Source organism: Rhinatrema bivittatum, chromosome 17 (genome assembly GCF_901001135.1).
Source record: "Rhinatrema bivittatum chromosome 17, aRhiBiv1.1, whole genome shotgun sequence".
Classification (NCBI taxonomy): domain Eukaryota; kingdom Metazoa; phylum Chordata; class Amphibia; order Gymnophiona; family Rhinatrematidae; genus Rhinatrema; species Rhinatrema bivittatum.
In genome coordinates this window covers 14,412,326-14,700,683 of record NC_042631.1, presented here as the reverse complement: position 1 = coordinate 14,700,683, position 288,358 = coordinate 14,412,326, and the positions used below count along the sequence as shown (strand labels likewise).

The 288,358-nt window shown below is 43.2% G+C and overlaps 3 protein-coding genes and 2 long non-coding RNA genes across 9 annotated transcripts; 2 read left to right on the top strand and 3 right to left on the bottom strand.

The window, feature by feature from the left end:
* The first annotated feature begins 59,158 nt into the window (after positions 1–59,158).
* Positions 59,159–183,558, top strand: MPPED2 (metallophosphoesterase domain containing 2). 5 transcript variants are annotated; one of them, XM_029582972.1, is made up of 7 exons: positions 59,159–59,442; positions 64,920–65,155; positions 91,184–91,365; positions 113,295–113,520; positions 165,107–165,222; positions 167,936–168,049; positions 181,939–183,558. In XM_029582972.1, exons 2-7 carry the CDS (start codon positions 65,028–65,030, stop codon positions 182,067–182,069), a joined length of 897 nt encoding a protein of 298 aa, XP_029438832.1. In that variant the 5' UTR covers positions 59,159–59,442; positions 64,920–65,027; the 3' UTR covers positions 182,070–183,558. The 5 variants fall into 5 exon arrangements, with proteins under 5 accessions (XP_029438832.1, XP_029438836.1, XP_029438835.1 ...); XM_029582976.1 differs by lacking the exon at positions 181,939–183,558 and adding an exon at positions 170,087–171,314 and having other exon boundaries at positions 59,174–59,442; XM_029582975.1 differs by lacking the exon at positions 59,159–59,442 and adding an exon at positions 59,842–60,114.
* Positions 183,559–208,985: 25,427 nt separating this feature from the next.
* Positions 208,986–218,890, bottom strand: ARL14EP (ADP ribosylation factor like GTPase 14 effector protein). Its single transcript, XM_029582978.1, has 3 exons — positions 218,762–218,890; positions 214,020–214,150; positions 208,986–209,410 (listed from the first exon to the last, which is right to left on the bottom strand). Exons 1-3 carry the CDS (start codon positions 218,831–218,833, stop codon positions 209,182–209,184), a joined length of 432 nt encoding a protein of 143 aa, XP_029438838.1. The 5' UTR covers positions 218,834–218,890; the 3' UTR covers positions 208,986–209,181.
* A 28,598-nt stretch (positions 218,891–247,488) lies between these two features.
* On the bottom strand, positions 247,489–250,613 carry FSHB (follicle stimulating hormone subunit beta). Its single transcript, XM_029583039.1, has 2 exons — positions 250,455–250,613; positions 247,489–247,719 (listed from the first exon to the last, which is right to left on the bottom strand). The coding sequence occupies exons 1-2, from the start codon at positions 250,611–250,613 to the stop codon at positions 247,489–247,491; spliced, it is 390 nt and encodes a 129-aa protein (XP_029438899.1).
* Positions 250,614–265,154: 14,541 nt separating this feature from the next.
* Positions 265,155–281,888, top strand: LOC115079354. Its single transcript, XR_003853263.1, has 2 exons — positions 265,155–265,267; positions 281,504–281,888. It is a non-coding gene; the product is annotated as an uncharacterized LOC115079354 (long non-coding RNA).
* Positions 279,931–285,174, bottom strand: LOC115079356. Its single transcript, XR_003853265.1, has 3 exons — positions 285,039–285,174; positions 280,980–281,127; positions 279,931–280,432 (listed from the first exon to the last, which is right to left on the bottom strand). It is a non-coding gene; the product is annotated as an uncharacterized LOC115079356 (long non-coding RNA).
* Between the last annotated feature and the right edge of the window lie 3,184 nt (positions 285,175–288,358).

Sequence of the window (288,358 nt, the reverse complement as noted above, 5' to 3'; positions counted from 1 at the left end):
CAGTAGTACAGCTGCATATTAGGTACTTTTTGGTAAGGAAAATCCTCCCTGAACACTTCTGCTGGTACTTGCAACTCTGGATGCGGCTCCAGGAATCCAGTGGATTAGAACAAAGACCAATATACCTCTAACTTTCCCTAAACAGCACTCCAGGATGGCTTTTCACCAGTCTTGGCAATTCTCCTTCCTATGACTCCAGCTAGGACACTCCATTCTTTACATAGACTGAAGCAATCTCTGTGGGCAGGAGATTCGTCTCTCTTGCTTGAGATCACTTCCGGTTCTTCGATAAGTCCTAGCGATCCTCTTGCAACCCAAGACCAGATCTCCTGACCACCCTGACCGTGGGTCCCAGCCCAGGAGACTGCAGTCCTCTCCCCTGAAGACGCCCTCCCCACCCTCTCTACCAGAGAAGTTTGAAGATGACAAAGAAGGACTCTGCAGTAAAGGGAGCGTCAGACACCGTCACTACTCCTGCTCTCTCTGACCTCGCACCCAGGACCTATTAGTAAGGGACAGATTTGCAACCCTCTTGCACCACCACAACACAGCAACCAGATTATTCTTGGTTGTATAGTCTGCTGCTCATTTCAGCCACTTGGACAGCACCTGAATGTAAACCGATGTGATATCTCAGATCGAACGTCGGTATATAAAAAAAATAAATAAATTGTGTCATGTAACACCTTCCATATAATTTTGCAAGCAGTGTAACTGGCGTCCATTAGTAGACCACCACCAAGTGATGTCACGGTGTCTATGCATGCTCTAAAGGACGACATTGGTATTGCTGTCTTACACCCTGAATGCTTCTGTGGTAAGACCCTTAAGAATAAATTATTATTATTATTTGAGCAATAGCTTTAAGTATAGCTGAATATGCACTAAACATTGCTAAATTTCAATCTGTGATTTCTGTCAAAAATGCAAGCATTCAAGACTTGATTTTGTAGTGTGACGGACTACAAATCCCAGAATTTGTTACTTAGAAAAATACCTGATTAAATGTGACTGAAATGTCCGGTCATCATGAACGGTTACACTTTTATAAGTTTAAGCGATTTAAAGGTGAATCGTGATCTGTCCTCGGTAGAATTCTGGAGATGCCATTATCACACAGGTGTCAGTAACCAGCAGGAGAAAACTCACATTTTTTTAGAGCACATGAAATGAAAAGGCACATTTTATAGTAAATATGCAAATGTTGGGCCACTTCTTAAAAGGGCCATGTTTCCTGGCATGTCCAGCTTTTGCAACTGCCTAAATAATTCGGCCCTAACCGCAGGTAATGGGGTAATGAATATCTTCTGAAATTCCCTTCAAACTAAACACGAACTGTAACCCCCTCCCCCCCCCCCCAAAAAAAAACCCCAAAAACTTCAGTCACTGCTGATGTGGAATATTTCTATTCCTTACAAAAGTAAAGTCAATGTCGTTTAGATTTTGTTTCAGTAACAGAGAATGATCTCAATATGGATTAACAGCAAACATTCCCATTAAATTATTATATTAGGAAATGTCTCATAGAAGAATTGTTGGGAAGGGAAAGTCAAATTCTTGAGTGAAACACTTTGAACCCTAGGTTTATGTACGCACAGGCCTAGGGAGGCAAAAAAAAATTTTTTTTGGGGGGGGGGGGGGATGCAAATTCCCTCCCCTCCCCCACTGACCTGCAATCCTGCCTCGCCCGTGCTGGCACCACTCCCGCTTCCCCTAACCCCTGCTCCCAGCTGCAATGGGAAGGAAGAGCAGGGGTGAAGCCTCCCCTCACCCCTCTTTGGGCTTCCGTGCAGGGGGGGGGTGGGGGCCTGCCAGCTCACGCTTAAGCCCCTGCACTTACCTCCCTGTGAGGACTGAGCCGGGGGGGGGGGGGGGGAGGGGAAGCAGCACTAAATCAGTGCCTGGGGGTGGCAGAAGGCTAAATCCAGCCCTGGTAATCTCTGCCCTGTGAGGGGTAGAGGGAGGGGAGAAGGAAAGGAGGAAGTGCTTTTCTCTTGGTTAATAATAACAGAGAAGAAGCTCCTGCTCAGGTTTTTAAACTATGCCCATTGTTTGCTGTTCTTTTGTGCATTATTCTTTGTAGTCTCCCTGTTTTATCAGAAGACCATCTTCAAAGTGCCCTAATCGTATGACTGAACTGCTGAGGCATCTAAAAGCCTGAAGGACATCACAGAGAAGGGTGTATGACTCTTTTTTTTTTTTTTATAGTCTAATGAACTGCATGGCTTTTTTTTTTTTTTTTTTAGCAGCTTAATATATCTACCATGAGGCAACATGAAACATAAGAGGGGTCTGCGTAAGTGAACTACATTTTCTTTACAAGAAAAAAAAAAAACCTCTCTTTGAAGTCTGGTGACCTACTGAAAAAAAAGCTCTATCCCTTTACATCCAGGACACACTTCCAGCCAGGGAGGATGATCAAATGCTTTCAGACTCCTGCGCTCAGCTCTGGTCCTTCTGGACTGTAGTCCTAAACCATGGGCTTACAATTTCACTGGTGCATAACTAGTGGTGGCTGCAAAAATTTAAGATCATTCTTGTTTCCATCAGCATAGGCATGATTCTGTATCTATTGCTCATCACGGGGGAGGGATTGTAGCTTCAGTCTGATATAATGGGACATCTTGAGTACGTCAAGCTCGCCACCACTTTAATCCTACTGTGCAGTCACTGCGCAAAACATAGAAAACTATGCCCCGGCATACTTTCTATGAAGTTTAATGAATGCTGTCATTTCTAGAACTTTTAACTTAATATCTCTCTTCATTTCTGCTTCTTTTTTTTTTTTGGGATGTTATTGTTCTGATAGTGCTTTGCAATGTGTTGATGTTGGCGCTGTTTCTTGCAATGAGATCACTTTACTTATTGCATAAAATGCCTGTTCTTTTGTTTTTTAAAGATATGGTTCTTTCCAACTACTTCTTAGAGAATCTAAAGGGACACTTTCAATTCCATTTCAGCAGATAAATAAAGAATAGACTTTGACGGTAACTTGATTATTGGCAGATGGCAGGACCGCAGGACTTTATTGCATATTTATTTCAGATTAAGAAACTACAAAGCTCTCAATAGTCTGGAACATAGGCCATGAAGGAAACTGGAGTATGCGGCCATCATAACGAATCTGTTATTTGCTGCCAGGTTACTCCAGGTTTCTTCCTTTTCTCCATAGCTGCTGGAGAACAAGTTCAAGGCAGCGCTGGCCCTGACCCGATACCTTCTTCTTTTTTTAAGAAAATCACTACTGAACCCAAGAACATAAGAACATAAGAAAATGCCATACTGGGTCAGACCAAGGGTCCATCAAGCCCAGCATCCTGTTTCCAACAGTGGCCAATCCAGGCCATAAGAACCTGGCAAGTACCCAAAAACTAAGTCTATTCCATGTTACCATTGCTAATGGCAGTGGCTATTCTCTAAGTGAACTTAATAGCAGGTAATGGACTTCTCCTCCAAGAACTTATCCAATCCTTTTTTAAACACAGCTATACTAACTGCACTAACCACATTCTCTGGCAACAAATTCCAGAGTTTAATTGTGCGTTGAGTAAAAAAGAACTTTCTCCGATTAGTTTTAAATGTGCCCCATGCTAACTTCATGGAGTGCCCCCTAGTCTTTCTACTATCCGAAAGAGTAACTAACCGATTCACATCTACCCGTTCTAGACCTCTCATGATTTTAAACACCTCTATCATATCCCCCCTCAGTCGTCTCTTCTCCAAGCTGAAAAGTCCTAACCTCTTTAGTCTTTCCTCATAGGGGAGTTGTTCCATTCCCCTTATTATTTTGGAGGCCCTTCTCTGTACCTTCTCCATCGCAATTATATCTTTTTTGAGATGCGGCGACCAGAATTGTACACAGTATTCAAGGTGCGGTCTCACCATGGAGCGATACAGAGGCATTATGACAGTTTCCGTTTTATTCACCATTCCTTTTCTAATAATTCCCAACATTCTGTTTGCTTTTTTGACTGCCGCAGAACTTGTTAACTTAAGTCTTCTCTGTGCCTCTCCACGTCATCCTCTCCCCAGTCCCTGTGAATACTGTTGCTATCTGCAATTCGATTGTATCATTATGGTAATAAAACTGAAATTAATTCACTGCTCCAGTTATCAACTCAGTTTTACATAGCAGAACCACCGGTAGGTTTGAGTAGTTCTCCTGCCTATGGAGAAAATTCCCCTGAATGAAACTGGGCAGCTGCTTCTTGCATCATTTATCATTGCGTACAAAATGGCAGCAGAACCTGAAAGCAGTGTTGGGAATTCAAACATATATAAAAGCTAAATTTATGAAGAATAAAACTCAGTTTTATTTTCCATGGACTCCTGTCAACGGGAGGAGGAGGTACAGGGGTAGATGAGGAGAGGGCATTTCAAATATTGCAAATAATGCTGACCTTCTTGTTTGGGATTTTTAAAGGTGTCTTTAGATTTGTATTCTGACTTCCATGATATTTAACATGTTAGTATAAACTTTCCCATAATTTGCTAGAGCAAAATTATTTGCCAACTGATAAGAGCATGGTCAACAATCCCTCAACACCTATGTTATAAAATAGGCATTTTGCTGACATGGAATTCATTTGACTTGGTTATGATTTTAATATACTAGCTACAGTTTGGTTCACAAGTTGTTAATGCATTTGGAATCTTCATTACTCAGATTAATCTTCCTATCTCTTGCCTGATGATGACACTTAACGAGTTTACAGACACCATACTGTATACCAGTCTATTAATCAATACCAACATTTCTATTTGCCAAATCAAGTAAGGCCAGTTTCTTTAGTGATGCTAATAATTTGCATCTAACATCTGTCAAGATCATTTTTGATGGAACATAATGTAGTACACACCACTAATGAATCCATCAAGTAGGAGAGGATGTCATGGGCACCATTATTCTTAATTTTGCGTCCATATTCCAAATCAAGTACTCTGACAGTAGATGCAGAAACAGGAAACTTCATGGCTTTTTAAGACTGAGCATCATCACTTTTTGGCTTTAAGTTCCTCCTTAGTGTATATGTTCATGCATACCTTGTGGCCATTTGCCTGTTCAGAAACTTTTTTTTTCTCCTCGCGCCATGTTGCCTGATGTTAGTAAGTCAAAAGTCAATTCTGGGTTTACCAATTAGGGTATGAACTTACCGTCCCAGTTTCTCTAAGAAAACCAGAAGCTGGTTCAGCCTGGTCCTCTGGAGCTGGAGTCATTTATAAACCTGCAAATGTGATGAGAACAGGGTCAAGAAACCTTGGAGATGGAAGGGTCATCGGTTCCCAAAATACATTTTCCAGAAAATGTAATTGCTTCTCAAAGATGCCACTGTCTCCTTTAGGTACAGCTCAACAAACATGAAAAATTTGCTGACTGATTAAAGACTCAAAGAATATAATACCCTTACCTTGGTTCCTTCAGAATGACTACATTTGTATATATTTTAGACTTACTCAAGCAATTTACTTAAAATGAACCATTTATTTAATAGATACATTAATATGCAATCTTTATAGTGTCTTTCAAAGCAAGATGTGGAAGAACTATTGAGTTCTATCAATTACAACATTATTATTAGATTATTCTTGGTAAAAATGATGTTAATGTTAATTTACACTCAAAGACTGCTTTCCTTGGATCCAAATTCAGCCCAACAAAATAATACAATAAGAAAATGTATCATAATAATCAAAATCAAGTACATCAGTAAAATACAATAATGCATAATCTAAAAATACATCAATAGAATACAGATACATCAATAAAATATAATACATAAGCTAAAAATATATCAATAGATTACAGATATCACAATAAAATACAATAATACATCAAGGAGCATAAGTCAGACCAGCCCCATTCTTGCACAGGCAAGTGGCGTAATAAATGCAAAGTCACATGGAGTTTCAGCTGGGGCTTGAACTTGTCAGAAAGCAGAATGTGCTTGTGAAAAAGAGAATTTCTACAGTAGTACAAAAGGAACTTGTGTGGTCTTGAAAGCTTGAGCACTGTAACATTTTTTTTATTGTGACGACAATGGGAATCGGATAAAAACAAGCCCTTTATTAAAATGCCCGACTCTGGCCGAGTTTCGCTCCCTTGCACAGAGCTGCCTCAGGGGCAACTAGAAATGGACATATAAATAATTAATACACATATATATAAAAAAATTATGAATTACATGAATATGAAACTAAATATAGACATACATCCATTCAAAATATGTCATAAAATTATCATGTTATAAAAACATAAAAACAAAATAACTACATATATATGTGTATAGACTTATGGATACAATAACTTAAAAGACAACATATATGTATGGCGAACATAAAATTAGTATGAACTGAATATAAAATACAGTGTGTTAAAGATGAAAAAATGAATAAATGAAAAAATGCAAAGAATTAAGAGGCGGTGACTTTGTGTCATATGTAATATGGAGATATGTAAATCTCATGGAGTCAGTATTGGTTCCAAACCAAATTATTAAGGCAATTTGTGAAATCTGAATAATTTAATCACAGTGTATCTAATGCTTACTTCATTCAACCAGGACTTGAAATGGTCAATGTAGAAGATATCGCATTGATTGTCCTAAGCAAACAAAAACAAGCGAGTCAACTAAATAAATAAAAAAATCAAAAAATCAAAAATGTGAAAAGAACAAAAAAAGTAACAAAATAATACAAATGTGAAAAAGGAATTAAGAAACTTAAACCTATTGTCAGATAAACAAGAAAAAAATCAAAATGAAAAATAAAAAAACAAAAAAACAAAAAGCAAAAATGAAAATAAAAAACTAGTGAATGAAAACCAAATAATGAATAATTATTGGTGTATCTGGAAGAGTCTACCTACAGTGTAGATGATTTCACACCAAAACAAATAGACTTTCTCTTATCCACATAGCGATGCTATGTGATACCAGCAATGAAGTCAAAAGCGTTCAGTGTATATCAACTGTAATAAACAAAAGAATATATGATAATGTTATTTGTACACGTGGCCAGTCCAGATCACAAATACATGCCAGGATCCTAATCAGTAGCTAGATCCCATGCTGCTAACACCCATTGATAATAAGTGGCTTTCCTCAAGTCTACTTGGTTAATAATAGTTTATGGACTGCTCTTGTCCAAACTTTTTTAAACCCAGCTATGATAACTGCCTTTACCACTTCCTCTGGCAACAAATTCCAGAGCTTAATTGTATGTTGAGTGAAAAATAATTTTCTCTGATTTGTTTTAAATGTGCTACTTACTAAGTTCATGGAGTGCCCCCTAGTTTTTGAATTTTTTGAAAGAGTAAATAACCGATTCAGATTTACCCATTCTATTCCACTCATTATTATATACACATCTATCATACCCCCCCCCCCCCCCCCAAGTCATCTCTTCTCCAAGCTGAGACGCCCTGACCTCCTTAGCCTTTCCTCATAGGTAAAGAGCTGTTCCATCCCTTTTCTCTATTTATTTATTTATTTATTTATTTATTTATTTATTTATTTTTAGAACTTTTCTATACCGATGTTCATGAATAACATATCACATCGGTTTACATCGAACCAAGGTTAAAGTATCACATCGAACAAGGATAACATCAAACACTCTATGTTGTGATGTATGATTAATGATCAACAACGTTCCTGATTTTTATAATGGTTCAAACATAATTAACTGTGATCAAAGTTCAAACTGTTTGGACCAAAGGGCATAGTGTCAGATTTGAAATGAAGGGGCTATTCATGCCACTGATTTTGGACTCCAGAAGGTGACTATCTCTGGAAATTTGACTTTTATTGAATAGCAAATGTTGTAAATATATCTATGTGCGAGCTATGTAATGTGGATAAAAAAAAAAATACAGCTTAAAAAATAAAGTTCAAGGCATGCAAAGCAGCCATAGAGAAGAAGTTCCATTGACACCATATGGCTGGTGCATGAATTGGTACAGAAAGGGGATTTTAAAACCACATATTTACATCTTGACTCTGGACCCAAAGCCACAAAGATATTTTCTCTTGCCCAGGGCAAGAATGTCTCTGGAAGACGTCTTCCTGCACCCACACAGCTCTTATTTTAGTCTATGGGAACAATTCTGACACTTATTTTATTTTCCTTTAGTGATAAAAATAGGAAACTTAAATGAAACAAACTTTTTATTCAATTGCATTCTGTGAGACAGAAAAGTGGCAAAGCAATTGGCTGCACCTTTTCAGTGAAAAGTCACTTTTACAGAGACAGTGCCACCCTCCCTGGTGATAATAGCATTCGTCTTTTTGAAAGTTCATGGCCAGAGCCTTCATCCTGCATGATGACCGTCCTGACACTGCCACCTCTTACATAGATTCCTTCCTTCTAATCTAACCTCATCCTCGCATCCTCTCTCGCTGTAAACATGCAACACTTCTCTTGCACTCATGCCCAGTAATCACACTCCCATGCAGCGATACCTGCAAGAGATTGGAACGACACACGATAATTATCCAAAAAAATAACATAAAAAAATAATCCTGCATTTCCTGGGGGGTGCTTGGTGCCCTTCTGATCCGTCTTGCATGGACCGCCTTCCTCTCTTCTGGGGTCTCTGATCCCTTGTCCAGCTGGTCTCACCGTCAGAGTTCCAGTAGGTCATAGGGGACCTGAAAATGACAAATGAGAAATCATGCACCACAGGGAAAACAGAACCTAAGTCTGTAAGACATTCTCCACCACAAACAGTTCTGCCTTCAGTCTGGCTGTCTATTCCATTACGGGGTAAACCCCGGGGTGAACATTCTGGACTGGAGGCCTCAGGCACTGTGGAGAGGAATTTCATGGCTTTTCTACACTGAAAAAAAAAAAAAGAAATAAAGAACGCAAGGTGTTTCAACATAGACTGAGAATGGCAAGCTGAAATCCACATGTTTGCAGCCAAATCAGGAGCAAAACTGACTCTGCACACATGCATGAACCAGAAAATCAAGCCTCACTCGCAGAAGGGAAGCACATGTGCAAAAAGTCAGAGATATGACGAGCAGACATGCTCTGTGTAAAATTTGAATGTAGCATTTGTCTTTGGTTATTTTTATTTTGAGGAGTGGGGCAGGGGAAAGAGGGGGCAGGGACTGTGGAATAAATGCCTACCTTTTATGAATGCAATTGCTTATGCTTTCTACCTTCCTAAACCATTGGTAGGAGTTTATTTTCCTCCTGTATATGTATTGCTGCTGTCGTATCTCCTATTGCTTCCTATGGAGCTGGCCTGCAGATGCCTTTGAGGCTGTGAGTGAACCTAAGTGCAGACAAACATGTTGCTCTTCATACAGCTGTTGCACTACGAACGTGCCTCGTGCACTTCATCTGTCCAGTTACAGATGTTGCTGATGTTGTCAGAACAACCTTGCGCATGCAAAACAGATTGATGAGTCTCCTGTGATTTGTGATTAAGCTGCTGGAAAGGGTGGCCACTTCTAAAATCCCATGGAAAAAGGGTTTATTCGGGCTTGTGGAGATGCAGTGGGCCTCTCAGCAGCATTTTTCTAACTCGGGATACAATTATTTCTATATGCCTGTGGTGGTAAACATAATTAATATAAGGTTTTCTACTTCCTCAGTGGGGCTGACATGATTCCTTATTTATTCTTGAGATCATTCCTTGGGTCTCCTTCAGAGCCAATAACAGTGCAACCTTTTAAATAAGGCTCCTACCTCCCCGATATTTACAAATGAGAAAGACTCTAAGATGGGAAAGTGAATCATTAAATCAGTTTCCAGTTCCATGCAGAAAACGATTTTCTTCTGCTACAAACCGAAGCAATGCGATACCAGAATGGAGAGATTGCCTGTGTGCGCTCATCTGGCAGATCGGCGGAGGGATATGTTCCTCCAGCCTAAGGTTATCAGGTGCCACGTCACACAGGTAGATCCTGGGTCATTTCCTTTCCGGTGCTTATAGTGGAAAATGCATTCCTGCTGAGAAAAGAACTACATGGTGTGAGATAAAATGTATCTGTGCAAGTTCTAAAATCTGTAAACCAGAATGATTATAGTCCTGCAATATGAGGTGCCAGAAATATTCCGGCTACACAGACCTTTATTATCTGATGTTCAGGCAGATGCTTTGAGCTCTCGGTCTTACTTGTCAGATTGCTGAAGAGGTATCCTGCACCAATTTCTGCAATGAAATATACAAATGATTATAATTAATTAGGCTGTTCAAACAGGCTCTACAGTTAAATACTCCTTAATGAAGTTCATTTTGGACCCTCTTCATGTTTAATTTAGGGGATTAATCAATATATTAGCAGGAAACACAAACCAATTTCTTTAGCATTCAGAGAGAAAACAAAGGGATTGCTTTTTTGTTTTGAGCCATGAAAGTGGCAAAATCCAAGGATATTGCTAATGCCTTAATAATACCTGATTGTAGATGCAATCAGCGTGATAAAATATATTTCTCCAGCAATTAGTAGGAGGTCACTTTCTACTTTGCCCATTCTTTTCCCTCCAGTTATAGCTTTGCACAAAGATTTTTCTCAGTAAAAGATTTTTTTTTTTAGGTTCATTAGGAAAGAAACGCAGTGCAAAATACCAAGCAAGTATTGTTTGTTAGGGGAAGTTTGGTAGGTTTTGCAGAAGCGTGTAATGGGAGATGGATACGATCTAGTTCAGGGTTGAATTTTCAAAGCCTTTTATTTGCATAAAACCACATATTATTTTACAAGTATGTGCATCGGATAACCCGCACAAGTTATGCTCTCCGAAGAGGAGGTGAGTTAACCTACGTGTGTGCCACATTTTCAAAGCGAATGTATTCGTACAAGTTGCACGCAGGCCTTGGTCCTGTCCGCAGACACTTATCAAAGAGGATTTTGTACGTTATTAATCACTACTGACCGCAATAGACATTTGCACAAGGTAAAAGCTGCTGATCAAGGCTTCCATTTTTCACGGTAAATTTACTACGATTGCCGAAGCTTAAGTTTGGTGCCTGCCATATTTGAACTGAAAGGAGTCGCTTACTCTGGGCTCCAGAGATCTGCCTTTTCGTGCGTCCTCTAACCAATCATAACTAATGTTTGTTTATAATTTCTCAGAGCCACACGGAGATGAATCTCCATTAGGTAGAGCAGTTTCTTTGGCATAAATAATAGCGTGATTTCATCAGAGTCCCTGACCTTGCAAGTCACACTGCAGGGAAAGCCTTTACCTTTTTAAATAAATGAACCCTGCTAGACAAGGAGCTAAGGAGAGCAGCAAAAAAAAAAAATTCATGGCACATAATTGCAGCAGAAGAGTTGAAGGCAATTTATCTGTGTATCTTGACAAATAAATGCTCGCCTCTATGCAGATACTTGTGCTCCAAGGTCAGTGGGCAATATATAAAAAAGAAAGCATTATTCTGGAGTGTGATAGATTGGCTTACCATCCAGTCACTGAACTTTTATCTATTGAAAATAGAAACAAGAAAATAAAGGCCAATGTATCATGTTATGGCCAAGAAACAGGAGCACGCAACCCAATTACTCGCTTTTATTCTAGCCACAATAGTCAGCCTAATTGTAAATAAAATCCCAGGCAGCAATTAGCAATGAAATTAATCAGGGAAAACAGTGTAAAGGTTGCTCTGCCATCAACGGCGTAGTTGGAAAGGGAAAAAAAAATGTCATTTCTGGAATTGGAAGAAGAGGAGGAAAAAAAGCACAGTAATCGATGAAAAGATTACACTGGAATCAAAGGGGCTTGGCAGTTCGAGTCCTGATTCTATGGCTCCTGATTCTGAAAATGGGTCGAGAGGATGGCTGAGGATATGGCACTGCAAAAAAATGCCTTCCCCACTGCATAAACTGCACTGACAGCACTTTCCCTGCGTTACCTGCTTCCAATAGGATTTAAGGACTGGGACGACCAATCAATGATTCAGTGCCTCAAGGAGGATGCAGCTCTTTGGCACAACCAGACTTAGCTGGGTTAAGTCATCCGGCTAACTCTGAATATCAGAGTCAGATAACTTATTCAGCTAATGTAACTCCTCCCACAGTACGCCCCCCCCCCCCCCCCCCCCCCCCCAAAACACTGCTAACTTATCTGGCTAACTTTTAGCCCTATAATGAGGTAGCTGGCTCAAATTTAGCAGGATCAGTGCCCAAATATTCATTTACTTGGATAACTAGTGAGCTATCCAGCTAAATATGGGCCTCCTTATGCTCTAACACGTGGATGATCAAGCTAGGATACAGAGGAGCCTATTTACTAGAGTTCAGCATGTTTGCTGCATGGAAAATTACTTCCCCTGTGATAAAAGGATCTGTCATCCTCCCAGAGCCTTTCAGCCACACCGCTTTTACACTGTACCTCCAAATGGACTTAATAATGAAATTGATTGGTTGGGGTTTTTTTTTTAAACCTATTTTCTGATTGGACATGCTTTCACCGGCTTCAATTGTGCTTGGTTTTCTTTTTTATTTCAGATTAGCTCTACCTTGGTTCCCGCCACTTTGTGTCAAAGCATGATCAAACCTTGACTGAAGTAGGCTAACATATGGCATGAGGTTTTTGGGAGGTTTTTAAATGTTTTTTTCCTATATTCTTTCTTTCTTTAAAAAATTATTTTATATCACATATTCCAAAGATCAAAGTGGTTTGACTCTTGTTTCTTTATCTTCACAGAATAAACCTTGCAATAGCCCCTGAAGCAGGCGTCCTCACCAAAATGCCCTGGGCGCCGGGCTTGGGTGACGGATTTTTGCACGGATTTTCATCTGCCTGTTTGATCAGGCTTGAGTTTTGGCTTTTTGGATTGTGGGTCAGCCTATTTATTACAACTCTGGGACTTTATACATCGGAGGTGTTTCACTCAGATAAGTTTTCTTCGTTTTTTGGACTTTGTTGTTTTCTGTATAAATAAGATTTGAGAAAGTCTTTGCCATTCCTGCACACATGTTCGTGGTTTATAATTGTAAATATGGTGCTGTTCATGTGAGCTAAGCCAAGTTAATAGTGAGCTATTTTTGTGACTCACAGTACTCCAAATCAGGCCTGGTGTGACCAGGTGTACAAACCATGCAATTGCATGGGGCGGCACACCTGGTAGGGAGGAGGCTGTGATGGAAGGGGACCCAGAAAAGGGATCAGCGAAAGGCCTATGTAGTTGCTGATGGACTCCATCCCATTGGCGGTGGAAGAATAGTGGCCCATGCAGTCACCAGAGGCAGAAGCAGAAGAAAACAGGGAACTTATTCTGCGACTCCTCCTCTTGTGCTGGCCAGCCCCGTGGTACTCAATACTCGCAGTGCTACTACTTCCTGTATCGTCATCTCGCGTTGCATGAGATGAACATACAGGAATTGCTAGCACTGCCAATATTGAGTACCGCGGGTCAGCCTGCATATGTGGAGGAGCAGCAGGAAGGACGCTTACAGCTCTGCAATGTGATGAATCCTCCTCTCTTCCAAGGAACGAGGCATCAGGTGGCAACAGAGATCAGTGGACCCTGATTGCATAGAGACTGTGTGTGAATGAAGCCTGCCTGGGGGAGGGGAATGGTTGTGTATGTGTTTGAAAATGGGAACCCGCCTGGGGGGATGGGTTGGGTGTTAGGGTGAGAAGGAGCCTGTGTGAGTGTGTGTTTGCCAGAAAGAGATGGAGCCTATCTCGGGAGGGGGTGTGTGCAATAGAGAGAGGGAGTCTATGTGAGGGTACATATGTGTGTGTGAGAGAGAGGGAGCCTGAGTAAGGGGGTGTGTTTGAGAGAAGGACAGAGGGAGCCTGTGAGGGGTAGGGTGATCAACTGTGATAGAGCAAGCATGTGTGTCAGTGCATCCATTCAGAGAGAGGGAGTGTGTGATGAGAGAATAAACGTGTGTGTGTGTATTTATTTATTTATTTAACACTTTTAATATACCGACATTCGTGAAGCACATCAGGCCGGTTTACAAACAACTTGGAAAGTGTGTATATGAGAGAGAGGAGTGTGTGTATGAGTGAATAACGTGTGTATATGAGAGAGAGGGAGTGTGTGTATGAGAGAATAAGCGTGTGTGTATATGAGAGGGAGGGAGTGTGTGTATGAGAGATTAAGCATGTGTGTATATGAGAGAGGGAGTGTGTATGAGACAATAAACGTGTGTGTATATGAGAGAGAGGGAATGTTTGTATGAGAGAATAAACGTGTGTGTATATGAGAGAGAGGGAGTGTGTGTATATGAGAGGGAGTGTGTGTATGAGAGAATAAACGTGTGTGTATATGAGAGAGAAGGGAGTGTGTGTATATGAGAGGGAGTGTGTGTATGAGAGAATAAACGTGTGTGTGTATGAGAGAGAAGGTTTGTACATCCCCCTCACCTCCCTCCACTCCCCAATAATCTATGACAATGTCAGAGTGACTGAAAATCAAAAGTTCCCAGGTATAGAGAGTTGGAGGTTTTTAAATCCTTAACTATTGGGTCTTATTTTGATTAGCTTGCTGTTTTTAAATATGTGATTGGTGGTTGGGAAATGTTATAAAAAGTTTTTAAGTTTAAATGAGCTTTTAAATATGGCACTCTCTCTCTGCTTCGGACGATCGTTACCACAGGGACTACTTGTTTCATGCAGTATTAACAAAATATAACATCAGTCATTCAAGTTATAAACCTTTTTACTTCAAGTAAATTTGGAACCTTACAAGATACAAAGGATTTTTCCAGATTTACAAAACACTTAAGTCTGTTACCAAAATATAGAATTAGCAAAAGCTTTCTTAAATAAGCGCATTGTATTTTTCAGCTTTTTGGCAGCAGAATGTTCTGTAATGTAAATATCGTTTATGCTATCCAAAATGCTAAAATTGTAAAATTATTTGAACAGTACCACAATGATACAAAAAAATGAGGGGGTTTATGGGCTCTGGCATGTTAGATGAAGTAAGGAGAGGCAGACGGGTAAACAGAGAGAGCGCTGAACAGTTTGGAGGAGTGGCAGGAAGGCGCCTGGGCCTCATCGGTCCCATCTCTTACAGTATCAGGATGGGGGAGTATTGAGCTGATCTCGGAGGTCTTCTGTAGCGGATCGGGGGGGGGGGGGGGGCTGCTGCAAGAGGCAAGGTAGCAGGCCATCACCGAACGCTGTGCGCTCGTAGGCCGGGCAGTCGCTGCAGGCCTCTGCCTGTTCCCCTCCGCCGCTGGCCCCCATTGACTTTTTTTTTGAACGGATCACCCACTCTTCTGCATTTGCCATCCGCAGCAGCCTTCCAAGTGGGAGGGGCTCGTGGTCTCTTGTAAGTCGCAGCCCCCAGTATTAACTGCTCATTCTATCTGAATAGTAGACGCTCATAAACATCACGGAAGAAACCTTCCATAAGACCATAAGAAATTGCCATACTGGGTCAGACCAAGGGTCCATCAAGCCCAGCATCCTGTTTCCAACAGTGGCCAATCCAGGCCACAAGAACCTGGCAAGTACCCAAACATTAAATAGATCCCATGCTACTGATCCCAGTAATAGCAGTGGCTATTCCTTAAATCAGTTTGATTAATAGCAATTAATGGACTTCTCCTCCAGGAACTTATCCAAACCTTTTTTGAACCCAGCTACACTAACTGCACTAACCACATCCTCCGGCAACAAATTCCAGAGTCTAATTGTGCGTTGAGTAAAAAAGAACTTTCTCCGATTAGTTTTAAATGTGCCCCATGCTAACTTCATGGAGTGTCCCCTAGTCCTTCTACTATCCGAAAGAGTAAATAACCGATTCACATCTACCCGTTCTAGACCTCTCATGATTTTAAACACCTCCATCATATCCCCCCTCAGCCGTCTCTCTCCCTGAATTGGCTGACGTGTGTGTATATATGTGTGTGTATATATATATATTAAAGAGAACATGCGCCCTGGCTCACTTAATAGTTTTGATAAACTTCTACTGACAAGCAGCTTGATTAATGATGGTTAAAAGAACTGAATCAAGAGTAGGAAAGACAGGGAGAGAAAGCAGACTTGCAGCGCTGATAGAAAATAATGTCTATCCAGAATTATGTGATGGGACCTCCTTTTTTTTTTTTTTTTTTTTTGCCGTGCCAAGTAATTACTCGCGTAGCCTGTCGTAATAATTCCTATTACAGCCCAAACGGAAAAGTCAGTAACTCACAGCCTTGGGACAAGGTGAAGGCAAGGCCAGCAGTGTATGGATCAATATTTCATTTACTCACTCGGGTTCGCCTCTATCCCTGTATCAAATTCTTTCTACAGAAAGCTGTGAAAGAAAATGAGGTTTTTTTGCTGGAAAAAACCACCAAGGCTGGGGCCCTTATTCCCTTTGGGGAGGGAGGAGGGGTGTAGAGAGTACGCAGGGCGAGCAGCAACCTTCTCAGCAAAACGAAATGACTCAAGGTCACTCGTTCCTCGCCCCCCCCCCCCCCCCCCGGGATCTATCGTGCCATTAGGCCGATCGGAGCCGGGCACATCCATCAGCCACGGAAGCTTCCGATATCGCATCTCCAAAAGAAGCCGCCGTTTTGCACTTCTTGGACAAGCGAGGCAATTGTTAAAGATGCTTTCCCTCTCTCTCTCGCTAACAGCAAGATTGTGTTTCAGAGTTGCACTGTAACTTTCCTGGGCTGCAAAGTATTTCCAGTATGAGCTGCTTTTTTTTTTTTTGCCACTTTCTTCACTGTTTGCCCGGCCACGAGAAGAGTCAACCACGGTCATCAAGCTTTTCCAAATTGCGAATGAATGATCCTCTCGGGTGTTTTCCTGGGCATTCCTAAGGCCTTTCCTATTTTAAATGGAGGAGCTGGGTTACCCGCTGGATGCGTGCGTTTTCGGTTTTCTGCATGTGCAAACTGCCCACATTTACCTTTTCGTGACCTGGGGGTGGGGGGTTCCCCTTTTCCTGCCTTAGGCCCCCAAAAGAGTGACCCTTCCAGGGAGGAGGAGGAGTCTGACACCAGCCAGCCTTTTATGAAATATGATTTTTAGAGCGCGTTGCTTTATCTAGCATTGTTCATCAGAGCTCTCTGGCCTTCTTTAGCTGAAGCCTGCATGAAATATTAACTGGTGGGTTTTCAGTGGACGTGAGGTGATACATGGACAATACAGCTCTTTTCAAGATTAAAGTCCAGCTTTAGTTTAAGGATCCTGCAGCCTAGATTGCATAAATATCATCTTTCTTCTTGTCTCTTTTGGTCTTGTTCTAGGTCTCCATGCCTCAAAAATGCAACAAATATTAAACTGGAAAAAGGGAATTGTAATAATTTAGACTGGGCTTCTGGCTGAAATAACCAGCCACGCAAACTGAATCACAGTCAGAGGCCTGCACGCAGCCTTTTAGTGGCGTTCATGCTTCACCGGGATACTGGGAATTAAAAACCGCAGATAAACTAGACTTTTTCCTTTTGCTAATACATTTTGTTCATGGTCCACAACATTTTTAAATGTATGACTTTATTTGTTCCAGGCACTGATGGTAAAAAGTTAACACAAGTAACAGAAAATTTGTGCCCAGCATTCCACAAACAGTTCACAATTCATTTTGCCTTTTCTACCTGTTTAATCTTTAAAACATTTTAAACTAAAATTCGATGGCCTAAACATCTTTTACTGGCTATTTCCCACATATTGTTTTGGCCAGGGTGAGAAGCTGAATGCTCATTGGACTACATATGACCTCGAGTTTCTTTGCATGGCTCCCCTGGGAATGTTACTGTGGCTCCTCGCACACTGCAGCTCTGAAAGCCAGCCACCAGGAGGCACTGCAGAGCTGCACCTTGATCTCTCTCTCCCCGTGGCTTGCCCACGCCCAGCTGGAGTCCTACGGTGCAGGAGCCGATTCCACCCTGCCTCAAAACTAAATATTCCCTCAGGGTACCCAACGGCATGCATGGCACCCCGAGGTGTGACTGCAACCGTCACGTTGGACTTCATTTGACGTAGAGCCAGCCGACTAGATAGTCACTGCTTTAAAAAAAAATTACCTCACTCAGAATCTTAGCCCTCTGATAATGTTATGAATTAATCATTTATGCATTTTCAATATTATTTTTATTTGGATTTGTAATTAAGTGCAAGACAGGGTCACATAGAATTGCAAGAACAAAACCCCTAAAGGACCCCACAAGAACCTAAAACAGAGCTAAATTATTAATGTTGTGCACTGCAATAACGTCCGAGCCCTGGTGACCAATTATCACAGGTTTCAGTTTGACTGCGTGCTTAGTGGATGGTTCTTTTTTTTAAATTTCTTTTTAGTATCTAAATTGTATTAGAAATGAACAGCAACCTGTCCTAAATCCTTTTCTCCAGGAGTCGCATATCTATTCAATTCAGTTAAGCAATGGCAGATTCCACTATGTAAAATTGGCCTGTGCATTAATTATGAAGCCCAGCCAGCTCAGATTAAGCTTTCCAAGTCAGTAAAAGCAGAGGAAGGAACTTCTGTGTCCACTGGTGGAGCTGCACACGTCCCTTTCAGTTTTCGAAGGGCCCAACGCCCTAAGAAGGTTGAACGCTTGCTGCTTGGCTATTCATATGGAGGGCTGCTGTGCCAGGTTTCCTTCCTCTGCAGGAAATGATACCTGCAAAGTGTCCCTCAGCTTTTCCTGCTGCCCTCGGCCCCTCTTTCTGATCCTCGGCCAAGGAGGGTGCCAATCCAAACAGCGCGTCCCTAGGCGCCTCCTTTTGGAAGCTGAAGAACTGCCCAAGTCAGGAAAAGTACAAACCTGTTGGGACTTATCTCGGTCCAGCTGCAGGCCAGAGCAGAGCCCTTTGTTCTTGGGCGGGACAGGAGATGGACAGCTCTCTCCTCATCTGGATGCGCCGGACTAGTGAGGCACATGCCCCCGCAGTGCTACCCATGCACGTCCCGGTTTTGGAGACTGTTTTGCCCCAGTACCTTTTACAAATGGGTAATATCACACAAAGAGGAAAGCAACCCTGTTAGCAATTTGTGGGGTGGGTTTTTGTGTTAACATTCCCTGCAGTCACTGTCCTCCGTTCTCTCATATCCCCTCATGGGCTCTCTGTTATTGCAGTAGAGCTGCTGCAAGAAAGGCTTATTAGTGGGCACGGAGGAATTATTCATTACTTAATGATGTTTTTCATGTATATTTAATTTATTTAATTTTTTTTTTAGGGATATCTAGTCCCATTACTTTAGTTACTTTCATTGTACCCCAGAATAATTGCACCACAAAGTAATGACTGCTACCCGGGAGAAATTGGATACTATAATACTCGTTTGTTTACAGAACGAGCGAGCAAGCTTACCAGGGCCCTGCAATCTTCACTTATGTTTAAATACGGAAACATTTACCAAACTGAACAGTTTAAGGAAAAAAAAAATAAAAACAAAACATATTTTACCTATTATTAAGTAGAATCCACCTTTTTTTCCCTATTTACCTTGCTAGAAAACTCAAGTTTACACCCTTGGCCTTGAGCAAGAGTTATACGGTGATTTTTTAATCTTCAAGCTAAACTCACAGCAAGGACAACAAGATAACTTCCAAAAGATTCACGAAGGCTGGAACCTGCTTGCAGCTTTTGCTAACGAGTTGTGCAAGCACAAAACGTCAGTGGGGGAAACGCTGCTCTCTGCCCAACTGTACCACAAGATATCGTGAACCTGTAAAATAAGCAGCACAGACTTAGGTCATTTATTGGAATGCCCTGTATCAGATGCATCTTTCTTTCTATCTGAATGTTTCTGAGACATAGTATAAGATGATATAGTGAGGTATAAGAGATCATGGCCTATGCACTATAAGACATATCAACACCATAAGCTCCCACCGTAATATACTGTGTGCTATAACGATATCATGGCATATGCACTATAAAACATATCAGCACTGTGAACCCCCATGGCTACAGGCTGTGTATTATAATAGTATCGCAGCCTATGTAAGATAAGACATATCAGCACTGTGAGCTCTAATAGTAACAGGGACGGTAACTTTCAAACTGGCGTGCACTTTGGCACACAAGTGTCAGTGCACGCCCAGATACACAACCATTTTATAACACGCACGCGCACACACACGCACACTAGTTATAAAATAGCCTGGCTGCTCGCACGTGTGCCCAATTTTAAGTGGGTACACACCTAGGCAAACAAATCTACTGCATAAGTCAGCGTATTTTATAACAGATGCGTGTCCACACCATGTCCAGTTTCACCAGTTCACCCAGTTAAGAGCTGAGGTCCTCCAACCCCACCCCCACCCCCCCTCTGGTTTATTAGCCTGCACAACCCACAGTTACTCCAGACCCTGTAAACCTGCAGAAATTGCTCATTTATTTTATTCTTTAAGTTACACCTCCTCCAAAGCAGAAGCAAAGTTACACAGCAGTGGAGCTGGGGAGCATGCTAACACGCGTAAGTATTTATGCGCACGTCTTTTGGCCATGCCCACGTCACACTCAGGCCCCCACGCCCCTGTTTGAAACTGAATGAGATGTGTGCACAGCGGGAGGATATGCATGCATCTGGATGGCTTTTCAAATTCGGTGGGTGGGCAGGTGCTCTCCCGATTTTGGCACGCGCTGGGCTTTTAAAGTTCACCTTATTCAGTGTGGAGCAACAGTATGACAGCCTATGCACCATAAAGCATCAGCTCTGCAGGCCTCCACTGTAACATGTTGTGTAGTATAACAATATCACAGCCTGTGCACTATGACATATCAGCACTGTGAGCTGACACTAACATACTGTATAGTATAACAATATCACAGCCTATGCACTATGACATATCAGCACTGTGAGCTGACACTAACATACGGGCCAATACAGTAAAAATCGCGGGAGAGTGGGCGAGTGCACTGTACTGTATCGACCTGATACTGTATAGTATAACAATATTACGGATTATGCACTATAGAACTCAGCATTGCAAGCCTTCACTGTAACATACTGTATAGTATAACAATATTACGGACTATGCACTATGACATATCAGCACCGTGAGCCGACACTAACATACTGTATAGTATAACAATATTACGGCCTATGCACTACAGAACACAGCATTGCAAGCCTTCACTGTAACATACTGTATAGTATAACAATATTACGGACTATGCACTATGACATATCAGCACCGTGAGCCGACACTAACATACTGTATAGTATAACAATATTACGGATTATGCACTATAGAACTCAGCATTGCAAGCCTTCACTGTAACATATTGTATAGTATAACAATATTACAGACTATGCACTATGACATATCAGCACCGTGAGCCGACACTAACATACTGTATAGTATAACAATATTACCACCTATGCACTACAGAACACAGCATTGCAAGCCTTCACTGTAACATACTGTATAGTATAACAATATCACAGCCTATGCACTATGACATATCAGCACCGTGAGCCGACACTAACATACTGTATAGTATAACAATATTACGGCCTATGCACTATAGAACACAGCATTGCAAGCCTTCGCTGTAGCATACTGTATAGTATAACAATATTACGGACTATGCACTATGACATATCAGAACCGTGAGCCGACACTAACATACTGTATAGTATAACAATATTACGGCCTATGCACTACAGAACACAGCATTGCAAGCCTTCACTGTAACATACTGTATAGTATAACAATATCACAGCCTATGCACTATGACATATCAGCACCGTGAGCTGACACTAACATACTGTATAGTATAACAATATTACGGACTATGCACTATAGAACTCAGCATTGCAAGCCTTCACTGTAACATACTGTATAGTATAACAATATTACGGCCTATGCACTATAGAACATAGCATTGCAAGCCTTCATTGTAACATACTGTATAGTATAACAATATCATAGCCTGTACATTATAAGCTACATCCGCATTGAAAGCCTCCCCTGTAATATATTATATAATATAATATCGCAGCCTATACAATATAAGATATATCAGCACTGCAGCCTCCCCTGCAACAGACTGTATAGTATAACGGTATCACAGCCTATGCACAAAAGATATAACAGCACTGCATCCCTCCATTGTAACATACTATATAGTATAATGATATCAAGGTGTAATGAGCTTCCAAGAATGTATTTACTTTATAAAAGTGAATCAAGTGCAACCAGTCTTAGGCAGAATTAGATTCATAGAGAGGGTGCAGATGCAAACTACGTGGGAGCTGGCAATGTGCCAAGTTTGCACACATTTTCATTGGAAACTACCTGCCTTGTTCCCCGTTGGAAAGTCACAGTTGTAAAATGCTTGTGCCAAATGCGCTCACAGACATTGCAGCTGCCATTCATCTGGCTGGCTGGGTGGGGGAAAAATAGTGCATGTAGAGGGCTATCTCACCTGACTTAACCACACCTACAGGAGCTGAAAGTACCAGTGCCGTTGACCCTATGCTTGCTTCGTACCCCATCTGAGGAGGAAAATTTACTGTCTGGCTATTTTACCTGGAGAAGTGCCTTTAAGTGAATTATCATATTCTAGAGGAAGATAATGACAGAAACAAGTTAGAAACAGACATGCAAGTAAGCTGAAATCCACCTGCTTAACGTCTTACGCTCACTGTGTGACACATCACATAGAAAAGGGAAGACAGTACAGGCTGCTTTGCGGAGAAGCTCTCTTTAGTCTACAGCATTTCAGTGTTCGGAAGCAAACCTTTTCTGCAGACGATCAATACCAGGCCTGCCTGCAACTGAAGGGCTAAACAGTGGCACTTGCTATGAGCATAGGTCAGGGCCTCTAGAAACGTTTGGGAAAAATGAGATCTATGCTATGTCCGCCAGCTGAAACCCGGGAGGAACCCAGAATGTTGCAGGCTCTCCCCTTTCACTACAGGGACATTTACATTTGGACATGAAAGCAATGTAAAGTATACTATCACTACTACTAATCATTTCTATAGCACTGCTAGATTTATTTATTTAAAATACTTATAGTTTGCATTAGGGGTGGTAACGGGGGGAGGAGATAGAAGGTGGTGTAACGGACTATCATCCATAAATCAAAATAAGCAGCAACCTATAAAACATAAAATAAATAAGTCTAACAATACAAACAATATACCAAATCACTAACAACATAAAACAACACACATGATAAGCCGCAATAACTCTGAACCCAAAGGAAATTCATCTAATTAAATAAGATGGTACAACTCATGATCCAAGCAACAATATTTCACACTGTACAATATTTGTACTGAAAAGAAACTGTACACAGATCTTAGTGTACACCGCTAACCAGAGAACTGATATAACTGATAACATAACCTTCCTTGTATAAAAGTAAAACTGGAATAAACCAAAGAGATTCAGCTAGTCATTAATGGCAAGAGTAAACACATGAGCCTTTAGCTGTTTGCTAAATTTAACCAAAGTATCTACCAATTTCAAATCTAAGCCTTCCACATGGCAATGATTATCCCAACATATGGTTTGGGAAGCAGTAAGATTGATAGAAAATTGAGTGGCTAACATCAGGGCAAAACTGGGCAAAGTTATCAGAATTGAAGGCCAGTTCATTAATAATATGAAACAATTTCCGAGGCTGGGAAGCAGCAGCTTGAATATGAGAGGAGCAGTAGATCTTCTTGGCATTACTGGATGCAGTCTTACAGACTTCTGGATTAGGCTTAGCTTAAGGGTGCCCGCTGATTTTGTTTATTTCCAACCGCACTCCACACAGCTGAGTTCCTGTTTGGTCAAAGTAATGACCAGAGAAAGCCAGGGAATTTGGTGGCTCCTTAGAGAGACAACAGTCTTAGCCAAGATGTCCAAAGCCGAGTGAATGGCTGTCTCATTGGAATCGCCCCAAGCTCGGGAAGTCGGACTTCACAGTGCTTGCTGTAAAAATACCCATGGAGAACAGTCTCTATTCCAGAAAGCTTACAATCTAGTGCAAACAAGATATTTTCTAGGCACGTTTGGATTTCTAGTTCTATATACAGTATATATGTGCAACCACCTTAATTCCTTTATAGCACTCGCTTTATCTTACTTGATTGTTCCTGTTTCCTTATTGATTCCTATGGAGCTTGGCTGCTGAAATGCTTTCAAACATATTTATATGAGACAGCGTTGTGACTGAAACATGGACAAACATTTTGGGCTTTTTACTGAGCTGTCATCATGGCAGGAGTATGCACGTTCGTTTGTTACCGACTCGTGTCCATATCTGTATGATGACCATATTATGCAGACAATTTTTTTTATAAAAGGCTAAAGCACTGCTTTACTTACGGACGTCCCTTAGAAAATGATCCTCTTACTGTCCAGAACCTTCGTCTGCTAGATTAACTTATGTATATTATGGAAGATGGCTGCTGTTTATGGGAAAGAGCGAGAGAGCTCAATAGGTGCGCTGTGGAACATGGCCACCTCAGTCCAAATGAAAGCATTGGGAACACCAAAGGATCTCTCAGGAAACTCCTGAGAGAAGCTGTGTACAATGTCTTTGCTTGTACTGAGTACAGTTTCTTTGTAGTAAAGGAGCTTGATTAATGGTTATCATACAGGTATGCACATGAGTTGATAAGAAATGACCTATGAGACATGATGGCACATCCCCACATAGCAATCAGCCAATCTCGTGGCCTCTTCAGTCCGATTTACCATCCTCCTTAACTGTGCAATAATTTCTAAAATCAATGGTATAGATGTTGCCCATTGTAACATTGTACAGACCAGCTCAAAGACAGCCAGAGAGATTCTTTATCAATGAACTTCCTTATTGGTCTTTTGCAAAGTGGCTGCAATACTGAACTGTCACAGTGTTTGGATAAAGGGCATTAGACAGATGTAAATGACTAAGTTTAAATTAGGTAACTTCATGCATGCAGATGATTAAATGGAATTATGTAGCATGGGGGTTCCCAAGCCTATCCTGGAGGGACTCACCTGCCAGTCGGGTTTTCAGGATATCGTCAATGAATATGCATGAGATGAAATTTGCATGCTATGGAGGCAATGCATGCACATCTCTTGCAGGCATATTCATTCTAGATATCCTGAAAACCCGACTGGCCATGGGTGTTCCCCCCCCCCCCCCTCCCCCCCCGGGCAGCTCTGGGAACTGCTGATGCAGCCATTTTTCCTACAAATCAAATCTAGATTAGTCCAGTATAGATTTAAGAGAATTATCACAGTTGTAACACTTAAGTGCCTCACTTGCACCTCAGGTAATTACAAGGTTTAAGGTTTATGAATCAAATTATAAGGGTTGGCAATGAATGAAACAGCAATATAGTGTTACCGTTGGAACATTTGCTGATGCCAAATGTCAGTCCCTTAATAAAATGTCAACATGCTTCTCATTCTGTGCGGATTTGGGGCTGCAGACGCTAATGCTCGGCTTCCATCTTACAGCTTTCTCCACATTTCCAATACTGAAACCAGGAAGTGACTTACAGTCAACCAGGGCTATGCTCAAAATCATCCCTTAATTTTTCAAAATGATTTCTCAGCATGTTTCCGCACTGATGTGGATTTGTTCTGTACTCTGGATTTCGGATAACTTTGTTAGCATCACCAAAGACTAAGCATAGAGGTTACCATGTAGGTGCAACTCTAAGACCCCACTTATTCTAAATGTATTTTTTATTTTTACAATTACTTTCAGTATAGTGATTTTTCTGGTGACAAATTGGCAAAATCCTTAATGCTATTCCATAACTTCTCAAAATTACATTTTTCCAAAGACTGGGTATTGTCTATAAAATAAAAAAAACAAAACCTGTAACCAAATTGTTTCGGGTTACATGAAATTCCTACTTAATCCATTTTCTTCTTCTTCTTTTTGAAGGGAAGAAGACTTATGAGATCACCGTGTGTGTGTGTGTGTGTGTGTGTTTGTGTGTGTGTGTGTGCGCGTGTGTGCGCCCAATTAAAAGGAAGTGTAGGACCAGGTCTGGGGATCCTTCTATTTTACAGTCCTTCACCATCCTATGATATATTGTGAGAACCCTTGATTTATACTGTGGGACCAATGAATGATATGTTATTTTATGTATAAAAAGGGGCTGATGATTAAACTCCAGCAGTGGAATGCTTTAATATGCTATGCTGTGGTTGAGAGCCCTTCACCAGTTAACATTCCTCCATTTGAATAACAAAATGTTGGGTATCCATATTCATTGAGATTGTGTTTGTGTGGTACATGTGGATTATTTTGGCTATAATTATATTGACAGTTTTCACTTTTATTTTCCCTTCTGTCTAATCTATTGCCTACTCACGGGAAAAAATTGGATTTTCATTCCTTCTGATCAACTTTACAAGGAGAAATTAGGATACAATACTATGAAGGTTGGCTATAAAGCAGAGTATATCCCCGTATAGAACACTGGGCATTTTTCCACCTAAACATTACTGTTTGCATCATCCTTCACACTGCTTTTTACAACCACTGGTGATACTGAGTTTTATGCATACGCAAGTCAGGAAACCGGAGTCACCCTGCACCCCTGATTCCCTCCCTCATATTTTCCCTTAACTTTAGTATTTAACTCAAAGCCAACACACAGCAAGCTTTTCCACACTAGTGTCCTGCCAATGAAGGCTCATTAATTCAGCAGAATGTGTGTCGGTTCAAATAACACAAAAATTGCTTTCTTTTGCTCTAGCTGTCTTTTTTAGTAGGGGAAAAAATTCCCAAATGGCAGAGTACAGTAACTCAAAAGTTGACATAAGAGAAATATCAGTGTTTTTACATTCATGTATATTGGAAGCCTTGCCTAAAAAAAAAAACAAAACAGGAAACGAAAGAAAGAAATCCATTGAGCTTTATTGAGAAAGGCCAATTTCCTATTTTGTGCCTATGGAAAAAAAATCTTTATTGAATAAGGCCCATTGTCTGTAATGGCACACTTTTGTGCAAGAAGCCAACAAGTCCCTTTAAAACGAAGCAGATGTTAATGCAGAAAAATGAACCAAGAAGAGACCTACCAGCTTCTGGGCGAGCATCTTATAGACTGCAAGCTAGCATTCAGGGAAGCAGCCGCAGTGCCTTTTCCGGGTGGTAGAAAGATGAAGATCCGCATGTGCCTATGCAGATGTTTTCACTAATTCGATAAGGAAGAAAGATTAAAGTCATGACATTATTTGGTTAAAGAGATGGACATGAAAAGCATAATGGAAGATGTGCCCTGCTGAAGCAGGTTAACAACGGGATCTGGCTCTGGCACCTGCTGTTTTCTCATCTTGAGTTCTGTAGCTTGTGAGAAAATCTGCCCCAATCTTCATGGAGGCTGATATTCACCTGGCGAGCTCCTATTCTAGGCACCTAATTTAAGTGGAATTTAGCATCCTACGTTTTCATTGACAATTTACCTTCATTTAGGGGGACAGGTGCCTATTTTCGGTTAAACAGGTGCCGGCAGCACCGTGGGAAATAACTACACCTTTTTCTGTGGCTCTATGGAGGCGATAGTGTGCGCGGTGCTCCCCCACTGCAGCGAGCGAAACTGCACCGCCGTGATGCTGCCAGCTGCCCACTATCTCCCCCGACCCCTTTTTTTTCACAACACATTTTTCTGCTATAAATATAGCAGAATGATGAATCTAGGGGCTAGGTGGCTAAATCCTTGGGTTGAAAATTCACCTAAATTTAGAGGCCTAAAACTTAGCACTGCTATTCATTTCCCCAAATTTAGGCTCTTAAATTAGGTGCCTAATAGTTCTGAGTTCCTAACTATTTTTTCTCTCCCTACTCTATCCATGTAGCCAATGACTTTTTAGCCGCATAAACTTAGAAATCTAGAGAAACTAGGCACCTAAATATAGAAACTCAACCCTACTAAGTTTTAAAATTGAGGAGTAATTCTCAGAGTTAGGCTCCTTAAACACTTTCAGGGTAATTTTAAAAGGAACGCGTGTGTGTGCCCATAAACACGCGTGTTAGCGCACGAGCAGAGAGACGCTATCATTTTAAATTGTGCTCGCAAGTATGTGCATATCATTTAAAGTACACATCCCATGCGTTCTTCAGCTGGGGCTTTAGTGGCTTTTACACGCATCGCAGGTGGATTTTAAAATATGCTCGCGCAAGGGAAAAAACCAGTTTTTCCAGTTAGTCCACCAGTTTTCCTAGTTCATATCGAGGTCTTCAAACCCTTCTGGTTCTTCATCCTGCAAGCCCCTCGCTTGACCCTGAATACTCATTCTGTGCTGAAAGTTCAGAAACCTGAGTTCTCCAGATTTGCTCCTCATCAGGAGCAAAAGTGAAGTTAACGAGGATAACACACCAACGAGCACCATGCTCGGCTTTTATAAATTGAGGACTCCTGCACATGTCTTGGCCCCATCCCAGAACGCCCATGCCCCACCCCTTCTCCGGAACCACCTTCTTGACATGCACGTGGGTATGTACACGCTTATTCCGCGCTTCTTAAGATGTGCGTTGCTCGTGCGAGGCACGCATATACACATGAGCAACGCTTTTAACATCAACCCGTTTGAAGGTTGACCTCATGCTTTCCTTGAGAACGTCTGAATCCTTACAGATTGGGGAAGTAAGATAGTTCCTGAATTGAGAATAACTGTATGGCACAGCTTTAAAAACATGTTGAACCCCCTTTTAAAGAGACAGTACTGCACTTTCATGAAATCATGCATTCAGGGTAATGGGAAAGGGAGAGAAACGCACCAAAGAGAACTGATGAACCGAGCTACCAAAGAGATTTTCTACAAACCTCTAACTCTGCTTTATGGTACTCTTTCTCTGATCATCACAGAAAAGCATCCTAGCCCAGACAAAGAAAAAAAATGAAGGCTTTAGAGGGGTACACACCGGTAGAAACTGGATGAACTCTGTTGTAATTTCAGTTGATGTTTATGAAGGCGATATTGTACATTGGTGAGGAACTGGGATAACTTCTTGTATTTTTGTTCACTTGTATTACTGAGGACAATGTTCTCAACATTGGCACACCTTACCTATGAGTGCACAGAATAATAAGATGCATGGTTGGGTTTGTCAGCAGCCAAGAAGAATGAGCTTGGGTCCCTAAAGTAGTAACTGTATAACGGGGACCAGACTAGAAATTAAGGAGCAATTATGCCGGATTTCTAGGGGAACAGCACATTTCCAGGAGTGAGGGTTTTAACAAATAGGAACCTATAGACAGAATTTATGTATTATCTACTTATAGACATTTGATATTCTGCTTTTTACCAAGAAAGGCCTCAAGGCAGATAACAACAAATTTAAAAACAGAGAATACCATCTGAATTTCCTATGCAGTTACAATCGAATCCACATTTGGCATAGCAGTAAGAATCCAATGGTGTGTAACAGATGGCCTTCAAGATAGGTGGTTCAGGTGGTTGGGTCGGGAATCGGTGGACTTGAGGCTTCTGCCGGCAAGATCTGAGTGAAGAGCCATGCGTGCTTCAGCTTTTTTTCTGAAAGTGAGGTACCAGGACCCAAGGCGTAACGGTAGAGGTGTCTTGTTCCAAATACTTGTTGCGTAGCAGCTGGAGGCTCGGAGTCTAGTACAGGACAATTTGATAGAGGGGAGGAAAGAAGGGCCAGTTGGGAGTATCGGAATTCTCTTGTGGGGCATAAGAGAAAAGAAGTTGGAAAAGTAACGCTGGTGCCTGTTTATTCACAGACTTTAAGACATGGGAAAAAGCCCGGATAAATTGGGCCCACAGAAAACAAAAGTTAGAACTGAAAAGCCAAGACGCAGGGTCATTTTAAAACAATGTTTGTAGGGATACAGTTTGTGGGCAATTTTTATCCCAGACTTTAGTCCAGATTTTCAAAGCAGACTTGTGTCTGTAGGCCGAGATTGAGATCTTGCAGTAGAACGAGGGGTTATCACCCGGCCATCAGCCACCACCGAGCAGAGGATTAAGGTTAAATTTCCCATTTAAAAAGCAGCAAAAACCAGATACCCAGGGAAGTTCCTTCAGTTCGGTGAATAGCTGACGTTCCCCCTTCCCCAAATGTTTATAGTGTCTTAATTTAGAATGGTAGCCTGTTTCTTGGCTTTCACTTCTAGCGCTGCGTTCTGAACCCAGTCCTTCTGTTCCTCTCATTTGCAGCATATGGGCTCATTCTAAAAGATTGTGGGGTTCTGGTCACTGATTTACGATTCATTCTGTAGGTTTCTTTCCATCAAAAGCACAAACACATGTACATTTTCTTCCTGGGGACTCGCTGCAGCAGTGCTGGCATAATTTGCATCCCCAATGTTTAAGAGGTGAATTACAGTTTGGGAACGTGATCTGCTCTTGATGCTGGGGAAGGGGGGTGTAATGGTGCATTCTGATGAGAAGAAACAGATTGGGGCTGACACTGATTAGCTGAACGATTCTTTAAATGAGAAATATTGAGAGACTGATTTTTTTTGTGTAAATCTGCTACTTAAAAAAAAACAACAAAAAACTAATAACAGCATAGGCTTAAGAGAGAGAGAGAAGAGCATTTGTTTGCAAAATCCTGCTGCTTTCTCTGCATCTAAGCTGATCTGCAAGAAAACACAGCTTCACATCATCTGCATTCCATGCCAGAGTCATGGCCCTAGAACCGATAATTGCCTCTGACAGGATTTAATTACCTTCTCCAGGACCTTTTCTCTGTTTGATTGGAGACCACCCGCCCCCCCCTGCCTCCGATCAAATCAGACAGTAATAACAGACTGAAGCCCAGCAGCCAATCGTGAGGCAAGTCTGAATGCTGACCTTGGTGAGTAGAAGCTGATTGGTGGTGTCAGCCTTGTCAATGGTGTCAGTGAACCATCAGATGAGGAAGAAAGAGCTCAACAGGAGGGGGGGGGGGGTGCAGAGAGAGAGGGAGAGCTCTACAGAGGTAGTGGAGAGAGCGAGGGAGAGGGGCGAAAGGCTCAGCAGAGATGGGGGAGAGAGAAACAGCTCAACAGAAATAGGGAGGGAGGGCTCAACAGAGGAAGTGGAGAGAGAATGAAGAAGAAAAGGCCCAACAGAGCTGGGGAGAAAGAAAATCGGGGTGAGAGAGCTCAAGCGAGTTGGGGAGGGGGAGTAGAGTGAGAGCTCTTCAGAGTGGTGGGGGGAGAGAGAGAAAAAGAGAAAATGCTTTATAGAGATAGGGAGAAAGAGCTCAAGAAAAATGTGGGAGAAAGAGAGAGAGAGAAAGATGGGGTCAGGGATAGAGAGAGCAAGAGGCTTTGAAAGCACTGAATCCAATTATATACTACATTAACTCATGTAAGTCTTAAGTTACATTTTAAAGGAGTTACTTAAATTAGCACATACATCAAAAGTATGTGCATGTTTTCAATTTCATGAGCACATTTACCTGCTCAAAAAAGGAGTACCCTAACTGCATTCTGGGGTGGGGAGCCATGTAGGTTGCTATTTTATAAGAGATTTATGAGAATTTGTTAGGCAGCTTATTCGTGAAATGTTACACCTGCTAATTAGCGCAATGAATAGCAGACTTATCTGTTGTCTGCTGTTTTGGGGTGGGAGGTCTGGATGAATTGGGGGAAATTCAAGATGAAGTAGTAGGAGGATCTCAAGGTGAACTGGAGATTGCGAGGATACTTTGCAGTGCTCACCTCTCTCCAGCAGGGGCCCTCAGTGGGCCATGTTCCTGCTGCTGTCCTCCAAGCCCTGTGTCTTGGAGGTCCTTCTGGCGGCCATGTTCCCAGCATAAAAAGCTGCCCCTCCTCGCGGACTGGGGCTCAGCATGGAGTGAACCCTTTGTTGCGATCCTTGTTCTGAATCCAAGTCCTAGTTCTCACCTTGATCTTGTTACGTGTGTTTGGCCCCCTGTCTGGTCTCTGCTTGTTTACCGTTAGTCCATTTGACCTTTGTATTGTGGTCTTCTGTTCCATGTGCTTGCCTTGTCTGCTTTGGTTGTTTCTGTTGTGTTTGGCCCTGCAATTTCCGGCCCAAGTTTTGTGGCCTTCTGGTTATGTGTCTGTGGCCTCTTGGTGCCTGTTTGTTTGTTCTTTGTCTGTCTTGTTTAGTGGGCTCCCTGTCTCAGCTCCAGTTCAGCCCCGTTTGCTTTTGTGGGTGCTTTTCAGTTCCCAAGCGTGCACACCTTCTGCTGAGTCCTGCCAGCCACCAGAACCTGAGGGCTCATGCCGAGGGGGAGGTGGCCAGTCCAGGCAAAAGATCCTAGGTGTCAGGCCAGTCCTGATCTGCAATAGCCAGCCCTGCTTCTGCTCTGGGGGTTAGCAAACACCGGCTGTTGCCATCACAGAAAAGGCCTGAACTGGCGGAGGTACCAGCAATCTGATGATTTCAATTAGGAGTGCTTTTTTTTTTTTTTTTAATATATACCGACCTCTGTGTGCAAATCAGGGTTTTACGTGCATAAATTATATATTTCCATGCATAAAATATATGTACATACGTTTATAAATCATTAAAGCACACTTTTCAATGCATTGCCAAAATCCACACACATATACTTGGGGCAAATATACACGTATTGTATAATTTGCCCTGACCAGATGATACTCTATAGTAGATCTCCACATGCCCATATATAGGGCCGCATGGAGTTGATGAAAGTTATCCTCTAAATGTTTATGTTTTGAAATTTTCTTTGCAGGTAAAAACAATCCCAACTTGTAACCAATTAGTGGGTCACAGATTGCAAAGTTTAAAAAATATAAACATATGAAGAACGTCATGAGATAGTGTGGTATGTGATTAGATTCAGTGGTTTTAAAGTTATAACTCCGCTCCCCAGGTTTGTTGACTTCTTTTATGAGTTTATACTGTGAGCACGGTGGATTGGCTTCTCTTTTATAATTTAATTTAAACTTCAATTTTTGCCAAGTGTAGGGGACACTGCTGTGTAAAGATCAGGAATGGCAGAGCAATGTTATTGTTAGAGAAAAACGAGAGGTGAGCAAGGGGTTTGAGGGATCCAGGACCCACTCGTAGGAAGCATCAGCGGTATTGCAGAAGGCGGCTGATTGTACCTGGGCACACTTGTCTTTAGTGGAAATGTAGGCGAGAAATGTGTGCTTGTAGCCTCAAAGCAAGAGGAAAACCCAAATAAATCCACCTAAGAAATATACAGAAGAACAATAGCCGTGGATTCTAAAATAAAAATTCGAGTGACAGTATCTATGCAAATAAATTCTCTGTTTTTTTTCAAACACTTGCAGTGTTTTTCAAACTTAAGCAACAAGCTTCACGTTACTGAAGCACTGCTTAGATATAATCATTGTCCCCAAATACCTTTTTATGTGTGAAAACTTGTGAAAAGTTCCCTTTTGTTTTGAGCAGACACAAGTCACTTTTTTAAGATTTGGAACAACACAGCACGACTGTGTGCTATATAATGGCACAAAACGTGCAGTTAAAAAGATGGAGAAAACTTATCTCAAATAGCCCAGCCGGGGCGTCTCCTCTTTCTTTCTTCTTGTGGCCACCTCCACCTTCTTTCCTGACCCAGCTGTGTTTAGGTGTGCCTGCTTCTGGGGGCTCTCCAAAACATAAATCTGCATCATATTTTAACCTCGCCATAAAAACCATAAAGACAAGAAGAATAAAACATGTCTAAACCAGAAAATTCTATAGGGTTGATTATGCTCCTAAGGAAATAGAAATTTGAAGTTGTTCAGACATCTAATTGTAGCCTGTCTACAGCACATCAGGTCTCTGTTATTTTGGTGTCTGGGCATTCATGAGCAGTCCATTATCTACTGGCCAGCAAAGCTCCAATGACTGTCCCAGGAATGAACATACAATGACCAAATACACTGACTTTTATTTAGATAGAGCTGCATCCCATAATAAATAGGTTCTGATGTTTTGTTTTGTTTTTTGCTAGCCGCAAGAATGCTAATTATTACTCACATACTTCAGTTTATTCTGGTATACAGTCTTAATAAAAAAATGGACCAGAAAAACACAATCCAGATCACCATTAGGTGGGATTAGGCAGATCACAATCCAGTAAAATCAGGGTATAAATAATTCCCCAATAAATACGAGGGAATTATTTATATCTCTTGTATTGCTTTTATTTTCCATTAGATCATGGATTATGATCCCTTGCTTGGCAGGAAATTCATGCATTATGGGTGGGGTTTTGGCTCACATGGGATGGTGATGAGTGGATGGACAGACTAGATGGGTCATACGGTCTTTTTCTGCTGTCATGTTTCATATTCCTACGAGATGCAGACTTGCAGCTCTCCAGAGTTATTATACTGGAAATTTGGCAGAATAACTCTTGAATTTATGGTCAGTAGATAACTAGGTTGACATATCTCTTTGATTCTGAGGCATGAGGTCTCTCCTTCAGTGAAAAAGATCCTGATTGTAAATCTGCCCCTGTATGGTAGGGCCGCTACAAATAGGCAAAGTAGGCAAGTGCCTATGGGAAGTTGCCCTGCCCATATGAGTCTCAGCTGTGATGCCTTGCTGGTGTGGCTGCTGTTCTTCCTCAACTCTTTCTAAACATTGCATCTGAAAGCTGTGGGGGAGGGAGGGCATCCAGCTGTTCACATGCTGTAAGGGCACTCAGGGATATAAATCTGCCCCTGATTCCATATCAACTGCCAATCGGGAAATAGTGTATCATTTTTTATTACAATAATAAACTCTATTCCTAAGATGCATGAAAATAATTTTTTTTTTTTACTTTTTATTTAGAAAACAAGCATAGCACAAATCAGGAAAAGACATTGCATAAATCATGAAAGATACAAGCATTTAAAAGACTTTCAATATCTTTTCAAATGCATCGATTCATTCCTGCTTATTTATTTGACCAAAAGCTCTACAGGTCAGATGTTCAAATTTTGTTTAATAATTTAATTGTACAACATAACAAGCAAATTAAAAGATTGCCTTCTTTTAGGATATAATCAAAATGTATCACTCACATTCTGTTATATTTCTTTAACTTGTTTTTCGGCACAAAGATAGGTTTTTCCACCAGTGCTGTTGCAAATATATTAGGGCAAATACTGCTCTTTCAGGTCTCAGATTCCTGATCGGTGGCTGGTGTCTTACATATGAAACCACAGAAGGGCTTAAGCAAAAGCAGGCTCAGCCTGATTCATGGTCCCACCCCCGAGGAGCTGGATTGGTTCAGGAAAGAGTCCTGGGGATGATGGCTTTATTATGACCTTCTAAAAATACTATGCGCCTTTACTAGCTCCTAAATTAGTGGACATCTTCAATGAAGTGTTAGAGGGGAGCCATTGCCATGCAACTATTTTGGTAATTCCTAAAGAGAGGAGAGACCCAATAGTATGTTCTTCTTACAACCCTATTTCCTTAGCAATAGCAAGCAATGATATTAAGATTTTAGAAAGGTGCTTGCAAATAGACTTAAATATGCCCCAACTAACATCCTAATCAAACAAGTTTTTTACTGGCAGACAAGGGATTGATAACATACAGAAGATTATTAATGTTGTCTATGTAACTAAAAAACAACCCTTAGACACAATTCTCATGGCCCTAGATATGGAAAAGTTATTCACTGGAATTATCTGATCTACATATTAACTAGGTTTGGGTTTCAAGATCACCTGATTAAATGTATTATCCTCACCCGGAGGCACAGGTTTCAGTTAATAGTTACATTTCCTTTTCTTTGGGACGAGGTACCAGGCAGGGCTCTCTGCTTTCTCCACTTATTTTTTCACTAGCTCTTGAGCCTTCAGCAGCCACAATTTGGGCAATTCAGGATATAAAGGGGTTTGGTACAAAATCGGTAACGATCATAAAATGGCATTACTTGCAGATGACATCTTACTGTATGTTCCTGATCATATTTGTTACTGGTCATTATGGCTACGATTGAGAGTTTGGGCAAATTTTTGGGTTATTAAAAATTTTAATGCATCTAAGACAGAAATCCTAGAAGTGAATATTAGGAAAGAGGTTAAGGATGATTTAATCATGCATTACCCCTTTAAATGGTTGTGGGACTGCAGTATTTGGGAGTTAATGTTTCCAGCAATTTGGAATGCTTGTGTTCTCTTAACTTTGCATCTCTCTTGAAGAAGTTAAAAGAAGTCTTAGCAGTATAGTTCCCTTACTCTATCTCTTGGCTAGGTTCAGTTGCCTTTGTTAAAATGAACATTCAGCCAAGGGTGCTGTTCTTTTCGGAAATGCTCCCCATTAAAATTTTGGATACATTTTTTACTACTTTCAACTCGGTGATATCTAAATTTATATGGCAAGTGAAAAAGATGAGAATATCTTGGAAAGTGTGTTTAATGCCTAAGGATTCTGGGGGCTTTACTATACCAAAAACACAATTACTTGGCAAGCCTGCTCAGAGGAGAAACACTGAGTCAAATTGGAGAAAGAGTGGGCAGCAGATCAGGGGTGGAAAGTATCTCTTTGGGTTTTATTTAAGAGTTTTTCAAACAGTTTGTGAAAGCAGTAAACACCCCTTAACTGGTCCTATTTGAGACCCTTGGAGTAAGGTGCTTATTGGTAATCAGATTTCATCAATTCCCTCCCCAATGTCTCCTGGCTGGGATAATCCCTCAGCAGTTTAATACTCAAATCTTTTATGAGTGGAGGAAGTTAGTTAGACAGAGTCAGCCAGATTTTTAAGAATGGGGACATTCTTTGCATTCATCAGCTACAAAGGAAAGGAAAACTGATAAACTCCCTGTGTTCCAGTACCCGCAACTTAAAGGCTTCCCTTAGAAAGTCCTGCAGTAGGAAGGTGACAGGTTTACAACAGTTAACCTATCAAAGAAAAGGTCTTATTTCTAAACTATGTAGCCTCCTTCTATAACAAGAAGAAGATGCAATTAAAACAATAAAGAGGAATTGGGAGGGTATTTTGGGGAGGGAAACAATGGATTTGAGTTGGGGGAAAATGTTTTGCCAAATTAAAAAGGGAAATTCCATATGTGACACTACAGAGGAAAATGGGTACAAAATTCTGCATAAGTGGAATTATACCCCAGATAATTTTAAAAGATGGCTCTTATGAGTTATGACAACTGTTGGTGTGACTATGGAGAAAGGGGTGCTTTTTTCCATATTTGGTGGACATGCCCTAAAATACAAGTATATTGGTCTGTGATCCTTTCTTGGATAGATCATTTTACCAGAATTCAATTGCCTTTTGACCCTTTGCTTATACTTTTTGATGAGCCACAGGGAGCATTTGTTAGTCGCTTGTCACTGGAGATCGTCTTCCACCCCTTGTCTGGTGGAATGGCCGTGACTGCTTTGGCAAGTACATACAATGGTGTTCATTACCTTTCAGTTGTGGGATTTATATCCTAATGTACTCAAGATATGGGAACCTTTCCATTCCAAAATAACACATATTTTATTTTCAGTGCTTTAATTGGGCTTTATATATAAAGGATGCCAAAAAGAGGAACACAGGGAAGAATATCTGGTGAAACTGAAGAAAATTGAAAGGTGATAAAAATCAGTGGGTGGAGAGTGATGAAGAAATGGCCAAAATATTAAAAAAATATTTCAGTTCACTAAAGAAGACCCTGGAGAAGGACCATCGATAGTTGACAAGACTGTGGATAGGCGTGGAGTAGATGAAACTCCATTTACGGAAGAGAATGTATGGGAGAAGCTAGGAAAACTGAAAGTGGACAAGGCCATGGGGCCAGAAGAGATACATCCCAGGATACTGAAGGAGTTCACAGAAGTGCTGGTGGCTCCACTGAAGGACCTGTTCAATAGATCCCTGGAAATGGGAGTGGTGCCACAAGGTTGGAGAAGAGCAGTGGTGGTCCCGCTTCACTAGAGTGAGAGGAGGCTGGAAACTACAGGCTGGTTAACCTCATCTCAGTGGTGGGAAAATTAATGGAGAATCTGTTGAAGGAAAGATTAGTGAACTATCTGGTGGGTTGCTTGACCTGAGGAAGCATGGATTCACCAGCGGAAGGTCCTGTCAGATAAATCTAATTGATTGTTTTGATTGAGTGACTAGAGAATTGGATCAGGGAAGAGTGCTTGATGTGATTTTCTTGAATTTTAGTAAAACTTTTGATACGGGCCCAACTAGAAAACTCATGAACAAAATGAGAAGCCTGGGAGTGGGTGCCAAGGTAGCGTGGATTGCTAACTGGTTGACTGACAGGAGACAGCATGTAATGATAAATGGAACCTATTCTGAAGAAAGAATGTGTAAAGTAGTGTGCCACAGGGATCAGTTTTGGGACCAATTTTGTTCAATATCTTTGTGAATGACCTGGCGGAAGGGATAGAAGGTAAAGTTTGTCTATTTGTGGATGGTACTAAGATCTTCAACAGAGTGGACATGTCTGAAGGAGTGGAGAGAATGAAAAGTGGTTTAAAAAACTTGGTCCAAGATTTGGCAGTTGGGATTCAATGCAAAGAAGTGCAGAGTCCTGCATCTGGGGTGTGGCAATCCAAAAGAGCTGTATGTGATGGGTGGTGAAAGACTAATGAGCACGGACTGTGAAAGAGACCTAGGTGTGATAGTGCCTGATGATCTGAAGATGGCAAAACAATCTAACAAGGCAATAGCTAAAGCCAGAGGAATGCAGGGCTGCATAGAGAGAGGAATAATTTGGATGTTCAGTCTCTAAGTCTCACAAAATCCTCCTGCAATTTCTCACAATCCGCTTGTGATTTCATTACTCAAAATAATTTTGTGTCATTTGCAAATTTGATCACCTCACTCGCCATTCCCTTTTCCAGATCAATTATAAATATATTAACAAGCACCAGTGCCAGTACACCTCCCTGAGGCACTCCACTGTTTACCCTTCTCCACTGAGAACTATGACCCTTTAGTCCAAGTCTGTTTCCTGTCTTTTAACCAGTTTGCAATCCACAGGAGAACATTGCTTCCTATCCCATGACTTTTTAGTTTTCTTAGAAGCCTCTCATGGGTAACATTGTCAGAAGCCTTCTGAAAAGCCAAGTACACTACATCCACTGGCTCACCTTTATCCATGTTTATTAACCCCTTCAAAAAAAATGTAGGCGATTTGTGAGGTGAAACTTCCCTTGGGTAAATCCATGCTAGATGTATCCCGTTAAACTATGTCTATCCATATGTCTGGGGATTTTGGTCTTTAGATAATTTCCATGATCTGTTCCAGCACTTAAGTCAAGCTCACCGGTCTATAGTTTCCTAGATCACCCCTGGAGCCTTTTTTAAATATCAGGGTTACAATCTTCTTAAATTTTGCAGAAAATATCAAATTTACTGTATGTAAAATATGCTCATAATTTTGCAGGCATTTTTTCTGTGGGTTTGTTTTATCCAGTCCTTTAACTGGGGCCAGTTCAATACATTCAACTCATTAGTGATGCAGATTTACACACCAGAAACAGCAAAATCGACTTATTCTCCTACAACACAAGACCCTTCATAAGGAGATGTGTGCCAGATGTTCAAAGCTTGGCCTGAGTGAGTTCAGACACATCTGCTGAACTCTTCTGTTTTAGCTATTACCTTGGGCTGTCTATTTTCCGTGTTATATGACATGAATTACAATATAGTCAACGCAAAGCAATGTCCAAGCTGAAAGTATAAAGAAGTTACACAGTTGGAGCTGGACACCAGTTATCAAGTGCAGATTTATGTGTCATGGAAAATTAGAACCAAATGGAAATGTTCACATGTTGCAATACTCACTCCCTGCTCGTCTACTTATTTTATTCTTGAATGGCTCAATACATCTCTAAAACGTCTGCTCATTCTATTCACTTTCTCAGTAACAGCAAAATGGTCCACTTCCACACAACGAGTACTTGAAAATGGACGGGAAGGATGCATCCTCTTTTGGTGCCGGTTGGCAAGCTCCTGGCTTTTAAAGTTGAATAGAGGACTGGCTGGCATTGCCTGTCCCTGGTTCCTGGGATCAGCAGCTGCTCAACCTGCCAGTCTTTCATGATGGACAATCGAAAGCGTGCAGGCACACTCAAATGTGCCTGGGCCATGAGTATTTGCCAGCTTTGATGCTATCTCTGGATTAGAAGAGCAATGTCTGAGAAGCAGAGGTAACAAGGCTTGGGATGAAGAGGGTATTTCATCTGAATCAGCTCATCCAGCTCTCAGTCCTGCCTCCAGCAGACAAGGGCTTACTAAAATAGTCATCCCAATGGATACTTTTTGGCACACTTGATGGTTGCCTCAGAGGTGAGGGGTCAAATGGGTAAAGCAAATCCCCTTTCACCCTTGAAGCTGGCACCCCAAAAACAACGTTGTTGCACTGGCAAAGAAGCTTGCATTACCACTGCTTACACTATGAACTTTGATCTCCAGTACTGTTCATCTGTTACCCTTTGCTAGCAAGGAAGCCACTTCAAAATTACATAAACAAGCAGAAAATGAATGCGTAAGAAATGTTTTGTGCATATAATTGCTAATTCTCATGAAATCTAGCTGATTTAATGGATGTTGAATTAGGATCGTTATCTTGTTATTCTCAACCCAGCGCACTTTAATTATGAATATGCCGTACTGTGATGTAAGCTACTGGGTAAATTCATGGGGCAAACTGTAAGTGCATTTCACATGGAGGCCGATGTGCCAAAATCGTGGTTCATGTTTGAAACAGCATGAATGTGTGTTACAAATAGGGATGTGCTGTCACTTTAAAATGGAATAGGAAATCATCGGCATTTTGTCTTTTGAATAATTTTTGAAACAAAAGAAAACTAAACAAAATGTTGGGGTTTTTTTTTTTATTTTGATTCCAGCCACTATTTGAGAAAATTGAGCTCCTGCTTTAAAAATAGCCCCCCCCCCCCAACCCTGGGTTTTCTCCCATGTTCCCTCCCGCTACCGGCTGGTAGGCATCCCCTGAACCTCGTCTTGCCTCTGGTCACCCCTGCCCCCCTGCTGCTGTTTTTCAGAACGGTCGCTCTTAAGCTGGCAGCATTTTGTTGTAGGGCAGATTAAATAAGCAACACAAAATGGAAAAAAAAAAAAAAAGAGGAAAAAAGGTTTCCAATTCTCCCGTTAATTGTGTTGGTTGTGATCATTGGTGCAAAATCTATGCAAAGCAGATAGAACGCTGCAAGTATTCAAATCAATTCACCGCCTATAAATAAAGAGTAAAATCAAAAAATGCGTTAAAACATGCAAGTGTTAACCCAGGCCTATTAATGCAAGAAACGTACCTGGGGGGGGGCTTTGCAATTATGTCAGCATTACTTTCAAACTGATTAGTGTCATTAACACGTGCCGTTAGTGTGAGATAACTAACGCGTGTTAATGACCAACGTTAACGCTCTTCAGGGGCTGATGCAATAAAGTGCACCCAGACTAGTACGCAGGTTTACAGGTGTTTGGACGCGCTAGACTAGCACCCAATGCAATGAGATTAGCACGTCCAAAATGCGTGCCCGAACAAATACGTAATCAATAGTGTTCATCGCATGTAAATTCCATGTAGATGAGGCTATTAGCTATTACCCCTCCGATGCAGAAAATCACTGGGTGCCCAATGCAAACTTTTTAACGCGGCAAATTTAACTGCAGCCCGGAGCTGGCATTAAGTCATTCCACGAGTCAAGGGCTCACGAGAAACGAAAAAATGCGGCACTCTCTGGTTCCTCCTAGTTAGTATCATTGCAACACTTATATTTACTGCTGGTGGTGTTTAAAAATAAAAGGCATAAGGGCTTGACTAAAAAAAATAAATAAATTTCTGGATGCACAATGTACACACACACACAGTAACAAGGGGTGCTTAACTCTGGGCGTCCAGCAACCTCAGGGAAATTGGCCAGAAGCGGGATAAAAATGGACGCTCGCGTTGAGCACCGGTTGAAATTGTGGGTGCCCGATGCTCTTGAGTGCTAGGGATGCACAGTTCTTCCCGAGCGAGTCCTTTTTTTTTTTTTATGCAGCCCCTCATTTACATACTGCATCGGGCGGCCTGGAGGCTGCACGCACGTTAGGAAAACGCCCGTTTTCACGCGCGTCTCGTTGCATATACCCCTTGGTTTGGTAGGATCTGAGTAAGTCGCTTGACCTGCCAGGCTGAAGTGATTCCCAGAAAGCTGATGACTTCATTCTATGCTCATTTCCCCAAATTCACCTTTTTACTTCATCAGCTCAAAGAGCTGTGCATGCGAAGCACTAGTAGTGAGAGGATAAGCAACGTCAGGTGCCTACGTCTCTCTTTTCCTGTCTGTTGCATTCATGTCTTTCTGTCCAGCCTCCCCTTCTATATTCTCCCCCAGCTTCTTTTCTCCACAGGTGATAAGAAATGTTTCGAGGACACCTTGTTGACAACCCTGTTAGCGGCTGAACGTGACCACTGGGGTGTTGCAAAGCGGCCTCTCTCCATCGGTGCCCAACTATTTACTCCAGTGTCAGCCTGAAAGCAAAACTGAAATCAACATGACCCATCTGCAGCCTCACAGGTATTCTACTACTGGATAAATAGATGACCTTGCAACCATAGAATCAGCTGTTTAAAATGTTGGAAATAAAGCAATAACAGTTAAGTGCCTGCCAGGGGCTGTCCTTGGGCGAGGAGAAGGAGGAGGAGGGGATAGGGGGATGGTGTTGGCACCAACCTGGATCCCTGTCCTGAGCCCTGCGCTTTGGGACCCTGCCTTAGAATGGTTACCCCATGCCAATGGCATCACTTCCTTAAGCTGTACCTTGACTCTTCCCCCTTCCCCTGTCTCTCCCCCTCCTCCATCCCCCATCTGAAGAAGAGCTGCCTGCTGCAGTGCACTGGAGCCCAGGGGGCGAGAGGTTTCTCCCTCTGCCACCCAGAAAGTAGGAGAGTGGGACTGGTGGGCCGGGTCCGGTGCTTCTAACCCGCTCCCTGCTGCCACTGGTTCTTCTCCCTCCCCCCCCCCCCCCCCGCGCAGTCAGCTGATCTGACCAGCATGGGAGGGAGAAGAGCTGGGCGGCAGCAAGAGCGGGTTAGATGCGTTGGCTCCACCAGCTCTACTTTCCTGCTGGTCAGGCCATGGGCAGGGGGTAGAGGTGAAGGAGATGCCCCACAGGAAGCAGAGGAATGTCCCAGGGAATAGGTAAGTGTACGGGACAGGGAAAAGGGGGGAGGGATTGTTGGGACAGAGATGAAGGCTGGAGACCAAGGGATGAGAACGGTCAGGGCTGTCCTGGGGATGGGGGAAACCACAAATCGTGGCTAATCCTAGCATCACTTCTGGTGGCCCGGGAAGTTTTGGGGGAGGGGCACGAAAACTCCTGGACTTCATTGTGGGGGGGCCCTGCTTTGCCTGACTTGCCCTGGGCCCCACAACTCCCTAGGCTCAGCCTTGCTGCCTGCTCTTTATTTATATGCCGTGGTATCTGAGAATCTAAGCGGTTTACATAAATGCATTCATAAAATGCAAGGCCACACTTCACCGATACAACAAAATAATCAAAATGAAGCTCCTATTCAGACCCATATAATATTGTCCAGCCACAACGACGAAAAAAATGCCTTTTTTTTTACTTTCACTGCCTCAAAGAAAGTGTCTTTTGAAATAAATATGTCTCTTTAAATGGGAAAGTAACAGAGAAACAACACCGGACACCTTAGTTTTGAGAGATCTTTTTTTCAGCTGTAAAAATAAACATTAAAAACATAGGCAGGTCATGCCTGGTTTGTGTTGGGAAGCTTGACTGCATCTGCCAGGGTTCTTGAGATGCCTGAATGGGAAACACATGAACACAAAACCTCTCTCAGTGAATCCCCTTGCAAAAATCTTCAGTGACTGCTAAAGTTTCCTCCCTACAAAGCTGCCCGAGGGAAGGATATGCAGGTTAAAAGGAGCCATATTCTCTCTGCGATTCATTTAACAGTGCCCTGTACTGCAGGGGTGGTTTTATAATGAGGCAGGGAGAGGCAGCTGCTTCAGATGGCAAGATTTTGAGGCAGCAAAATTTCCCCCGAAACCTTCCTGCCACAGCCACCTCACCCTTTTATTCGGGCAAACTCTGGCGGCAGGAAAACCTACAGTGCTGGTGGCATGGAGCAGAGACATGTTGATGGGGGTTTCCATTCCCCACTAGCAAAAGCAAGGTCCCGCGGTGGCACGGAATTGTGACGTGCTGGCAGGGTTCCCACTCCCCACCTGCAAAAGCACGAGCCAATGGCCAAAGAAGAGTCACTGAGGGGCCACCAGCATTTTCCTCATGGCCAGTGGCAGAAGAGGCCTTACTGAGCAGCCAGAGAAAAAGTCCAAAATGTGTGTGTGAAAAAGACTTGCCTTGAGAGAGTGAGTTGCCTGTGTGTGAGAGAGACTTTGTGTGTATGAGAGGGTGTGTATGAGAGGGAGGGTGGGAGTGTCTGTATGAAAGGGTGTGTGGGGATGAGTGTGTGTATGAGAGGGTGGTGGGAGTGTGTGAATGAGACGGTGGTGGGTATGTGTATATGTATGTGTATATATGAGAGGGTGCGCGTGTGTGTGTATGTATGTGTATATATGAGAGGGTGTGTGTGCATTTGTATAAATGAGAGGGTGTGTGTGTATGTGCATGTGTGAGAGTACCTGTATATATGTGTGTGTGTGAGAGAGGTTAACGTTTCTGCACCCTTTTCCAATCTACGACAATCTCAGGACTGGAAATCTAAAGTTCCCAGGGATGGAGAGTGGGAGATTATTTTTTATCTTGTTAGTTTTAATTATTGGATGTGATGTATCTGCTGTTTTGAAATATTTTATTAGTGTTTGGTAATATTTTAAACATTTTTATATGTGTTTTTAGTTGGCTGAATTTATCAGCAGGTTTGACATTCTTTTTATTGGTATGTTTAATGTTTTATATTTCTTGATTGTGTTTGCATTGCTTACAAAGTTTGGCTTCTTGTGATTTCCAGTTCAGTTTTTGTTTGCACGCTTCAATTTATATTTTATGATCTCTTTATTCTGTATTTGGTGAGCGTCTATTTGTGTTCTGCTTGTGTGTCTGAGGCTTTAGGTATCTGCTAGCATGTTGTTTCTGTGCAGGGATTTACAATAACCTGGCTTTAATCTGTTTTCTTAATAGGAGGTGCATTGGTGTTTAGGGCCTGATGTAATATTTGCAGTGTGGCTTTTGCATAGGTTGCGTGCTGGCAGTTATGATATGGAAGGCTTACTATACTGGAATTGTAGTTCAGTTTATTCCTGGCTTTCTGTGGGCCAGGTCCACCCCCAGTGCACTTTACCAAAGGCCTAATACCATATGGGATCCAGTAAACCGCCTTGATTGCTATGAGAAAGGTCATTTATTAAGTCTATTAAACTATTACTATTGAAAGTGTGGGGGTTTTTTTGCAGTTCATGCCTATGTAATAACTATGTTGTAAGTGATATTTTTACTGCAGAAGATTGTACTTTGAATGTCTATTTTCCATATGCAATCTGCCTTTTTAGGCTGGGGAAGTTAATACATCTTAAAATGGAAAAGAATGCGTAAGTTGTAATTATGTGGGGAGGGAAGGGAAGGGGGGAATGAAAGGCTGTAAGCTTTGTCTGGGGCATCTAATACCCTCGCATCAGCCCTAAGAGACACAGACTCCCACCATTCACCTACCTCTCACACCCCCCAGGGGGCAGATTCTGGAGGGTGGGAGGCAGGCAGTAGGGAATGGAGGAGCCCTATTTCTACAGCCAGGAGGTCACCCCATTAAACATTTCTCTGGCGCCCCCTAGTGTGGGCATCGAAGACCGAGAACAAAAAAGTAACGGGCCCAAAAACTGAGTGGTTAGAGCAGTGGGCTGCAAACAAGGGAAGCCAGGGTTCAAATGTTATTGCCACTCCTTGAGATCTTGGGCAAGTCACTTGCCTTCCCCTCGCCCTGGCCCTCGGAGATTTCACCTGCACCGGGCCATGGGGGAGGGGGGCATTTCATCCTTCGCCTCAGGCTGCAGATTTCCTTGAGCTGCCCCTGCTGTGCTGCTACGTCTAACATGGCACATAACTTCTCGCAGTACTTCTGATCCCGCCGTGCTGCACTCCTTCTATGCAGTTAAAAATAACTGTGGCAAAAGTCATTACAGGACGGCTTCTTGAACATGCGCTTCCTATCTACAGATTGCTGAATCTTTGTTGTTCCGCTCCGCAACAGCAGCCGGCAGAACCGGCACCGTCTGCCTGCGTTAGGTGTGTAGCACTGGGGAGAAATCCCATCTCTGGCTCCCTCTGTTCCTTAGGTACAAAAGGCTATATAGACAGATCTAAAGGGAGCCAGTTCTGGATGCTTCTCCCCACATTGGGCGCCATAATGAGCACCGGCAAAGAACTGATTGCCTTTGAGACTTTGCACGAACCTTTACTCTGGTGCCACGTGGGAGTGAGTCTCAGACTTTTCCAGAATGATTTCTCTACTTCTGCTGGACTCCCTGTTTCTAAAGATACACACATGCAGTCTCCTTCTGCTCTGTTGCATAGTACATGTTCTAATTTTGACTTTTTCCATTGCCATTGACTTCAGCTATGGTCAGAGTCTGCTTTGGACAGAACAAAATGTTCGTACTAGACACATGGTCAGGTGTGGATGGTCCCCAGACTCAGTGTCAGTAGCAAGAGTTTTTCATTTGTATGTCAGGCATTCGGACTGAGCAATTTAGAAGACCCGAGGTCACAGTCTCCTTTCAGGGGGCTTCAGAAGAGAAGCATTTGCACTATTGCAGGATACAGAATTATCTCATACAGTCAATCCTGTTGGTATTTACTAAGCACCAGTACTATTTGTGCTCTGTTTCTCACATGCTAATAGTATTTCTCTTTCATTAGTTTTCAAGCACTCTATGGAGACACTAATTTAGCAGTTCCTCACAGTTCACTGCTTCAGTTTTCATATTTCTGTTTACACTAGACATTTTCATAATCAGTTTGCATGTGCCTCACAGAGACCTTATATGCTAATCCCGACCTCAGGGTTAGATTATGGCTAATGCTCGCAGAACCATGCAACATGAGAGAAAGGGGGTGCGAGGATCCTGCTTCTGGCAAACTTGTATCCGCCTTCTCTGCTCCTCAACCCAATCAGGATTTAAGCTATGAACTCAGCCAAAGAGTAAAGGTAAGTAATCATGTCAGAGTAATAGCAAGCACGAGCAACCAAATGTACTGTTCTAGTTTTCTCCATACCATGATGAAACATTGATAACATTCTGCCAGTTTGTTCTCCCACTTTACCTACTAGGCATGTGGATTGTGTTTAACCTGTTCGGCTATTTAACAATAATACATGTAGAAGTGCCTTTCTTTCAGGACACTGCCAACCTGTAATTACAGGGCTAAATCTACTTGATCTAGGATTGCCGACTGGCTCCAGATTTTCAGGACAGGTTGACCCAGTCCTGGTTTTACTCCCCTGCACGCAGGTACTTACAGTCTTGATTTTCTGGGGGAATGCAATAGGGAAATCGGAATAAGTCCCAGCATGCAGTGGGGTAAAACCAGGACTGGATCAACCTTCTCTGAAAATCTGGAGCCAGTTTGCAACCCTAACTGGATCACCCTAGCTTGCAGGACCTCCGTAGGCTGTGAATTATGATTTCATACTTCACCAATCAGGATGTTGCCTGTTGTAAAGGACCAATTGAGTGAGGAGATTCTGCTCACCAGGAATTTTGTGCCGGGAGAGCAGCATTTATACTGTTGAGGAAATGCTTATAGTATCAGAGTGGGGCTTGAGAATTGAGGGTTTTAATTGATTAGACATTGATTAGCTTGCATTCATTTTATAACAGGGCTATTTTATTGATCTTATTGTAATTGTTGTTTATTGGAAAGCTGTGTTTAAGCTTTGCCGTAAACTTTTCCTGTGCCTGGTTGTAATGAAAAAACTTTCTTGAAAAGAAAAATTGAGCATGGTGAATGGTGGTGATGCGCATGGAGAATAGGTAGCATGAGAGCAAGAGACCAGATCTGTGGAGAATGAGGAAAAAAAAAATCTCTTTGCCATTCCCAGCCGGTGAAGAGAGGGAAAAGCCCTGCCAGCCAGGGACAGCGAGAGAGAGGATTTTCCTTCTGTTGTTTGGGAGTTGAGAAAGCCTGAGCAACAAAGTGCTGGGGTGAGAATCTGCGCTAGTCACTCAATCTCTTTCTAGACATTAAGAAATTGCGCGCTGGTTTTCAGTGCACATTTTCAATGCCCAGATTTTTTTTTTTTAACTACCTGATGCAGTAAGCTAATGAAATCCAAATGAATTGAGAGTTTAAAAAAGTATGTTTAGAATAAAATGTGCATTTGGCACAGGTCAAACACACATTTTAACTCAGGAAGAAGGGGGCAGGGAGGCATCCCTGACAGGCCATAGGTGATGGTAGCTGCTGCCACTTAGATAAAAACTGATTTATCCAGCCAGATAGCCTAATACGCACTGACTTATCTGGCTAGCTGGCAGCTCTTACCCTCTGCAACTTACCCGAATAAGTGCTGACTTATCTGGCTAAGTGCTGGCAGCCACTACTTAAGCCAGAGAAGTACAGACTTATCTCTGTAAGTCATGGCAGCTGCTGCCACTTGCCTGCATAAGGCAGTATTTATCCGCAAACATTTTCAAAACTTTTTAAAAACATTTTTTGCCCTGTTTTAGGGATTTTAAGGGCCAGTGCAGTAGCGCTGGAAGTTTAACCCCAGCTCTGACCCAGAGTTAAGCTTCCAGCACTAAAAAATGATTTACTGGCCAGATGCAGTCTCTCTGCATTGGGAGGTGCTGCTTAATGCCCTCATTTGCATGAGATTTCCTTGCAAGGGTGCTAAGCAGTACTCCTGCTTAGAAATGCGCATTTTCTGCTGGCAAAGCTCCTTGCTGCCAATTTCTAAAAAGGCTCCAGGGGTGTCCCTAGTAATTGCAGACTGGTGAGCCTGACGTTGGTGCTGGTGGAAGGTATTGCTAAAAAAAGCAATTATTAAACATAAGGATAAACCTGGTTTAACGGGGAAGAGCCTGGACAGATTTAGCAAAGGGAGGTTGTGCCTTACTAATGTCCTAGAATTATTTGAAGGTGTGAACAAGCATGTGGACAAAACTTAGCCAGTCGACATAGTATATTTAGACTTATGTGCAACTCCTTGGAGAACTAAAAAAAAAGTCATGGGATAGGAGGCAAGATCTTACTGTGGATGAAAGATGAGAGCAGAACTGTGTGGTCAGTTTTCCCAAAGAAAGAGGGAAACAGTGGAAAACCTGAGGGATCTGTACAGGGACCAGTGTTTAACTTATTCATTAATGATCTGGAATAAGTGTCAGTGAGGTGGTCAAATTTGCAGAATCCTCAAAAACATTCAAACTATTTTAAACAAAAGCAGGCTGTGAGGATCTGTAGAAGGAAGAGGATCATACTTGAGGAGTGGGCATCTAAATGACAGATGAGATTTAATGTGGACAAGTGCAAAGTGATGCACATAGAGAAAAATAATCCTAATAGGTTTACAGTGCTTTCAGTATTATTTATTTATTTTAAAACATTTCTGGGCCACCTGTAATGGTTTGAGACAGATCAGCCCTTAAATGACATCAACTAATGCCAATTCAGACATGTCTTCAGCGTTTTTTTAAACAAGTTTAAGGCACGCCATCAGTCGCAGTGGCACAGGTGACATTTTCCTCAGAATAGAGGCCACTATGGAAAATGGTGGCTCTCGTGTTTCACGGAGGCGTCCTCTTTGAGATGATCTTAAAGCTCTAGAGGGGTTATACGTGTGTAACCTGCAATCATCATCCAGGAAAAGGGATCTCGGAGTCATTGTGGAAAACACATTGCAATGCTCAGATCAGCGTGTCTTGGTGGTCAAAAAAGCAAACAGAACGCTAGAAATGATCCCAGAAGAAATGGAAAATTAAAATGGAGCACATCATATTGTCTCATAGGTTATGGTGCGACCGCTCCTTGAATACTGCGTTCAGCTCTGGTTGCCCCTCCTAGCAAACCAGAAAAGGTACAGAAAGGCAACAAAAATGATAAAAGGGCATGGACCGGCTCCCTTATTATGAAAGGCTTAGCAGGCTGGAGAAAAAGACGACTGAAAGGGGATATGATAGAAGTTTTTTAAACCATGAGTGGGGTGGAGCAGATAAATAGTAAATGGTTATTTACTCTTTCTGACAGCTCAAGAACTAGGGGGGCACGCCATGATCAAATGGATAGTAGATATAAAAGAAATGGGAGGAAATATTATTTTCCTGCAACGCACAATTAAGCTATGGAATTTGTTGCCGGAGATCGAGGTCAAGGCATCTAGCAATAGTTGAGTTTTAAAAAAAAGGGTCTGGACAAATTCCTGGAAGAAAAATCCATAAACAATGATTAGCCAGGTAGACCTGGTAAAGCCACTGCTTATCCCCTGGGAGTGGGCAACAAGAAATGGCTTTGCTCCTTGTGGGTCTGCCGAGTTGGAGACAAGACGCTGGGTTCGAGGAGTACCTCTTAGTCATGTGATGAGTTCCATCCGGCATCTCTCATGCTCTCCTTTCCCATGGTGTGCAATTGACTATAACCTAATATACAACCAAATACAATTTTTATGTATTTCTTCAATTGCAGCGCTCTGTCCCCAAACATTTAGCAATCACAGGGCGATGACATAATTTGCTCAGTGTCGCACAGTGAATGGAAGCAGGGTCTCCTGGTCTTATAGCGACCGCGCTGTCCTGCTTGGCTCACACCTGCAAAGGTTCTAGAATAGCAAGGTACAAAGCAATGCCCACAATGCCACGTGATGTGTTGTTCTTCCGTTACGGAGCCACAAATGGGTTGGTTTTTTTTTTCATTGTAATATACAGCAAATGGTACAGTCTAATGGTTACTGAAGAATTTCTGTGACTGTCAAGGGCTAATACTTACATATGAAAAAACAGCCTCACATTAGCAGATGTCAAGTATGCGGTATTCAGTGGGATGGGACTGTAGAGACTAAGAAACAAAGGACAAATTACACAGCCTGCAGGAACAATGCAAACCAAGGGTATAAAATACTTCTGTTCCTAGCCCTGAATTGGAGCACCTGTGAATGTGACAACCAGAGTTAATAGTCCATGGTCGGAGCCCAACAGATTATAGTAATATTGGCAGAAAGAAAGGACATAATAATGCTTTCCTCACATCTCAGTTGTCAGAGTCTATGTCCTCCATGCTCTGAGCAGGGCCGGTCATGTTTGCTTTTTTAAGGGAAATATTTTGCACTGCAGTGGTTCCTCCAGGAAACAGAAAACATTTGGGGGCTACATTTTTCAAAGCTTGTTACCTGAGTTAAAGTCTCCCATGCGCATGGCAGTCTTATGGTGGAAAGCAGATTTTCACTCACCTGAAAGTGTTCTTTGTACTTTCATAATGTGTACAAACTTGGCTGCATAAAACAGAGGCATTCGGGGCAGGGAGAAATAATTCGATTTACACCTTTTAACTTACATTTTGAAAAGATGCCTGCAGAATCAGCATGCACTGACATTTCCTCCCCAATTTGCATGGAATGGAAATATACATATAGATATACAGAGATATATATAAACAGCCACATACATTAAATTTAGGAAGCTATCTAGTCTGAACACGGCTTTATTATGTGCAATGTATTAAAAAGTACACATTTCATTGTGACTTATTGAATGTATCCCATAATGTTTAGTTTTAAGCTGCTAGGGAACATACCCAGAGAATTTATTTTAGGGGTTGGGAAACCTACATTCAGGATTGCAAAATGGCCGGCTTTTCAGGATATCCCTAATGAATATGCCGGAGAGAGATTTGCATGCACAGTGCCCCAGTTGTGTGTATATCCGTGCTGAATTAAACTTTCCAAAATGTAGGAAGGTGATAGAAATGTGGCTTTTTGGTCAAGGTTTTGTTTAAGATTGTGAACTTGCAGTGCAGATTTATGCTGTCCTGGTTAGCCGGCTTATGTTTTCTTGTCTTCATTGGTTTTATTATACGTGTGATTGTAATCTGTTGATTTTTTTTCAATTATGTGTGGTATTTTTATTGTAACACTGCTTGGAGAACGTTTACAGGTGAGATATTAGATTTTAATTATTAATAATAATAATAATAATAATAAATCTATCTTGTGCATGTTCATTTGGGGTTTGCAGCCCTTGAGGACCAGAGGCTCTCCCCGCTGAGACTTATGCTTGTAATCAGCTCTCACTAACCAAGAGGCCTGTTCTGCAATTTAACTGCTGCAGAGTCAGATTTCCACTTTTGTTTTCATTTTACAGTTTATTTGACACTGTCGTCACATTCTGTGGTACTTGGACTGCATTTTATATCTTTCAAGACAAAATCAAATCCATGGACAGTTGTGCTTTTTGTTTTCGCTGTTGAAGACTTTATGATACCTGAGGCAAGCTGAATACTTCAAGTCAGTGGGGAAAGGAATGGCGCAGAACTATTGCAGAACTCGCAGTAAATAAAGTACCGTCTGGGAAATGACATTCCGTCCGTGGACGCCTCCTTTGATCTGCTGGTGTGGGACAGGACTGCAGCCTACAGGAAAACTGAAGTAAAGATTACCGAATGCAGCACTGGGATCTAAGCAACCTGGGAATAATTTAATATTCTACAGCAAGACCTCCTTTCTAGAAAAGTCCTTTCTAGAAAAGTATAGCCATGGAAGAAGGGCGCATGGAAGAAACAGAACCTGCCTAAAGACTTAAATGCTGATCCAGTCAAGCCACTTACAAGATATGGACTGAGAGTTCATTTCCCTTCTGTTTTATAAGTTTTGTATCCCAGTCAGACAGGAGGTCACAGAATTTCTATGATTCTAATTGGGAAGCAGAAGTTAATGGGTGTGTGTGGGTGTGTGAATGGGTGTGTGTTTGTGTGTGTGTGTCACCAAAGCATTGCTTTCTCTTTGGTTTCTCTGGTAGATGAGGTGACAGGTGGTAGGAGCGTAGTGCTGCATCTGACCCTCCGCCAGTGGGTGGTAGGAAGCGTAGTGCTGCATCTGACCCTCCGCCAGTGGGGTGGTAGGAAGCGTAGTGCTGCATCTGACCCTCCGCCAGTGGGTGGTAGGAGCGTAGTGCTGCATCTGACCCTCCGCCAGTGGGTGGTAGGAAGCGTAGTGCTGCATCTGACCCTCCGCCAGTGGGTGGTAGGAAGCGTAGTGCTGCATCTGACCCTCCGCCAGTGGGTGGTAGGAAGCGTAGTGCTGCATCTGACCCTCCGCCAGTGGGTGGTAGGAAGCGTAGTGCTGCATCTGACCCTCCGCCAGTGGGTGGTAGGAAGCGTAGTGCTGCATCTGACCCTCCGCCAGTGGGTGGTAGGAAGCGTAGTGCTGCATCTGACCCTCCGCCAGTGGGTGGTAGGAAGCGTAGTGCTGCATCTGACCCTCCGCCAGTGGGTGGTAGGAAGCGTAGTGCTGCATCTGACCCTCCGCCAGTGGGTGGTAGGAAGCGTAGTGCTGCATCTGACCCTCCGCCAGTGGGTGGTGTCTTTCTGCTGCCAGTTCTGTCCTGGGAGAATGCTGGGGAAACCAGGCCTGTAGGACCAGGAAGATGTCTTGAGATGCAAGGTCTGAAGGAAGAGGGACGTTACTACCGTCTTCCTGAGAGAGCCTTCTCCAGGGTTTCTTTGAGGGGGGGAGGTCCCACAGAGCTGCTGCTTAAAGGAAAGCCTCAGCCCAGAGCTATCTGAAGGGTATTAGGAGCAGTTCCAGTTTGCAGGTTCCACTGGGGCAGCGCCAAAGGGGAAGGGTTCCTTGTGAGGATTCTGTTGGGCTCTGCCTGGGCAACTTTGCAGCTTATTTCCTACTCAGGAGGTGGTTACACTTCCCTCTGCCAGGATTTCCTGTCTGTATGTTAATTAATGCCCTTAAACAGTCCTGTGCTCTGCAAAACTTGGAGATGTGCATAGGAACAAAGGATTTGCAGGACAGAGTCAAATACCCTCCCCCCCCTGAGCTGGCCTAAACATCTTGCTGTCAGCGTGAGAGAAAAAGCCAGTGGCTGAATGTCTCCAAGTGCCTGACAACACGCCCACACCGTCACCTGCAGTAGTACATCATGGGGCTCAGAGCTGCACCATGCTTTACCAAGAACAGAAGCCACGTCACGGGGGATACATGCTGAGCATTTGGAACAATATAGATCCACCAACTCGCCCAATAGTAAATCAACATGGAACCCGTCTGGTGTAGGTGAAACCACAATAGTGAGCATCTCAGCACATACAGTGCATGCATCAGTCAGTGATCCTACAGTTATGCCTGTAAGTTATAAACTGTGCAGCGGGAGCCGCACGCCTTGAGGATATGTGCGTATGTTTCAGTTCACGCACATTTTTTTTAATGTAGGGATCTGCATAGCCCATACACTTGTATTATAGGTGCATATATTTTACACATTAAATAATTATAATATGTGTGTAATAGCCCTCAGTTTATGCGCAGAGGCAGGTATAAAGTTGGCTGATGTAGGCACAAAAAGGTGAATTTTAAAAGCCCTGTGGTGCGGCAAAGCTGGGAAATATGTGCGTGTCTCAGGCCGGTGCGCGCCCTGAGGATTTTAAGAAGTGCATATGTCCCGGTACTCGCAGAAACCAACATGCTTAAAAAGGGGCAGGGTGTGACTGGGATCTGGGCGGAGCATGGTGGCACATGGGCATTCTGGGAAGGTTATTTGAAACGTGCATGTAAGCATTTACACGCGCGTCCCCTATCGTGTAACTTTACTTCTGCTACAGTTGTCATGTGAGTTTTAAAATAAAAAAATGAGGACTAAGCAGCAGGGTTTGAAGGGTTGGGGGTAAAAGGGAGGAAGGTTATTTAGGGGGATTAGGAAGTGGCGAGCCTTTACCTGGGAAAAACTGGGAATGGACTGGGGAAACTGGTAATTGCGTTGGCATGCGTATCAAAATCCCTCAGCATTTGCACGCAAAAGCGGCATCCATATAAAATTGCATGGACATGTACGCAGGTAGAGCCAATTTTATATCAAACGCATATATATGCGGGTATACTATAAAATGGCTGCGCCCATTTGCGTCCGCATGGCTGTTTAAAAGTTACCGTCGTAAATTGTAAATCCTTTGGGGATAGGGAAATACCTGAATGTAATCCACTTTGAAGTGTTGGAAAGCAGAATATAAATCAAATGGATAAATAAATGCCTCACTTTTTTGAAAGTATTTATGGTTATTTTATTTTGTTTTTGCTTTGTTGTATTGTCTAGAATTTCCTGTCTGTATGTACCTCGCCTTGAACTGTGGACTGAGCAAGTCACATTTTTTAAACAAATAAAAAAAAAATACTTCCAAGTACCAGTTTGCTGAGAACTCCACCAGTTCACCCACACCCTCCACCGTTTGCTCCAGATACCCCCACCCAAAAACTGCAGACAAAGAAGAAGTCAGATTTAATATCCAGGTGCCAAAGCTTGCACCCATGTTTGTTGATGCATACATGTATTCCAGTTACAAAATACATAAATATGTGCGCACTTCCAAACCCCATGCCAGGACGCCCTGGAAACCCCCTCTTTGTGCACGCCCATGTTTCTGCATGGCAGTGTATTCGCGCCCTTCTGAACATAAGAACATAAGAACATGCCATACTGGGTCAGACCAAGGGTCCATCAAGCCCAGCATCCTGTTTCCAACAGTGGCCAATCCAAGTCACAAGTACCTGGCAAGTACCCAAAAGCTAAGTCTATTCCATGTAACCATTGCTAATGGCAGTGGCTATTCTCTAAGTGAACTTAATAGCAGGTAATGGACTTCTCCTCCAAGAACTTAGCCAATCCTTTTTTAAACACAGCTATACTAACTGCACGAACCACATCCGCTGGCAACAAATTCCAGAGTTTAATTGTGCGTTGAGTAAAAAAGAACTTTCTCCGATTAGTTTTAAATGTGCCCCATGCTAACTTCATGGAGTGCCCCCTAGTCTTTCTACTATCCGAAAGAGTAAATAACCAATTCACATCTACCCGTTCTAGACCTCTCAAAATTCAGTTACCATGCACAGAGGCCTCCTAAACACAATTTTACTTGCAAAATCCCAGGGTACATCTGAAAATGTCCCCTTAAAGTCCTTTGTTAGGCCCCTTTGGCCGAAACAAGTCAGAGGTCAACTCCTCAGGGTTCTCAAGACTTTTGAAGGAGTTTGCCATGTGCACCTGAGGAAGGGAAATGTTAATCCAGAAACCTAGTCAAGAAATGGCCAATAGAATGGCAAAATGTTTTCCTATTAAAACCTATGGATCTAGAGCAAAATGGAAGAAAAATAAAACAAAATAGAAAATAAAGCAGACATTCATCAACCTGTGAATCCAACAGAATTTCAGCTTGCCCAGCGTCAGTGGCTTCCACCTGTAAACCTGGAATTCCTGTGCATTGTGACCAAAAAGCTCTTCCATGATCTATGTCACTTTCATTCTGCCCCAGGGGCGGAACTAACCCTAGAGGAGTGTGGGGCCTGGGGCAAGTGTGTGTGTGTGTGTGTGTTTGTACACACTATACCTGCTGGTCCCCCACAGATGTCCCTGCCCCTGGACCCCAACCGCTCCCACCTCACTGGCAACCCTGAGGAAAAGGGGTGTGGTTAGACTTGGGGGCGGGGCTATCATGGCCTCTCAAAATTCTGATTGCTCCTCCTCTCCTCGAGGTCGACCCCGCCCAGGGGTGTAAGTGGCGAGACCAAACTTAAACCAATTTATAACTTGTTTTACAATCAGAGGGAGTATATATATATATTTTTTTTTTAGGAAAGATGCGTCATACAGATTGCTCTGCAATTCTTTTCTTGCTTGTTAGTTTCCTTTCCAGTCTTCAGGAGACATTCAGTCTTCTCTTGCTCCCTTTTGGTGTCTTTTAAAGCAGGATTTTGCTTTTTGCTGGGGACTGGAAGTAGGGAATGGGAAAGCAAACGGAGTCCAGGCTTGCAGGCTGCTGAGTTTCCTCAGTTACTCCCGCAATGCATAGGAAGAGACTTTGCAGTGAGGCCCCGGGGCGGACATCACCTGTAAAGCAGGGGAGGTAGCCCCACCGGGTCCCAGCCTGCGGCAGCAGGAGTTCGCACTCCATATCTTACCTAACGGGGACAGGAGGGGGGAACACGTGTAAGAAAGAAAGAAATGTGAGAAGCCGGAGCAACACTGCTCCACACCTCACATCTTAGGCACTGCTTCCACAACAGCCTGAAGGGAAGGGAGCCTGGTGAGCACATGGGACCTGGGGATGCCACCCTCAGGGAGCACTGCCAGAAGGCCAGATCACCTCATTAGTCCTTATTCTGCGGGAAGGGAGTGTCCACTAGGGGGCGTGCAGGCCCAGTTATTTTTTTGATTTGTTTTTTTTTTTCTTTTTTAGTTTGTTTAATGTTTTTTTTTTTTGTTCACTGCATTACCTGAAACAAAAAATAATAAAAAACATTTATTTAAAAAAACAACCCCAAAACAATAAAAAAATGAAATAGGCTCCCAACCCTTCTCCTGCCCCTGAGCCCTGCTGGACCTTCCTCCCGGCTGAGCCCCCACCTATTTATTTTATATTTAGCTCCCACCTTTTCAGTGCTAGGTCAAGGGGAATTACATTCAGCTACTGTAGAGACATTTCCCCCTCGGAAGTGACTTGCCCAAGGTCACAAGAAGCATCCATGGGCCCTGAATCCTGGCTTCCCTGGTTCTCAGCCCTGCTGCCCTAATGGCTTAGGTTATTCCTCTGCTCCATTTACCCTTTCCGTGGAGGGAATGACCCAGAAAGCGCAGGAGCGATGTCCATTGTCCCCTCTGATTCTTTAAAAAAAAAAAAAAAAAATGGTGCTGGCTGCCTGGAGGATGGCACCAAAGTGATGGGCATGGCTCCTGCCCTGAGGCTGGGGGGGGGGGGGGGGGGTCCGGCCCGGCCCCCTGAGGCTTCCTTGAGAGGCAGAGAAAATGTCAGATACTTTTGTCCGAACCGTTTTTGGTTCGTCCCATTCGGCCTCATTTTTCCCATTCTGAACGCATTGTGTTTTAAATAAACGCACATGCCTAGTATCCGCCTAACTACAGAGGTCACTATTCAGCAGGGAAGACAATTTATCCGGCTGGGCGCATTGTCGGGGATATGCGGCAGAGGGCCGACGATTAAATGCTCTGCTGGACAAAGCCCGATGTAGCTGGGCAGGCTTGGCTGAATAAGAGTTAGCTGGATAATTTATCCCCAGCCTGAAATGCCCCAAACTTATCCGGCTAACTTTACTCCAGGTACATAGCTAGCTGGATAAGTCAGCCAGGTAACTTCCATTCAGTTTCTGTCTCTCTGTCTCTCTTTCCGTGCCCTTTGCCTGCACACTTGATTCCCACTGCTGACTCCACTGGCTGCTGCTCTCACTGTGTCTGTCTGTCTGCCTGCCTCTATCACCCAGTGTCTCTGCAGGCTTGATCCCAGTGGCCACCATTCTCTCCGTGGCTCGGTGTATGTGTCTATTTGTGTCTGTCTGTCTCGCTGTTTGTGTCTGTCTGTCTCTGATTTATTATATGCTTTGCTGCACTCTTGACTCTTTGCTGCTGACTCCAGTGGCCACCACTTCTCACTGTATCTCTCTCTCTGTGTCTCTGTCTTTGTCATGCCCGCTGTGGGTCTGTCTAAGTCGTTACCTTTGCCTGCTTGATCCCACTGCTAACTCAAGTGGTCGCTGCTCTCTCTCTCTCTCTGTCTGTCTCTCTTTCTCTGCATCTGTCTGTCTGTCTCTATGTTCCATGCCCTATGCTCTCCTGATCCTGCTGCTGTCTGTCTCTCTCCCCGTGTCCTGCCTTTTGCATGTTTGATCCTGCTGTCTGTCTGTCTCCCTCCCTCTGTCTGTCTGTGTCGTGCCCTTTGCCTGCTTGATCCCACTGCTAACTCAAGTGGTCGCTGCTCTCTCTCTCTGTCTCTGCATCTGTCTGTCTGTCTCTATGTTCCATGCCCTGTGCTCTCCTGATCCTGCTGCTGTCTGTCTCTCTCCCCGTGTCGTGCCTTTTGCATGTTTGATCCTGCTGTCTGTCTGTCTCCCTCCCTCTGTCTGTCTGGGTCGTGCCCTTTGCCTGCTTGATCCCACTGCTAACTCAAGTGGTCGCTGCTCTCTCTCTCTCTGTCTCTGCATCTGTCTGTCTGTCTGTCTCTATGTTCCATGCCCTGTGCTCTCCTGATCCTGCTGCTGTCTGTCTCTCTCCCCGTGTCGTGCCTTTTGCATGTTTGATCCTGCTGTCTGTCTGTCTCCCTCCCTCCCTCTGTCTGTCTGTGTCGTGCCCTTTGCCTGCTTGATCCCACTGCTAACTCAAGTGGTCGCTGCTCTCTCTGTCTCTGCATCTGTCTGTCTGTCTGTCTCTATGTTCCATGCCCTGTCTGTCTCTCTCTCGGTGTCGTGCCTTTTGCATGTTTGATCCTGCTGTCTGTCTGTCTCCCTCCCTCTGTCTGTCTGTGTCGTGCCCTTTGCACGTTTGATCCCGCTGCTGACCCCAGTGGCCGCCGCTCTCACTGCAGGCTGAGCTCGCTCAGATCGAGGCTGCTCTCCCCGTCCTCTCCTCCTCCTCCTCCTCGCTCCGTCGCTCGCGGCCGCCCGGGACCCGAGGGGTCGGAGGTTCTGCCCTGCCTGCACCGGAGCGGCGGCGGCGGCGGCGGCTGTCAGCCCCTCCCCCCCATGGATCGGCGGTGAGGAGCAGCCGGGACCGGAGCCAGGTAACGGCGGGCGGCGTCCGGGGTGAGCGGGGCAGGACCGGGCAGCGGGAGGACCGGTGGGGGGTGGAGGGGGAGGCTTCGGTGCCAGGCGGCCGCTCTCTCCCCCTCCCCCTCCCCCTCCTCCAACCCCACTCTCCCGGGGAGGGAGGGAGGCAGCGATCGGGGGCTCGGAGGGGGAGGGGGAGGGGGGGCAGGTCCGGGTCGGGGGTGCGGAGGTCGGAGCAGGCCGGGGCGCTTTGTGCTACCTGCGGAGGGGGAAATGCACGGTCCGGCCCTGCTCGCCCGGAGGGGGAGGCGGGGGAGAGGACAATGGGAGGGGAGGGGAGCCGGGCTGGCAGAGCCCGCGGGCATTGCGTTAAGCGATGCCAGCAGTGTCAGACGCAGGGAGCCCGCAGGGGTGGCAGCCGCAGCGGGCGAGCCAAGCGGTGCCATCCGTACCCCGGATCCCAAACTTGGGCAACCAGCAAGGCCACGGAGGGGCAGGAGGGCGCCCGCGGTCCTGGGGTGGAAGAGACGGGCGCTGCTGCCTTAGCTTTGCTGAAGTGACTCTGGGCATTGGGCTTTTCCTGAGGCTCTGACAGCTGGTCCCGGGGGGGGGGGAGGTCTCCTCGGAGAGGGTCCCTGCGCCGGGGAGCTTCCAAGCTGTGCCGGATTCTGGATTCGGGGGGCTGAGTAAGTGGATGGAGGGGATGCCCCCCCTTATATTTTTTTTCAGGCTTGTACTGTGGCAGCCCTAGAGGCACAGCCTTGCTGAGGGCAGCTGGGAGCTCTTGGCCACAAAGCGGGCAACACTGGAGGGTACGGCCCGGGCTTTCTTAGTGCCAAGCCCCGACTCCGAATAAATGAGAACTGAACCCCTGGTGGACCTTGCACGGGTGGGGAGCTCTAGGTCGGTTTGATTCAGCTCTGGAGAGAGCGCACACCTACCTTTTTATCCTCTCAGCCTTTCCAGTTTTGCTAAATGTTTGCTAATAATCCTTGTGAATCCGCGAAGCTCCCTCGGTCTCGCTGCTCCTTTATGGAGGCCGCGATGCCTCATTCGGAGCCTGAGGACCGGGTCTGCCGGAGTTTGGATCAAGTCTCTAGGGCACGGGCGGCTGCTGCCATCCCCACCTCAGTAAGAATGACAAAGAAAGAAACGCAGGGTTTCCAGAAGGCTAGGACCAGGACCCTTCTCCTGCGCGCTTGAATCACCTTAGTACATCCCGCGCGGAATTGCGCACTTCTAACAGGATGCGGGTGCTGGGGTCTGGAAGGAGGGCATTGCTTATCTTGCTGACTGTAAAGGCCAGGGCGGTAGATTTTATGTCAAGCCAGGCCTTGCTGGGTTATTGGGGAGAGGAATCTCGCTGCTTTTAGTGCTGTACTCAGAAACATTAAAACTATTTCTACCTGTATCATTGCCATAATTAGTTCAAATAAGGCTCTGGTTAGACGGCATGGGATGTGGCTGCCTCTGTAATTCCAGATGCAGTGCCAATGTCAAAAAGTCGAATAAGGGTTCATGGATTGAGAGATTTCCACCCCCTCCCGCTTTTACATTTCGGGGAAGAAGGCAGACAGGGGTGCTGTGGCCTTCCCTTGTTTGCATGGATTTCTTCCCTCAGTGGGTGAATGGTGTCCGAGTCCCATGCATGGATCACAGCCCCCCTCACACCTCTGAGCCTGCTCAAGACACACAGGGGGCATATGGGTCAGCTGAGGCTGCTTATGGGACGGCTGCATGCAAGAGGACCAGCGCCAGGCCAGGGGACGCAGCAGTTCCCCTTCCAGAACTTTCTGCCTCTGCCTGGCAAGTTTATTTTAATCAGGCTGTAGCTTTATGCAACCCCTGGGGCTAATCAGTTGGGGGGGGGGAAACCCGCAGGCTCTCCTCAGCAGGAAGGGCAGGGAGAAGGTGGTGTGAAGTGCAAGCAGGGAAGGAGCCAGGAATTTGGGGGAGAACATTAACACCTTATCGAGCTTGTTTCCATTTATGTGAAGGGTTGCAGTTTACTGTCAACAGATTTTATTTTTTTAAGCAACATTTCAGCCACAATGCTGAATGTTTGCATGGATGTGACTGTGCCGCCCCGGAGTATCTCATGGAAATGGGCATTTTCTTTTCCCTGGGGCCGATGCAATACGGCGCGCTGAGCCGAGCGCACTCTTAACGTGCGGTTGGACGCGGGTAGCGTAGGCGCTAATCAATCCCCCGATGCAATAAGGGGACTGGCGCATATTAAACGCGCATCCAACGCGGCGTGAATGTAACAGTGCAGGATATTAGGCGTTCACTCCCGATGCAAAAAGAAAAATGTGCGTCACGAAAACCGACGCCGGGTTTATCAGCGTCGGTTTTCGTGACCGGCGTATGGCAGTCACGAAAACCGTTTGGGTTTGCGTTAGCGCGTCCTTGCTAACGCGACCCCCTAATTTTAATATTGCACGGCACCGCCCCCTTTGGGGCGCCATGCGCGCGTTAAGAGAGCGGGCGCTGACTGTTCAGCGCCCGCTTTCTGCGCGACTTTATTGCATGGGCCCCAGAATGGGATGACTTTCAGGATCCGAGGTTTCTGAATAAATCCCAGGCCTAAAACAGAGAACCTGTGAACTACAAGCAGGCAAAGGCACCACTGGCAGTAGGGTGTTTGGTTCAGTAGAAATGAGCTGGAGGTGGCACCTTGGTACTGGGGTATTACCTACAACCTGGATTTGTTCTCCCTGGAAGTGATGGCATTTGGCAGTTATTAATTTTAAAGACTTCTTGTGAGTGGATGTGGTTAAGGCAGTTAGTGTAGCTGGGTTTAAAAAAGGATTGGATAAGTTCCTGGAAGAGAAGTCCATTACCTGCCATTAATCAATAATCAATAGGGAAATAGCCACTGCTTGTTGCCGGCATTAATAACATGGGATCTATTTAATGTTGGGGACTTGTGACTTGGATTGGCCGCTGTTGGAGGCAGGATGCTGGGCTTGATGGTCCCTCGGTCTGACCCAGTATGGCAGTTCCTATGTGTGAGAGTGGGGGGCTAAGGTCCCAGTTATGCAATGACTACCAAATCTGGCATTAATCCCAGTGGGAATCAATCCCCAGCCGGCAGGAGGCGGTTGCGAGGATGCAGTGGGGCTGCCCGGGGGTCTCCTCTAGCAGCACCGGTGGTGGCAGTGACTGGGAAGGAGCTGTGGGTGCAGATCGCCTCCCAGCAGAGGACTGGAGGGGGTGGAAGGGAGCAGCCGCGCCGGGGGGAAGGAGCTGTGGGTGCAGATCGCATCCCAGCAGAGGACTGGAGGGGGTGGAAGGGAGCAGCCGCGCCGGGGGGAAGGAGCTGTGGGAGCAGATCGCATCCCAGCAGAGGACTGGAGGGGGTGGAAGGGAGCAGCCGCGCCGGGGGGAAGGTGCTGTGGGTGCAGATCGCATCCCAGCAGAGGACTGGAGGGGGGTGGAAGGGAGCAGCCGCGCCGGGGGGAAGGAGCTGTGGGTGCAGATCGCCTCCCAGCAGAGGACTGGAGGGGGTGGAAGGGAGCAGCCGCGCCGGGGGGAAGGAGCTGTGGGTGCAGATCGCCTCCCAGCAGAGGACTGGAGGGGGTGGAAGGGAGCAGCCGCGCCGGGGGGAAGGAGCTGTGGGTGCAGATCGCCTCCCAGCAGAGGACTGGAGGGGGTGGAAGGGAGCAGCCGCGCCGGGGGGAAGGAGCTGTGGGTGCAGATCGCCTCCCAGCAGAGGACTGGAGGGGGTGGAAGGGAGCAGCCGCGCCGGGGGGAAGGAGCTGTGGGTGCAGATCGCCTCCCAGCAGAGGACTGGAGGGGGTGGAAGGGAGCAGCCGCGCCGGGGGGAAGGAGCTGTGGGTGCAGATCGCCTCCCAGCAGAGGACTGGAGGGGGGTGGAAGGGAGCAGCCCGCGCCGGGGGGGAAGGAGCTGTGGGTGCAGATCGCCTCGCAGCAGAGGACTGGAGGGGGTGGAAGGGAGCAGCCGCGCCGGGGGGAAGGTGCTGTGGGTGCAGATCGCCTCGCAGCAGAGGACTGGAGGGGGTGGAAGGGAGCAGCCGCGCCGGGGGGAAGGAGCTGTGGGTGCAGATCGCCTCCCAGCAGAGGACTGGAGGGGGTGGAAGGGAGCAGCCGCGCCGGGGGGAAGGAGCTGTGGGTGCAGATCGCCTCCCAGCAGAGGACTGGAGGGGGTGGAAGGGAGCAGCCGCGCCGGGGGGAAGGTGCTGGTCAGCCGGGGAACTGCAGGAGCTCGCGCTCTCCATTCCACTTACTTTGCAAACTGCAGCGCCTTTGGAGAGGTTTCAGTGGTGCTTTTCCTTTTTGAGCTGCAAAATGTCGTTGGGACCGGCAGATCGGTGACTTTTGCTGGCAGTGGTGGTGCCCAGTGGAGGGACAGGTACAGGAGGCTGGTGCTTTCCTAAGGAGAGCCGGCCAGGGGTAAATGCATGCCCGGCACTCTCGGCTCAGTGCATGCACCCGGGAGGGTGGTTTGCAGGGCAGGAAGACTTGACGGCAGCTTGCAAAACCCCTCTCGCCTCCCCTGGAGGGGGTGGAGAGCAGCCGATGTAGCCCGGCAGGCGGGGGGTGCAGGCTGAAATGGGCTCCGCTTTTGGCATCCCGAGCCCCGGGGGAAGTTGCTCTCTGGAGTCTCGTTTGGCCGATTCGGAGCAGCCGGAGCGCCGCTTCGCTTCGCTTCCAGGTGAAATCGGATCCGGGAGTCGGTAAGAGAGCCCCGGGGGGAGCTAAGCAGCTTCGTCCTGGCTTCCACTTCGCAGGGAGCTCCGGGTTTCCTGGGGCAGAAATCACTCCCGACTTTATGGGGTTTTGGTTTTTTTTTTTTTTATTAAAAGGACTGAGCTGCCTTTTCTTGAAACCTGGTTTGTCAGTGGAGGTCGGCAAACCGGTTTGAAAGCAGTGGGCACAGCCCTGCCCCCTCCTGTAGCCGCCCCCAGCCCAGGTCACTGGCTTTCTGCTTTGAGATGCAAAGCGTCTCTAGAAATGATCCCAGGGCTTTCCGGGGTCTCCAGCTCAGACTTTGATATTGGGAGAAGGCATGCGGTGTTTGGGGTGAGTGGGACGCGGGAATGATTCAATCCAAGCTCCCTCACATTGCAAAGCCGCCCAGCCCCTGACATCGGACTCACAAGTCCTGCCAACCTGTGAGCTGCAGTGTAATTGACTTTGTAAAACCAAGTTTTCCAATTATTGCCCACCCCAGCAAAAGCCTTTGACCCTTGTGCAACCAGTGATGGAGGTGAATGACAGACGAGTTGCTCTTTTCTCTCCTAATATCTGTAATTAGCCTGGGATGTGTGTTTAAAATTAAAGACGGCTTACAAACCTGGCTTTATCCCCACTGGCTCTCCGGCAGATTGTGTTCTCCCCTTATTGACTTATCTGGGATAGCGCGGAGAGGATGAGAGAGGCACGGCGGGGGCTTCCCCAGAAACGAGCCGAACCCACTAAATCTGTCTTCCTTTTTTTTTTTTCCTTCCCCCCTTCCTTCTCGCAGAAGTCCGGCGGGCCGATGCCCGGATCGAGCAGCTGACGGGAACACGATGCCCGCCCGGGTGCCCTGCCCTGGAAAGCTGTAGATCGCTCCTGCCCAGAAGGAGGAAGGATGGCTCATGGACTTCCCGCACAAGGCAAAGTTTCCGTAGCCGTGGATGAGTACAGCTCCAACCCCACCCAAGCTTTCACCCACTACAACATCAACCAGAGCCGCTTCCAGCCTCCGCATGTGCACATGTAAGTGACTCTCGCTGGGAGAGAGGGCGTTTCATTCACATCGACCATTCCTTCTGTGGCAACGGGAAGGTACAATTGGAAAATCAACTTTGCCCAAAAAAAAACCCAAACCAGATAAAGCTGCAATTTAGTTCTGTAAATTAGCCTTACCCCTGGAAAGGGCTTGTGAGGTTGTTGGGTGCTTGGACAAAGTGTGCGGTAATATTGTCCAGCTCTCCTGCCTGGGAGGTAGGTATTAGAGCTCCTATCACAGGCCCCCGCTATTTGCCTGCCTTGTTCTAAGCACAGAGATTATGGAGAAGATTGTTTGGTAAGACGGAGATCTACCTTCATATCCCCTTAATCAAAAGCCAGGTGCAGAGCTGCATCCCCGAGCACCCACAGGCTCTGGCGGGGGCTTTCCTTCTCCAGGAGCTGTCAGTCAGCAGCAGTCCTAGACTGCAGCTCATGTGCCAAGCAGAGCATCGGGCGCTCTCACTGGCACAGGATTTCCTGGAAGAGGTTTTGTATTTACCTTCCCAGCAGGGGATGGGGGGGACGGTGTGGGAGGGGGGAGGGGGGTGTGAGAGGAGGGCATCCCTCTCTGCTACTGAATCTCTTCTTAGGGCAGCATCCCGACAGCTGCAGTGGTTTCCTCCCCTTTACTTCCTTGCTGCACTGTTTGCATTGGTAGCTTTTTTTTTTTTTTTTTTTGCATGCATCTTTTTTTTAACAAAAGGGGTTCCAGAAAAGTAAGGGTAGGTAGTGTTTTGTTTTCTTTAATTAATGGAACTTTTACAAGGTAGACTGCTGCAAGGGGGTTGGAGACTGGATAAAGACAGGAAACGCTTCCCCTGGTAATCTCTGTAGGAAGCTTTGCACCATCTGTTCTTTCTTTCTGTTCTTTCTTTCCTGGAGCTCCATTAACCCAGTTTAAGATTTCAGGAGTGCAGATGCTAAGGACGCTCTCCTTCTCTTTTTACCATTTCCAGTCCTCGGATGAGGCACAAAACATGAAATCTTCTCCCCTCCATTCTGATAAGGAAATAACTTTTAATAAGAAGGGGGGGGGGGTGGATGAAACCGGTTCCCTGGCGAGGCTTTGCCCCTTCCATCCGGTGGCGGCAGGACTGCATTTGTAGTTTTGTTTGTAGGCGAAGGAAGCGATTCTACTCTTCCAACGCTGCGGTCAGTGGAATATTCCTGGTCCTTTAGGTGGCCACGGGGAGAGGCGGGGGAAGGCTTTGGTTAACTGGAGACTCCGAGCCGTATCTTCTGGCACTTGAGGGTTGGCACTGCTGCTCTCACGGGCAGGAACACCCCTGGATGAATCTACTTTGCTCCTGAATTCTAAGCACGTGAGACCTGAGATTTAAATCCCGCTGTCGATAACTGACTGTGAGGGGTCTGACTCTCTGCTCAGTGCAGGACCAGTGGTGATTCTAGGCAAGAAGAGGGGATGGGGAAGGTAAAACAGCACAGGAAGGATTTTATTGTGTTTAATTTTCCAAGGTATCCCCATGGTTTTCTTTGTACTGGACAGTGTAATTTATACGATGGGGAATAAGAGCGAATCGTATACAGGACAGACCTCCCCAGCTCTGGGAGGTGACATTTCACGGATTCACGGATATGCAGATGGGGAGCCAGACAAAAGCATTTTAATCCATGAGGCAAATCACGTTGGAAACGTCCGGAGGATTTTTATTTATTTATTTTTTTTTTCACCTGGCATTATCCTCCCTGCGTCTCTGGGCTTCCAGCATCCGAGCCTTCATTCATAATCTCCCAGGGACCTTCTTTTGCCCATTCTGTATCCCCCTCCCACCTTACCTTGATCCTGTCCTTGTGGTGATGCTTCTCGGCCCTTACCCCCCCAGGGGTCCCTCTGGAGCCCTGCAGCCATGGGCCCTAAATCCAGCCACTGAGCATCACCATTGCACGGTAACAACAATGGCCGCCCGCACCCCCCAGGCGGTTTCTCCCCCACGGCGCTGCCACCCAGCCGCAGGGCTGGCCCCAGAAACGTCAGAAGGATATTAAAAAAATTGTACAGGTCCGCGTCTTCCCATCTCTGTCTTTCCCCCCCCCCCCCTTCCCCCAAGCTTCTTGGCTTTCCTTTGTCACCCCCCCCATTAGAGAATTAACGCCTGTTTTATGGATTCTGACATTGACGGAAGCTCTGTAAACTGATTCTTTAATCTCTGGATCTGTGTTATGCAATCGGAATAAATCTACTAATGAGCTGCGGATCCTTTGGCGATTTTAGTATCGCACGTGGATAATCCAAGGCAGAGACTTTGCGTCCCCGACTTCATCTGGCTGAAAAGTTAGCCAGAAGAGTTGGGGATGGCCCAGGAAGCTTAGCAAGATAGAGGCCAGCATTCAGCATTATCTGGTGAAGTTAGCCGGAAGCCCCCCGGCTGAATGAATATTGGACTCTGTTTCCATCTGGCCTTATTCCACAGTAGGTTCAGTGACATAACTGAGCATCTTTTAGTTAGAAGAAGCTCTTTCCCTGTTATGGTTTTTTTTTTTTTTTTAAGATTGTAAATGCAGTCTTTAGCGTTTTTCTGTGAACGCCATAGCACAGAAGTACAATATTAAGGGTTCTCTGCAAAGCAGGCGATTTCCCTACTCTGGAAGAAAACTGTTGGTAAAGTAGGTCCTGGCAGAAGGGGCTGTTCTTCATTGCTTGCAGCTAGGGGTGGGGCGGGGGGAGAAGATTGAGAATTGTATGGATCTCGTAGACTTATCTGTGGCTTGGTATGCACAGGAAAGAAATGAGTATCAGGCCTTTGTAACACTTTCTTTAATCAAAAGTTAACACAGAAAATCAGAAATGGAAAGGCTCCTTCCTGATGCCTGTTGCTGCCGCCTGCAGTTAAGGTGCTTCGTGAGGGCGTTCAGCTGAGTATTTCATGCTGCCGCTGGGTTTCATGTGCTGCAGCCACTCACCAGAATTCTCCTGAGTTAAACTTTGTGGCTTTAATGTTGGTGCTCTGGGATGCAGCTTTGCACCTGACTTTTGATTATGAGGATATGAAGGTAGGTCTCTGTATTACCAAGCAATCTTCTTGATAATCTCTGTGCTTTTTATTTTTTGTATGAACGTGCAGTAGGAAAAGGAGAGAGCATTCATTTCAGTCGTAAACTCTAGCTCTTCCATCCATCATGTTTAAAGGCTGCAACTTTTGAAGCTCATGAAAAGATTTCAAGATTATACTTCCAGCATCCACTTTTTAGGCCAGGAACAGTGCTCTCTCTACCAGCAGTTTACAGTTTGAAAGTTGAAAAGATGGTGAGGATAAGGGAGGTGCTGGTGCTGAGACGTGCTACACTGGAATTTTTTTCACTTGTGTTTGCTGTGTTCCTGGACTAGAGTTTCTCCTTTCATGGCTGCGATAAGGCCTGGCTAATGAATTAGACTAGGCCTCGACACCGAGATGCTGGTCACTTATCTGGGGACACTCTTCCTCCTCCCCCACCCCCCCCCCCCCCCCGCAGTCCCTTCCTCAGCCCCCGCCTGCTCTAACCTTTCAAGGCATTTTGCCAGGCTTCTCTTCCTTGCTGTATTTTGACATCAGAGTAAAATTAGTGAAAGTAGATGCCGCATTTATATCAAAATTTGATGATGGCATCCTGGCAACAAAAGTAGGATTAGTCTGCATTTGTTACTAATTATTTCTTGCTGGGAGTTCCATTCCATAAGGAAGAGAAGGAGTTTTCTGGATTCTGCTGTACGGCACAGTTGTAGCCAGCGACTCTGATCTTTTCCCAGACTTCGGGGCTTGCTCCCCTGTTTGTTTGTTTTTTCCTCTTGCAGTGCTGCTTCGGCCTGCTCACGGTCCTGTACAGGATCCCAGAGGAAATGAGGAAGACTCAGTAGGAGCAGGAAGTGCCAGGGACCACATAAAGTCAGTATATACATCCCTAAGTACTGCATTTTATCTCTGTGCTTAAGAAGAAATTTTTTGGAATGTTGCTTGGAGCTGCTTTATTATTCGGCTATAAAACTTTCATTCAAACAGAAGAGAACGAGGACTCTCAGAGAACCTTTCATGTAATGCAGAGTTCCTGTAGCCATGCTGTACCGGGTACTTGTGAACCGGACTGGCGTTGCTCGTGGTTTCACTGTAACTGGTCCATTTATTGGACCAGTTTAAAGAAGGCTGTACATTAGTCTTGCAGACCACATCCATCCTTTTTTTTTTTTGGATGTGATTTAGTCCAGGGGTAAAAAAAAAGAAATCAAAGGGTGTCCTGAGGTGCAAGGCGTTTGTAGCTTATTTCACCGAAAAAGCACAAAAGATGCGGTTCTGTACTGATGAAGTTAGTGTTTCAGTGGATGCGACTGCTCGGGTCGAGGAAGTGGCCCATAATGGTATGAAGGCGCTGAGTCTGTTCCCAAAGCAGAGAGCTCAGCTTATGCTATTGGGGAAACCGTTAACAAACTTCTCCCCACTGACAGATGTGAAATAAGTTGAAGTCCTCTACTCTGAATCAACTCCACGCTATTATCAACAATTCATTAAGGGAAGGAGCTTTATATCATGTTTTGAAAACAACCCTTTCTTCAAAAGAGCACTTCTAATAAAAATGACCAATGCCAGTAGGGTCTGGGGTTGAATGTCAGCTGATTGAGAGAGTGGTTTTTGGCCAGTTAAAGGGTTTTGTTCTAGAATGGGACCTTTTGGATAATAGTCAGGCTTTAGGGAACTTTGCAGACACTGTTGCTTTTTTTCGTGGGAGGGTTGATGGATTTTGAACCCATGGCCGTAGGACTTACAGACCACGAGCTCCTCACAGGGCCACAGAAGCTGCTGGCTTCTTTTTTTTTGGTAAGTCCTAGCTTTTATAGCTTGCGTTCCTGGGCATTTTAGCCACGCCTCTGCAGCCTCCTGATTGGGCCAGCACTGGGTGTGCCCCAAATTGACATCAGTATTTAAGGCATACCCAGGAGGCCCACAGTGCTGCTTCACAGCTTTCTCGGCCTGTGCTCTGTGGAAGTGCCAGCTTTCCAGCTTGTGGGCCTGGCCTGCTTTGGGTTCTGTTGTGGGGCCCTGCCCAGTATTCCTGCCTGGGTAACTGTGCGTCACCGTTCCTGTCTTATAAATGTGCTCCTGCAATAACCGTCTGGTTCCAGTGTTCCTGTAGTGCTATCTTGCTCCAGGTTCATACCCTGAAGCCTAGGCTCTGGGCTCCTTTTTCACCCGCTAGCCCCTGGGGGGGGGCCTCACCTCTTCAGGTACGCACCTTCCTCTCTGGGGTAGCCCTGGATTGCTGAGCACAGGCATCCAGGACACCTTGATGCATGGCTTGTGTTGTACATTGTATCATCTTCTGTACTGCACTACTTGATATCTCGCCTGCTTTGTTAGTGAGGAGGCTGGCGCTTCAGGCATTGGGTGGAACGGCACTTGTCTGGCTTCAGTCGAATGGTGCGCCCAGCAAGTGGTTTGGGATTATTTGGTTCCCTGTGGAGTTCCCCAGGGATCTGTTTTGTCCTCTTTGCTTTTTAATTTTTAGCTGAGAACTTTGGCAGATCTGATTGGTCAAGGAGGAGTCAGATTCTATATGTTCTCCTCTGACGGTGCAGTTGTATCTAGCCCTGGGGCAGGATGTGGATCAGAGAGTTAAGAACATTCATGATTGTTTGGAAAGGATAAGATGGGTAGGCTTGAGAACAAACTTATCTTAAATGTAAATAAAATTGAAGTGTTGCTGATAGGAAATTTGCTTTCCTATATAGTTCACCTCTAATGAACAGTCTGAAGTCCTCCTCGCTTTACTATGAACCGTCAGGTTTCCGCTGTGGCTAAGATAGCATTGTTTCATCTTTGGATGATCTGTCAACTCATTGCCTTCCTACCCAATCACCATCTGGTGATTCGGATGTAGACATGCTTTATGAGCAGGGTGGATTACTGTATCAGCTTGTGTTTGGGCCTTCCGAAAAAACAACTAGAAATTTAAAACTCTGCCGTCAGACTGTTGATGAGTTGTAGATATTATGGCTACATCCACCTTGTGCTGAAATAGCTGCACTGACTCCCTGTGGAGTTCAGGATTATTTTTAAATCCGTTTGGATAACGTTTAATGCCTTTACATATAACAGGGGTCCTAGCTGTCTGTGGGATGGCTTGCTTAGACATGTACCTATCCATTCTCTAAGATCTGCCCACGAGGCTTGTCTGGTTGTCCTTGCCTTGATAGATAGTCTGGTAGGAACTAGAAAAAGAGCCCTCTGCTAGGTTGTGCCTGCTATTTGGATCCTGCAGACAAAAGCGGTAACTTTCACGCGTGCGCACATGGACGCACCGATTTTATAACATGTGTGCGTTGATGCGCGCATGTTATAAAATCAGCTCGCTGTGCGTACATGCTTGCACGATTGTATATCAATGCATGCATGTGCACGCGAATCCCATCTCGAGCGCTTAAGGGGGGAGATTTTAGTAGGTAAGCATGGCGACGCAATAGGCCTATTTCCCAGTTCCCTCCCAGTTCGCCCCAGTAAAGGAGCAGACTTCCTAAACCCCCTACCTAACTAGTCTCCCTTTTACCCTACAAGCCCCGACCCCTAAAACCCTGCTGTCTATCCTTTTTTTAAAAAATTTAACTACTTACACGCAGTCCATAGAGACAGGTTACGCGGTTGTGGGATCCCGGCGCGCGCCAATGGGTGTAACTGACTTCATGGGTGCAGTCCACAGCCCCGCCCCTTTTCTGCCAAATCTTTTTTAGCCGCGTACTGGGAGATACGCGCGTGGCTGCGAGCCTTTCAAAATCCGCACGGCCCGCTCGTGACCGAGACACGCGCATATCTCGCGGTTTTGCTGCACACCAACCTTTTAAAATCTACCTCAAAGGCTCTTCAGATACAGGGTGATTCTTGGGTTTTCCTTCAGGACTTGAAGACATGGTTACCTAGGTCTTTGATGGAGGGCATTTGTTGGCTTCTTGAGGGGTTTTGAGTAGTTATCCAAATTTCTCTGTTGCTGTCTGGCTGGGGGCGTGAGTGCGTGTCTTTGAGTAATTGGGTGTGTAATGGTCCACATGATGTATGCAGCCAAAATTGTTGGTTCGGTTCATTACATTATTTTTGATCAGCTTTTTTTTTTTTTTTTCCCAGATTCGGGAGGGAGGGGGTGGTGGTGGTATTTTTGTGTTATATTTGCAAGTGGTGTGAGCTGTTTTTTGAAATTAATGAAAACAAAAATGTATGTATGCATTTATTTATTTATTAGCACTTAATCACTTTCCAGATAAAATATCGCACAGAATTTGAGGGTTTTTTCATGGCCTTTATCAATTTGTTTCAGATTTAACAAAACAAACTAAAAATGGCCTGTTTTGGTTTGGGGAAACACATTCATTTAAATCAGCTACACATCCCAAATGGTTCACGTACAGGATCTTGAGGGCTTGATAGAAGGAAATAGGGTGGGGGATTTAGAGAATGGCTTGGATGTTTATTTTTTATTTTACATGTGTGTTTGGTTTTGTGTATGATTTTAATTATCTGTTGATTTTATTGGTGTTAATTATAATTTGTGTTTATAATTACTACACAAGTTACAATTATAACATCAAGTACTTATTGTTGGAGAGGTGTAATAAAATTATTATTATTTAGGAACCAGAGGAAAATTTTCCTTGATGATAACTTTTTTTTTTTTTGATTTATGATGCTTTGTTTTTGTGTAAATGTTTTTGTCTGGTTTTCTCTCTCCTTGTATTTTGTTTTGGGTTTTTTTGTGTGTTTAATTTGCTCATTTTTTTCACTTTGTACCTTTGTGCTCCCCTTCTTTCTTCTACTCTAGCCTCTGCCCATTCCTGTCCCCAGCCTCTCTCCAACCTCACCAGGATTTTCCCCCAAGCCTCTGGCTATGGTACTGGTGTCTTTTGCTGGCCCAGGCCGGGGCAATCTTTCACCCTGGGCCTGGTGGTAGTGGCAACAACTTTTGCCAGGCCAGTGGCAGCAGCTCTCTCGGTCCCCAGGCCCAGGCAGGTAACATCTTTTGCGGGGCCTGAGCAGGCAGCAAACGTAACTTCAGACTCTGGGCCCAGACCGGCGGCAGCTCCTGTTGGATTCTGAGCAGCATTAAGCACCAGGTCCTAACTTTAGGGAAGTTTTTATTGTATTTTCCCTGAGCATTTATCAGGGTTTTTATAACCAACAAAAACAGAAGAAATTCACTGGGGGGAAAAATGAGAATTTGTTTTGCATTGATTTTTTTTTCTGTTTGATAAATTATCAGGGGAAATACAATAAAAACTGAAAGCAAAGGTCCCTCCCCAAATTTTAGCTCCCAGGTGACCTGGTGCTTGGGAGTTTTCCAGCCCTGTTGGTTACATTTGAAGACAGGACCTCAGTGGTCTAGAGGGCATCAACTTTCGATGATTTTGACGTTGGTCCCATGAAAGGAACAAGAGGAGGTTATGAGGAATCCAGGGTTTCATGAAACCTGGAGGATTATAAAACTCTGTCCGGTCTGGGTGGGTTTCACTGATGTGGAAAACGTTTTACTGGAGGACCTCCTGCATTTCAGCCTTCGTTTGTTGTACCCTTCCAAGATGTCCCAAATTGTTTAAAATCTCTTGGCTGTGCTAACAATCCGTTCATACCATAATTACTGTAAATAGTTTATTATCCGGAGAGTCTGCACCTTTAGTCTGCTCTTTTGTGAGAAAGCTGTTAAGGCAATCCACAGTGTTCTGTGGCCTTTCGAGTACAGATTCCTTCAGCTACCTGCCGTCTAGGAGATGTTTACTTTATCACACGTAGAATTCAAATTAGGCTCGTGACCATTAGCAGGCGTTAGTCAAGCTCAGAGACCCTGCAGAAAAGATTGCCGTTCATGTCATAGGAGAAACAGATAATGCAGTTTTGTCAGCCAGTACAAAGGGCAGCTCCTACACATCCATCCTCATGAAATACAAGCTGAAACCTGGTCTCCTGTTCCTCCGGGAATCTGTCGCACAAAACAGCCAAACCAAAGCTTTGAAAGAATCAGAGGAAAGCATGCAAATCCATGGCCCAAAGATGCACGCAGAAGCGATGGTGGATGCAGAGTTGAAAATGAAATCTGGGTCTTGGAATGGAAAGTTTTTTAAGTGCAGCTTTCTGAGTGGTCTCTACAGACAAAGAATTCATGCAGGGCAAAGGAGGTTTGCCAAATTTGGAAAATACCAAGATGGCTCTCGGTGGCTTGTTACGGAGCTCTTCAGGGCCTGATCTCAGAAATAGTCGCGTTATTCACACACTTAAAAGCCAGTAAAGCGATTTCCGAATCGATGGAGATCCTGACTGCCTTCACGCAGCCTGTTTAAGATACACGTGGCAGGACTGTGTTTCCTTTCCTTGTCACCGAACCGTGTGCATCCCCTATCGTAAAACCTTAGATGATGTGTTTTGCATTCATTATTTTCACTCTTGCATTTTTGAAAGCTTCGATGGAACAATGGTTTGAAATTGCATTGACAAGTCTGGGGTAAAGGCTGACAGTGACAAGAATGCCAAGTTTGCAAACATCTTCGTCTTCTGAAAGTGCACAGACGCACCTTTGAGATTTCTGGCAGGCTGCAAGTCGCCTGTTTATTGTTTTAGGTACAATTTCTGACCCTTTTCCAGGCAGGCGTCCTCGTAGCTGATTGGCTGGAGGTTTGGTGGTAGGATTGGTGACGCTGATGTTCGGACACAGGGTCGGGTTTACTGGATTTTGGGAAGCCCGCAGGAGCTGAATGCCATCCAGCACAAGATCAAACAGAAACGGAGACCGGAATCTTGTGATAGATCAACAATAAAGATTTAGCGCCCGCGTGCATAAGCGGCTGAGAAAATCTGGGTGACTTCTTTGAAAAGTCATCTAAAGAAGGGTTCTGGGTGTTGCCTCAAAGCCCATGTACTGGAACTCATTCATTGGTCAAATAAAAGGGTCTCGACCACAAAGATTCCCATTCTCTCTTAGACCAATGTGACTGCTAGTATTCTGATTGCTGGAAACCCCTCTGGGGTGGTCATAGTGGTAGGTGTAGTATGGATTTGTGGAGTCTGGTATGATTCTTGTATTTTTTTTTTGGCGTCTTGTGTATTCTCTTTACAGTAGAAGGTGGGCTGGTTTTGAAAAATGCCTTTTGCATTCCTGCCAAAACCAACCCAGAAAAAGCGTCACGCGGGTTGGTAAGCCGGAAGACTTGCCTGCACATCCAGAACAATGCAGTCAACTAAGGCAGTGTGATGCCAGTGACCCCCCACCCCCCTGAGCCACTAATTACCTTCTCAGCATGCCCCCTCACCAAAAGGAGGGTAGGACAGCATTCTCTGTTTACAGAGTGGCCCCGGCTTTGAGAGGAGATTTTCTTTTCCACTTGTCTCCAGTTTGCGTCCTCTTCAGAGAGCAGACACTGCCTCCAGTTTTCCGGAAGCAGTCTTGGCCTCCTTCAATTTCTAGAAAATTATTTATTGGCAATGATGATGTTTGTGCGATGGCCAACACTGTCACAGTATTGTATGTGCTGATATTGTGCTTCCAGTCTGGAATGATGCTGCTGGGTTTGAAACTAGGGCAGCCCAAGAAAGTTACTGCTGTCAGACGTGAGCTGTAAATGAAGACACATCTGGAAGAGTTTGGCGTCTGTAGAGACTCTGCTGTTTCTTTCTTTCTTTTTCTTTTACATTAATATTTATGGAGCGCTCCTCTCTAGTAAAGGTGATTTACATAGAAAATAACCTCTTATAAGGTAAACGAACAAAGATCTCACCTGGTACAGCACAGATCTTATTTTAAAATATATATATATCAATGAATGCCACATCATGCTTACAGATAAGCAACATGGGATGAATATACAGCCTGGGATCGCCTGGTATCCGGCTGCCTTGGGCAGGTCACTTCACCCTCCACTGCCTCAGGCACAGACTTAGATTGTGAAGCCACCGAGGACAGGGCAGTACCTGAATGTAAGCCACTTCGAGGTAGCTGAAAAGCAGAATATGAATCTAATCTAATACACAATGTTACCCTCCTCAGCCCACTCTAATGGTTCCCGCCACCTAGCAAAACTTCAGATTCTAGACATATAGGAGGGACATTTTCAAACTTCCCGAATCACTGCCAAGCCCGTGGGTACTTTCCCTTTCAAATTTACCTAAGGAAAAAAAAGTTCCTGCAGAGATTAGCACCTGCTTTTTCACATGGATACTTTTTTTGGACCAGAACCAATGTGCCAGGGGCTTTGCCCACGACCTAACCCTGCTCCAAAAGCGCCTTTGCTTCAGTGAGGGTAAAACGTGCTTCCTTCTGTCTGCATGCAGGGTTAGGAGAGTGTTCAGGGAGGTGATTTACAAGCAGAAAGCTGTTCAGGACTGGAAACCCCTTTGAAAACGTGTTCTCTAAGAAGTTACGGCAGGTGCTAACCTGCAAGTAATTCATTTACGAGAGCTTCATAATGACAAGGTTTAACGCACCATCCCTCTTACGGCTTAATTTGCGCTCGCCAAAGGTTTGAAGCTAAGAGGTACTCGCTTTTCTCTGATTTATTGCTTTACGGGCTGGCTCGATATGTTTCTAAGGTTCTTCTAAGGTGGTTCATGTGCAGAAAGGAGCTCATTTAAATTTCCCTACCAGTCCACGTGATCTTCTTTAGAAGTGCACATTTGTTGTAAAGCCCATCCTCCTCACCCCATTTTCTGTCTTTCTTAGATGGACTTCAAAGGAATGGAGTCCTGTCTTCTTCCAGCCTTACTGAATTAGATAAATTATAGATTGCATTCCACATATAAACCTACTTTTTAGGGATTGCTTTTAAGTCCTGAATCCTGTTCTTTTCAACCATGGCCATATTGATTACAACCCAAATACTCCTGGTCTTCTTCTGTCTGTCTGACTTCAGTAGATCATAAGCTTCGTGGAGGAGGACTGTCTCTTATGTGTGTATAGTGCTGTGTGTACCTTCATAGTGCTAGGGGCATGTTTTAACAGTAGTACGGTTGAATAAAGGATGTTTGATAGATGTCGCTGATCAGATTGTTCCAGAAATGGCTGCCTTAAAACAAAATGTCATTCTGGATGAGGAACTGCTCAAACTTTCGCTTGTTCTCAGTCGTTTTGTGGAGTGTCCAAATATGAGGTGCACATTGTAACTGCCAAAATAACAATCTTACCAGGACAGCTATGCTGGAGACCCACTGCGCATGAGTTTATTAAATTTAAGATTTAGCATCTGAAGGCATGCATCTTAATCAGCCAATTACAGATATGTAGATGGAACTGGATGAATTACAATAAGAAGCGATATGCGAGTGGAAGACCCAGCGCGTGGAAGACCTGAGCTATGAGCGACACAAGACCAAGAATGCAAGATTCTAGCAGTAATTCCAAACTGTTTTAAAGTGAAATCTGTGTTCCAGCTCGGACTCTTGATGAGACATCGGTCTTGAAATGTCCTGGTTTTGTTTGGAGGCTGGCCAGGGACAGAAACAAATATCTATAGGTTTCATACATTTTGTAAAATAAATAAATATGCTCTTGAGTTGTTAGTAAATTGTATCTCAAAACAAAACTCTGGCTGGTAAGGGCCTGGTTTGTTTCTGTTGCGCTGCTTCACACCTCTCCGCCTCCCTGCAGATAACGCTGGAAATAATTAGGTCTTTTCGGGAGCAGCTAGGGTGACATCGGGCACCATGACCTGGAGTTGAACTTGAGAAGCTCTTGATGTGAACTGAACTGTGAGTGGAAATGTTTTGTGATAGAAAAAGATTTCCAGACGCTTCCGCCATGCACTCGTTAGTGCCTTAATTCAGCATAAATGGATGCAGTTTGTATCTGAATGTTGTACCTTATTGCTGTAGGAGACACGATGTGATGATCCTTAGTAACTCTTCTCCCCGTTACAGAGTTGGCTTCAGTGCGACTCACTTGCTCGTTCTCCTTTTTCCCTTCTTTCTTGTTTCTCTGTCGCATGTTGTTGCGCCTCATACTTTGTATGTGATCAGAGAGAGCCAGCGAGGGCTGGGGGAATGGAACTGTGATAGGTTTTTGTGGGGTACTTTTTTTTTATTTTTTAATGTTTTTAAGAACTGAACTTTAAGGATTGCCCTGCTGGGTCAGACCAAGGTCCATCGAGGCCCAGCATCCTGTCTCCGACAGTGGCCAAGTCAGGTCACAAGTGCCCGGCAGATCCCATAAAGTAGATTTAATTCCTGCTACTCACATCCAGGGATAGCAATAGCTTTTTTTTTTTTTTTTTGTTTAAGTCTACCTGGCTAATAATACATTATGGACTTTTCCTCTAAGAACTTGTCCAAACATCTACCTGCCGTTTTATGAGAATATAAATCTGAGAAAGTGGTTTCCAGCAGTTAAGACACCAGGACTTGGCCACTGCAATTAGTCCTGCGTTTCAACCTAGCAGACTCGGTATTGGCACTCCTGGCTGGATGTGGAGGCCCTCAAAGAAGAAAAACCACTTTTACTGTCTTTATTTACCCCATGAGCCATCCTTGCATGCTTGCATTGAGGAGCTTGAAATGGCTGTTTAAGACCAGGTTTCTAATGGTCTCCTGCAAATGTCCCTATGAACGTGGTAAGCAGCAGGCTTTGTGATTCAGTCTCTGCATCTGTAAGGCTGCCTGCTCTGCAAGCGCCTGCAAACCCCAGAGAGAGCGATGCCTTCGGGTCAGCGCCGAGATTGTTGATACTGTGCAGAAGTTCCCTTTTGGCTTGCATTTGTAGACTTGGCACGCGAATGAGAAAAAAAAATAAAGTTTATATCAGCCTCTACTACTGTAGCTACCAAGGCTTCACATTCTGTGTTGTAATATTCACAGAAGGAGGAGAAGGAGCTGAAATAACATTTTTTTTTTCCAAAGCTTTTTCTAAAAGTCCTGCCTGAATTTTAATGGCCGTTAGATCAGTCTGGACTTGGTGGCTGCTGCTGAGACCAGCAAGCGTCAGGAGACACTGAGGAGGCATCAGTCTCAGGCTTGCTCCTGGAAGGGTATCCAGGCTGGCGGTGAGCAACGATGCCACATCCATACCTGCCCCATGTATAGAGAGACCTGCCTTCTGTGGCCTCCTGTCCCAAGGATTCGGCTCTTCTAGGTGCCATTTGCAAATACGGAGCATATTCTCTATTTCAGTGCACAGGAGTGCAAGTTACAGATATTAAATCTAAATCTGGCGTATTTACAAGGGTTTCCCTTGGGATCACTCAGGCAGATGGTTCCCATTAATTCGGCTGTACAGTGGAAACCTTAAGTTTGAAATATAGACGATGTCATCAGAAAAGGATGATTTGTTTCACCCATCTGCCCATGTGTGTCTGCCTACTGTGCTGTCACTGGTCTTACTGGGTCTGCGATCCTCTTTCCCCGTGGGTCTTTTTCCCATGCACGCCTGGCGTCTGCCTCTGGTCTGGCTCCTATCACTTCCGCTGGAGTCTGTTCCAGGTGCTCACCACTCTCTCAGTGAAGCATTTCCTCACATGCGTTCTGAGCTTCCCTCCCTTCAGGTTCATATCATGACCCAGTCTCTTAGAACTTTTCGTTGCAAGGAAAATGCTTCTTTCTGGTACTTTACTGAAACCCACACAATACTTCAATATTTCTATTATATCTCGCCTTTCCCTTTCAAGAGAGTAGGGATGGGTAAGGAAAAAATGTTCATTTTTTTTTTCCGCACTGGGGAAGAGGGAGGTTTGGATTTCAGTTTGGTTCATTTAATATTTCTTTCAGTTCATCTCATTTGCTGAACTAAAATATACATAGAATCCAATATTCAGCGCCACTTAGCCAGATAAGTGGCACTGAACATCCGGCTGCGATCAGCAGTCACCACTTATCTAGCTTAGCTGGATAAGTGGTGGACAGGATGTGGACAGTTGTGGGAGGAGTTACCTATCCAGTTAACTTAGCCAGATAAGTGCTGATATTTGGATTTATCTGGCTGAGTTAGAGCTGCCCAATAGCAGGTCTAAAGTTAGCCAGATAAGACTTATCCAGCTAAGCAGTGATTTTTATAGGAATATTTAGCAGCATAGCTAGCCATGCTGCTGAATATCCTTTGTAAGTCAGCTGGATAAGTCTTATCCGGCTATGTTTGGATATCGAGGCCATTAATATCAGGAAAACAAAATACAGAAAAGAAATGATTCCTCCCGCCCCAGCCAACTACGCTTTCCCTTCCGAGAGGATCTCTGATGTAGAAAGAGGCAATAGTGATCCCCAGTCACTCCTGACCTGCTAACTCTGGTTAAAAAATGGCGCTGGCTGGCAGTTTATTGTTGTACTGCCCTACAGCATATAGGCTCCGAGGCCAGCTCTGTTTTGTTCTATGGCCATAAAACAAAATGGACTGAAACCAGTGAAGCAGGAGTGACTGAGGCTCACAGCTGCTCCTTACTGCATCAGTAACCCTTGAGGAAGAGGTAAGGCCAGTCTAGGGGGAGTCTTGGTGTGAGAAGAGGGGTACAGGAGGAGAGATTTTGCGTTTTACATTGGATTTCATAATTAAAAGTCAATGAGAGAGAACGAGTTTGTGGTGGTGAAGTTCTGTTTTTCAAACACAGCGTGAGTGTTTTGCTGTGCTTTTCATTTTGTTTGAAAACAAATGCACACCCCCCTACTAAACAGTAGGTGATCAATATTCAAAGCGCATTCAGAGCTATTTATCCGGATAAGTGTAACCTAGGCAGCTGAGTAGCAGCTGCTGAATATGCGTCTACGTTCAGCGGCCGTTGCTTAGCCGCATTAATCACTTAAATGGCTGAAAAGTGTAGTGAGCAGATCGGGGCAGAGTGAGTTAGCCGTACAAGTTATGCAGCTAAGTAGTGATGTTTGGTCTTAGCTGCATAAGTTATATGGCTAAGTTTAGACGAGCCGTAGAGCAGGTCTAAACATAGCCAGTCATAACTTATGTGGCTAAGCATGGATATATTATGCCCATATTCAACGGTTTAGCCGTGCCACTGAATATACCATGTAACTTAGACAAATAAGTTATGTCCAGCTAAGTTACTTAAACAGCCAGCTTTGAATATTGACCCCTAGATTTTTAGCTCCTTCAGTCTGTCTGTATGTGGCTTATAGTGCAGTGCATGCATTATTAGGATGGCCCTCCTTGGAATTGCCTCTGTATTGCCAGTGTCCTTTTGTAGACGTGGTCTCCGGAACCGAGCATACTACTCAAGGTGGGGGTCTCATGTGAGACCTGAAAAGAGGTAACAATTTCTCCTAGTGATACCTCTATGCACCAAGTTTACTATTAGTTTTCCCAGCCGTTTCATCCCATCAACTGGCTGCGTTGAGATCACTGGAGATGGTGACCCCCATGTCCCTTTAATGTTTGGTGACTGCCAGTTCTTCACCTCCAGAAAGATTCATGGCTCTTGGATTTGATTTCACTTTGTTTTTAATTAGAGCAATTGCCATACGTTCAACCATTTTTCCAAATTCTTAAAATCATCTTTCATCTAATTTATCCGCTCTACCAAACCCATTCTGTTGCACTTTCCCTTCTGATCCTTCCATGATGTGCCTAACAAAGGCATTGAAGAGGACTGCACCTAGCACCGCTCACCTTACCTTTCCCAGAACGGATCCCCCTTGACTACCACTGCCTACATAATCAGTTTCTTACCCAATTTCTAACTTTTGTTCCAGCTCCCAGGTGGGCTAGCTTACTCACCTGAGTACAGCAAAGTCAGGGGCAGTGTTCTGTTGTGGATCGCTAGCTAGATAAAAGGCCAGAAATCGAGGGTGCGGCTAAATGGTCAGTTTTCCAAATGAAGAAAGGGTCTCTGGGTTTTATACCAGAAATCTCCGTAGCAGGGAACTGCCCGTTTTGAGCTCCAGAAGAAGAAATCACCTGGGCCCCCATGTAGGCAGAAGTGTTGGCCCCACAGGCAGGGGGGGGGGGGGGGAAGAAGAGTTCCCATCAACCCGCGTGGCTGGAAGGAGGAGCAGAGACAGCGTTGGCCTGTGAGGCTGAAGAAAAAGGACTCCTGTTGGATTATGCAGGCCAAAAGAAGGGGTGGGGGAGAGAGAGCGTGACCGAGCATGTTTAAGAACGTTTATTATACACGTGGAAGAGGGAGAGAAGTGAATGTGAGTGGCCATGAGAGTGTAGGTGAGTGGCCGTGTGTAGTGCATGTATGTGTGGGAGAATGAGGAGTGAGTGTGTGTGTGTGAGAATGAACAGAGTGAGCGCATGAGTGTGTTAGAGTGTGTATATGAGAGGAAAAGGTTTGCGAGCATATCGCCCACCCTCTCCCCCCCATCCCAGCGATCTCGACCTAGAAAGGTCCCAGGCATGGGCATGGCCTTCTACTAGCTGAAGAGGTAGAGGCCATTACTGTGACAGATTTTGGGGATGCTGGAGACAGTGGTGGGGAAAAAAGTTTAAGCGGGAGAAGGGGAGAAGAGCATTGGTGTTGGGTTGCATAAGGGATTTTGTATGTACATTTACCTGAATTGGATGAATCTCAAACTGGATAGACTGGATGGGCCATTTTAGTCTTCATCTGCTGTCATTTTCTATATTACTATTTTCTTGAAACGATCTCTCTTGAATTCTAGGATCCTTGTTCTAGTATGGTTTGGTTCTGATCCAGTGTTTTTAAGTGGTTATCATTGGTGGGCAGATTATCCCCTCCCATAGCCTCTGTGACGTGGTCTCCTTTTGTCAGCACCAGGTCCAGTGTCACATTGCCAGGAATGGGCTCCTCAGCAAGTTGCTTGAGAGAGACTTCTTCCCGGATCACCCCTAGTTCTAGCTCATTCAGCAGTTGGCGCTCTCCAGTTGGATCCCCCATTGACAGTACCTCATTTCTGCAGGCTTTCCTTGTATCACATCTGTATCTGCCTCTTCTGTCACCCCTTGCCTTTGTGGCTTTCGTCAAACCGTACGTAAAAGATTGTCAGGAGCAACTAATGGTGGGGCTTGAACCTGAAGCTGAGGAGGACACTAGGAGGGTCATTTTGTACACATTTGCAGCTGTTCTTTGCCTAAGTTGCATGCGCAAGTTTGCTTTGACAATTGTCCCATGAACACTTCCCCGCGCAGAGCCGCACCTGCTACTTTGTGTGGAAAAATTTTAGCCTGCTATTCAGAATGAAAAAACCTGCATGTAAATGCAAACTGTGCCCGGCCCCATTCCCTGGAATGCCTAGTCCCAGTGGGCTTAAAATTACGCACAGACAGGGTACATGCGTATAACTTCACATGCATATTGGCTGGGTAAAGCCCACAGAAGTCTCTTTGAAAATTTCCCTCTCCACGTCAACATGGAGTTGACTTTTTCGACTCCTCCCAACAGATAATATGATGTTGGATTTCCTAGAAGTTGATTTGGTTTTCTGTCTAAGATTTGCATTTCTTCACATCTCTAAACTTGGCTTCTTTTGGTGTGAAGCCTTATGTGTCTGCATTTTTTGTTTCTTATTTGCGGGGGTATCTTTGGGTGTGCTCTGCTCTCAGGAGGTGAGTTTTTTCTTTCGGTTTTTAAGTTATGGATATACATGGATTCTCTCAGTCTCTTCCTTCAGATATGCACATACCAGGTCTTCGGTTAAGTTGGGATTTATCCAGTTCGAGAAGTTTCCCGCAGAATTAATGGAGCTTACTTTCCAAGATGTGCACATGTATACATGGATTTAAAAACAAAACAAAAAAAAACCTGGTCAGGATCCCCTTGGACTCCCTGACATGCCCTTAAAATTTGGTGTTGTAGTGGCCGCTGGACATGCACACGGTGATTGCAAAAGCTGACTTTTCTTCCTTTGGAAAGTAAGATAAAAGTGAAAAGGTTCCAGATTAAAGTGCCCCACATGTGGATATTGGATTGAATATAATTAATGCATGCATTATACCCCAGACGTGCAATGGATACTTTCTTGTCTTCCTGTCGTCTGTGTGCACCAACGCTGAACTTTTGCTTTTTCTAACCCACATAACCTGGGTTTGCAAAGCTTGGCTCTGGAACTAGTCCAAACTGATTCAGTTTCACTGCAGCCTGGAGGTGGATTTATTGGCTAAGTTGTTCCATGTGCTTGAAAATTAGAGGGAAATTTACTTTCAGAGCTAATCATCTCTTAATTTTACTCTGCCAGGTAATTGTTTTCGCACTGGCTATTCTTTAGTGTTGTGCACCAAGTTGGAAGGAGAATGATTTCACTTTTGATTGCAGGAAAGGAACCTTTTTTTTTTTATTGACAATACTATTTTCTTGGAAAGCCAGAATATTCCCGGGTGGCATCGCTCGGTCAGGTGGGGGTGGAGGGTGGAATTATAATGCCGTTCAGAGATTCTGTCCCGGTCTTCTGCTGAAGTCCTCAAGTTACAGTTACATTATCTGCAGTTTTTCAAGCTGTAAGCACAGCTCAGTAATCCAAATAATCTGTCTGAAGTTGAAGGTTCTTTTAAGCAGTTTTCCGTGTTCTCATTAAAGGAGAGATTCAGTAAACAAGCTTTTACTGTGGGCCAGATATCCTCATTAGTGGTCTCAGCCAATGCAGAAAACATTTTTCTAATCATTAATATGGTACAATGCCGGTTTATTGCTCCGTAGTGTGCCTCACCTATGGTGTTTGTTATTGTATTGTGTCTAGATCATGACACAGTATTAGCAGAAAGGGTTTAGAGTACTTACAGTAAAACTCACTGTTTGTTTAGTAGTCACATTAAATAAACAGAAGGTCACAAAGGCAGCCGGCCTGGATGATTTGAACATGGTCCAGTTTTGGTCCTTGGTGGCTTCTCTCCTTCCAAGACCGCTTTTCTCTTCCCAGCAAAGCTCCTTCTCAAAATGATCCTAACACACATGCAAGCTCTTCCTTGCACCTTGTTGCATAAGTCGCGGATTGAGAGAAATGACTGGAATCACTGCATTATAACAGTTGGCTCAACCTGCTCTTAACTTGGTGCGGTAGCAATGGTTGTAAGACTGGGACCGGTGCCATTTCCAGCCAGCTCCCCAAGTGACCTCCGAGGAAGGGATGTGAATGCTTCATATCCTTGGAGGCAAACCTGCTATCACGTGGTCTTTTCTGGTCCAGTATCCTCTTTATTTGACAGCGTGAAAGTGCATGCACTCGATGTTTACAGTCATGTAAACTCTGAGTCTGAGGATTGTGCACCATGGGATGACTTTTATAAACCATGGTTCTTATGCCGTTCTAAAATAGTCCCTGCTCTTCCAGAAAGGAGGATGCTTACGCATGACTGACTGAGGCCCTCCTGCTGCATCATAAATACTGGAACGCTGATATTCTGCATTTTATATTTCTTTATCAGTACAGATGAAGCTATAGATGGTCATGGATTAAAGACCAAAGAAAAGTAAGGAATATAAAATGTGAACGGCAGCTATGAGCAGGTTACGATAAAGGGACATCTGCTATCTATGTGTGGATGAATGTGGGTGCTTAGAAGTAGTCTGCTTATTGCCCCCTCCTACCCCTATACACCTTTTAATGTTTATTCATGGCACAATGAATCCCCAGATGGGCAGGAAGATCAGAAGATGGGCACTATTGTCGGACAGGAATGTAGTGCCCCTTATTAACTATTTATAGCACGGGTACATATTCTCCATTCTCTATCATGTACAGCAGCTTATGTCACCACTCACCTTCACCACACGTCTGAACATATAAAGGAGGGACAAGTAGACATGCAATAGGCCCTGGGATAGAGGTGCACGTGTGTGTTGTAGTTCAGTTTCCTGGCAGCTGAGCATGGCTCTGTAGTATGAGGGGATAAGCCTCTCTTCCCCCATCCTATCCCTTACTCTTCCTTTGCTTGGTGGCTCCTTGTGGGCAGTTGTGAGCTGTTGGTGCACCTCAAGGGAAGCGTGGAGACTGAAGTTTCAGAGGCAGGCATGTGTTGGTGAATGGATAGTCTTCCTTGATGTGCATAAAACTACTGATAAGGAAATGAAAGTGAGACGATGTTTTACTTTTTTGTATCCCTAACTTTTTCCCATTTCCCATAGATTCCTAATGTAGTAGCACAGTAAGCGATGGTAGATAAAGACCAGTTGGCCGATTTTTCTATGGCATTAGGCTATGAAATTGCCTTTGAGCATATTTAAATGAGTAAGTGTGGTAAATGAAGAGTGGCTAGGCATTTTTGGCTTCTTGCTTTATTTTGTGTTGATGGAAGGAGCATGCCCAATGAGTTCCCTCTGCCCAGATAGAGACATTGGTGATGTCAGGACACTGACTCCATGTATCGATAAAGGGATAATAAGGGCAATGTATATGGTAAAGAATGCGATTATGTATTACATGATTTCAGGTGGGGCTGTTCTGCAGGGCTTCTTGAGATGTGCTTTTCAAGCATCGGTTGCAATTATTCGTCAGGTCACCAAATATCCTTTTTGTCAGAAATTTTCATGACTCCTAAATTTGGGAGACTTGAGGCCTTAGTAGCTATAGGATTATTACTTTTACTTTTTTTTTTTTGGTTAATTTATCAGATTGTTTCTATGGATAAATGTTGTTTAGTGTGGAAAGTGTATTGGAACCATTCTCTTTGCAAGTTATTGCATGTTGTGACAGTAAACCCAGGCCAGGGAGAAGGTGAACTTTTCCTGTGGTGTCGCTGGCAGTAAAAATGATAGTTAAGCTGCATCGGATGGTAGATGAAAAATATGTGATGGATTTGGGGCAAAATCCAGGAGAGAGCTTACCCCCGGCATTATCTTGTAGCCTGGTGGCACCGCAGGTTGCTAATATGGGCAGATGGACGGAAAACGTTGCATGCCCACTGCGAAAAGAGAAATGCATTTCTAGAACGGCAGAGTACATAAAAATAAAGGTCAACAAAAAAGCTGTAGTGGAGAACCTTTTTTATTGGACTAACTTAATTCATTTCTGACGAGCTTTCAAGAGCTTTGACCTGAATGAGGGCGTGCTGCTCCTGAAAACTCGTCAGAAATGAATTGTTAAGTCCAATAAAAAGGTCTCGCTTGCAGCTTTTTTGTTGACCTTTTATGTCTACATATCCAAGTGGCCCAACCCGGGAACGAGCTGCTTATGGAACCTCGGAGGGAAGCATTTCCAGGAGTTTGTCCTCAGTAATAAGAAGGCAGAGGCTGACGCAAAGCCGCATTGCACAGAATCCCAGCTCTTCACCAGCTGATGGTGTGGCTGCAGGGGCTAACTCATGGAATTTCTAATTTCTGTAGGGTGGGTGGTGGGGATTTTGAAGATGTGGCTGTTATCTTTAAACCTGGAGGGCAGAAGAAATGGACAGAGTTAAGATTCGCAGCTTCCCACTTTACAGCAAAGTGGTGATGGGATGGGATGGTTTTAACAATTCACAGAAGGGGGTTCTTGGCTTCAGTCCTCAAGGGCTAGGTTTCAGGATGTCTGCAATGAACATTCATTATGGGGTACTATTGTAACCGCATAGGTTAGATGGCAAATAGGCAAATGTTATCCTTAATTTCGAAGGGAAAGTATGCCCATCCCAGTCTACCTGAACACAATTACACTTGCTAATGTGTACATAGGAAACTTTACACACATGCTTTTAAAAAAGCGCAAGTTACGTGTGTAGGTGCAACCTCTCCCCTCCTCATCTCTGCCCCCAGGTGGTCAGGAGGTTTTATGACAGGCCATTGCCATGGGTAAAGCCTTTGAAAATTACCCTCTCTCTGAGAACAAGGGTCATTTGCCTAGCTTGGGGCTAGAATCATCATTTTGCTATAAATATAGCAAAAATAACACCCACACTGCTGGAGAGAGAGAGAGAGAGAGAGAGAGAGAGAGAGAGAGAACCTCTGTAGAGGCTCTCAAAGTTATCTATTTATACCACTGTAAGAGGGGGGCATTAGTAACTTGGGGTGAGCTTTGGGGGCAGTTTATCATGCACAGTCATACATACGAACAGCACAGTTACCATCAGTGAAGATTTAATGTGATTTGGAGGGTGAAAGGTAAAAGAAAAGTAGATGTGTACCATGTTCTCTCTACCTAGCTTGATGCTTTCTCTACCTAGCTGCAGTCCAGGGAGGTCGAGAGCAAAATGTAAAATTCTGCTCTTCTTTTACCTTTTATCCCTCCAAATCACATTAAATCTTCACTGATGGTAATTGTGCTGTTCTTACGTATGACTGTGCATGATAAACCTCCCCCTCTTACAGTGGTATAAAATGTTCAATTATAAGTGACCCTCCACAGAAGCTCACTCTTTCTTTTTCTCTCTCTCTCTCTCTTCCCCTCTCAAACCACAATTTGCGATAATTTCCGTTTTGGGCATAACGCACAGCTATCGCAGGCCTAATGCAGATAAAAAAGGTGTAGTTTTTTCCTGCATTAAAACCTGCGATGCTCTGTGTTACTTTATCGCACTCGACGTTAATCGGCCCTCACTTCCATTTACTCCACTCAAACTCCTCCCACTTGACTACTAATTTTAAATTTACATTCGCATTTTGCAATGCGGTTTTTATCGCATGCGTTATGACGTTATCGCGCACGTTAGGGCCCTAACACACGTGATAATGCCCTAACACGATTTGATGAATGGCCACCTTGGTGATCCTGAAAACCAGAGTTGTGTGTAAGATCCTAAGATCTCTAATGAATGCAGATTGAAAGAAATTTGGGAGCATCATTCTAACTGGTCAAGCAATATTTGGAGATAAAATGGCAGTTTTAAGTGCTAGAAGGGCCAGTGAAGAAGAATTTTGTACACTAAAGCAATTAATGGTGGCAGTGTGGAATGAGGGGTGTATGTGTGCATTTACAGTTATATAGATAATACCGAAACGGTCACCCCGTGAGCCATCTGTAATGTAAGCCCTGCCTGTGATTGCATTAAGGAAATATGTTTACTGAGAACATGGATGATCTGAAGTGTCTATCTCTATTTCTTTATTTGATGTCTCACCTTTTCCAACAAACATCGAGGCAAGTTACAATTTAAAGCAACCTTAAAATCCAATTATGTGCAGCATAGGGTCATATTAAAACATCACAAACCTACAAAGGACACAAACTGAGCCAGTATCACTCATCCCCCGATTCTACTAATTAAATGCTTGATCATATAACCATGCCTTCAGTTTTTTTTTCCTAAAAGTCAAATAAGTCTTCTTTTGCTGCAACTCCCAAGACACCAAATTCCAGAGTTATAGACCAAAACGCATGAGAACATGTTTTTGTCTCACTGGAAGCTCATTTTCTGATGAAGAGGGAGTACTCGGAAGGAACCTGATGAGATGACGGAAGATTCTGTTCTGGGAAATGGACAGACGAAAGTGTCAGATATGATACAATCCTTTGTCTGCAGACATCTAAAGAGAAATAACGTCCTTTATCTTATGCATGCAGAGCCTTAATCAAGCTCCCTCTAATAAAGATGTTTCTTCTTGGCTATTATAAAGTAAAATGTTTTGGGGGTAATTTTAAAAGCCGTGGAAGAGTGGTTTATGCACATAATTGGCTTGTTGCAAAATTGCCGGGGATTTATGAGGATTAATCTATGCAAAAGATGCTATTTCACTTGCACTTTTACCCACATGCAGCAAAGCCAGTGGTTGTTCCCCCCCCCCCCCTCCAATCCTGCAGCAATAGGAAATTCAGCACAGGGCCTCTGAGCATGCTCTGGCCCCGCCCCCTTCTCCCCCCAAAGCTTCCTGTTACTATGAAAACCAATGCAAGAGATGGGGGCTGTTGCAGGGCTGTGAGTGCGTGAAGGGCAGCCTGGGGGCCCCGCACTGAGTTTTCTTTTTTTTAAGTTGTTGCTGTTGCTGTGGGGTCAGGGAGCTGCTGCTTTGACATAACCAGGGTTGACTTGGAGGCAGGCCCGGATGGAGGCACGGCGGCGGCGGCAGCAGCAGCAACGCTCCAGCGTCTATTGAAATATGGCGTTGTAAGCCGTTGCCTGTGTTATAAACCCAAGCCTGACGCTGAGCAGAAGTATGGGAGGGGGTAGATTTTGGACAAAGTTATTATTTACACGTGCACTTTTCCAATTTTGAAAAGTAAGTGTGCAAACTTTCAACAAAAAATTGTGCGTACCAAATAGCGTTAAGTGGTGCGGATACTTTCGGTGGGATAATTTTCTGAAATGAACTAACATGCACATGTTCCTTTTGAAAACTGGTGTAACTTAGGCAGGTAATTGCCACATAAATTCGCTGTGATGATACAAATTGAGCCTCCCTATATTCCTTTCTTTCTTAGCTGAGGGAAGTCCCCATTGTTTAAGCAGATATACTAAAGGAATTCTCATTAAATACTGTACACAGGAATTTTTATTGGAGAGGCAGTCAGGTCTGTGACACTGATGGGCAGGAGCCTGCACCCAGCAGTGCTCTGTGGGCACCGCTGGCTTTTTTATGTGACTTTTTTTGACGGAGCCCCAGCCGACAAAAATACTGTTACGCGCCGAAGAGAGCTGTTCAGCCTCTTCCTGCTCCTGCACAGCTTCCAGGCCCACAGGTACTTTATGTCTTTGGATCTTCCAAGCCAATTTTCCACAGGAAACTCCCGGGGGGGCCGGTGCCTTGTGGTAACCTTTGTAAAGCCCACTATTTGATTCTTTCTCGGTCTTTGCAATACAAGTGGCAGTATGAGTGAAAAACTCTTTTACAGTATGTTCCTTTAGTACATCACTGCTGTGTAATTTCTGTCTAGTTATGTGAAGTATATCTGGTTTCACATTGTACAGCTGTCACCCTTTCACCTTTTCTTTTTTTTTTTTTTTTGTGGTCTGACTTTTTTTTTTTTTTTTCCCCCCCATCCTCTGCTTTCTCAAATTTCCTTGTTAATGTTTCTTAACTATGCCTTTTCTTTCCCCTCTTCTCTTGCTGTGGCTCGTCCTTCTGCATAACAAAAAGACAGCCAAAAAAAGATGCCTTTCTGCCAGTATTTCCATTTCCCTGGCTGGTACTTCGCTTGTGTTGTCGTCCATCCCATCCCCTCCCCTCCCCCCCCCCCCCCCTCCCCATTATAATGATTTGAAACCACGCATGCAACTGTTGTAAACGCAACGTAACTGCTTTGGGATGCTCTTCTGCCCCCCCTTTAGGGTTGATCCCATCCCGTATGACACTCCGAAGCCAGCAGGCCACACGCGGTTTGTCTGCATCTCGGACACGCACTCCAGGACAGATGGCATTCAGATGCCTTATGGGGACATCCTGCTTCACACTGGCGACTTCACCGAACTGGGGCTGCCCTCTGAGGTCAAGAAGTTTAACGATTGGTTAGGTAAGAAGTTATTTCGTTTTGGTGACCCCAATTAGCCTTGTCTGCCCAAGTGTCACTCATGACTTCCTAATTGAATTTAAGCATTTGGAAACTGTACGCTTCAGTATGTATTCTGTCCAGTAACAGATCATTCTGTTAATCAGAGGTGAATTTAAGGGTCTGACCATGTCTGTGTAAGAACTTTCCTTTTGTCCTGCTTGTAATAAATTGTAGAGACATTTCTTGTGCTGTGCATTAATAATCCTGTCTATGCATTACGGATTCTAATATTTTTGTACACCAGCGTGAGTCAATTTCTTATTTTAATGAGGATTATGTTTGAGGGCTTTCAGACATTTGCTCCAACCCCCCAGATATTTCTCAGCGTGTTTGTCAGCTTTAAAAGATGGGTTTCCATAATGCAGAGCTTTTCCTGCTTCGCCATGTGCGATCCGTAACCCTCTAGGATTCTGTCCCTGCAGCGTGTCCTCGGGCTCATACGCTGCACGTGCCTGTCTAACCCTGGTGTCCTGTGTTTGTTTGCTTGCCACTTGTTCCTGTGCTTTTGTGACCTAAATGGATGGGTCAGAGGAACGTCTCAGTCCCCGGGCAGATTTCGAGGCCATTGCATGCATGTTTTCAGTGTTGTCTTTGTGATTAACTAAACCCATGACCTACGGCTCTACCATTCATAAGAATTTGCACCGGTGCGCATCTTCTTAGTGTTGGATTCCATTCATAGTAGAGATGTGCTATCGTTTTGTAATAAAATGAAGAATGCAGTAACGATGCTCAGCTTTTTTGTTTTCATTTCCTGTTTTGGAAACCATCCCCCTCCATAAGTGCAACCAAAATTAATAACTCCTTTACATCTATGACCTCTTCAGAGGCATTCTGGGACCTTGGAATGGGGCAGGAGTGATTCCCAGCTGCTTCTGATCCACCGGGTTCGATGGGGGGAGGGGGGCACTAGAGGGAAGGACCAGAAGTGGGAGGGTTAATTTTGAATTTTGGTGGTGAGAGGGGTGGTTTCAGCAGTGGGAAGAGAGGGGAACTTGACCCCTTCCTTTCTTTTTATTATCTTTATGTTTTGTTTTGGTTTTTTTTAATTTCCTTTTGGTGTTTATTTTGGTTAAACTAAATGAACCAAACCACAGTAAACACCTAACAAAAAAAAAACAAAAAATAATAAAAAAGATGAAATGCAAAATTGAAACAAACAGAAAATCTTTTCCAAGCACACCCTTGTTATATGCTCTTCTCACTTATACAGACGCGGGAAAGGAAAAGACTCAAGTTTTTTTGTCTCCATGCATGGGAGCAATTCTTTCTCTCTATTATTAATCCTGCTGGATTGCCTTCAGGATTAGGCTGCTAAGATGCAAATACGATTTGATGATTCCTGTGAATTTTCTTTCTTTAAACACCCTTTATATTTTAAGTAAACCTCTATTTCAGACATACAATATTCTGCTCTTAAACTAGAACCAACGGCATGCATCCCTCCATCAGGTATATCTTGAAAGTCGGTGCTGCTCAGTGTAGCTGATAAGACTATTATGCACCTGTGCATAGGTTTTTGTGTGTATATAAACCCAGCTGGCATTCCCATTAGGCAGATTTGGGCATTGTGGGGGCTGGCACCAGGGCTTTTGTCATGCATGAGTACACATAGCTCTGTCCCAGTGATTCTGTTGACCAGTGCCACCAATCTCAGGCAGCAGGGAAAAACCACTCTGCTTCTTGCTCCAGTCCCTCCAGTGCGGAGAATGGGGGCTGAATATGGAGCGGACAGAGCACAGGTCAAAGCAAGGAAGAGCTGCTGTGCTCCCTAATCCGCCCCTTTCCATTCTTGTTGTTTCCTCCCTGTCTGCAGGGAAGGGAGTGGGGGGGGGGGCCGAAGCTAGAGCTGACAGAGCAAATCAAATAAGAGCTGCTCTCCTGTCTAATCCCTGCTGCTTCCCCCTTTCCTGTGCAAGGGACTGGGGGTTGGGGGGGGGGGGGGGGAGAGTGGCTGGAGTGGGCAAGGGTTTAGTTTCAGTCTGCATGTTTCTGTTTATAATTTGTGGTCACTTTTTCTGTATTTGGTGAGGGTTTCTCTGTGTTTTGTGTGTGTGACCCACATGAGGTGTTCTGCTAACTTTCTTTGCACTCCAGCTTGCTCTTTTTCCCAATAGCAGGTGAATTGCCAATAATAAATATTGATTATTAGATTGCCTTTCCAAATAATGCCCAGGGTGGGCTTACAGTCTAATGAGTATATTTTCAAAAGGATCACAGGCAGAAAAGTAGCATAGACGCACATACGTGGCCTGTATTCACACGAATGCTGTTTTTATAATCATTGAAAGGTCGAGAGAATTGTTGGTTTTGTGTCCACATTTAATGGTGCAAAAATAGGGGGTGATGTAGGGGTGTTCTGGGCGAAGTCTAGAGGCACGGGTGGAAGTTGCTATCTTATAAGATATTTACATGAATACTTTAGCTTACTAATTCGTGCAATGCTTACAAGTACTAAAATTCTTTAGTGAAATAAATTTTACAATGAATACCTCTGTAACAGCTCCCCACCCCGATACAAAGTGCCCCTCTACAGTGGTACCTGAATAGAGTGTCAGACTGACCCTATGCAGAATCTCTCTCTCGCTCTCTCTCTCTGCGTGTGCTACGTGCGTACTTTATAAAATGAGGCGTATCGCTGTTCACGTTTATGGGAGCGCACGCGTTCCTTTTAAAAATTTACCGGATTGTGCATATGTTTATAAAATCGGTAGCGAGAGTGCATGTTTTCAGTGCATTGCAAATATTGGCGCGTCCTGAAGCATGTGCACGTACTTCCAGAGCAGAACTATGTGGTACATCGCCACGCGTCCACTTACAGGCAGAAATGCCCCTTGAGACCTTGGGCAAGCCACGTCACCCTCCGTGGCCTCAGGGACAAAATGAGGGGCTCATTTACTAAGCCACGGCGTTATTTTCCACGGGAAAAATGCCACGGGAGTCACGTGATGAGGCAAAGGCCAGGCGCTGCCATTCTGATTTGCAGTGTCTAGGGCAATAATGAGCTGATTAGCATGCATTTGCATGCTAATCAGCTCATTATAATATGCATTGGTTTTGGAGCTGAAATAATGCAAATGCAATCCCCTTCGAAGTGTCATGAAGGGTAGAATATAAATCAATTAAAGAAAAAACAAACAGTTCCTTTGCACTGGCCGCGTCTATAAATCTTGATGCTGAGCATCAGGGAACATTTCACTAACACGTGCCATAGATACAACGTGAACTGAAGATGGAGGCAAGCAAAATTCTCACCATAAAACCAGCATTTGGTTTTATGGAAAGACTCTAGAAAGGCCTGCAGTCTGCCAATTAATGAAGTTTGAGTGTAAATTAATGAGTTTATGTTCATCAGCACTCGGTGGCTTGTAAAAGAATTCTGCCTAGGTACCTGTTATGAATTTTATTGTTACGTTTGTAGTTTTCTTTTAGACAGGCCATGTACATGCATAGAATTAGGGGCCTCTGTGGTCTGGATAGAAACAGAGAACAGCATCATTCTGGCTGTCAATGCCACTGTTTGACTTTTTTCCTTTTCTTTTCTTTTTTTTTTAATGAAATGTAAATATTTTATCATCACTGCCTGGGCAGAAGCCTCCTGCTGCCCTGTAAAGAGGGCGAGGATTGAATTTCCTTGCCCTGAACCAGGTGATTGCCTGGTTCACTTGTTTGTTTCACGGGCTTCCTGCATTCCTTTGCTGGGTAGGCTGTAGCTTACCTGCCGCTCTCCCTGCTAGCTTCTTTCTGTAGCTGCTTTCCAATGCTTTCTTGTAATTGTTTTGTTATGACTCCCTCCTTGCAAGGTTCATAACATCTTCCCCAGTTCTCTTCTACATACTTCTTGAACAATTCCCAAATATCACACAATTCCATTTTATAATGGAGAATGTGATTGTCTGGAGTTGCCTTAGTCGAGTCATCGTTCCAACAGACCGCACCAGTATTGTAGGAGAAGATCATCGTTATGTGGGTCTGCACTATTTTGAAATCAAGGTATATAGTTTAGAGAATCAAATGCTTGTAGGCATCATTTTCCTAGATTTTAGAACAATGCAGATTTCAGAATATATCTGTTTTGTCCTTTTGTGACACTGGATGAAATATCTTGGCCTCTGCCCTCTGTAGCGCATAATTGTCGGATAGTCCATGCACAGCATGTCCGTTGCTATGTCCCAAAGCGTAATTTCATTCCATTGCATGACGCACATTGGCCGCCCCTTTGTAACATTAATTCCAGTCATTCTTGCAGGATCTTGCCACCTTCTGAAAACATTTTATGTAATTTTTTTGTCCTAAATTATCCAACCTCTACCGTGTTATTATAATCTCTGGTTATTACTGATTGGGCACAATCTTCTCATTGTCTGCTGATTCTTCTGTTTTCATCTGTTTATCAGATCTGAGATTTTTTATTTATTTTTTTTTTTTTGCATGAAAATCTCTGCTGATTTATGCCCTGAATGACCTCTGTTGGCCCCTTGGTGACTGGAGAGGCCTGCCAACAGAATTTATTTACATTGTTTAGGTGTGAACCCGTCCCATGGGGCTTGTAACAGCAATACCACTTGACCCGGTGATTGCTAAGTGTTTTAAACACTGTTTATTCAAATTTTATAATTGTTTTCATTCGAAATCCCTTCCAGTAATTTACATGACCCTTCAACACAAAAAGTCTTGCACCCGACACTGACCTTGTCAATCAAAGAGACATGTGGCCAGAGAAAGAAACCCATTCTGAACACTGTATGACGTGTGTATCATGATTTGCTCTGCTAGTAGGGATGGTTTCCTCTACATCTGAATAGTGCAATTAGGACTCTCTATGCAGGTTGTAGAGAGATCAGAAGGGTGCCGCTATGTGCTGCCAGCCATGCACCCACAACTCTGCACCAAAAAAAGCCAAGCCCCCACCCCTCCAGAGAAATACAGCCGCACATGTTAAGAGTGGTGATTTTGTATGTAAGCCATGAACATTAAATGTGCCCACAAAATAATGAGAAACCAGAGCCAAGAGGACTCGTAAACATTTCCATAAATGTCTCTCCACATCCTTAGGGGGGACTCTGTCTTTACTGCACATTATGAAATATTTTCTTTAGGGATCTCCCTTGTCTTCTGTTCTGTAAACCCATCTCCCGCCCTTTGGCTGCTGCTGGAAAGGCCGTGGAAATGCGCACAACTTGAGGCAACGAATTAGCCTGGGGTTGTGGGGGAGACCCTCGGGTCTCGGACACGGGGGGGTGCTCTCGGCGTCGCGAGTTACGTGTCTCGTAGAACAATGGTTTCAAGGGTGGAGGAGCAGCTTGGAACGCTGGGAAGAAAATGCGATGCAGAACTCAATGTAATGTGTTCAAGGAATATTTATCTAGTCATAAAGATTAGTAGGCTGTGTAATTCAATTTAAAGCTGGCTGGCAGGGTCCTATTGCAGAGAGCTTTTTCTTGTCTCTTTTTTTTTTTTGCTTCTTGTTTTTTAATCACCCTGTTTTTTTTGTTTTTTGTTATATGGCGGTCGAAGCCTGCATAGGCTCCTTGTGTCACTTCTGCACGGTGAAGAAATTCTTCAAACCCGCAGAATTTGTTGGGAGATGAAACTGGGGGAAAGGCAGGCTCTGTTTCTGCTTTGGTTTGCTTTTGCTGTATTTACTTCTGGTGTCTGTTGGCTTTAGGGCTTAATTCTTGAAATGTTAATCTTGGCATTTACTCAGGATCACAACCATTAATGTGCCCTTTGAAGCAAACCTACGGGAATGGAGGTTAGCACGGGACCAGCAAGCAGTGCACTGCGTTAATTACCTGTAGTAGGGTGTTAATAAATGCTCCTCCTAATTATTGTCTTTATTACAGGGAAATTGGGTGCCTCCGTGCTTCCTGCCTTGCACGGCTGCAGTCCTGGAGGACTTGCTAATTAACCCCTTTGATGTCAGCAATTCAGAGCTGCACTGCTAAGCAGGAGTTCACTTTGCATTTGTGTCTACTCTCAAAAATTTGCCATCTCTTAGTACCAAGGGGTGGAAGTCCAGGGAGGTAGAAACTGGCGGTGGATTAAGATAGTGGATCCACCTATTCTGCCCGTTTTACATAGAAACACATAAGCTGATGGCACAGGAAAGCACAAGGTATATATTTTGCCCCTGTTGCTTCCATGGGAACCTGTTCCGAGGAGGCGGCCATATTTCAAGACGCGCCTCCGCTGCAAAGTGTGTGTGTGTGTGTGTGAGGCCTTGGTCAAGTCACTTTAGCCCCGCTGTAGTCTCGGCTACACTGCCGCCGAGACTGCTATGCTGGCGTGCTCGCCTGCCGGAAGAGGAAGCATCGTCGGAAGCACGCGGAGGCATCGCGGCACGGGCGAGGTTCACGCGGAGGCAGCGCGGCACGAGCAAGGTTCGCACGGGGGGGGGGGTAGAGGCAGCGCGACACGGGCGAGATTAGCAAGCTCCACCGTGCGAAGGCCAGGACCATGCAATTGGTGAGGGAGGAGAGGGAGAGAGAGAGAGAGGGGGGAGAGTTTCTAGTGGGGGCTCGAGGTATGAGGGGAAAGCAGGTGAATGGGGACAGGGGCAGAGGTCAAGGGGGGGGATTCATATTTCCATTTGTTCTGGGCCAGAGGTCCGCAACCTTTGACATGTTTGCTCTAGCACTGGACCGCTGTGAGCAGTCTCTGGCTTCTGCCGCAGAGGTCGCGTTTAACCAAACATCATCTCCTGGTGCGCGAGGCCGGCCCCCACAGCAGCGGGAGGTGATGATTGGTTAAAGGCAACTCCTGCTGCTGCCTCATGTGAGGCTTGGAGCGAGCTTCCTGATTCAGTAGCTGTGGCGGTCACTGTCTTCTCGGCTGTCCAGGGCCGTGCCGTGGGTTGCTGCCCCTGGCCTTGAGATGTGCATCTGCTTCTGTTCCTGTTTGCCTCCTCTCACGCCACCCTCACCGTGGTGAAAGAGAGAGAGAGAGGATCTAGGGGGTGTCAGTGGACCTCATCCCGCTGGTGGCTGAAAAACAGGCCCAGGCGCTGAGAGTGTCTGTGTGAGCCTGTGTGTGTTTGTTGTAAGCTGGTGTGGGTGGGTTTGGGAGTCTGTGTATGTGTGAATATAAGGGAGGGGGGGGGGAGAGTGAGCGTGTGACAGAACGTGTGTGACTGATGGTATGAGAGAGAAAGCATATGACTGATAATTTGCAAAAAATATTGCACTATTTTGAGAAATAAATGTGTAGAAGTTTGCAGAATTTAGAAAATGTGTGTGCAGAATTCCCCTAGGAGAGAAGTGTGTGTGTGTGTGTGTGTGTAGTAATACCATGCTCATTTGGGCATGTTACGACAAATGACAAAGAGTGAGCAATGCTACTAGATATCCTCTCAATAACTACTAATTGAAGCCCACTATTAGTTTGCAAAATACATAATACCCTTTCATAAATTAAACATTTTTTCATAAACTACTATAATGCAATAAAAATCACTCACATTCATACCGAGTCACAACTTCAGTCACACTTGACTAAATCAGTTAAAACCACTCATGCAATATCAGAAAACAATAATAAAAATTCATTTAAAAAGCATTTTTTGTCTCATACAAGTGATCTGGATCAGACATTCTTTATTAATACTAATTGGTCACTATAAATATGGAAGAGTCTAAGATGTTTGTTACTGTTTTTCTGCCACACACCACAATAGTATGAGCTGATAAAATTAAAAAAAAACCTAGGTGCCAGCTAAAATTGTTAGAGGCTGAGAAACTCCATCCCATCCTGCACAATTTTTTTGTGTGGGGTTTTCACTAATTTTTCCTATTATATTTCTATTTTGTTTGTATTTTTCTTAGTTTGCTCTTATTTTTTAATTTTCTCACGTTTCAATTTGCCTATTTAATGTTTTAAAAATACTTTTTGCCTTTATTCTCCTTTCTTCCCCTTCCTCATTCTCTCTAACCTCTTTGCCCATCCCCCCCCTCCTCTACCTCACCATTTCTTTTCCCCTGGGCAGGCAACAGTTGTGATCTCTCTCTCCCCTGGGTAGGGAGTGGCAGGACCCCCTCCTGGTTGGGCTGTGGCTTGGGGGGAGGGGCATCAGCTCTCCCTGGGCTGTGGAACACTGCAGTGGCTCCTCCCATGCCCAGTTCTGCCGCAGAAGTAAGCAGCTCCCTGTCTGGGCCCTCCCACTGCGGTGGCTCCTCCCATGCCCAGTTCTGCCGCAGAAGTAAGCAGCTCCCTGTCTGGGCCCTCCCACTGCGGTGGCTCCTCCCATGCCCAGTTCTGCCGCAGAAGTAAGCAGCTCCCTGTCTGGGCCCTCCCACTGCAGTGGCTCCTCCCATGCCCAGTTCTGCCGCAGAAGTAAGCAGCTCCCTGTCTGGGCCCTCCCACAGCTTAGCTGCTTCTCTCTGCAGCTCCCCGAAAGTGATGCCCGGCTGAGCCGTGGCATATTTACAATGATGTCACTGTGCCCTTGCAGTTCCCCTACCTTCTGAGCTTGCAGTGCCTCCATGGCACCGAGACTCAACAGCATAGCCCTTTTTTTTTTTTCTTCTCCGATTGGGCAGCCAGCGCGGCTCTCCCCACGCTCCAGGGTCGTTTACCCCACACCCCAAGTTTGCTCATCCCTGCTTTAGAGTCAAGACAGAAACCAGGCATTTGTCGTAGTCTGGATGTCCTGGTTTCTTAATTCAATAATTTATTTGATCATCTACCCATGATCTCCTTTATAAAAAAAAAAAAAAAGAGAAAAATAGTCAGATATGAATACAACAAGATTTTCTTTGGTAGAACAGAAAAATGTGGTGTTTTTAGCCATTAATATAGGGTCTGAACAATTCCATCTAATTCTTTCATTTGTCTTTGTGATCTAGCATGCATAAAGGAGTTCTGTGTCATTTGGTCTTCCTTAATATTCTGCAAGGTTTTGTATACTATTTGCAGAAAGAAACTTCCATATCACCTAGAGGAGAGAGAGAGTCTCCAATTCTGATTGTGTAATGCAAGCAAGAGGGATGTAGAGACAGGTCCCCCACCCGGGTTTGCAGATGTCTCACCTCTGGTGTGTCCAAGGGCTTTTTTGAGGCGATGCTGATCATATTTCCAGATTAAATTATGGAATTATACCCAACGTTGGACAGGTAGACAGGTGTCTGACCTAGTTAAAACAAGTTAAGGCAAGTTTCTGTCGTGTATCCAGACGTGAAGGGATTCTAGTGCAGCACTGAGAGCATGTTCAGGGATTTATCAGCTTCACGGAGATTTTCATTCTTTGTAAATCTGAATTGGCAGTTCTTACCCTTAAAAAAAACGTGGGGGTAACCTGCACGGAGCAGCAATTACTACCTTAAGAAGCCTGGTGGGCAGATTGGATGGACCATTTTGGTCCTTTTCTGCCGTCATTACTATTTTTAATGTTGGGTTCTTGGCCTGTAGCAGTCAAGGTGGTGGCAGATCAGATATTAATCCAGTACAAGAAACCAAGGTTTAAATGATGTTAAATGTCCATTTCCTTTTTGGAGGGAGCATTGCACTGGAAATATTACATTCTTCTAGGACCTGGAATTGTTAACTGGCTCTGAGCAATATTTTTTTTAGAGCAGGGTAGGCATGGACCTTGGGGCAGGCATCAAATCAAGTTTTAGGAATCAGAAGGCAGGTGGGGTTGCCTACAATTCCACCAACAGAATTCAAGTCCTCTTGCACTTTTCAAGCCCTCGCTTACCATGGGGGAAGTTTGCAGGATGGGAATATACCAGTCCGTTATGTCGAAATAAACCTCCTTATAGAAGTATTGCTCCAGAGGCTCTTCTGATGAGCAAATAACTTGTTGGGTTTTTGTTTGTTTTTTTTTTTAACGTCTTCATTTTCTGTGCCGATAAAAGATTGCTGCATTGGACGGAATCAAGCCAGTCAAAGGTGGAATAAAATTTATATCCGGTGTAGAAAATTCTAGAAAATCCATGATTGGCTTTTCTTGAGAGCCGCTAAAGAGAAGAAGTCTAGTTCAAACCTTCGGTCCTCCCAACTGCTGGTGACACCTGGCTCAGCCTGCAGAGTGACGGCTTCAGCTTCTGGTGCTCTGTGCGCACAATCCAAATAGATTCAGGCAAAACAAAGGAATGACTTTAGAAATCTCGAGCAGACTAATGGAGGCACACTGTTAGGCAATATTGTGTAGAGCTCTGCCAGGGGCATTGCACTTTCCTATGGAGGATCCCGTAGATTTATTAAGGAGCTTCTGTGTCTCTAGTTCATATATATGTAAAAAAAAACACAAACAGTGCAGCTGAGGCTGTGCTTATGGATAGAAACGCTTTTGCATGTTTTGATCAAGAAAGAAGAATCTGCATCTTTAGGGAGTTCCTTGTTAATTAGAGCTGTATTGAGACTTACTGATTCTCAAGACAATCTCCTTTGCTAGCTAGAAAACTTGATTACAGTTATAAATAATGAAAAACAAAAGAGAGAATGTCGGCAGCGTTCGGATGTGAGAGAGTGGTGGACCGTGATTATTGGTTTGGGTGTTTGCTGCTAAGGTGCAAATTATTAAAATTGCTGCCAGATGTGCAGGCTGCGATACCCACTGCAGCCGTAGCCGTTCAGAATCAGGAGGTTTGCTGTAAGGCAGATTAAATTATGCTGTGAGTAGGGCTCTGAAAAGAAAATAGAATTGTGTATTGATGCTTTCAGAAATATTATTTGATGGCAATAAAATGTTCTCTGGAAAATTCCCTTCTGAGTGGAGAAAATGGAGTTTGTTTGCAGTAATTGCATTTTGGAGTGTTCACTCTCACACTTTTTCAATATGGGTTAAGTCATTTGGAACCCATGATTTGGTTTTGCTTATTTAGAAAAATACCATGTAAATTGATCTGTGATGCACTGAAAGAAAATGCTTTGGAAAGTTTGGAGATGGAGATAGCTTTTTGCTTATTGGATTAGGATTCATTTTTATATTTTAGCCTAATGTAATACCAATATATATATATATTTTTTTTTTCAATTTAGTTTTAATCTAATTGCAGAAGAGCTGTAAGATGCAAAACTTTGCATACGGCGCATTATATAACAAAAGGAATGCAACAGGATTTAAGATCTTTGCTTATTGTTGCAGAATTTCTTCTGCTGATGCTGTTGTATTTTCCACTAAAAATGATTTCCCTGCTGTCTATTGGTGAGATTCAAAAACAATCCACCTTATAATAATGCTGAGAGAGAAATCGTGCCTAACATGCAATCCTCTTAATGGTGATAATACTAACGTGACCTTCATATAGAGACGCCTTGAGAACTCATTGACTGAGTTAAAGAGGCGAGACTGCGTCCATTGTATAATCGGTCACCTGTGTGTTCACTTTTTGATTTTCTTTTTGCAAATACAATACTTAACTTGACAGCGATTTTGAGTGCATCTTCTTAAATATTACTGCCCGACACTGTCCCAGTGTTTTGTAAGTCTGCATCAGAGGCATAAGAATAAAAACCAATAAGCATTATGTTCAATGAGTTCTCAAGGTCATGTTAGTATTACCAGTTTGAGGATTTCATGTTAGGCGTGACTTATCTCTCAACATTATTATAAGGTGGATTGTTTTTGAATATTATCATTGTTGTTCACCTTATCAGGTTCATTGTTTGCAGTTTATTGGTGAGAAGCATAGACACCGTAAAATGCATCTAATATTTTCCACCTCGGTCTTCTTCAGTTTGCATTCATGAAAAATATTTTCATCCACTAGAATAAAACATGACATTCTGGTTACAGACCTATACAATTCTCTTGGGTCACATAGCACACATCTATTTTTTTTTTTTCAAAGTCATTTTTTATTGAAGGAACAACAATGAATCATACAATAATGTCACTTTAACGACACACACACATTTTGTATATGAGTATATGCTACTTTTATATGTGCAACTCATAAGAACATAAGACTTGCCATAATGGGTCAGACCAAAGGTCCATCAAGCCCAGTATCCAGTTTCCAACAGTGGCCAAGCCAGGTCACAAGTACCTGGCAGGATCCCAAGGGGTAGAGAGAATCCAAAGCTGCTTATCCCAAGAATAAGCAGTGGATTCCTGCAACTTCACAATAATGGTTTATGGATTTTTCCTCCAGGAACTTGCTAATTCTGCTATATCTTTTTTGAGATGTGGTGACTTGAACTGCAAAAAATACTCAAGTCGATGTCACACCATGGAGCGATACAGAGGCGTTATGATATTTTCTGTTTTATTCTCCATTCCTTTCATAATAATTCCTAGTATTCTATTTACTTTTGCTGCTGCAAACTGAGCAGAGAATTTTAACATATTATCAAAGATGACACTTAGATCGTTTTTCTGAATGGTGACTCCTAATGTGGAGCTAAAATGTGGGTTACTCTTCCCTAATTGCATCACTTTGTACTTGTCCACATTACATTTTATTTGCCATTTGCATGCCCAGTCTCCCAGTTTTTCAAGGTCCTCTTGCAATTTCTCACAATCCTCTTGTGATTTTACAACTTTGAATAATGTGTCATTGGCAAATTTGATCACCTCACTTGTTCCCATTTCCAGGTCGTTTATGAGTATATTAAAAAAAAGCACTGGTCCCAGAACAGATCCCTGGGGCCCTCCACTATTCACTTTTCTCCATTGAGAAAATTTACCATTTAACCCTACTCTTTTAACCAGTTCCCAATCCACACTAGGTCACTGCCCCCATCCCATGACTTTTTAATTTCCTTTGAAAATTACCTCCTGAGTGTGTAATTGCTTCTCATGAATGACACAGAGTATCTTGAGAACACAGTTGGTTTCTAGTCTAATTTGCTGGGTAAAGAGTGGAGGTTTTTGTATCACAATAATCAAATAACATTGTTACAAAAAACCTGGAGTTAGGGTTTCTGAATTCTGCCATTTCTCCATTTAGCTGAAACTGCTGGTGTAGTTTAATGCAACGGCTAGTCTTCAGGTGGATTTAGTTAACTAATATGAAAACCTAATGGCAGTCCTTGTTAGAACAGTGATATCTTGGCCTATCATACTAATTAATATTTATATCCAGCCCTCTCCGAGATTAATTGAAGTTAAATCTTCTTGGGATGATTTGTGGAGGCGTCTTTATGAGATCAGAATGCAACGTCCCAATAAAGAAATTGGTCTTGCTCTTGAATTTATTACCTGTGGAGATAGATCTCCCTGAAGATGATAAAATTAATGAAATATGGGTATTCCACAGTCTGTTTTGAGTGAAAAGAGGCGCAATAAGACAGTGGAAAGAGGTTATTGGAATTTCTGAGAAGAACACATGATGAATTTGAACAGTGGCATACCGGAAGATTCACATCAAAGCTATACTTCCCTTTCTGTTAGGAACAGCAAATTAGTTTAGGCCCTGAGATTTCAGAATTGTCTGACATGGTATCAGGCAACATCTTCTTTTACACCTAAATTGTGGTAACACAATGGGAGTATCCATTTTGAGGAATATCTCGGATGATGTCCCAGACTGATAGAGAATTCAGGTGGGATATAGATTTAGAGGCTCAGTTAGGACACTAGGGAGCCTGTTTTTCACCAAATTAAAAATATCTAACATATATTGTGGTCTGGAATATTATATAATGGTGATTGAGAATACCCCAAGTAAGGAATCTCAGGTTTTAGTTTGAGGCCTAATGTACTTTTTGCGTAGATGGGTACAGAACCATATAAACCTGTTAGGAGACACGTGGCACCTTATAGACTAATCAGTTTATTACAGCTTGAGCTTTTGAGGATGGAGGCCACTTCCTCAGATGCATGACGTGATGTACAAGAGATGGGTAAAATAAATACAGAACAGAGAGAAGGCATTGGATTAGGCAGGACATGGTGTGGAGAGAGTGCTAATAGCATTATAGCCTACTGACAACTGAGGTAAGTGTGAAAAGATGCTAACAAGATGCTAACTGAGTCATGAAGCCATTGCCTCTGTTCAGACCTAGGGTAATGGTGTTAAGGTAAAATAGTTTAATCATCTTGATAGTAAAGCTTATTGGCCCAGGGTATATGATTCTGCTGGTTAATAGTGGAAACCAGGCCTTTTCTAAGTGAGGGACACTTTCCCTTTTAATTGCAGAATAACATGGGCAGTTATTTTGTATTTAATCTCTCTCGTTTAAATTGCAATTGGCACTTGAGACTGTCAAATATTTTTCATATTTGATGGTGAAAGCCAAATAAACTTTTACAGTATCCAAGCCTCAAGAATAAATTACATCCTGTCCAATGTATTTTCCAATGACCACAAACTAAGACTTGCCCTGCTAGGTCAGAGCAAGGTCCAGTAAACCCAGCATTCTGTCTCTGGCAGTGACCATTCTGAGTCACAAATACCCAGCAGATCTCAAAGTTTTAGTTTAGTTTATTATCTTAATAAACTACCTTACTAGCAAACCAAAAAAATCAAAGAGGTCTACAAAAGAAACTACATTCATGATTAAAACAATTATCATATGTCACATACAGTATAAACACAGCAATACAACCCATATATATACATACATAATAACAATTCCATAGACACTCTAAAAAAAATAACTAATCTAAATGTAAAGAACTACAGTTAGAGTCCAACTTTCAAACCTATGCACAATTCACCATTTGCACATGTAAGAAGATGCATAGAGATCAAAGCAAGTGTTTTTAAAAACTGTTGGCGGGAGATGCACACTTTATAAAATAATATGTAGTTTTCCTCCAAACGTTTCAGTACACGTGTAGGTTTCCATTACTAGAAAATGCATAGTTTGCCACTCATTTTGTGAACATAACCCATGTATTTTTATGCACATAATGGTGACACTGAGCAAATACATGCAGAGGCAGAAATTTTATAAAGTATCCGCATATACCATATTGAAAATACTTAGTTGTGTGTGAGTACTTGGAATCACCAGTTCACTGATACCTGCACCACTTCACCCAGTCTGTCTCCAGTACAACTAGATCCTCTAGCACTTTACCCTGAGCTTCTACCAGTTCATCCAGGCCTCCCATCCAAAAAATGCAGACAGTCCAATTTCACTTGTGCAGATCAGTTAGCAAGGGTGCGAACAGGTTCGGTAGTGTACGCATGTACACTGCTTACAAAATTCCAACTACCGTGTGCACTTTGGAACCCCACCCTGGAATGCCCCAGACCGCCCCTGTAAAATGTGCATGAGAAACAGAACAAGCATGCATCCTCTCCACGCTTATAAAATAGCACATGCACACATGCGGAACCCCTTTCACTCCTAAGAGAATACAATAATTAAAGGTCCCTCTTCAGAAGAAAGGCCACCTTACTCTCCCTGAAATGCTTTGTTGCAAAAGCCAGGTCTTTGCACTTTTCCCCCCTAAATTTTGGATAGTTTGATTCTTGGAGGATCTCTAAAGCTGGAGCATTGCGGAGAGCGGGTGCCTGGAAAGCAAATGATGCCTGCCTAGTGGTTTCTTGCCTGATCTTTTGAAAGGGGAGGGCACCCCAAGAAAACTTAACTGATCAAGGGCTCTGTTTCCTGTTACTCCCAGGGACAGCAATAGCTGTTGAGTTGTCCCTCTAAAAGGCTTCTGAATATGGACCTCATTAGGAGTCAGTACTAAAGGGAAGCTTGCGGCGGGAACTGTAGGCGAAAACCCAACAGATGCAGCCATGTTGTGTGCATGCACGTGAGAGCCAGCAGAAACAGCCCAGGAATCCCCGTTCCCATTTCCTGATTGGAGAACATTATTGACTGAGGTCCTTTAGGGAGGATTTTGTCATTCTCCGGAGCACCACAAACCAGTAATGGCTCAAGCCTGTGCAGTACAAAGCAGGTTTAACTCAGATTTATGGCTTCTTGCAGCCAGAAAAAAACCCACTGCATACCTTCTGTGCATACCCTTCACCGCCGGAGCAATTTCCTATGAACGCAGCAGTGCGCCCTTGGGTTACTTCCAGGGATACTTCGTTGCTTTATGAAACTCTAATTTTAATAATGGTTGCACATGGGAAATATTTTAATGAATAGCGGAGACTTTTGTTACTAGACAAAGTATGATCCAGTAAATGAAACAGTTATCAGTAAAAGGCAGGTTCATTGGGGTTGCAAGGAATGCGTATGAATGCTTTTGCCCAGAGTTGGGAATACTCCATGCTTTGAAGCAGACTCTATTTCCTTTCCCCCCCCCCCGAGACACAAAGAAGGGTCGCATTAACACACTTTTTTGAAACGTGGTGGGAGGGGGGGACTCCCCAGAGGACCGGAGGATCTGTGATGTGAACGGGGGCCCCTGGGCTTGGCTGACCCCCTGGGAGGCTGGAGATACCCTGGAGGTGCGGCTGCGTTGCTCCAGCAAGTGCGAACAACATTGCCAGCCCCTGTAAGGATTAATGAGGCCTGACGACTACAGAGGGAAAGGTCAGAGGCAGGGCATGCTCTGATGTGCCAGCCCTTTCCTTTTGTTGTATCAAACAGTGGCTGGAACAGACGAGGCCTCTGGCCAGAGCCAGAGATTTCTGGCAGAATTGTTCATTGTTCCCTATTTGTCTGTGCCCTCGCAAACAAACAGGAATGAGATTATATGAACTGCGGAGCCTACCTCCCCAGTTCATGCTTCTTGCTGATTGCAGGGTTTTAAAAACAAAAAAAAAAGATTTCTGCAAAATCAGCTGTTTAGCATTGCGGAAATAACCGAGGAAGATGTTTGCTGGTTAGAGCCCAGGAAGCTGAAATCCCCTTTCAGTTCACATTTTAACTTTCCCTCACATGAGTCTGAAACGCTTCCCTCACATGAGTCTGAAATGCTGGGCTCTTGTGCAAGCGGATTTAGTGAGCGCGCTGTCCTGTAAGCGGTATTCCAGGTTAGCCAAGGCTCTGAGAACTGTTTGTACTGTCAAGAAGCGGCAATGGGCTTCTTGTTAGGAATCTTCCAAGCCAACTGAAAATAGCTCATACTTCAGGCCAGCTGAAGGTACTGGTATAGTGCACTCCTGGGGGGAGGGCTTGGAGGAGACCGGATTCTCTTGCAAGAGTTTGCCCGTAGAGGAAGCAGGTGAAAAAGTCCACAGGCACTTTGTCCTCATGGGTAGTTCTTAAAGGGAAAGTCTCATTGAAAAATTAGGTGCGAGGTGGGCTGCCGGGAAAATTCCCCCACAAGAAAAGACTTAAAAAAGCTGACACCCAAGAATGGTCAAGCTGGGTGAGGCCAAGGGTCCGTCTAGCCCCAGCATCCTGCCTCCAGCAGCGTCACCTTGTGAAGAGCAAAGTTCATTAGTAAACGTGTGAAGCCACTTGGCCTCCACTCAGTCTGTACTATCCTTTTATGTCCTTGTCTTGCAGGAAACACATCTAAAACCCTCTTCAACTCTCCTCTGCTGCTTGCTGGTGGCAGCAGATTCCACAATTTTAATTATCCGCTAACTAAAGAAATCTTTGCGTTCCTATTGAAACTGCTAGCCTGCAGTTTCATTGGATTCCCCTTCATCCTAGTTCTTTTGGACAGGGGAACAATTGCTTGCTCGTGGATTGCTCTCCATTCATGATCTTGTTAAGCCTCTGTCATGTCCCTCCTGAATCTTGGTGTTCCCCCCCCCTGCGTTAGAATGATTGCTGTAACCAATCAGAAAGCAGCTGCACTCTGTGATTTAGTGAATTTGAAATCAGAGACGCTGCTCTGTTTGCAAAAAAAAAAAAAAATTCACAGAAATTCTTGATTTTTCATGTTTTTCCTCCTAAAACAGTGTACAGTTTCTTGGCATTACTATACAGGCCTTCAGAAAACCATTTCCAGCTAACACAAAGTATTGCTTTAATCAACTGATTTACAATAAATAGGAATAGGAGTTTTTGACTGAAAAGACATTTTTCCATCCATCTTCCTTCTAAAGGGAGCCATGTGATTGCAGATGGAGGTAAAACCATTGTTCTGGAAACAGGCGGCAGTCAGTCAGGGAACATAGTAGATGAGGGCAAGTAATGACCGATTGGCCCACCCAATCACCTCAGTGTCCTGCTTAGTATCTTAAAAGTAGCCGTACACCTGGCATTGTTCTTTGAGACCAAACCTTTCATTGGCTGGATATCAGGAGTTGTGGAGCTGACCTGGTTTTGGAACCTATGATAGAAAGGCTGTTTTATATGCATATAATTGAATTTTATGCATGTATGTTATGCATATAAATCAAATATGTGCGTACAAATTTTACACACCCAGACCTCCAAAAATTAATTGAACAAATGCACATCCTATGCAATGAGGGGAGATCCACCTTGCAGTCTGCCACGCAGGGTTAGATGAAAGTTTACCTGTGTTCTTTTACATGCCATGATATGTAAAGCCCCGAGTATCAGAAAATACTGGTGCCCCGTGCAATTCTCTGAATGGGAAAACAGAGATGGCCAGCCAGTACCTTTGCTTAAAGACCATAGCTAGTTTCTAGTTTGGGGATAAAATCCCAGAGGTTTTCCTGCCTTTTGCCTCTGCTGCACTTGTTCAGGCCTGAGGTGAGGAGCTAACATGTGAGCCACGGCAGCCGGAGCCTCACCCTGGGGAAGTTCAGGGAGGGCGCCTTGCACTATTGTTCACAATTTGAGCTGCCCTTGACACAGGCTGACCTACTTATGAGCAAAACTGAAATGCTGGGCAGGCAGAGATTTGTGGCGAGATCGTGTTTTAGCCTTTCTATAAAGTATCAGCAGATTCTCTGAAAAGAAAAACGTGCGAGGAGACTTGTATATCTGGGAATGGAGTGTCCAAATATACGACTGCGTCTTTCTGAGAGTGACTGTAACGTTCTCTCTGACACGGAAGTACCTCGGGCTAATGCGCGTTACAGTGCTGCCTTCTTAACAGCAGATGGATTTAGAGGAAAATGTGGTCACGACTGCCAGACTGTCTGCGATCTCCCTACTAAAACGTACTGCCAGAAAACCCCGGAACCCTTTCCATGATTGAACAGACTACACTTTCACCAAACTGTCTGCAGACACGCTGAGCACCGTGACGCTAGCCAAACAGCTTTAATGGTGCCTGAAATTTAAGGAAATGGCAATTTCCTCTCGTGCCTGGAGCCGCAGAGTGTGGGAACAGGTCTGTCGTTTTCTGGCCTTGTGGGTAATGGCGGAAGCTCATGGCCGAGAAGCACCCACAGGGACTCGCTTGCATGAAAGAGCTGCTTGTACGGTAAAATGCTGCTGAGACGCCTGGCACTGCCCAGGTGTCACCCCCTCCGTGTTTCCCCGCCCACGAGCGTTCATTTTTCTGGTTTGCATTCTTATGGCGGGGCCATGTGCTGTTTAACACTTTAATCCCTGTTAAATAAGCAATGGCTGTAATTTATCTGGCCGTAAATCCTACGGTATTCGCAGATGCTAAAATATTCCATCTTCTTAGTCTGATTCTGATCACTCGTTCTGGAATACAACTGTGGGAAGGGTGAGGTTCTCACATCGATTTTAAAATGTCCAAACCAACCCCAGAAACTTGCTGTAGTGCTGTAATCCCATTAAGATTACTTAGGTCCTCCCAGCAAGCTTTGCTTTCTATTCAAACTTCAGCGAAAACCAAACGAATGGCAACCTGTCAGCATCCCACCCCCCCATCTCCAGAGTAATTTGATACCATTAGAGGCCAGGCTGGTTAACTAATTTTCTTTTTCCTTACGTTTTTTAATCATTGTCTTGCTTTGTGGAATGCCCTAAGTCTCGTGTCCTGTATGTTTGTCCAAATATACGATTGCGTCTTTCTGAGAGTGTGTGTTTGTACAGCGCTGCATATGTTGTGTAGCGCTATAGAAATGGTTAGTAGTATTAGTAAGGCTGGGGGGTGAGGTCTCTCTCAGTTAGGAATGTGGTTAAGACCTGGCTATTTAGTAATTTTAGGAATAGCTGGGCTGAGCTGTGGGACTTATTATTGAAATAGGTGGGCCAGTATTGACCTTGGGTCTGTTTTTGTTATTTTATGCTTGTGTTCCCTGATGTTATGTGGCATTAATGATGATGTGACTGTCTGTATTGGATTTTATTGTTAATAACCCACTTTGAGTTAAATTTGTGAAATGGTAAATAATGAGGGGAGTACATTCGTTTTGAAACAACACGAAGAATTCAACAAAGCACTCTGTATCATTACGTGTCATTTCAAAATGAAACAAAAAGAGAATCCCCGATGGGACCTGAGGCCAATGGGGCCCCAACAGAGCAGGAACGAATGGGGATCATTCTGCTTCCATTTGTTTATATGATCTTATATTCCATTAAAATTCCAATGTGGATTACAATAAAAGCATTCATAATTCAAAAAACCCATACTTGTAAAGCAGTGGTGCAATTCGCACATCTGCACAACACTGCCTAAGGAACAATGCCGTTACATTTTTTCTGAATTTCAAATAATTTTTTTCTTGCAACCCGCGAATGGGTAAGATGGGCCCAGGGAGAGAGGGAAGGCCCAGAGGCTTTTAATCTTTTTATTTTTTTGACAGTGGGAGTAGGGGATAACCCATCCCTTTTGCTTCCTGTTTGTTTGTTCCCTTTTTCCCCCCACTTTGGTATTTTGTTTGTTTCAAGTAAACAAAACAAAATAAACATCAGACAAAAAAATAGCAAATTAAAAAAAATAAGGAAAACAGTGAAACAAATGGACATTTTTTTTTCCCATGCAGTTCCCTGATATCTTAAAGACTTACCTGTGCGAAAATTCCCACCCCTTACCCCCAGGTAAAGCTACGCATGGGGAGCAACACACACTCATCTGCATTTAGAGCAGGGGCTCCCAGCAGAGGGAAATAAGGCAGGCAGATAACATTTTCATACCTGCACCTGCTGTTTCACAGAAGAAGCAGCTGGAAATGGCTGCGGGTGCTTTTATCCCGGGCAGATTTCGCTTGTGCAAAAGCTCGTGGATAAAAATACCTGCAGACTCTGCACCTGTGCGAAAGTTTTAAAATCGCCTCCTTGAAACGAAATGTTATGGGGGAAGACAGTTTTCCAAGCTCTTTACGTGGCTGCGTAACCGAGTAAAGAGAAGGTCAGGAAATTCCCCTCCTAAATCCCTCCAAAGGTTCCGTGACTCGGGCTCCTTCAGCTGCATTAAGAAGGCGGGCGCTCATCTAGATGTGGTCCCCCTCCCGACCCCCCCCCCCCCATACAAACGATCAAGGGGAAACTACGTAGGAGGTTTAAAAGTACAGACTTTATGCAGATTTTCTAACAGAGGGCCCACACGGTCGCCCTGTGAAAATTCAGGCAGAGTGCGGGCGTTAAAACCTCTCCGGTTTCCGCGTGCATGCTCAGAGGGCCGCGCGCCTCCAAGGTATTCAGCTCTTGGTTTCTCTACATTGGCCCAAACTGCAATGAACCTTTTCGCCAAATGTGACTTGGGCGGTATTTTCACGTAAAAACACGGGAAGAAATTATGCTATGCACATGGCGTTTCTGTAGGCAGCAAATCTGACGGTGTTCAGTTTCCCAGAGGCAACTGTAACTGATGCACAGCGGCTGGAGAGTACATCGCTTCCGAGACGGGAGACTCGGCTCAGGATTCCAGTTCCACCACCACTCGCCAGCCAGCGGTCAGCGAGCCCCCTTACTCAGCCGCAGACTGTCAGCTCCTTGGGGGGGGGGGGGGGGGAGGGGGGGAAGGGAGTCCGTCGAGCTGAGCGTTTTACCAATCTTTTATTCTCTCCGCATCGCACAAACCCATGACCCCCTGAGCCGGTGCGGTGTGTAAGCTTTGTAGGCCTGCATAAACTGCCGGGTACGTCCTCTGCTGTGTTCGGGGGGGGGGCGGGGGCCGGCGTACGATGCCGCGATCTCCGCACTGCTCGTTTTACTCGAACAGTTCGTCGGGTGACGTAAACGCTGACCTTAACGGATGGTTTATTTATTTATTTATTTATTTATTTTTATTGTAATTTCAGGAAACCTGCCCTACGAATATAAAATAGTGATCGCGGGGAACCACGAGCTGACGTTTGACAAGGAATTCATGGCCGACCTGGTGAAACAGGATTACTATCGCTTCCCCTCCGTCTCCAAACTGAAACCGGAGGACTTTGACAATGTGCAGTCGCTCCTGAGCAACGCAATTTACTTGCAAGATTCGGAGGTGACGGTGAAAGGATTTCGGATATACGGCGCTCCCTGGTAAGTCTCGCTCTGTCCTTATTCCTGATTCCAAGCTCTTATTTGGTGTGAGCTGACCGGCACGTGGGCTATGGGAGGCTCTCGAGAGCCGTTTTACTTTTGAGAGCTTTGCGCCGTCTTGCTGCCGCCCGGTGGGAATGAGGGTCGCGGTGTTTTTCGGGGGGGAGGAGGGGAGATTTAATGGTGAAGGTTTTTTTCCGCAAAACAGCCCCTGATTTATTTGTGTGTCAGGAAAGGAAGGACAAGCTGGGCCATAAATTAGACAAATACCTCTGTCAAAAAGTCTTCAATGATGGCTCGGTGTCAGACGTCCTTGAAGTGTTGACCCTCGTGCTCCATTTTTCTTTGCTAGATTTTCTGACTCCGGTGCTCTCGTGACGGCCATGGCTTCCATAGTGTCTCGCTTAACATTTTTCTTATTTTAAGAAAGGACCCGCTTGTTTCATTTAACCTCCAGACGGTCATCATTCACGGCCCCGATGCTTCAGGAAAGCGTTCTTCATGTTTTGTTTTTTTCCCCCCATTCCTCCTGCAGCGTGAGGCCTCCACGTTGAACCTTGCGCCTGAGTTTCAGTGGCTGGGGCTGGCTGTGGGTACGGCTCAGACCTCGGTGAGCCTGCATCATTGCAGAGGGCGTAGCCGTCCTAGCTGGAGCACAACGTGGCTGCATTGCAGCCGAGACCCAGGTGCATCTCTCTTTGGCCTCTCTATAACGTCTAAACATTTGCCATTGTGTGTCGCCGGCGGCATGCTTCCACCACACGTGCGTGTTCTCCAGGACGGACCGCTGCTGTGTGCAGTCTCTGCACCTTGAACAACTCCTGACAGACTTCTGAAGAAAGTCTAAACTCCATATTGCAAGGGTGGCCACATCTCCGGCCCTCGAGAGCCAGAAAGGAGCCAGGATTGCAGGATATTTCACAAATGAATGTGTACGTGAGATGGATTTGCAGGCACTGCCTCCATTGTATGCAAATCTGACTCGTGCGTTTTCATTGTGGATATCCCGGAAACCTGGCCTGTTTGTGGCTCTCGAGGACTGGAGTTGGCCACCACTGCCATATTGGCTGTCTCCAGAACAAATCTACGAGCCCGGGCTCAGGGAGCCACAGTTAACCAGTTATAGCTTCCTCTATAAAATACGATACCTTTATTAAAAAAAAAAAAGAAATTCTTACATTTTTATGTATTTGATTTAAATTCTGCTTTTCAGGCACCTCTAAGTGGATTACCTGCAGGTGTTGTAGATATTTCCCTGTCTCCACAGGGCTCACGGTCTAAGTTTGTTATGTGAGGCAATGTTTCATGTTCTCCCGATCTAAAAGGAGGGCCATGGTGTTGAGTATTTGGCAAAGGTGTTTCTAATGCTTTTGAGCCCATTTCTGAAATAGTTCTGAGTATTTATGTATGTAGCCATGCATTGATCACAGGAAGGGAAACTATCAAATTTTACCTGGATAACTGGTAAAAGCATTGGGTGACATATATCCCCCTTACCACCCCCGCAGGTATAAGCACCCATGGGCCTGTAAGCTAGCTATGGGGTTTAAAAATGATCCCCTTTGTAGAAAGGCCTGTTTTGGCTTTGGTAATTGTAGTTTAGATTTTAATCTGATGACAAATTTGGATTTTTCTGTGTGGAACATGAATAGCTTTTGCCTTCATTTGTAATTCTTCGTTTGGCTCTTGTGCTCTCTCTCTCTCTCTCTGTCAGCGCCCATTGCTTCCACGAGTGAACGTCTCTGCTTGATTCATGCCGGCATTGTCCTAGCTCTCGGGGTATCTTGTTTCATGCAACCTTGTTCCTCTGCAGTCCTGTCTGTGGCACGGGCTGCCGGGCGGCACCTCGTTCATTCCACCAAGAGTGGTGCGAGGCTGGAAGTCAGCTAATGAGAAGTGCATGGCGTCTCATTAGCCCACCTCGATATTTGTTAATTATCACTGTTGGTTTCTGGTTTCAGAAACAATAACCTGAGTCGTAAATTGTCTGCTTCGATGTGGAAATTTTTGTTTAAATGTGACAGGCACTCCCACAATCCAGTGACTTTTATTTCGGTATACGGGGGGTAATCTTCAGAGGCACGGGCGGTTTTATGCACGCAAGTGGCTTTTCGAAAAGAACCATGGCGGGCCTACGTGTAGAGCTGTGGGCGGGACAGGATTTCACGTAGCACTTTTGTGCACACACGAAGCAGGCATTCTGAGGGGGGGGGGGAGGGGCAGAGCTGGGGAGGCAATAAGCAAATCGACGTGGTGGTAGAAGAACGCACATAACTGGAGCAATGCGTGCAAGCTGCGAGCAGACGTTTATTGCATCGGGTGTGAAATGCGTCTGAACTCTGCGCGGTTTTCTCTCCGCCGATCCTTCCTTTCCCGTTTTGGCATGGCCTCCGGATCACGGCTCTCCGGACCACACGGTCCCTCTCTGCTTCATCTGTCTTCCCTGTTCTCATCTCCTGTGGCTCTCCTATCCTGTTCTCTCTCTTCTCTGACTCTTTTTTTTTTTTTTTTTTTTCTGTCTTGTAAACGCAAGAGATAGGCGGGCAGAAAAAAGAAACGCAGATATACCATCACGCCGGAGGAATCCTTTTCGGACGCTAGCTGTGACGATTGAGTAAACTTTACCCCACCTCTGAGCTGGAGTTAAATTCCAGTGTTAAAAAACGCGTTGGGCCGCGGGGATCTGTGCGTACCTCCCTGCCTAGAGGAGTAACGGCCTCGTTTACATTGGATTTACACGTAGCGGGCGCTGTGCTTTTTGCACCGCGGGTTTTTCTGCGCGTAGGAATCCTCGCTGCATTGGCTGTTAGTTTCGCGCGCTGGAAACGCGTGCCGGCGCGGAGGCGAAGCTGCGCGGAGCTCTCGGCGCACCTCGTTGCAGCGGCCTGGAAATTCTGGTGTTGAAGTCTGTGGGCACTTTCCACCAGCACCTCAGCCGCACGCAGGCTACTGAAAATTACCCTCCTAAAGGTGGAGGGGAGGGAGAGGAGAGAGAAAGATTGATTTTTTTTTTTTTCTGACATTCAGCAAGCAGCGTTCCGAGTGTGCTGTGCCTACCTGGGATTTTACGTGCCCAGATTCACACCACTGGGGTGCTCCTTTTGAGTTTCAAGGTTACCCAAAAAAACGTTGCCTGGATACCACGAGGGAGGAGGCAGGCGCTTTTTAAAAAGCCAAGTAGAGCGGAACGGCTTCCATCATGGTTAACGGTAAAACTGCTGGGCTGCGCTGGGCCTGTTAACAGTTAAATTCAGCATTAACTTTCCTTTGGAGGAAGAATGGGTTTTAATTCAGTTTTATTAGCAAGGCAGATCGTTGATTTCAAGGTGAAGAACAGACCGCACGTGGTTTCTTTGAAAACCTTGGGCATCTGCTGGGATGTGGTTTCTGTAAAAAAAAAAAAAAAAAAAAAGTTTGTCTCATGTTTGCAGGTTGGCCAAGTGCAATAATTGTCTGGCACTCATTAATAAATAACCTTTGGAAGGCTTTCTGTCCTCTCTATCATTACGTCTGCTAATATCATTCTGAGTCGTGAAGCCGCAGGTTTTGTGTGTGCTCCGTATCTTTATGCTTCTCATGACCTTGGCGGCTTCGTACCCGCTTTTCACAGGGCCTACGTAGGTTTGCACATTTGAAAACGTAAAAAGAAGTTGAAGCATTTCTAACCTTGCTGCTAAGCTTTTTTTTCGGGCTTTAATTGGATGCTTGGCTTTTACTTTAATGCACAATACTGTATCTCTTTGTTACTGTCGTACTGGTGTTGTTGCTATTATGTGCCGCGCTGTTTAAAACCTTCATGAAGGGAATGATTGCCAAAGAAGAGAAAATAAGACGACGCTATTTGAATGTCCATGAAATTAGGTTCAGGATCTGTTCTCACTGGTGTAGTGAGGCGGGGGCTATAACGGGAGATTCAGCCATGCGACCCTTCACTCCAAATGCTCAACCTTTTAATCCTGGGAGAATTCTGTGCACAAAAACTTAAATTCTGCATACTTTATATTGGTCAAAAAAGCACGATATACATGACAGTCTTTAAGTAATGAATTGAAAATGTAATACAGGAAAAAGCTATTACTTAAGGTTGCAGAGCTTTAAATATTTTGAGTAGAATTTCCCTAGAAGTTCACTGTAAGAGTGTCCCTTCCACTCTATCTCCCTGCTCAGTCTCCTTTCACTTTGTCCTCTCAGGCCCCAACTCCTCCACCCTCCACTCTCTCTCCCCTTCTCTGCTAGGCTCAACCCCTCCCAATCTATTTTCACTCCCAGAATTTGGCCTCTCTAAGTACTGCCCCTCACACAGGCTTCCTCTGTCCCTCTCTCTCTCACACATAGACTCCTCTCTCTAGTGCACATACACACCCCCTCATACAGGCTCCCTCTCTCTCTCTCACACATAGGCTCCCTCTCTCTAGTGCACATACACCCCCCCTCATACAGGCTCCCTCTCTGTCGTATACACACGTCCCCTTATACAGGCTCCCTCTCTCTCATGTGTACACACACATACACACACACCCTCATACAGACTCCCCTTCTCTCTCTTGCACACCCCACTCATAAAGGCTCTCTCTCTCTCTTGCACACAAAACCATACAGGCTGCCTTTCTCTCTCACACACACACCCTCACACAGGCTACTTATGTCTCTCTCACACACCCCTGCACACTGATTCCCTTTCTCTCTCTCTCTCTCTCTCACTCTCTCTCACACACACACATATACACACACACACAGGCTCTCTTTCTCACACTTATTCATGCCCTCATACAGGCTCCCTCGCTCACAAACAAGGACCCTCATATACACACAATCCCTTTTTCACACATCCCACTCCCAATCTCTCACACATGCTCTCTCTCTCACCCCCACAGGCTCGTAGTCTTTTACACACATATACACACACACACACACACTCTCTCTCTCTCTCTCCGAGGCCTACTCCATCTTCACCGTGAGCAGGATGGGCTCCATTTGCGGCATGATGGGGCCTGCCAAATTCTGCGCAGGAGGGGAATTCTGTGTTCCACAGTAGCGCAGAATTTCCACAGGGCTACGCTTTGTAAGCATCCACTGAAGGAAAAATATCATCCACTGTTGATTCCTGTCTTACCTAACTTTACACACCCCAAATGGATATTTGTGAATTAGCCAGAACCAGCAGCATTTCAGCAGGAAGGTTTTTTTGGATTCTTCCTCTCTCTCTCTCTCTGTCTTGCAATTGGTTTCCTGTTCCTGGAGTTGTACCTCAACTTACTGTTGGTGTGGATTTTCCCCAAGCTGAAAATGGCTTAGTTAACGCTGTCCAGTTTAATCACAGGCATTACATAATCCTGCATTTGGCACCGACATTTGTAACCTGTCACTTTGAGAGTGGGGATTTGCTGCTCCGAACCCAGCGTTCCCTCGCTCTGGAGGCCTGGTTCTGCTCTGCCCTGTGCCAAGCACATTTGCCTGAAACTGTGATAAAGTGGATTGTCTTTGGGGGGGCCGATATGCAAAAGATCTAGGTTCCTGGATCTGCATAAATGCAAATTTTTCCCTGCCTAGGAAGGGGTGGAGCAAGGACAAAGAAAAATTTAACTTGGCTGCTCAGTGTTGATTTCCAGCGCTGAGGCACTTAACCTAGGTGAAGAAATCACCAGGCCGCTTTGATGAAGGTTCAGCTTAAAACTGAGGGGGGGGGAAGGGCTAGGTCCGGTGTGTGGCACCCTTCAAAATTCATCCACCCCGCCTGCTTAGGGTAGAACTGAGCCAGAAGAAGCATTTCACGTCCTCTCTAAGCTGAGTCCAGCAGTCTTGGCCTGTAAGACGACAGCTGGTCCTTTCTTTCTGAGAGTGACATCTCCTGATAGTCCTTCCCGCCTTTTGCACAAATCCCAGTGAAGTAAGTTTTTTTTTTTTTTTTTTTTTTTTTTAAATGAATTGAAGGCCGTACTGTGCTCCGAGGACAGCAGGAAGTTGTCTGGGATACTCGGCTGTTGTGGCAGCTCACCTTTTTGATGCCCAACTGTAAACCAAAAAGTCCCATCTAAGCCCCCATGCGAAATAAGCCACGGGATCAGAATAGCAGAGGTTTTCACGAGGCAGAAATAATTCCCTTTGCTAATACACAGCGAGGGCTTTTAATTTCAAAGGAAGGATAAAAGCAAGACGAACGGCTTTCATTCTGAGTGTTTCAGCCCGCCTAACGAGTAATTGCCCTCGGCTTGGGAAAATAGTTATAAATCATACATTTTAGAAAAATATAAATTGCCAACTCGGTTTATCCAGGGTAAAGAAAATCACATTCTGCATTCATTACGCTTTATTACCCAGGGTGTATCTGAAAGCATTCCAGAGAATTCAAGCAGTATCTACTACTAACGTCCAATTTTAGAAGCATTTGTATGTTTGAAAGGCAGCCGGGCATTCGTGTGCACTTACAGTGCAGGGCGCGGGGTGCAGGGAATGGAAGAATTTCGTGGCGCTTTGATACCGCCCGACCCGCCAGACCCGCCTCAGTGCTGTGGTAAGGAGAGGAATCTTTGCTGCCCAGAAAAACAAGAAGGGGGCCTGGCCGGAAGCGCGTCTGGGTGGCCGCTCACTTTCCTGGGCGCTTCAAGCTCTGGGTAGCTGCTTTATTTTATTTATTCATTTATTTTACTTATTTTTTTTGCCTTTCTGGTGGTGCTGGCTGCGGAATTGCCTTCTTCAGTGCGTAGCCACATGTGGCCCAGTGACTTCCTGGCTACCTCCCCTGAAACTGATTGTAAATGCTGCAGGCCGAGCTCTGGTGGGGGAGGGGGGTTGGCCAGCTCATATTGGCTTAAGTTGACACGCCATCCCCCAACACCCCCCCCCCTCCCCCCCAGCGCTGTACAGAGCTAGCACAGAGCACTTTTCAGCCTGTAAAGGGGACAACGCATGTCAATAAGTTATTTTCTCTCTCTCATTTTGGGCTTGCTGTGTTCTAACAGGATTTACAGATTTGTATTCCTTCACCGGTGGTTCTTCAGGACCACATTCAACCTATCGGAGATGCAAAATCCTGGACTCGGCTGCGATGCTTATCCCAGAAACAAATCCCAAATAATGGGAAAAACGATTCTAGAGGAATTGTTGTGTCTTTTTTTTAAGAGACCTGTAGCACTATAAAGTGCTTCGCATTCCTGGGGAGTGGTGGTGGTGGTAGAAAGGAGTGGGAGGAGTATTTTAGTTTTGCAGTGAACAAATGTCAGCTAACATCCTCCCCCGGGACCAATTCAAGAAATTCTCCTTGTGCCATGGGGGGGTCCATAAGTTGCTGTTAAGTAGTGCAGCTCCTCTTACCTCTCCTCAATCACTTATAAACTGTAAGTTTCCAGTTATTGTGCTGGAGCCAACCTTTTTACACGCCAACACGGTAACTTTCAACGCAGCATGCGTGTTCGTTGGCTTCGCACCCAGGGATGCGGCCATTTTGTAACATGCGCGCTTGCGTAGCAGAAGCAAAGTTACGCGGCGGGGGACTCCCCGGCACGCGTTGGATCGCGCAAGTATTTACGCGCTGATTTCAGGTCAACATCTGGGCACACCCCCGCACCCCAGTGCATTTTGGAAACGTTTCATGTGTGAGTTCCAGCGCCATTTTTACACACGTATCCGGGCAGTCCGCCCGGCGTGCACCGGACCAACCTATTCGCGCCGTCCCCTCATTTTGGCGTGTGCCGGGCTTTTCAGGTTCACCTTTTTAAGTTTTCATTAATATTTTGGGACTGGAGCTTTCCTTCTGCTGCTTTAGGGTTGCAGCTCTGTCGGAACGAGCCCCACGCTGGGGCTGCTCTTCTGGAAGCCTTTATTCGTAAAAAACAGCCAGAGCTCATATTTTTTTCCCCGGTTTCCCCTGCCGTCTTCCCCTCCCGCACACACCTTGTCTGTCCAGTGAACGGGGTCCTCCGCAACTCGCATGCCCTCCTACCAAATCTGGCCACTAGGAGTCGCCGCTGCGCATCGGCTGGGAGCTCCCTCCCCAGGGCGCAGGGGCTGTGGATGCCGCCGTTTTCAGCACTGGGCAGCCTGAGAGGCAGCAGCCAAATGTTGGACGCGACCTCTGGCCTCTTGCCCGGTAGGCTCGCAGCGCGGCCAGCGAGCCGGAGCTTCTTTTAGGCTTTCTAATGCTGTTGCTGCTGTGGCTTTTTACCCCTGGGAGGTTTTGGCGTTTCGGGAGGAGCTACAGACGCAGCTTGTTTGTGGATCCATTCCTGGTATGCCCTGGGAAAAAAAAAAAAAGGAAAAAGATCCTCTCCCTCCGATCAGGAAGGGCGGCACTGCTGAGTGGCATCCTGCGCTTTGCTCCAGCTTCCAGGAAAAGAGCCTGCCTCCTCCTGTCTGGCAGCGTCTGGGAGTGGGAGCGGTAAAGGTGATCCCGCGGACTGCACTCCCCTGTGCCTTTGTCTGTAGTAATTCCGGAGGAAATGCCCAACTGGCATGACCCAAACATTGCTAAAAAGGGGAAGCACCAGTGCACTTTATTTTTTTTTCTCCCCTTCTGATTGCCAGGTCACCGCTTTCTAAGAGTCTTTCCGTTTCACGACTACCGTCTTAATCCTCTCCTGCCTCCTCCCCTCCTCTTACATTTAAGTGAAAATGCCTATAAAAGTTGTTTTTTTTTTTTTTATCGCATCCTTGTCCAATCTGAGTCGAAAATATATTTTGTTTATCCTGTCAGAAAGCCATCAGTTTTTTTTTGGTTTTTTTTTTTTTTTCCAATTACAAGTTTTGTAATGCATCATGGATTTTGCTGACAGTCTTCAGGGCTCTGCAAATGGCATAAAATTAAGAGCAGATATTGAAGTTTGTGGCTTAGAAAACCAATTGGCAGCCCTGCAAGATGGAATTGAGATACTTATGGGGTAAAACGGTCTCATTTCCTTTATTTTCATGGTCTTCTCTGGTAATTAACTGGAGACTTAAAAAGCTTGTAAAATGTCCGCGCTCAGCAGTAAAGTTACTCTTTGCCATTTTGTGCTGAAACTTAAGGAAGGGCGCCAGGAAAACTCGCCGTCCTGCGCCTGGTTGGACAAATCAGAGAGGTACCGGCAAAGAAAGGGATTTTCTTTTTGGTTTGTTTTTTTTTTAGCCAGCGTCTTAAATGAAAACACATCGCTGTGACGCAGTTATGTCTGAAGGCCCGGGCACGCGTCCCTCAGCTCCTCCGGCCCGACGTTTTACAGCTGCCTTTAAGGGCTCTGGAGTCACAGGTTATGAGGACGTTATGGACTTCTTACAAAATGTGCCGTTCCAGCTCGTTGGGAGCTGATCCGCTTCTGACTTGAAAAATACTCGTTCTCCATGGAAAGTCCGTTTTACACAGAAGGAATAGTTGGGTTTTTTTTTTTTTAGCTTTCTCAGCTCATGAGTAGAAACGTGACATTTTAGATAGCCTTGGTTCAAACCTCCCCTCCCCCAATGCATTTCATTTAAAAAGATGCCAGCCTTGGCCTGCCCCTCCCCTCCCCCCCCCCTTCCTGTGCCTTCTCCCCTGACTTTGAAAAGTGAAAAAGTCAGAGGTCCACCCATCCCCACCCCTGGACCTGCTTCCACACTGAGTTTTTGGGGTGGTTTTTTTTTTTTTTGCATACATTAGTGACAAGAGGAAGTGCAAACATGGGACTGTAAGACCCGAAGGTGAAAGGGGGGGAATACGTAGAGGCTCGGGAGGAGGACGCAGAATCGTTGCTTTACAAATATTTCGAATCGTCGTTCACCGAGGAAGAGCTCGGAGCAACACCAACAGACGGGGATGGACGCGAGGCAGGCCTCAAGCAAGTTCCAGAAAACTGCCGGAAAAACTAAAAAGGAGGCGGAGGCCGAAACGGGAAGCACCCAGAAGTGTGAGGGGTGTTCTAAGGGCATCACTGGCTGACGTTTCCAGGGCTTATTTAGAGTCGGGAGCAGTTCCAAAGGCCTAGAGAGGAGCAGAGGGCAGTGGTGGTTTCTTCACTAAAGTGGAGTTTGTATAAAGTACAGGCCGGGTCGCCCAACCTCGGCGGTGAGCGAATTCATGGAATCGCTGCTAAAACAGAGGATGGCGCAGTTTCTGGCGAGAGAGGGAGGTCACCCCGAGGGAAAGGGGAGTTACCAGTGGAGTTCTGCAGGGACTGGTCCTTGGTTCGGTTTTGTTTAACGCTTTTTTTTTTTTTTGTAAGCAATATTGCGGAAGGAAAAGTTTGCTTTTTTTGCAGATGGTCCCAAAATCTGGAAAACATGAGGTGGAATCTAGCAAAGCTTAAGGAATGGTCTAGAGTTTCGCAGCTCAGATTTAATGCTAAAAATGCAGGGTAATGCCTGTAGGCTGCAAATACCCAAGGGAGCAGTACTGTATATTGGGTGAAGTTCTGTACCCAAAACAGAAGTAGGATCTCGGTGTGATAATATCTGATGATCTTAAGGTGGCCAAACAGGTAATAAGCATACCTGGGAACTTTTGAGTTCTGCTCACCCCGAGATTCCTCAAGATTAGCAGGGGAGAGTGGCGGGGGAGGAGAGCAGGTTCAGCGACACAACACACTTTCTCTCCTCCCTACCCCCAACAAGCAATCTGACAAACTCTGGCATCTGTTTACTGAACTGCGGTATTTCTCAGAATGGCACTGGCGGACCCCTCACGCTCCTTGGCTCCCCCGCACAGAGAAGGTAAGAAGTGCCAGTGGTCACGTAACACCATTTTGGAAAATGGCGTGATGGGGGCAGGAGCTAATGGATGTCGCTCCTGTCCTCACTAGACGGCAGGGTCTTTGCAGTATGCTTCAGGGGTTTGCTAGGGTCGGGGGCGGCCAGATAGGGAGAGGCACATTTTTTTGAAAGGAGCAGAGCTTCCAGTCGGGTGGGGCAGGGGAGGGCCTAACCTTTCACCATTTTTGGCTGGGTGGTGTTGGTTGGGGATTGGAGTCCAGGTACATGGCCCACTAGACCGCTGGATTTATTTTTTCATTGGGTTTGAGGGGGCCTTACGGGGGCTGCTCATCCCCTTTAAGACCTCATTCTGGAAGCTCGGGATGTGCGTTAGCCTCTTGACACTCCCAGGGAAAGTTAGTTGTACCTCTTGACGCGCTGAGTTGCATATTTATAATCCAGCTGTGCACATCTGTTGGCTGTTCATCTCCATGGTTGGCTCATCTCGTAGAAACAAGTGGGAAATCCTTCGCGACTGCAGGCCCTTTGTTCTGGAATTCGCTGCGTGAACAATTGCCCAAACTGGTTTGTACTCAAATCTTTAAAAAAAACAAAACAGTTGAACATATATTTATTTCAAGAAGTGATTGAGATTGACAATTAGTCTTCAGAGTATCTTAATGTTCTCTTGACTGACTCCAATTAACAATGGATTGGCAGTACTTTTTCACTCAAAATTGCAGGATTTTCATTTTTTTTTTGTGTTTTTTTTCTTTCTTTAAAGCATGGTTTATATCTTGATCAGGTTTTGAGAGATTGTTTTTCCCATGCTGACTTGTTTGTGATTGTATGCCTTATATTAGATTTGATGTATGTTTTAATTTGTACGCCCCCTTGAACGGTGGAGGAGCGGATAACGGATCTATTAAAATAAATGCACGTTCAATGTAACTTGCGAATTTTGAGGCAAGCTGTGTTACAGTATACGATCCGCATTAATTTGGCTGGCAACGAGCTTGTCTGCATGCAGATCAGCTTGTTTCAATACTGGCATTGCGCCGGGTGTTTTGGGGAGAGAGAGAGAAAGTGCGGCTTTTCAAATACCGCAAGTTATCCCTGCGTTAAAGACCTAACGCAGCCTTCGTAAACGGCTCCCTGTGATTGGTATTAAGTTAGGTAAAAGCCCAGTGCCGAGAAGCAACGAGCTTCCGTTGCATGATCTAATTTTCAATTTTACCATCTTACTTTACACCCTCCAGTGTGACACAAGTTGATTGTTAAATCTGACCTGTGGTTTCAAATTGCTGCATGCATACATATATATATATATAGAGAGAGACAGACAGATTGATAGATCAATAAATTGTATCTATCGCCAGACCTTGCGGCACTGAAGTTTGCCATTCCTTGCTTAGCTCCTAATCATTTTTTTGCTGGTGCCTATGATTTTCTAATCTGAGCCGTGGGAAAACGCGAGTGAGACTGTAGTGAAACGAAAAGCAGCATTTCCACGAGTATTCCTTCTGTTTTAATTAAGGGGAATTCGCAAAGCCAGGTGCGCATGCACGCGGCAGCGCGGCCGCACTCTCAAGCCCATTCTCTGCTTCCCCGTTCCCATGCTCTGAAGGCAGTGGTAACATCTGGCAGGGTAACTTTTTTTTTTCTTTACCTAACAGCACCGGGCAATAACTCACGCTGCAGCTTGGAGCATTTTGAATCCATCAAAGTGCACTTGGAGTGTGCGGTGCTATTAATGTTTCCCCCAAGCCCTACAAAGACGTAAGGGGCTGGAGTCTGTGAGAATGATGGCCCTGGCCTGCTTTTTCCTCCTCTCTCACCACAAGGGCAGGCTTTTCTTATTAACCCCTCGCTTCCTTGCAACTGGCTGGGCGCAGGTCCGGTGAAGAAGCTCGACGCGTTTTGATTTGCCAAGCCAAAGCAGGATTCGAGCCGAACAGTATTCCAGGGCGTTGTGCGAGCTACAGATTCAAGCGAGCGAGCTGCAAGCCCCCTGCATATAGACCCCCTCCCCCCAGCTTCATGTGGGGCTGGCCAGAGTTTGCCATGGGACTCAGCAGAGGTCTAGATGACCTCCCCCCAAAAAAAAACATGTGTTAGAAAGTCAAGAACAATATAATTGCCTTTCAGACCAGCGCAGGCCTTAAAGGGGTGTGGGGATCTGGGGCAGCTTTGGACTAGGGGAAGGTTGTTGCTGTCGTGAGTTTCTGCCTGGATGGTGGAGATGGGGCTGTGGAAGAGGCGGAAGGATATCCCAGCAGAGACCATCCCCACCCCCCACCCCCACCTCCTGTGAAAAGCCCCAGGAAGCTGATCGTGCCAGCTGGCCAAACCCGATTTGTGGGGCGGGCAGGCCAGGAAGGGAGACGGCCGACGCAGGGGTCCCTGTGAACGCAGGGCCTGAGCCGAGCGCCCCTCTCCATCCTCTAAAGGCGCGATTTGACCGCTGCTAATATTTCGTGCGTTTGCGATTGATCCATTGAGATTGTGAACGTGAGAGGCTGAGGGGCAACGGGTGACGCTCCTGCAACAGAAGCTTTTCTCAGAATGTGCAGAATAAATTCAAGGGGTTTATGCTTAAATGTGAACATTAAAAAAAAAAAAAAAAAGAACCCGACAGATCAGAATCTGCGCCGTTTGTGTTTAACGCTAATGTGATATCCAGAGCAAGAAGGGTTTAGTCTTGCTAGCCCAGCCTACGCCACATGCGTAGGAAATGTTACTGTAGCGTGCTACTGTGTTATCCATCCAGGATATCACAAGGAGGCTGCTTTCTAACGGCAAGCAAGCTATAATCAGATGTATCCCTCACACGCATCGCTTAATCTAATCTCCTTTCCAACGTTCGTCTTCTCACTCTTCTACTTAAATATGAAGAAGAAACTGCAGTCCAGAATAATAAAAACTGCAGGAGAGTAAAAGGGGCTTTATTTGTTCATCTGCTCAAGCTGGTAGAGAACCAGAGAGGGAGACAGCTGGATGGGCCAGCAGCTTGTGCGGTCATAGGACAAGCTCCTGCCTTCGACAGCGGCCAGATCCGGGTCACAAGTACCTGGCAGATCCCAAAAAGTAGATCTGTTTCTTGTTCCCCAGGGATAGTGATAACCTCCCTAAGTCTCTCTGGCTAAATTGTGTATGTGCAGAAATCTCTTTAATGTACAGAGAGTGACCTCACCCGCTGCTGCTCTTCTAATATACAGAGAGCGTCCTCACCCGCTGCCGCTCTTCTAATAGACAGAAAGTGACCTCACCCGCTGCCGCTCTTCTAATATACAGAGAGCGTCCTCACCCGCTGCCGCTCTTCTAATAGACAGAAAGTGACCTCGCCCGCTGCCGCTCTTCTAATATACAGAGAGCGACCTCACCCGCTGCCGCTCTTCTAATATACAGAGAGCGTCCTCGCCCGCTGCCGCTCTTCTAATATACAGAGAGCGACCTCGCCCGCTGCCGCTCTTCTAATATACAGAGAGCGTCCTCGCCCGCTGCCGCTCTTCTAATATACAGAGAGCGTCCTCGCCCGCTGCCGCTCTTCTAATATACAGAGAGCGTCCTCGCCCGCTGCCGCTCTTCTAATATACAGAGAGCGTCCTCGCCCGCTGCCGCTCTTCTAATATACAGAGAGCGTCCTCGCCCGCTGCCGCTCTTCTAATATACAGAGAGCGTCCTCGCCCGCTGCCGCTCTTCTAATATACAGAAAGCGACCTCGCCCGCTGCCGCTCTTCTAATATACAGAGAGCGTCCTCGCCCGCTGCCGCTCTTCTAATATACAGAGAGCGTCCTCGCCCGCTGCCGCTCTTCTAATATACAGAGAGCGTCCTCGCCCGCTGCCGCTCTTCTAATATACAGAAAGTGACCTCGCCCGCTGCCGCTCTTCTAATATACAGAGAGCGTCCTCGCCCGCTGCCGCTCTTCTAATATACAGAGAGCGTCCTCACCCGCTGCCACTCTTCTAATATACAGAAAGTGACCTCACCCGCTGCCGCTCTTCTAATAGACAAAGAGCGTCCTCGCCCGCTGCCGCTCTTCTAATATACAGAGAGCGACCTCACCCGCTGCCGCTCTTCTAATATACAGAGAGCGTCCTCGCCCGCTGCCGCTCTTCTAATATACAGAGAGCGTCCTCGCCCGCTGCCGCTCTTCTAATATACAGAGAGCGTCCTCGCCCGCTGCCGCTCTTCTAATATACAGAGAGCGTCCTCGCCCGCTGCCGCTCTTCTAATATACAGAGAGCGTCCTCGCCCGCTGCCGCTCTTCTAATATACAGAGAGCGACCTCGCCCGCTGCCCGCTCTTCTAATATACAGAGAGCGTCCTCGCCCGCTGCCGCTCTTCTAATATACAGAGAGCGTCCTCGCCCGCTGCCGCTCTTCTAATATACAGAGAGCGTCCTCGCCCGCTGCCGCTCTTCTAATATACAGAGAGCGACCTCGCCCGCTGCCGCTCTTCTAATATACAGAGAGCGACCTCGCCCGCTGCCACTCTTCTAATATACAGAGAGCGTCCTCTTGAGGCTCTTGAGGACCAGAGTTCTTCACTCCTGCCCTGAAGGGCTCTCTGGAGGTCCTCTGCAATAGTCCAGTAGGAATAAATCACACCAGCACTATAGGTGTGTTCAAAATAAAATTCTTAACTGGTAAAGTCACAGCGGGTACACTCTTGTTGAGTGCATATTCGATACAAAAAATAGAGTTCAGGCAATAGTACATCTGCCCACTCTGGCGGGATGGAGCACTGTCCCTGGGCATGGCCCCTGGTAATACTTGAAAGTGCAGATGCAGATTCTAGAATCCAGTGGATTAGAACCGAATGCCTCTCGTTAGCCAAATGCACTTGAGTCTCTAACTGATGTTCTCCTCAGAGAGCACTCTAGGATGGTTTTTCCATGAGCTTGGGAATCTAGAAAACTCCACTCTTTATTAATGGAAGCGATTTCCCTGGACAGCTGAGAAGTAGGGAAATTCTTCTCTTCCCTGAGATCGTGCCTGGTTCTTTAATTAAATCTCAGAAGTCCCCTTAGACTGCAAGACACCATCAAACTGCTCCTGAAGCGCTGGGCATCCCGAACTTGGCTCCCTGCCACCTTCCCAGGACAGGGGGTAGGAGAGGTAGTTCTCTCATTCCTACAAGGTCTCTCTCTTGGAAAAAGAGACCTCACAAGGAACCCTGTGCCGCAAGAGAACAGGAGTTTGGTTAAACTACTGATACTTCCCGAAGGGAAATGCCAATTGCCTCTACCACTCCTTCTGACTTCATACTCTGGGTCCATTGAGATTCCAAGGGCTACTATGAAGGGAGAGTTTTGTGATCCCTTTACACACAGAGTAATGTTTTGGATGCGGCTACACCAATTGCCCTGTAAAATTGCCCCTCTGCAGTTCCAGGGCTCCATGGCTGCATTTGGTTCTTCAGTACAAGTAAAGCATTCTGACTTGGACTTGACAGTTTGCCTCTGCTCATTAAGTACCTGCCAACAAAGAAACTTTATTTGAATTCTAATGACGTACTATGTCTTCTTCTCTTGTCTGCTCTATTAATCTACCAAACAGGGATAGACTGCTTATTAGTCCTAGGAGCTTGTTTTAATTCACCTGTCTGGAAAATGGGTCCACGCACACTTTGTTTTAACGGCATGTGACATGGGTTCGGTTGCCTTCATTGGAAGTAACGGACTGGCCATCCCGGCTTGTTAGCAGGAAAGTCTTCACGTGACCACCACCTTTCTGTTAGATTGTTTAAGCTGCTTAGCACAGTGGAAGAAGGCTCGTATTTGAATTAGAAGAAAACTTTAACTGGATGTTTATAACAAGCTGTCAGAAACCCAAAATAAGATTTCCAGATGGACATGGTCCAATCGTGTCTAACATGATCGTACACTGGTGGGATCTCTATGACTTGCATCTCCACAGCACTAACCAAGTTTTCAATACATGTTTACAAACTGTCACGTCAATTAAAATACCTCCGAAGTGTCAAATTAATTAAGCAGCTTATCAAATGTACTTCCCTGAAGATTAGTTTGTAGAACAACCTGGAGGTGGTGTTCTCCATATTTTACTGACAATGTACAATTAAAAATTCACGAGCAGTTTTCTGATCAGGCTTGACTTCTCTTCCTCTTATCTAATTTTATTCTATTTAGATTATTTAGGAGGCAACTTTCAAAACTCTGCAGGCAAGTGCACAGGCAATGGGTGCTTTTTTTTTTCTGCAGAATTTACACCGGTTTTCACATATCTGCTTTCTCGTCGAAAATTACCCAAGGAAAAAGCACCTGCACAAATTTGCATCCGTTTTTTCTGTGGGTGTATTTTCTAGCAAAAGTAACATCCAGAGAGGGTAACTCAAATAACTACATTGACTCCATTCATTCATATACAAGGCCATGCGGAGGTCTACTACAGTATAGCCAGCATGTATCAAGTACACATAGATTATAAAATATGCGTATGTCTACCCCAGCGTATGCGTGAATATCTGCAATGCACTGAAAGCACATACTTTTCCTACCTATTTTAAAAACATGTGCATACTGTATATTCTACGCATGAAACTGTTGCTTTCTTGCATAAAACCCTGTTTATGCTTGGAAGTCTGTGCATAATTGAAATCACTAGTTTGCCAAAATCTCCAGATCATGGAGACCCTCCTGGCTTTTCACTTTGAACTCCCCCAAGCAACAGATGAGTCTGATGTCAATTGCACAAGATAATTAGCAGTGTAAAATTACACAACCGAGTTGCCAAATGTACATGCGTAAGTCTCTTAGAAAATAGCAACTTGCATGCGTACCCCTTGGCCTCACCATGGAATGCTTCTAGACCACATCTTTTTTTTTTTTTTTTTCCGCACAAGACTGAAAATATGCACGCACTTTTGAGGTTTGTAAAATAACGTGTATGTGAGTACATGCTAATTTTACTCATGTAAATGTTTTGAAAAAAAATTCACCCAGTAGTTTTGAAAAAGCGAAATTATGCACGTTGCTGACTCCCTAGCCTAAACCCGCCCCCGGAACGCCTCCCCAAGAATGCAGGTAAAAGGATGCACATTGTGGAAGAGTACGCAGACGTTTACCTGCACACAGGGTTGTCCTGTTTGGAAAGGTCGTCCTGAGCAAAACAGTTGCATGTCAATATTGGGCAATGCTATAGTGTAGAGCCGACATAGTCCAGACCAGACCTAATTCCTTTAGTGTCAGGGTCTGTAAACTTTCAGAGACTTGTGAACCGGCTGGTATGTGGTAAATCCTGCCTGGCAGAGGAATGGTATGAACCCACTCCACAGGGTGGGATGCAACCTCACGTACTGGGGCGTTCCTCCTCCTCCCTCACTGATTCTGAACGGTTCTGTAGTTTGGGGGATTCCTTTGGCACGGTTCTTAAGGGCAGGCTTCAGGAGTTCTGTATAATAAGTAGGAATCCTAGAATTCTGCAAAGGCTACAGAATGTAAACATGATGTGGGTATCCTGTCCTTAGCCGCGGATTCCATGAGGAATGCTCACTTTCTGGTTTCTACTGGAATAATTTAAAATACCTCAAATTATTTCCTACGGAAATGTCTCCTCTGGTACATTCTGCCTTATTTCTTGAAGGCGGCAGGAATCACATTAACTAATATTTTACTTTTTATATTTGGGTCATGGCAGAGGTCACAAGGAAGGAAAAATCTTGATTTGATTCTGTTGCCCAAGTAATGGATTCTGTGTGATTGAATTTTGGACAGGTCAGAGTCTGTGCATTGTCCTTTACTCTTGCAATCTGTTCGACCTTGCCTGGTGGTTAACATTCCTGTGGTTCTCTCTGACCGCATTGTATGATTCGTCTGATATATTAAACTAAAATTCAAATGAGCAGTTGCTAACACATTGCCTTCTCTGTATGCTATACTTTTTGGGAGGGAGGTGAAGAGGGAAATTAATTAAAATATTTCACCCGTGATACTGTGACCATGTTTTTGAGGACAGAAGTTAATGAGCAGCTGGGCTTAATCAGCGAGAACTGTCCCTGCCGCCTTCAGCTTTGTATAAATTGAAGCTTCAATAGACTTGACTCGATTTGACTGTGTTGCTATGTGCACCCCAGAACCCCAAACTCTCAGTGATGGATGCCAGCCTGCAGTGGTCCGGGGGTACCTGCTTAGCTAACAAGCCCAGTTGAAAGTCATTGGGCAATCAGGAGAATGTTTCCTAACAAATGATCCCCCCCCCCAAAAAAAATATGGAGATAACTGACACTTTTCATAGGCTTTATTTAATTACCTGTTTACAGTGTGTGTTGGAGATTTCTTGTAAAGAAGTGTTTTAGTACAGAGGTGTGAATTATTTAAACTCCTTTTGTACAAAGACATCATGAGCCTTTGTCTTATGATGTTCAGAAAGAGTGAACGATGTGTAACTAATGGGATTAGCCTATCCTCCAAAGAGCCGTAATACAATATGGCCGTCGGGCTTGTGGGTACATTTTTGGGGGTGGAAGAATGTATAGGAGAAAAAGCCATTGACTTTGGAAGTAAAGTAAAAGTGGACTTGAGATTGTGGAAATGATGCAGTTTGGGCACTTAAAGTATTGACTGGTGCTACATAAGTCACCCCGTTGCAAAATTATTATTATTATTATTATTATTATTATTATTATTAATAATCGTATTTGTATGTATTTATTACATGCCTTTTTTTAGTTACTGTGGCTTAAATCTAATAGGATGTTACAGCTTGAGTAATGAGATGAGGTAGAGGATAAGTTAACTAGGAGCTGAAGTACAGTAACATGAGTACATCCTGGATACAGTAACAAGTTAACATGTAAATAGTAACTAAGAATATAAGGACATGCCATACTGGGTCAGACCAAGGATCCATCAAGCCCAGCATCCTGTTTCCAACAGTGGCCAATCCAGGCCATAAGAACTTGGCAAGTACCCAAAAACTAAGTCTATTCCATGCTACTGTTGCTAGTAATAGCAGCGGCTATTTTCTAAGTCAACTTAATTAATAGCAGGTAATGGACTGCTCCTCCAAAAACTTATCCAGTCCTTTTTTAAACACAGCTACACTAACTGCACTAACCACATCCTCTGGCAACAAATTCCAGAGTTTAATTGTGTGTTGAGTGAAAAAGAACTTTCTCTGATTAGTTTTAAATGTGCCACATGCTAACTTTATGGCGTGCCCCCTAGTCTTTCTACTATCCGAAAGAGTAAATAACCGATTCACATCTACCCGTTCTAGACCTCTCATGATTTTAAACACCTCTATCATATCCCCCCCTCAGCCATCTCTTCTCCAAGCTGAAAAGTCCTAACCTCTTTAGTCTTTCCTTATAGGGGAGCTGTTCCATTCCCTTTATCATTTTGGTCGCCCTTCTGACTGAGAGCATAAATATGTAGACAGTGATATCATAGCTTGTAATAAGGGGTAATATGCCTATAATGCCTAGTTAGTGAAGGAGAAGAAATTGAGCTTGGAATGCTATATGTGTTGGAGTTCATCTCTACCAAGTTGTTCCTGATTACTGATCTAACCCTTTGAAAATCTGACCGAAAAGCCAGGCTTTCAAGTGCTTCCTAAATTGTCTATCATCCTGCATCTGAAGAAGATGTTCCAGAGGGTGGGAACTACTGTTGAGAAAGCCCACTGTTGGGTGTCACATCTTTTGAAGACACTCAACAGGATTACGGAACTTCCTTCAGAGGATCGTAATGTCCTGGCCAGAGTGTATTGAGGTAGGTGGTCCTTTTAAGTACTCTGGACTTTTTCTCTCAGGACCTAGGTTAGGGTGGATTTTGAATTTGGCCCTATAGGGGGACTAGAAACCAATGAAGCTTGTATAGAATGAGTTTGATGTAAGCCTGTTTATTACAGACCTTTATTGTTTTGAATAAGCTGGCGTTTGTGCATATCTTTAGAGATCAGACCCTTATATAGTGCTTTGCAGTAGTCCAGACATGAGGTAATCCCAGCATGGACCACTGTGGTCAGATTTACCTTCTCTATGAAAAGGCAGAGATTTTTCAGTTGGTATATGTGGATAATGTTGCCAAAACCTGTGGTTGCATAGTTAATTGAGTGCGACAGATACCTAGGCTTCTAACCTGCATCTTCCGGAAAATTTCACAATTCTCAAAAGGGATTGTGATTTTGGGAAGCTTCTAATCTGTGTTTTGAATCTTAAATATTTCAATTGTGTTTTGGTTTAAGTGGAGTTTGTTAAATTTTGACTATCCTTTATTGGCTATAAAGTAGGAGGGTTAATTTTGTCATTACTGTTGATTGGTTTGGGTACACTGGCAGAAGAAGCTGAAAGTTATCTGCGAAGATGTAGAATTTTAAGTTAAAGTACCTAATCTAGTAAACAAGCGGCTTGAGATAAATGTTGAATAGTACAGGGGAAAGTATAGAGCCCTGAGAGACCCTGCAGGATAGGGAACCAGGAGGGGATGAAAAGCCTGCAAATTGTATTGATTTATTGTCTCTTCCAATGAAAACCTTTATGGTAGTAAAGACACTAAGTTTTTAAGTCTTTGCGAGAAGGATGCCAGCTCAGGACAAACAGCGGTTGTAACTATAGTCGAATCAAAGTTCAAATAAAAAAGAAAAAGCAGGGTGATGCTGTATCCTGATCCTTTGGACTTTAATGCTGCTAGAAGAGAAGATGAAATGGTGCTGAGGGACAAAGGTCATTCCTATATGTTACATGAACAAAATCCACATGTTCAGCTGAACTTTCCAAACAGTCCACACTACTCTGCACACATGAGCGGCCCAGTGGAAATTTAGGCCAGTATTTTATAAACGGTGTACCAGGAGCCGCACAGTTTATAAAATATTGCATGTATCAGCCCCAAAAATACACGCATAAATTTGTAGTGCAGGAACCCAAATACTTAAAAAAAAAATAAAAAATCGCATATATTTTATGCGTAAAATAATTGTAACAATGCAGGCCTAATAACCTAGCATTAAACACGAAGGCGGATGGTTTATAAAGTATGCCAGGCTGGAAATACTTAGTTATATGCGTGCTTGGAATCGCCAGTTTGCAGATACCTACACTGTTTCACCCAGACCCTCTAGTACTTCACCCTGATCTCCCACCCACAAACTGCAGGCAAAAGACAAGTCCAATTTCAACTGCATGAGTCAGTTGGCAGCTTACAAGTGTTTGGACAAGTTCGGTAATGTATGCGCATATCTCTGCTACAATCAGCAACCCTTGCATGCACTTATGAATCTTGTCCTGGAATGCCCCTAGATAGATAGTCCCTTTCTCCCCTGTTAAAGTGTGCACAGCATACTGCAAGTAGGCACATACTTTTACATAGACAAGCTTCATTTTTTTGTGTGTTTCAGACTTTATATATATATATATATATATATATATATATAGTGAAGCTGGTTACTTTTTTGATATTTTCAATTAGGTGCATAAAATATATGCATGGCATACATGGACTTGCATGAGTACATGCTACTTACCTGTGTAACCCTCATGTTACTCTTAAGTTGGTTATGGTTTTTCCACAATCTCAAAATGATTGCACAACAAGCAATTGCGAATTGAAAGCAAATAATTACGGTAGTTAACAGGTTGTTTTTCCAAATGCTTTTTTAAGGGATGCACACAGCCGCTGAGGGAATGAAAACCTGTATTCCGTTTTATTTCTAGCAGAAGCCACTGAAAAGATGTGCTCTGTTGTTTTACATTTATTCAGGCTGCCGGTCACAATAGAGCCCTGTGCGAGTTTTATCTTGCAAAAGCAATTGTTATCCTGTTTTATCGGTTCCTTCCGGTACCCCCAGACGGTTAAAATAGCACAAGCAGAGGTCAGGAATATCTTAATGGGTTTGGTTCCCAGAGATAGGGTGACCCGAGGAAGAGTTTTGCTGAAATTTCTTCCTGAGCTGATAAAGCAGATAAGCGAGGGGGAGGTGTGGAAAGAAGGCCTGCAGACAGGATCACTGCTTAAGCACAAACAAGGCGCTGGGGAAAGCAGATAACGGTGGGCATGCGGTATCACGCAGCAGGGGGAATATCAGGGCCTACACAGATGTAAAGCCCTCCTGGGCTCACAAGAGAATGAATTCATTTCTCTCCCAAACACTCGGGGGGTGGGGGGATCCCTGTGTGGGTCAGAAACGCTCGCAGCTGCACCCAGAATCCTCCTTCAGTAAGGCTTGGGAACTTTCCTTTTTTTAGGGGCACTGTTAAAGGAATTTTAAAAGCTCTGGTTATTCGCGGGCTCCTGTTTGCTGACGTGTTCCATTTATTGTGGCCTTGTTGCCGGGCTGATTTTTTTTTTTTTTTTTTTAAAGTTTGTGAAGAAAGGTTGTAGGGCACCTTCTTACCCCGGCTCGCGCTCTCACCCTCTCAAAAAAACAAACAAAAAAAAAAAGTAAAATAGAACTAGATCTCAAACCAACTACAGGCCCAAAAGATGTGGTTGGCATGAGCTTTCGGACCTCGCAGGTCATCTGAATAAGATGTGGTTGGTCATGAGCTTTCGGACCTCACAGGTCATCTGAATAAGATGTGGTTGGTCATGAGCTTTCGGACCTCGCAGGTCACCTGAATAAGATGTGGTTGGTCATGAGCTTTCGGACCTCGCAGGTCATCTGAATAAGATGTGGTTGGTCATGAGCTTTCGGACCTCGCAGGTCATATGAATAAGATGTGGTTGGTCATGAGCTTTCGGACCTCGCAGGTCATATGAATAAGATGTGGTTGGTCATGAGCTTTCGGACCTCGCAGGTCATCTGAATAAGATGTGGTTGGTCATGAGCTTTCGGACCTCGCTGGTCATCTGAATAAGATGTGGTTGGTCATGAGCTTTCGGACCTCGCAGGTCATCTGAATAAGATGTGGTTGGTCATGAGCTTTCGGACCTCGCTGGTCATCTGAATAAGAGGCCTGCAAGGCCTCAGCAGGTCAGGTACCTCAACTTTTTTTTTGCTCCTTTAAACTGTTTCGTAGCGAGGGGCCTCCTGATTCTGCTCGACCTCTTTGCTGTTCCCGGTGCCGGCCTCCTGTAGGACTGCAGTGGCCGGATCAGGTATGAGGCGGCTTTTACTCTGCTTCTCCTGTGGCCAGCGGCCTGACCATGAGGCTGAGAACAGCTGCTCGGGGGTCCCTGCTCCAGCCTTCATCCCTGTCCCCTTCCCAGGGGAGGGGAAGGGGGGGGATGGGAAGGGGAGAGGCTTGAGCAGACATAGCAGGGCCTGAAAGCTCAGAGATGCGGCTGCCTTCTTGCTCTCCTCTGCTGGATTTCTCTTTCTCTCTCTTCCTGTCCCTCCTCCCCTCTCTCTCTTTTTCTTCTTCGTTCTTACTGCTCTCCTTCTGTCTCCTTCTCTTCCCCCCTGCTTATTGCGGCATCTCCTGATGAAGCAGCCCAGACTCCTCCATTTCCCCCAATAAGCTGCCTCTGGCCAGCGGGCGGCTGTTACCGCGTGTGCGATCGGTGCTCCATGGTGGGTGACAAAATTTTGACCAAAGCTTGTTGCTGATGAGCCTGTGGTTTCAGTAAATAAGGTGATGATTTGCATGAGCTCGCTGTGCATTCATTGGCATCTCATATACAGCAGCATTGGCTAAGATGCTATGGTTTTTGCCATTCACTCGGCAAAGTGTTAGTCACAGTAAGGCTTTGGTGAGTAGGGCCTTCTTTATCATGGGCGCTAAACTGGCTTAGCATGCAAGACAACTTTTAACGACCTCTTAGGGATTCAGCTCCGGTGTGTGGGCGCCCGGATCCAGTCATGGAGGGCCAGAAGCAGGGCTGGGTTTCAGGGTAACCAAGCTGTGCACAGTAACCTGTTCCTTCCTCAAGCCAGTTCTACGCAGATGCATCTCACTAACATTCACTGTGTGCTTGTCCTGCAGAGCAAGAGCTGTTTGTGTGCTTTGGGGAGTGGCGTTGTGCAGGCCTAACCTAGAACCTTTTGCATGAGGACCGGGCAGAAAGATGTCCGAGGTTTGCAGAGGGCTGAACCTTTTGGCCTCCACATTTGGCTAAACGCTGCACAGACGGTGCAGTGAAGATGCCCTTCGCAAACCAACTTTATTGGAGGCTGTCGCTGGGAGGTTTCAGGTCTGAAATCATGAGAGATGCACTCTTCGGCATGCAGTAATTTTCTTGGGAACTTTCTACCCTTGCAGTGGAAATGCGCCTGGGAGAGTAACTTTTAGATAATATCATCAGACTTCTTTTTTTTTTTTTACAGTCAAGCCAGGTGTCTGGTTTCAATTTATTTTCGAGCTCGGTGAGACTGAGGAATGGCTCTTGTTCAGTCATTTTCATTGCACAGCTGGGCTGTTGGGACATTTATTAAACATTTTCAAAAAGAAATATAATCTGAATATCCAGGCGGTTGGTGACATGAGTTCAGAGAGCTTTGGAGTAGACTAACTCCCCTCAGACTCACTTTTCAAATAACTGTGGGATGATGTCATAGAAACGCACTGGTCATGCTGTTCAATAACTATTATTATTATTATTAATTTTATAGTCTACCTTTTGGCACTTCAGAGAGGCTTACGTTCAGGTACTGTAGGGATTTCCCTATCCCCAGAGAGCTCACAATCTAAGTTTCTACTCGAGGCAATGGAAGATGAAGTGGTTTGCCCAAGGTTACAAGGAGCAGCCCTGGGATTTACATCTACATCCATCAACAATGGATGTAGATGGTTCTTTTTTTTTTTTTTTTCCATGACCCCATGCATGGTGGACGTCAAGAAAATATTTCTTTCTACCGAGCCCCTGGGGTGCCTGTGCACAGCCAGTCGAAAGCCTCAGGCCTCAGCCCGGGGGGGGGGGGGGGGGGGGGGTGTATTGTGCAATCGTCCAGCACTGTGTCCCCACGGGTGGGGGAGCATTTCAGGTTCACTGACTTCATGAGCTGGTGGACTGAAGAAGGTCTTTAAGGACCCTCTCAACGTTCTCAGTTAAATAAGAGAACCGAATGCAGGCTCCTAACATTCGAAGAATCCAGAACCTTTATTAAAATTATATTTGCGTTATGACCATTTTCTGACCTTTTTAAGATTTGTGTTTCTGCCCGTCTCCTGTAATGAATTTGCCACATTGCATCTGTGGACCGGAGGAGCCCTTTGTACAGCTGCAGGAACATTTAAACCCTTAACTGCAGCTCTTAAAAGTAAGAGAAAGGTGAGGGGGAGGGCGTTGTTAGGAAGGGGACAGTGACAATTTATTTTTTTTACATCTGCCTGTGAAATAAAAAGACCCATAGGAGGAGAGCAGGGAGAAGTGAGAGAGAGAGAGAGAACTCTGCTGATGGAACAGGAAACACCAAGCAGATAATTTGTAATATAATATTTAAGCCAGCTTTGCAATGTTTTACCCGGTGCGGTGGTTCTTTACGAAATTCACTGCAAATCTCCATGAATTGCTTTGGGTGGTGAAGAGTGGCCCAAGCAGGCACAGATTTGTTTCCCAGGGTGAGAGGTACCAGAATGAGTATTTGCAGAGAAATCGGTGTATTGTAGCTCTAGTACCTGCAGTACAGAGCTGTGACGTGAAGAGCTCCCAGGTCAGTCCCTTTGCTCAAATTTTATTTATTTATTTATTTAACGCTTTTCTATACCGACATTTATGATACATATCATATCATGTCGGTGAACAAGGGTAATAACATTAACTTTATCATTGAACAAGAGGCAAAGTTCTAATAAACAAGGTAGAGTGAACTTGGGAGCTGAGGTAGCAAGAGGCTAAGGACAAAGAAAAAAACTTAACAAACGGTAAATAGGAGATGCCTGGATATATATAGGGGGACTGTCTGAGTGGCTTTTAATCATGGTTCAGACCAGTTGAGGGAAGGCTTGTAGGAATAGCCAGGTCTTATGTTTTTCCGAAATGTTAACAGGCAAGGTTCCAGTCTGAGATCTGGAGGCATGGTATTCCAGATGGCAGGTCCTGCTGTCGAGAGTGCTCGTTCTCTGGTGGCTGTATGAAGGGTGGCTTTAGTTGTGGGGATGTGTAGGGTTCCTTTGTACACTTCTCTGATGGGTCTTGTAGAGGTGTGGAGTCTGAATGGGATCTGCAGGTCGAGATGGAGCTGTTTGTGGGTGGTTTTGTGAATGATGGTGAGGGACTTGTGTAAGATTCTGTAATTTATTGGGAGCCAATGTAAGTTCCTGATGATGGGTGTGATGTGGTCAACGCGGTTGGTGTTTGTTAAGATTGTGGCAGCTGCATTCTGGAGCATCTGAAGGGGTTTAGTTGTGGAGGAGGGGAGACCCAAAAGGAGGGCGTTACAGTAGTCTATCTTGGAAAAAAGCAAGGTTTGAAGGACTGTCCTGAAATCTTGGAAATGTAGGAGTGGTTTGAGTCTTTTTAGCACATGTAGTTTGAAGAAGCAGTCCTTGGTAGTGTTGTTGATGGATTTCTTTAGGTTCAGACGGTTGTCGAGGATTACTCAGAGGTCTCTTACTTGCGTGATCATGGTATTGGTAGAGGTCTGTGGAGGAAGGTCGGTGAGATTGGAGGAGATGAGGAGGAGATCGGTTTTGGCTGCGTTAAGGACCAGGTTTAGACTGGTGAGGAGGAGGTTGATGGGTTGGATTTCCCAGAATATGAGTGTTTTCGTAAGAGATTCTGTTATAGGGATCAGAATTTGTACGTCGTCGGCGTAAAGATAATGTTTTAATTTTAGGTTTGTTAGGAGCTGGCAGAGGGGAAGGAGGTAAATATTGAAGAGGGTGGGAGATCTCCTGGGCAGGTCCGCTCTAGCCCATACAGTTTGTCTTGTGATAGTAAAGCGAAATGGTGAGATTCCTTTCTGCTGATAATACAGGACCTTGCATCTCTTGGACAGTGTGAATAAAAGGCAGGAGCTCCGCCATAGATGAAATTGATGGAGACAGCGGAGTGAGAAAGGCAGTTGTTCTGTTGAAGAAAGTGAGGAGACATGGAGGGGGTTTATTGTGGTGGGGACTTGAGTTTCTTTACAGAGCAGCAGTGCTACGCTAGAGGATGAATCTGGTGGCTAGCAGATTATAGGTCACTTGGTCAGAAAAAGCACGAGATGAGCAATTTGTTGGTTGAGTTATCCACTGTCATCTGGCTATTTTGGCACAATATATATTCAGAAGCTTTAAATATCTTTATTTGTTATTTGTAAAATATGATGCATTGTTTGTTATAAAATATGAGCATTACACATTTGTACGATGGTCCAGAATCCCAGCTAGATTTCTGTTAAAATGCTTGGAAATCTGCATTTTTTTTTAATTCTGTTGTCCCATACCCTAAGTGCATAGGTGATATGTCATGTCTTTAAATATTTTTAAATAAATTTATCTTGAGTTTGCGCTTTTTATGGGTTTGTCTTTGAATCAAAATAGGCAGATTCAGTTACAAAGACTCTAAATTAGTCTAAACTATTCAATTTCCTGTTTTCTAGACCAAATATAGGCTTCCCTATAAAACTCAATCTCACTGGGTCTATCCCAACTACTGAAATGAATTCCTGCTGTTCCCTTTAGCTTTTGCTTCAGGATTTTGAAATCTTTCCAGTCGGCATGATTGCGGCTTGTTGTTTGCGAGTTGCGTAAAGGAGCCCTGCCTGCTGCTCCAACCCTTCACAGAGTATGAAGACCAATTATGACTATGCCTGCTTCTTCTTGGAATGAATGGAAGAACTGAATTAAGGGGACAATTTTTTAATTACCCACCCAGACCTGCAAGCACATTTTCAAAGGGAAATGATGCCCCGCAGAGTTTTCCTTTGAGAAACTGGGGGCCAGCAGAGACTCAGGGGAACATGCACATAAGGATTTACGTAGCCGCTTTCCCTTTCCCCAAGACAGGTCCAGATCCCCCTTTTGCTCTTTCTGCAGTTTCATTTACATTTCCTCAAACACTGCACATTCCTCCTGGTTACTAAAAACAATTCTCCTTTTCTCATAAGAACATGCCATACTGGGTCAGACCAAGGGTCCATCAAGCCCAGCATCCTGTTTCCAACAGTGGCCAATCCAGGCCATAAGAACCTGGCAAGTACCCCAAAACTAAGTCTATTCCATGTTACCATTGCTGGCTATTTTCTATTATTACCGCACTACCAATTTGGTTAGCTTCCCTAATTTCTCTTAGCATTTCACTGTCAGTCTCACCATCTTGACCAGGTGCCCCAGCAGATCCATTGCAAATCCAGCTGCATCAATTAACAACTGGAAAATCGCCCCCAGTCAATGCGGTAGAAAGTACTTGCATTCTCTTACAAAACTCACACTTTTGGTGGTGCAGGAAAGGGGCGGGGGCTGGAGTTAGGCCTCCTTAAAGCCTCATGTGAGGCTGCTCTGGTCCTCTCAGACCCCCTCTACTTGCAACTTCAGCTTGTAAGGAGATGAGAAAATCTAACCTCATTGTAAGTTGCTCTCTACTGGAGCTTTGCAACTTTGGAGTATAAAGTTCCTCTAGATATTAGGGCATTTTTTTCAGGAAAAAATGAAAACCTAGGCTCTCTGTGCCACAAGGGTAATGGATCTTGTTGGAATGGTTGATGAGTTCTACTTTTTCACTCAGATTTGTTTGCTGTTCAGTCTTGTTTATTTGTTTTATTTGTATTGTTTTGTTAATTTATATTGTTGGTTTTTAATTTACCTATATTGTACACTGCTCTGGGCATCCGTTTTTGGTCAGGTAAGCGGTCAAGGAATATTTAAAATAAATAAATGATTAAATCTTATTGATTTACTTGTAGCATTCCGTTGCATTGATAGGTTGATGCCACCTGAGCTTCCTCAAAGACCGTATGGCTCAACCCTGACCCCATCTCCCCTTCCCCCCCCCCAATCCACACCCCCCCCCCCCCCCCACACACACACACAATGCTGAATATCCCAATGTGCTCTTGAGACATTTCTCGAATAGTAAGAGGGAAGCGTGTCCAGCAATCTCCAGGTTTCTGGAGAAGGTTGAGGGGTAAGCAAGCAGAGGATAGCAAAGCTTTGAACTTGTGGAGTTCAGGGTTTAGAATTTGTCTACATGGAGACACAGTCAGTGCTCTAAGGAGGTAATTATGAGATCTGAGTCAGATTGCACCTGCCTTACTTTACCAGAGCCGTATCCAGCTTTAAGTGCATATCTTTTAAACTTAGAGGAGTGTCATGATCAGGCGGACAAAGGCTATTTAAAGTAACTAAATTATTGTAAAAAACAAAAGAAGGACTTTCTTCAGTAGCTTGTTAGTGAGCTGGGTAAGCAGCATGAATGGGGTCACAGAATTTTCAGCAGTTTCAGGTGATAGTGTGTGCAGTTCTGGGGTCGCTTTACGGGTGAACGGGGGGGGGGGGTATTTGAACACTGTATATGGTAGATGCCTTCTCTTCCCGGCTTTGCCCTAGTTTGCCTCTGATTGCGTTACAAGGCATGACTTTTATATACTGAGAAAAGTTATGGAACTTGTACTTCTTCACAGTATCTTGGGGATTTTTTTTTCTTACTCATATTTTCTTTCTAAAGAAAATTCTTTCATTGAGGGTGAATTTTCCAAATCCCCAGGCAGTTTGCAGGTCCATTGCACTTTATACTTGCAGAGCTGTAAGCTCCACTCCGTGGGTACAGAAATACCTGCAAACTCTGCACCTGTTTTACAGCTCGGGAAATGGAATTTCCATGCGCACTTTTCCTCCCCCCGGATCTCTCCCCCGCTTCCTTTGACTCATGGGAGAAGAGCACATGCGAAACAAATTGCAATGCTTTTCTCCCCACAGGGGAATGGAGGAGTGGGGAGCAATTTTGCAAAGATGGTTTTACGTGGGTCAACACCTCCCTTTGGAAATTTTCCCATGGCGAGAAGAGTTCCTTGTGTCTTTGCGTTGACTCCAGGGGAGGCTTGATTCATTTAGTAGATTTCTTCTTCTGGGAGAAGATGCTGCACCGAGGAGAATTATGTTCATTGCTGGCAGGTCTAAAGCACTGAGAAGTTTGTGTTGTACCATTGGCGAGAACCGTCAGGGACTGGAGGGCAAAAGGACGATTGATTTATTTTATTTTATTTATCTATCTATTTATTTATTTATTTATTTAGAGCTTTTCTATACCGGCATTCGTGATACAATCACATCATGCTGGTTTACAGGTAACAGGGGGGTGTAGTAACCTTGAACAATTAACAAGTGGAAAGAAGCAAAAAAGAGCGGGGGGAGGAAGAAGACAAAGCTAGAGTAACTTAACAGTAAGAAGAGACAAAAGTACTTACAGGAAGCAAGACTGTAAGTGACTGAGGTATGTGTTGGTCTCTCTTTGTATGTCACAGATCTGATATTTTTTTTACAAGCTAGGGAGCAGAGAAGGGTTTTTTCCTTCATCTAAAAACCAGAGCAAAGTTTACTTCCTGTGCCCTTGCTCATCTGTCACAGCACAAATCGGTGGTGACATTTTGAACTATAATCACGGAAAGAACGTGAGACTGTTTGGGAAAACTGGGAAATTTCATTTAGACAGAATGCCTGACCTTGATCTCCAGTGTAAATAGGAAACCTCTCCTGTGTCTAGCTTTGAGATATCATTAAAGCATTACTGCACTAAGAAATAACAAAGAGAGAGATCTCTCTTACACAAGAATGCTTTCTTACATTTGCTGTGGTTTTGCCCTTAAGTATTTAAGGATTAAAACTAAAAAGTGTGCTGTTTACTGGTCCTGACAGTGTCTGAGTAATGATGCTCCACTGAGGGGATGGAGCACAGATCGAGCACCACCTTGCCTGACCTCTTCAATTACTGTCACCAGCGTGCACACAGGAAGATGTGGCTGAGAAATGCTAAACAGTCCCAGCAGAACATGTGGGCATGCAGCATGTTTTATTTGTGGGGCACGCGTGGGCATGCCACATGCTCGGCTGCGGGGCATGCGTGGGCATGCCGCATGCTCTGCTGCGGGGCACGTGTGGGCATGCCACATGGGCACTGCATGCATGTTGTACACTCTGTTGCAGGGCACTGCATGCATGTTCTACACTTGACTGTGGGGTGGTTATAGCTTTGTTGTGTTTAAGGGGAAAACCCCTTATGTCAGGGCAGAATTTTTAAGGAGTCAAAAGAGGCAGGTTTAATTCGGGCACTTACATTAGTGGGGCTTAGGTTAGAATCTATTGTATTTGAGATTGTCTGATACTGCCTCTTTGTTAGCAAACGACGAGTCGTCTTATTAAACACATTCATTCCAGGCAATAATTCTACCATCTCTCAGTCTTGCTCTGAAAAAAAAGTTTAAATAGTTGGCGTTTCGTGGTGTTCCTGTCTTCCTTGTATTGAATTTCTGAAAATCTCGTGATGGTGGTGCTCCTGGGAAACACCTTGTGTACTCCACATTGTCCTTGTCCACTGAGTTCACCACTGGGTTTCTGCGGTAATCCAACCCGGATATTTTGAGTATGTCACCCACTGCTGTCAGTTTTCTGACATGGGAACAAGCTGGGCTTGCTTTCATCCTGCTACCAGTTCTCTTATCTGTAAGGAATCAAATTCCTGTCTGTCTGGGTCAGGCCGTCAAAGAATTTCTCTGTTTAGAAATTTGACTGTTTCAGTTCTCGTGTATATATAGACATTTTTCTTTTTGCAGGGTGCTTTCTTTTGCCACAAAACCTGGGGAAAATGTCTTGTTGTGTTACCTCACTTCCTGCTATTGAGAAGTCTGCATTGTTCAATCCGATGCAGTGTTTATACGCGCTGTGGTCACGGTATTGTTGGAGGATGTTATACAACCATTTATCAGAGTATGTCAGTAAACCCATTGTAAAAATGTCCTGCTAGTTAAATGAGGCTTAGATTTAATGAGGCTGCAAGAATGGAATGGCTTTTTTTTTAAAATCATAAATACGGTTCCTATGGCAATGTCACCAAGGTGCAGCCTGGTTTGTGTGAAAGGACGGGTGTCCATGGGAAGGTAAGGGGCAGTCAGAGAGCAGTTTTTCCACAAATGGTTTCCTAGCCATATTTGTGCTAAAAACTGTACATAAAATACAAAGAGGTGTAACTTCAGAGGAAGAGGCTAGGAGTACCCGTTGCCAAGCGGCAACAAAACCACGTTGGGAGATGCTCTGTAATGCAGGCAGGGAGCTGGAATGACTGTGTGTGTTTATTTGTGCATGTTGAATTTTTCATCTTTTGCCGTTTATTGGCTGGAAATTGTTAGGGTTGCTGAAAATACCAGCAAGGTCCATGTTTTCATCAAGTCACTGACCTAAAAGAGGCCGTTAATGTCTTGATTTTCAGCTGTTTTATGCATTTAAATCCTTTGAACATCATACCAGAGGTTGTGAGCAAAGAGGTTCACGAGTAACCTGCCTTCACATTCCATTGCAAGTACTGGGGGAGAGCACTCTGAATTGGGGCGGGGATAAAAATGATTTCCTGTTTCATTGGTTTTTACATTTTATGTTTTATTTTATTTTATGCAGCATTTTTTATTTTTGTTTTTATTAATATTGGGAATGTTCATTTTTTACATTATGTATGTTTTTATCGTAAACTGTTTTTGACTACGTCTAAGCAGGATATAAAAGAGATAAATAGATTAATGAAATAGAAAAAGTCTGCACATTATTTATTTATTTTCAGAAATCTCCATGTAAGGTAATGTGCACAAGTTACACCCTCTTTGGAGCAATTGTAACTTTGCACGCGCTAAATTCAGCGTGTTCCTAGCCCCTGTAAAAAAAACAAAAACAAAAAAAAAACCGCTGTTCACCCATACCAGGGTGGAGATAGAAAACTGAGTTTAAGCATTTCATTGTAATGGTTTATATATGTTTAAACAGCCAGTAGTAACATAGCTCTGGGTACATATGGGGGAACATATGTCAACTTTCAGGTTGATAATGTTAAAATGTAGATTTAAAAAATTAAAGCTGTAATTGTTTGCCTCTAATTTTGGAGGAGTCAGGGCATTCTAGTGATTGACAGGAAACCAGTAGTCCAGAGTTCAGATCTTCCACTGACAAATAATTGACATGGATCCAGCTTTCTTTATGACTTGTGATGTGGACAGGTGTAAGGGAATCTGGAGTAAAACAACTGAAATCCAGCATTGTTTCCGTTCTACAGATGTCAGGTCTTCGAATATCCTGATAATACATGTTAATTTCCAGGAAATAGACCTGAAAAGGTGCAGAGAAGGGGGACCAAAATGACAGGATGGAACGATTCCCCTATGAGGAAAGGCTAAAGAGGTTAGGGCTCTTCAGCCTGGAGAAGAGACGCCTGAGGGATCTATAAAATAATGAGTGGAGTGGAATGTGTAAACACGAAACCATAGTTTACTCTTTTAAAAAATACAAAGACCAGGGCACACACAAATAAATGATCAGGTGATAAATTCAAAACAAATAGGAGAAAATATTTTTTTTACTCAACACATAACTAAATTCTGGAATTCATTGCCAGAAGATGTGGTGAAAGATGTTAGTGTAGCTGGGTTTTAAAAAAAAAGTTTGGACAAGTTCCTAGAAGAAAAGTCCATAAAACGTTATTAAGGTAGACTTGGGGAAATCTACTTCTTATCCCAAGGATAAACAGCATGGAATCTATTGACCCTTTGCGATCCTGCCAGGTTCTTGTGAATTGGATTGGCCACTATTGATCATATCCAGCATGGCAAATGTTTTTGTGTTAAGGGCATAACCTTGAGCACACTCTCGGCACTGTGTGCAAATAAAATATTTAATAAAATGATCTTTCTCTGCCTTTTCTGTCATTCTTTTAGGTAGGGAAGTGGGAGCAGGGGAGCCACAGAAAAGGGGGGTGCTGTTGTGGGGGAGGGCACCAGAGGGGAGGAGGAAGAGAAAGGGGAGATGCCGTTGGGGTGGGAGAGAAACCAGGAGAGAGTGGGGGGGGGGGGATGCTGGGAGGGCAATTGGGGCGAGGGGAAGAAGATGCTAGGATGGGGGTATTTGGGGGGGGGGGGAGAAGGGGCTGCTGGAGAGAGGGACCAGGGGAGTGGGGATGCTGGGAAGAGGGTGGGGGGGGGGGGGGGGGATGGTGTCATTGCAAGGAGAATGGCTGTCTGGCTACAAATTGGATGGAACCACCTTGGTCAGCCATAACATCAGAAAGAGACACCCCTCACCCCTGATTGACTGCAAAATTGGAGGGTGGACTTCCTCCCATCGAGCTCCACTCCAGACCCATTAGATCCAATAAATCCAATGAAATCCAATAAAACAAAATAGTGAAGACCATTGATCCAATGTCAGCCCACATGCTTTGAAAGTATGCAGGCATGTTAGCCTGCAAGTCTGCTTTGAAAGTTAGCAGGAGTTCATGGCATGCACACACACATTCATGCATGATTTGGGAGCAGGTATAAATGTGCACACGTGCATTCATAAATCAAAAGCATACACAGACTCTTTCTGGGCGCACTTTTATAACTCCCGGGGCAATTGTCAAAAAGCCTATTTAGTCGCCCAGCAGTATGTTGGTTGGTTTTTAAAATTACCTCCATAAGAAGCACATAGTGGTTGCTACATGTGTGAAGCATGCTGAAATGGTTTAGCGTGATTAAGCCTTGCCGTCTGGCTTTCTATTGTAGAAGTTTGTTAGGGTTTGATGGGAATGTAGCGACGGTGGTAATGGATGTTTTGCAACATGTTGGACCCAACGTCTGGAAGCAAGGCACCTTTGTGTTCCGCATTGTGTATGCCAGTGCCATCCAGATGTGAAAGGTGTCGTCCATTTATCAGCAGGCAATAACTGGAAGGCTCTTGTCTCTTGTCAGTCTAATTTCTGCTGGCTGCTGGTTCTTGACATCCAGTGCTCCATCACGCATAAGTCGCCTGGATCCTGTCTCGGCATTGCTAATAAACAGCTACACCCAGGCCATATTTTCCGGTTCCTGTCAGCCCACTGCTTTCCTGGCTGAAATAAAAGTCCTATTAACATGCTCCTTCTCATTGGCTCTGACAGTTTGATCAATTAGGCCCCCTCGGTGGATGGCCTCTGTACTGCCATGACAAGAAGGTGAATATAAAGTGAATAGTTTACTCAGATAATGGGTTACCTTGGAATCAGATTTTGATCAGATCAGACTGACAAATTTGCTGTGTCTGAACAGAGGTCCTGCATTACATTTTCATCGTACAGAGCAGTGTATGACGGCTTAGAAACCGAGAAGTGTTACAACATACTGAAACATTGAAGTGAAGCTAAATAAAACAGAAAATGTATGAGAAGCAAGGAAAAAAGAGTTGAATATTCAACATGCCGTTGTGTTACTGTTATATCTGGTGTTACAGAAATCGTTTTAGACCAATATAGTATTTTTGCTGGTGATTTCAACAACTTGGATGCCTTTTATGTACAAAGCACCTTCCTCTCTGATAAAGTTGGATTATAAATAAGTACCTTTATTTCCAGTTTTTATTTTATTTTTCTCTGTAATTTATCATTGTTAGAGCAAGAAGGAAAGTTTTATATTTAGAAGGAAAAATGACAAGTCCCTTTCCATCGATTTCTCCTGCTTTTGTTGCAATAAATACTGATAAATTCGTGGAAAAAAAAATAAAACCTGAAAATGAAGGTCCCTATACAAAGCAACAGATCCTCTCTTCGAATACTTAATTTGCTGAAGTTGATTTTCAGAGTATGGTTGGAGTCATGAAGTTGTATATTTTGGTTCCATAGTTAGTTCTCCAGATTAGCATTCCTGGGCTTCCTTCTCACTGGGGCAGACTTGATCTCTGGCAGGAGGGTGTGTGTGCCTGGCATTTCTGAGCTTCCTTAACATAGTAATGATGGCAGAAAGGGACTAGATGGCCCATCCAGCCTGCCCAGCAAGCTTCCTATGGTAGTATCTGCTGCACCATGCAGGATTACCCCCATGTTTCGTTTAAGGGTAATAACTGCCACTCAGTGCAGTTACCCCCAAGCCTTATGATAAGGGTAGTAATATTTACAGTCAATCATAACCAAGCAAACCCATAAATTACTGCTAGGAATATTTTTACTGGGTCAGGAGCCTTCCTGATAATTCAGACAAGGCTGCTTGACGTTCTTTGCTTTAGGACTTGGCCATAGCAGCTGTCCTGTGTTTTTTCCTTTATGTCTGCATGTCAGTACCCCAGACCGTAAAATTCAGGGCCCATGTCGATTGTTGTCTGAATCCAGTTGCCCTCCGCCCCCACCGTCAAAGTGGGGAGGGATGTTATAGTTTTGACAGAAACATCAAGACTATTGCTTGAGGGTAGTAATCCCCATGCCTTCTGTTAAGGGTAGTAAGTGCCATGCTGGGCAAATTACCCCCATGCACCCTCTTCTTCATTCCCGTCCTCTGGCCTTTAAGGATCCAAAGTGTTTATCCCATGCCCCTTTGAATTTGTTGACTGTTTTCTTCTTCACCACCACCTCTGGAAGGGCATTCCAAGTGTCCATGAAGAAATATTTCCTGACATTGGTTTTGAGCTGTCCCCACCTGGAGTTTCATTTCGTGACTTCTGGTTTTACAGTTTCCTTTCCGACAGAAACAGTTCAAAGTTTGTGCATCATTAAAACCTTTCGGCTATCTGAAGATCTGTATCACATCTCCCCTGCACCTCCTCTCTTCCAGGGTTTACACATCATCTGTTAAGTTTCAGCCTCTAGCACGCGGGTGCACAAAGCTGCCTAGATTAGCATCCCTCGGCTTGGTCAGACTTAATCTCTGGCGGGAGTTTATACGTGGCAGGGCCACTCCCATCTACAGGGTCGATTTTGTATTTGGCTGAGTGGATGCACACATTCACTTGGTGTAATGTTTACACCTCCTCTTCAGAGGACTTAACTTGCATGCTTTCTACTCGTGAAAAGACCTTTTGCAAATTGCCCTGTTTATCCCCAGAACTTGTAACATTGGTTTCACCCAATAACAGGAGTTCAAAACGCTGGAGACCAGTTTCTGGGTGAAATATGCTCTTGGTTTATCAGCTTGAATTGTGCTGCTGTTTGCTGTAGAAGTGCGGGGTGGCAACAGTCCTGTGCATCTGTAGCAGGAGATATATGTTGGATTTCGAATGTGCGGCCTTTCCATCTGAGGCGGCTGCAAAGCTCCCCTGTTAGGGCTTATGAAATGTGATAGAAAGGAAACCGAGTCTGCACTGACCTGTTCTCCGAGGGTAGGCCGGGGTGCCACAAGCTCAAGAAGCCATTCAGGAAAGAGAAAAACCGAATACACTTTTTAAAATAATTGTGCCCGGAGAGACAAAGGAAAAGACTGAACTCGTAACATTTCAAGTGACGGCTTCTTTTCATGAATGATTTTCTTGTTAAGTAGATGACAAGGATTCGGAACTTTTAACGTTTACCATCAGGTAAGGAATTATTTTTTCTAGACTTGCTTTCGTATCCTCCCGAATAAATGCATTCCTTTATTGACAATAACAAGTTAAAGCAGCATGGCCTTGAGCTGTGCAGTAGCTGGACGCCTGGACACGTACACCTGCTATGACCCTTAGTCCTGGAGCTTGTCCAGATAAAATAGCCCTCGATGCTTTAAAGGAAGTGAATTTGTCTGTCCCAGGGCAGAACTTTCCTGGCAAATAGCTCTGTTTTAGCTGTTGTAGGCTCGAGCTACGGCACGCTGCCAGTTTTTAAGTAAGGTGGCCGCCTTTGCATACATACCTGCTGTTTTACAGATGTGCTGTACCACCAAAACATTGTTAATCCTCTGGCTAGGAGGATACCGTTTAATGAAATTGGAAGGCATGGATTAAAAATCAGTTGGTTTTTTTTAACTTGCATTTCCTGTCCTGATTTTCATTCTTTTAGCAAAGGGATTAATCCAGTATTCAGGTTATTGAAGTGGGGTTCTTTAATTCTCAGTCAAATGCTGCTTTAAAAAAAAAAAAAAAAAATTAAAAAAACCCACTCTACTTTCAAATCAGACTAAGAACTCTCCTGCAGCTAATGTCTCAGTAAATGGTTATTGCTCCTAAATTTATTGACATCTATATCCAGATGTTGTAGATTGTTTCATAGCCTCAGTGTTTTTCTGACATCGTTTGATGAGCTGACAGCGTTTGAAATTTATTAGGCAGCTCCAAAATACTACTTAAAATCCTAAAGAAAATTAGGCTGAAAGTGCTGTAGATTTTAATTAGTTTTAGAGCTAGTCAAGAGTGACTTAATCACCTCGAATGAGAGCATGAAAATGTGTGCATTTATTTTAATATAACTTGTTTAGTTTATAACTTTATTATGTTTTCTGTATTAACTTTAAAATAAAAAAAAAGCAATCTATCCTTATTTTGTAATGGGAGGTTATCCTCCACTGTGTCCGCTTTCTAATGCAGAATGAGGTTATTCCCCTTTTTAAGCTTCGGGCAAGGTGCTAAACCCCAGTCTCTATCAGGAAGTCAAATCAGTGCTGGTAACGTTCTTCTCTTCGTTCTCATCCCCCTGTTCAAATGGTTCACTTTAAAGTGCTAGTCCAGGCAGTAACTCTGAAGCCCCCACTGTTTTATCGCAGGTAAGATTCAGTGCACCCGACTTCAGCTGCTCTGGCGTCACTGATGGCATTCGGCCTTGTGGCCAGAGAAGCTTTACACATGCACGGACTGCTGTGGATATTCAGGTGTAGCTCTCCGCAGAGCCGCATGTAGAAAATGTCTTTGAAATGAAATGATTTGGGGGCTTGATGTGCATGAAGAGAGCTGCTGTCTCTCACCGGAGCCATTTCTAGCCCCTGCAGGGGGGGGCCGTCAGCAAGCTGCCCGGCACCAGAACCAGACCCTCAGATGACAGAACATAATTAGAGAGTTATTTTCTCTACTTCAGCCAGGAGATTCTGTTGGCTGTGATGGGGCGCTAGATATCCATTTGTATCTGTGTAGAGAGTGCTGTTGGCCTACACATGCCACACGGAAGTAGTGTGTATGGAATCATGAGTTAAAATAAATATGGATTACAACAGAATCTAAAATAAGTCCACAGGGATGGATGCTAGCCAGGGAGACTGGTTGCTGAAGCAAGAGCAAGGAATGCCATGACCTAGAGGTTAACAAACTGGCTTGAGAAAGAAGCGGGCCTTGGTTCAGTGGTTAGAGCAGCTAGGAACCAGGAGGCCAGGGTTCGAGTCCTGCTGTCGCTCCTTGTGACCTTGGACAAGTCACTTTACCCTCCATTGCCTCAGGTACAAACTTAGATTGTGAGCCCTCTGGGGATAGGGAGATACCTACAGTACCTGAATGTAATCCGCTTTGAAGCACTGAAAAAAGTGGGAAAAGCGGAATATAAAAATCTAAATAAGGCTGGGCTTCAAGAGTGAAACAGAATGGAAATAGGAAAGTGGCAAAGTAAGAAAAGGCCCCGAACTTATAATGTCTTAAACCTTCTCAGGAACACCTTATGAAGACTTCAAGGCTGCTGACCGTATAGATATCTGAGTAACTTTACAGGGACATTCAGTGGCACTTAAGCCAGATAAGTCCACCTCTGAATATGCCCCAGTGATGCCCCCAGTGATTACAGCTAAACCTACCTGGATATCACTGACTCCTCAAGAGCAATAGAGAATGGTTATACATTGCTATACTGCTGCTACCTTACTCCAGTTAGCTTGTCTAACGGGTGTTGGCGCCAGTGTGGGGAGCAAGGTCATTTTTATCATATTTGGGAATGCCCTAAAGTGATTGACTATTGGACTATGGGCTTAGATTTCATTTTTGAGGTTACAGGATGCAAGATCATACGAAATCCAAGATTACTATTACTCTTTATAGATCTCTGCATGGTTGATGAGCGGTTTGGCCGCCTGTTTCAGATTATAATTCTGGCAGTGAGATATGAATTGGCTGCTTGGTGGCGTAAACCTGGAGTTCCCCAGAAACTGAATGTCCAACTGACTAAGCTACTTTGGATACCACATGTAGATTGACAGCCCAGATTCATGATTCTCACCCACGATTCCAGAAAACATGGGGTCCATACATTACATGGCGAGAGGATCAGTGTTCATGATGATTCCCTTAAGGAGCAGAAGGAGGGGTAAGAGAAGGTAGTCTAGGGAATTTTGGGGAGAGGACGGGGGGAATTATACTGGAGGGGATGGGGTAAAAGAGAGACAAAGCTACAAGTTTATGTCATGCTTCTTTATTTGATATTGTTAGCTTACAGTTTTGGGAAAATGCATGGTATTGCTATTTCTTGTAACGTAGATGTGCATTGCATTGTTGTGCCTTGACTTTGCTTAATAAATAATAAATTAAAAAAAAAAAGAAATACCCACAACAGCCTGGTTTAAAACATTAAAGACCTACATCCAACCTAGTCTAAGACTAAAATGTTAAAGACTGTACATCCAGTGCCACTGAGCCAGATAAGTTTGGATTTATCTGGCTAAGTGGCAGTATTTGAAAATTTGGTTGTGTTCAGTGTTATCTGTTTAAGTGGTGAGCAGGATGGGGATGTTCCAGAACAAGACTACTTATGTGGCTCACTTAGCTGGATAAGTTAAATCTGCTATTGAGCAGGTTTAAAGTTGGCTGAATAAACTTACCTGGCTAAATCAAACTTATCCAGATATATTCAGTAACGTGGCTGCGCTGCTGAATATCCCGACTAAGGGGGTTATTTTCTAACCCTATCTCACATGGAAAGACCCTTTTCGCATGCGATAGCTAGATCGGGGCGGAGTGGGGGGCGGCATCGTAAACTTCGCTGGCAGCAATAAGGTAAGACCCCTTATCGCTGCCAGTAGCGCACCCAATAGCACCACCTTTTACGATGGCGCTATTGGGTGCGAAAGCCGACAGCGATAACACCGCGGTGGTGCGATCGGCTGCCGGCTTCTGCAGGCCTGCCCCCCCGCTACCACCGAATTCAGAGAGCTGCGCTACGTTAGGGCTGGATTTTCTAAGTTAGCTGGATAAACCTATTTGGCTAACTTTCCTAGATTGATAAGTTCTGAATATGGACCTCTAAAGACCTGACCTCCCCTGCTGATGTATGGAGGACACCAGGCAATCCAGAATAATTATATGAAGATTCAGAACCAGAATCACCAGGTAACATTTTTTAATATAAACATCCTTCCTCTCCACCACATGTATTTGAGTTGGAAATATTCAGTCAAAATAATAGGATAACAATTGGATGTAAAAAAAAATTCCACTTTTGACACTTGGGGGTTTTTACTTTTTAGAAATTATGCTGTTTTTGTCATTATATTTGCTGTTTATGTATATTTATTGTGTTTGGAGTAGAGGCTAAGTTCAGTGGAGTATTAGGACTTTTTTTTATTTTTGTTCTCATTTTTTGTAATTTTTATATTGAATTGTTTTGATTTGTATTGTATTTTTATGATTTACCTTGTAAACTGCTTTGGGCAGTTCAGTGGAATTGAAAAGGCAGACTATAAGTGTAAAATGCTTTTAAATGCAACTTAGCACAAACCCTGTGTTTACTTGAGTTACTTCGTGCATGTCCTTCTTGCCTACAGAAGAAAACACATTTTTGTATTTAATATGTGGCAGGTTTATTTCGGTGGTGAAATGCCTCTCAACCATTTTTTGTAGTTTCTCCCTTGTGCCTGGTGGTTTTCTTCTCTGGTAGCATCAAGGCCAGACACACTCAGCTGGTGAGGAGCAAAGCTCAGTTCTGTTCCTGGGTTGTCGTCTGGTTATGCAGCTGGAGATGGATGCTTGGAATGTATGAAAAGCAAAATAGAAAGTAAACCTGATTTCGTTGGCAGCTTAAGAGTTACATTATGAAAACATCATCATGATCATTCTTGCACTGATCATTGGCTTGGCTTTGAAGACTGCTCTTGGGGTTTTTTTATTATAGGAATGTTCTTTAAACCAGATGTGCCACCCTAACCTTATCATTAATGTCTATCTGATATCAACCATCGCTGGGCAGATTTAAGTACCATTGACTAATAGCTTTGTGCCTTAGCATACCACAAATTTTTCTAAGCACATCTGATCGAGTTCCTTTAAAAATATTCCACCTAGCAGGGTAGACGTTTCTTTTAATTTATTTACAAAATTATGTAGCAAGGTTACTGAAATCAAATATAAAATTACTTGAAAAAGAGCTGAGTATAAAAAGTGCTGTTTGCAGCCATTGAGCACTTATTTGTTTATTTAATTTATTTATTGTGTTTATATACCGCCTGTCAGTAAATCTAAATGGTATACAAATCTAAAGCATTCATAATATCAATCACAAAGAGGCAATAACAATCATAATTCTATACAAATATATCATAACACAAAATATAAAAACAAAACTCCGATTCTTATAGACCGCCGCGTTCTTCCTTCAGCACATAAAATATTGTTATTAAACAGGCAATATTTACCCCATCAAATATTCTTGAAATATTTCATTATTCAATGCCTTTTTAAAATGCTTTATAATCACCCAAAAGGCACATATTTTCTGGTAATGTATTACAAATCAGTGGACTGGCAATTGATATAGCCCTAACATGAGTAGGATTTAAATAAGCATCTTTAACTGAAGGAACTGATAAACATTTGTTGGCTGCACGTAATTCTCTCTGCGGCCTGTACCACTGCAATTTAGCCATCATCCCAGTCTTTACTCTAACATATCTATCCACTAGGCAAGGGATTTTAAACTCAATCCTAGCCTCTACAGGTAGCCAGTGAAGGTGACAAAGGACAGGCTTGCCCAGGATACTTGGGCAAAGCTGCTGTTTTTCAAAAGATAAAAGAAATGCGGCCAAGCAGAAGCTGGATGCTCTAAAGAATTTGTAATTATCCTCTAAAGAATTAAAGAGAGTTTTGTATGTGTGGGGGGGGGGGGGGGGGGGGTGAATAAAACTTTGGAAAGTTGGGGCACTGTTTGTGGGTGGTGTTTACCACACAGAAATAAGAGGAAACTTACCAGGATTTCTGCACACAGCTTATCTGTAGCAGCTAATGGAAACCAAGGTTGTTATAGCAACTGTGCCTGCTCCTGGGGGGCTGAGCAAGAAGGGTTTCGCATGTTGTGGGAGCTGCCTGGAGCAACTGAGAGGGTGAAACTGCGTCCAGGTTTGAAAAGAAATTGCGGAGATAGTTTTCAAACAAGTTATGCATGTAAATGTTGCATACTATTGTAGCAATTTTCAAAACCCATTTATGCATTTAGGGCCTGATTTTTAAAAAGCATTTTCAAGCATAATACTGGGTTTTAAGTGAGTGAATGGACTTGACTCGAGTAAGTGAGCTTTTGAAAATTGCTACAATATATGCTATCGAATTGCCCATAGGATTTACTCATCTAAGTGCACTTTACTTGTGTAAATGGCTTTTGAAAATTGCTACGATAGTATGTTACATTTACATGCCTAACTCCTTTTAAAATTGCCCCTTAAAAGTGCACCTAGAAGTGTAAAACCTGTTAATTCAATGACAGATATTGTAGCAATTTTCAAAAGCCCACTTGCATGTGTAAATTATCCCCTGTAAAGTCAAAAATTGCTATTTTTGACTTTCTGGGGATAGAATTATGTGTTAATTCAAAGCCTGAGTTTAAATGTCTGGATGACTGCATGTAAAGTTTGGCCTCTATCAATCTGAGGACAGAGTCAGATAAACTAAACTGGAGTAGCGTTCCAGAATTGCTTCGTTTTAGAGCCATTTTCAGAGAGTGTGAAAGCTAAAGAATATCCTGTGGCTGCAATGAAAAGTCAAAAGTGGGAAGCTGACCAGATAAATACTGTTCATCCACATTAAGATACAAAAGCCAAAGTGATTATTTGTTTTACATCTCTTTGGGAGCTATTGTCTGCTGCAGCAGGAAATCATTTGTTTAATGAAAGGGAGTATTTCAGCACAGGGTCAGGCTGAACACTGTAACATGTACTCCCTTTGGGAGAGGGAATTCTGGAGGTCTCTTTTTCCAGTGCCTGCTGTTTTGATGCAAAGCTGCTCATTTCTGTACACTGAATACACAGGCTGCGGTCTCTAGTAGTGGTTTCAGGCTGCAGTCTGTCTGTAGATACGTGGAAGAGATCATTACCCGCCAGTGTTCCCAGAAAAAAAATGATACTGTGGGCCCAATACCCAAAGCCTGTTCAGCACTATTTCGCCGGATAAGCGGGACTTATGTGCCTATGTAGCGATCGGTGAATATGTGCCTACATTCAGCAGCCACCACTTAGCCACATAAGAGATTTATACAAAACGTAGGCATGTACTGGACAGATTAGGGGTGGAGAGAATTAGCTGTTTAACTCATATGGCTAATTGTCGATATTCAGAGTCAGCCACATAAGTATGCGTGTAGGTTTAGATGCCCCATAGAGCAGGTCTAAACTTAGCCGGGTAGGCTTATCTGGCTGATGCCCACATTTTCAAAGCAGTACACGCACTAAAACCAGGGTTTACATGCATGGCCGGGCCGTGTGCGCACCAAGCGCATTTTAAAAACAGCCCAGCCACGCGCGTATCCCCTGGTATGTGCATCAGGGATGGCCTGCCTTAAAGGGGCAGGCTGGGGGCATGTTCTTTGGCGGAGAGGGTTGGGGGTCAGCCGGGACAGCGGCCGTTAGGCCCTGACCTGGGGAAGTGTGCGCCGGCAGCCGGCCAGCGCATGTAATTTACTTCTGCTCTAAAGGAACAGGTAAGTTATAAAACAAAAAAAATTAGGGTAGGTAGGTTGGAATTAGGGGTCAGGGAGGAGAGGGGAAAAGATAGGAAGGATAGTTAGGAGGATAGGAGAGGCCCTATTGCATCGCCGTGCATATGTTTTTTAAAATCCCCCCCCCCCCATTGCGCGCAGGAGAGGCCACCCACCCACACATGCACGCATAGACATTAAAATCCGGCATGCATGTATGTGCAGAAATTGTATTTTATAACATGCATGCACCAATGCGCGCATATGTTATAAAATAGCCACATCCATGTTTGCACGTCAGGAACTACATACACATGGATGGATGCATGCACGTGGGTTTGAAAATCGACCCCTGAGTGCGAATATATCTGCATATATTCAGCAGTTTTGCCGTGCTGCTGAATATACATTGTAACATAGCCGGATATGTTCTAATGGGCTAAGTTACTTACATGGCCAGCTTTGAATACCCCTGTAAGCCTGGGTAGGAGTGGTTGTATGGCAGTTTGCTGTAAAGAGGAAACTGAGAGATGTGGAGTGAGAGCTGCCTGTATAAATTGTACCAATATCCTTTTTGGAAGAAATTCTTTACTAGTGTTATGCAGCTTACCTGAAATAAACAGAGGGAAAAAAAAAGACAGGGATTACACTGCTTTTATTGTTTGTTTGCACCTGGCTATTTGAACTCACAAATCAACAAGATTTGAGATTTATGATAGAAACATTCATATAAACATTTCTTTCAGAATGTTTGCACGGGTAGTGTAGCAGGGTTTTGCCTTGTTTATTTCTCTAAAGTCAGAGAGCAGGTACCTTAAGGACAAGAGGACTGAAGATGCTACTGGAACAAAGGCTACTGCTGCATCCTATTAGAAATACAGACTAGAGATGCAGTCTAGAGACAGAGACTGGATAAACTGAAACATTTTTTTTTCCTGGGTGAGTTTGCTGGGACTCTTGAAATAGGAAAGACAAATTGAAAGGATCAATCGTTATAACACTGGCGTGCTATAAAAGATCTTAAATTTTGCAACCAGATAAGAAACAAGATACTTATGTTTTATGGTTCTGTGTGAAGGACGTTGAGTTTGCAGTATTCTTTGAAAGTTTTGAACTAAAATCAGAGAGCAACAAAGGGAAGCATTTCTTTTTTTTTTTTGTGGAACACATTTACTGCTGGTATAATTCATTAGTAATAACTGATAAGTCTTCCATTGTTTGATGTCTGTTCATTCGTTATGTATTTATGTTATGAAGTATCTTCTCCCAATTGCTAGAGTATGTTTTTGTAAAATGTCTTCATCTTAAAATAAAAGAAAAATATATTTGACATGTTACAATAACAAATCAAAAGTTTCTTGGCTCTTGCTTCTCCTGCCTACCTCTGGGAGACTGGATTGTGTGGGTTTCTGGACCCCTATAATTTACAGAACCTGATGGGGAAAAGGAGTTCTTTGTTTGTGGCAGCCGGCCAGAAAATACATCTCAGAAAAAACCTCTCTGATTAACAACCATAACAATTGCCATCAATCACTGTGTACGGGAGGATTTTTCCTGTCCTCTGGGTGGTAACAGTTTGTAATCCGCCCATCCAAAGTTCTGAGCGAGGGACAAGATTTAAATATATAATATTAAAGCAAAATGACATGAAGAAATCAGTAATTGGGTATAATAGACTGCATCCAGTGCTAAATATATTGGTATTATCCCGTTTGGCTTTGCAGCCTGTCCAGCGGTTCAGGACAGGCCCATTAACCATTACTTAGACAGGCGTAGGTGTCTGCACATACTGCTTCTGGGAGTAAGGAACCTGGAAAGGGCCTTCCTCTTTGGGATCTGACAACCCTTCCAGGAGACCCAGACTGGCCACTGTTGGAGACAAGATGCTGGGCTCAGTGGACCATTGACTTCTCCAGCATGGCATTTCTTGTGTTCTTATGTATGGGATGCTGGGCTCAGTGGACCATTGATCTGGCTTAGCATGGCATTTTATGGCGATGGACCTTGGTCTGACCCAGCATGACACTTTTTAGGTTCATAGTGAATTCAGTAGTGGAATTTGGTGCTGCTCTCATACATGCCATATATTTGATAAGTGCAGACTGGAATCCCTTTTTGGACAGAAAGCTGTAGTAATTGGTTTAACGTTTTGACAGATCTAAACAACTTATGCCTAATTTGTTTGTAATAAGTAAATAATTATGGAGGTAACTTTCAAAGGAGTTAGGCACCTAAAAGTAGCAATTTTCAGAAGCCCATTTATGTGCATAAAATCTTTTGAAAAAGACTCCCTCTGTATATCTATATTTCAGGTTTTAATATCATGTATTTGCTTTCTTTGTACGTACAAGAAGTGTGGGGGTAAATATTCAGCCACTAAACGGCTAGTTAAGTTAGCCGGATAGCCATATCCAGCTAACTTAACCAGGATATTCAGCGATGCAGCTGCGCCTCTGAATGCATCCGGATTAATTACAGTGAACTGCATATGTGGTATCCGGCTAGCTTTAGATCTGCCCTGTGATGCGTCTAGAGTTAGCTGGTTAAATTAACCTCCCCGGAACGCCTACCTCCCACCCCAGGCAAACCCTGTTATCCAGATAAGCCTTTTAAATATGCAGCTAAGCCATTTAGATGGGTAACTCTCCCCTTATGCTGGTGACAAGTGAATGGGTTCTCATTCAAATGTTCAACTCAGGTAGCTTGAGCTTCATTCCGTCTCGAGCTCTTTTTAGGCACCATGCAGCAGTGCTGAGGACGTACTGTCTGTCCAGTCATTTGCAAAGGCTGGAAGCCTCCCCAAGAACTAGGGATGTGAATCGTTTTCGTACGGAAAATGGCGCCGGCAGGAGATCGACTGCAGGAGGTCGTTCAGCGAGGCGCCGGAACCCTCACTGAACGACCTCCTGCAGTCGATCTCCTGCCGGTGCCATTTTCCGTACGAAAACGATTCGCGGTGGGAAATCGCTCCCTGACCCCCGCTGGACCTCCAGGAACTTTTGGCCAGCTTGTGGGGGGCCTCCTGACCCCCACGAGACTTGCCAAAAGTCCAGCGGGGGTCCGGAAGGACCTCCTGCCGTCCAATCGTGTTCGTCTATGGCCGCCGCCATTTTTCGGCGCCATTTTGGAAAATGGCGCCGGCTGAAGACAACAAGATTCAGGAGCAGGAGCCCGTTCCTGACCGCTGCCGTTCCGGACCGCCGCTGGACCCGCAGGTTATTTAACTCATTTGGGGGGGGGTTCGGGAGGGTGGGGGATTTAATTTAAAGGGTCGGGGTGGGTTTTAGGGGGTTTTAATGTGCCGGTTTTGCGATTTTTAGATTTTTAGATTTTTCACGATTTTTCACGATTTTTCACGATATTTTACCCCCCCAAACGGCAACAATACGATTCCCTCCCCCTCCCAGCCAAAATCGATCGTTAAGACGATCGAGGACACGATTCACATCCCTACCAAGAACAGATCTTTTTGAAACTTTGCAGGCAGGTGTATCATTAGGGTTCCAGCATGCCTATCACATTTGGGCCAGTCCCATGCATGGAAAGGGCTCCTGATAGCTGTTCCGGTAGAGTAAACCCCTTATGAAACGTGCTTCCTTTTGCATTGCACGAGAAGCGTACGATTCCTTCCACTTCTTTTCTCAGCACCTCCGCCCCATGTTATACGTGACAAGTGTCGGACTACATCCATCAGAATTCTTTGCTGTATTAAAAAAAAAAAAGAATGTAGCTGGTTAAAGAGCAACGGTCTTCTAAAAAAAACCCAAACAAACAAACAATGAGGTGCACGGGCTTATCGGACTGATTCTAAGCCCCGCCACAAAGTAGAAAAAATGAGTCAGTGCTGCTGTCTGAGCAGGATCGCAGCACATAGCAATCCCGACACAAAGGTTTCTAATGTGTCCAGTTTTTCAGCTAAATGCCAACACTTGAATATTTGGGGCACTTATTTGGATAAAATCAAATAAGTGATTGGTGAGTGGGAGAGTTGAGGTTTGGGTGGGAGGCATTTTTGCAGGTTGCCTAGCTGGGGGGGGGGGGGGACGGACGGACGGACAGAGGAAGGATGGAAGCAGGCAGTGACCTGTCCAACTTTTTTTAACAGGACTTGGAGAGGTTTGAGGGAGTGGGAATGGGAGTGGAGGCTCAGCCCAGCAAGGCACATCTTTTCTACATTGAGAAGGGGGGCTGGAGATTTGGCCAACAGCCCTGTATGCCTTTTTTTTTTTTTTTTTTACTGTTGCCACTTAATTTGCTATATTCATTTTTTGGAATATAAGTTATCCGTCCACACGAGACTGGATAATTTTAGGACTGCTCTGAGGCGGGTCTAATGTCGCCAGATATAGCTGAAAATTGGCTAAGTTAGCCGGATAGCTTAACTCTGCCCCAGAGTGCCTTTCTTTTTATTCAGCTAGATTTTAGCCAAATAAGTGCCCCAAATATTCAAATGTTGGCATTTAGCTGAAAAACTCTCAAGTTATCCAGTTAAATTGTTTTGAATACCTGCCCTATATTTTTACATATCTGTATCATATGAAGTTTGAGTTCATATATTTACTTTTGCTGGCTTTAGATATGTATTTTTTATAGTTGGATGTTTGTAAATTTTTTTGTTTCTTTGCTGGTTTTCTTTGGTCATTTGATAGTGGAATTGTAATTGTTTTCTATGTTTATTATTTATTGATTCACTTGTATCATGCTTAGGACATGGAACTCGTTAGTTGTGTAATTAAATAAACTGGATTTGGATTAAATAGATAAACTGGACACATTAGTATTCTGCAAGATATTACATTGGGGTAATATTGAATAGTCCCCATTATTTGCCGTGCCCGACGGCCAGTTTAGCCCACATCTGTTGCAGGCAAGTTTCAAAGGAAAACTTTGTGCATTCTTCCGCTTTGAAATTAGCAGTTGCAAAGTACATGCAGCAGCTGAAAGGGAGTAAAATAGTGCACAGACCTTTGAAACTGTCCTGACCCAAACACTCCCATGGGAACACTTCATTTTAGTCCTGCTAAAGGTATGTGTGCTGTGGCAAGTCAGCGGCTGCTTTCAGCTGGGCAAAGGAGGGAAATATTCAGCCAGGCCATGTTACCCAGGCTTTGAAAATGTATCCTCATTGGGGGTAATTTTATAACAGCCTGCTTTACCCTTAAGTAACACCAATTTTCAAAGTGAATGCACTCACATGCATACATTTGCTTTGAAAATGATCCCACAAAAAGTCCACGCACAGAGTTTGCACCTTTTGTGTGAGGAACTTTACGCAGGAAGTCTGCACACACACTTTACAAAATGGAAAAGGAATGTATGCAAATGCAGATCCCACCCAGACTCCGCCCCCAGATTGCCTCTCCTCGCCACGCTTAAAATTACATGCACATTGGCCAGACCCTTCTCCAAAAGGCCATTTCAGAGGGTAAAGCACTGTTTTACCCCCAGCATTCCTTGGACTATTTCTCTCATTATGCTTAGAGCTTGCAGAGCACATCGGAATTAATGACTGTGAAAACAAGAAACCATTCCCAAGCCCAGGGCTCAAAAAAGTTTGTGAAAGCAAATGGTGGGTGGTCCTGCATTTATCCTACCCTGGGATAATTAGCAGGTTCTTATTCATGCTCTGTGCCAGCTATCTTACTGAAACCATCTTTTCCTGTATGATTTAACTAACTGGTGTTAATTGGCTAAAATATTCCGAATGAGAAAATTGTTTCCAGATGTTGCATGGTGCGGCAGACCAGCAGCCATGTCATATCGGTGCCGGTATGTGACGGCATTGCAGTACTGTAAACCCAGAGGTTTTTCAGAATTCTTAGAAAGTGACTCCTCCCCTCCTCCATGCAAAAAAAAATAAAAAAAATAATAATAATAACTTTATTTTCCGGATTAATATTTATTCATAAGGAGTTTTCATGCTATTGTCCAGATTGACAGAGCAGAGAAAATAATACACCTAAGGAAGGACACTTTAATTTCACATGGGGAGACCGTATATAATTTCGTTTCAACTGTTACTGATGGTAAACACCCCTTATGCCTTCAAAACTGTTGTCTGATGCTGTGACAACGGCGGAGGCTTCTCCCGTCTCAGACACTGTACTTTCTTTTCTTTGCAAACGCCTACTTGTAATCTCTTACAAAGTCTGTGTTTTAGTAGCCTGCTAAGCTTGCAGCTGTGGTTTTGGAACGCGCCTTTCTTGTATTTGTGGCACCACATCTCTAATCTCCACATCTGCCCAGTGGTACTCTCGTCATGCAAATTGACACCGAAAGATATCCGTGTGTGTGCATGACGTCACGCTGGGCGCCAAACAGAGTTATCACGTTGACAAGTGGTTTTAAATTTTGTTTTTCCTCCCAGGACCCCGTGGTTTAACGGATGGGGCTTCAACCTCCCCAGAGGCCAGTCCTTACTAGACAAGTGGAACCTGATCCCCGAGGGTATCGATCTGCTAATGACGCATGGGCCGCCTCTTGGTACGTGAAAGAAAGATTGCAGTTTTGTCAATGTTGGTATGTGGAATGTAGGGGAAAGGGAGTCTTACACCCCCCAACCTCGATGAAAATAAAATTGGTGACCTCTTAAAGAAGCTGGAGATGAAGATGAAACTCTGTAGAGCTAAAGAGCTCCCAGGTGGTCTTCAAATTTAATTTTCTGATTTAGTGAAGCCAAGCATAATTGGATAATATGTACAGCGGGTTTAGCTGCCTTTTGAACTTGATAATTTATTTTGTTAATGGAACTTGTCTGGCAGGCAAAAAAAAAAATGGCAATTTCAAAGCTTTTATAATTTTTAGTGATTTTTACCTAGTGCCCAATTTAAGCTTTTTTTTTTTTTACTTGCGTCCAGACTTCCTGCGCCAAGCAGCTTGGATTGCTCAATGAGAATTTGCTGATTCGGGCCTGTGCGTCACAGAGAGCCCGGCGCCCAGGCCGATATTACATCCTAAGGATTTTCACCAAATAAAGAATAAAGCTTTCAAAAGCAGGCCCTCGTTAATCAGTGCTATCCTTCTGCAGGCGGAACAGTGCAAGTACAGTGGTAAAATCTGTCCCAGTGCAGGTCTAACCACTCGCCTGCCGGAGGTCTGATCAATGTGCAATGTGAAGGGAAGGTTGGCCATGGCCTGGCATCTGCCTGACTGAAAATGACCTTGAGCTGGTAAGGGCGAGGTCATTTTCACCGGGGAAGAACTTGAAAAGAGCTACCAATCCACGTACATGCCTGGCTTCTGTTCTTCAATAGTGTTACGGTAGATATAAAGTGTTTAAAATGTGTGCTGGGTTCCTGATAAAAAAAAATGTAAATACATTTTGTGTCCTATCGTGGGAGGCAGTAAAAGGGCAGCTTTGAAAGCCAGATCCATGCACCCTTCCCAGCCACCTTAAAGAGGAGGCATTGCTGGAGGGCACATTGGTCAGGGAGGAAAATAGCGCACACAGCTTGCACTGTCAAAACTGTGCGCATTGTTTGCCATGAAATGAATCCCCGCACAGAAACCCCATCCACGGGGGTCTGGAGGTTCATTTCAAAGTGAAGGAGTGCATGCACTTTTTTGCTTGGAAAACTGAAGCAAAGTCTGCAGGTTAAAAAGTAACCCACAGACTTTGTCCTGCAACCCACAGTTTGAGCACCGATAAGGCCCGGCACAAATTCGGCATCGCAGAGCGAGTTCATGCCGCTCGGAGTAAAGCACCTTCTTTTGACCCAGAACAAGCTCTCTCCTACGCTTGGGAGCAGCACCCCCTCGCCTTCCTATGTCACGTCTGACCTTAAGGGGGGGGGGAATCCCCCTCTGACCACACAGCCAAGAAGGCAGGGCTGCACCAGAGCTCAAGTTCCATTGTAGTGGCAGTGGGGAAGGTGGTGTAGTGTGGCCCTGCCTACACCTTCCATGGCAGTTTCCTACTACAGCCGCTAAAGTTTTTCTTAGCTTCATTTTCGTATTTAGCCTTATCATTTACATCTTTTGCAGTTGTAAAATTCACTAATTTCACCGCTCTTCGTCCTTCCGAAAATGTCCTTGTCGGCTTTCTGTACAGCGCAAAAGCTGTTCCCATTTATAAACTCTGCTGCTTTATGTGCTGTACATTAGGGGGGGGGGTTCACACACATTTCATAAAATAAAACTGCCCCTTTTGGAATCAGAGAAAGCCATCGCTCCTGCGTTTCACATAAGCTGAAGAACAAAATTTTGGAGGGAGGAGAGGGGTTAAGGCAAGTAGCCAACGCTGTCTTTCTAGCTTTCAGATACCTGTATTTCGGCACTGACCTCCTTCCCCTTCTCAGCTGCACTTTGACTGAAATTTAAGCTGGGTAAAGGACAGCACCTGGAGGGGAAAAAAAAGACTAAAATCTCTTTTCCACTCAGCACTCTCCTAATAAGACTCTCTTTTTTTTTTGTTTTCCTTAAATACGTGGCCAGGAGTGGCTGCGGTGCATAAGTGCAGCTGTAGATCACTTCCCTCTGCTGGCGCTGTCTCGCCTGAAGTCTCTCCCCATCCCCCAACCAGACCTTAATCATCCCCCACACTGACTTTACTAATAATTGATGCCCCTTTTTATGGATTTTCTGCATTAACAGTAGAACTAAGTGGCTTTTACTTTAAAGGTACTCAATTATGCCAGCAGCCTCAGCCTGCTGCTGGGAGCCCGAGGAGGGAGGGTCTGACTCTGGTTTCTCACCTGGGCCTTCAGCTCGCTGGACGTTGAAGCCAAGTGATGTCAGGGGATGGGGAGGGGGAGGGTACTGAATGTGTCAGACATTGACCTGAGGAATAACCAGAGATGCTGTTACTTTTCTTGGCTGGCTGGCTGATTGATAGTATGCACTAGCAGCAAAAAGAGGAGGAAACAAGTCTGGTGGGATGCCTGTAAAAAAATGACTGCGCTTCCAGGAAGAACCACTCTGCACTTTCTACTCATTTAGAAGGTTCTCCACTTGCGGGGCAATAAATCTAATCATATACAGAAAAATGTTAATTAAGAGAAAAACAAATTTAAAAAACACAAGGACCGGGGAAGGCAATGTGATGACGTTTCTTGAAAGCACTTGTAGGGTCTAATGGCGAGGCTTGGATTTCAGATAACGTAATAAAGCCTTCGGTGAATTACTGTTTCCTGAAAGTCGAAATGCAGCTTTACCTGAATTGAGAGAATGAATCCCTATCGATCGCATTTTGCTGCAGGTTTTCGAGACTGGGTCCCCAAGGAACTGCAGCGAGTTGGCTGCGTTGAGCTGCTGAACACCGTACAAAGGCGGGTGCGACCCAAACTGCACGTCTTCGGTGGAATTCATGAAGGTAAGAAGAACCCGCACGAAAGTCTTGGTTGCAGGGTGGAAATCTCCCAGCACAGCGCAGGGAAGGGCTGAAACCTTCCTGATGAAAGGTCACCACCAACAGTTCCAACTAGAAGTTTAAATCCTTCATTCCCTTCCCTTTCCTCCCATTACCACATCATTGTGCACTGATAGCTGCCAAGGAACTGGATCCACTTCCAGTGCTCCCAGTTTCTGTGGAAATAAGTTGGTTGTACATCACCCATGTTAATGTTTAATATTAAGTGGCATCCTGACTGGGAGAAACCTCTGACCCAGGCTATGCAGATCGCTTATGGCCTAAGGGAGGTGCAACAGGAATTACATAACATAGGTACACACTGCTTCCCCTCCCCCAGCCATTACCCCGGCTGTATGCTTCATATACCTCCCCCCATCAACCATCCCACAAGCTTACCCCATGTGAGAGCTGCAACTATATTAAATACAATCAACAAGAATTAACATAATCTCAACTTCACTCGAATAATTATTTGCTTGAGACCAGAGTCAAATGTAATGAACTTCATTGCTGGGGAATTTTCTCACTCCTGGGCCTGATGGCTTGGCTGGGCTGCTATGCTGGATTTACCTAGCAGGTGACTGCTAGGCCAGGCCCAATTGTACTTCAGCAGTCCTCCTGTGAATACTTTGCAGAATTTCTAAGTTTCATGGAATGGGAACAGGACATATTTGCAAGGCCAAACTGAGCAGAGGTTACCTTCAAAATAAAACATTGTCCACACCAAGGTTGTGCTCCAAACAGAAACTATTTTACCAGAGACAATTAGCCAAGTTTCAAGTACAAAACAAAGCCTACAGCAGAAATAGTAGAAAAATCCAGATAGAAAAGCAAAGTAAATATTCCTCTAAGATTACTCTCAATGCTCTATAAGAATCTGCCCCTTCCTTCTTGGGCCCTCGGCTGTTCCCCAGAAGAAGGTACAAATTCTCTGTTGCACTTTCTGATAACTCAGTAGATGACCCACAGAAATTCTTCCAACTGGTTCCTAGTGGACAGGCATTTCAGGTCCTGCTTCTGGACATATCTCAAAAAAGAGTTCTCCTTCCAAAGGATCGTTTATGTCTGAGGCTGACTTTCCAGCAAGAGCTGGAAAGTCAGCCTCAGACATCTCCTTACTCTGCCTCCCTTTCTCCCAGTTCTTTCCATGTCAAGATCTTGACCAGTCAAAATCTCCTGACCAACTCCCTTGGGTGCCTCATGGAAGGCGTTTGTTTTCTCTCCCTTGTTTGTCCCATCCCCTTTGGCAGAAGGAATCCACCATCACTCACCAAAGACTTATCTGCCCCCTCTGCTAGTAAGTTCCCAGTGTTAACCGATACGCTCGATCTGACCTTTTATAGGACCTAAGCTGCACATTTAAGATTAATCAATGTTTTTCCCTCAATATTTTCAGTGGTGGAGAAAGGGCCAGTAAAGATTCTGATCTAAACTGAAGTAAAAGTTTGATAACTGGGGGACCCCAGCCTCTTGCATAAATAATTAACAGGGCCTGCTCTGATGCGGTAGAAGTTTTGCATATCATATGGGTACAAATAAAAACATTTACAATATCTGAATATAATCTGCTTTGAAGTGCTTGAAGCAGCGGAATATAAATCAAATAAATTAAAATCTTTTTTTTTTTTTTAATTAGACTGATGAAGTCGAGCAAAAGTGTTTAGCTGTGTGCTGGCATTCCTTTATGTGCCGTCACATATGGAAAAGCCGTCATTGCTTATTTGCTGTTTTAACTCTCCTTCCTCGCTCAATGAATGGATGTTTGAGTGGAAAATATGTTTTATGGCCTTCTGTGGAGTTTCCCTGAAAGCCCCTTTTCTATTCACCTCTGCCTACCGCACAGATTGCACTGAATTTATCATGTACAAATTTTTATGAAGCATATTTATTAAGAGGATTCCAACTCTTAAACTTCCATGCAGATCCTCGCTGGCAGCTAGTCCGTGCTTCCTGCCTGAGGCAACGTTAGTAAGCGTGACACCTTTTCCCCCCCCACAGGTTACGGACTCATGACAGATGGATACACCACGTACATCAACGCCTCGACCTGTACAGTCAGCTTCCAGCCAACCAATCCACCAATTATTTTTGACCTTCCCAACCCCCAAGGATCATGAAGCACTATGGCGCACTTCAAAAGGAGGTTTATAAACTGCCATTTTTTTTAAATAGTAACCATATGCTCTGTTACTGGACTTATTTCCATATGCTATGGGGTTTTATTTTGGGGGGGGGGGGGGGGGGGGTTTGTAAATTTCTGGTACAAAACTGAGAGACTGTACTTTGGGGAAATGCCTCCTCCATTTTAAATCGACAGATGCATTAAAGCATTGTGAATTTGTACATTTCTCTGTTGTCTCAAAAGGACAGCCAAGCTCTCTCTTAAGAGGTAGAATGCCTTTATTTTAATATATGTATAAAACAAATAGGTAGCATCTTAAACCACCTGAATTTGCACAGTTTTTAAATATTGTTTGAATTTTAAGTTTTGGGGTAATATTTCTTGTGTTATTAAAGTCAGTCATCCTTGTACGTCACAATTCTTTATAAAAGTGAACCTCTGGATTTTGTTTTATTATTTTTTTTAATAAGTTGGACTAATTTTGCTACCTATATTTTACTTGTAATTACCCTTACTTTTTGTTGTTTTTTTTTGTTTAAATTATTTTTTACATTAAATGTTATGGAGATGCAGGCTGTAAAGAGCAGGAATTTCATGCCGTGAAACGTGTAAATGCAAACTCCTTTTAAATATGAATTTATATATGTGTATATATATATATGTATTTTTTGCGCAGTATGACTAAATGAGAGGGAGAGCTGGGGATGGGCAGTATAAGATCTGCAAGAATCAAATGATCCCAGAGAAAGCTCAAGGTGTTCCCGAAAGGGTGTTGTCTGTGCACACCTTCTGGCATGTATAGGCGACTCAAATGAATACAATCAAGCTGGACTGAAATAAGGTTTCATTGTCCTTTTTATATTTAAATATTCTGGATTTTTTTTGTAATTATTATTATTATTTTGCACTGTGTGTAAAGGCAATCGTGCTAGCACAAAATACTCTGGAAAATAGATTTTCTTTTGCAATTGTACAATGCCATTCTGCTTTTCTTCTGTTACCATGTTGATAGCCTTTAGAACAGCAGCTGTTTCTTTAAATTTATTGTGATATTACATATCTAGCGGCCTTTGTATGCAAATAAAATTGCAAGATTTTTACATACCTGTTTTCTCTGTCTCTGCTTCCATGTACAGTATTCCTAGTTCCGAGGTTGTTAATTAGGTTCAATATCAAGTCTTTCCAATTTTTATTACTTTTGAAAAATTGTCCATTGTGCTCCGCACGGCAGCGGGTCGACAAAGCTCTCAGTGAATGTTCTTTCCATCCACCCCATTACTTCAGGCTCGTGTGGTGCTGATCCAGCAGGGATGGAACACTTCTGCATTCATACGTTCCTCAGCCTCTCTCTCTCTCTTCTGTTTCACTGAGGTGGTTGTCAACCAAACTATCCACCAGAAAGTACTGACACATGACCTTTTATTTGCGTGTCCTGACATGTAATAAGAACTCAAGGGTGCTTCCCGCTTTGGAAGGGAGAAAAGTTTGTTGGCCTTTTGTTAACTGCTGCTGGCTGCTGCTTCTGTGAGAGAGAGTCAAATGAACTGACTATGGAAACGAATTTATCTAACACTGGGTAGAGCTCTGGTCATAAGTCCCTGCTCCAGAAGGATTGCGGTCTTCGTGTGTGCTTATTAGTTTTCTTGCTTCTGTTGTTCCACTTTGGATCTTACTCTTAGGTCCCCCATTTTTATATTAAATATTTTGTTTCGTCCTTTTTTGGAATAAAAGGTGCACCTTTAATTGTGAACACACCGCCATTGTAAAAAAAAAAAAAAAAAAAAATCCCCTAAAAATTCCCTTTGGCTGTCCGTATTGTAATTAGAGTTCCCGACGGTCATCAGCATATCCCCAGCTTCTTTAGATTAGTAAGTATGGAAGTGACAGATGAGGAGGGATTTAAAATCAAACAAACAAACAAAAAAAACCCAGTCCTTGAGATACATGACTTCTCTAGCACAGGATCTAAGGAAGCCTTGATGATTGGCACCTACATTTTTTTTTTTGTATTCTGGAAAATGTTGGTGAATTTCTTTCTGAATCGTTACAAAAAAAAAATTGAATTAGCACAAATTTATGAGCAGTAGGTGCCAATTATCAAGGCTTTGACCCTGGCTATAGCCATTCATTCATGTATCTTTCATATACATTCATAATTTAATTACCTTAAAAAATAAACTAAAGTGTACATCTCACAATGGCTTTACCTCCTACTTGGATCTAAAATGGTTGTTGTCTTGAGAGATTTAATTATCAATAGGTGAACAAGTATATAGGTGGATGTGATTGTCCAGGGAGAATGACTGAATTGTGCATTGCTGGATGTGGTAGCATAACACAAAGGCACACTTACACTGACGATTAAGGGTGTGCTTACTCTGACATGGGACAAGGAGAACCTAAATGGTCTTGGCCATCGTTAGAATCCACCTCTGATGTGCTTTTTCAGTCCAGTGGTATATGTGAGATTGCCTTTGATGTGCTGTGCCTGTAACAGACTTGTCTAAATGAATGAATAATGCATCTCTGGAGCAGTAACAGTATAAGGAACCTCGCCTACAATTGTGAAATCAACAATATCTTGTTTGCAGGCAATCTCTGAATATTTCTATCCATACCAATTAGGCTAGCGTAACATTATTTGTAAAGAAATATGGTGGCAAAGGCTCCGGTTGTGTTTGTTCCTCTCTTTTTTTAATACTCAGCTGTCTTTGGATCACAAACTACCATTAGAAACAGATATGTAAGATTATGGGACAGTGATTTAGCTACAACAAACTGGGCCCAACATTTCATTGTAATAGAGCTGTGGTGTGAGACCATTTTCCTGGAGACAATTTTAATACTACAAAACTTTGCTGATAGGGCAGTGTCTGAAGGTTTTCTCAGTGGGCTAACACAGAAATGCCAGAGTAATCACTTAAAATATTTGTTGGACAATAGATTCTTGTTGAAATTGCTTCTAAAACAGAGGATAATGCAATTTTTGGAATCCAATGGATTGCAAAAACAGAGGCAGCATGGTTTGATAAATCTTGTCAGATGAATCTGATTAATTTCTTTGATTGGGTGACCAGCAAGTTGGATCAAGGGAGAGCGCTAAACATAGTGGGGCAGATTTTCAAAGAGTTATGCTCGTAAGATACGCGTGTAACCCCCGAAAAGCTGCCCCTTCCACCCCCTGCGCGCGCCAAGCCTATCTTGCATAGGCTTGGTGGCGTGCGCAAGCCCCGGGACGCGCGTCATCGGGGGGGGCATTCGGTGGGCGGAGCCGCGGGTGTGGTTCCAGCCCAGGGGCATTTCGGGGACATGGCAGTGGCCTCCGGACCAACTCCTGGACCGGAACATGGCGCGCCGGCAGCTGGCCGGCGCCCGCACGTTACGCCTGCCTTGGGAGTTGTGCGAACAAATCTACTCCCGTGCGCACCTTTTAAAATCTACCCCAGTATACTTGGATTTCAGCAAGGCCTTTGACATGAGGGTAACCTGCATGGTGCGGCAGATACAACCATAAGCTTGCTGGGCAGACTGGATGGACCATTTGGTCCTTTTCTGCCATCATTTCTATGTTGCTATGGTTCGCCACAGAAGACTTACGGATCCTAGTGACTGACTGGGTTAGAAACTGGCTGAGTGGGAGGCAACACAGGCTAGTGGTAAATGGAGTTTTCTCTGTTGTTGTTAGTGGTGTGCCTCAATGAACCAGTTCTTTTCAATATTTTTATGAGTGACATAATGGAAGGGTTGTCAGGAAAGGTTTGTCATTTTGCTGATGATACCGAAATCTGTAACAGGGTGGACAGCCATTAAGGAGTGGAAAACATGAGGAGTATTGGAAGTGAACTTCTTCTAAGCACAAGGAAGAGCAGGATCTGGGGTAATTGTATCTGATAATCTTAAAGTGGCCAAATAGGTGGATAAAGTGATGATAAAAGCCATAAAGATGCTTGGCTGCATACGGAGAGGAATGGTCAGCAGAAAAAGGGAGGTGATATTGCCCCTGTATAGGTCCCTGGTGAGATCTCACTTGGAATATTGTGTCAAGGATATAAACAGGATGGCATCAGTTCAGAGGGTGATTACTAAAATGGTCAGTGGTCTTCATTCTAAAGCATATGCGGATAGACTTAAAGATCTAAACATACATACCCTAGAGGAAAGGGGAGATATGATAGCGACATTCAAATATCTCAAAGGTTTCCATGCACAGGAGGTGATCCTCTTTTCAATGGAAAGGAGGTTCTAAATGAGGGGTCATGAGATGAGGATGAAAGGGGGGTAGATTCAGGATCAATCTTAGGAAATATTTCTTTACAGAGAGGGTGGTGGATGCATAGAACAGTCTCCCAGTGGAAATGGTAGAGACAAAACAGTATCTGAATTCAAGAAAACATGGGATAAATACAAGGGATCTCTCAGGAAGTGCTGCTAAATTAATTGGCCGGATGGGTAGACTGGATGGCCATACAGTCTTTTTCTGCCATCATGTTTCTATTCTGGAGGATTAATGTTTGTAGACCAAAGAAAATATAGATTTTAGAGGTTAATTCCTTGTATAGTAAATAAGGCATAAAAGCAATGCTATCTTGGAGTCTATCCATTTTGAGATCTGAGATTTCAGAAGCTAAGTAGACAGGGACTGGGCCAGTACTTGCATAAAAGACTTTCCGGGAAATACTAACTAATGAAAGTGATGTTACTGGTTTAACACAACCTGAGCCAAGAAACAATAGTAAGGGAAGGGAGATACATGTTCCCAGGGAGCCATGATGCTCTTAAAGCTCTGGTGTAACCAATTGCCTCAAAAGTACCTACCAAGTGACTTGGCCCCATATGGGTTAAATTGTACTGATTCACCTGATAGCAGAATAAATTCAACAGTTTCTGATATTTCTCTCTGCTGCGTGATGTATTTCTAAACAAAGACCCTATCACGAGCACCAAGTTGCTGTCAAAAGAACTCTGGCATAAAGTTAGGGAAGGTTTAGACATTTGCCTGGAGGAAAATTCCATAAACCATTATTAACCAGGTAGACTTGAGGGAAGCCACTGCGTATTCTTGGTCATAAGCAACATGGAAATATACTGTGTGTATTATTTGAGATCCTGCAAGGTACTAACGACTTGGATCGACCCACAGTTAGATACTGAGCTTGATGGACCGTTAGTCTGACCCAGTATGGCTGTTCTTATGCTCTTGGATATCCTTGGAGTATGGTCAAGAAGATTATTATTATTATTCTTTTATTATGTTTATTTAGATTCTACCTTTCATGACAGTTCAAAGTGGATTAAATTCTGGTAGTGTAGGTATTTCCATGACCTCAAAGAGTTCATAAAATAGGGATATATTTACTTAGCCATTTTAGGTGTTTATCATGCAATAAATACCTAATGTGACAATATAACGTGATATTTTAATTTCTGTATGTTATTTAACCAAAACAACGTGGGTATGAATATTTGTATGCATAAGCTATGCAAATGCATGAAAAGCAGCTCATTATTAGATAATTACATGCTAATAATGCACTTTCCTAAAAATAAGGAACAGCATTTTATTGTATTGAGTTAGCTGGAAACATTGGGACAACACGTGTTTTCATGCTTCCATGCTAAAATTTAAAGGGTCACCAGCAGCCTAAGCAACTCTCCTCCCCTCCATCTTAAAACCCCAACTGGGAGTCTTGTGAAACCCATGTCCCACCTCCTGCCACGTCTGAAAACAGCCTACAAGGCTCAAATAAGAAAAGTAATAAATGTCACATGGTGACAACCACTCCCCTGTCTTCAAAGTCCCTCCCCCACCTGACCCTTCTCAGGCTAACCTTCAATATCCACGGTGGCCTAGTGAGGTCCAGAGCATTCCAGACTCTGTGCCATCTAAAGGAAAATTGTGACAGAAGGTTGCACATCAAAGAATACCCCTAATGGTTCAAGCAGCCAGCTGCAAACCAGGATTCAAATCCCACTGCCGCTCCTTGTGACATTGGAAGTCACTTCACCCTTACTTGACTCATGAACACACTTATAGGGTCATTCATCAAAATGCGTTATGGCGTTAACGCCTGTGAAAGCGGCATAACACATTCGTTAATGCCATAACACACATTGTAATCACTGTACCGCATGGCGTGAATGCAAATTTTTGAAAGGAGCAGGATCAGGGAAGGGTTTGGGTGGGATTAATGAAAATGAGGGGCATTATTGCACTGTACAATGCATTACGCTATTGCACGTTGTTAACACCGGAAATAATGACACCTTTTTTCCTAGCATTGAGTTGTGCGATATGCCCGAAATGGCCGTAACGCAATTTGCGATAAAGATTGCAAATTGCATTTCGGCCATTTCTGGGCTTGGGTAGGGGAGTGGAGTGAAGCAGAGTGAAGTGGAGAGAGAGAGAGAGAAGAGTGCCTCTGGGGAGGCCTTCACAGTATTCAACTATTTATATCACTATAGAAGGGTCATCTAGTAACTCGAGGTGAAGGTTTGGTGGTGGTTTAGGGTTTTGGGGTCAGTTTGACATGCAGAGTGAGACCAGTCCATCAAGCTAGGGTGACAGAACATAGTAGAAATATCATCTTTGTGAGACTTTCCTCACTCCAAATGATGTCAAATCTTCACCGAGGTGTCCTGTGCTGTTTGTACATCTCACGCTGCATGTCAAACTGGCCCCAAAACCCTAAACCACTATTAAAACCTCACCTTGAGTTATTAGCTGGCCCTCCTATAGTGATATAAATAGTTGACTACTATGAAAGCCTTATAAAGAGAGTCTGTCTGTCTGTCTGTCTCATATAGCCATGCTCCTTTTCCCTGTGAAATCTAGGCCTTAGTTTGTGAGCCCTCTGGGGACAGAGAAATACCTACAGTGCCTGAATGTAATCCACTTTGAAGTGCTGGGGATATATGGGAGGGAGAACTGGTGTTGGTTAGGAAAGCTTACCTACCAAAGTGATAGCAAACCAGAAAGTGTCCCTGTCTGGGTGGACCAAATAGTCATCTAATGTGTTCTATCTGTCATCATTTTCCATGCTACTCTATAAATGTTTCCTTTTGAAACAGCACTAAAGCAGTGAAGTGGCTTGGATGTGAGCAGTACCATCTGTTGCATGGAATGTGAGTTCCTGTTCACAGGCTAGACATTGCTTATCTCACTGCACTTTTCCCTAGAGTGGGAATGCTAGTGCAGGTATCCTGGTTAACTCCAACAAAAGGTCAGATAGATTGACTTCTCCAAATTACTATATTAAGCCGTAGATGTAGAAAAACCTCTCGAGGGCATACTCGGGGCATGCTCAGCTCTTCATAATGCAGTCTTACATGAATTACTACAACGGTGCCCAACTTCTGAGAATTTCAAACTCAGATAAAATTCAGTGTGGACTGGGCTGTACTTTCTAGTTGCGTAAGGTATCCTAGGTAATTTCTGTCTGAGGGGAATACAGTTTGCTGCATAACTAGCAACTTTAATACACTTTAAAGGTCAACTAATAAAAAAGGAAACTTGCATAGGAGAAGTAATGTCGGACAATAATTTTGATCACCAGTTTTTCTGCTTTAGCTTCCCTACAGTAAAACAAACAGCGGTGTGATCATTTCACAACCATTTGCCACTTCACAACAGCTCTGTAGTTGCATTAGAAATGTGATTTACAAGTAGCCAGAAATATGATTTGAGATGGGGCTGGAGTTCTCCGTTAAAGGAACAGAAGAGTATTTCACAGGAATGATGTAACTTTGCGTTTAGGTCCTTGTGCCTACTGAAAATGCCCAGTGACTAGGGCTCAAGCAAGCGCACTGGGAAAGGGCTTCTATTTTCTATTAAAACAGTAAACTTGGGCGTTATCCGGTGAATGTCTAATGCAAGAAAAGCTGAACGTACGGCGCAATGTTTTCCCATTCAAGGAAAAGTCCTTCTTGTTTCGATGGCGCTACGCTCATGAAATATCTTATTTCACAACTAATTGATGGAGCCTTCAGTTCAAATAAATTTGTGCAGCTTATTCTGTGAGGCAAGTGTGCAGTTTCAGTTCCTCCAGAGACCTTGGGTTAAGGATTGGGGAGGTGGTTTAATGTAAGGCAGCTGTTCTGTGAATCTGCAATGATTATATCAGGAGAATATAAAGGGAGAATGCTGGCTGACTTTTGCGGGCCCTTGCAGAATTCTGTAACACCGTTTGTGAACGGAGAGGCTTAAAATCTACCCAGCGCAATGATCAAACGTTCAGCACAGCGGCAAAGCACCTCAGCCTTTGGGAAGCCCTCCTAAAGCATTCAAATTGTATATAATTTATCACACCTGATTAAATAGTGTACTGCTCAATAGAGAGAGAAAGAGAATATATTATTTATAGAGCACTGCCAGTGTGGTCTTGCATTAGATAAATTGTGTGGTTACAAGGTCAGTACCACAAGAAGTGGTACACATCATTCAATAAGATCGGTCACATGGTTTTAAGGGCTCAGGCCAGACGAGCTATTTATTATTTAGAGAGCTCTGCCAGTACACGCAATAGAAAATAGAAAATAAATCATAGGAGATCTCAGTTCAAACACTTTCAAAGACTATGCCGGAAAACTTTATTTGCTGGAAAAAAAAAAAGAAAACAAAACAAATGCTGAGTTAGCCACTTTGGCTGAATCAGACTTTTAGGGTAAATAAAAACTTGGTACACAATGGACTTCCTGAGATGTTTGGAATTGGGGTCATGGATTCAAGATTCCTGCTCTGAAGGCTTTGAGAAGGGCAATGATGAAGTACACTAGAGCCTAATATCACTGTAAGCTTAAATAATGCTGCCCCCTCTCTAACCATGTCAGAGTAATTAATGATCAGGAACTTCATCCTAAAACTATCAGGAACATGCTTAAAAGCCAAGATATTGCGTTGCTGGATTCAGTGTGGCTGATCCCTCAGGGAAGGGTTGTTTTTTTTTTTTTTTTTTTTTAGAATAAAGGATGTGCACTTATTGAGAAACAAAGGGGCAGATTTTCAAAGGGTTATGCGCGTAACCCCCCAAAAGCTGCCCCTTCCCCCCCCCCTGCTCGCGTAAGTCCCGGGGCTTTGCTAGGGGGGGCGTGTCGGGGGAGCGGTGCGACGTTCGGGGCGTTCCGGGGGGGGCGTGGTGCCGGCCCGGGGGTATTTCGGGGGGCGTGGCTGAGGCCTCCGAAATTGCTCCCGGGCCGGGGAATCGCGCGGCGGCGGCCGATTGGGGCAGGCATAACTTTCACGATAAAGGTAGGAGGTGTAGATAGGGCTGGGTTAAGTAGGGGAAGTGAGGGGAAGGTGGGGGGGGGGGGGGGGGGGGGGGGGAGGCCGAAAGAACGTTCCCTCCGAGGCCTCTCCGATTTCGGAGCGGTCTCGGAGGGAACGGGCAGCGCACGCAGGGCTCGGCACGCGCAGGGTGCACAAATGTGCACCCCCTTGTGTGTGCCGACCCCGGATTTTATAAGATACGCGCGGCTATGCGCGTATCTTATAAAATCCGGCGTACTTTTGTTCGCGCGGGCGTACATTTATAAAATCTACCCCATTACTCTTATTGATCAGTCTTATAAATCCAATATATCTATTACAAATCCCTCATCCACCTCCAGATGGGAAGGTTCAAGAAAAACAAATTTGTTTTTTTGAAGTGTAATAAGACACTTACAGGGAAACTTGAGGAAGAATGTGGCCCCTAGGGCCAACATTCTTTGCCTCATCATAAGAAATTGTTTCCTGCTCAGCTGTGTATTCCTCCACACATCTGGGAAAACCTGGACTACTTTACCACAAAACAAAAAACTTTTATTTTTGAAATACTTTCGTAGGACAAGATTTTTATCCTCTTCCAATCCAAAAGCCACTATTAAGGTGGCTCTTGTAGGAATGTCATCGGTTGAAGCCTCTAAAAAAAGATGTTAAATTTGGGCTATTGTTATTTAATATATCTATCCCACCTTCAGGTGCTATATATTCCCTCCTTAAATTAGATATATAATACATCTTTGAAATGAGTAAATCATTAGACATACATAATATCTCTTTTACATATTTTCTAAACAATTCCTGTGCTGACAGTAACCTGGTAAATGGGAAATTCAAAAAGCGTAAGTTTTTACTGCGCAAGTTATTTTCCAAACCTTCCAGATTTTTATATATTATCAAGGTATCTTTTATGAAGGTTAGTCCCAGTCGCCTGTAAAGATGTTATCTGTGTGCCCAAAACTGCACACAGAGGCCTCAACTTGAGCTATTCTTTTACCATAGTCCTCCATTTTCCTCTTCATCTCGCTGGAAAATATTGTGGATTGGGTTGTGGATTGGGATAGCCTCCTCTCCATCTTTGGAATAGCTTTCCAGGTGTCAACTAGTAGAGAGATATTCTCAGGCTCAGTCATTTCACACTCCTCCACTCCCTTATCTGCTAAAGCCATCTCCACAGACTTCTTCTCCTCCTCTTTAGCTGTTAACTCCTCTCTTACGTTAGGGGTATTTAAAACACTTACCCCTTCACTTCCAGGAGTGTTGTTGGATTTCTGATCCTGAGCAGGACTAGCAGTAGCCCCCAACGAAAAGGAGATATCCTGCAGGACCTCCCTAGAGGTCTGGCTCACCCTTCTAACAATATGGGTGTCCATTGGGCCTTTCAGTTCTTTAACCACGGGTGTGGATGTTAAAACGTTTATCTTTCTTTTCTTCCCCATTGAGGAAACACAGCCGAGCTTCTTTACAAATTTTTCCCCAGGGGTGCCCCCCCTTTGGCACGCGGCTTCAGCAGCGCGCCGCTGTGCAGCTCTTTAAATCGGCGCAGCGGCCGTCGGATCTGGATGATGTCATTGGGGGCGGGAGACAAGATTTTCCGCTCACCAGCTCACAGTCCGCCTGCCCTCGCTCCTTCCTAAGCGTCTCTCCTCAGGCAGGCTCCCACCTGACTACTTATTTAAAACAGAACACACTAAATAATATACCACAATAGTTTACTTCTCCCCAATACTTTTAAGTTTTAAAAATGTCTCCAAGTAGTACTTACTGATTCTTTCCAGCCACCAGCAAGGTGATCCTCTCTTCTTTGTGCTCTCTCTGTGGTGTGTGTGTGTATACACACAGACATACATTTGGTCTAAGAATAAGGTTAACATCCAGATTTTTTTACTTTGATAAACAGAATAACTTGAGGGTCTTTGGAACCAGATTTGTGGCCCACTGCATTATATGATTATTTAGTAGGTGCATAATGAACTAGATGATTTAATCACTGGCCTACTGTAGGAGGAACTACCTGTAGGTTGCTAGGAAAGCCAAGTGCAGAAATTGTAAAATGCCTGGCAATTAAAAAATATTTTGACCATATAAACAGATACCCCCAGAGTGGACGTGCTCTGTCGGAGTTAATTCAGTGCACAGTAAAATACCTAAAGTAGAAGAGCCCCAGGCATGTGCTCTGCCTTAACATTGGAGAAAATGGAGAGTTTACATTGCTTCATTATGACTCCTTGAGTACAGCATTTGCTGCAGTACTAATGCAATCTCATTTCAGTGCTAATCCAGTGATAGTGCACCCAAAAGCCAGCATGCCAATTATAAGCAGCAAATCAGCGTATGCTGCATAAACACAGAATGATGATTTCTGCTCTGATGTACACTCCAGCTCAATTTGGGATCTCTGAAAGAAATGTATATTTCAGAGAAACGACTGGTGTATTTGTAACATCTATTGTTTTCCATGGTCTTTTTCAGCTGAGCTAAATGGAGCATTAAACCGTTATTGCATCTGCTCAACTCCGAATTTCTGCATGATAATGACTCACCCCATCAAAATGAAGCCAATTGCAGAAGGATTCAGACATTCCATGTTATCGCTCTTTTAACTACAATTCCTCTTCATTTTTCAATTAATTTTAGCCCACTGGCACATGAAAGTCGACTTTCTGCATGGAAAAACCTCCTAGAGTATGTATTTGTCTCCTCAACAACTGTATTTCAATATGCAGAGACTTCAGACTTTTTGCAGTGCTAACAGCTCTGCCTCTATCCGGAGACCTGTTAGGAGGTGAAATGGCCTCAGTAATGCTTTCAACTCTCATTACTCAGCCAGATTGTGGAGTCTATCAATTATACCGGCATTGACAGTCTGGTGAATTAATTGCTGCATTTGACAAGGACAGCTATTACCCTACGTTGTTCTGACAGCTGGCTTTGATATTGGAAATTTGTCAACCTTCCCCTTCATGTGAGCTGCTGTTGAATGGCTCATGCTAGAATATTTTAAGATTTTTTTTTCCATGGTGGGTGATAAGCTATGTAAGCCAAACATGTATAATATCTGGGGTGTTTGCATTTATAAGGCCATTGAAATGTCAATTGATATATGTAAAAAACAAAATATTCCTAAGAAAGCAAAACAATGCATTGCTTTGATTGCTGATATTGTTTTAACGTAACTCACTGACGTGAAGGTAAAACATTGGCCCAACCACTAGAAGAGGCCACACAGCTCTGTTTTTGCCTGGGTAGCAGTGGACATGGTAGGGCTCTTTATACGGTAGGGCTGTCCCTGGGAAACAAAATACATGTCCTGGGAGATAGAGTGGAGGAAGATAACTGCACCTCAAGTGATCAGGCATCCCCAAACATGGCATTTGTAAACCTAATTTTGAAGACTATTCTTAGCTTGTGCGTCCACTGAGAATAAATAAATGTATTAGCAAGCCCAGGTGCAAGAGTAGCTATAACTCTTCAAAGATTTAGCTGGATAATGCTCATGTCTGAGAGATCCTGGGTACACATAATATATATATAAGACTTGCCAAACTGGGTGAGACCAAAGGTCCATCATGCCCAGTATCCTGTTTCTAACAGTGGCCAATCCAGGTCACAAGTACCTGGCAGCAACCCAAAAGGTCAATAGATTCCATCTAGTGTCTTTGATGTAGTTAAGCTCTGACATGAGGTGACACCTGCACTGCATGACTCCTGTCTGGATTGAGCCCTTGGGGTCTTCTTCCACTCTGTCTACTGGAACCTCAGTCTATCTGGTCTGGTTTTCAAGGGGTCCACAGTGTATAGACATAGACATAAAATAGATTTGCTCATATCAATGCTAGTTTTACGCATATATGTTCCAATGCATACTCCCTGCCTGGCAAACATTGGCCTATTTGAAGTTCCTTTCTTCCAGACCACCTGTGCTGAGTTGCAGGCCCTGTTTTCTGCAATGTCCTTCCTACTCATTTGAGATCTATGACAGACCCAGTGCTATTTAAGAAAGTGTTAAAACTATTCTTTTTAGGAAAGCAAGTCGTTTGGATTTTCTGTCATAACACTAGTGTTATAGTATTTTGGGGGTTTTTTTTTTTTTTTTTTATTTTGCTGCCAGTACCAGTTTTAAGTGTCTTTAATTTGCTATTTTCAGGTTATTTTCATTTTATGTTATTTTACGGTTTTATGATATGTTTTCCTTGTAAACCACCTTGGATCATGGAAAGAGCGGAATAAACATTTTTAAATAAATCTTTCTAGCTGCATTAGGTACAAGAGTTGATACAGAAACAGCATAACAGACTATGGAAAGCTTGTATAACCTCAAATCACATGGCTTTTAAGTTAGCAATGAAAGGTGAGAGAAAACTAAATCAATAGACACTAATCAGTCAAGTTTCACATCAATATCCTCATACATGCGAGCATACACACACAATAACTATAAACAGCTATCACTGTGAAATCTCAGAAAACTGTGGAACTGGAAAAATACTTGTAAAGACAGCAAGCGCAATTATTTAAAGTGATCTGCACAAAAGTGGGATATTTTAAACATGGTTTCATCCTATATGTATGCATATTTAAATATATATATATTTTGTAATTACTTGCCTTAAACATGCTGCTTAAAGTAAGGTACATAGAAAACCGTGGAAATTCAACAGTCACCAGCAGCACATGCACTGTCCAGCGCTCACATGAGCTAAAGCGACTAGAAGGGCTCCCAAAAGCAGCAGAACAAGTCAAGTGGGTTACCCAAAGCAAGCGTGCGCTGTCCAAATGTCACGCAGGGAAGGCTGCAGGTGGAAGAGCAGAATAAAGTGCTCACTGGTACTTCAATCCTTATGTCTATATTACTGTATGTCCAGTAATTTAGGTTATCTTGCTAGTTAAGGCTCCAGGACTAGGCTGAGAAGCAATATTATAGTACACTAAGGTCAGGCCTGGATTTATGGACAGATCTACTATGCCTGTGCCTAGGCCAGCAACATTTCTGTGATCTTCCTCTCCCCCCCCCCCCCCCCCCCTCGGTCACTGTCGCCTTGCAATCATTCCCTGTCCAATAGCATTCCCCCTCCCCACCTCAGCTCCAGGTTCAATTAAACATAATAACATGGTAAATGATGGCAGATAAAGGCCAAATAGGTCCATGCAGTCTGCCTGGCAAATTGCTTTGGTGGTAACTGCCGCTTTGTGCAGGTTATCCCCTTGTACCTTCTGTTAAGCATAGCAACTGCTGCTCCATGCAGGATTACCCCCTCCCCCCGTGCCTTCTGTTAAGGGTAGCACACAGTGAAGTAAACACTGGGACAAATCCTACACTTAAATGTCCCACCCTTCTGGGCAGTGAACATCTGATTAAGGGTGGGGGCCACCTTGCAATTCTCGGAGGTTTGCGGGGGAAGGGGAAGTGCCACGGCAGCAATGGACCAAATCCATCTCTACGATTACTGCAATCTGTGAGTTTCTGGGCCAAGGATTATCCCAGGACATTTTTCCTAAAGGATTTCTTCCCCAGAACTTTAACTATCCTAGAACCTACAAATTTAAGACTGAGTTCTATGCTCAGCATATCCTGCTCTGTAACCTGGGAGTAGGTCTCTTGCCAGCTTATCCATTGAAAGAACTTTGACTAAAGCCAAGAACTTCTTTACCCAAATCCTGACAGCATTACCTCACAGAGACATCTATGAGAACTCTGAGTTCTATTTTCCTGTCATTTGATTGCCTGGGATTTGCTGGAATTTCTCCATGGCGTGCTGAGACAGGTCCTGGATTTCTGCATGAGTGTGACCTACAAACAGCTAAGGGTGAGATAAAACTGGCTTAATTACTTTTCAGCTGGGTTAATTAGTTTGGCATTGCGTAATTTACAAGTGCAAGCTGACTCGGAGATAACGCTTGAGTTCTGCTCATTTTTTATAACAGTGCTTTGCTCTGTGGAATCTTAGGAACTTAAAACAAAGAAAAAAAGAAAATATCTGTACACTATTAAATCTTGTATACTTATGCTGCTATGATAAAACTCACAGATTACCTCATAAAAGTATAAGCAACTGCTCCCTTAAAACTAATGAATTTGTATCATCAGATGATCAGTTAAATCTTTTAAGCACCAGTAGATTATCTACCCTATAGGCCCAGTGCATTTTTATTAGATTGTAAACCTAAGCCCTGGGTTGAATTCTTAGAAGAGCTTGTACATTTAGTTAAGGTATAAGTCTAGAACCTTCTTGGTGTGCCCTGTGAAATTTGTAGAGGCTGTGTCTTATTAAGTGAACCATGCTATCTCAAAAGCTTGCAAGATTGTAGCCACAAGACTGTATGGAAGGTTTGTTTTTTTTAATGGCCAGAAGCATTGTTGCGTCCGTTGGTCTTTGACGGCTTCGCCCCGCTTGTTGCACCCCTATCTCAGCTCCTCCCGCTTACCTGGGCAAGATGGCTACCACAGCATCATCAAGCCAACCTCTCTGGCGTCCCTGGAATGGCTATGGTGCAGCCGTATGCCATTGCTCCTCCCAGGTACCTGTTAGGGTGCGCGCGCACGCAACCCACGTCTAAGTACGCCCAGTGGCGTGAACCTCGAGGGCGTTCCCTCATCTGACATCATGCCAATCTGGGTATATCTACTTCTCAAGATTGCTAGGTCATTGAGTTGGCAAAGGCTCGAATAGACTCATATGGACACGAACTGTTCCTGTCTGCGCTACTCTGCGCTTCCCTGCTGCCTGCAGGAAGCTTTCCTTCTGCCCTTTGGGGTTTGCTACTAACTTGGGTACCCGCTCCTCGGGGTCCCTCTGTTCTATTTTCAGGTGCCATTCAGGGAACAGGTACTCGCTCCTTGAGGGCCTGCTTTCCCTGCCTCAGTGCCTGTACCTACGACAACTATCTGGTGGAATCGCATCCATAACAGCTAACACCGAGTGAGTACTCTAATATCTCATCTGTCTCATCCACAGTAACTCCTTGCTGCGGAACCTCCTGACGTCACCTAGGAGAGAAGGGCTCCCTCTGCCGAGGTTCTTGAAACTAGAACTCACTACTGCCACCTGGTGGCTATCTTCAAGCTGTATAATAAAAGAGTTCAATTCCAATATTTTGTGTATAGAGTCTAGTCCAGTGCTGTGGCTCCTCATGGGGCTCCTCCCCGTGGGGCATGGTCATCTCCACAGTCCCCAAGGATCCACTAAAACACACATAATAACAACAAGCATCTTGACTTTGTTTTCTGAAAAACTGTATTTCTTAATAAATGTGACCTCATTGCCTATACCACTTCCTACATCTCTGGCCTCATCTGTCTGGTCAGTCCCTCTCATCAGATTAGCATACCAGTGACTCATAAATCTGCTTAAGAGATTCTGACTGAAGCAGTTATTTCTTTTGCTGCAGTCCCACTGCAGATAGTGTTTGAAGCATAGAACCTGGGCATAATTATTGATTTTAAATTGTTATTAATACCTCAAATTACCCAAGTGGTAAAACAAATATTTTATAGATTACAAATGTTGATGTCTTTAAAGTCTTGCTAACATCAACTTTATTTAGATCTGTCCTGCAAGTGTTATTTTTTAACAAATCAGTTATTGCAACAGTTTATATAAAGGTTTTCCAGAGAATCACGTGCATGCTCTACAACTGTTGCAAAATGCAGCAGCCAGATTATTGCCTGGAACAAATCTATTTGAGCAGTCTTGTAGGAGATGCATTGGCTTTCTACTAAATTGAGAGTCCAATTTAAGATATTAGTGATTGCTTTTAAGCTTTTAAATATGGAAGCTCCATGCACTTTATCTGGCTAAGATATGGAAATATTCTCTCCCACAGCCACTGAGGTCCCAGGACTTAAGCTTATTAAGTGTACAGTCGGTGCGAGACTGCAAACTGCAGATTACTGTATTTAGATCAATTTTTGTGGAATGCCTTGCCTGCAGAGTTACACGACACTGAGGATATCAAATTTTTTTAGAAAGCAGGTGAAGGCAGTTTATTTTAATGTTTTTAGCTAGTATTTTGCTTGGCATTTTTTACTCTTTTGTTGTTTGTTACTGCATTCATGCTGTATGTTGCTGTGGTGGTGTGCTGTTTAATTGATGTTATGCACAGTTACATGCACTCTGCACCGAATGCTCTGTGGAAGCCGTGTAATATAAGAAATGCTGAGTAAATAAATAAATAAGGTTTCTTACACATACTGCTGAAGTACTCATGTAAGCTTACCTTGAAATGTTTTACCTTGCAAAACATCTAACTAGCGGGAAAGAAAAAAGTATAATTTCAAAACCCTTGGTTTATATTTAATTTATAGTTCTTTTGGGGGGGGGGGGGAGGGGGGAGTGGCTAGCCCAATCATTTATATGGCTGGGCAAAAGCCATACATCTATATAAAGGTGCAGTGATATATTTCTCTTGCTAGTTTAATGTGCTGCTCTGTGCCCTGTGTGTTCTGATTCATTGGAGAACAGCAATCACGTCGACACGAGCTGTTCTTCAGTTCCCATCAGCGACAAGTAAAGGCCAATTCAAGGTCGTGGTGGGGTCATGAATCTCCAGTAGTCACTGATAGAACAATTTCCCTGTCCTATGACTCTCAGCAGGACATGCCAGGAATACACGGAGAGAATGGCTTGAAGGTATCTATATCTTTTTTTTTTAAATTGGAGAACACTGTTTGGGATTACAGGGCAAACCCATAGGATGTAGGTGGAAAACATCTGTATGCAGGGAAAGGAAATGGCAAAGGCCTGACTCTCTCCTAAACTGGAATTATATTAACAGCAAAGACAGGTCAGGACTTTGTATGATGGTAAAAAGATGAAGTTCCTCACTACAAGCTGGGAATGTGAGTACTGTAGCAATGCGAAGGATGTTTACATAGCTTTTATTTATTTAGATTTTTATATTCCACTTTTTGCACTTTTTTCAGCGCTTCATAGTGGATTACATTCGGGTACTGTAGGTATCTCCCTGTCCCCAGAGGGCTCACAATCTAAGTTTGTACCTGAGGCAATGGAGGATAAAGTGACTTGCCCAAGGTCACAAGGAGCGACACAGTGGGACTTGAACCCACAGAAGATCAAATTATGCTTCTTGTGATGTTTCAGAAAAACGTGCATGCAGCCAGTTTTTGGGAAGAAAATCTCTGTTAGTTTCCAAAATGGGCTTATCCAGCGGAGCGAGGTTGGAGTCTAGAGTCAGGAGCAGCCGGGAGTATTGAACTTTTAGAATTGGGTGCACCAAAAGTGTTGACAAGAGGGACCCTAGAACCCTGAAGGCAGAGCAGCGGGATCTGGTTTCATAGTGGACAAGGCTAGGTTGCCTACTTGCCGGGAATTCTTTCTTGTTTCCAGCAACCCCCTTTCACTGATTTCAGGATCTGTTGTTCTAGTCATTTCTCCCATATTCTTGTGCCTGTGGGTTTGGCTTGCCTCCCCATACAGTCCCTGATTCAAGCCACGCCGGCAGCCAATCCTGAATGATAGCCTTCTAGTATGCTCGATCTGATTGGCATCTTCCAAGGCTAAGAGATACGCATGTACGGTTATTGTCTGCTACAGTTGGGTAAACTAAGGCAAAAGGAAATACATTGTTGCATTGAGGGTCTCTCACAACAACAGTAAATAAAAGAATTTTAATATCAAAGTTCCCAGGAACTGTCCTACGACTCTTCTAAGAACCAGGCCACAAGGTCATTCTGTGACGTGATGACAGATTCCTACAGTATGAAAATGTCCTGGAGAGAGTTGCTTCTACCACAGGCAATGTGATGTTCTGTCACTTCAGCAGTATCTTAGGTTGCTTTTTTTTTTCTGTCATAGCAAATGCCATGATCCATCCTGCCTACACGCATACGAGGAAACATCAGAGAAAAATAGAAATAAAATAATGTGGCACAAGCAGATTTCTGTCTGTATTCTACAGAGCAAAAATGGAAAAAAATCAAAACAACTAAATAACATTCACCCAAATAATACACAATATCAACAATAAAGAGAAATGAAAATCAAATTTCAAATATAATTCACAACAAATTACAAATGTTTATACAATATTTGTTAAATAATATATCAAATAAATCCTTTTATCACAATACATATAAATTTATTAAAAAAATATAAAAACAATATCACCCAAACCAAATATACACGCCATCCATATAACACATTCACAACCATTATAAAACTATATCCTCTATACAACTATATAATATTCAAGATAATCAATTAGAAGAGTTTAGATAAATATTAACGTAATACAGAGTATATATTCATATACTTGAACAATAGGATATATACACTTTAGAGCATACATATTTGAACAATAATAGGATATACATATTTTATTAATAATGAATAGTAATAAAGTGATTATCTTTGTAGATGGATGTTTCTGTATTATTATCATCAGCGATAAAAAAAATGTTCAAATGATCCTTATGATATGTTGAATCTTGAAGGTGTTTGAATTGGTATAGAGATTGAGAACATCATTTTTTTAGAGTGGCACAGAAGATGATGCTCTGTATTATGTTCATTCAGAAGAGCTGTGTTTTGCTAAATATTATCAGGAATGTCATATATTTGCACAGAGGATATAATTTTGTAATGGTTGTGAATGTTTTATTTATTTATTTATTTATTTGGAGATTTTTATATGTTTTATATAAAATGTAAAATATATGTTTTATAAAAGAATGTGTTATATGTTTGGTTTGGGTGATATTGTTTTTACATTTTTGGAATCCATTTCTGTGTATCGTGATAAAAGGATGCATTTGATATATTGTTTAATAAATATTGTGAGAACATTGTGATTTTTTTTGTCAATTATATTTGAAATTTAATTTACATTTACCTTTATTTCAGATATTATACTCTACAGAGTGCAGGCCAGGAAGTCTAAGTTACAAGAGTGAGGGGGCAATTAACTTTCTTTTCTTTAAGAGTTCTTTCTTATTTGAAGGATACAGAGAACCTCAGAATGGAACCCTGCCTACTAACATTTAAGAAAAAACTTAAGACCTGGCTTTTCCGCCAAGCCTTCTCAGATACCCAAGACACACAATAGTCGACAGAACTTCCTTCAGGAGCAATGGATCTCCATATTACCCATGTCCAGAATAAGAGCCCCCTGACTCTGCTTTGTTTATACTAATAATTCCTCCGCTATCTCAAGCCTTTCCTTCCTTCCAGCAGCCTATGCTTCCAAGTTTAATTTCCCTGTTAAATCTAACTTTGTTTTTTCATGCTCAACCTATTGTTTTTGGTTAATGTTCTTGGTTCAGTTCCCCAATTCGATGTAAACCGATCTGATATGGTCTCTACCATGAAGGTCGGTATAGAAAAGTGTTAAATAAATAAATAAAACTATTAACCCTTATGGCAACCTTTCAACATATTCTATTTTGGAACCAAGTATGCTCACATTTTCACCTATTTTAATGTGGACGACAGAAACCTTTGGGTACTTTCACATGAAAGTGGGGTAAAGAGCCCAGATGGCGCACGTCTGCAGCTTCTACGTCTTCTCACGGCCTTCAAAACATAAGGCATGCTATGCTGGGTCACACATCGAGCCTTCAATCGGTCCAGGAAACCTGGAATTACTCGGCCGATCCTAATATGAAAGTCCTTTCCATGCTGCTCACTGCAGAAGTAGGAAGTGGAGCCACTCAAGCCTATCTGGCTAATAGTAATGGATCTGTGCTCCAGGAATTCGTCCAAACCTTTCTTAAACTCAGCTACCCTACTAGCCTTGAACACATTCTCTGACAACAACATCCACAGTTTATGGATGGATTAGTATGCGTTTGGGGATTTAAGAGAGTACTGTATATGTATATACTGTGTATTTTTATTTATAGTTACATGCTGATATAATAAATTTGTTTATAGGCATTTACTGCTTATATATTTTGTTTAGGCACTGTAACACACATGGGGTATGGATTTACTGAAACTAAGCAACCTTCTGTATAATATTTATGTATTACCTGTTAACAGGTATCACAGATTCCAACAAATTTGATTACCAGACTTAACAGGACTCCAAATATTTCATAGAAATGGGATGAGGACTTTTATTAAATGAAAAAATCCCTGTTCCAAGTGTTATCATAAACAGGAAAATGCCACAGTTTTGACTCCCAAAAGCACATCAGTCGAATCATCTACCATGTGCACCCACAGTATGTTTTAAAGTTCATAGTCCCATTTTTATAACTTTCGATTGCAGATAAAAAGCAAAACCAAGTTTTCAATTGGAAACTAGCAACAAGGTTAATGACAAAACGTAAAAAAAAGAATTAAATCTTCCTGGCTCGAATGAGGCAATTGAAATGCCAGCACTGGAGCTGAAACTTTGTAGTCTATAGGACAGACATAGAAAATGCCAGCTATCCATTATTGAAAAGCAAGCCCTCTCTAGTCGTTATGGATGTTCTTCTATTGTAGATGCAAATATTATTATTTCCCTGAATACCTGGAGTAGACCGCCTTTATTGGGAACATTAAAACAGAATTTTTTCCTTCCATTTCAACTATTAGGGCCTGTTTAGTAAAGGATTTCTCCCATTCTGTGTCTTAGATTGCAAAGTACTTCACACGTGAGAGTTGCATCTCATTTATGGACATTCAATTATTTTTGAAGCTTGTCTATTTTCCCTTCACGCTGTAGAGCACACTGCCAGCCCCTAAACAGGGCCTACCTGCTTTCTATATGATAAGATGGGAATTCTTACTCCTCCCGTCTCAGCAGCCATCTCGGCATCTCAGCTGTAGAAGCGTCTTTGTTCTGTGGACATGGTAAAAGGAGACAGAATAGATCTAAATGCAGCTGCTTATTGATTTATTCTCTTTATACTGGACATGGTTTTTTATTAAAGAAAGCAGATAGTCAATCATGTTAACTAGTAATGGGAATTGACTATCCACTAATTGCACAGACCTGGGCATTAATAAACCTTAATGGAAAATGAGCATTATACATGCCAAACCAATCCTGTTGGGTTTTTTAAATCAATCACCATAGTCAAAGGACCCTAACAAGAAAAGACTTTTTGCTTTTTCAGTTAATCCCATTAACATGATAACATTTCACTTTAAAAATGTAAAAAAAAAATGTTGATTTAACAAATGAAAGAGTAGAGGAATGAGTACACCACTATTGGGCAGATTTGTAGAGGTCACCAATTTATACATCAGAGCAGCCTGACACTGACAAACTTGCCAAGTTCATGTTTTTATTGCACAGTATTGAACTGACCTAAAATCCACGCTAGCTCTTACACTATGCATCAGTTGATAATTTAAGCCTCTATCCTCAGAGATTACCTTGGGCCATGAGCATTACAAAGGATTGACACGAACGTCCTTTTCAATGCAAACACTTACAGAAAACTTTCTTTGAAAGATCAGAATCTTAATGCAATACCAAAATGCTTAAGGCATCGACTTGATGCTTTTCTTTATTTATACCTTTTCAGGTCTTAGGCTGCTTTTCCCTTTGTCCTACTATTTTTTATAATTGTATGTATAGAGATCCTCTCGGGTCTGTACCAGAACCACATTTCTACCTGAAGGAATGATCCATTTACTGGATGAGAGGAAACAGAATAGCTAGTGTGGGTTTGTAGCTCCCCCATGTGGGAGTCTAGAATGGTGTGCTCTTGGAGTTTATAAACCACTACCACCATTTTAAGGTGTGGATTTTTTTAGTTCGACCCTCCCAGGGGCAGCATGACTGGTTTGTTGTTCCTATTTGTTATTTTTCCTGGAGAAGGACTCTGAGGTTTCTAGGGTTATGTCTTGGGTCAAGAAAAGAGAAAGAGTACCTTTCTCTAATTTTGAACCATGAGTTTTGAAACTATTTTCTTTTTTTTGTGAGGGGAAAGTTTTATCCACCCTTCCTGCCTCCATTTTGGGTTTTCCTTTGCTTATGTTTTCTTGAATACCCCAGGGCCCCAGGACTTGGTCTTTCTTTAAACATTGGAGGAAGTGGCAACCCTCACTGGGAGAGAACCGAAGGATCATTAGTGTCCACAGGGAGGAATGAGTCATTTCCAAGGATGTATGGAAAGGGTTTATTTATTTTACATTTTTCTGTATAAATTGTTCAAATCCATGTTGTAAATTGCTTAGGAAGATGTATTCTGTTAGGCAATACATAAATGATTTTTAAATGAATAAATAAGGAAGACCAGTGGCATTAACCAGGTACATCTACTGTCATCTCAAAGGAGATCTAAAGGGAGTTATCATTCAGGTATGAAGGAAGAAAGAGAGGAGCTTGGAGTAACAGCATTATAAAGGTATGGACTCTGGGACTTGAAATGTTTAGTATAACTTGGGCTAGGATACTTTTCAAACAGTGATTGGGAGGAAGCTTAGAAACTATTTCATTAATTGGGATGAAGGAGGAACCAAAACAGTCAGTTTGAAAGGAGAGAGAACTAAATTATGTATCTTTCTACCACTGCCATCTTGCAAGAACCCACGGCAGGAACTCTGCATCAACCAATCAAAACATGTGTTAAGGGTACCTGCGCTTTCTGGATATTCAGTACATTGGAAATATTTTTGATTGGTTGATGCAGAGTTCCTGCCGTGGGTTCTTTAAAGATGTCGGCGGTTTCCAGTCCCCACCTATAAGTGTACGGATTGTGTAGAAAGATGCAAAGTTGTTTTTCAAACACAAAGCCCATAAGAAAGAGTCTTTTACATCAAGTCTTTGTACGGTTTTTATTTTTTAATAGATGAACTGTGGTTCACAGGGTGTGGCAGAAGTGATTTTTTTGAACAAGAAACTTTTTGGAAGTTTTATTCTGCACTATCAGTAAGAATGCCTCTCTGTCTCCATAGGTGATGAGATTGACCTGTCTTGTATAGCAATGTTCTGTGAGTAACCATAGAGCTCTATTGCTTACTATATTTTATGTTTTATACCAGGGATGGCGAACTCCAGTCCTCAAGTGCCACAAGCAGGCCACGTTTTCAGGATATCTACAATGAATATGCATGGGAAAGGTTTGCATGCACTGCATTCATTGTATGTATGTTTGATGTAAACCGATGTGATATGACATGTGTCATGAATGTTGGTATAGGAAAGAATTAAATAAATAAATAAATCTATCTCATGCACGTTCATTGGAGATATCCTGAAAACCTGGCCTGTTGGTGGCACTTGAGCACTGGAGTTGGCCATCCCTGCTTTATACTATTCTTCCTAAAGATATCATATAACTATTTGTTGAGATGCTTTATTTGTGTGCCTCGATGCAGATGCTGATTTTGAAACACTGGATCATTGTCAGGTTTCTATTGGACTCCATGTTATGAATCACAGAAAACCAACTCCATGAGATAATTGTTTGACAATTTTACTTGCATCAAAAAAATACAATATATGACCTATGATTATAAGATAGACATTGCTCACACTCATGTGTGTGCAGAGAAGGTCATATTAATGCATAAGAACATAAGAAATTGCCATTCTGGGTCAGACCAAAGGCCCATCAAGCCCAGCATCCTGTTTCCAACAGTGCCCAAACTGGGCTACAAGAACCTGGCAAGTACTCAAAAACTATGTCTATCCCATGCTACTGATGCCAGTAGAAGCAGTGGCTATTTTCTAAATCAACTTGATTAATAGCAGGTAATGGTCTTCTCCTCCAAGAACTTATCCAAATCTTTTTTAAACCCAGCTACACTAACCACATCCTCTGGCAACAAATTCCAGAGTTTAATTGTGTGTTGAGTGAAAAAGAATTTTCTCCGATTAGTTTTAAATGTGGTACATGCTAACTTCATGGAGTGCCTCCTAGTCCTTCTATTATCCAAAAGAGTATATAACTGATTCAAATTTACCTGTTCTAGACCTCTCATGATCTTAAAGACCTCTATCATATCCCCCCTTAGCCGTCTCTTCTCCAAGCTGAACAGTCCTAAACTCTTTAGTCTTTCCTCATAGGGGAGCAGTTCCAATCCCTTTATCATTCTGGCCGCCCTTCTCTGTATCTTCTCCATTGCAACTATATCTTTCTTGAGATGTGGAAACCAGAATTGTACACAGTATTCAAGGTGCGGTCTCACCTTGGAACGATACAGAGGCATTGTGACATCCTCCATTTTATTCACTATTCTCTTCCTAATAATTCCTAACATTCTGTTTGCTTTTTTGTCTGCCACAGCACACTGAGCCAACGATTTCGAAGTATTATCCACTATGATGTCTAGATCTCTTTCCTGGGCGGTAGGTCCTAATATGGAACCTAACATAGTGTAACTACAGCATGGGTTATTTTTCCCTATATGCATCACCTTGTAGTTATCCACATTAAATTTAATCTGCCATTTGGATTCCCAATTTTCCAGTCTCACAAAGTCCTCCTGCAATTTATCACAATCCGCTTGAGATTTAACTACTCTGCATAATTTTGTGTCATCCACAAATTTGATCAACTCACTCATTGTATTCCTTTCCAGATCATTTATAAATATATTAAAAAGCACCGGTCCAAGTACAGATCCCTGAGGCACTCCACTGTTTACCTTTTTCCACTGTAAAACAGAGCATTTACGGTAATCCTACTCTTTGCTTCCTGTCTTTTAACCAGTTTGCAATCCACAAAAGGACATCACCTCCTATCCGACTTTTTAGGTTTCTTGGAAGCCTCTCATGCGAAACTTTGTCGAATGTCTTTTGAAAATCCAAATACATTATATTTACCGTTTCACCTTTGTCCACATGTTTATTCACCCCTTCAAAAATTGTAGGAGATTTGTGAGGAAAGGCTTCCCTTGGGTAAATTCATGTCTATCTAAATTCATGTCTATCTAAATATTTTGTGATTTTATAACAGTTTCCATGATTTTTTCCGGCACCGAATCAGGCTCTCCTGGATCATCCCTGGAGCCCTTTTTAAATTTTGGGTTTACATTGGCCATCTTCAGGTATAACAGATGATTTTAATGTTAGCTTACAAATTAATTGAAATAGCTCTGAAATTTCATTTTTTAGTTCTTTCGGAACCCTAGAAGCATCATAGGCTGGGTGCTTCTTGGTTATGTTACATTGGAAAGATAATACTTTATTGTGTTTTAATATGTGGGGGACACGGTACTACAATATTATAAATATGAGGTGGCAGCACTTGAGCGGGCTGGGCACCAGGAAGCATCTCAGAAGGTTTGGGATCCTGTGTTTAGATAGTAAAGACTGTAGCTATTGCATGTCATGTATCTTTCTTGTTGTGATTTACTGCTTTGCTATTTTTGTAACTCTTTAATAAAAATATTTGAACAAAAAAAAAAAAAAAGAAAACCTATTTGAATTTCTAATTATGTCCCTAACGTAGAGGGCAGAGGTCAGGAGTAATTACTCAATCATTTCTGGGTGGTGACCGATCAGAAGAAAGGTTGCACCAGGAACGCTTGTCTTTCCCGTTGCATCAATCACTGGGATGAGTTGCTAACCTCTTATGAAACCTCTAAATCCTCCCCAGAACTGCCAGAATCTTGTCCAGTCAGACCCAATGTCTCCAGGTGTGGCAATGTTTGGGCCGCGTCTCTCTCTCTGAAATGTGCTCATTTGTTGTTCTCTTCCCACCCTGCTCTGCTCCCTTGCTTGGGGGTTTATTGGCCTTCATTTAGCTGGCCAAACATAATTTTCACCCTGCCAGGCCCTACCTTATCCCCAGCTAAGTCACCAGTTTGGTATCTTTCAGCCCCCCTGCCATGCTTAATCATATTCAAAGGAGAAATGACAATCTTTTTCAGAGCTGTTTCCAGTGTGATAACATAATCTGCCTTGGCAAAGCAAAGTGTATGAGCTGGGAGAGGGAAGTGTTAATTGGCTCTTCTCATCAGATTTGTTGCTGATGTTTTGCTTGGACAAAATGAGAAATCAAACTACATCTCAGCTGATAGAAAATGACATATGTCAGCATTTTTGTATGACCACAATTTCAGACCTCGTGATGTTATAGGCAATAAAATGTGATTAATGTCCTGTTAATTAATATCAAGTCCTGCAGATAATGTATCAGAGAGAAAATGACAGAGTTCTTGGTTCACTTTTAGAAGCATATTAAATCAAAGTATAAATCTGTACGCCTTTCCTCTGACAGGGCCAGAGTCCACACTTGCTCTGGGATCCTTTTTTTATTATTATTATTATTATTATTATTATTTTCTGAGCAAGTAACTTAACCCACAAGAATGTTTTATTTAGTCAGACAAGACTTTAAGTGAAAGAGTAACCATTTCCGCTTACGACCTTGACTTTGCACGTCTAGTAATTACCTTTTAATTGCATTACCCTCTTTGAAATAGAGTTGTAATTGGGAAAAAAAAATAAACAATGTGACATTCCCTGCTGCCGACTCTGACATGTACGATTTGCTTTTTATTCAAATGTAAATTTCCCCTATAATACTATCAAAGGAAGAAAAAAAAAATCCTGCAAAATTGAAATGTCACTAGTAATTTCTGACATGCAGGAAGCATCATAGGCCGGGGGCTGTCTGCATGACAAGGCTTTCATTCCTGTTAAAAACATTTCAAACTGTGAAATTACCAGCGTCATAGAAAGGGCTGGATGGGAGGCTGGGATGGAAAGCGGTGCCAGTCCTCAGGGATGCGTGTCCACTCTGGGACTGCACTATCAGACTATCAGGGCACCAGCTATAATTGTTTGATGAATGAGGCTTTCAGTTTACACTGAAGACAAACTGACACTATTCAGAGTCTGACATCTCAATCCTGCACTTAGGGGATCTCTGAATTTTTAATATTTTTCCCGGGGAAGTGCTCGTTTTCTGCACATTATAGTAGTGTTAAATGAACTAATTTTGCATATTCATAACTTATAGCAAGCTCCTGAGAGTCACAATGTGATCGCCTACAAAAGTTAGGGATTTTTAAGTGCTTTTAAGCAGAAAAATAAAAACACAGGGCTCAAATTCTGGTGCTACAATTTTCCAAACTTCAGGCTTTCACCAATAAAAATATTCAGAGCCTATCAGGAATCGGGAATACATCTCTTTCTGGGACTTTTCCCCAGTCTGTTTCTGCTCAGAGTCTGCAATACATGAGTGGTTTCATTAAAACATGCAGGACCCTCATTTATCCCTATCCCAATAGGCAGAGCCATGCTCCTGATGTGGCCAACATCTGGCACTGGATGGCGTGCATCTACCGAGCATGCTCCTGCCGTGACGTCAGCTCAGACTAAGGGCAAGAAACCACAACTCGCTTTCCCACAGCTTGCCTCCCTCATAGATCTCCACGCGACTTGTGCAGCTCTACCCCCTACAAATGAATGGGGACATGCTAAATGAGCAGAAAAATATAAATATTTCATGGCTGGCTAAAAAAAAACAAAGTTCTCGGTATGACCGTAATAAACAAGTTGAAGGAAGAAAAAAAAAAGATGATGACATACAGGAGTTGAGAAACGCTCAAAAGAAAAGGAAATAACCCTGATGTTTAAGGGTTTTGCAAATTGGGAGGGCTGAACGCCTGAGAAAAAGGAACATCTATGAGCGAAAGCCTCTCTGCCTCCTTCACGAATTCCAGCTCTGTGCACAAATTACAGAGAGGGAAAAAATGGCTTATTAATATTGATCTCGCGAGCCACAAGAACACGGAGGAAGTGGAGAAGCCATTTTAACTGTGCAGTAATTGACAGGAACACAGCGATTAAGAACTGATTAGTTATAAAATGCCGTCGGGCCAGGCAGAGCCGTGTGGCTGCGCACAGAGACAAGAAGAGTTGCACAAAATAAATGAGACGTGCAAAGTACACAACAGGGAGACCCTACAGAGAAGGCTGCAGACTCCTCCCTCATAAGGGCGGACAATTTATTAGCCAAATGTACTCCATCATTGTTCCCATGGGCGCGGAGTGGGCAGAATTCCTTAGCAGCCAGCGATGTGTACGGGCAAAGAGCTTTGAAAATACAGGGAAGACAAGGATAAAACCCCAGGGGCCAACATGACCAAAGAGTAACACCTTAATCTGTGCAGGAATGGTATGAAAATAATTCAGGGTTTTTTTAAATTTGTTTTTTACCTTTTTCTACCTTAGTAGTATCAATAAAACATTGACTTGTATTTTCTAATCCTTGTAAACAACTTATGGCTTAAAAAGGCCTGTGGTCCCAGAGGCATCTCTGAAAGCAGGAACAGTGTTGGATTATTTGAAGAAAAGCATTCATGAACACTAGTATTTTTTTTTAATGTTCCCAGCTATAAAAAAAAAAAAAAAAGAAAGAAACATTATTAGCCAATTATTATTGTGCTTGTATTTAATACTAATTTAGGATACTACATGAAGCAGAAAACAGAGAGAGTGGAACATGGTCATCCAACAGCTGCACAGATGTTAGTGGGAAACTAGCGCCATCTGTTGATGCAAAAATGCCCTTCCTTCCTACACAGCACATGCATTATTTCAGGTCTTCCAGCAAGGCTGTCAAGCTCTGTACATTTTTAAACTAAAACTACCAGTGACAAAATCAAATGAATTCACAAGCTCATTTAGTCTCTAGGGCCCTAACAAGACATACATTGCTTAAGTGACCCTACTGCAAGCAGCAATAAGAGGCAGGTAGAGATCCTTGTCCAAACCTTCCAGCACAAATTATAAAGTAAAAGAAGCCTCCACAGAATTATTATTTTCATTAAGAATCCTAAAAGAGTTTGGATGAGCATTCTGCCTTTATGAGTAAGGTAACAGAAAGCTGGGGGCTAGAAAGCATCAAAGCCCTCCCCTCTGCCTCCAGAGGTTTCTAAGTTGGGGTATCAAAAGGTGTGATAGAGGGGTATCGCCGGTGGTAGAGGTGAAAAATTAGACAGTGATCACAGGTCACGGTTGGAGAGATTACAATGAAGGTGTAAGACTGACAGACCTCAGATTTCAGGAGAACGAGAAATGCATGTGCGGTGGGGCATAGGGGGATAATCAGGAATCTTTCAGGCGGTTTTATATGCCAGAAGAGTTTTGCTGGGCCATTCACCCCAGAGATGGCTGCAGGTAGGTTCTGGCATCTTACATCTCACAGTAGGAAGCTGAGGTCTTTAGGCCACCGTATTTGTTCTGTTACCAGTTAAAATGCAGCAAGCGGGGGAACAGTCCGAGTAAACCCTTTCATAGAGTTGGACGCTTGACAAGGCAGATCACTGCAGATACGGGAAACATCAGTACAACTACTGATCCCCCTCGCTGCCAGGAGGTTGAAGATTACTGCTCGGAAAAGGCTGATCAGATATGTGTTAGGTTCCCATCGATAGTCCAGTAGTGCTGAATTTTCCATCTAAGCAAAGACTAAGTTGAGAGCAGTTGGAGTCAGTTAGTAAATCCTTGTGCAATAGCAATATTCAAAGTTGTCTGGAACAAGATCAGTGATGTTTTGACTAAGATGACAAATCTCTCATTAGCCAAAGGAAGTGTACTTCTTCGCCCACTTTTGAAAAAAACATTGCTTGACCAATCAGATCTGAATAGCTTTAGGTCTGTCTCGTCTTTAAACTTCTCAGCAAAAATTATGGTGGGTGCATTTTAAAACAATTGAATATCAGTCTTGAAGGGCAAGAAGAATCAATTTGACTTTGGGAAACTTTTAAGCACGGAGACACTGCTGATATCCTGCCTTGACGTCTTTAGACATAGATTTGATTATGGGACAAACTACGTTCTGGACTTCCTCAATGTCTCAGCTACATTCAACACCCTCAGTCATAACATTTTGTTATCTAGAAAGAGGAAGGAAGTTCTTGCATGGTCTACCTCTTACTTCACTGAGAAAATGCCGTAAATAAGGCTTGGCTCAAATTATCATCTTGGGCCAAGGTGAAAGAAGAAGTACCACGGGGTTACGCTTTATCAGCGGTAGTATTTAATATCTATATGGCACCAATTTGTGGACTTCCTGTAGGACCTGCAGTAGGGCATTATGGGATATCAATTTTTTTTACAGACAACTCCACCACTTGACCAGAGACATTAGCTCTTTTCTTTATATATGTGTCAACTATCAATCAGTGGCTTTTTCAGAACAAGCTAACAATAACCGTGGATGAGACTGAGGTCATCATTCTAAGCCACTCTCCTTCAATTAATGCTCCATCAGTATTTCAGTTTGACAGCTGCAGTGTTCCAACTATGTCAAAATTAAAACATCTGGGAGTCTGGTTGGAATCTGACTTGCCCCTCCACGCACACATGAAAGCAGTAGTAAATGGGAGCTTTCTTTAAATTCTGTTTATTGCAGAGGTTGAAACCATGGCTGAATCCTGGTTGCTTTTTGCATGGTGATACAGGCGTTAGTCCTGACATCCCTGGACCATTGTAATTCTGTTTATATTAGGGCATTAGAGTTGGTACAGAACACAGCAGCACGCTTTCTGACAAATTCTGGCAGAAGAGAGCATACTACACCTATCCATCAGTTGCTATGCTAGCAGGTAGTCGGTGAAACAATGTGACAAAGCGATAGCTAAAGCCAGAAGAATGCTGGGCTGCATAGAGAGGGGAATATCAAGAAAAGGGAAGTGATTATCCCCCTTATACAGGTCCTTGGTAAGGCCTCACCTGGAGTACTGTGCTCAGTTCTGGAGACCGTATCTCCGAAGGGACAGAGACAGGATGGAGGCGGAGAGATTGAAGAATCTAAATATGTATACCCTGGAGGAAAGGAGGATCAGGGGTGATATGATACAGACATTCAGATACTTGAAAGGTTTTAATGATTCAAAGTCAACGACAAACCTTTTCCATTGGAAAGAAATCAGCAGAACCAGGGGTCACAATTTAAAACTCCAGGGAGGAAGACTCAGAACCAATGTCAGGAAGTATTTCTTCATGGAGACGGTGGTGGATACCTGGAATGCCCTTCCGGAGGAAGTGGTGAAGACCAAAACTGTGAAGGATTTCAAAGGGGCATGGGATAAACATTGTGGATCCATAAAGCCTAGAGGATCATAAAGCCTAGAGGTTGGGAATGAAGAGAAGAGGCATGGTTAATGCGACTCCAACATTGCTCTATGCTTCAACGGCAAGAGGAAATTTGGAAAAGAGGATTTGCATTCAGACAACAACCACCAAGGTCTGAATTGCATAGTCTGGGTAAACAAATAAGTGTGGGAGTAGCTTGTTTATTGCAGCAGTTACTACCCCAAACTAATTAAGCCAGATGTTTCACTTTGAATGCATATCCAGTGGTAGCTCATTGCTTCAACGGCAGGGAGGAATGAAGAAATAGGATTTACATTCAGACAACAACCAACTCGGACTGAATTGCACAGTCTGGTTAAACAAATAAACGTGGGAGTAGCTTGCTTGTTGAGGCGGCTACTACCCTAAACCAATCAAGCCTGATACGTCACCTTGAATGCATATCCAGCGTGGCTCTCTGCTTCAGCGGCAGGAGGGGAATGAGGAAAAGAGGGTTTACATCCACCAACATCTAACAAGGCATTGATCTGAGCAGTATGAGTATACAAACATCGGGGTAACTTCTCATTACAAAGGTTACTACCCTCAAACATTAAGTCTTATACTTCACTTTGATGCAGCTCCAAACCTGCTCGCTGCATCAATGGCGAGGGTGGAAGGAAATTGGAATACAAAAGTTACCAATAATGGCCCTGAACTCAGCGGTCGGGGTAACAGAAAGGTATGGGAAAATAAGTGTGAGAGCTTGCTGGGCAGACTGGATAGGCCTGTTGGTCTTCTTCTGCCATCATTTCTATGTTTAGATTATCCACTGCATTTTTCTCCATGGATCTCCATGATTTTTCAGATGTACAACACTGCCCCCCCCCCCCCCATGTGCACTAAAATCGGAACATCGAGGACTGCTTGAGATCCCTTCACGGCACTCTAGTTCATTGGCCAGAAAGACGTGACGAGAGAGCTTTTTCTGTGGCTGGCTCTGCCTTATGGAGTTCTCTGCCAGATAATTTTGGGGTTGGGGCTATTACTTATACTCCGACATTTAGGAGACACAAACCTTTGAGGTCCAGTCCTACCGTCATCCACTTAGTCTTTGGGCTGCTTTATTTACAATTTGTTTGCTTCGTTTGATTTGTATTATTTTATATTGTGTGTGTTAATTATGCATATTTCACATGTACCGCATCTTGAATGGATGGATAGGGTGAGAACCAATTCCTTTAAATAAATAAATAAGAACTAGTCACTGACAAGCAAAAATGATATTGGCATAATGTATGCTTTTTTTTTTTTTTTCTCAGCAACTTCCTTCCTTCCAGCTCAATCAAAGTTGGCTTGTAGTAGAGGATAGTACCCTGGGGCCTTCATTCCAGCTACAGAGGTTTTTCCCCCCTCTCTCTATATCCTGCTTCCAACTCGGCGGCCATTGCAACAGTTCTCAGGCAGGAGGCAAACTGCAGCTCCCTCCAGAACCCATCTAACACAGACCCAAGTCTGGTCCAAGGGTGCGATGGCTGAGATTCCCTCCCCGGGGCGCAGTCTGCATAGTGGCTGCAACCATCCCTGTGCAGCACCTGCCACCAAGCTGGCCTGTGGTCTCTTCTTCGGCATCTCATGTCATGACTGATGACACCAGTCATGAAAGAAATAAATCCAGAGCAGAGAATTCCTATCATGAGGTAAATGAATGTAGATACAAATATGACAGCAGCCAGTACTATGAGCAGATCAGAGCTGGAAACTGCTCGGGTGACTTAGAGGTTTCAGGATCTAAGCTTTGCTTTTCACATAGAGCTCGGGCAGCAGTTGTGGTCTGAGCGGAATTGTGCCGGCCTGCACAGCCTCAAAAGCTACCAAACAGGTTGTCCGCGCCGAACAGATCTCTGAAATACAAAATGTCTGCTGTAATGCAAACAGGTGAAAAGAGCCCTGCAAGTTACACCGTATGCTTTGTAAAACGGAAACCAAATTTCTGTTTCCTTGATATATTTTTACAGTCTTGAAATCTGGCATACTTCAAAGACAGAACCCTCGGAATTTCACATAGAAGGATTTCTTTAATAAGCAGGTTAAGATGCTGACTGCTGTGCTGGCCCCAGAACACCAATAACAGCAGATTGAACAGCAGCAGGAATCCCCAAATTTGTAACTTCACAATAAAGCAATTCTGAGGTGGATTCTGGCTTTGACAAGAGCAGCAGAATGGGTGCTTCGGGAGCAACATAGTAACATTGTATTGTCGGCAGAAAAAAGACCAATGGTTCAACCAGTCTGCCCAGCAAGCTTCTCACAGCAGCAACTGCCACTCCATGCAAGTTACCCTCAATTGTCTGCCAAGGCAGGAACTGCTGCTCCATGCAGTTACTGTCGCCTCATGTGTCAGTTAAGGGTAGGAACTGCATAGTAATACTTACAAGCAAAACTAAGCAACTGTCAAGCACATAGCAAAATTACTGCAACATTTTTACATTGTGAGACTGGAAAATTAGGCATCGAAATGGCAGATGAAATTTAATGTGGATAAGTGCAAGGTGATGCATATAGGGAAAAATAACTCATGCTATAATTACACAATGTTAGGTTCCATATTAGGTGCTACCACCCAAGAAAGAGATCTAGGTGTCATACTGAATAACACATTGAAATTGTCAGTTCAGTGTGCTGCGGCAGTCAAAAAAGCAAACAGAATGTTGGGAATTATTAGAAAGGGAATGGTGAATAAAACGGAAAATGTCATAATGCCTCTGTATCGCTCCATGGTGAGACCGCACCTTGAATACTGTGTACATCTCTGGTCGCCGCATCTCAAAAAAGATATAATTGCGATGGAGAAGGTACAGAGAAGGGCTACCAAAATGATAAGGGGAATGGAACAGCTCCCCTATGAGGAAAGACTAAAGAGGTTAGGACTTTTCAGCTTGGAGAAGAGACGGCTGCGGGGGGATATGATAGATATGTTTAAAATCATGAGAGGTCTAGAACGGGTAGATGTGCCCCCTAGTCTTTCTATTATCTGAAAGAGTAAATAACAGATTCACATCTACCCGTTCTAGACCTCTCATGATTTTAAACACCTCTATCATATCCCCCCTCAGCCGTCTCTTCTCCAAGCTGAAAAGATGAATTAATTCAGTGGGAACAATGATGGATTCATCGCCTGGGGACCTTACAACCCCGTGGGTTAAATCTTGCAGTAGAGTGGATACATTTTTTATAATTATAACACAGTGCGGCAAAGTTTAGCACAAATGGGTGATATCTTGAACCGATAGTTTCCGTCTGGATAATGTTATATAAAACTACATTTTGGAGTCTCCAATTGGCTGAAGTATGATCTCTTTTATGAAGATTGCAAGGTGGGGAGTTAACTACTATAATAGAAGATGTGCATCCAGTAGGACTGTCAGTGTCACATATGATTGGCTAAAAGACATCACATGTTTCCAAGTTGGCTTGTGATTGGACTGTATGATATGATGGAAAGGGGTTTAAATAAATGGCTGCTTAAACATGATGAGATGAAGATCCATTGAAAATTAAGGTGAACATTGGCCATGGTGACTTTGCATGGGTAAGTATCGCCCATTTCTGAGATATTCTCCACTTAAGCATTGTTTGATCACATTACAACATCCAGGTTAAGCAGATTATATGAATTATCACGTTATGGGAACTGAAGTGGTCAAGTTTGGAATATAACAGTGAAGTTAATTCAAACATTTGGAAGACTGAAAGAGGTCTTTTTTTTTTTTTTTAAACCAGTGATGATAGTTGATGAAGAATGCACGTTGCAGCATCAAGAGACTGAAATAAAAAATCCTGATGCGAGTGCTGTCTGAGGTTTTCCCTTTCAATAATCAATAAACAACAGTTGCGCTAATCTGGGACATTGCTGATGATTGGAAGTTTCTCAGATAAGAAAGTTATAATTTAATAAACAATTTTTAAGAAAAATTAAAAACAAAAAAATCTATTAAAAATAATAATATTGCGATATTAAGTACAGTGGCCAGTCTGCTTTAGATAACTTTCACTATGGGAACCAGACGCATTCCACGATTGCATTCTTCCCGGTGATCCATACGTGCTGAGGGTACTGGGCAGACTGGAATAGAGCACTCGTAACCCTCATTATTATGGAAACTGGGGATGCCACCGGATGCGAGCTTTTGGCATATGCTCGATTCACAGTCGGAGGAAGAGGCCAAGCGGTGGGCCTGTTAAAACTCTTTTTTCTAAAGTTACATTAACATTTGTTCTGTTCCATTTAATAGTCACTGCTCTTCGTGCCAGTGTACTTCCTGGTTTGACATTGTATATTTGTATATGCATTGAATTATATCAGCATGATAGCAGCTTTGGCAACAGCATTTCTGCATATTTAACTGGTCTGTTTCTGCATTACTATAACATTGGAAGGGGAGTTGTTTTGGAAGGCTTTGCTTAAGAAATGAAACCTGGATAGTTAAAATATGCAACTGTACAGCCCACTTTTTTCTTGTAGATGAGAGGACTCGACTTTAGTGTACCTGTTACTAGCACTCCTTCACTGAAAAATCCCTGGGGTACAATGGTGGAGACGTCTGGCCTTCAAGAGTAACAAATAGCTCTGGTTTTCCGAATATCTCCAATGAATATGCATGAGAGCAATCTGCATGCCCTGCCTCTGCTGCATGCAAATCTCTCTCTTACATATGCTCTGGGCATATTCTGAAAACCAGACCTGTTGTTGGCTCTCAAGGACTGGAGTTGACCTTCCAAATTCACAGCTGCCCTGTTCTCCGTAGCACAGGGAATGAAGTGCATGCTTGCCTGAGCCAACGCTGCCCGGGTTGTAACATTGTCAGAAGAAAAAAGACATCCTCTCCTTCATACTCCAGCTCCACTGAACAGAAACTGTGTAACTGGGTTACGGATATTACTGGCACTGCAAAGGCCGAACTCTAGCTTTGTAATCATCCGTGAAACCTTTTAGTGCATTGCCACCTCCACAATTACAAATTGCTACAGGTTTTAAGGACAAACTGCAGTCTCATTGTAGTAAAAAAAAACAAAACTACACAGCTTATAGTGAATTTGCTGGGAACCAAGAAATTGCCCCCAACAACCAATGAGGTGCTGCCTCTAAAGAGCAGATAAAATCCCACGCTGCTTCCCACTGGCCAAGTTGGGAATCTCCCAAAAGGACCACAATAAAAGACTTCAGAGTGCTGCGCTCTATGAAATAAATACTCTGCACATAAAAACCGCCAACCTGAATGAACCGATACAGGCCAAGGATGATTAAAACTCTGTGTTTTAATTAGTGCCAACATATGTAAGACAGGGAAATGGGCTCCTGCAGCTTTCAATCCTTCCTCCCCCGTTCAGCTGAAGACTGGCAGGCCTACCACCGAGGAAGAAAGTGGAGACTGTTCATTTTCTTTAAATAAAGCTTTTATTTGATTTCTTGCGCCTACAACTTATGCACAAAAGTAGAATAATTCCATTTAAATTAAAACTTCTGACCATATAAGATGAAAAACCAAATCTCATTAACCGGCGACTTAAAATGCTCGATTCACCAGCACTTGGAGTTGCTTGTTTTTGGTAGTACATGCAACTAGATACGTTCCCTGGAGAAAGCTGTTATTATATAACAGGGATCACAAGGCCAAAATCTTGGATTTAGACCCAAGCTTTTCCGATTGCCCTCTCCAGTCGGTTTCAAATTTAAAAAAACCTTAATAAATGTCTTATGACAGCATTTCACTCCCTGCCCAGCACTGAAGGTAGGAGTTCCCAGACTCCCTATGCCACGCTCTCTCCAGATGCAAGAGGGTTATAATAATAACACTGTCCATCTTCTCTTGCCCCTCTGGAAGCTGTCAAAAGGGTAATGTAATCCAACTTCCCTTCCCAGAAGTGGCTGTTATGCCAATTCACAGTTCTTAAATACTGAACTGCAGAGCCTGCAAAGGATGAGGAAGAAAGTTCCAATGCTTTTTACAAATAAGAGCATGAGGTTGGGGGCAGGACCAGCTCTAGGACTTACAAACATAACAGATGAACAATATAAATCCCTAACAAGTACGTCAGAGGATGCAGGATAATTAATGGGCTGCTAAATCAATGACCTAGGAATGAAAGTATTCTATTAGTAATAATAAAACTGGACCTTGGGACTTCACAGGCCACTGTTGAGGTCACTGTCGCGTTACCGCGAGTTTTCCAGCAGCCTCTTTTCCACACAACACACAGTATTCTTGGTCAAACACAACCTCCACCACCGAACATAAAATGGCAGGGATTAAAAATTGGTAGCGCCCGCCAAGCTAATGCACACAGTGCAAGTCACGGTTGCTAGTCTTAGCTGAGAAAGAGAAGTTAGGCGGGGGCGGGGGGCATCTGGCCTTTTCTAACTCTTTCATCCCTTCTGCAGAGAAAAAAAAAAAAGATCCTCTGGTGAGGTTAAACCAAAGTCCCGAGTGACTATGGGAAAGGTTAGTGATAGGCGCCCGACAAAAGGCGGCTGCAACAACTACTCATCTCATAATTATGCTCTGAATATAAATTACTAACTATACAATGATAAACTCTGCTTTAATAATAATAATAATAATAATAATAATAAAGAGTTGTAACTATGACATTGTCATTGTACTGATATCTTTTTGCAAACCATAGCTTATTTCCATAAAATCTTTCTATTGCTGTATGAAACACTGAAGTCGACGAGCGGGAGCAGATGCTGGAAGGGGGGGGGGGGCGGGCTCAAGTTTATCCCAGGTGCTTGTTGCGAATAGTCTCTCCCCCTTCGATTTCGATCTGCTCGTACAGCCACTTGCGGTCGCAGCGGCACTCCACGCCGCACTTGTTGGAGCCGCAGCTAGGGCAGGCATAGAAGCAGCCGAGGCAGTCTTCGTCGAGGCAGTCACAGAGGTCCATTCCGTTGAAAAGCAGAAGGCCTTGGTTATCGTACACTTTACTCTTTGCTGGCAGGGTCTGCCTGGGGAAATCAACGAGAGAGAAGTTTATATTTCCCTTTCAAAAGGAAGCCTTTGATAAAATGAGGAAAATAGTTACACTGAAAGGTGCAGCTGTAAAGATTAAAGAGTTGTGCGACAGGCGTGGACATCGTTAAAAAAAAACATCGTCTTAGAAGCGCAGTCCAGATGCATTCCACACATTAAGGAAGGTCAAACGTTTGTCAGAATGGCTAAAAAGTGAGCTGAAAGAGGCCATTTTAGCTAAAAGATCTTCCTTCAAAAATTGGAAGAAGGATTCATCTAAAGAAAATAGACAAAAGCATAAGCATTAGCAAATTAAATGTAAAACATTGATAAGACAAGCTAAAAGAGAATTTGAAAAGAAGTTGGTCGTAGAGGCAAAAACTCATAGTAAAAACTTTTTAAAATATATCCGAAGCAGAAAGCCTGCAAGGGGGTTGGTTGGACCGTTAGATGACCGTTAAAGGGGCACTTAGAGAAGATAAGGCCATCGCGGAAAGAGTAAATTAATTTTTTTGCTTTGGTGTTTACTAATTAGAGTGGGGAAATGATTCAGATGACTGAACCAAATCAAGGTGAACCTGGAAGATGTGGTAGGCCAGACTGACAAACTGAAGAGTAGCAAATCGCTTGGACCAGATGGTATATACCCCGGGTTCTGAAAGCTCATAAATGAAATTTCAGCCATATTACTAGTAATTTGTAACTTCTCATTAAAATCGTCTATATACCTGAAGACTGGAGGATGCCAATGTAATCCAGATATTTAAAAGTCAGGGGTGATCCTGATTTTAGTGCCAGGAAAAATCATGGAAACTATTCTAAAGACAAAATCACAGAATATATACATAGACGTGGTTTAATGAGACACAGTCAGCATGGCTTTACCTAAGGCAAGTCTTGCCTCACAAATTTGCTACAATTTTTTTAAGGGGTTAATAAACATGTGGATAAAGGTGAACCGGCAGATGTAGTATACTTGGATTTTCAGTCGGCATTTGACAAAGTTCCTCATGAGAGGCTTCTAGGAAAAGTAAAAAGTCATGGGATAGGTGGTGATGTCCTTTCGTGGATTGCAAACTGGCTAAAAGACAGGAAACAGAGAGTAGGATTAAATGGGCAATTTTCTCAGTGGAAAAACATAAATAGTGGAGTTCCTCAGGAATTTGTTCTTGGATCAATGCTTTTTAATATATTTATAAATGATCTGGTAAGGGCCACAATGAGTGAGGTGATCAAATTTGCAGATGACACAAAATTATTCAGAGTGGTTAAATCACAAGCGGATTGTGATAAATTGCAAGAGGACCTTGCAAGACTGGAAGATTGGGCATCCAAATGGCAGATGAAATTTAATGTGGACAAGTACGAGGTGATGCATATAGAGAAAAATAACCCATGCTATAGTTACACAATATTGTATTTATTTAAAATAATTTATAGTCCGCTTATAGAGGACATGCCTTATTAAGCAGATTACAATACATATCAATAAAAACAAAACACAAGTCAATCATATACAGCATATAGGTTTCCTATTAGGAGATACTACCCAGGAAAAAGATCTGGGCGTCATAGTGGACAATACATTGACATTGTTGGCTCAGTGTGCTGCAGCAGTCTAAAAAGCAAATAGAATGTTAGGAATTATTAGGAAGGCAATAGTGGAAAAAAAAACGGAGACCATACCTTGAGTACTGTGTGCATCTCAAAAAAGATATAGCTGAACTGGAAAGGTACAGAGTAGGGCAACCAACATGATAAAGGGGATGGAAAGGCTCCCCTGTGAGGAAAGGTTAAAGAGGTTACGGCTAAGAGGGGATATGATATCATTATGAAAAGACTTGAATGGGTAAATGTGAATCAGTTATTTACTCTTTCAGGTAATACAAGGACTAGGGGGCACTCCATTAACTTAGTAAGTGCACATTTAAAACAAATCGGAGAAAAAGCACAATTAAGCTCTGGAATTCATTGCCAGAGGATGTGATTAAGACAGTTAGTGTAGCTGGGTTTAAAAAAGGTTTATTTTATCTGATTTTTACATTCCGCTTTTTGGCACTTCAAAATGGATTATATTCAGGAGGTGTACGTATATCCCTAGGCTTTGAATTTTTCTAAGTCTAAGGCATTATGGGTGTCAAGGAAACCAAGATACTCTGAGCAATGTGGAAATAAATGGGGAAAGAATTTTATTTGTAGCGCAAGTTAGCAATTTATGTTTCTGTTTTGATAGTTCACTAAAATTCATTCCTCAACTGAAATAATATTGTCTAAGGGTTATTTTAAATTTAAAATGTTTTGCTTTTTTTTAGATCCAACTGATTTTAGTACTATAGTGCAAGCCTTTATTCTAACCTCTGTAGATTATTGTAATTCTTTACAGATGGATTTGCCTCTAAGTTGCTTCCAAGTGCTCCAGTTATTGCAGAATTCTGCAGCTCGCTTGGTGGTAAAAACTGCTTGTTTTGAACACATTACTTCCCAGTAACAACGCCTACATTGGTTGCCAGTTGTAGAGAGCAGTGATGGAGCTGCATCCAAGTGAAATATCTAGCTTGATTAGTTAGGGGTAGTAGCCGCCGCAATAAGCAAGCTACACACCCATGCTTATTTGTTTTACCCAGACTATGTTATACAGCCCTTATTGGTTGTTTTTCTTCTCCCATTAATACCGGTATGAACAGGTATTAATTTGCAACTCGTTTCATAATGTTTTAGGCTACAGACTGATTTGTATGGTAAAGGACACAAGTGTACGGCAATTAAAAAAAACAATATTTGGAAGACATCTGTGTGTCATGTTACTAACTGCCCCCTCCTCCAAGGCTCCAATTCAACAATATCTTCAGCTATGTAGGTGAGAAATCAGTTGATATATGGACAAATTCAGTATACAAGCAAAGAGGCTGTTCTGTGGCATCTTCAGACTCCCCCTGCTTATGACCTCTTGCTAGCTCTAACCAGGGTCATATTTCAGGAACAGGAGATCAAGCAGCTGGACCAGGGGCAGCACCGGGCACACGGAGCCCATGCCCTGAGCTTCAGCCACACCTCCCACCAGAGCTAAGGTCGCCCTTCACTTCTCTACCTCCACAGTGACTGTGAGGCCAGCCCCTTCAAAAAAGGGCTGCCGGGTGATGACATTGCTGGGCCTGCAGACCCATACGTAATATGGGGTTATACGTTATAATATAGACCTATACGTAATAAAGATATCTTGAAAACCTGATGGCTAGTTGTGTTCAGAGAACTGGGTTGAGAATCAATGTGTGTAGTTTCTGTGTTGGGGATATATGGAAGCTTGGCTTGTACTTTTTTCCCAATAGGAGGTGTACTGTGTTTTAGGGCCTAGGGTTATATTTGCAGTGTTGCCTTTTCATAGGTAGGGTTGATACTATTTGAGTGCTGGCAGTTAGTACTGTTTTTGTACGGAAGGATTACTATATTGTAATTGTAATTGACTTTTTTCAGAGAAAATTCACTATCACTGTTTTCAGCATCAAATTAAAGACAGCGCAAATTTTAAATGTCTACAATATTGTAACCCAAAGGCTATATGTAAGTGGCTGTGGGCTGTACTGTATCTGGGTCCCTCAACCAGCTGTGAGTGCACCTTAAGAAGAGATCAGTGAAGGATGAGTATGATCTATGCACCCAAATTTTCACAACATTTGGAAAAAAGAGCAGTGTACCCATAAACACAATCAATGGAATGTATGTATCTATGCAAATTATGTTTCGTCATTCTTATCCTGTTGCAAATAGATTCAAGAGTGCAACACTCGTCATTGATAGCTCTGTTGGCTTTGGTGATCCCTTTGTAGATTGTCCGTTGTCACGGTCCTGGGGATGCTAGAAAAGAAGGAACAGATGGACCAGACAGAGAAGGCGGGTTCAGGGGGGCCGTGGTTGCAAATTTATGCAAATGAGGGGATGGACATGTGTCTCTCCCCTCTGGTCCTCAAGTGTCCAGTCCTGGTCTGGAAAGGACCTTTGGGCCTATGCCCTAGCAATGCCCCTGAGCTAGATTCCTGTCTGCAATGCTTATCCAAGCGTGTTAGTGCCTCCGTTCTTTACCAAAACAAAAGAAACTATTCTCTCCCACCTCCCAGACTAGGGCAGTACAGCTCTCAACCCTAGGGTCACTTTGTCTTTCAGCATTTACAGAGTTTAGGAAAACGACTGCTACCCATGCTACATGAAACCGAGTCTCCTCCCCATCACTGGTTGAGCCCCATACAGTTTGTTTGTATCCACTGTCCCCATGGGTCTGCAAGCACACCACTTCCATGTCAGACCTCAAACATGAGGTTTTTGCCTGGAGGTAATTCACCACTACCTTCTTTTACTGTGAAGCTGTTCAGCATGGAGGTGAAAAGTGAGAGAGAGAGAAAAGGATCCCTCCCTCCGTCATGCTCCCCAAAGATTTCTGAGTCTGCAACCAGACAGGGGTGGCAAAGCAGAAAACCGTCAAACCCAGAGTTTACTGCTGGTTTCCTAGTCCCTCTGGAATCAGGTTGACAAGCCCATTAAATTCAATCCAACTATATGCTGACACTAAAATTTAGTTATCCAAAAAAAATAACATAAAAAAGGGCAGCCTACCTATCTGAATTTGCAGGGGTGCTTTTTGTTTGCAGTCTCCTCTTTTCTCTTTTACTTGTTTCTGGTGTGAACTCAGTCTGACGTCCTGGATTAGCAAACTGCAAACACTTCAAAGCTTTAGCAGTTCGACCCTAAAGAAAGACATTGACAACTGAGATCTTCACAACACAAATGAAAGCTTATATACCAACATTTCCACAGTCACATCTGCTTTCTGAATTCACAATGTTTGTGGATTCTACCTTTTATAAATTTAAAGAACATAATTCTGATATTTCTTTTGTGGAACGGCTACTGAACCAGAACCAGAGACCCAGGTCCAGAAGTACATAAAGATGAAAAACCTGCCAATATCAATGACGAGAAATAACGAGGCTGCAGGAACATGGAAAGTCTGCTGTCCTGACATATTTGTGACACTATCTCACCTCTAACAACTCCAAGTGTGCTCTAAATCCTCGTCCCACCCAGCTCAAGTTGGGAAAAACTCAACCCGGGAGTTTCCATGCTGAGGCTCTGGCCTGGTACCTGCCTGGATGCCACAGGAGGTGGTATTACAGAATAGACATTTTGAAAACGTCTCTTAGGATTCTATATTTTTACAGCATTTTAATCATTTGGGCTTTTTGCTGTTTTGTTTTTTTTTTTAATATAAACTTGAAAACTATGAACCTTGGTGCACATTGGAGTATCTCACATCCATTTACAAATGTGTACACCACAAATAAGAACAATACGGTTAAACTTCATGTGTGTCCACAATCACTAAAAAAAAAAAAAGATTTTCCAATTACATTATGTTCTACTTCTACACCATCTTTTTCTCAAAATATAACACCCAAAACAGTTTAAAAGGTCAATTAAAAATGGTACTTAAAAATCTTATATCCCCCATCTTATACAATAAAATTGTTCTAAGCTGGATACACCTTTAACATAAACAGCTATAAACAGATACAATTACAAACAAACAAGAATATAACAATTAATTAAAATCAAATGAGATAAACATAAGAATCAATATTCTGGGTCAGACTTAGGGTCCATCGAGCCCAGTATCCTGTTTCCAACAGTGGCCGATCCAGGCCACAAGTACCTGGCAGGATCCAACAGTACTAAAATCTAAGCAAAAATGTGATCAATGATTACAATCAATGCAAAGAGATAAATGCTTGTGTAAAACAATGCACCTTCCCTTGCTTCCTGAATGTTCTAGAATCAGAAATCGTCCTTCCATATTTAGGGAGCGAGTACAAGATACACAACAAAGTTCAAATGAAATTACAGTAAAATCAATTAATAATCCCTAATACAGACTCTTCCACCCTCTACCCTCACTAGGACGTGACTATGGGCAGACCGTCAACCAAAACAAGCATATCAATATATATATACACATCCTCCCACTAATCACAGCAGGTTATTTCCGATCTGACGCAAGATCAAAGCTGAAACCCTGGACCCTGTGCAAAGGACACCTCCTCTTCTGGGATGGGTCACAGTGGATTTATATTTCTGAGCAAGTTACGTTTGTTCTCTGCACGTCCTGAGGAAAAGGCCATCTTAGGATTTTCAGGCTGTCTCTTCGTTCTGAAATGCAACTGCCTCCCTGGTGCAACAGCAATGAGAAACATGCTGAAGCAGTAGGATTGAGCCAGGTCCTGATGGGCTGCAGGTGGTTTCAATTTGCATTTTCCTGCTGCTGCACTACAATTCCCCCATTCCACAAATTCTGGCCAGGGCTCTTTCATAGGTCCAAATTCCAGTCTTGCCGTCTTGTTTTATCCTTTGAACTGTAATTTGAGATGTTGGTCATGAACTCTCTTTGATTACATATTTTAATGGTTTTGTGATCACCAAGAGATAATTCATGAGCTGTAAACTTTTTATTTTCACTTTTTTTCAGCATCATTTTCAATCTCCCAGAAATGCAAGTGCTTTCCAGCTCACTAAGTTTATTTTTAACTTGTTAACTGGGTAAACCAGAATGAGACAAATCCAGATGTGGAAATATATTTAGAAATGGGCACCTGTGAAAATGATTAGCTGCCAGAGCAAAACATTATTTTCCTTCTCTTTGTTTGCTCAAGCTTTTTGGGTTTCATTTTGCTTTTGTTAAGTTTTTGTTTTTTGCATTTTCTGTCATTTTTAGATGTTTTGTTTAATATTCAATTTTCCCTTTTTTTGTCGCTTCCTCATCCCTGCAGCCTCTCTTCTGTGCAGGCAAGAAGCAAGCCAACTCTGCAGCAAGGGCAGCTTCTCCTGGGTCAGCGCCAGGCACCAATTTTTAGGTGTCCTGGAATTTTCCACCCCAGAGAAGCCCATCTTCAATTTTCTATTGTGCTAGGGTCACATAAAGTCATCATCAGAGGTAAGTTTTACATTTACTTTTGACCCGAACAATGCATTACCCCATCAGCCCTTTCCACCTTCCTAAAATAGTGAAGGAATGTAAAACTTTGGAAAGGCCAATATATGCAGGGCCTTTGGACAAGACAGCTTTTTAGAAAAAAAAACCTTCCTTTTACAAATTAACTTTATACTTTAATGATGTAACACTGAACTGAGAAGAACTTACATTTCTTAAAAAGTCAATGCTGGGAAAAATAATTTTGGACACAAGGGATATTTATTTAGTTCATGTCAATATGGTTATAAATGGATTATTTTTTTAAAACTGCAGATGTTTCGTGGACATCTAAAAACCTTATTTTCATTTGCCCCAAATCAAAATCCATCTTTTCATTTTTTCAGTGCATTCTTCCTTACTTTGATGATAGCAGCATTGGTTTAACCCAACCTGTGCAACTGCAGGATAGCAGAAGGATGTGCAATTAAATAGGAGAGCTAATAGTATCATGCCAGGCATTGCCTACTTATTTAATAACTTCATTAAGAGAGCAATAGCTTCAAAACACCTGAAACAATGTCATTATATTCTGAAGATCAGATCATGCTCTATTCTTGAAAATTAGGCCTTCAACATAAACTTATTAAATATGACCTAACCGGGTTAGAAACTGGTTGAGTGAGAGGTGACAAAGATAGAGTTTAATTATGAGTAAAGGCGGCTTGCCAATGGTGTGCCATAGGGATCGGGCCTTGATTAGGTTTTTGTTTTACATTTTCATAAGCAATGTTGCAGAAAGTCTATCAGAAAAAGTTTGCCTTCTTGCAAAATATACTAAAATGTGCCACAGGGTAGACACCTGTGTGGAAAACATGGGGAGGGCCCGGATGACAGCCAATACTGGGCTCTGAATGTTACAGTCCGGGGCTACTGATACGCAGGCATTAGGGAAAAAGTGCAGGTCTGCCTCTGTGTCCAAGTCCAAAAGCAAAGCACATTCAAGCAGCATTGTCAGAATTATCAAGAAAGCTGCTCACCCTGTAAAAATGTTGCTGACGGGGAGGGCCCCTTCGGCATTGCCGCTGGCTTGTTAGGCCCTGCTCCCCGCTGCAGGAGTCGGTGGGCGGAAGCAGCCTCCTCAGCGTCGGCTTCTCACTGCTGTTGCTAGGGGGAGGTATCACCTGCTTCTTATGTGTTCCAGTAAAAGAACCTTGTGCTGCAATGTATATACTACATGTATTTATTTATTTTTTATTTTTATATACCGATCTTCCTGCATTAAATACAAATCAAACCGGTTTACATGTAATACTATATTGTATAGTATCAATGTATGTGTTTTACCAAATTGTGCTACACCAATTTATGTAATGACCCAAAAAAGAATGTCACTTTTGTAAGCCGTTGTGATCTTCACTTGGAATGACAATATATAAAATAACTATTTTGTTATGAGTTTGGGTTTTACAATTGCTTGGTCATTACCATAAAGAAACTTGCTGGGCAGACTGGATGGACCATTTGGTCTTTTTCTGCTATTATTACTGTTAGTGAAGCAAGAGGAATGGTCCTAGGATTTAATGCTAAAAAATGCAAGGTCAGGCATTTGGTTTGTAGAAACCCAAAAAAGCAGTACAGTATAGTATCTAACCAGAATATCACTGGGGTAACTAAAAAACTAAGGTCCAGCAATGCACAAAATGTGTGCCAACCAGAAAAGTGTTGCATACTTTAGCGCATACAAACACAGTAGCAAAACATTTTCAGCCACCTGTACAAGAGAAGACTTATTTTGCTATCTGAAATCGCAAATGTACAAGGTGGAAATAAAAGAAAATAAGCTGTACAGCTGATTAGGATTCATCTTGTGTCTATACAACTTTAGGCCTGTGATCCAGAAAATTCTGACTGCCCATGCCTTATCCATGGAAGTTTATTTGTTTAACCTTGATCAATCTCTCATTTACAGTATGTCTTATGTGCATTAAGTCCTTTAAAAAAAAACCAAAAAAACAACAACTTTTTTTTTTCTACAGAGCCATTCACAGTGCATGCGCCCTGCCTGTCAGTATAAGGTATGAGAGCAGGAAACTCCTTGTTTAAACTTTATTGGTCAGACTCATAGCCGCGGGCTTTCAGCACAGCAAACGCTCTAGCTCTGCCGTCGGCCGTCTCACCACGTGCCACCGCACGTACACACGTACCGACGTAAGAGGCGGGGCGCAAGCACAGCACGACAGGAAATGCGCAGGTGCGAGGTTAGGGACTTCCTTTTCTCGTCCTGCCATGTCGGAGCCCAGGGGGCTGCTCCTGGCGCGAAATACCGTCCCTTATACCGGAGCTATGTGAGAATAGCCCCTCCCCCCCTTGGCGGCCCCGGCCCGGCACTGACCTTGTTATGGTTCCGCTTCCGACTCTGCAGGCCGCCACCTCCGCCGGAGCCCAGGTCGCGCATGGCCGCCATTAACGGGCCTCCACCGGCGCCTGCGCATTGCCAGCCTCTTGCGTGCTCATACGTCACAGGCAACAAAGGCAGGAAGTGCCGAGCTGATAAAAAGGATGCCCCTTAGCATTATCATTCTTTCCCGCCCCCAGCAGCAGTGTATAGCTGGTGTGCTCATCACCAGTGCAACCCTCTCCGAGTCCCCATCACCTATGTATACTCCCTCACCAGCAGTGTGCATGTGCTGGCAAAGTAGTACATAAAGTGGTAAACAGAATTATAGAGTACAACCACACTGCTTTATTAAAAAATGCAGACGAGAAATACAAGCACAATATTTTTGCTCTTTCACACACAGCTGGGGCTAATATTTGTTTTAAAGTAGTCACTTAAAACATTCCCTGAAGAGACAATTTTGAATTTATGCCATTTCTGCCAATTAGATTTCAAAAGCAGCACTGTATGGGACTACGGTATGTGTTAGGTGTGAAAATCAAGTCTATAATAAATGAATAGCATGACTAGTCTCGACAAAAGATTTTAAGAAATTGGCCATATATATGTTTATAGATGGTCTCAAGGCCTTCAGGAAATTTTCAAAAGGGTATTTATTTTATTTATTTAAAAAAGATTTGTTTTCTGTACACATACAAAAAAGTTCTGGGCGGATTACAGATTCAACATGCATAAAAGAACAAATATTCACATAAAATGACACAAATCAAAGCTCCAAATCAAGCCATTCCAGTTGAAAACAAGTCACAGCATGCCAGCTTAGTGGGATTCAAGTTTACTGTGTGCCAGTTCAGTGTGATTCTAATTCACAGAAGGTCTGTGAGAAGAGATATGTCTTAGTACCATCTTGAACAATTTAGCACGTGATAGAATGAAGAGAGTCAGGAAGCGAGTTCCACAGTTTCGCACTTGCAGTTGAGAATGCCCTCTCCCTAGTTAATTCAGGTTGAACAGAATCTCCAATAAGTTTGTTATTAGCGGATCTGAATGCATTGAACCAGTTTGTAAATAGCATTAAGCCATGGAATTGAATCATCATGAAGTAATTTATGAATTAATATGAATATTCTGCTGTTCAGTGGAAGTCAGTGCAAGGATGCAAGAACCCAAAACTTCCCCAAATATTGAAGTGAAAGATAGTTAAATGAATCTTATAAAGTATTCACCCAACAAAATTTATTATATCTATTTTTAGTAAGGGACAGTCATGTGTGGATTCTGGAAATTAGTAATAGAGAAACCACTCTAGTTACTCATACTGTCCTTATTTCCACCACCTCCATTGGGCAGCTATTCCAATCATCCACTACCCTTTCTGTAAAATATTTCTTTAGATTACTTCCGTGTCTATCCTTCACCCATGATACCCTCATTTTAGAGCCTCCTTTCCTTGGAAAGAGGCCATTTCCTCTGCATGAAACCTTTGAGATATTTAAATGTCTCTGTTATATCTCTTCTTTCCTACTTTTCCTCTAGGGTATTCATGTTTAGATTTTTGAGTCTGTCCCCATATGCTTTAGAACAAAGACCACTGGTAGTTTTATTAGCTACTCCCTGGACTGACGCCAACCAGTTTTATAGCCTTTTGCATGTGTGGTCTCCAAAATTATATACAGTATTCCAAATTAGTTCTCATGAGGGACTTCTATAGAGGCAATATCACCTCCCTTTTTCTGCTGATCATTCCTCTTTGGATGCAGCCAAGCATCTTTCTGGCTTTTGCCGCTGCCTTTTTCACCTGTTTGGTCTTCTTAATGTAACCGTCTCTTTTTAGTCAGTAAGGAGGTCCAGACAACTGATCCGTAAAGATAGACTTTTATTGCCAGCAAGATGCAGCTAAGACAACGGCTTAGTACAACTGCATGCCACGCCCCCTTCGGAGCAAACCTTTATACACTTTACAGTTCTTATCTTTCACACATGCGTTCTGGTTTTGCTGAACAAACATTTTACAAACTGCTGAACAAGCAATAGCTAGCGTGGTCTCTAATAGGTGTAGCTTATGATCAGACTATTGTTTCGTCATTTAATTGACGGGTTAGACATTTGCGACGGCGTTCGTATTAATACAATACAAAATATGAATCCAAAATGGAGTCACGTTCACTAAACGTTAGTGCGTAAGTACGTCATTACGTATTAGGTTCCGTTTGCGTTGCAAATGTTAGTAAATCAAGATGGCTGTGCGTTTCACTGCAGCATGATGAGACGAGAGGCGTCACAGCTGTGCAGTCTTCAGGGGTTCATGGAATCGAACTCCTTCATTAAGATCATCAAATACGATCACCCCTAAATCCTGCTCGCTCTTAGTGCTTAGAAAAATTTCACTACCTACACTGGGCCTTTCTCTTGGTTTTTCGTAGTCCAAATGCAATAACTGCATTTTTTAGCATTTAATCTTAACTGCCAGACCCTAGACCATTCCTTGAACTTTGCTAGATCCCTCATCATATTTTTCACACCATCCTGGCTATCTTCCCTGTTGCAGATTTTGGTATTGTGAGCAAAAAGACATCTTTTCCAAATAATTCATTTGCTATGTTGCTCACAAATTGCTAAACCAGTCCAAGGAATGATTTCTGCGGTACACTGCTTATCTATCTCTTATCTACTACTACCCTTTGTGGCCTCCTACAATTTCTAACCCAGTCAGTCACTCACCATAAAGAGTGCGCCTAATTTAATTATAAATCACCCATGCAGAACTGTGTCAAAGGCCTTATTGAAATCCAAGTACACTATATTTAGCACTCTCCCTTAATCTGACTCTCTGGTTACCCAAACAAAGAAATTGATCAGATTCATCTAACAAGACCTACCTATGGTGTAAAGCCAAGCTGCTTTAGATTGTGCAATCCATTGGATTCCAGAAACTTAACTATTCTCTGTTTTAGCAGCGATTCCATTCATTTGCTCACCTCAGAAGTCAGACTAACTAATCTGTAATTACATAGTCACATAATAGCATAGTGAATAATGGCAGATAAAGACCAAAATGGTCCGTCTTGTCTGCCCAACAAGTTTGTTGTTTTTTAAGGGTAGTAGCAACTGCTGCTCTGTGCAGGCTACCCCTAAGCCTTCTCATAAGGGTAGTAGTTCTCAGCCTCCTCAGTCTTTTATGAATAGGAACTACGTCTGCCTGACTCCAGTCCTCTGGAAATACTGCCAACTCTAATGAAACATTAAAAGGTCAACCAGAGCTTCTCTAAGTTCCCTTAATACCCTTGGATGTATCTCATCCAACCTCAATCATTGTGTAAATAGAAATTGTACAACATTCATATGTTGTATCCTAACTGGTGGCTGAGCTGTATACCTAGAGGATAATTATCTGATTTTCAGTATCCAAGGAACATTCATAGCATGTGAAGGATCACCAGTACACAAGGACAGCTCCTACCCGAAAGACACCTTCTAATTTACAGGGCACCAAGAAGGAGTTAATATATTACAATCAAGAAGGAGGGAACTAATACAGAACAGAAGCTATTCACATGTCAAAATGACTCCATTTCAGAGAAATGTGCTTGTTGATGTACAACAATCTGATGTAAGAATTTTCCATTTCTAATTTCACAGCATGAAATTGGTTACAGACTTGTTAAGTGAACATTATGAGCCTCATTCAATAAATATTTTTTTTTCCAAAAGGCACAAATGAGAAAAAATTCCTTTTAGATTAAGGCCTTGTGCTTATGATAGCCTCCTTTCAAACAGAAGTAAATCAGTTCTGATCCGCTAACCTTGTAATGAATAATCAATAATGACTGTTTATCTTCTTCTGACTTCAGCCATTTTGTAGTTATCCCTGAGACTTTCATGCTTTCTTTTCACATAAATTGATTGTAGTCATGCATGCAGGGCAGCACGTCCTGTTCAGTTGTCTGCACCATGCTGTGATTTTCAAGCTTATCAGCCATACCACTGGCTGCAGCGTTCTTTTTGAAATCCTTTCGGGGATTTTTGAAGAAGAAAGTCGGAAGATGCCAATTTGCTGACAGTGTTCCTAGCAGGTGGCTGACACGCAGTAGGATTCTCTTCTCTTGGTGATTTAATGCTGGTGAGGTATGGTAATGGTTTCACTGCCCTTCATGCTATGATTCCAACATCCACAAACAAGATTTTGTATCCATATTTATCCTTTCATTAAAGATATCTCTAAGTGCTATAGAAACGATAAGGAGTAGTAGAAGATTATTAGATCAACATAGGGTATGCTGCATTCCCTGTCACTCCTTTTCATGGCCAGTTCTTTTCGATCATTTTGGGCAGAGGTCAGAGGGAGAGACATCTGTGGTCATGAAAGTTCCTGGACAATCATACCTTTGTACAAGTCTTGTCAGTGCTGATATTCTGCTAAGTCACCAACCTGGACCCTTTTTAAGGTAGAGCCTATTGCTGGCGCTCCGGCCTGATACTTTAAAAATATTTTAAAAGAAAAAGACCACTGGTTCGTATGTTGATCCACTGGAAGATACCACATCTTGCAAAGACCCCTAGATCAGGTGGCTGTGGACTGTCTGAATGCATACACTGCTTTTAATGGTGAGTCCAGGGAGCATTATCCTGCACATCCACTCACATGGGGGTGTTGTCCTCCTGCACGTCCAAAATTAGCAAGCAAATATTTGACTTGCCCTCCAATTACTGTTCCCTGAGAGAGAATTGCTGATGATGTTTCCGACTCTGACGAGGCTTGAAACCGAGTGTTGTAGAAAACAATGTTATTGAAGAGGAACACGTCATGCCTTCTACATAGATTATTCATTGTAATCCTTGTCACTCTCTGTGCCTGCTGCACAAATACAGCTACAAATAGAAATGCTAAGCACAAAGTATAAAAACTAGAACCCAGCACCCGGCCCAGAGCATTTGGCACTTTATTTGTCCTTCTTAAAAGTGTCTGCCAAGAATTTTGTTTGAAACACTGGTCGTGAACTGACCTTTACGCCTGTTACTCCTGACACCCAAATTCTTCATTTCAGAGCTGTTTTTAAAGTTGCCAAAGCTTGCTGGTACGGAGGTGACAAGAAAAACAAAATATTCTTACTGGGAAATCTGCAACTTTACTCTATTTCCTGGATATTACAGTACTATGTTTTATTAATGCTGCAGTTGTAAGCATTTGTTGATTATATGTCCACATACCTTAAACAATTTCATGGCTAGCTCTTTATAAGGAGATATCATTTTTCTTTTTTTCTGTACAACAAGTCCTGCTGGTACTTTTGTTTCCCTTTGGTTACCTCTGGTGAGGTGCCAGTACAGCAAGCTTTCTGGGAATGGCCTGCCCTGGCATCAACCTTAGAGCAATCTATGGGAATCATCTGACCTTTCTAGGCCAGCATAATCACCTTTTTACTGCTTGGAACATGCTATCTGCTTTTATTCTCAGCTGAGCAAGATTCTAAACCACAGCTTATTTAGGACATCCCGTACAAAAGATGTGTGGCGACAAAAATATCCCACTCTGTTTTCTCTTTTATTTACTCAATTTTTATATTTACATTTCAAATATATTCTTTATACGTTGACTAATATTTCAAAATGAATAATATATGATAAGTACTGGTAATCGCCTACTACCAATTAAAATGTTACTCTTTTTTTTTTTTTTTTAAATTTTATTTTTATTCCACTTTATATTATTTCCAGAAGATAATCACAGATAAGTACACACAAATCAAAACAGAAAGCAATAAGAAAATATGAATTATACATAAAACTTATCTATGAATCCTGAGACTGGTACTGAAAGAAATAACGGAACCTGTCTAAAAGAAAACAAACAGGAAGCAGCTTCAGCTGAAAATTAACATTTTAAAGAATCTGTGTTTGAACTACTATATTTCTAATTCTCTCCTACTCCTAAGGTTTGATGAATTTAGGACTCGAGGTATGTTCGCAGCTGATCCGGATGATTAAATACATATCTCGTGTTTTGATAAATCAAAACACATTTACAAGGAAAACGTAAAACATATTTCGCTCCCTTTTGGATTACTTTCTCTCTCATGGTCAGAAATTCTTTTCTCCTCAACTGTGTGCTTAAAGATACATCCGGAAAAATCCTAATTGGAGATCCATGAAATTGAGAATTTTGATTTTTAAAATATAATCTCAATATTAAATCCCTCTGAGAAATATCAGCACATTGTATTATTAAAGTAGCCCGAGTTTTTATTTCCATATCTGATGACTTTTCTAACAGTTCAGACAAGTTTGTATCTTCACTTAAATTTCCTTGTTCTGGACATTCTGTGCCCCCTACCATACGAGATATATAATAGACTCTAGAAATTACAGGAAGCGTATTATCAGAATACTTCAGTATTTTTAGAAGATAACTCTTAAATAATTCTCTAGGGGACAACAGATGTGTCCTAGGAAAATTGAGAATTCTCAGATTTGCCCTTCTCATTTGATTTTCCATCTGCTCAATTTTATTTCATTTCAAATATATTCTTTATACGTTGACTAATATTTCAAAATGAATAATATATGATAAGTACTGGTAATCGCCTACTACCAATTAAAATGTTACTCTTAAGTTTATATTTAAAAATCTCTAAATTGTATCCTTCCTACAGACCTGGGAGCAATCTTGTAAGAGAATCAGAAATAAGAACATAAATGTTGTCATACTGGGTCAGACTGAATGTCTATCATGGCCAATATCCTGTTTCCAACCGTGTCCAGTCCAAGTCACAAGCACCTGACAAAATCCCAATCAGTAGATAAATCCCATGCTGCTAATATCCAGGGACAAGTAGTGGTTTTCCCCAAGTCTACCTGATTATTAACAGTTTTTGGACTTCTGCTCCATGAACTTGTCCAAACCTTTTTTAAACCCAGCTATGCTAACTGACTTTATCACATCCTCTGGCAATATATTCCAGAGCTCAATTGTGCAATGAGTGAAAAATAATTTTCTCTTATTGTTCTGTCCCCAGCAGTGGGTACATGTTTGTAACCATATATATTGTAGTTTAACTGTGTTTAGTGCAGTCCTCCCTTCTGAGGATTCTTAATACTGAAACACTTTTTGTAACCCATGATAAAAATCTGTGAGCCTTCGCCTTTAAGAGGAGCTCCCTCCCCCTCCACTTTCTCTCACTATTGGAAGAGCTCGAATGCCCCTCAATCTAACGAGTCTTCCTAGGTGCCTTATAGGCTCAAGGGACTGCCTTTCATGTTCCCCCTGTGTTACATGGTTTTCAGGCTTGCTGCCATTGGACCCTGTCCCCTGCTTCCTGCTTGTGAGGGTGTTTTCCTTTAGCAGCTCTCGACGAGAGTTCAGTCTTGCTCCACGCTTGCTTCTGAGCCCGCAGTGCTCTGTAATACCTGTGAAACGATCGGGGGTTTTTTTTTTTTACCTTCTCTCTTACTGCCTTCTTCTAAGGACTAAATCAGCCTCATATTCCTCATGCTTCCTACTTCTACCATAAACCAACTTCTGTAACACAAGAGACTCCCTTCCCCCTTTTCCTACCTCATCTCCAGTTATCAAAGATCTTTGCCTAGGAGCTAACATTTGAAATGCAACAATTGTAAGTAGAATTTACCTGTACAATAAATAATTTCAAACTTACGGAATCTTTGTCTTGAGGAATGATTGGAGAGAAAGTTTATCTCGTCGAAGGTAATGAAGGAGAGCGAGAGAGAGAGCAGCGCAGGCCTATGGGAAAGCTCCGTCTGCCATTTCTGGCCATTCCAAGCTCTTTCTCACATCCCTGAAAGAAACAGCCGTCTTGCAATGATGAATCTTCAATCATGGAGAACTGCTGTGGGGTTCATTAAGGTATAAACCCCCCACTTTTAACGAATTCTGAACTGCTTTAGGCAAGGAGCTTTATCCTAAGCATTGGCAAGGAGGCTGATTTTTGATCTCTGGGCACAAGCACTGGCTTTACTTTGGTTTCAGAATTACAGGGAATCCCACCCCTAAGGAAGATATGGGCGCATATCACCCTCCGAGCTGATGCATCAGACAAGATTCCTCTGGGCTTTGAGAAGGTATTTATTATGTTTATGTAGCCAAATATTCTGCCCAGTATGGTGCAATCATTCTAAGCGGAGTGCAATGTTTTAGTGCTAAGGAATATTGAAGAATATTGAAGTCCTTTGAAGAGCTGATTGATGTGAGTGTATTGAAATGTAAATTAGTATTATTTGAAGGTCAAAAGCCTAAGTGTGGGCTTTAGCTTCCTTCTTATCCCATGAAGCCTTAGGTCCTTCTGCGCTGACATGCTTGGCCCCTTGCCTGAATTTTCAAACTGGAGCAGGAAGGCAGTTGGGTCCAAGGACTGAGCTGGCTAGTGAGTCGCTGATTATAAGTTAAAAGAGACTGTCCTGGGCTGGGCTTTGATATTTTTTTTTTTTTTAGAGGTTTTGCTGGTTATAAGGTGGTTCCCAGGTGTTAACATTTCCTCTGACTCTTCAGGGCTTAAGGAAGTTCAGGTGCTGCATTTGCATAGGAATCTAAGATCCTTTGAAGAGCTGATTGATGTGATTTACAGTCTCAACCGTGCCACTTCCTGGTTTTCTCATATAGACTTTCAGAAGCTCTGTTTTTTGCAGATTTGCTTAATTAAAGTTGTCCCTTTCCTCTACTAATACCACCTCTACTCCACCTGGTTCTAGTTCATCCTAATATTTACTCATTAACTCAAAGACTCTGATTTAATGAGAAGGCATTGGCTAAGGCCAGAGAGGGGAAAAGGAGGCCACGCCGTCCCTGTACAGCTCATTGGTGAAGCCTCACCTGGAATACTGTGCTCAGTTCTGGATCCCGTATCTCAAAAAGGACAGAGAGAGGATGGAAGCAGTCCAGAGAGAGGCAACCAAAATGGTGTGGGGTCTGCATCACAAGATTATGAGATGAGATTGAAGGATCTAAATAAGTATATCCTGGAGAAGAGAGGGATGGGGAAATACGGCACAGACTTTTAAATACCTGAAAGGTATTAATGATGCACCTGAATTAAACCTTTTCTGATGGAAAGAAAGCTGTAGAATTAGGAATCATGATATGAAACCTCAGGAAATATTTCTTGATAGAAAAAAGTGGATGCATTTAATGCCCTCCTGGATGAGGTGGCGAGGACAAGAGTGGTAATGGAATTCAAAAAGGTGTAGGATAAACACATTGGGCCTGATTTTCAAAAGCATTTACATGCTTAAAACTGGGTTTTACATGTTTAAATGCGCTTTACCCATGTAAGTGCGCTTTTGAAAATTGCTACGATAGTATATTACATTTAGATGCGTAACTTCTTTGAAATTCACCTGAGAGGATCCCTAGCAGCTAGAGGATGGAAGCTAAGAAACCTGTATCTTTAGGTGTAACATTTCTGCATGGGGGTAACCTGCAGAGAGTGGTAGTAGTTCCTACCTTTATCCGAAGGTGTAAGGGTATCCGGTATGAAGAGACCTGTAATAGTGATAATCTGTGGTTTTTTTAAATTTCAGTTTCCTGCTCCAGCCTTTCTTCTCTATCCCCGGGAGAAACTTTAGTTGTGTGCGGTGTTACACATACCCATTCTAAATCATGTCCCTGAGAGGTGGCATTATTTATGTGCCCTCCTCCCATAGATGACGGTTTACACTACCGTTAACGGAAGGTACTGGGGGTAACCTGCATGGAGCGGCAGTTATTACACACAAAAAAACATGAAAATTTAAAAAAAAAAACCTTGCTAGGTAGGCTGGAAGGAGCACTTGGGCCTTTCTCTGCTCTCATTTGCTACACTACTATATCATGACTAGGCTGTAAGCTCCACGGGGCAGGGACAGTCTCTTATGTGTTTCTGTACAGTGCTGCATACATCTGATAGCACTATCCAAATGATTAATTGTAGTAGCAGTAGTTAGAGCCATGGTGGGAGCAGTGAAGCAGCCATGGCTGATCTTGGTAAACATGGGTAAGCCGGGGGAGTGAGCCAAGTTCTTAATGATTTCTTTTGTACGGTGCTTTAGGTTCTTGTGCTAATTTTGCAAGTCACACAGTGCTTCATTACTCATGCTGTTTGCTGAAGGTGGGGATAAAACCTCCAGCCGTCTGATTTCTGGGACAGTCCCCTGAGAGTGGAGTGTGAGCATCCTGGTCAGCGGAAAGCATTGAGCCAAACTCCTCTCAATGGCTTGGTCTATGGGAAAATTAAGATCTGTTTGGGGCTGGAGATTTAACTGAGTTTTTGCATAAAGAGTAAAACAAAAACATTAATGAAAAAAATGGTAACAGGATCGGTTTCAAAAAATTGGAACCACTAGTAAGTATATTTTCCATTTAGTTTGGTGTCAGATGATGTGATAGTAATGTCTACAAGAGAGACAACTCTGAAATGAGAAAGGACAGTGTTCTTATAGAGCCTATTAAAGAAATTCTGTATATCGGAAGGGTAGAGATACTTCTGGAATTATAGTTAGAAATTTTCCTTCATAGATTGTATTATTCAGTTTGCTGAGAAGGATGTATAATAATTAGAACTGCCTGCAAATCTGTAGAAAAATGTGATGAAGGTCCTGTTGTGATATAGGAACCCCCCTTCCCCCCATAAAAAACTGACATTGATAAACTGGAATTTATTCATTCTTTTTACATCTAATAGCCTTGAAAAAAAAATAGATTTGTTTGGACGCTGCATTTAGCCTTGTCTTTTAGATGGTGAAAAATAATTTAATAGTTTTCTTTTGTCAGATTAAATTTGCCCTTGGTGTAATATGATTAATACAAATGGAATCGAGTCGTAAAAGAAAGCCATCTCTGTGAGTGATAATTACAGGTCAGCTGGAGGCGTGCACCACACAGTACCTGTTTGTGGTGTTACTGAGCCAGCAAATCATTACACAGAGTTCAGGGACTGCTAGTGCAGCAGGATTTATTTATTTATATGTAGTTTTTTGTTTTGTTTTGTTTTTTTATACCACCTATCGGTTTATAATTACAACGTACATAAAATCCATAAAAGGATGTGACTTGACTCCTGTATCCGCTGCTCACTTTCTTATCCTCAACTAGTCAGTTTGGGACAAATTTAATTTTCAAGCATGAATAGTGCAAAAACAGTCTGACATGTGACTCCTTATGGTGGCTGGGGCAGGTTTCAGAAATGTGCATACATTTGAGGCAGGTCTATGTAAATTTAAATGTTGGATGCTTGTCTCTCAGTTAATGTCATGGTTTTGCTTGCTAGGCACTCTCCCTATGCCAATGTTCTGCCCGCTGTGCAACCTTCCTTCCACCAGGGGTCCTCACAGTTCTGCCAGTTACCTCCTCACTGGTCACACCCCACAACCCAGCCTGCTCAATTTCTCAGAGCCTTTTCATTGAGTCACCTCAGTTCTCTGACCTGGCCTCTCTTACCTCACTATTCTATCTTGCCTATCCTTGTGGCCTCTGGGCCTCCTGCCTTGCCTAGGCTTGTGGCCTATCCAAGCTTTCTGCCTTGCTTTGTGGCCTCTCACCTTGCTCTGAGCCCTTCCAGGATTTTTGGCCTTGCTCTGTGCCCTCCTGGGCTTTTCTGTTTTACCTTGTGGCCGCTGGGCCTGCTAGGATTAGTTTGCCAGCCTTGTGCCCTGTTGGGCTTTTTTGTTCCCTGTTACCTGACTAGTCCAGTCCAATCCTTGTCTAGTCCAGTCTTTGGGCCTCATTTTCCAAGCACTTTACCGCGTGCGATAAATTCGCAAATTGCGTTAACAGCTGTTAACGCGATTTGCGAATGCAAATTAGTCATTTGGTATTCAGGGGGCGGAGTTGGGGCGGAGCATATGTAAAGCGGGAACCTGTGTATCGTGTGCGGCGAAACAGCCGCAGTGTTAGCGCGACTGCTATCGCGGCTAATAACTACAACTCCAACTTCGCGTTATGGACTGCGCTACGGGCCAGAAAAGGATTATCGCCATCCACGATAATTCCGGGACAGCCTGTTTCAGGCTCCCGGGGGGGGGGGGGGGGGGGGGGGGAGAGGCCTGCGATGATTGACGTCCAAAAACCGGCAAATATCGTGCACCGCGATAAAAGACTGAAAGAATCATCGTGCACTGGGAAAACATCGCGAATGGCGAAAACATCGCCGCACGCGATGTTTCCCCACTGCACGAAAGAAGCCTCATTTGCATTGGTAACGCCCCCTAATGCGTTACCAATGCGATATTGGAAAATAAGGCCCTTTGTCCTGCACAGTCCAGCTCAGTCCCTTGTCTTTTGCCCATGCCTTGCCCTTGTTCTTTGCCTCAGATGCAGCCCCAGCTTGTGCTCTGTGTCCAGCCCTCAACCAAAACTGGTCTCTAGCTTCCTCCCTGTGCCTGCCCTCAGCTTCCTGTCTGCCCTGCCTTGTCCAGCCTGCGCCTGACCTCAGCTCCCATCCTGTTCTCGGCTTCCACTCCATGCCCTGATGTTATACAGAAGACAAGTCCTACTGGCTCCCAGAACACAAGGGCACAAGATGCAGGGGAGGGTGTTGGATAGGCAGAAGACCAGATCCAGTCCTGCCCTACAGTCCTGTACTGCCTCTGTGGGGGTGCTCCCTGACTCCAGCCTGCCAGTCCGTGACCGAATGAAGAGGTCCAACAATCCCCACTTGAGTGGGTGCAGAGCTCCCTGCTAACCTGGTGAGTCCAGAACAGATTTTGATTATTTTGCTGTTGATACTGGCAATTATGGGGTAGATTTTATAAATTTCCAAGCGCGCGTACTTTTGTTCGTGCACCAGGCGCGAACAAAAGTGCGCTGGATTTTATAAGATACGCGCGTAGCCTATAAAATCCGGGATCGGCGCGCGCTGCCTGTTCCCTCCAAGGCCGCTCTGAGGCTCAAAATCAATAAGCAAAAAAAATGAATTAAATATGAAACGGAAAAAAACCAAAACAAAAACTATGTGTACCTTTAATACCTACTTAGACATAGATACGCTCTTATATACATGTGTGCACTAAAAAGTCTGACATTTTTGGCTGATGATTCATATAGACCAGCTCCTGGTATCTGAGGTATCTCGGCAGACATATTATGCAACTTTGCAACTTTTGTCTGTATCTTTTTTTTGTTGTTGTTTTGTTTTATGTGCATTATTTATCACCAGAAGAAAAGCTTATATTTCTGTGTAAGAGGAGGAGGCTTTTTCTTATTTGATTTTGTGTGCCTGGACTTAAAAGTACACAAACCAGATATAGCGAAACTTAATGCAGGTTTTAACTCTGTGTGTTGTAGCACCATCTAGTGGAGCTCAAGCTGTCGAATCAAACATCCCTCCAGTGTCTGAAAGGATCTCCTGGACCTGTATGTAGCTGGGGGAAATCTTTAAATTGACGGTTACAGAATTCATTGCTAATTGCACAGGTCTGCATTTTTTTTCTTTTACAGGTCTGCATCTGCAGGACAGGAGATCAGTAGTCCTTTCACCCTATGGAGTTTGAAACGCAGGCTCGTATATCCACATCAGGACAGTTTATCACATAGTGCTTGTAACTGTCTGTGGGTTCTCAGAAGGAGGCTGGGGATGTTCCATATTGGGTCAGACCAAGGTCCAACGAGCCCAGCATTTGCAGTGGCTAATCCAGGTTGCAAGTACCTGGCAGATTCCGTAAAGTTGATCTAATTCTTGTTGTGCCCTAAATAAAATAGCAGATACTGAGGAATGATGTTCTAGGCAGAAGCTCCTCCCACAAAAGGTTGTGTCATATATTTTTTTTACCAGCTTGGGAACTCATTTTGCCAGATCTCGGTTGCTAATGAGGGCCAAGTCTAGACAGTCCTTGCATGGAAAATCCAGAACCAACATTACATGATACAGGGCACGAAATTGATGGATCATTGTAGGAACATGCCTGTGAACCAGTACTAGTTTGGTGTTGGTAGACTGCTTTGCCAATGAAGGTCCACATAAAACTGCATGTGTCCATTTCTTATTCAGAATGGCCATAAGGTGTCCCCCTTTCTTTGGCAAAGATGAAACGGAAGGCCTGAGCCGGTTCCTGAGAATGGTTATTGTCTTGGCATTTGGCTGAGTTTGACAACTGGCAAGCCAGATGCTGAACTTTTGTGTCTATGGGGTAACGCGTAATCATTTGACTCAGAATAGCTGCCCTGCAGAGGGGCTGCTGGTATTCATCTGCTGGAAGTTCTTTCTCAAGAGAGGGCCTGGAATGTGGCAGTAAATACAGAGGTCCATATTCAGCCACAATCACACCGCTGACTGTACCCGGCTATCTTAAAGTTAGCCAGATAAGTTTAACCAGCTAACTTTAGAACAGCTAACTCAGCTCCTTCCAGTTACGCTCCTAGAACACCCCTAACCTATCCGGCTGAAATAGCCTGGATAGCTTATTTTCTGGCTAGAATTTAGCTAGATAAGTGAACAAATTTTCATTTAGCTGGCTAACTTCTCAGTTACATTTACTGTGAAGGAATATTAAAACTCTCCCACTATAATAGTCAGTAATATTAATAAAGAGTGGGCAATATTTATCTTTATTACTAACTTCTCAGCCAGCTAAATGCTTTTGAATATGGACCACACAGCCTGTAATGGTAGGTAAGTTACTTAGATCACATATAGGCATCGTGCTGCCTAATAATCTTTGTTTTTCAACTACATGGACTTTAATAACTCTTACTGCTCCTTTAATCAAAATACTAAATACATCTGCTCACTTTTAAATTACAGCGCATGTTTTACTGTTCTAGATTTTTTCTCTATACTTAAAAAATACATTTCCCAACTTGGTTTACCAATTAATACCAAATACCGAAAGGTGACACTGTATGGAAAAAAAACAGTTAGTGTAGCTAGTTTAAAAAAGGTTTGGATAAGTTCTTAGAAGTCCAATAACTGCTATTAATCAAGTTGTCTTAGAGAATAGTCACTGCTATTACTAGCATCAGTAGGATGGGATAGTGTTTTGGTACTTGCCAGGTACTTGTATTCTGGATTGGCCGCTGTTGGAAACAGGATGCTGGGCTTGATGGACCCTTGGTCTGACCCAGCATGGCACGTTCTTATGTTCTTATGTGCTACATTTTGTTCTTTAGGTCAGAGAGATATAGAATCAACTGGCTTGATATATACCAAATCAAATTCAAGAAATGCTTGGATAAATCTGAGCACACTTTGCAGAGCTCTCTCTGTCTAATGACTTGTCACATATGTTCGTCACAGAACCTTGACTTGGAGAGTAGACAAGCCATGAACTTCAAGCCTGAAAGGGATTATCTTCAAGCTCAGATTTTTGTAAGGAGATGGAAGCAGAGAGAATGGAATCCACCTGTTGTTCCCTGTGTGACGCCTGTGGCCAGACCGGTCACGGAAGGGAAGGGCTCATGCATGCTGAAAATTAAAAAGCCACCATGCGGTCCCATACAGATAGCATATGATGTCTCACTGCAGATTTGCCTTACCTATGCCTATGTTGATCAGCAGGAGTTACAGCAAGCAGTTTCAACCATTGGCCTCAAAATAAGCCCTCACCTAAAAGACATATCGAAAAACCATGGCAGGAGGCCATTGCTTTCAGCACCGCCTTGCAGAGCTCATGATGGAAAGGCGAATGAGCTGGCCCAAGACTCGTACTTTGCCCATAGAAGAGTTCTACAGGGAAATAGGGTCATTTTGTCAGGATTCAACACCCCAGAAAAAGAATATTAGCAATGAATGCCCAGCTAAAGGCACCCAGGAACATTCTATCCACTTAGAACTGCCAGAACGCCAGCTAAAGGATGGCATTTTGGTTTCCGAGCAACATTTTCTTCAAGCATCGAAAACAGAGGAAGAAAGAAATGTTTGCAATTAAGAGGCTGTGATGTGTATAAACCGGGTCCCGTGCAGATATTTTCTACCTTAGTAGCTCAGTTTAGTTCAAAGGAAGATTCAGCTGAAGGTCCAGTTGAGCAGAATGCGTTACCTTTTTTTTGTGTGATATTTATTTTCTAGCCTTGGATGCAAATCTTCTCCAAGCCTGAAACCTTTAGTGCTTGCTTCTGTGACAGCTGGCCCGACACATCTGTCCAAAAATGTGCTTCTTCTTTGAACTTCTCTCCCACCTCTGGCCTGGTCCTGCCTCTTTCTCCTTCCTTTTCCCATTCTCCTAATTTTATTCCTTTTCTTGTCTTTTTTGCTCCTGGTCTGCTCCATATTGTTCCACTCAATCTGTTTTACATTGCAGTGTTCAGTTTATAAAGTGCTTTGTTCTGACAAACGTATATAATAAAAACAATTAAAATCTGTGGGAGATAAAGCCTGCAATTGAATTTTTACTCTAATAAAGTATCTCTTTCCACTTTGCAAGAAACTGGATGATAGCAAAGCTCTTTTTAGGCTGAAATTCAATCAGGCATTTCTAGCCTTAAAAGTCCTGGTTCCCTGCTAGTCCTCTTGGCCCTGAACTTTACAATTTCATGACTTCTAAAATTTCATCAACACTTCACTCTTTAAATCCTCCATGGATATAATTTTCTAATGCAGCAAATGCATTGATATTTTAAAAGGTTAGGTAGAAGAGACATGATGTCCTATACGTTGTGCTCTGCTCCAGAAAATCTAGCTCTTCATCACTGATCATTCCTGGGTCACATGGGCATACTTTAATTTATATCCCACCTATGCTAAAGCCCTAGGCAGCATTCAATAAAACATGCACAACAGGATCAAAACCAAGAATACGAGTAAACAGAGAGAAAAACCTGCCCCCAAAGAACATTGCCCCTATCATAGGACATCACCTCCAGTCATGAGAACGTTTGTCTGGAAAAGAATGCTTTAAGCACACTCTTGAATATCCTTGTACAGCCCAGCATTTGTAAGTTATTGGGCAAAGAGTTCCCCATAATGGGCGTGATCACAGAAAATGCTCGCTCCCTGGTGTCTGTCAACCAAGCATGCCACACTGAAGTGACATCCAATAGACGTCTCTGTGTGAAGTGAAGTGCTCTTGTAGCTTATAAACGTGGAGCAATACATTAATCCAAGGGAAGGCATCCAATGATAATAGTTCGTGCACTAACATGTATGTTTTATATTTAATTCTCCAGTAAAGCCAGTGGAGATTGGCCAAGACAGGAGTTATATGGTTTCTCATGCAGCGGCCCAAGATAATGTAGGCCAATCTGTTGACATAGGAAAACCTAGATAGAGAGAACTGCAATAATCCAACACAGGGAACAGAATCATTTGAACCTCTGAACAAAAATATACTGGGGTGGATTTCAAAAGGGTTATGCGCGTAACCCTTTAAAAACCCCTCCTGCGCGCGCCAAGTCTCGGGACGCGCGTATGTCTCGGGGCTTGAAAAAAGGGGCATGGTGGGGCTGTCGGGAGTGGGGCAGGGGTGTGGCCAGAGGCCTCCGAGGGCCCGTTAGGCTGGGGGATCGCGCACCGGCACTCAGCTGGCATGCGCAACCTACATCTGCCCGGAGGCAGGCACAACTTAAATAATAAAGGTAGGGGGGATTTAGATAGGGGAAGGGAGGGGAAGGTGGGGGGGGGGGCAAAAGGAAAGTTCCCTCTGAGGCTCCCCATGTGCACCCCATTGTGTGCGCCGACCCTGGATTTTATAGCATGTGCGCGACTGCGCACGCATGTTATAAAATCAGGCATAGATTTGTGCATGCTGGGTTGCGCGCACAAATCTACGCCCGCACGTAGGTTCGAAAATCTGACCCACTGGTCGTAGCAAAGGTTTAAGGTGACAAAGCACCCACAGCTTATAGAAGCGAGATTTAATGACCGATCTGAGCTGCAGGACAAATAAAAGATTAGCATCGATCAGCACTCCAAGACTTCTAGCATGAGGAACAATTTTCAAGTCAATGTTATCAGTTTTTCTACTGGGGGGTGGGGTGGGAGGGATTGAGATTCTTTCTGAGTGTTGGATAACTTTCTGTTTTTGACACATTAAGAGCCAGTTTGCTATGTGTGAACTAACTTCAAATGGCAGTAATACAGAGAGATCACAGGAGTTGTTTCTGACCAAAATAACTGTGCGTCATCAGCATACAGGCAGAAACCATCACACAAACCAGTTAAAAGTTTGCATATTAGTGCTAGATAAGTGAGAGGGCAGAACCTTCTGGGACTCCTGTCAAAATAGGCTACCAATTGAACACCACATTTCCAGCCTTGGCTTGCTGCTTCCTATCTGATAGATAAGAATGAAACCATTTAAAAATGGTGCCTGAAATACCCCTCTTAGGCAAGAAAAGTTAAATCTGTCAGGCACCACATTGACATCACACATGCTGGCCCGCTCCTCTCTCTCTCCTGGCCAAGGTGCTGTCCAACTAGCATCATAGTTCTAGAGATATAACCCACCTGAGCATTAGTACTGGGTTGAGCAGGAAGAGTCACTTTCACTGATGGCTCAGAGCGAGCAAGATGCCGATTTGACTCAGGTGTGCTTCTATGGGAAAAATAGTTGTAAGAGACAGAAGCAGAATACAATGAGTGTGAGACGTCACAGAGCCTGTACTGAACTGAAGAAGAGACCACTGACTTTTCTAGGACGTGGTGTGATTCCTCTTAAAATCCTGAGTAGCAATGTACATTGCATTAATGGGTACTATTTTTGCTAGAACACCTAACAACAAAAGTATTTATGTACGTTTAATTTGCACAAAAGTCCATTTCCTAGCACGAGGCAACCATGCACTATCAGGTGAATTTTCAAAGGAGTTATGCGTGTAAATGTAACATAGTATTGTTGCAATTTTCAAAAGTTATTTGCTTGCATTAAGTGCAGATAAAACCAATGGACAATTAAATGGCATATATTGTAGCAATTTTCAAAAGCCCATTTACACAGGTAAAGTGCATTTACACATGTAAAATCCAGTTTTAAGTGTATAAATGGTTTTGAAAATCAGGCCCATTATATTTGAATATTTAAATGTATTTGATAAATGTATTTAATTTAGTTTTGTACAAGGGAATATAGAGCATTTTTACTTGTGAATGGTCATCTCTTTGTAAGAGTTAATTTGCTGTCCTGTGCAGAATAAGGTGATGTGAACCTCCCATTGTTTGTAAATATAAAAATGTTAATGATCCACAAGCAGTTTTTATATCTGTCTGTTGAGAAGTGAAAAAAAAATATTTTAGAGGCAGAGGTGTAGATTTGCATGGAGATAAATGTAACATCTGGATAGTGGGAAGGCTTTCTGTCTCATTTATCAGAGTGCACTGGGTGTTTGCTGTCCTTACATTCAGGGCCTTACTGAGAAAGGGCTTCCCCTTCTGTGCCTATGGAAAAATTGTAGCTCGATGTGCATGTAATTTAGGAAGAATATTTGGGCTAACAATTCTGAAAATAATTCTGGTATAAATTAAAAACAATCTTAATATCAGCCTTGAAGCAAAAGGTCAGTGTCGTACTATACTGCAGATTCCTACTGAACTATATCTGGTTATAATAAATATTCTATTGTTTGGGTTTGATTTCGTACCGACCCTGAACCAAATGTCAGTGCACACAGCTGGATTGAATTCCAGACATCCTAATCCTCAGAGTTGAAAGCACTCGGATACTGGGCCCTAGAGGTTGTCCTCCTCTCTCAGGTATGCCGCAGAGACTGACGTCCTAAAGCTGAGTGACATGTTTTACATTCTAAGCAAAGTCCTGCCAAAGATTTTTTGTTGACTTTTTATAAATAAGATGTATGCTTAATTCAAACAGTCAATAAATATCTCTGCAATTTGCCTTTGAAGATGGGAGGTTCCAAAGGACTGGAATAGAGCAGATGTGGTCCTGGTACAGAAAAATGGAGGCAAGGAGGAAGTGGGCAACTACAGACCTATGGGAACGGTACTAAAATGAAAGAGCAGCATCCAGATCTTTCCAGGCCAACTTGCTTGAGTTGTTTAATGAGGCGGCAAAAGTGGTGAATTGGGGATGTTTGGTGGACGTTGCCTGATATGCCAGATGGACGATGTGCGCTGTAGATTGGGTGAGGAACTGGTTGAGAGAAAAGATGCAGAGGGTGGTGATTTATGGTGTCCACTTTACTGAAGGCAAAGAGATCAGTGGGGTACCTCCGGGCTCGGGTCTTTTTGATGTCTGTATTTAGTGACATTGCAGAGGAAGCTGAGAGAGAAATTTGCTTGGTTGCAACGATGATGAAAAACAGTGGACTTGTTGGAAAGGGTGGAAAAAAAATTAGAGGGGACTTGATAAAACTAGAAAAATGGTCAAGGGTTTGGAAAACGAACTTCAATGGAAAAAGTGTAAATTTATGCCTTTGAGATGCAAAACGTCCATTAGTCATGTATCAATTAGTGTGCAGCAGCAGCCAAAAAGGCCAAAGGATAATTTGGAAGGTGTTGATGACAAATCCAAAGATATTATCCTACCCCTGTATAGTGCTCTAATATAACCACACCTGGAGTGCTGCGTACAATTCTGGTCACCCCATCTCAAAAAGGATGTGTCAGAGCCTAGGAAGGTACAGAGATAGCAACAGGACAGTGAGCATCACAGCATCTCTCATATAAAGAAAAGCTGCAAAATTAAGGCTTTTTTTGCTTGGCGAAGAGCAAACTAGGAGGGGATATAAAAGAAGTCTATAAGAAAAGAAAAAAACATAAGCAAGTGATTGTTTACCCTGTCCAAAAATACTAGGACCAGTGGCCATCCAATGAACTATGTTAGCAGTTTTAAGACTAACACAGCAAAATATTTCTTTAGTCAGCAGGTAGTTAAATTGTGAAATCTGCTACCTCAGGATGTAATCATAGCAAGCAACGTATCAGGGTTCAAGAAGGGTCTTGATGAATTTCTAGAAAACTAGAATATAAACAGATATTAGAATTTAGGTGGAGTTCAACTTGAACATAAGAACATGCCATTCTGGGTCAGAGCAAGGGTCCATCAAGCCCAGCATCCTGTTTCCCAACAGTGGCCAATCCAAGTCACAAGTACCTGGCACTGTACTGTAGACTTAAACCTCTCTTTGTAGATTCACTTAGCACTCAACAGATGAAAAGCATAGTTTATCTAAGCATTCTCTATGGGTATATAAGAGAATGAAGCAACTTGAATACTGCGTGTGATTCTGGTCACCACATCTCAAAAAAGATATAGTTGCACTGGAGAAGGTACAGAGGAGGGAAACCAAAATGATAAAGGGGAATGGAACAGCTCCCCTATGAGAAAAGGCTGAAGAGGTTAGGGCTGTTCAGTTTGGAGAAGAGACGGCTGAGGGGGGGGGGGGATATGATAGAGGTCTATAAAATCATGACAGGACTAGAACAGATACATATGAATTGGTTGTTTACTCTTTCAGGTAATAGAAGGTCTGGGGCACTCCATGAAGTTAGAAAGTAGCTCATTTAAAACAAATCAGAGAAAATATTTTTCACTTAGCGCCCAATTAAACTCTGGACTTCATTGACAGAGGATATGGTTAAGGCAGTTAGCTTATCTGGGTTTAAAAAAAGGTTTGGATAAGTTCCTGGAGAAGTCCATAAACTGCTAGTAGTCAATTGGGGATTTTAAAAGCCCTAACTGCGCCAAAGCTGGGAGATATGCGCATCTTGGGCTGGCGTGAACCAATTGGATTTTAAGAAGCACCAACATAACATGCATAGGTGCGCATGTGCACAAATCCAAAAGTTCAAAAAAGGGCGGGGCATGGGCATGTCAGGGAAGACCATGAGATGTGCACGTAAGTGCTTCCGCGCACAAGAGCGAGGCCGGGGTCCCCACCATGGAACTTGACTTCTGCAATTGCTGGCGTGTAAGTCAAAAAAATAAAAAAATCGGAGCTAGTCAGCGAGGTTTTAAGGGTCAGGTCGAACAGGGGAAAAGGGAGCCTTCAAAACTAGGGGGGGTTAGGAAGTCCTATCCCTGCATTGGGTGAGCAGGGAACGAACTGTGAAAAGGGTGAATAACCTCGGCGTGCACCCCTTATAAAATTCTCCCCATTTACTCAATAGACATTGCGTTTGCACGCACATGCACATGTCTATAGAAAATTGTGTGCACATGTATGCGTGTACGGCCAATTTTATAACTTACACGCATATGTACGCATATGTTTTAAGATTGCCGCATCCACGTGCGCGAGCCAGCATAAGCATGTGCACGGGTCTTAAATTTCCCTCTTGGGGAATAGCCATTGCTATTACTGGCATCAGTAGCATGGGATCTATTTAATGTTTGGGTACTTGCCAGGTACTTGTAGCCTGGGTTGGCCATTGTCAAAAACAGGATGCGGGGCTTGATGGACCCTTGGTCTGACCCAGTATGCACCTTCTTAATCTTTCTTAATCCTAATCAAAGTTTCTATTGATAAGAGCTTTATGCACATATGTGTGGCGACTTTGCGTAATTTTACCCCCGATAATTGTCTTGCGCAATTGATATCAGACTCGTCTATTGTCTGCTATTGGTTGGGTGGGAAGTCTGGGTGAACTAGGAAGAGATCAGAGTGAAGAACTAGGAGGGTCTTGATGACCTGGAGACGGACTGGGTGAACTGGCGGAGGTTTTGGCAAACTTGTGATTTCCATTTCACAAGCATGTTTTAAAATGCACATTCTTCTGCAAGTAAAACAGGATTTTATGTGAGCAAATTGTGATTTTTTTTCACACATAAAATATATACATGTGTCTTTAAAAAAGGTAAGAAAAGTATGTGCTTTCAATATGTTGCAGATATTCATGCATAAAGAAACATACACACATATGTTGGGGGTACCTATGCATGTATTTTTAAATCTGCGTGTACTTCATATGCACAGGTTATAAAATACTGTAGTAGATCTGTGCACGGCCATATATACGCGTAAATAGAGCCATACCGAATTGTTTGAAACGTATGGCGAGGACTCGCACTGAGTGTCCGATGGCCCTCCTTTAACATCGAGGCCGCGGTCGGGCCGGCACACCCCGCTATCGCCATAGGATCTGCGCATCGGGGCGCGCGCGCAGTTTTGATTTCCCCTCCTGTCTTGTTCAGCGCAGCCACAGCGTCATCGATCTGGGCCCGCGCGCACAGCATTTACGTCACCGGCTCAATTTAAGCGACCGACCCTCTCTCGCTCTCCGGGGCCGGGCACGAAGGGCTATTTTGCTAGGAAATAGGGCAGACAGCACCGGGCGGGCATGGTTGGTGTCAGAAGTCAGAAAGGGCTCATGCAGAGAGTTTTTTTCACGTTAATGTTTACAATAAAGCTGCGGCCTCTTCATCCATTTCAGCCTCTGGTTTTCTTTTGTTGCGAGGGAATGGCTCTCAGATGGGGAAGGGGTGGGTACCGACAATTATAATGGATCTCGGTTACCCTCCCTGTTCCTCTGTTACAATGCAATAATTTGAGAAATTGTCAACAGTTCCATAGCAGCTATTGAATATACACGATCATCTTCACTGTGCAGACCAAAGTTATGTGAATGTGAGGTATAGCACAGCCGTTGAGATATCATAATAATACTCGAGTTGTAGGGGACTGACTGGTCACCTCCTTTTAGAGTGACTACAACTACCACAGGCCGAGCAGCTTGTTGGTTTCATGCCCTTTCTCCAACTTTTTTAATATCTTTTTTTTTTTTTGGTGACCCGATCAATAACCTTTCTGTTTTTCCATCAACAATTACCAGATGTGAGAGCTGATGCTCTGCTGCTGCAGGAGGAATTTTTAATTGTCACTATTATTCTGAGAGCTATTATAATTATTATTTTGCTTGCATAGGTCACTGATATCATACACTATGCTCTTCAATGCATATACACTTTCCAAACGTTGCTATGTTTCCTGGCAATTATCAAGAAATGTTCTATAACATAATAGCAAATTCTTGTTCAGGACAGTCCTTGCAAGTTTATGAACTCTGTTCCCTCCCTAGAAACCAGTAAAACATCCTGCGTGCTACTGAAGGTACTTCAGAGTGAGTGGAGAGTGAATATCTTCAGAGATTAAATGAGCACTCTTCTCTAAACAGCAAACTCTTCAAATGTAAGTAATCAATCAAATAACTATCATTGATTGACAGTTGCTACATTTATGGGTAGCTTGTGTGGTTCGTTTCAAGGTTACCGCATTTATGGCATGGAAAACTTTCTAACAAAAGCACTAAGAGCCATTTCCAAATAGCTTTCTTCCATTCTGTATGTCTCCCTAAACTTCTATGGTATCAGAACTCTCTAACATTAGTTTTCAACATGTGTCCTAATCCAAGGGCATGGACATCGGGTCTCTTTTCCCACATGTTTCTGTATGTGAAATTCTCCCGCCTGGGCTTTAATATGCTCCTAGCCTTCTTCCATACCTTCATTCCATACATAGTCCAGAACTGTCCTGAGACACCGTGACCAAGGGCTGTAGGGACAAACCAGTCACCCGAAGAAGGAGTTATGCAACTGAACCAAACTTTGCAGAGCACGTGATGGCCCCTGGAGGTTTTTAACGCCTGTGAGAAGTACACAGAGGAGAAGTTGCCATTGTTCTTCATGTCAAGCAATTTGCCTTCACCTTATAATTTTGCTGGGGCTGCCAGATACAAACTTGCTTAGGCTGAGGCCTTGTCAAACTTTGTATCCAGCAATGAGGCTCAGTATTGTTCACCGGATGTCCTATGCCAGCATCTTCTTGAGAAAATGCATTTATGTACCAGATAAGATGACGTCATATCAGAAGCCCACCAATCCCATGCTGGTGAATTGTGGAGGCATCCAATCAGTATTAACTTTGGATCATACGCATATTTATATGTGTGACGTCTGGAGAAGAAAGAATAGGTTTTTGGACTTAGAGTCCAGAACGCGCTGCTTGCTGTCATTCAGGGAAACTCCACACCCATGAACTTGGTACCCAAGACTTTTCACGAAGCTCAAGCTAAGCTTAGCTCAGGCCCACTCAATTAACTGTGGAGTTCTTGCTGATATCATTCCTGCCTAAGCAATCCAAGCCATCTTTGCCTCATTCCTTGCCTGTATAGCTATTACAGAGGCTTCTGTAAGCACTCCGGGTATGCTGCCCTGAGAAGGTAGTGTTAACCTGTCATTTGCTCGCTGGAGTTTCAGTTGGCTACTGTCTGTGCTAAGACAGGATCCTGATTCTCCAGAAGATGACCCAACTCTGGAGGGTGAGATAAAATGTCTAAATTACTACTTTAAGCTGAAGTTTGGCATTACTTTTGAAAAGTGCAAGTTAACTTTGAATTAAATACAGGAGTTTTCATAACCTTTGTAACAAGAGTGAATGAATTATTCTGTTGAATCAGAAAGGTAAACCAATATCTACTGTATATAAAATTATTGTATATGTTATGCTGCTACAATAAAAATCTCATTATCTACCTTTAAGAGGTTGCAGATATCCTGCTCTATTTTATATTTATTTTATTTATTTATTTAACAGTTTTATATACCGACCTTCATAGTAAATAACCATATCGGATCGGTTTACAATTAACAAGAATAAAAAACTGGGGTAACTATTCAAGTAAACGAAAGATAAACAGTAAGTAGGAATGAGTCAAAGTTACAATCAACAGGGAAGAGAACTTGGAAGCTTGCAACAAGCTGGAAAGAAGATAAGGCAGGAAATAAATATGAAGTGATGCCATAGGGCGTACGGGTTAAAGCTTAATGGTGCTTTAACCTGGGAGAGTCAGAGTCCATTCGTGAGTATAATCATCATAACGGGTAAGCGTGAAGGACAACTAGTGATTGTCTGGTGGGTCGGTGAAGGCTTGGTGAAAGAGCCAGGTTTTAAGTCTTTTTCTAAAAGTTAACAGGCAAGGCTCCACTCTGAGACTTGAAGGGATGCTATTCCAGATAGATGGGCCAGCTATCGAAAAAGCTCTGTCTTTGGTCATCGAGAGGCGTGAAGCTTTAGTAGGGGGAAATTTCAGGGTGCCTTTGAGAGTATCTCTAGTTGGTCTGTTAGAGGAGTGGAGTTTGAATGGGATTTCCAGGTCGAGTTGAAGATGATGATGGATAGTTTTATGAATTACGGTGATTGATTTGTATAGAATTCTGAAATTAACTGGTAACCTTAATGCATATTAAAACCTTTGATGCATATTAAAACCTTTGATGCATATTAAAACCTTTATTGTAAACATATTAAAACCTTTTAATGCATATTAAAACCTTTGATGCATATTATCTGATTTTAATGTCAGAAAACCCTTGAGTGTAGAATCCCTTACAGAGGATATGAAGTACCTCCACCATATCCAACTCTCGGGGTGAACTTTGGCTAACAAGTAAGTGTCTTAATGCTGCCCCAGGAGCTAGGGGCCTCTGGGGAGTCTGAGAAGCAAAATCTGAGCTAGGGATCCAGAGAGGAGAACACGAGCCGCGCTGGCTCTTCAAGGGGCTGAAGGCAACGTCACCTTCTCTTCTAACGTTTTCTGATAGCTCAAGGAGCAGGCAGTTGCAAAAAGCAGGAATTGTTTTCCTACAAGCCACATGAACAACGTGTCTGTTCGAGTGCTGCGTGTTTCTGTATTGAAATGCGGTAAAATCAAAGGCATTACTGAGTGGCAAAAGTCTTTTATTTGTGCGTACAAGGAAAGTTATTCTCCTGTTTCCTTGTGTAAAACTGTGAGAACGTTTGCAGTACATGAAGTCGTGCTGAACGTCACATTTGTTACCCTAAAATATCACTGGCCACTCTCTTGACCTTATCACTTTTTAAATTCTCTCTCCTAAGCCTCCGTTCTGTTTTCCCCTAATATTTCATGCCTTCTGTTTTTTTTCAGTCTTTGTAATAAAAGTCATGCACTTTTTATTGTGGCTGTACCTCCTAATTCTGGGTCCACGTCTCCTCGATTTGTGCTATAATGCTTGCTTTACACACATCGGGGTAGTGCCTGTACGGATTTCATGTTGGAGACAGGCTGATAAAATTTTGTAATTTACGATCCTAATGACTGCGAAGGGTGTGGGGAAGCAGTCAGAATTTCATTTTGAATTCATATCATGCGGCCCTGGTACCTCTGCTGAGAGATCAAGAATGGGCTCATTCAGGAAATTTAGACACAAGGAGGGCAGTTTTTAAAAGCCATTTACCTGGGTTTAAGGGCATTCCTTGCAGGTGAACGTGTTCGCACGGCTCGCACACTCTCACCCACAATAAGTGGACAGTGTTTCCAGGGGTGGGGACCGAACAAGGCATGGTACTTGTACATTTCCAAAACCACATGCATTGATTTACAGGGGAAAATAACCTGCAGAAAAAAGCAGCTGTCTCCCTGGCATCCCCATGTCTGCCTTCAGCTTCGTGGGGATGTCATGGGGGGCAGCATTTAAAACCCCTGGGAGGAGGGAGCCCTGGCCATTGCACAATGGTTGATGAGCTAGGGTGCATGCATATCAGCTTTTTGGAGGGAGCTGCAGTCTGTGGCCCCCCCCTGGCCAAAGACTATCTCTGTAATGGCTGGAATTGGTGGGGGATGGGAGGGTTTAAAAAAGGGAAAAAAAAATCCCCCCAGCTAGTGACAAATAAAGGCTCATGGTGCCAACAGCCCAAAGGAGAAACTGCTAGCCCAAAAACACAAATTATTCTTACTTGAACACAAATTCTTCAACTATTTAATTTCATGGAGGGTGATAGTCTAAGGATTTGTCTGGGTAACTTTTCGATTTTCCCCTGCTACCTGGGTAACTCATCACCCACACAAAATTTAGCCAGATAAAAAGAGGTGGTGATGGATGCTTGCCGGGGGTGTGGCTACATTTTAATTGCTACTTGCAAAAAGTAATCTGGTTAAATGTGGTCAGAAATACAGCTTAGCTAAACGTACCTGGGTAACATTAACCAGGTCGTTTTAACTGGGTGAATTCAGTGGAGCACTTATCTGGGTATGTTCTGATGAATACCCGGGTAACATTATCCAGGCAACTTTACTACTCACTGGCCCACTAACTGTCGACCTCTTAGAACCTCTGGTGATGATAGTATTTTGAGCTAGAAGGGGTAATGTGTAGATTTGTTAAGTTGCATCATGCCCATCATCGCATCTTCTGTTTTAATTGAAATAGAATATGATATTATGTGAAGTTGTCAGATTTCTACTTTCCCTTGTGCTGGCTGAGCAAAATTAAAGAATGAGCCATGTAGTTATTTATGAAATTAAACATGTACATTTTTTTTAAAATGTTGTCTCATGTTTTGTAAATCGTCTTTTCATTGTTGTTCTAGTTGTCATGTTTGAGATCCCTCTTCCTACCCCACTCTAATCACGCCCGTGTTTTACCATGGATAAAAGTCTTTTACCCTATGGAGGGGCTATTTCCAAAGCACATGTACTTACACACCTAAAACCTTTTGAAAATTGCCCCTGAAATTGAAAGTCCCTAGCTGCCCCTAATTGACAGTTTAAGGGGCTATTTACATAATTTGAGGCTATTTCCTAACCAGAATGCCAATCCCGTTTTAATGTATGCATGGTGAATGGATATTAGGATATAGGAACACCACAGTCAAGTTTCTTACTGATAATAAGAAGAATTTTTCAATAAAACTGATGATGATACTGTTAAAAAGAAAACTGGGGGTGCACTGAGGATTGAGAGTGCTTGGCTGTTATTCTGTTTGGTGTTTAAATAAAGTTTTGATACATAAACCTCTGAAAATAACGAAGGTCCCTCTCCGGGTCCCCATGTCTTGATATTTTGCCTTTACGCTGCAGATTCTCTGTCTGAAACGTGCTCCGTCTTGTCCTTTATTCCTTGTTCTTACTGAAGCTGCAATAGTCGGGTCCTAAGCCTTGCACTGTGCAGTCGGTGGTGTCCATGTCACATGTTCCACAGTGGCAGTCTGTGGCCACGGGATACGTGTAGAAGGAATCAGCTTGGTCGGCACAGCCAGGGATCTTCACTGTCTCATACTCCACCTCCTTGAAGGTGCAGATGTCTTGAGCTGAAGACACGAGTGGATGCTTGAACACAGGATCCTGAAACATGGACAGAAAACTTATTGTAAGATCCACTCTCAAGTGTAGAGGTATTGAACTGCTGTTACCAAAAGGGTTTATTGACTGTGGATTCTTGTGCACTACTTCCAGTTATTTCCCAATTATTTGGTAAATCCCAGATCCAACCAATCCTATAGCTAAGTGCATAGATTTAATCTATTTGTTCTGAAGGAGTAGATTTCAAGGGAACACTTTAATCCAGGGGTGCTCAAACTGGTCCTCCGGCCAGTCGGGTTGTCAGGAAATCCCTAATGAATGTGCATGAGAAATATTTGCATACATAGGAGGTGGTGCATGCAAATCTTTTATCTTTATTAAAATTTGTGAATCGCTTAACATGAATCTAAGTGATGTCCAAAAAAACATCATGCATGTTCATTAGAAATATCCTGTAACTTGATTGGCTGGGGTGTTCCCCCAAGGACTGGTTTGAGCACCCCTTGCTTTAATCCTCAAAACAAAAATGTGCACCGACATGCGCATGTTATAAAATAGCCGCATCCTTGTGTGTGCGCCGGGAACCACGCGCACATGGACGCGTGCACATACTTTTAAAAATCTACCCTTGTATGCAGGTAAATGGCTTTTTAAAATCACTGGGATAATATGTTACATTTACATGTGTAACTCCTTTTAAAATTACCCTTTAAGTATCTGTTACATCATCCTCTCTTTTGGAGGCGATGTAACCGCGGTTCTGTATTCTTTATGACATTAAAGGTTTCCATGGCATTTCTGTTAGAATAAGACTGCTATACTGACTCAGTAAAAGCTGCACCACCTGGTACCTGCCAACATTCTCCATGTAACAAAAAAAAAAAAAATGTAATTGTGCTCAGAAAGAATTCTGCCTATGTTCCAGTGTGTTACACGGATCCATTAGTAATTTGTATGGTGTCTTGGTTAAAATTCAAATAATAATACTTGGAATTATCCAGTGCCAGACATGGCTCATCTCTATCTGACTAGCAGGGGAAGGCCAGAGATCTGCTAGGGTCTGTGGCACTGGATCCGAGATGAACGTGGACAGACGAGATGGACCTTACGGTCCTTATCTCCCATCATAGTCTCTGCTCCTTTTGTTTCTTCAGAGCTTTACTGGTTCTCAAGGGGGCGTGGATTTCTCATGAATCATTTTGTTTCTCTCCTAAATATATTTGCAGTGCGTGGGCTGTGGATGAGGGCACCCACTGTGATTTAACTGCTTCAAGCTATCATGGGAGTCAGCATCAGGGATAGGCAGCGTAACTTGGTAAAGCTAAATCGGACAGATTGCTTCCAGTCTGGCATCACGCCAGCTTCCATATGTGCGAGAGTATGGGAATTATTTACAGTAATATCCTGCCACACTTATTGTCAGCTCAGATTCATCTGTGCGGTTTATTTTAGGGTGAGGTATTTATATATCACAATTAGTAGCAATTTGTTATTTCTCAGTGGTGTCGATATGATTTGTCCTAGTGAGGCAGAATAAAACCTGACACTGCCCATTCCGTTTGTATGAGTAAATGTGCGGTAATTTACAGTGCTCCATGCTTAAATCACTTTATGCAAATGAATGCATAAAAAAAATGTTAAGATATTTTAGTCTCACTCGCCTGCCAGCTTCTCACCCTCCTGCTGATCCAGGTCTCATCAGGAGCCACCAGTGCACAGCCTTGCAGTGTTCCTCTACCTTCATGAGTTAGCTCTACCGCTGCTCGTTTTCACGCCCTTCAGAGTCTCAGCCATGACTCTGCCGGGCCCCCCCCAGGTGCGCGACTGTCCTTCAGCAGTACCAGCGACCCCCAGGCAAGAATGAAACTGGAGTCCTCCCCAGTAAGCACTCACCGCCTGCCCTTTCTACAGTGCATCTTATGGGCTGACAAACTGTCAAGAAAACAGCGATGAATCTATAGTATCGTATACAGCGGGCGTTAGGGTCACCGCGCACTGCATGGTCTTTTCTTTGTACTGATAACTTTTCTGAATAAACAGTTTGAACATTAAATGGCGGTGAAACAGGTCTGCTGAGCAGGCCTCAAAAAACGTCGTTCTCGACCACAAAGGGCAGTGAAGGTGGCGAGGCAAAGAAAATAGACTTAGGGCCAAATTCTAAGCAATAATTTATATTATATTATGCAGTCTATTAGTGGTGGAGATGCATCAGTTGTGTTTTATTGTTTTGCACTAATAATATTAAATGATTTGCATATGGGGGGCAGTCCCCATTCATTGTTTGTATCCAGGGACTTTGTGGCCAATTTTGAAAGGGAAACTACCTTTGCCCCTGCCTCTGTGGGCAGCGGAATGGGGCAGAACCCTACATTTGGAAATGCAACTGTCCGCGCACTGTTTACTCGCCGCTATTTATTTCCAGCCAGAAGTGCGCACGCTGTGGAAGCCTGGCTGCCCGGACCTGCCGCTCCTGTGAGGGGGGCAATTCATTTTCACACGGGGAAATAGAGCCGGGGTAGCCACGAAGTTACCCGGCGAAATCCCAGGGGAAAATTCTCCTCATCCTGCTTTCGAACGACAGCAATGGCAGGTAACATGAACTCAGGCTAAACTGCTGGGAAACACTGAACTCTGGACAGAGACTCACCATCGTGGAGTTGAAAGTGGCGGCAAAATGCAGCCCCCTCAGCAGCGCCATGCAGTGCATTCAGCAGAACCGTGCAGACTGCCAGCTTTTCCTTTAACATGTGAAATCTGGCTTTAAACACAGCTCTCACCTTTGTTAAGCAGTACCCAGAGCACCAGGTGGTGTTCACGTAAATGCACAGCGCACAGCTCTCGCTCTCCAGGGCTATGGTGACGTTCACCAGCTCGCACGCGTGGCACAAGCTCACTTTCCAGCAAAGCAGGAGCGAACACAAATAAACCAACTTCATCCTGGGGAGTAAAACAGTAAACACTCATTTATAATAGCTTCATTTTATATTTAGTATTACAAGTACCTGTAGAAGATCTCATTCATTGGAGCATAGGAATCATCTTCCTGCAAATAGGAGAGTAAGATTGCTGACTGAAGATCCTAGACATCTTCCATCGCTGCTTCACTGTTTTCAGCTGAAAGTGATCTCTTTCGGGCAATATTGAGACATGCATCCAGTTTTTATTTTGTGCCTACTACATTGTTTGTGTGCTAAGTTTTATGTTATTCTCTTCTTAAAGTGTAAGATATTATTTACAGATCACCCCATGTGCCCAGCATGGCTTCAGAGGTGAATCCCGATACGGGAACTGAGATTTAGAACATGCAAAAGTGAAGAGAGAAAACCCAGTACCTGCACACTCCCAGGGCTGGCGGCTGCAGAAGCAGATGCTCACCGAATAAACTGTGAGCTCTTTTATACCAACGTGCATGCACTGTAATTTACACCTGGAGGATTTTCCTGGGATCACCACATGTTTGCCACTCGCTGAGCAAGGATTAGCATTTGACTAGACGATGAAATCCAAACCTTGTAAAAAGGTGCTATGTTTAGTATGTTTGGAATACAATCACTTCTGGAACCATCAAGGATTTTTCACTTAGTTTTCTTTACCGGGATTCACATTTTCCAAGGACTCTGTGCAGCTGTTCTGTAGATGTCACTTAACTGTAGGTAGCTTGACAACAAAAATAGCATACAGCTATAAGTCCCTGCCCCAAGGAGCTTACAGTTTAAGTTGATTTTAAATGGGCTTGTAAGCAGGAAAGCTACGCAGGCGAAGTTATTTGGATAACTTTGCCTGAATATTCACTGGAACATAAATGGATAAGTGTTTTGCTGTATATACTTGATTAACGTTACCTGGATAATCTGGATAACTAGAACAAGTATTTTTCCAACCAGATTTATTCAGCTAGCTTTATCTGGGTAGCACTGAATATCAGTGCTTACCGGCTAAAATGTAATCACACCCCCCCCCCCCCCCCCCCCCCCCCAGAAAGCCTGCTACAACCTCTTTTCATCCGGCTAAAATGTAAGGTGAGTTTTCAAAGAGTTGTGTGCATACAAATTAGCAGATGTGCACAAATAGCACATATTCACGTAAATGCTATTTTATAAATCTTAAACATGCACGTGCAAGTAATGATGTGCGAATAAATTTGCTTGTTTAAAAAAGGGGTGAACCAGGGGCGTTCTGGGGCAAGGCCAACATTTACACAGATGTTATTTTCTATCCTGCCAAGCTTGTATTTGCACCTGCTAATTATCAGATATAAGAGAGAATAAAACTCTTTAGAGCCAAATTCTAATGGGTGAGGGGTCAGGCTGAAGATCCAGGAGGATCTTGAAGACCTAGAGATAGATTTGGTTAAAACTGGAAATTTACTTCATTCATTTATTTATTTATTTATTTATTTATTTATTTAACAGTTTTTATATACCGACCTTCATAGTGAATAACCATATCGGATCGGTTTACATTTAACAAGGGTATAAAAGGAGTAACAAATTCAAATGAGCGAAAGATAAACAATAGGTAGGAATAAGTCAAAGTTACAATCAACAGGGAGAGAGAACTTGGAAGCTTGCAAGCAAGCTGGAAGGAAGGTAAGGCCGGAGATAAACCAGTGATACCATAAGCGTAAGGTTACGAGCTTAGAGGTGCTTTAACCTGGGAGAGTCAGAGTCCATTCGTGAGTGTCAATGCCAGACCAGGTAAGAGTGAAGGACAATTAGAGAATGTCTGGTGGATCGGCGAAGGCTTGGTGAAAGAGCCATGTTTTAAGACTTTTTCTAAAAGTTAAAAGGCAAGGCTCCAATCTGAGATTTGATGGGATGCTATTCCAGATAGATGGGCCAGCTATCGAGAAAGCTCTGTCTTTGGTCGAAGAGAGGCGTGAGGCTTTGGTGGGTGGAAATTTCATGCACAAAATTTGATGACTTACACACATGCCAAGGAAAGTGCACGAGTTAAATTGCCACGTGCAAATGATTAAAATTAGGAGCACAAATACTCGCGTATTAAAGGAGGATTTGTGCCACTTATCCATTATTTTTTTTATTTATTTAATTCTTTTACATACTGACCTTCATGACGAATGTCATATCAAATCGGTTTGCATGGAACTAGGGGATAACACTCCATGAGACAATGGAAGGTAAGGTGGATGACCCAAGATCTGATAGAGTATCGGTGAGAGAAACAGGATTTGAACGCTGGTCTGGTGGCTCCTAGCCCATTACCCTAGGCCACCTGGCAATCCCCTCCCTCTCTATTGGACAGCAGATAACAGCAAAGATGCAAATCACAGCTGGAATAGTTGTTTTGGAAATGTGGTGCCAATCTCTGGTGGTAGAACTGGTTCTGCCTTAGCTGAGCAGAAAGTAGAGGCTGATGACCTGTTAGAAAGAGTCATCTCCCCCGTTTTTTGCCTCTGTTCCCTTTCTTTATTTTGGGGTAGATTTTAAAAGGGTTACGTGCATAGGTTATGCGCGTAACCCTTTAAAGCCCCCCCTGCGCGCGCCGAGCATATTTTGCATAGGCTCGGCGGCACGCGTAAGCCCTGGGGCTTTGCTAGGGGGGGCATGTCGGGGGGGGGGGACACGGCGATGCGACGTTCGGGGAATTCCGGGGGGCGCGGTTCCAGCTCGGGGGCATTTCGGGGGCATGGCCAAGGCCTCTGAAATCGCTCCCGGGCCGGGGAATCGCGCGGCGGCCGACTGGCACGCGCGAGTTACGCCTGCCTGGGGCAGGTGTAACTTTCACGATAAAGGTAGGAGGGGTGTAGATAGGGCTGGGGGGGGGGGGGGTGGGTTAGGGAGGGGAAGGTGGGGGAGGCCAAAGGAAAGTTCCCTCCGAGGCCGCTCCAATTTCGGAGCGGCCTCGGAAGGAACGGGCAGCGCGCGCAAGGTGCACAAATGTGCACCTTGCGCGTGCTGACCCCAGATTTTATAAGATATGCACGGCTACGCGTGTTTTTTATAAAATCCGGCGTACTTTTGTTTGCGCCTGGTGCGCGAACAGAAGAACAGGTGGGTGTACTTTTCTAAAATCTAACCCTTTGTGTACAGCTTTTATTTGTTTAATCTATATTGTTCGCTCTTGATGCCAGTATCTCCTTTGTGCATTCTTTACTTTTTTCTGTATTTCTAGAAAATTTTAATAATCATTTCTAAAATCACTACAGGCACACAGCTCAGTTTTCCAACCACCCAGGTATAATGCCACAAGGCCCATGAGTTAAAACCCTCAAGGCCTGAACATGCAGACATTTACAAACAAGGAAGATCTCATTCTATAATCCTTGAGCCAAATTTCCCACGAATTTCTTTATGAAAACACTCGGGATCCAGTGTGACTGATATTTTCCCTTTCAGAACATTGATAAGTGGCAGAAATAGAATATTTTCCATTGTTTTACCTCCAGAGGTTAAATGAACTTAGGTGAATGGAGTCTGGGTCCCTGTATGTAAATTGCATCTCTCATCTACTTAAAGACACTTTTCTTACAGTGAATAAGAAATTAAGAGGCCGTGGAATAAGTGTAACATGATCCCTCTCTCAATTGCATTAGTTAATAAACCATGGCTTGTTAAATGTAAGTCTTTAGCATCCCCAATGCATTGCATACAGACTGGAAAGCAGCAGGCTGGTATTCTTTACATAACTATCATCTTCAGGAAATAAGTAGAATAAAGTTATTCCCTTTGAAGATCTGCAGTGTGCAGTTGCAGAGGAATCTTCACTAAAAGCATAAAAGTAGGAACATGGCCACAAGTTGGCAGCAATGAGCCATTCTGGGTCTTAAACAAAACAGAGAAGCGTGACGGCAGGGAAAGAGCATACAGCCTATCTACTCTGCCCATTTGCACCAACTATTCAGCCCTACCGGGATATTAAAATCAAAGGACTTTGACTGCTTTACATTTTCTTATTGAAAATATCTAAGAGCACTCAATTATAAAATTCTAAGTCTTCTTGACACAGGAAGGGTTGGTGCTAATGATATAAGGTACAGAGTGCAGCAAAGCCCTTTTCCAGTCTATAACTGCTAAATGATGACTTCAGATCCTCATCGTCTGAAAGGCAAGAAGAACCAGGGTACGTTTACCACTGGTTGCCCAAAATATTTGCTTTTTGAAAGGTTAATGATGAAGTTCTGTCCCTTTCCTTTTTATCTGAACAGTTTTATGACTTTCCTTGATGACCCAGCTATGCCACTCTTTTAACTATAAAACTGATTTGTGTTCCCTAAGTGGGCATTGAAGCACTTGGTAATCGAGGAGTAACCCTGGGCCTCTGGCCCTTGCTGTCCTGTCAGAGCCAGGCGATGACTCCTGGTAGCTGATTTCCGAAACATGCTCTTACATAGCACTACCTGCCCCTTCCTGGGAAAGAAACTCACCTTAGCACAATCGGTAATTTCTCAGCTCTCTCGGGGTTTTCATGAGCTGTGAGATCTGTGTGTTCTCTCTGCAGAGCTCGGAGACATGGGAAGAATGGGCAAATGGGATTTTAGCCATCCACACCACAGGTAATGAGCACATATCTGTATTTATTTCTCTGACAGAACCTTGAAAGCCATTTGTTTCGGATTAGTTTCCTAATCCCTGGTAGAGCATGCCTGCAGGAATACACATCTTATAAGACAGTGCATCGAATAGCATTTTGATTCAGAAGATAAAAGTAAATGGTTTGACTTGGACAACTCTTGGTGTTGAGCAGGCTTCCTAATTGTTAGTGAAATGCATGTAAACAAAATTGGGAAAATGTATCTGGTAACAAAGAAAAGAGCAATTTATTATTAAGACTGTATTTCTGTAGTCTGCATTGTTCATTTAATGGGTTTTGCAGACTATAAGCATAATAAATTAATTAATTTGTGCATATTTTTGGACGGTGTGTAGAGAAGTTGATTATTTATCTTGGGATCACAGGCAAGGGGACATCCTTTAGCCAGTTCAGATAATTAGGAGGCGATTTTCAGAGTTGTCTGTATTGGGACGAAGAAAGAGAAAGTTTGCACTTTGAGACTCAAACTGGAAGCAAAGCATTTATGGACTTTTGCACTTTGCTGTTGCATTATTTTCCTCCCCAGATCTAAATCCACCCCCCAGGAATGCCTCCTCCACATGCACATTTTCAGTCATATGGAGGGAGGGGAATTTACATGCATAAGTAAGTGGCTTTGAACATTGCCCTCTTGTGGAGACAGGACAAAAAACATTAAATAGAAGAAAAGAATCTTTTATATTGAGTTCAGCACAGAAGAAAAAAAATACTCAACCTTGATCAGTTTTACCATCCTATAATAGAGCAATTCACTGCTTAATGCCCATCTCCTCCTCTAAATTTTTTGACATAATGAGCATTTCCTATGTTACGACATTACCCAAATGTAGCAGACGCTGGTAGCCCTCCAACAAATGAGACTCCCTCTACAATATCAGATATTGCTACTCTCCTGAGTAATTTAAACTAGTCCACACTAACATTTACAAAATCAGGGGACATAAGAACATGAAAATACTCCAATCTTCAGGTGCAATCATCTATTGTCCCTGAAAGTTGGAAGGTGGCCAATGTAACACCGATCCTTAAATAGAGCTCCAGGGGTGAGTCAGGAAACTATAAAGCAGTGAGTCTGACTTCAGTGCTAATAAAAACTGTAGAATCTATTCTAAAGAACAAAATCACAGAACATATGGAAAAGCATGGTTTAAAGGGACATGGCCAGCATGGATATACACACGGGAAGCTTGCCTCATCAATCTGCTGCATTTTTGAACGGGTTAATAAACACGTGGATAATGGTGAGCCAGTGGATTGTATTCAGATTTTCAGAAGGCAACGTCCCCTGTGAGAAACTCCTGAGAAAATTAAAAAGTCACAAGATAAGAGGCAATGTCCTACTATGGATTGCAAACTGGTTAAGATAGGAAACAGAGTAGGACTAAATGATCTTTTTTTTTCAGTGGAGAGCCTCGGGAATCTGTAATAAGACCAATGGGTTTTTTTTAAATATATTTGTAGATGATCTGGAGAAGGAAATGATGAGTGAAGTGATCAGATTTGCAGATGACACAAAATTATTCCAAGTTCTTAAATCATTAATGGTTTGTGAGAAATTGCAGGAGGACCTTGCTAGACTGGAAGATTGGACATCCACATAGCAAATGAAATTTAATGTGGACAAGTACAAAGTGATGCACATAGGGAAAAGTAACCCACACTGTAGTTATAATGTTAGCTTCCATATTAGGAGTTATCACCTAGGAAAAGGATCTGCATGTCATTGTGGACAATATTTTAAAATTCTTGGCTCTGTGTGCATCAGCAGTCAAAAAAGGGAACAGAATATTAGGAATTATTTGGAAAGGAATGAAGAATAAAATTGAGAATGTTATAATACCTCTGTATAGCTCTATGGTGAACCCACACCTTGAATACTGTGTGCAATACTAGTCACTGCATCTCAAAAAAAGATATAGTTGAACTGGAAAAATTACAGAGATGGAAGACCAAAATGATAAAAGGAATGGAACAGTTCTCCTAAGAGGAAAGGCTAAAGAGGTTAGGGCTATTCAGCTTGGAGGAGAGATGGCTGAGGGGGGATAAGATGGAGGTCAACAAAATTATGAATAGAATAGAATAGGCAAATGTGAATCAGTTACATACTCCTTCAAAAAATACAATCCATAAAGTTGGTAAATAGCACATTTAAAATAAATTGGAGAACATTATTTTTCACTCAGTGTAAAAGCTTTGGAACTCTTTGTTGGAGGATGTGATAAAGGCAGTTAATGTAGCTGGGTTTAAACAAGGTTTGAGCAAGTTCCTGGAGGAGAAGTCTATGAACTGTTAATAACCAGGTAGACTTGGGGAATGCCACAACTTATCCCTGTCAACCACACAAATGTAACCTTATGGAGGGATCCACAATGTAATCAATCAATTATATCACCTTACTTGTTTGTTTCTCATTAATTTTTCTGGTTGAACCCAACACAACTCAATAACCCTGTAATTTTACTACATATATTGAAAAAAAATTTTAAAGGGAGGAGTGGAAAGTTTCATATATTACTACGTTGCCATTACTGGCAGGCAATGTGCATAGGCTTTATAATCATGAACAATCCACCACCAACCTATTTTTATAATTATCTGATGAGCGTACAAAAATTTAAAAAGTCTTCAAACAATGTTTCAAAAGGTGACTTCATACATATCCAAACACATCTTTGTATATCCAAAAATCTATATTTTTTTGTAATTTTGTTTTTTATGGCGCTTACAGAGACAGTATCATTACAATAGAACTAAAGTCTCTATTCTTCATTCAAATAATGATTTGAAGATGTGCGCTTTCATCAGGGGATGTAAGCCTTATTCATTCCATCAGGAGTTTTACCAATTCCTTTTAGCGCATTCTTTCTCCACCATCCCAAATGTTCCTCAGATTTTAGACTCTAGCATCAACATTGCTGATGTGCCTATATTCCACTACCTACCTTAAACTGTCCAACCACCGATCATCATCCAGCATGATGTCATTACATCAGTCTTCCTCCAGCGACCTCCAATTCAACGTGTCATCCCGTATATCTTAAACCAGAGACATCCAATCCAGTTCTTCGTTCAGACCCGATGGTATCTGAGTCTTCAGTGTGAAAATCCAAAAAGACTCACGATAATTCAATGTGTATGTGCGATCTCCCCATCTAGATGATATCCTCACATGATCCAAAATAGCCCATTTCAACTGTCCAAAACTGTGATGATATTGTAAACAATGTGGTACAATAGGAGCAGTGAGTTGTTGTGTATTTAACCGAGATTTATGTTCATTCAAATGGATTCACATGGTGCGAGTAGTCCTCCCTACATAGACTTTAGGGCATGGGCAAATAAAAGCATAAACAACAAATGTGGAAGTGCAAGTTGTGCGCGACTTATGTAAAGCTCTATACGTCACCAGATCGATCCAATTTACTCCTTCAATACAGTTGTCACAATGGGAGCATTGGCCACATTTAAAATGACCCATGTTCTCAACATTAGTTACCGTGGGTAGCTGAGAATGTATCAACCTATCACGAATATTCCTCCCACGTGTAGTGACAATGGCAATGTAGTAATATATGAAACTTTCCACTCCTCCCTTTAAAAGTTTTTTTCAATATATGTTGTAAAATTACAGGGTTATTGAGTTGTGTTGGGTTCAACCGGAAAAATTAATGAGAAACAAACAAGTGAGGTGATATAATTAAGTTGATTGGCTGCTTATCCCTGGGCATTAGCCACATGGAATCCATCTACTGTTTGGGATCTTGTCAGGTACTTGTGACCTGGATTGACCACTGTTGGAAACAAGGGTGCTGGCCTTGATGGATCCTCGGTCTGACCCAGTATGGCAACTTCTTATGTTCTTATATAGAAATGCCATGCTGGGTCAAACCAAGGTCCATCGAGCCCAGTATATTGTCTCCAACAGTGGTCCATTACAAAAAGTAGATCCAATTTCATATTGCTCACCCCTAGCAACAAATAGTGGGCTTCCCGGAGTCGGTTAATAACTGTTAATGGACTTTTCCTCCAAGAAATTGTCTAAACTCTTTTTAAATTCCATTATGTTAGTTACTATGACTACATCCTCTGGCAACAATTCCTCAGTATAATTGTACATGGAATGAAAAACTACATCCTACAATTTGTTTTCAATCTACCACCTGTTAGTTTAAAGGAGTGTCCCTTAGTACTAGTATTATTTAAAAGGGTAAATAATTATTCCCTATTTATCTTTTCCACCCCACTAATGATTTTATAAACCTGTATCATATCATCTCCTCTCAGTTCTCCAAGCTGTTTAGCCTTTCCTCATAAAGAAGCCATTCCATCCCCTTCACCATTTGTTTTGCTCTTCTCTGTACCTTTTCTAATTCTGCAGTATTTTTTTTTTTGAGATGGGGCGACCAGAACTGCACACAGTATTCGAGGTAGCTAAACAGAAGCATTAAAATGTACTAGGTTTGACATAATGAGGGCTTGAAGTCTAAGCATCATGCAGCTCATGAAGCTACTTATTGCATGTTTTGCTGATGTGTCGAAACTTTCTTACAATGTACAAATGCGAGAAACTCAATTCAAACTTTTAGCCAGAGCCTTTATTTCACCAGTGGCAAGCTTTTTTGGCACGGCTTGCAATTTTTGATGGATGTATCAAATGTAATGCTGGAGTGGGTACTTTGGGTTATTCTTTATGGTCATGTCCTAAAATACAAGATTTTTTTTTGGAGGGAGATATATGCATATCTGGAGTGGATCATTTCCCAAACACTTTTTTTTGATGCTTCTAAGCATTGTTTGGAGACATCCATTCCACTTCACATTGCCATTAGGCCCTGTCCCGGGGAAGCTCGTGCCGGCCGGCACGTAGAACTTACTTCATTTATTTAGATGAAGTAGGTTTCAAAATAATAAAAAAAAAAGTAGGAAATGGGGTTTTAGGGGTCAGGGAGTCAGAGTAGGAAGGAGGATAAGGAAGTTCTCTCCCAGTCCGCTCCTTAATTGGAGCGGACTGGGAGGGAAATGGGCAAAGGCCCGATCGCGTCGCCGCGCTTACTTTAAAAAATTCCTCCACTTGTGCGAGTCGTGACCCATCCGCACATTCGTGTGATGATATCAAAATCGGGCGCACGGGTATCATATTTTCTAACATGCATGCAGTAATGCGCGCATGTTATAAAATTGGTGCGGTAAACAAAAGGGATAGATGCCAAAGTCTTTTTCAAATCTTTATTGTGGTGGAGATGTATTTAAAATAACTGCCCAACTCAGGCCAAGTTTCGCCACTCTTAAAACGGCTGCCTCAAGGGCTTAGACACTCATTTGGACTCAGGACCATTAAAAAAGCTTCAAGCTTATGGTGCAATATCATTTAAAAGTAATCCGCAGTGGGAACGTATCTTAATTTCTATGAGAAAAATCACAATCTTGTAGACTCCATTCATCTAATGGTGCCTTGCGCTCCACAACCGGATGTGTAGTCTCCACTCACATAAGCAAAATTGGTGCGTCCATGTGCGAGCGTGCGCGCCAGGAACTGCGCACATGTTTTAAAATCTACCCCACATTGTTTTGTTTAAAATGTGGAGTTCCATACTAGGTCTCCTGTTTGTTCTGTATGCTTTTTAAGTGGAAAATATAATTTAAAAGATTTAAAACTAAAAAAACCCGTAAATTTGGAGGGAATATATATAACAGGGAAGAAATTACTGGGTGGCTGCGGATGAAGGTTTTATGGCGTCAGGATCCCAGCCTGGGTTCCCCTTGATCTGGAAGTAGAAAGAAGTGGGTGGAAAGTTCCAGATCAAAGAAAGAAAGTGTAAATAGCAAAGGAAACCTCCTGAAAGCCAGGTTGTACTGAAACCAAGCCGAGGCAGAAACTTCTGGAAAAAGAAGAGAAAAAACTCTGAAACTTATTGATAAGCTGAAGTTGAATTTTCACCTCGTTTATTTATTTATTTAGAGGTGGGCTGGTTCCTTGGGCCACTCTTCACCTGTATTTAAAGGTTAGACATTTTCTTTATGGGAGCTGCAACTGCAGCGTCTCGCGCTCGGGAATCAGCTTTATCATTCAAACACAATTTTTGTGGGAATTTTGTAATCAGGAGCCAGTTATTGTTTCCTTATGAGTGTGTGCAATGTGTCCTCCTGCTCTCTGCTGAATGTGAAAAGGCCAAGTTTTCCCCAGCGTAAAACTCGTCAAGATCTCCAGGTGTTTTCCAAAATCTTATCGGGGGAGTTCCGCTTTCATAAAATCAGATTCATATGAAGGAATCCTTGCAGTTCTGGAGCTGGGGTCCCTCTGATCATTCTTGTCATGGCAATAATATTATACAGGCTCTCAACAGCCTGTGAAGAGACCAACCTCAGCTCATGGCTCACCCCTCAGCCTGACACCATCTTAGCCAAAACACTGAGAATCTATCACCTGTACTTTAATAAATTCATATGTGTGTGTATATATATATATATTCCCCCCACAGCCAGGAGCTCTCCAACTTTCAGCAAAGCAACATCACACATAGGCAATCACAAGCCCCAGCTGCATCAGGGAAACCTGCAATCTGATTTAAAAATCATATTTAATATGATGAAAAGCTTCCCTATATTTTGTAAAGTGAGTAAATTGGCAGCCTCTCTAACGAGCGCCTGCGATGCTTGATGAAGGCGCCTGGAAAGGGATAAGCTGCCAGGTTCTACCTGCTGCTGCCTCTCACTTGGGGGTGAGGCGGAGGAAGCCAACTTAACATGCACAGCAGCTTGCCCAAAGGCAGGTCCAGCGTGGGCCTCTCTGTCCTCCAGAACAGCATGTGAAGCCGCCAGAGCTGAACCTGGCTTAGGGTCTTTATAAGTGGGATCCTTTCCTTGAGTAACCAAAGGGGGGGGGGGGGGGGAAAGCTTTCCAAGTATTCTTCACTTGCAGACTCCCTGAGTGGCTCCCTTAAAGGTGGCCCCTGACAGACTCATGCTGGAATATTTTGAGCCTTTTCTCAGTGCCTCGTCATGTTTTCAGCTTTGCCGCCAAGCAGATCTGCTGGCAGCTTAGCCGTGAACTGGCTTATACCCAGAGCCAGCCCAACGCCAGAGCGTTTTTGTCCTTATTACCCTCAGCTGGGTCTAGCTGGCTGCGTTTATATTTTATTTTGGATCAGCGTCGGCTGTTCGTTCCCCGCTGTGCAAGTAGCCAAGCTTGAACCATTGCTTCTTCCCTGTCTTTCTGCTGTAGTGGTGCAGTGCGTTCCACTGCTCAGCTTATTAGCCTGGCCCTTCGTTCTTTCCTGGGAAGACCCCACACTCTTCTCCCCTCCCCCCCTCCCAAACCCTATTCTTGTCCCAGTCCCCCCAGATTTTCAGGGGAGCCTGTATTTACAAGCGGTAGAGCATCAGAGCATCTCCCCTTTAAACTTGATGCTAAGATGGAGATTATGCTGTGGATTGTTTTTTATTTTTATATCATTGGGGAAAAGTAGGGAGCATTGCTTTCTGATTTAATTTTATTTTTCCTGGGAATCTATCAGTGTTTATTACAACAAGATGGGACAAATCAGTAGGAAAAAAAAAAAAAGACTAATTTTGTCCACTGATTTCCTCCTGTTTTGCCCCCATGATAATTTGTAAATCCACTGAATTGATGCGTTTAGATACGTTGTACGCCACTTCTTGAATCTTCACCTAATACTGCAGGGATGGCCAACTCTTGTCCTGAAGAGCCACAAGCAGGTCAGGTTTTCAGGATATCTGTAATGAATATGCATGAGGTATATTTGCATGCAGATCTACTTCATGCATGTTCATTGTGGTTTTTGAGACCCGGAGCTGCCCATCTCCGTAATGCTGTAACCCCTATAACCTGAGAGATCTGAGAATTCACCTCATCACACAGGGTGATGTCATCAGATTACAGATGATGGCTTGCTAGTGCCTCCTCTTTATAGAGATTTTATTTGACTAGCCCCACAGTAATTAGTGTCGTTTCTTTGACTGATCTTTATTTATAGTGCTAGCCCCAGGTCATCTCCTTTGAGATAAATTCATCTTGTGCGCAGGAAAATAGGAGGAAACAAGCGGTTAACAAGATGTAGTGTATTTAATGTATTGATTGTCGTATTTAAATGCCATTCATCAATCTTCAGCTCAGAAATGTAAATACAGCATTGGGAACTATTGTTTATGGTCCTCGCATGAAGGGTAAGACACCTGAGCTAACTGCAGTCACGTAAGTTACAATCAGCGTGTTGGCTCTATTAAGATGACAATAGTACTGCTAAATATTGTGTGTGTGTGTGTATATGTGTGAATATAAATAAATAAATAAATAAATATATGTCATGGGGTGGGAAAATCTGGTCCTGGAGTGCCACAAACAAGTCTGGTTTTCAAGATATCTTCAATGAATATGCAGGAGATAGATTTGCAAACAATGGAGGTAGTGCATGCAAATTGAGCTAAACCATATTCATTGTGGATATCCTGAAAGCAGACCAGTTTGTGGCACCCCAAGACTAGATTTGCCTAGCCCGACATATGCATCATGGAAATGAATGTGTGTCAGGTTGGCCATGGAGCTGCATCATCAAGGTTCTGTTCACCTGGGTCTGTTTGAGCCGGTCGGGTCTGGGCAAAGCACAAAGACTTTATTTTTTGGGGCTAGTAGTAAGGTTTTTTTTTAAAACTTACTTTTTGTATTTTACTGTGCTGTAATGGATTTTATTGGTTGTACACCACTTTGCACCCTTCTAAAGGATGATGAGGTGGTCTGTGTGTGCCACTGTGCCTGCAGCTTTCTTCCTGTTTTGAATTGTTGTGAAGCCAAGGGTCTGGGGGCGTTAAGGCTCCTGCACACTGACATTTGGGCTGGCAGTGGATCAACGTTCTTAAGATCATAAACCTAAGACAGAAAACAATCAAACAATTCCTGGAGTCTCTGCAGGTTCAGATTACCATTCATTGGATCAAGAAAATAGACGATGCAGCACTTGTGGTTGCAGGGAAAATATTCAGTAACTAGGGTCACCAGGTGGCTCCAGGTGAGCAGGGACTGAGCCAGTCCTGGCTTTACTTCTGTTGTAGGATCCTCACAGCCATATCTCTGCTTTCTGCATTATGTTTTCTTATGTCCATGTTAGATAATGTATGTGGGTAAAACAAATAAATGGCTACAGATGCATTTATTTATTTAAAAAAAAAAAAAAAATGTTGATAAATTGCTTTCCAGATTATGCTTAATCGCCCGAACAAATATACAGATTAAAACCATAAAATAAAATACAATACATAAAACACATCAACAAAACTAAAAAAACAAAACCCATTACAGATGAGGGTTTGTAACTGTATTAGGAATCCTAGTGGATCAGCGCCACTGGTTTCTCGCTTTCTGTTTCAGGAGCATTCTGAAAACGTTTCGAGCTTTCTGGCCATGGAAAGACGGAGATCGTTTGCAGCTGGTGGAGATCCCACAATGGGAACAGTATTGGATTGGTGCTCTGCAAACTCCAGCACGTAAAGGCTTAAATCTGGATCAGGACGTCTCTGTGCTAAGGTTTCTACATAGGTTATCAGCGCCTTTTACTTCCTAACCCCACAGTGCGTCCGACTAGGGTTCCCAGAACTTCCCACCTCATCCCAGGTCAACCAAACAGGCTGATCCAGTCCTAGCTTTGCCCCAGTGCATGCATAGATTCATAGATCTGATTTCTTTTTTACCACTGATTTCCCTAAGTAAACGAGAACTACATGCAAATCCAGGACTGGACCCGTTGACCAAGGGGTGAGGGTGGCAGCCCTGCTAGGGTCTTGTTGAGGGGGTGGCTGCATTTGTTTGTAAGGCTGTTCTCAGCTGATGTTTTTTCCATTGCAGCTGGTATTTCTAGGTGCGGTGGCAGTGTGACTTTTGAGGCGTGGTGAGTTTGGTCCACCCACAAGTTAAACACTTCATGCATTGTTTGTGTCATTTTATCCCCTGTGTTTTTGGCTATGGAGGCTGCAGGCACGCTGGATGACATGACCTGTCCCTGTGCTTGTGCTTCTTTAAAGGCAGGTAAGCTGTGTCAGCTTTTCTTCTCTTCTCCCACTGCTGGAAAGCCCAAGAGTCTTGTATCCTAACCGAAAGTAGAGGATTCAGCTCCTCTCGGCTGTGTGCACTGATCGTGGCCCCTGTGTGACACCTAAAGCAGGCACCTGAACAGGACTGTCCTGGATTGCTACGATTCATTATTGTGTCACAATTCCCCTTGACACAGGCCTTTACAGGGTTTCTGGTATGAGCTTTGCTTATATTCATTTGATTGCACAGATTTATTTTTCAGTTTATATGAGTGGGGTTTTTTTGACTGACATTTTAAGTGCTCTTTACCTCACACAGGTAACCCAGCCTTCGGCAGACCTGCACTTTGTTATAATAATCTTTGTTCACATTGTTCTGCAGTATTGTTTTATTATTGTGATGTGATCCTATTTCAGGCTTCCTTTTAAAGATACTTTCATAAACTCCCGAGATACTGTAAATAAATAAATAACCCGATGGAAGTTCTTGCCATGGAGGTTGGCCGTAAGCTCCTCTTTATTTACCTGGATTTAGCTCAGGGCCTTTTCATTGGTAGCTCAAGGTGAGTTACAGTCAGGTAAGATAAAGCTATTTCCCTGCCTAGGGGCAGCTTACAGTCTAAGCATTTCTCCCATAGACACAAAATGGGAGAAAATCCTCTGTATACAGGCCCCGAAGTTTGTGTGGGAGGCAGTGGTGAGTGAAGTGACCTGCCCGAGATCACAAGGAGTGTGAGCAGGACTGAACCCTGGCTTCCCTGCTTCACAGCCTGCTGCTCTAAGCCCTGGGCTACTCTTCCACTCTTCCAGCACGTTTCCCTGAGGTCAGGAATGTATCTCTTTCAAAAAAAAAAAGAAAAAGGAAGCCAGCAGGGTCCCCAGTACCAGAAAGTGTGAACAATACTAACAGAATCCTGATAACCCTTTGATGTTCTTGATCGCACCATAGAGTAACTTCTTATTTAATGAAAGGAGCTACATGCCACTGCAGAGTCCACATAAACAGATCAAATTAATTCTATCCTCTGCTGGTCTTTTCCTTCCTTGACTTTTAATAATTTGTGACCCTTGATTAATTAATGGTAGGGTACCGGTATGCTTTTTTTTTTTTTTTTTTCCAAACGATCAATCATGACTGAACCTGTATATCAGATTTTACAAATTGTAAACCAATGGACTTCTTGAATTGTGCTCAGCCAATCAGCTTAACAATGTCAGAGGAGAGTCCCTGCTCGTGGCACAGCTTGTGAGCAATGCCTGAAGGGCATTCTCATATCTCCTGCAACTTGCCATTGAAAGTAGAAGCTTTGGAAACAATGAGATGGAGGGAAGCATAGGATGAGTGAACTTTCCTGGGTAAATTCACCCGATGAAGTGGCTTCTGAATTTAAATGAGATTGTATAATGGCAGCACTTCTAATGCATTGGACTGCACGGGGACAGAGAGGACGGACCTGCAGAGTGTATGTGGCATACTTTTGCCGTTCCACAGGGCACTATTGCACTGGATAGCAGTTATGAGAGACAAAGGATGGGTAAAATCATGCGTGGCCTGCCTGGAATGATGACATGAAAATCTGTGATTTATGAATTGCCCTGAATTTGAATGGCTGAGCTCAGCTTAGATTTAGAGTGCGGGCTAATCCGTGCCAGCGGACCAGTATCTGAACAAGTGAGACCAGGGTGCCGGTGCGGCTATTCATCCCAGGTTTCGTGCAAGAGGGCCCAGACGAATAATATAAAATTGCTCAGAGCTGCTTGTGGGCAGGAAGATGTCTCGTGAGATAAGCAGCTCTGCCACCTTACCTGTTGTTTCTGCGTGTGGTCAGGGTTTGCTCCCACTGGAAGGGAGGGCAGCTTTAGCTCGGCCGGTCTGAGCTGCTCACCTTCCCAAATCAGACACCAACCAGATTAACATATAACAACCAGGTGTGCCAGTTGCTGAGATAAATTGCCAATTAAATAGCTTCCAATTGTGATGGAAGTTATGGCCTTGATTACTTATTCTTTAGTTTTGCATGGAACCTTTGCCCATGTTCGGCAGATGGTGGCACACTATTAAGATGAGCAGATACCTCCTAAGTAGTCATTCACATCGATTGGTGCGTTTTATTTACTGGAGTGGCAAGATTATTTCCAGATTTTTCCACGTGAAATCTCTCTGCCTGTAACCCAAAACGAGCAGCCACCGTAGCTCAAACGAGCTGAGGATCTCTTTATATTCCAGTCACAGTTCACTGCAACCTTTCATTCGGATTTCAGTCTAGGATGCAACAGAAGGCCCGTAATCGATTTTGTCACCTGCCAGCTCACCTCTATGTAATTTATTTAGAAAAGTGGATTCATGGTTATTACCTTGGTCAGGAGTTTCAGGGAAATGATGAAATTATCCAAAAGATTCTGAGTTTTATGGATGTCTTTTTTAAGTGGGGAAACAACCGGCGTTGCCGAAATCAAACTATCTTAAAAGCCAGGGCTTTCTAAACTGGGGATCGGGACCCCAAAAAGGGTCACAAAACCTTTAGCTGGGGTCACAAGTGCCCGAAAGGACAAGACATTAGTAGTGGAAGTCAGCATGGGGTCTTTGAGCCAGCAGGCACTCACGGGCCCTACCCTTGCATGGGTTTTTGTGGTTAAAGGAAGCCCTGCCTGAGGAGAGAGCAGGACCACTGCAGGGTCTGTGAGCTTGCGCTTGGCTCGCAGGCCCCATGCTGACTTTCATTCCTCAAGCTGCTGCCACTTGCAGATCACAGTTGGGTTTGGGACCAGCCCTGAGGGGGAAGGATGGGCCAAGTGTGCACAGGGACACTGCCAGTTTGCCACTGCTCCTCTCTCCTCACCTACTACTGAATCTACACAATTTAAAAATATTGCCCCTGTCAGCAGCCTGCCCTCTCTTCTTACCAGTTGTCATCCACTCTTGGCCCAGACTCAAAAAGAAAATGTCGCTTCTGACCCTGACCTTGACCAGAAGGGTGTTTAGTAGTGGGGGCTGTTTGAAGGGAGGGATCGGATGCAGGAAGGGATTGAGGGTTGGATCAGCTGGAGAGGGGTCGGTGTGGAGGGTGAGGGGGGTATGTAAGAGAGGAGCCTGGGGCGAGAGGGGACCAGTTGGGAGGAGAAAAAGTTTGGAGGGGGATGAGTTGAGGCTGGAAGGTGTGAGAGAGGGGAGATGGTTTGAAAGTGTGAGAGGGAGGGGGTTATAGAACTAGCTGGAAGGTGAGAGAGGATCAGCTGGGATGATATGAAAATGAAAATGGATGGGGTGAGAAAGTGGGAGGAGCTGGGGGATGTAAGAGGTCCTCAGTTAGAGGGGCAGAGGTAGAGAGAAGGGATCGACTGGAGAGGGTGGAGGGTCAGAGTGAAGTGAAGGGACTGCACCCCTGCTAATTCTCCTCTTGTCGTCCCCTGGGGTCATGTGAACTTTCAAGTTCTAAACTGGGGTCACATTGGCTAAAGGTTTGGGAAGCCCTAAAAGCACTATACTGTATTTGTAAGGTAGAGATCTAATGGGGTTAATTTATTTGCATGTAATTTACATATTTATAAAATGGGATCTAGAAATTAAAAGTGAATGGACCTCATAAGATATAGAGATTTACCAGTTCAGAAAGAATTTATAGAATCCTTGGATATGATTTACGGACGTTCTGCATAGAATTCTAGTGGAGAAAGTGTAATAAAATCCCAATGGATGTCTCTGAGAGGCTCTGATAAAGTTTCTACGTTAAAATTCTGAGTGTCTCTAATCAAACTGAATGGGCTCTGGAGAGTTGCTAAATATGAGTCTTGAAGATAACTTACAGTATATAGCTTGTATACAGTGACTGGATGCCATTGTCTACTGGCACAATTCTGGAGTAAAATATTAACAGAATCAATGGAGAGCCAGGCTGTAAGGTCGACGTAAATGTGCAGGATATATTTATGCTAAAATGATTAATCTCAGTTGCAGTCAAGTCATGAGATAATGACTCACTGAACTCCTGCAAGTTCATTAAGCTTAGCATGCATTAAGGGGAAAATTTTCAAAAGCATTTGGCAAAGTAAAATGCAGTTTTACACATGTAAATAGGCTTTCTGAAAATTACCCCAAGGCAGTGTAAGAGGATGTGCACAAGTGATTTTGCATGCAGTTTTGTGCAGAATTAAAGAAGAGTTCCCAGGGATGGAGAAGCCATTGATGCATATATTTTCAGTTCTCAAAAATCCGTGCACAGACGTTCATGTGCACGTTTACCACTGCTCCTGATTGCCTATGTCACGCAAGGTACATGCACATGAACTCATTTCCCAAGCAGGCTTATACACATAAGTCCACTTTGAAAATTAGGCCTGAAGTCCACATGTACCTTCTACACGTTGACGTCAGCCCTACATAGTCTATTGTAAAATTACCCTCCCTGATTGCATTCTGTATCTGGGACATGAACAGCAGCAACCTAAGGTTTGCCATTCTGATCAGACCGAGGGTTCATCAAACCCAGCACTCTGTTTCCAACAGTGGCGAATCCAGGTCACAAGTACCTACCAGGATTCCAGGAACTATCTAGATCCCATTTACTGATCTTTCTGAGGGGCCTACCTGCAGTAACCATGTGAAAAACCTTACAATCACTGGTTAGGGCAGGACTGTGAGTGATCATCTTCTGCCCTCTCCTTTCCAAAGAAGCTCATCAAAGGACAGTCCTGTAGAATAAGCATTAAAAACCAATGCACATCAATGTCTAATTATAACAGGAAAGCCATATGCTTGTGGTGCTTATGGTTCCATAAGACAAACTTATACTTTGAATTCCAATTTGAGCAAAAAATTGACCTTCTTTTTCAGTAATCATTGCTTTGGTTCAAAGCTGGAACTTCATCAGGATTAAAATAATGCAAGCCATAGGTTTTTTTTTTTAAAACTTCTATTTCTGAGATGAATGTCAGTAGAAGGACTTATTGGTGATGGCCAGCGGGAATATAGCCTGCAACTTAGGAGCTCAACATATCCCCTCGACAGCTGAGCGACCATGCGCAGTTTAGTAAGAACGTAACATGGAAATAATGACACACGTAAGGGATTGTTACTATGATATGCCAAAAAAAAAAAATGGAAACCTTTTCATGAGCAAGTGAAATTATTGTTTGCAAATATTGAACTAACAGTCTGATTGATATAATGGATGGTGCTTAGAAATATAAAGATCTGGAGGTTGTTTTGTCTGAAAGAGATAATGTAGGGGTGCTATATACCTTGATCCGTGTTACACTGTATGAATGAGTATATTTTAGCATCATCTTATTTCGTGTTAACTTTAACAGGGATCGTTATGTATCAGAACTTTGAGTTATTAAAGGTTTGCATTTTTGTACTTGCAACACATTTCTTTTTTTTTTTTTTCAATTTTTTATTTTCAAATTTCACATAATTACATGTAATTATTTCTAAACAGAAAATGGTAACATAATCTTTCATATACTTTTACATAACTTTAAGCATCCATAGACGTCAGTTTAACATATTATTCCACTCCTAGATCATGCACCTAAATATAGGAATTTGGGGGCACTGAAATTCTAAGCGAGAGCAATGGGTAATCCAAAAACAGAAAAAATAAGTATAAGATAGGATAGCTTGCCTATTAATTACTCAGTCAATCCTTCCCTGGGGGTGACTTGTGAGTGGCCTAGCAGAAATTCCTTTAATTGAGCTGGCTCGAAAAATACCTAATTATTATTCTGGTATCTAACACGGCATTTACTTGGGAATTTTAATATATATCAGGCACCTAAACTAAGGAACCCTTTCTCTCATAACTAAAAACTCTTTTCTGCGTGGCTGTGTTATCTTAATCACATCAGGATATATCCAGACTTGAGCACCAGAAAAAGGCTAATCTATTCCTCAAAAACATAGTTTCAAGACTTCATTTCGGTCCGATATAAGTGCGAATGTAGCTAACATCGATTTTCTATTTTTACTTTCTGTATCAGCAGACATTTCTAACAGTTCAGAAATATTCAAGGATAGAGTATGCCTGCCTTCAGCCTCCGGGCCCGGTTGGGGTAAATCATATGCCGCAGCCTTGGCACACACTGGCAGCGCTGAATCTGGAAATTTCCAAATCTCTTTCATGTATATTTTAAACAACCCAATTGGTGCTCTCATTCTGACAACCAGAAAATGTATTATCCTAAGATTCAGTATTCGTTGATTGTTTTCAACTCTTTCCAATCTTTCCTCATTCATTTCTTCAGACTCTTATCAGATTTTGTTGAATTTCCTCCCCTTTAGTTATTCTTTGTTCATAATGTTCCATCTTAAGATTAAAAGTCCCAATTAAATTGTTATTAAACATAGTCTGATTTTTTTTGCTTCTGTTGTTGTTTAAGCTATTGTTTTTAAAGACTTTTCAATAGCTTTCAGTGCAGACCGGACATTTCCCAAAGTTATTTCCTCTGGTTGCCCGAGGTTTATACTCACTGAAACTGGTTCTGCTGGGCCTTCTCCCAATAAATTGCCTGTAGCTGGTTTCAAGGCCTGTTCCTGGCTTCCTACTCCTGAGGAGCCTGGCTCTCGCATTGGTTGATCTGCCCCCCCTCCTCGGGATCGGTCTTCCTTCTCCCCCTGTCCTGGGGATCTCCCGATTCTCCTCCAGAGACTTGCGCTGTAATTCGCTCTGGGTATTCGGTGTACCTGGAGACTCCTCAATCAATGCTGGATGCATCGGCCGGATCGACTTGCAATTCATTTCTAATAAAGAACTGGGAATGGGAAAACACAAAAGACTTTTTCTCTCTGAGGATTGTGAAAGACTACATTTTCATTATTTATACCCACGTGAGGGATTTTGTCGTGTACTGAATGCCCTTCTTTACAAAGCATACTTCTAGATATGGTTGCGGGCTGGTGGGGAATCCAAATAAATTTCGAAGATGCAACAGAAAAAGAAGCTTTTTGCACAAATGACCATTTTGTGTCTCTGCTCCGCTGCTGGGCATCCCATTCCTATTGGGCTGCCAGCTAACCCCTGGAAAAGCTTCCTTTTCTTGTCTTCTTCTGGATTCATTCAAGGGTGCTCACTCTTCCCAGGTCGTCATCTGATTAATAGGCCTGCTATCATAGATTTTATTGCAGTTAGAAAAATCTGATATAGTTTAGATTAAAATAATGCTTTATCTGCATTGGGTTGCATTTACTGTGCCATCCATTAGATTCTATTCTTAAATAAGTAATATCCTTCCTGAATACTATTGGATTGGTCTTGAATGGTTCCTCTCTTATTATCTGAGGACTTTAAAATCCTGCTTTCGGCACCACCACCCAAATCAATTATACAAATGCTAAAAAGCTCTAATGGGACTGGGGTTTGAAAATGTTCTCCTAAGCTACTGGAAGCAAAGTTTGAATCCAGAATGTGCTTGGCATGAAGTGAGCTGGCAGGTCTCAGTGCTGTCCCTAGTGATCAGAAGTCCACGCTTGCAGAACTGCGCAGATCATGCACTGAGAATGGAATAAGACGGAACTGAGGCCATTAGCTGGGCATTCCTGGGCAGTTCAGTTAAGGGATTTTGTAATATTTTGCCTGCATCTAGCAGTTATTTGGCAGCAGCAGCAGTTCTGAGAAACATATTTTCGCTGTAAGAAAAAAAAAAAAGAGAATAATGGTTAGAATATGTTTGCTCTTTCGGGTGAGTGCTTCTCGGCCGTTTTCACTTTGCGGCACACGTTCGAGTTCTGTGCAATTCTCAAACTGCCCCCTCCCTTCCCATCAGCAGGAAGGGAGCAGCACTTTTTACCCGGTGCCTCATTCTGCTGGCTGAGCAGGCGGGGTTAGGGGGCCCCCGTGAGATTGCAGGGCCCCACTCATTCAGGCAGAGGAGGCACCCAGGAGGAAGAGGCGCTGCTCTCCTCCTACTGGTGACAAGCAGGGAGGGTGAGGGAGTGATGGAGCATTTCTGCTGGTCCAATTTGCAGAAGCTGGGCTGAAGAATGCAGCTGAGATCTCCCACACCCACCACTGCCCTCTGCCTCACGTTCTCACCATTCACCAGTCACCGCATTCCATGAGCAGACACCTCCAGTGCTGAATTCTTGTGCATGGATTATAGAAGCTGAAAGTATGGTGCTCTAACCTGTCCATTTTTGTCCGCCCTCCATAAAGGATTCCATTTATCTCAAGGCTTTGCCTGCTATCACAGGATTTCCAGACCCTCTCTCTTAGTCTCTGCAGGGACCGCTGGCAGTTTCTCTTTTTTTTTTTTAGAAATTTGCAAAACTCAGAGGGTTTGCGTAGTCTGCTCTGAAGAGTCTTTGCAAGCAGTGTTCCCTCTCTCTCCGGAAGCAGCTTGACTTCTGATTCTGTGCCGGCAAACATGTAGCTTTCCAGCGCTCTATTCGCTTCATTCTCAAAGTATTTGTTTTAACCAGAATTTGCTTTTCATACAGTTCAAGCTGTTTAGAAGTTGTTAGACCAGTTACAAAGCCCTTGGAGCATCTCTAATGAGGGACTGCAGCAAGCTTGTGTTTTATCGGCTGTACACTGGATTCTCTTTTTTCAGTTTGCTGATTTTACAGTGAAACAAATGAAGGCGTGGAAACATTGAAATGTTAGGAGCCTCATCACGTCTGGTTCCAGGTATGACTGCACTTCGGACTGTTCAAAGGCTTTTTCCCATCCTATACCAGCGTAAAAAAAAAAAAACCCAAACCCTCTTTTCATAAGTCCGAGCTTCCGCTATGAATGCACCAAAGTATCTGAGTGAAGTCCTTTTGGAGTGTGTAGGTTTGAATAAAGCCCACAGAGGAGCAGAGAGGAGTTTGGTCTTGACCTCTAAAGGCCTGAATCACCCAATTTAACTTTGGCCTCTGGAAAATGAATATTGGAAAAACCCAAAATAGCAATGGTCATAAAAGCTGACTGAGAGATTTATACCAAAAAAAGAAAAAGAAAGCAAAGATTAGTCTACCTGTGTCATTAAAGATATTTGGAGCTCACAGGAGGTGCACGGTTCTTTTGTACTGTTAGTTAGGTACCAGTAGAAGTCTTAATGACTGGTTTTACTGCTCACTAGTTTCAAACTTTTGCTAATTCAACCAGTTTTCTGTAGGCTAATTCTATAGAATATAGAATTGGCTATGGGATGTGCAACTAATGACCTAAAAAAATGGTGCAGGTCAACAACAGGGGATCTGTGTTCTACGCCTCACTTGCTCAAAGACTCGTGATTGTCTTGACGTGGCTTAGGAAAACTTTCCTGAGGGTAGGCCCTGGTGGTGGTGGTGGCTAGTGCTTGGAAATGGGCCTTTATGTGGGTAAGGTAGTTTTCTAACAAACGTTCCTCTTTTAAAAACTGTGTGGGATTATTTCGAAATGGCATATTCAGCGGAAACCTACAAGCTTGCATGTTCTTTACAGTGTGGGGAGGTGGGGAACATCGGGTTGGTGGTTCCAGGAAGTTTTATTCTATACGGAGAAGCTTCAGTGTAAGCTCATGGTCCTTGGCGAGAGGGTACTGCTAGCACACCATTACAAATAATGTTTTGAATTAGTTATGGCGGTGTATTAAGTATTTGACAACTGTGTTTTATCATCAGTTTTATATTATAATAAAATTTAAGACGGAAATTTTGAGTCTATGACAATCGTTAGTATCATATTGCCTGTACTAGAATAATATAACGTTAGTACTGTGCAAACATGAAAAAGAATTTAAGGAAACGCAATCAGGAAACAAGAAAGTTTCTAAAAAATAAACATTATCATCCTGCTGTAATTTTAATAATCTCTTTAGTTACACCTGCCATTTATTTTTTATATTTAGGGGGTTTTTTTTGTTCTTTTGGAAAGGAAATTGTAGAACTAGGAATCGTGATCTGATATACCAAGGGGGAAGATTCAGGAACAATGGCAGGAAATATTCCTTCATGGAAAGGGTAGTGGCTAGTAGATGCATGGAAGAGGTGGTGAAGACAAGAACGGCAATGGAATTCAAAAGAGCACGGGATAAATGCAGAGGATCCCTAGTGCCTAGAGGATAGAAATGAAGAAACGTAACATTTCTGCATGTGAGTAACCTGCACAGAGCAGCAGTCACTATCCTTAACAGAGGCCATGGTGGGAACTTGTATGGAGCAGCAATCACTACTCTTAACAGAGGGCATGGGGGGTAACCTGCAGAAAGTGGCAGTTTCTACCCTTAACAAAGGGCTTGGAATAACCTGCACAGAGCGGCAATCACTATCCTTAACAGAGGGCATGGGGGTAATCTTCATGGAGCGGCAATCACTACTCTTAACAGAGGGCATGGGGGTAACCTGCAGAAAGTGGCAGTTACTACCCTTAATAAAGGGCTTGGAATAACCTGCATGGAACAGTAATCACTACCTTTAACAGAGGCCATGGTGGGAACTTGTATGGAGCAGCAATCACTACCCTTAACAGAGGGCATGGGGGTAATCTTTATGGAGCGGCAATCACTATCCTTAACAGAGGGCATGGTGGGAACTTGTATGGAGCAGCAATCACTGCCCTTAACAGAGGGCATGGGTTAACCTGCATGGAGCAGCAGTTACTACTCTTAACAGAAGACTTGGAATAAACTGCATGGAGTGGCAGTTACTACTCTAAGGAACTTGCTGGGCAGATTGGATGGACTATTTGGGTCTTTATCTGCTGTCATCAATTATATTATTCTTTGGTTGTATTCCTCATCTATTTGAATAAGAAATTCACCCAAGGCAGGGTACAACAGATTAAGATGGCTGCATGCAATCAGAGGTTATCAGCAGCTTAGCAAACCTAAGGTGCACAGGGAGGACTAAACTTGAAATACATCAACAATACTTACCTAGCTTGAAGAACATCTTAGCAAAATACTAGTGACTAAACTTAAAATAAATAACTCAACATCTCAGCAAAACAATAAGTTGTAGCAGCATGCATAAGACACTCAGAATGGTATCAGGCAGTTTTTCATAGTCGGTTTCATTATAAAGCTGGGGTGGAGGCAGATCTGGGTTTTCGCTTGCTTCCTGAAGTGGGAGGCGTCGTGCATTTGGCGGAGCTCTTCTGGGAGAGAGTTCCATAGTGTAGGGACTGCCCCAGAGAAAGATCATTGGCGGGCATCTGGTCTTCTGATTCCTTTTGTTGATGGAGTTGCTAAGGAGGCTTCCAATGAGGATCTAAGTGGTCTGGAAGGCCCTTTATCTTAAGTAAATAGAGCCATTTACTCATAGAGTCTTGAAAATTCATATCATGAAGGTTTGGAACGTTTTATGGCCGCGAGGAGGTTGGTGGAAGAGGATGGCCTCACATTGGCTGGCAGGTCTTTGCCAGTGCAGTAGCAAAGGAGGCAGAAAGCGATGTCACCTCTCTGCAGAAATCAGGCTTAGAAGGATGGATCGTTCCTGTTGGCCTGGTCTTCATCCCTGCTGCTACACCTAGGTTTTATGCTTGCAGCTGTGTTCGAGTTTCCATTTTGCCGTTCCTGACCATGGCCCTTTTAGTGCTAAAGGGACACCTTTAGGTCTGGTATAATAAGAAACATTTTTGATAGGAAGGATCTTACTTATCCCATTGTTGTTTTTTTTTTTTTGTGTGTTTTTAGAAGCCCCCTGTGTGGGGACTTTTCTTATAAATTTGAAGGCATTGCCTCATTTTGTTTATAGATGTAGACCGGTGTTCATGGCACAGCAAGATGGGAGGCTCCTCCTCTTAATTTCCATATTTTTTTGCTGCTGCTGCAGCACAGAGAAAAATGAAAGTAACAAAGCATTCACAATTATATTTCTGTGCAGACTGCATTAAATTAGATCCCGGTGCATTAATGCTGACATATCTTCTCTTGTTCTCATTTCTTCCACATCTTGTGGGACCCTCAACGCGTTTAGCCGCAGTATTGCACGTAAGAGAGATTATAGAGGGAATCAGGTGTTAATACTATGGAACAAGTTGCTTTTGATTAATATGCAGGTCACGGGATACATCTCCTGTCTTTGACACCTGCCAAATAAACTCTCGCTGCAACCCCTTAATTATTGAACAGTTAGTAAATAATCAGACCTTGGGCAGAGTTCTGACACTTTGTAAATTCGGTCTCACTTTACCTGAAGCTTTCACAAGAGAATAGTTGGTATCAAAAGTAGGAAAAAGGCTGGCAGATACAGGGAAGTAATGACTTTTCAGCCGAATGGCTACAATCAGTAGACTTTCCATGCATCAAACAAGATCAGCTTAATAAAAAAGGAAACAATGATAAAGGACCTGATTAAAAAAATAAAGTGCTGGGAGCCTAGGTTTCCAAATGTACAGAGGCTGATTCTGCTCCTCAGTGGGGCTGAACCACGAATGGATGGGAGGAGGGAGCATTATCACTTTTTTATTACCTACTGACTGTGGTGCTCTTTTGCTCATCAAATTAAGCCGAGAAGCTCTTCTTCGGCCGTTTATAGATTGTAATGCTTTCTGAATTTATTGTTGTCGTCATCCTGCGCCAGGGTCCTGGGGTGGTGAAAGGAGATGCCTTCAGCAGCCTCCATGAAAATCCATTGTTTTGCCCTGGGATAAAGATCTAGGAGGTAAGACTAAGAAACAAGATACCGAGCAAATAAGCAATCTGATGGCTTGGATCCTAAATAAGATTCTGCTAACAAAACTGCATCTGGTGCATTCTTTATGGCAACGTAACCTGTTATGAAATGAAAAGGCTTCAGAACTGCAGCTAAAAGTTTTAATATCTGCCGGCCCTGGTCTTAAGTGCGCCGCAATAAATATTTGGCTAATAAACAAAGAATTAAGGGTCAACAAACAAGTTGTAGGCCATCCCTTTTTTATCGGAATGCATCTGTGACTTGCTTTGGAGAGTGATTCCTCCTTGCGGCCTCACTGACTTGAAGAAGAGTGGATATTTAGTCCCAGCACAGAGGTCTCACCTACAACTTGTTTGTTGACCCTTAATTCTCCACATTCACGTGGACTAACGCAACAACCACAGTTCTTCAATTAATAAAGGATAAGTAAAGATTATGTATTGCTAAATTGATCCCTGTGCAAACTGAGTCAAGAATCTTTCTCCTGCAATCAATCGGCAGCGTAGACCAAACCATTTGTATACTTTGGCCATAATACCCTAAGGTGGAAGGCATCTAAGTAGCATTTACAGGGCCGGTGCCTCCATTAGGTATACTAGGCAATCACCTACAGCACCAAAATTATTGGGATGGCAAAATCCTGCCAGCAATGGGCCCAGAGGAGAGCTGCACCAGAGCGAAAACTGCCAAAGAAGAGTGCACTGTGCCTTAGCGACTGCCACTTGTAGGAGGGAACGCTGTGCTGGAGCTGCCACCAAAAGGTGGGGGGGATGATTGACCAAAGGTTTGCCTAGGGCACCAAATACTCTTGCCTTGGCCATGAGCATTTATTAGCAAAATGGATGAATAGTTTAGTGCCTCGGTGCCCCGCAGGTTAGGAGGTGTGATCTATCAGCTTACAGCAAGATTTGATCCTTTATTTATTTATTTTTTTAATAAGGCATTGACTTTTTAAATCTAAAATCGCCTTTACATTTTTAAAACAGCATAAAACAAAGCATTTCATGAATATTTTTCTATTTTAGAAAGTCAACTAAGGAGGTAGGGTTTAATTTGGATTTAATGTAAGGAAGTGTGCGCATTAGAAAGAGTTCACATCTCCAACCAACCAGATACATAGAAACACAGAAACGTGTTGATTGAAAAAGACCATGAGGCCTGAAAAAGAATACATAGCTAGAAATAATAACTCTGAAGCATAAATCACAATATTAAGTTGGTCTGCTAAAAAAAAAAAAATGTTTTGTGAATTGAACCAAATACCTACAGTATGTAATGAAAGAGGAGACCATTTTGGAGTGAATATTTGTCATAATAAAACGTTGCCGGAGACAAGAATCTTAGAAACATAGAGGTCCATATTCAGCCACTGGGCAGCTGGCAAAGTCAGCCCCCTGAATAAGCCCAGCTATCTTAAAGTTACAGGTGCATATCCCTGGCTATCTTAAAGTTAGCCATATAAGTTTCGTCTGGCAGCTCTTCGGCTGTCCTGAAGTTATCTGGCTGCGTTAACAGGGTAACGTTGAAAATCGACATAACTGGCTAAGTTAGCCTCTTAATATCCTCGGCTATCTTTTAGTTATTGGCGCATATCACCAGCTATCCTAAAGTTAGCCTTATAAGTTGGTCTGGCAGCTCTTTGGCTGTCCTGAGGTTATCTAGCTATGCTAACCGGATAACGTTGAAAATTGACATTGCCGGCTAAGTTAACTGGAAAATGCACTCTGCCCCAGAATACCCCCGACCAGCCCTGGCTTAGCCAGAGAAGCTTTTAACCAGATAACTTATCTGGCTATACCAGGGGTGGCCCTTTCAAATCCCAGCGTTTGTCCTGCTAAGTGCCAACCTCACGCCGGATAAACGCACTGAATAAGGACCTGCTAGGGTCTGGGGGTGCTGGAGGGGTATTTCTCATTTTGTGTCTTTGGGAATAAGGTTTCCTTTGCAGGCCCTAAAGTCTATTGTGAACAGTTTCATGCATTTGCAGGTTTTGTGGAAGATTTGTGAAACTGCCACTTTCATACCTCTGTCTCTGAGTTCCTACTGGCCTTTGAAATGTTGTCTATAAACTTGCAGAAGACATGAGCTAATGATAAAAATAAACAAAATAAAAATACGACCAGTAGGGAATGTGCTATCACTAAGGTACCCAGCTAGCCCTGTTCAGTAAACATTGCTCACGTCAAATACCAAATCTTTTATTAGTTTAAAAGTGTAGAGTCATGTCTTGCTGCTATTTTAAAATGAAAGCAAATCCTGAAATAGTAAGATTGCACTGAGCTTTGCACATGAACATTTTTCTTTCCAACCATCATGCTATCAGCCAGGGTTAGGCGTTCTCCTGTTTTCTGACTGCGAGGAAAGCGCTTCTTCTAGGACCCACAGTCCCATGCCGAGTAGATGACGCCAGAACAGGAGCGCGCCAGTCCTGAACGTCTGCATATTTAAACCATCAGCCCCAAGCCGGCTCTCATTTCTCCCTACCAAACAGCTTTGTGGGTATACTTGCAACTGATTTTATAGTCCTTGTTCTTCAATAGTTGGCTGCGAGGGCCAATCCACCGCCTCCTTGGGAGCTTCAAACTGACCAAATGAAAATAAAAATGATTACTATGAGCGTTTTGGGGTTTAAAAAATTTTTTTTTCCATTTTGTGTTTTCGGGGAAAAAGCTTTGTACATCTGGCTAGTGAGCACCTATTTTTGCTTTTGGTTGTGATTTATTTATTTATTTAGACTTTTCACACACACCCCCCCCCCCCACACACACACACACACAGGTCATTCAAGGAATGCTCCCAGCAAGGAATATTACAAACAATGGCGAATTACATCAAACATTAAAATTCAACAGCATAACCCTTCAAAACAACAGAGAAATAAAATCAAACAAAAACGTTTGTGAACGTGGACCTGCTAGAGCCAGCAGGACACAGATGTCTTTACAATAAATAAAATACCACGTCATCCGGGAAGTCTTCCTTCCTAACGATGACGTCCTAAAAAGGAGCCCAAGTTAGTAGAAATGGAAAAAATAAACTTTTAGTAGAACGGGTTTTTATTAAATTCTACTTGTTAATTAATAGTATGAAGCAATGTAAGTAACTTTGAAAAATGTTTAAATATACTCACTACAGAGCTGTACTGTACTGTGGTAACAGGGTTTTGATGAGAATTCCAGTTAAATATCTTAAGGGTTCAGGAAGACTTGTCTATCTTGCATCAGCTGTAGAGAAATACGCACAGCGGTTCTTTTTCAGGACCCAGGCGTGCACTGCATCTGAAATGAACATCCAAGGGGGTTCACAGAGCTGATTCATTCTGGCATAAACTATGGACAGCTTTGAGGTTATCTCTAGAGCCTAAGAAAGTATATTTTAAAGGCATCCTCCTGGCACACAGACTGCAGAATCTAATCAGTTTAATGGAAATGTGTGCTGATACAGAGGGCCTAGGGTTTCACTTTCTACCGCAGAGCCAGGAAGAAAGTTCTGATGTAAAGTGGAGCACTGGCGGGGGAATATGTGCAAGGCTTTGCTTCTTTACTTTTCCAGACCAGTGCTTGCATTAAAGCAACAAAACAAACATGTTACATAATTCAATTGTCAATTAAAGACAAACAAAGCCAGTAAGATCCTACTTTTCTTTTCTTTTAGGATCTCCACTGGGTTTTACAGAAAGACCCATTAAGCATGCGCAGGAGACCAGAAGGTCAAAGGTCACGGGCCTCTCATGTTCCTGAGCTGGAGTTTTCTTCATCAGAGATGAATAGTCTGATGAATGACCGTCAGCCCTTCGGCCTCTTGCCTGCTTGTAATGGAACATTCTGGAACCTGACTGTGCCTGGAAAGAACACTTTTGGCGGCCATATTAGTAAACCTTTGGTGGCCATCCAGCAGCACCAATGGATGTAGCAAATGCAGCCGCTTCTAACAGTGTGAGGATTTTATCTGATAAATAAAGACTTTTTGTTTTCATGGAAATAAAATGTAAGCACCCCTCTAGGAACTGAAGATCCAAATATATAAAAATGTAAACATGTTCCATCTCATCATCAGTCTCCTTTGTTAAGTGAAAGTTAGCAATGTGGCCAGTCTTTAGGAGTGTAAAACTTTGTCTAAGCTTTAATACAACACAGAAATCGACCTTAATATTCTTCTCTTGGCTCTCTAGTTTTTGGGGAAGGTGCAAAGTAGCAGAAATAGTTGGTTTAGAGAGTTCACTCATGCTTAACATGAGATTGATTGTATTTTTCTGAATATTTCCTTTGTGAAAGAAGAAGAAATCTGAGAAAATAAGGAAAGTTTGTTTTTTAATATAAAAATGAGCTACAATGTGCACTGTTAAATGGGATGTTACACACTCTTTACATTGCCTTTTTTTGAGGGATGGGGGGAGACATTAAACGCCAATGTCATTATTTTTAATGTTGGGAATCCTGCAGCTCTGTGTGGCTTCCCTCTCACGCACACACGTTCCCTGTGCGGAAAGTCGGGGGAACTGCAGAGTCCTGCAGAAAAGCATCAATCAGGGAACAAGCCTTGATGAACATTTCAGCCATAGGAGGCAGGCCTTTCATGTAGGACTTCTCTTCTGTCGTCTGCTGCTTCCTTCTACCGTCTCTCAACTGCCACATGAATGGAGAGTGAAGATGTAACCATGAGCAATAACTGAGAAAAGGGAAAGTAACGTGAGTCAAAGAATTCTCGTTTTGCCTGCCGCTGATGCCGATGTTGCTGTTGGGTAAAGCAGACTGCAGGAACAGAGCAGGTTCTCTCTGATCATCGTCCCAAGATGTCCTTTAGAAGAGACATGCGCAGGAGAAAATCAGCATGGGCTGGGTATCTGCAGAGCAGACCTGAATATCTTTTGCAACATGGGGGCTAAATGTCACAAGCGGCCATTTATACGGTAGGGGGATCTTCAGGAATTGAAATTAGGAAGGGTTGAAGAGAGTGATTGGAACTCAAAAGTCTCAAGATCGTTCCCTCTCATAAATTAAGAAAGTAAATTTCTGAAGCCGTTCCTGCAGGTAAAACATTGCCTTACCCATGGAAATGGGTTTTTTAAAATTGCCCCATCCCCCGATATTTAGGCAAAGGTATGCGTGCAGGGCCTGTGTTAGTTGAGGCACTCCCGGGGCTGGTCCTGGGGAGGGTTTGGGGAATGTGCATAGTTCTGCTTTTTTAAAAGTATGCACACACTTTTGCTCTAGAAATCTCTCTGCACACGTTACTAGGTGAAAATGTCTGCAGCTTGTTTACTTGGGATCATTTTCAGTGAAAGAATGAATGCACATATAAAGAATCCCAAAAAGAGGAAGACAGGGAAGAATAGCTGGTGAAACTGAGGGAGACGAAGAAATCAGGAAAGCAAAAGGTCAAGTGGAGGAAAGGATTTCCAAAGAGGTAAAGTGAGATGATAAAACATTTTTCAGATACATCAGAGAAAGAAGGAAGGCCCGAAATGGTATAGTGACATTGAAAGGTGACAAATGTCAATGTGTGGAAAGAGTTGAAGAAATGGTAGAAATATTAAACAAATACCTCACTAAAGAAGACCCTGGAGAAGGAACATTGCTGGTTGAGAAGTCCATAGATGGCAGTGGGGTAGATGCAACCCTATTTACAGAAGAGAACGTATGGAAAGAGCTAGGAAAACTGAAAGTGCACAAGGCCATGGGGCCAGATGAGATACATCCCAGGATGCTGAGGGAGCTCAGAGATGTGCTGGCGGGTCCTTTGAAAGACCTGCTCAATAGATCCCTGGAAACGGGAGCGGTGCCGCGAGATCCTGCTTCACAAGAATGGTAGCAGAGAGGAGGCTGGAAACTACAGGCCGGTTAGCCTCACCTCGGTGGTGGGAAAATTAATGGAGACTCTGCTGACGGAGAGGATTGTGAACTGTCTACAAACTGGTGGGTTGCTGGACCCAAGGCAGTATGTATTCACCAGGGGTAGGTCCTGTCAGAAAAATCTGATTGATTTTTTTAATTGGGTGACTAGAGAATTGGATCGAGGAAGAGCACTCGTGATATACTTGGATTTCAGCAAAACTTTGATATGGTCCTGAACAGAAGATTTGTGAATAAATTGAGAAGCTTGGGAGTAAGTGCAAAGGTGGTGGTGTGAATTACAACCTGGTTGACCGATAGAGGACAGTGTGTAATGGTAAATTGGGAACCTACTCTGGAGAGAGAACCGTGTTAAGTGGAGTGCCACAAGGATCAGTTTTGGGACTGGTTCTGTTCAATATCTTTGTGAGTGACATTGTGGAAGGGATAGAAGGTAAAGTTTGTCTATTTGCGGATGATACCAAGATCTGCAACAGAGTTGGACACGCCTGAAGGAGTAGAGAGAATGAAAAGTGATTTAAGAAAGCTTGGGGGGGGGGGGGGAGTCTAATCTTTGGCAGCTGGAATTCAATGTCAAGAAGTGCAGAGTCCTGCATCTGGGGTGTGGCAATCCAAAAGAGCTGCATGTGATGGGGATTGAAAGACTAATGTGCATGGACAGTGGGAGAGGGATCTTGGGGTGATCGTGTCTGGCGATCTGAAGGTGGCAAAGCGATAGCTAAAGCCAGAAGAATGCTGGGCTGCACAGAGAGAGGAATAACCAGTAAGGAAATGGAGGTGATAATGCCCTTGTATAGGTCCTTGGTGAGGCCTCACCTGGAGCACTGTTCTGGAGACCGTATCTCAAAAAGGTCAGAGACAGGACAGAGGCGTTCAAAGAAGTGCGACTAAAATGGTGTGGGGTCTGTAATTGGAAGACTCGGATTTTTGCACATCAACAAGGTCTATGTACCCACATATCACAATTTAGACTACCCCTCTAATTATTCAAGATATTTACTCATGCCTTAAACATTCATTGTATTTATCCACGTCCTGTTGACGAGTTATTATTATTATAGTCTATGTAATATTTAATTTGTATTATTTATTTATTTTTATATGATATGTTATATGTTACTCATATGTTAAGAAACGCTGTTTAATGTAACGCCTTTATTGCGACAGTTTTGTTCTATGTAAACCGACCTGATTCGATACTTGTATTGAGAATGTCGGTATATAAAAATCTGAAATAAATAATAAATAAGACTTATTAGGAAAGGCTGAAGGATCTAAATATGTAAACCCAGGAAGATAGAAGTTGCAGGGGAGATATGATGCAGACCTTCACATACCTGAACGGTTTTAATGATGCACAATCATCAAACCTTTTGCACTGGAAAGCAAGCAGTAGAACTGGGAGTAATGAAATAAAACTCCAGAGGGAACGACTCAGAACCAACATCAGGAAATATTTCTTCATGGAGAGGATGGTGGATGCCTGGAAGAGGTGGTGAGGACAAAAACAGTAAACAAATTCAAAAAGGCATGGGATAGACGCTGTGGATCCTAAAGGCTAGAGGTGGAAAAGAAAAGGATGCATGAGGGGTAATCTGCATGGAACGGCAGCTGCTGCCCCTAACAGAAGGCCTGGGGATTACTACCCGTAACCAATTAGCTTTCATGATTTTGATGCAACTGCAACATTGATCTCTGCTTCATCGGTTGGGGGAAAAAGTCAGGGCCCTGAAATGTACAGTCTGGGGTACTGACCCTCAGACATTGGGGAAAAAGCACAGGACGGCTTCTACGGCCAAGTCCAAAAGCAAGGCACGTTCAAGCAGCATTGTCTGAATTATCAAGAAGGCTGCCCACCCTGTAAAAATGTTGATAGTAATTTTATTATTGGTTTGACAGTGCTTGTTTTTGATTGTTAATAATATACTACCCTTAACATAAGGCTTGAGGGTAATCTGCACGGAGTGGCAGTCACTAACATAAGAAACTTGCTGGGCAGACTGGATGGAACATTTGGTCTTTTTCTGCTGTCAATACAACGTTTCTATGTTACTGTGAAAGTCTGCGGGTAAAATGTACCTACAGGAGATTTTCAAAGGAGTTAGGCATCTAAAAGTAGGAATTTTCAAAAGGCCATTTACATGCATAAATCCTTTTGACAATTCAGCCCTATGGAGGCAATTTTCAAAGAAGCTATGCACTTAAAACCTTTTCAGAATCACCTCCTTAGGCTCTATATCAATGTGGGCAGATTTTAAATTACCCCTTAAGTTATAATTTTTAAAAAAAGCATTAACGTTTTCAAAGGCAGATTCCCATCCTCTTGTCCCCTGTTTTCTAGTAAGAGGGCATTTGGTGTGCTTTTCGGATCTACTTTCTAAATATGTGCAGGTCAGCAAATGCAGAATATGGGCACCTGGCTTGTCATAGGTCAAACTATCCTGCTCATGTGGCAGAAACCGTTACTTTATGTTTTGTTTTGTTTTTAATTATAATTGATGACAACACTGGACCATGGCTGTTGGGTCTCACAACCTTCCTTTCATAGAACAGTTTGCAAAAATATCTGACCCTAGCTTGGGAGAGGGCTATCTGATTGGCATTTTCCATGCCTCCATAGCAAAGTCGTGTTTCATCCAAGCGCTTCTAGACCTGAAAACAGGAGGGATATCATCGTTAGCTCGCTGGTGGAAAAATAGCCTCATTCTGTCCATATTTTTAAGGAGGATCTGCAGTGCTTGAACTGTACAGGAAAGGCAAGAAGGATTTAAACAAAAAAGCATTTTTCCTTCCAGGTGGTAGAAAAAGGTTTTTTTGTTCCAGGCTATAACTGAGCTGGCAATATAGGGATGAGTGCATTGTTCCCCACTCCCCATTCAGTATATCCGGAAACAGATTTGCATGAGGGGAGAAAGAGGTGGGCCATCTAGGATCACCCTGGCAGAACACCACAGACAATCGGGGCTAGAAAGCAAATGGTTTCCTTTTTCTATTGTATGTTTTGAAAAAAAGGGTACGGCCATTTAATTCTGAATATGAACTGCGAACAGTTATGATGTCTGGGGCATCATCACTGCCAGAAACATTTCATGGCCAACTATTGACTATTGTAAACCAGCTGCCGTCCAAGGAGCTGGGAGAGCTCCTCACTCCAAAAGGAAGCAAAGCCAAATACAACAGAAAGATAATTTCTTGCTCTGAAAACTACCTTTTATTGACTGAAATAACACCCTCCCCCCTTTGCTGCAATGACTCATCACTCCACCCCACATGCAGAGATTAAATGACGTCCAGGAACAAATCTCCAATGATCAGTAGGGATGTGCATTATTGGCTGATTCGTTTGAGTCATTTGGCGGTACACACGTATCTCGTGAATGGAGAGTATGTGCGCACATCTGTTGCCGAACTCTATCCTTTGTGAGCTTGTGCTCTCCATTCATGAGATACACGCGTACCACTGAAACGAATCAAACAATTCAACCAATGAATACATATGCCTAATAATCAGGACCTGCTTTAGGGCCATGTCACAGTTATGTATTCTCACCTTGGGCTATCAAGGAGAAGCAAGTTATAAATATGAATAAATAAATAAAAATAATATATGTGGGGGTATTCCCCCAAAAGTTATGTGTATAAGTGCAAGCTCTTTCCCAGTCTTGCCCCAAGAATGCCTCCCCCTACTGCGGAAACAAGAGTGCATAAGGAGGCCCTATGCATGTCCCTTTATTCACATTTGTGGTGGGCAGTTTTCTAAAGGCCCAGCCAGAGCACTGTTTTTTACCCATGGAAATGGCTTTTACAAAAATACCCTTTTACGTGTCACCTTTGTGCAATGGCTGGGACTCCCTACTTCTCGAGAGCCATGAGCTCCTGTCTCTATAGCACCCCCAAGCCCCTGCTGGCCCTGGTTTTAAGCCTGGGTGCGCTGCACTTTCAGGGCCTGATTTTGAAATGAAATTTACACGCTTAAAATTGGGTTTTATACGTATAAATACACTGTGCCCATGTAAGTGGGCTTTTGAAAATTGCTACAACATATTCAGTTGAAAACTGCCGTGATAGTATGTTTCATTAACACGTGTAACTCCTTTGAAAATTACCTCCTTGTCGGTGAATTTTAAAAGCCATGCGTGTGCCAAATTCAGGAGATGGCCGTGAGTCTAGCGCGTGCGCGTGTCCCCCCTGATTCTGTGAGGTGGGGCGGGGATGGGTGCGCATGTGCCGATGTAAGCAGATTTTGCATTGGAGAAGAAAGGGGCACGGTGTGGGCGGAGCATGGGCATTCCGGGGTGTGGCCAAGAGATGAGCAGGCAAGAACCTCTACACCTGAGTGAGTGCCCGCGTCCTGTGCTGCAGAAGTTTACTTTTGCTATGGAGGGAGGTGTAAGCTAAAAAAAAAACACCCTGAGGGGTTTAAGGGATCTGGGGTAACTCAGGGAAGTTTAACTCAGTTCAGTTAAGTTGCATCTAAATTATTGTTTCGATTTAATTACTTTTACAGTTGTTTCATGTTCAAGATTTCATATGTTAACCCATGTTGAATGTATAACGCTCCGGCGTATGTTCCTGTTCTCTGTACACTGACCGTGATATCTCTGATGAGCGGCGGTATATAAAAAACTTTAAATAAATAAATAAAAATAAAGAAAGA

What these genes read in the sequence shown, in the direction of transcription:
- FSHB (XM_029583039.1), bottom strand. Translation starts at nt 250,613, where the DNA reads ATGAAGTTGGTTTATTTGTGTTCGCTCCTGCTTTGCTGGAAAGTGAGC. An exon ending in CTGGGTACTGCTTAACAAAG is followed by an intron (nt 247,720 to 250,454) that starts GTGAGAGCTGTG and finishes TCCATGTTTCAG; the next exon opens with GATCCTGTGTTCAAGCATCC.
- MPPED2 (XM_029582972.1), top strand. Translation starts at nt 65,028, where the DNA reads ATGGCTCATGGACTTCCCGCACAAGGCAAAGTTTCCGTAGCCGTGGAT. An exon ending in CAGCCTCCGCATGTGCACAT is followed by an intron (nt 65,156 to 91,183) that starts GTAAGTGACTCT and finishes CCCCCCCTTTAG; the next exon opens with GGTTGATCCCATCCCGTATG. An exon ending in GAAGTTTAACGATTGGTTAG is followed by an intron (nt 91,366 to 113,294) that starts GTAAGAAGTTAT and finishes TTGTAATTTCAG; the next exon opens with GAAACCTGCCCTACGAATAT.
- ARL14EP (XM_029582978.1), bottom strand. Translation starts at nt 218,833, where the DNA reads ATGGCGGCCATGCGCGACCTGGGCTCCGGCGGAGGTGGCGGCCTGCAG. An exon ending in GGAAGCGGAACCATAACAAG is followed by an intron (nt 214,151 to 218,761) that starts GTCAGTGCCGGG and finishes GTCTTTCTTTAG; the next exon opens with GGTCGAACTGCTAAAGCTTT. An exon ending in ACCCCTGCAAATTCAGATAG is followed by an intron (nt 209,411 to 214,019) that starts GTAGGCTGCCCT and finishes TGATTTCCCCAG; the next exon opens with GCAGACCCTGCCAGCAAAGA.